This window comes from Takifugu rubripes, chromosome 2 (genome assembly GCF_901000725.2).
Source record: "Takifugu rubripes chromosome 2, fTakRub1.2, whole genome shotgun sequence".
NCBI classification, from domain to species: Eukaryota; Metazoa; Chordata; class Actinopteri; order Tetraodontiformes; family Tetraodontidae; genus Takifugu; species Takifugu rubripes.
In genome coordinates this window covers 11,306,888-11,589,497 of record NC_042286.1, presented here as the reverse complement: position 1 = coordinate 11,589,497, position 282,610 = coordinate 11,306,888, and the positions used below count along the sequence as shown (strand labels likewise).

The following is a 282,610-nucleotide window of genomic DNA, read 5'->3' as shown; positions in this document are numbered from 1 at the left end:
CCCGCTCCTTCCATCACTCCCCTCTCCATTAATATCGGCAGCACTGTGGCGAATCTAATCTGGATCTACTTTAAGGCAATAAAACCCAGATAGCTTCCTTTAAATGAAAAGCCCCGCTTATTATAGCTCTGAAATCCTCGTTTATTTGGCGATGTATGTGATAGAAAAATGATTCATGTCGAGGTTCAAATGGCCAGGATGACGAAGATCCATGGTGTCCCGAGTGCACATTTCCTCAAGTATTGTATTCTCAGGTATATAATAGTGTTATCCACGCGGGTTGAACTGTGCCGCATGCGAGGCTGCTTGTTTTAATGTGGCCTGCTTTATCCCTCCAAGCAGCCAAAAGCAATTTCCGATAAATCTGACCCTTTTGCTCAACTGGTACAAGGGGGCTGCAATTTTCTGCTGCGTTAATGGCAAAATCTGACTGCAAAGCGCATATTTTTAAGGATAAAAAAGAAAGAAACTTTACCGTGTAGCATTTGGTGCCCTTTATAAAATGGTCTTCTTTAGTTTGGGGCTCATATGAGATTTGCCGAGATATGAAGTCGATGCTTTTAGCTGTTTGGAGAAACGCGACTCGGATGAATAAAAATCGAGTTCTCCCCCAATTGGATTAAGAAATTCCGCAATTTAAGGAAACAATAAACACTGAAGGTTTGAGGTGTATTATTAGATGTGTGTGGTTTGTAGATCCTGACAATATCTGGAGTTTTTGAGTCGGTGGGGGTGGGGGGGAGAAATTGCTGGCTACTATTTTTACGGTTTTATTATAGCTGAAGAGGCGACTTGTGCGTGCCCCCTAGTGGAATTAATTAATGTGGAATCTAAAGCCAAATCTGCTCTTCTGCGGGGTAGTGAAACTCATAAAACACAGGAACTATTTCCCTTGATGGCTCTATTCAAGGAAGGAGCCTTCGCATTCCAGTGGGAGTCAAAGCAAACAAGGAAGAACAGTGTCCAGAATTAAGAATAGTTTTTGCACTCTGACGAGCGACTTTTGAGTACAGACAATAATCAGCCTTTCACTTTGGAGAATCGGGCAGAGGGGGAAAGGGGAGATGAGAAGGCTGTTGTTGGCAACGCTCTATCAAGGAAGAAGGACTCCCTGTTTCCCGTGAATGAGGCTCCCCTTTTTTTTTTTTGGACCAGAATAGATATAGCGCGAATTTTTAATTCGTTTTTCTTTCAGAGACAACAATACTTTATTTGAGAGCGTGTCACAATTTGGGTTTTGTAAAAGAGCCCTTTCTCCCCGTCCGAGCCCAGCTGCCCATATGGGACACAACGTGTGCTGCAGCGATCACAATGGCACCAAGTGACAGGCAGGACAAAAAGCCCAAGGATGCGACTCCCTGACTCAGGGCAGCACCAAGACACACTGTCAGTCTCTCTATCGACGCTGTCTGACTCTCCAGCCCTGTTAACACGCGCGTCCTCTGACATCCGGCAAACCCGAGCCTGGATTTCTGCCTCGCTCATGTGTGCAACATGATGGCGTTAAAACGGAGCAAACTCGGGTCACAGAGCCCGAAATCTACCTTCACGTTCACCCGTTTTAAGATGTGTTAATAAAAATCAGATAGATGAATCAACTCCGGCCAGGGCGAATACATCCGGGCCTCCGTCTACTGTTCTAATTGCACTTCAATAACCGACCCTGCCTCTTCTTTAACAGCATTTAACGTTCTTTAAACTGGGAACCGCCGTGCGCGTCAAGACTAATAGTAATAATAAGAATTTTAAAAAACAAAACAAATAAAACACACACACACACGCTCCAAAACAAACTACAACACTAAAATTTGCTGATTTGTTTGACCTACAAGTTCAACCAGTGGTGAAACACCAACCCTTTCAGACGGGAACAAATTGAGTCTGTGTTGCCCACAAAAGCAGTAGCCCCCTGAGACCCAATTCTGTAAATAATTAGCAAATCTGCCCAATTTGGCTGTTTGTTCGGCGATGATAGGGGCGACTCGAACATCTGTTGTGAGATTTTCTGTCCCGGGACAAACAAACTGCATAGATTTTTCTACTCTGCTATCATATTTACTCAAGATATTGACCGGAGTCGGATAATCCGCAATGCGCTGCGGAGCGCTCGGAAGCCGTTTGTGTGTTCCGTTTCTGTTCCTCCTCCCAGAACATTGTGGCGTTTCTTTATCATCCATTAAAACACGATCATGTAAAAATGTCTTAATCGGTGTAGAGGCGGTAATTCGCGTGTGTTTTAGCTGGTTGTGGTCGAACAGAGAAGGTTGGTCACTTTATCGCTTATTTTCGCTCTATTTGCAGTTTTGGTGCTTAATAGGATAACACAACATTTATGGCATGAAATGATTTTTCCCCCCACGGTCTGCCACTTTACACGGAAGGCGTTGGGGTGGATGGGGATGTTGACAAAAAGGAGAGCTTTTGACTGAAAAGCTTATTATGTGGAGAAGTCCTCTTATATTAAGTGAGTGGATTTCTGTCCCATTTCACAAGTGACTTTGGGCTCTTTATTAGTGAGGCGTTGGGATTGAGAAAAATATTCTGCGGATTAAATTTCTTCACAGAGAAAAAGACTTAAGTGCGACCGAGAGGGTGGAAAGTCCACTCCGTGGAAGGTTTAAATGTGCAGCCTTCTTTGTGAAATTTAGCGAAGGATTTTACGCACGTATCCGGACTAAAGAGGGCATTTCCTGTGACCCACACCCTTCTGTCCCAAACAAGGAATTCTATTTTATTTTTTATTTTAAATTTTGAATTGGATGTTTGAGTGATACGCGCGGCTACCGACGCGTTGTTTTACAAAAATACTCCATTTTTTTGTTTTTGTTTTTTAAAAAGAAGCGTAACTTTAAATGTCAGCATTCAGGTCAAACGCGCCATAAATTATTTACAAGAAATAAAAACAAAGAGGAAAATGCTGAAAAGTTGCCAGTGTTTATTCATGGCCATAAATATTTTTTTCCGGTCCATAAAAGAAGCAAGAAATTAAAATTTCTATAATTATAAAGTGGTTCGTACGTGCTGATAATAACACGAGAGGGACAAAAGGAAAAAGAGGGGGAACATCTCTACAACCAACACACAACATACTTTACAAAAAAAAAATCACAAGAAGAGCATTGACAATCTCAATAAAATCTATAAGGGAGAGTTTGGACCCAGTTCTCTTAACGAAAACATGTAAACACGGCGCACATATGAGCCCCGAATAAAAATGGTAGTATATATATATGAGTCAAGCTGCAAAAACGAAATGTCTTTTGTTTTTTCCGTGGTTTTTTTTTTCCTCCTCTGCTTTCTGTGGTGAAACTCTATTGTGTCTCCAAGCCAAGTCTCTATAATTTCTCTCACCAAGTCCACTGTTGCGTCTGCACCAAGTGATGCGCTGTCGGGAACTGTGGCGTGGCCGCGGCGCCGTACGGCGCGTTATACTGCATGTTGTGGAGCGACTGCGCGCTATAAGCCGAGAAGGGGATCCCGGCCTGAAAAGTGGCCGCCAAGTCCTGAGCTTTAAGAGTGTGACAAGGCTTTCCATCCCTGACTAAGACGGGCACGGCTACCCGCCTGGGAGAGGGGAGGTGGGTCACTTCCATACCTTTCTCGGCCCGTGCTCTCTTCATCTTATACCGGTGGTTCTGGAACCAGATCTTCACCTGGGTCGGGGTGAGGCGGATCAGGCTGGCCAGGTGCTCCCTCTCGGGGGCGGAGAGGTACCTCTGCTGCCTGAAGCGGCGCTCCAGCTCGTAGGTTTGCGCTTTAGAAAACAACACCCTCCTTTTCCGCTTCTTGCCGGAGTCGCTGCCGCCGCTGCTGGAAGTTTCTTTGTCGTTGTCCGGTGATTCGTCATCGGCGGACGGCTCCGGGGATTTGGCCGAGTCCTGAGAGCTTGCGGATAGGCCGTGCACTGCGACAAGAAACGGGAAAAACACTGTCAAAATGTTATGTTGTAAAGTTCTCAGAGACATTTATCACAACATCCAACACATTCATCCGCAGATTTATATTTTTAAAGGCATATCGCTTGGTGAAAGAAAGGCGGATTGATGCTCGACACATTCCGCATTTTTGCTTCATGCAAACATAACAGAATATTTGCTTTTTCGCTATTTTCAAGTCGGGAGTAATTTCGCCGTGCAAACGGCACCGAATAATTGCTGAGCAGCAAGTCTCCGCCGGCAAAGCGACTCAGTGAAGCGTTAAAATGTGCATTGTCTGCCTGCAAACCCCCAGCAGAATGCAGCCTTATTCTCGCAGCGTTCTCACCCCGCGAGGAACACAGAACCAGAGGGTTCGTGCCCGACTTTATCTGTCAGATCAGTGCAGCTCAGCCCAAACGCTGCACGGATTTGCTGGGTCGCGCGCAGACGCCTCAACATAGTGCGATATGCGGAGGGATAAACGCCGCGCGCCACCCAAGGGCACCGTTGCAAGGTGGAATGGGAGGCAGCGTCCCATCAATTACGGGTTAATGCAATCACAAAGCTGTAAATTATCAGAGAAAGTGTTATCAACGAGTTCACGCGCAATTTCTGCTTTGTACTTACATGAATACTGAATACTGTCCGTAGTAGCGAGCCATCGCGTGTAAGGATTGTCACTACTGTCATAAAAGGGGTTCTTTAAAGGCAGATTTTGAACGTTTTCCAGTGGACTTTGCACCAAAACTCCAGCGGTTTTTGTCGTGGACGTGGTCTCCGATCCCTCCGTGTCTTCCTCCGCTCCGGTAATAGATCCTTCTTCGTCATTGGTGTCAGGAAGGTCCAAAATGTCTTTTACAGAAAAGCCCGTCTTTGTGTTGGTCAACGACATATTCTGATGGGGGGGAAACGCGCAGGGAAAAGTTGCTGCACCCGCTCTTCGGACAATCCGCTGTTGTGAAAGAAAAAACAGAAGCAGAGGCGACGTTTGAGGAGAAATCGGAGCAGTAACAGTCGCTCTAGGCTGGAGCACAGTCGGAGTAGCCAGTATGGAGAACCACTGCCTAAGCAAGCAGTGGATTCAGAGGCTGGAAGTCCATGCAGGAAGATTGCCAAAGTGGCTTAAGTGCTATAGTGTGTGGCTCATGGACACTGTGCTACTGCTGGGTGCTAGAGGGAAATAAGCCATTACCTTGTCCGATCAGTCCATATAAGGTTGGTCTCAACACATGAACCTGCAGTGAAAAAGCATTAAAAAACGCGAAAGGTTGGCCACGCGTGGGCGGGTCTTAGGAGTCAAGTGGATGAAGACAGTGTTTGCAGATGTGAAATTGTGGGTTTTGGGGAGATCCGAGCCTCTACCATTGGTGCTTCAGAGCATGATGAGTGGTATAACGTGTCAATTAATTACAAAGACGGGGAGGGCCTTTTTTACACCCTATTTACATACAAAGAACCTCCAAGTAGCTTTATGCACACAATACTTTTTTTTAAAGGAAAGAAAACATTTTAACAGATTGCTGCCACTGAAAGTTTCATCAGTGTTGATGGTTAAAAATGCACACATTTCCAATTTTGAGCCTCTGAACGCACCGTGACGCGCTGACATTGTTCAAATATTTCGGATAATTTATGTAAACCTTTTGTGTCAATATTTTTGCCTCGGCTTAAGGACGAGAGGCTGTGTTGAAACTGAAGCATGACTTTGTTTGTCTGAAAACACCAAGCGAGCAGACATTGGACGTAACCAAATGTGATCCTGGTAATGAAGCCACAATGACCAATCTCACCATTAACAGGGATTCAAATAATAACCTTAATAACGACAAAGCAAGAGCGAAGAGTGATATTAAAGCCAATAAAGATTCGTAAATCACACATATTTTGATATTTGTTGTGCCTACATTAGGCCTAATTAAGCATTCATCCGCATGTTGGTCCCTATTCATCATCTGATCACTTTAGTGTTTCATGTGTGTTGTTTTATTATTTTACTTTTTTTTTTTAATAACTCAGTTTGATCTTTCACCACTTGATTTACTCCCTTCCAACCCGTCTCCTTTCCTTCTCCTCCCTTTGCCTCCTATCCAGTATGTGATGTGGGTGACAATGTTTCACGTTTTTTACCAAGTCCCCGGAGCATCCTGGGTGGTCGGACCCGGGCAAACACAAATACAAACCGATTGCTAAGCTGCAGACAATGGGGGAAATGTAGACAAATGTCCGGCTCCTGTTGGAAGCTTTTGTCCGGCCTCAGTTTTTGCATTTATTTCAGGGGTGAAATAATAGATGATTGACGCCCTGCGCACAATGCTTTCTAACTGTTTGGAATAAATCTGAGGTTGTTCCTAGTTGTCATGGTATTCAACTGCTTTCAATGGACTATCTCTTCATTCAATTCCTGGATCCTTCCACAATATTAACGAAAGCCCTTCATCTTAGTGCACGCGCGCGCGCGCACACACGCACAATATTCTGCCTCGTTGCGGTGCGAGCCATTATTATGTTCTTTTTCTCTTGTAAGTGTGTAAATTGTTAGATAAAAGCAAAGTCCTTGTTGGGAGTAAAAATATTACTGCGATCACTTTATCATTATAATAATTGTCATTAATAATAACAATAATAATAATAATAATAATAATAATAATAATAATTTCGATATTAACATTTTGGGTGGATTCTGGTGCGCATAGGTGCACCTGTCACGCAGGCCTGTAGTAAATATTCCACCAGCCTGGTAGAATTCATCACAACGTCCCACAAAGGCTCCATTGAGACAAACGGCCTATGGACAAACTGGAGCTACGCCTAAGCCTTAATACGGGAGTGAGGGGTTACTGACCTGATCCACCAGCGTAGCGCAGCTAAATCCGGCATGTAAATGGGCATCAGGTCCACAGCAGAGCTTTGCGCACTCTGGAGCAACGAGCCAGGCTGTGGCGTCTCGTCAGGAAACTCATTTACTCCACGGAGATCATTATTGCAACCTGACTTATTTTGGCGTCTCGGAGAAGTGCGGACAGTGAGCTCGGGGTGCGCCGTAGCAGCTCATCAGCCGTGCCATTCTCGCTTCGGCTGTCAGTGGCACCGTGACAAGGGGGAGTCACGCAGTGACGGTGCTGGGGAGCGCACACGGGCTGAGGACCGCGGCCGCGCAGTTGCTGCCGTTGTAGCTACTATTTGATCAATTGAGCCGAGGGTTTCGGCAAGAAGAGGTAAATGTGCACAGGCTAAGTGGACGTACTCCACTTGGAGAGCCTATCGCTCTGTGTTTACCTGTTTACTTTTACAGGTAGTTCAAACAGGCCGCTTGCCTTTTCCGCTCTGACAGGGCCACGATGCACACTTTTTCTATTTTTTTTTTTGCAGATGGGCACGACTTTTTCGGGACCCACGTTCATCACCAGCATATGTCAATTCAGTTTCACTATAAAATCAAGGCAATCATTTTATTATCACTAGTATCAGAAGAATATATGTTGTTTTGTTTTTTTTAAAAACAAAACTGTCCACACTGCATTTCCCTTTTCCGTAATGTCAAATCCTCATTTGGGATTCCCTCTCTCTCTTTCTCTTATCCTCTCCCTCTCTCTCTCTGCGTGTGTGTGTGTTGGGGGCATTAAACCAGAGAGAAGATGTGGTAAAGAAGGGCCTCTGAGCTGCAGATGCATCAGGATTTAAAAAGACAATACGGGGCGCAGAGCTGCTGATTCCCATCGCCCTCGTTTAGACTTCAGTTGACAGTAAATCTTCCAATCTGACACGAAATCGGTCCTCTGCAGCTGAATTTCGTCCATCTCGCCTGTCTTTGTGTAAAACTCAAACGCGCAGCGTGCACAAGGCTAACTTTTTTTTTTTTTTTTTTTTTTTTGCTTTCTTTTAATATGTGATCACTGGTGCTTTAATTATGTATCACCAGTTTCGCCAGGGCTCCTAATATTCTAAGCAGCAGAGCCGGCTGCTTCATTATTAAAACTCGTTACATTCCTTTCTGATCCCCACTTTGCAATCAAACACGCAGCAGAATGGACTCATCAAAATAAAAATGAAAAAGAAAAAAAAAATCGAATGAACCTCCCAAAATGGGCCCCGTCTGATTAATTATAATTCCCTCCTAAAAATTCATACCCACGATTGTTACCAAATAAGAGAAGAAAGAGGTTTTTATATTCTTGATTAAATAAATCTTTCGATTGAATGCACAAATAAGAATGCCGCGGGAGAATCCATAATAATGTTGATCGTTGCCTCCTTTAATCGCTGAATTTCAGCGTGTTTGGGCGCCTCAGGCGCGGAGTTAGACTTTGATAAAGGTGACGCCGCCTGCCTGAGGCTGCCCATGATAAATGTACAGAGTGACAACACCGATTTCCTCCCTCTATGATTAAAAGCCTATATATAAAACGCAGGTATGGGTAGGGCTTTATTTATTATGGGGACTAAGCCATTGCCAGGGGCGCCTTGGCCCTGGGGTAAAAATTATTTTAAAGCCCGTTTCCCCCTTTCTTACCAAAATCCAGCCATCTTTCCCCTCCGGCGAAGGTCTTTATTCGTCCCTTTTCCCCTAATGATTAAACATGCCACGGTGCGCATAGAGCCCGAGCCCGAGCCCGAGGAGATGCCTGCATTTGTTACACCAGCAGTTTATTTGTAACGCTGGATTTCATGCCAGGATGTGCCAATCGCCTTAATCTCTTCTCCTTTTTTCCTCTGTGAAAGAGGCATTGCGGGTTATTATTTTTTAATCACTTCCTATGGCAGCACGGCGCTGACGGGAAGGAAGAAAACCACCGAGGAGTTGTTCCTCAACGGGGGTAGCCACGGATTCAAATAAATAAATAAATCAACAAATAAATAAAGGAATAAATAAACCTTGAGAATGCGATCTGTGCTCTTCGAGATGGCACAAGTGCCGACAACTTGTGCCGGTTGTTCTGCGGTTTAGTGTGTGTGTGTGTGTGTGTGTGTGTGTGTGTGTGTGTGCGTGTGTGTGTGTGTGTGTGTGTGTGTGTGTGTGTGTGTGTGTGTGCGTGTGTGTGTGTGTGTGTGTGCTCAGCAACAATAACACAGCTGTTGACATCTGTAGTGCTCTAGCGGTCTCTACCGGCAAATCTAAGAAACAGCAGGGGGGAGGGTGATCTTATTGTTTTCAGCCAATTAGACAAGTTGGAACGTCGAATAACGTTCGAACTTCCATCATGTGCAGAGAATATTAATCGATTTTGACACCCTTCGTTACCTCGTGGATGAAATGATCCGTCCGCAGCAAGTGTGCAGCATTTAAGTCCCCACGAGTAACACATTCGTTGGGTGATGAACACTTTACACATACTTTTCGGATTAGACGACAAACCGAGTCGATTTATAGTTTATTTCATTCCGTATTTGCCCATGTTCGGCAGGGATCAGACGCGAGTGCGCGGCGCTCTGACGGTGCAGTCGCCACCGCAGTGTTAAACCAAGCGCGCACTGCCCACGTGGGCGTGTAATGATCATTAACTCCTGTGGAAATACGCGCGCGCACACACGCGCGCACGCAGATGCACACGTCAAAACAGTCCTCTCCTTAGCCGATTTCAAATGCTCAGAATTACAACCAGTAAAAATCGATGATGTCCATAAAATATCAACAATAAGAAACAATCAGCCTGTCTAAAGAATAACGCTATATGTATATATATTTTTAAATATATATAGAAAGTGCCGATTGGAACAGCCAGTGCGCTTACCTAGACGTGAAGAGGAACTGAATGCCAGCTTTAAGACAGCGCGCAGGGTTAATGAAATATCTCCAAATGGGAGTCAGGAGTGCGTGCAGAGATAAGCCTGATGCGGTTTATATACCCAGAAAGCAAGTGCTCCTCTTCTCATATTGTCAAAGAGCGTTTGCATAGCTGGCCAAGTGGCTCTGCTCTTGCTGAGTCGCTCACATTGCATACTGTTTGTTTTCCCTTGCAGTGACGTGTGACAAAATATTGGCCATATGTTCATCGGCAATAAATTGGCGTGGAGCGCAAACAACAGCTCCCCGGGAAGGCTGCTTTTATCCAGCGGCGCTGCTCCTCTCTTCGGGATGCTTTCGGGACACGAAACTCTGTGCTGTATAATACAGGCGAATAAATGTTACAACAGCCCGTTTAGGAGATAATTGTGCGCCCAGGAGAGAGCCGCAGGTTGATCTTTACTCTGACCTATTATTCCTCACACGGGGATCTCTAATAAATCGCTTGGTAACCAAGAGGCGGCGCTCTCTAAAGAGCAGATGTGGCATGTTATCCACGCCACAGTTGCGTTTACATTAGATATCCTGATGCAATGATTGATAACCAAGGTCACAGTCATTCACACTGATTCAGGACCCGGGCAGCTCCCATGAGGCAGACGACTAACACACAATGTTTGCCTCATCGATTCAAATGTGTCGACACCGAAAAGTCCAGGTGTTTGAAACAAGGAGTCATAGTCATGCTGTGGGCAGCAAAAGGCATGAAAATAAATAAGATTCGTGATTAAAATAAAGAAAAATCGAATTAGTTCAGGTTTACTTGTGGAAAGTACCATATAAATAAATTATGTACATCATTCTTAATTGAGATTTACATGTGGGAAATGTACATCATAAAAATTCGCCTTCTTTACTTGTGCGTAAAATATAATTATAGTCTAAATTAAGTTGTCGGCCTACAACTTCGCGTTAAAGCCTTCCTGTTAACCGAAACAACGCACGACCTTTTTATCAGTTGCCTTCCGATCAGCAACATGCGTTTATTTAGACCGGATAACACGACGGTCTTTGGCTTATCAACACCTGTTGCGCGTAAACCGGCAACCTCTCCCCGCCATGAAGCAATCGCCTCTCCGCTGGATCGGATCACATCTGGATGCGATGGCATAAAAACGCCACTTAAATGGTGGTGGAACAAAACAAAACGAGCCAAACACCAATAGTTGCTATTATGACACCTCAGCGAGTGGAGGGGGGTGGAGGGGGGACCTAAATCAGGACAATGATTTTATTGTGGCCAGTGTGGACTCTGTGCGTGGTAATGATGGAGGAGCGAGCATCAATCAATGGCGAATACATTACTGATAGTTTTTGTGCGCGGCCACTCTGCTGATGAAAGACCGAGATTATCCTCTCTGTCATCACCGCGTTCGAGAGTTGCTAAGACGCAGAAGAACACAAATAAATAAATCTTCCTGGTCTCGTTTGAAATTCCGCATTAAGGCAAAGTAGTTAGTTAGAGTTGGAATGTATTCATGAGCCCCAGACGAATGAGAGAAAGCTTTCCACTCAGAATACTCTTGTGCCGGCTGAAATTCGCCACAAGTGCTCTGGGTGCCGTATACAAGACCTCCTGAATGGGGATGGGTAAGATAGGCCTCGCCGGTCAAGCTATTATCAATCCCTGGCTTAAAGCCTGATGACTGAGATACTTCAGAGGTAGTTAGCTGCTGCGCAAGGACACTGATGGCATCCTGAAATCAATCAGTTTAAGTTTTAATGTATCGACCACTCGAGGGGAGCGAAGAGCTTCTCCACACAAATACAGAGAGACTGGGTTGGATTTTAATGGAGGATACTCTTGAGGGGGGAGAAAAAGTTGAAGTAAAACCTGAGGGCGCACTTGTGCGCGCTGAGACTCATACCCCATGACCAGTTCTGTCAACTCTTAAAGGTTTGGTCATTTTTCTGCACAAATACACGCACTTAGGGAGGTTTTGCATCAGATCACCGGGGTCCTCGGTGTTAAAGCCAGTGAATGGGTGTTTTTAGCTCCAGCGGGGGTTTAGGTGAGCTGGTTTCTATCACACTGTCCAATTGTGCAGATGTCTTAACAATGATGCATTGAGAATGTGGTGTGATCAGTCTCTGTGCTGTTCCCCATGAAGGAGGGGGGCCATAGAGAGGTGAGACAGTGGCAGCCTGTCTCATTGAGCGAAAATAAAAAAGTTTGCTAGGCAAACTTGCGAGATCTCTGTTATTTCCATCAAAATATCAGACATATGGAATGTTGGGTGTAAATGGTTTTCTAAACATTACTTGACATGAATAAAGTCAGGCGTGAATGGCTGCATTCCTGCACCCAGCACGTGGGGAAGGCCAGCACCTGGCCTTGGAGAGCTATATGACTGTTTGTGAGGGCCAAAAATGCAGCAGCCTACTTAGATGCTGTAAGTATTTTAACCCGCTGGGGCATGTCGGCAGAAAACAAAATGCTGCAGTCAAGGTCACATGTTTCAAAAGCTCTGAGCTTCACATTATAATGAAAAAAACGGTTCAATAAATGTTGCACTTAATATGTCTGGCTGCATCAGGTAGCCATGCAATCAGGAGCCGCAACGCATGAAAGCAAGGATCTACTGTATATAAAGCTATAGACGGGTACTATAAGCAGATATCTAAAAGACCCATTCAGACCCGAGACAGATAAAGAAAACGCGGAAAAATTCATAATAGAAAATTCATAGAAATAGAAGCACCAGCTTTTAAAAAGAGCATGCTATCTTGTTCAAATTTGACCAGATAATTTGAATTGAGAGTAGCCACGCTGGAGTACTTTTAAGGCTTTAAGAGACCTGCTCTTGATTGATTCATTCAAGCAAACGATGAGCAACTGTTGAAAAAGCAACTGGGTTCTTTGATGAAAAGTTAGTTACAGCACCGGGCCACTATTATAGATATTATAATATAGAAGAAGGTTATGCAGCTATTGGAATACTGGAGAGAAGATATAAGTCCAACCCTTAACAATGACAGGAAGTTGGAGGTTGGAGGAAGTTAACGCACAAAACCTGGAACTTTGCAAAAGCTCATTCAAACCGTGTGACGTATTTCAGCTTTAGGGATGTGGTGGGCGAGAAAGAAAGAAAATTGTAAGAGGGATGAATAACAGTTGAGAGAATACGTCACAAGAAGCCGCGGCCGCTGTAGCGCTCAAGCATGACAAAACAGCGCATTAGTATTAATCTGAAGCATAAAAACAGTGACCTCAAAGTCATTGGAGATTATGCGTTTAAGTTTTAAAGCTGAACAACCCGTCGTAGTACACGAACATGCACGTGAGAACATCAAGGATGCCACAGATTGGCCTCTGTTGGGTGATTTCTTTTGAGGTGAGATGGGGTTGTGCTGAAATCAGAAATCATTTTTTCAACATGTTTGGGGAACTTTGGCACGCGCCCACATTTTCTTATGTCATCCAATTGTCACAATGACAAGAAGTTAGTAACTACAATTGTTATTAAAGGTCGTGTTAAACATAGTAGCATGCTGACATTTGGTCCATAGCCGAGGTGCTCATTATAACATAGCTATAAAATAGTATTAGAAATTAAGTAGGTACATTAATAATGGGATTCATGTGTCATAGAATTTAAGAGCAATTTGGACACGGCTAGGCTCCGGGATTGGAATCGTACTCATAAGTTTGGATTAATGCGAACTTTACATGCGGATCAATGTGTGAGCACTGCCGAAGTACCCTTGAGCAAGATACCCTACCCCCTCCAATGCTCCCATGGCTCAGGAGCTGTCAACTAATTCAGGGGTGCTCGCTGGGATAGGCTCCAGCACCCTCCCTCCGACCCCGACAGGGATGTGGTGGGCGAGAAAGAAAGAAAATTGTAAGAGGGATGAATAACAGTTGAGAGAATCGAATCACCTAGAAAACAGACGGAGGAGCCGAGGAGCAACATGGAGTTCAGGCTGCGGTTCTTTCAAGATAGCCAGTGTGTGTTCGTCCACGGGGCCGAACAGCTAATAGATTGCATTTCGAAAGACAACACACGGAGAGCACAACAGTCAGCTGCCTTTATCCTTTCGTTGCATCTTCCATTTCCTATTTCGCAGCACACGTCAAGGACACGTCAAGACTGGCGCGCTTGTCTTTGCCTTCCCTCGAGCTTCAGTGCAAAGATTCAAAGAGTTAAGCAGAGTATTTGTCTGCTGCATGTGAGCTGAGGAAAAATAGAACTGACTTACCGGCATTTTCTTTAACTTTCTTGGTGAAAAACCTCATACAGTATGTAAAATTACAACCGAATCAAATCTCTCTTAGAAGCCTTGTGTCTATGGGAGGACATTCAACAGCGTCCAGTAGTGCCTCTGCAGACACAAATGTCAACGCATGCGTTCAGAAAAATTAGCAATCTCTCTAAATGCTGCAGCTACTTTAACCTCTCAGAAGGACGGAGCAGCTGTCTTCAAACACTTTAAGAACTTTAAAAAGCAAGAGAATAATGACACTGGAAAGGCGGATGTTAACACTTAACCTGAGTGATAATAATAGAAGAGTAACCAATTAACAAAATGCCGCCTATCGATTGACGTACGTCATTGAACCCCAGTTTGAAAGACATAGTTTTAGCTGCCTTTTAGCAATTCTAAACACTTTTCAATCCAAAAAAAGTTTCACCAGTGTGTATTCTACGCAATTAATCTGCCATAAATGAGTGATTCTTTCTTATTATGGTCGTAATTTGCTGCGCGAGTAGGTGTGCCTTCAGTTTTGGGTTTAGCACGGCGCTTCTGGTTGCATGAACTCCGCTCTGATTGTGCACAAAGACAGTACCTATTCGGGAAACATCCCATCAGGATATGTAACCAAACAAACACAATGGAGGTAGACAGAAGGGCTTAGGGGCATGAAAAACTCACCTTGAACCGGGCTGCTTCTCGCAGACACAAGGATTACCCATCTGCACAATTTTGAAGCCTTTTGATTAGTGATGTGTCCAAAATGAAAGATGAAAAGGAGAAAACACAATTTAGTAATTTCAATGGCTCTCTGCAGATGGGTTGCCAACATATTTGGATAATTAACGTTTAGATATTTTCTTTATGCCGGCCTGTGATGGCAATTAACATGTTTTGTGGAGAGGTGAAAACTTTTTTTAGAGGCAGTGAAGATGGATGGAAATGCATTAGAGGAGGTCATGAAAATGGGCACCTATTATTTTTTGCTAAAAGGATGCTTTTATAAGGTGACAGCAATTGAGGAATAAAACCCCAAGGGCAAATAAATGATAGAGAATTCGTCTTTAATTGCCAATCTTTTGGGTTCATATGAATACCACTCCAAATTTCCAATCCACATTTGCAATGACTGCATAGCACATCTCTCTTGAACCAGAATTATGAAAGGCACAAGGTGCCACAATGGTGACCGAAAAGGACAACTCCATCTCTTAGCAAGCCAAAGGTGCACAAATTGCCCACTCTCTGCTCAACATGATACCATGCAATTCAACAAGTAGCATCGCTGCTGGCAAATAGTTTGAAAGATGCATATTGTTGTTTTTAGAGAGGCCTCATTCCAAACGCTAAAACATTTCAACCGCAGTCGGATCAGGTGTTTTTCAAATCAAACGCGTGTACATCCTCACAGTTTGTGTGCAGAAACCAGCGCTAAGTTTAGAATCCACATCGTGTAATCTTCTGAAAGTGCCAGCAGAAGAAAGATTAATGTATTCAAACGCATGATTTGACTGCATTAATGTTTTATCCATTTCTGATGTCTGAGTGAGGCCTGTTGTTGCCCCTAAAGCTCTCTCTGCTGCCATCTAATGGCCGGAGGGGTATTGGTTAGAGCTGATCCCTGCAGCCCAGCTGTGGAAAAAGTGTGCACTGACACATCCTCCCTCTCTCAGGTAATTATGTCTTTTATCTAGGGGACACATACAGGTACTTTAACATTGGAAATCCAGCCATCCTAATGGGCCATTATTCAAATAAATGGGGGGAAAACACTGTGGGGTTGGTGACCCCCTCCGTGCGGCAGGGCCCTCCATCCAGGCACACCTGCTGAGACAAGGTAACGTTTATCACTGACACCTTCGCAGGACAGAAACAAAATGGCAGATGGGGTCAGCGGTAAGGAGCACACGGGGCCTGTCATATTGCAAACATATCCATTTGGTACGGCTGTACTCTTGTGGTTGCCAGGCTACTGCCTAATATACTGTGACTGAGTGTGCGTCAGGAAAACAGAAGTAAGATGTTGACTTTGAGATAAGTACCTCTTCAAATTAAACAGCACCATCACATTGCATTCAAAATAACATTTCCAAAGGTCAACTTTAAATGGTCCCCATTTGGAGAAAAAAAAACTCTCTGTGTTCTTCAACTCACTAAATCGTCGCATTTGCATACCAGTTATGTTAGTTAGAGGCATTTAATTATTTATGTTTTAATTACACAGAATGAAGGGGATAATATCACTATAAGGTAGTTTTATGTGTGTCTGTGTGTGTGCTCCTGTCATCTAAACACTCGGATGTCTCCTTATTAAAGTACACAAAAAGATAATTATGTTGGCTTCTGTCTAAACAGAGAGAATCATTGGTGAATTGGGCACAGGAGAGGGTTAGACCTCTTCTGATTAATGCGCTTGGCCTCACAAACACACACGCACCCAGAGACACACAGGATCGGTAAAGGCATGTCAACTCCCTCTCTTTCCTGCTCTTCTCTGGTGTCAAGGTTCAGGAAAATAGAGTTCTGATGGCGGCGATTGCTGAATCCTTTACACTTATTCTGCTGCAAGCTGACCTTTGACCTCTCGAGTCCTCCACCTACTGCTAACATGCCCCAAAAACAGGTCACAGAAAAGCAGGAAAGGATACCCAGGTAACTACACAGACAGACAGACACGCACACACACACACACACACACACACACACACACACACACACACACACACACACACACACGCGCACACACACACACACACACACACACACACGCATACATACATACATACATACATACATAGGTAGTGCTTGTTCCCACATGTGGGACAAAACACCCATCACCTGGAAAGGCCTTGAAAGGAGGTGCTGATGTCATTGGAGAGATAGTATTGATTGACCAAGGGGCAGCAAAGGCCAATGCAATTAAGAGACAAGAAAACATACAGCGTTAAAGACTGCGTAAATAAAAGAGACACTGCAGCGGTGCGAGACAAAGGCCAGTCCGGGACCTATTCAGGTGGCCCTTGTTCACTGTTGGCCTGGGGTCTTCTCCACGGATTGAAGGTCTGGGTGGGAGGCCTGGGGGAGGTGGCAGACAAGACAGAGGCAGTGTGTGGGTGTCCAAGGGATAAGGACAGAGAGTGTTGCCAGTTGCTAGGCTCTCTTTGAGAGAGCCTATCCATCCCTGTGTCCGGAACTATCAGGTGATCACGGATGATCTGCATCTCAAGGAGGGGCTGTTGAGAGGAAGGATCTGTACTTTTATGAGCCGCTGTCTGGTTTACTCTATGGTCCTTATTACTCATTTCCTTTTGGTTTCCCTCTTTCCCATGGCCGCATAATGGTTTCTAGCATGTTGGTTACTTCCATTTTTCCTTTTATTCTTGTCCAATACAGCTTTTCAACAGCCTGAGTGCTATTGTGGTTACAAATTGCCATGAAGGCTGGGTGTATCAAAGGCGTTCGCTCAAAAACAACGTTAGCCCACGATGTTGCCGGGGTTTCAGCCGTTGAGTTTCCATTCAGGCCTGAAAGATGGGCAGCACGCCACACCATAAGATTGTGTGCGCGTCTGCATTAGACACACACACGGCGTTAGTTTTGCGTTTCTTTTGATGCAATTTGAAGTTGATTTTGAATAAAACAGCAACGCCGACATTATCGCAACGATCACTCGAGCGAGCACATCAAACTTGTGCACGTGCAAATGAACATGATAGGTGACCTGATGTTGCTACATTCACTATCTTCCAAAAAGCTGAGTGTTTGTCTGCTCGACCCATTTATCTGCACTGCACAAAATGTTGAAGTAACTTAATCATCAGTGTTTTGCTATCACCATCTGCTGGCTAACAGTAAACGGAGAGAGGCTGTTAATAATTAACACCAGCCACAGACAGTCTACAGATTTATTTTTCACTATGTGACATTACGGGCTGATTAAGGCTCTTAACTGGATGTGCTACTTTCATCATTAGTTCAAGATCCAGTGCAATGTGTATGAGGAAAATATTGTTGGAGTTATTATCCCACAGCTAATTCTGCGACAAATGTTTGCTCTTCACTCCACGTCAGCCTGGAATTGTGCAGAATTCCGCCTTCTGGCGTGTTTGGCTGCATAAAACCTGCTTCGCAGTGATTCAGCATGGCTGTTTTCCCATCAGAACCGCAGAACCTCTTCTGTGGGGAACCTTTTTGCTATCAGAACCTTCATCAAAAGCCCCTTTGGTTTTATATAATATCCCTCTAATGCCATAACACATTACCCAACACACATCACACCGACCTTTCGAATGCGATGGCTGGGACTGATCGCCTGCGAGGTATCTTGAAGGCAGCGATAATGAAGCTACAAATAGGCAGGAGCAACTTGAGCTCATAACAGACGACGTGGAGGTGGAAACCATCCAAACTCTTCTTCTTTGGCAGCTGTAGAGACACACTTTTGACGCACTTCTGCTGAATAAACGCTGTAAATGAGCCACTGTTCCTCCGCCTTAAAACACAGCTTTCAACTCCATGACATGGAAGTCTTGTCTTCTTAACCACTTTATCCCTTCCGGGGTCGTGGGGAGGAGGTAAACAATGGGTGAAGGCAGAGTCCAGCCCTGGATGAGTACCAGCTCATTGCATTGTGGGTTAGCTAGCTAGCTCAAACGTTCCTCAGCAGTGCTCTGAAGGTGTTCTCACACCTTCCATGCTTTGTCTGCATTGGGGCTAGACTGAGCTAACACCACCCTCATGGAAGTGATTACCAATAAAACCTTGTGTGCTGGCACCCCCACGCTAGCTGGTTTGGGAAAGCCGTCGTCCCTCCACCGAAGTCTAAGATATACGAACTTATCGCACCAATTTCTCACCCGATTCTATGCTGCACTTCTCTCCCTGTGCTGCCACAAGTAGGAAAAGTGGGAAGTAAAACCCTCAGCGACAGTTTGTCGTCGACAGAAACGTCGACAGGCTGTAACATCCTCAAAAAGCAAGAAGAAGCAAGGAGCTCTGACCAATCGCCCAGACCCTTAATGTTGCAATATCTTCCTGCAGCATCTTAATCTGTGCCCCCCGCTGATCCTACCGTTCCTCCTGCAACAACTGAGCTGGAGATGAGGTGGCTCACCTTCCCTGCTTTCTCTCGCCGTCCCTCCGGATCTGCATTCAGATTAAAACAATGGCCTCCACTTCATCTGTCTCCCAGGTGTCAGCGCGAACATGATCCTGGGATAATTTAGCCTGCTCCTCATTTCTTCTCCATCAAATGAGGGCCGGCCTGCGTTTGTCCTGAGGCTCATTTACATTTTCTCATCTGCTTTGCACTTTTATTATTCAAATCCATGTGTTGTCTTGGAAAAACACGGCCAAATAGCTGGGCGATGTCTGCTGCCTTTGCTCCCGTGTGCGTCACCCCGAGCAACAGAGAGGAAACCAGTTGTGTGTGAAGAGGTCGTGTGCTGTATCATAAGCCACCTGAAGATGGACGCAGCCATTTTTATATTAAAACACACACACACAACCTCCACTGTAGGTGAGAAACTGAGAACACTTAACACAAGTAAATTAGTTAATTCTCTATCACAGATCTGCCATTAAACCATCTTGATATTTCACATGCTCTACTTCACAATTAAACAGCCAGGCTCTGACCTTCGTCCCAGTCCTACTTTGTCCCCGATAAAAGCTGTTGTTGAACCCCTCTCTGCAAATGGAATCCTCCAACTGTATGGCACATTTTGTATCGAGTGAAATCAATGTATCGCCTTATTGTATTGAGAAGAGAGCAGAAATATGCACTCTCGTCCACTACAAGCATTTACTTTCTTGTCCTTGACCGGAATTTTTAAAGGGTCCCCCACTTGACCATGCTTTTCCCGCGGCATTCAGCCGCGGATGTATACGTTGCACGTGTTCATGGTTGCAATTCAAGGATGCCGCGGTGGTAAAGAACCGGCCGCATTCATTTGGAGAATCCTTTGCAACAAGCCGTCCGGATGCGGCCCATTGTTGGTCCATTTTTACTGGAGCTGCGGCATAATTGACACACAACTGAGAATATACACCGCGGCGGAGCCCGTGTGTGTGCGTGCGTGCGTGCGTGCATTAAATCAAGCGACACCCAGACAGTAGGGCGCAAAAGAGCCAGCGATGATGGAGGGAGAGAGGGAAGATCTGACAGGTTCAATCCAAAGCGATGGGGAGCGATTAGATCCGGTGAGGGTGGGTGTCTGGTGACATGAGGGCAATATTCGCAGACGTCTTTCTACAATAAATATATTTTTAATTTGTGCTCTTTTATTAACCAGAAAAATCACTTCAAAATGAATAGCACATTATTAAGTCTTCTAGTGGCTCTTACTGTTCTTTATCATGAGTTTGTATCACTGTGCAATTCATCTCCAGCCAGTCTTCACACTAAATACGTTTTATATGAGCCTTCATTTATCACGGCCTGTCAGCTCTTAACTGTATCATTATTCAGTCTAGAGTTATGAATTGGAATCATTAAATGGTTTTTCATATAATCTGATGCAATAACTGCTCCCCCTTTATTGGCTCGCAAAAGGAAAATAGTAAATACAATTGTCTGTCAAGATTTTCGCCGATTGCCGTCTCTCTCCGGCTGGAATAAAATTGGGCCAGCCGGGGCGACAGGATCAATGTCAGCAGATTTGTTCGACTTTCATCGTGGAGGGGACGGGGGTTGAGCGGATGACGGATGGAGAGAAAAGGAAGCTGACACTGCTGAACCCGATGAGGAATGTGGGCTTCGCTGTCAGTCTTTTTTTATACGGTGTCACATCATTCAGGGGTGTCTTTTCAGCCTCTCCGTCCGGCTCTTCGTCAGGAAGATATTACAGGGTGTGAACTCAGCCTAATGGGCGGTCACTCCGCCACCCCAGAATATGAGATGTTGTCATGGAGGAGGAGAGGGAGGACGGGACTCTGATGGATGATGACAATGTGGGAGCTTTTGCTTTTTGTTTTTGATTTTATTTTTGTTACTTTTAATGCTAAGCGGAAGCTCTCTGTGATCCATCTCGGCACCTGGGAACCCGGGAACATGCATCCTCCAGGTGTTTCGCACATGAGCGATGGATGTATGAAAACATCATTTAAGAGAAGAGACCTGCTGTTTTGGACCATTCTTCTCTGCAGTCTTGTCCCATGGGAAGAGGAAAACTGCAGAATCATCTCTAAAAGCCATGGATCACGACTGCCACCTGCTGGCTACCGTGAGGAAAGGCCTTTACTCGAACGGGTGGACAGCGTGAAATAAAACACAAAAATATTAAAACAACGTAAAAACACTGACATCAACCTGTCCAAAAGAAGCTTACTGAATCAGACCCCTTCTTCCTGCCTTGACCTCAGTTTATGGACATAAACAGCCCAACAACATCACCTCATCTGCTTTAGTCTCTTCCACTCCTTCCCTCCACGCATGGAAATACTGACTTCTTTCTTTTTAACATTGTACGAGCACATATATGTTTCAAATTGTCCGTCCCTCAGATGATAAGGCCCCCCTCTCTTTGTTGAAAAAGTTTCTGAATATTTCCACGGGGCATCTTGTTTGCTGCGTTATAAATCATTTATGCTGTTTGAAAACCAACCGGATCGTTAAATCCTAAAGACTCTGATTTTAGGAAAAGAGTATTTATGTGTTCTCTGCATTCAGCTTTATGATTAACCTTATTTTTTGCAGAATTGTTTATGGTCGCGGTGTAAATAGAGGATGTGGAGTGATTTGTGCTGAGGCACTTAGTGATACTTTTGTACGTGTTTATCTAGATTTCCAGTTTATTCTGTCGTCTGTTGTCACGCCCAAAAACTTAATTCATAAACTGTGCGCTAGAATATTTTTCTTGTGGATTCCAAATAACACCATTCTGAGTTGTTTTTTTTAAAAAAAGGTTTAATGACCTTTTGGATGAAGCCACTGTTTAAAGCTTGGAAAGCGTTTGAATTTTAAACCATTGAAGACCTTTCAAAACGTTTGACAAACTTTACAAGACATTCCGTTAGGTTGCACAGAACAATTGTAGGTGTCTTTGAGAGTTAATTAGGCACTGACGTCATTAAAAGCAAACAAAGAGGAAAGAACCCCCCACACACACATTTCTTGCACGGCTCTATGCTGCCATCTACTGGATAACATCATCAGTCAGATTTGAAGCAATCAAATTGGAGAATCTGACAAGGTCAAGTGAGGAACTTCTGCTGATGGCACGACAGTTCCAGGTCCAGACATGTCTCACAAATGTGGGTTGGTCCCAGACGGTGTCAGTAACCACGTCGACGTCGGGATAAACACCCAGAGAAGTCTCTTTAAAATCGGGGGACGTTTTTAAAGATCTCTGCTTCAGTGCTTTCCAAATACCACCTTCCGGAATCGATCTTCATCGGCTGTTAACGTTCAAGGAGTGCTCAAGTTCATCTGAACATTCTCCCCCAGTCGGAGAGCAGAATCCCAACCGGCCCATATTTCTACCTGCATGTTGGAGGTGTTTACATGTAAACGCTATAGGACGAGAGCCGGTTGACTCAAAGGTCTCTGCATGACTCAACCCAGCAGTCGTGCACTCACTTATTGCCCCTATTATTCCCCCCACCCCCTGCACCTCTCTCTCTCTCTCTCTGTGTGTGAAGATGCTGGAAAGTTCGGGAAAATTACAACAGCGTGTTGTGGGATATACATGTGGCATCTGTTTTCAGTTAGTCTTCATGCAGCAACACGAAACACAGAGATAAAACAAACACAGCATTTTAAACGTGGTGGTATCTATGAAATAAGTGAGATAATATAAACCATTAGAACTTGGTTCCGCTATTGGGAAACCCTCACGTTTAAATGTGTTACTAAAGTGGTGCGTTACCGTCAGGATTTCTGAGCACCAGCGGCTCTTAGGGATTAAAGAGGAGGTTAGCATAAGTAGCAACAAACCTTTGAGTCCTGTAATCGTTGAGTTTATGGCTCCAATAGAAGCTATTTTATCTGATATGACAGAATCTAACTGTATTTATTTAAACTTTTGTCCTTTTAAAGGGACAGCCCATTATTGGATGATCGTTTGACCTTAAATTTAGTAACAATAAAAGTCCGTTTTAGGCCCGTACATGTGGACAGGCCTTCGGGACGTGGAAGTGAAACAGTATCTGACAAGATGGTGACTTGATGGAGCGGCTACGTGTTGCCAGTCACCCATGACCCTTCCCTCTCCAGACAGGCTGAATCTGCAAACGTGTCATCACTTTGATGCTATCGCTGCTATCTGCATTCTCCCGCAGAACTCCAGCCGGCCCAGAATGCAGTGGTGTTACGAAACAAGAGGAGGGAGTGTGCGGAGCGTTGGTGAGTTCTGGGAGTGAAGTGAAGGACACGGTTCTGAGGAATTTGGAGCTTTATTTTCGGGTCCGTCCAGCGAATCAGAAGGGTTTTGGTCTTAGCAAGGTCCATCCTGTTCCATAAAGTGTTTAATAAAAGTGCAGTGGGACGTTAGAGTTTACCAGCAACACTTTTAGGCTTTCTGTTGCTCTTTGACGTGCTTAAAGACAGAGGAGAACTATTAAAAGCAGCCCATCAATGGTGTCCCTCTGGACTTGCTTGCACTTGTTTGGGCTGAAGTTTTGAGAAAGAGGGCAGAGCTGGGCCTGCAGCGGATCGTCCGAAGACATTGAGACAGAGACAAATCCATTTTAAACTTAAACTCAAACATTTGGCCTCTAGAAAGCTAATAACATCTGGCTTGGCTTCATCCAAATACCGTCCTGGAACGTGAGGATCAGTTTCAGAGGGTTGCTGACAGGTCTCAGCAGCACACCAACCCTCAGCAGCATTAACAGGTTATAGTCCGTAGTGGCGACGTGACACGGATTCAATTTGCTTCCCTGAAAGTCACATTCAGTTCTATCGGGATATAAATTGCTACATACTCCAGTAATTATTGTTATTTTTCTGTCACGGCCTTAAAAAGACAGGACTCATTTGCCAAGTGTCCCCTCAAACCCAGTTAGATGCTTTTCTAAGTGCTGAGAGTTCTACTGGGAACTTTTGGTAGAAGACAACAGGCACTTTCACACTGAGGGATCGAGGGATCCAGTTCAGGAACCAGCTGCAGGAGCGACGCTTCAGGAAGAACCTCTTCCACCAGGAAGCAGCAGAAGCATGTGAAGCTCCAGAAGCTGACTGAAGTGGTGAACGTCCACTATGGGAGGTGCGGTCTGGTTAATCCCACATCCTGTGAAGGAGCGATTCGACCTGGCCTGTAGAAAAGTCTGAAAACAGAGAACACCTGAATCATTTTAGGGAGAATTTACCCAAACTTGATTTATAACTTTAAACCACGATAGAAACACCAGCAACAAACAGCTTGTCGGCATTTAAATCCAGAAAGAACCAGTTCCTTCGGTGCACGAGCAGATGTATATAATCCAATCAAGCTGCACGAGTTGCATTGAAATTGACGAGTTTTGATTCCTTCTTTATGAAAGTTGTTTTTGGGCCTCTTAAAATAAGATCCTGAGATACAAAGCTAATGGTCACCAGCAGAACCAGTGCAGATCCTCAGCAATGCTGGCCTATTTGCCCCTTTTGGAGCCATTGTACCAGTAAAAACAGACTTTTTTTAAAAAAAAAGCCTCTTGAAATAGCTTGAAAAACTCTCCCTGTCATCTTTGGTACAGACACAAACTTATGAAATGACCTGGGAACTTTTCCTGATAAAAAAGAAGGTTTGGCCAACGTGTGACCGAGCCAAACAAAAATACACACGCTTACATCAATTTGTTTCATCTTTCATTCCAAGGAGGACAGAATGGATGCATTATCATCATTACGGCAATCATGGTGATTACACAGACAAGGACCAGGAACATCTCCATGGTCCAACACAGTAGATTTGATAGTCTTCAGCTCGGATGCCACGGTTCCAGCGAAGGGGCTCTCTGCCAGCGTCGCTGCTCACTGTCAAAGGATCCAGAGGTTCTGCTGATGCGGTCCTTTCTGGGTCTTGGGTGCAAGATGCTCTCTGTTGCAGACGACAGTGCAGAGTTCGGTCTTCACGGACGTTCTGGAGATGTGGCAACAGGTTGGCGTCCGCAGCATCTGGGCTCACTTATAAGAACCCTCCACGAGAACTTTACCTTGGAGATAATTGTAGCACGAATTAGACCGTGAATAAGACAGTCGCTGACAAATATCCAAGAGCTTTAGGGGTTTTATCCATATGTGTGTTGGGACGACATGAGATGGCAGCTTTTCTTTGTTTGTCTTCTTCACGGACCTCAGTTATACTGCTTTAGCTCCCTGCCCAAATCGGATATGGATACACGAGCAGGGACATTGATGAGACTTTGATCTCAACTGACCTTTTTGTGTTCATCATGTTCTATTTTTTGCTAAACAATAAGTGAAAACCTTTCACATGTTTAATGTTTGGGTTATAGCGTGCAGTACCTCACCAGGCCTGTAGATGGCACTGCACAAGCTGCATTCAGTAAGTCCAGGAAACAGCAACAGGCAGAACAAGCCAAAAAGGCTCTTAATGTTCCTCATGAGCAGCAGCTTTGATAATCATGCTGACACAATTAAACACATTAATCTAACAATGGAAGGAGACATTTGCAGTACATTTGCGCTCTTATTATTGGAAATTCGGTGCTCCAGAATATGTTGCAATACACTGAATCAGGAATGGGCACGCTAAGGAAAATAAGGAAGCTATAAGGGCCTTTTTCTTGGCCAGCAAGTCCAGACTTGGTTGCAGCTCTGTCTGTCCCTACTCAGCACAAACATGTCAGATATTTCACCACCAGTGTGAGTGAGCTACGGTGTCCCCCCATTCCTGCGCTGTAGGTTGAGCTGATCTCCGGCTCACACTCTGAGCGCGGTTTGTGCTCCCTTTGGCTAATTTGTCTACGCTACATAATTACCTTTTCAAGGGCATATGCTTATTCTGACTAAATATGGACGGTCGATGACAGACAGGAAGGATTCCTGAAATATCTATAACCCATAAAACACACGTGCGTATGTTAAAAGCTGAAGGGCAGCGTCCGCTTGTGTGACCAAAAAATAATCATGTGGCCTGATTGTTTTGACATCCAGCCATGTAGGTTTGACTGATCTCTCAGGAAATCTGGAGCCTGCTTCCAGGCTTCCAGAACTGGAACAGATCGACAGCAGAAGAGACAGCCCGCTCGATTAATTCACAGGTGTCAGGACAAACAAGACGCCATTATGCAGACACTGGACTGGAGTTGTGCGTCTTTCACCAGAACCCCACCGTGACAGACGAGCAGAGGGAGGAATATATTATGCATGTCAGGAAATCGGTAAGGCTCTCCTACGTTTCAATGTGACCCACTGGATGGAATATTGTGAGAACACCCAAAACAAACCCACTTCCCCACCCAACTGGCATGCACACAAGGGTAGAAATAAGGGAACGTATTTATGAGCATCTGGCTCTGTTTCACTGAGGTCAGGGTACTGATAGAGTGCAAGGATAGTTGCTAGCACGTCTGCATATTTCTGAAGACGAGCTCACATTTCTCAAAGCTTGTGCTTTTTTTGGGGGGGGGGGTTCCCCCCTTGTTAGTCCATAAACACGTGTGGATGTTAGTGATGCAGGCGAGTGCACGGCTTGCTCAGGATTACAGCTTTTATCTAAAAGCAGCTTCACAGTTAGTTGGAATGTCCTTTGTTCCAGAAGAGGAATCAAATCCAGTACGCCCCCCCCATTCTGGAAACATACACACACCCTTAGACTTCTATCTTTGTAAGGACTTCCATGCATATAAAGCATTCCCCAACCCTAACCCCGTTGAAGTTGTGAGGACCAGCCAAAATGTCCTCACTTACCAAAAATGTCTTCACGTTGCTACTAGAAAGCACATTTTGGTGCTCAACACGCAGCAAGTAGAAGAACACACACGCATTGCACCGTCTTGGATTTGGTTGTGACATCGATTTTCAGCCTGTCCCAGGATTTCTTTGTCAGACCAGCACCATAATGCTGGTAACACTGACTGATATTGAGCGTGGCTTTCAGTGGAGACACAAGGTTTTCATAAGCCCATTAATCTTAAAAGGAGCAACTGTCAGAACGCATACTGTACCCCTATCCTTGACAGAAGAAAGGCCTGCCCAGGACCTTGATTTCTGGTTTAGCGGAAAACGATATCACACTGCCTCAGATAGAAGGCCTTGAGTGTCCCTTTGTGGAATTTTCCAGTATGGATCTGGATTAGAACACAAATTTAGAACACAACTTCAGGACACACAACTGGTTTTCAGATTAAAATGGCTATTTCAAGGCAGTCGGAGAGCTAATGCTAAAAAGGAAAACTAGCTTGTTGTTAAAAGGATCTGATGTTGTTTACATTAGTCTCATTTCCAAGTGTGGTGAGCGTCGACATGCAGTGTGGATTAGGTTTAAGGTGCTCAAAAATAATTAAAGTTCCTCTTCTTAATTAATAACAGACCCGGTGCCATGACGCTGAACCACCAAAAAACAACCAAGGAGGGCTTTATAAAACGGCTCATGTAATAATGCCCAGAGAAATTCTGTGGATCGACTGCACACATCTCTTTATGATGCAGCATCAACACAAATTAGTGGTTACGCTGCCTTTCCAAAGGAATTATTGCGATTAATTCCCCAGCGCAGGTGTGTGCTGTCTGTTCTCAAGTGTATGACCACCAATTTAGCCTTTTCTTACCTCTGCAAACCTTCTGCACAGAGCTTTCCTGCTGAAGGGCACTGAGGGAACTGTACGTGGGTGCACAGTGTGGGGCAAACCTTGCTCCTGACCAGCAGGGGGCAGTGGTGCGCGTGCACATCGAAAAGAGAAAGCAAAACCCAAAACAGTTTCTCAGTTGAATGGCATGCTAAAATCACCATGTATGTCAGATATTATTGTGTAAAATTGTACCTGAATAAAAACATTTTTATTAGAAAAAGGCATTTGGTCAAAGTGAATTGAGAAAAAAGGCTCTTTAATAAAACCTAAACAAGGACTTTAAGTATATGTCAAATGAATGCTCCTATTGATATAATGTATTTCTATCAGTTGCCACACAAGTTGCTGATCTTACCAGTATGACCAGTATGACCAGTAGCCATTATCTTTATGGTATCTGTCTCGCTACACACGCACATGAGCCATCATAGAGCAGAAGTGTTTTAAAACACCAAGTCGTGCTTTTATTCAATATTTAAATTAGGAAAATGATCCCCTGAGAGCACGGAGACACGCCTAAAGTTTACCCTTTAAATCTTAAACTTAGCATGTTTGTGGTGAGACTACAGCAGACGATCACGATGAGGCACGAGAAACAAGATTTACGATAGATTTACGATTAACCAAAATATGTTAGTACAAATGTGGACGTCAACATGAAATGGAAGTTATTTCCCCCTTTAAAGCAAAGTCTTCACATGTCATCTAGGCTGAGATTTGGACTGTGATAGAAGCCATTTAATGAATCTCCCTTGTGTGGGAGCTGGTTATATTTATTATATTCTTGGAAAAAAAGAAATCATCATTTTCCTCCTCCTATCAACAGCCTCAACTTTTGACCTTAAACGAGCGCAGCTTCTTTTTCTGTCATCTCCTCGGACCAGTTTATCCTGACTGGAGGAGAAATATTCATTTCCACAGAACCCTCCTACACGAGAGGTTGTGTCGTGTCAACCGTTGTGTGTCTGTTTTTGCTACTGTTACATTATATATATATATAAGGAAAATGCTTAAAAAAAAGCAATCCAGAGTTCTCGTTCTAAAGTGTAACCCATAATTCCAGACACGGGCAAAGGTCAGCGTATCGGGTTTAATGCCGCTCCCGTTTTTGATGCGAGCTCTCTTGAATTGCAATCATACAGAGAACAGTCGCCTGTGTTTTCCTCGCACCGTTCGGCTTTAAATGAAAACCAGATCTGTCCTACACACAACAGTCCGCCTAGATTCCACCAGGAAACAAAACCGGAACTACCCGTGATGGACAAAAATGCCGCGGCCCCTTTTTGGTAGCCTCCCTCCCACCTTCAGACAGATTCTGCCTGCTTCCCTGTACAGACAATTAAAAAGAGGGGAATAATTCTCAGGAATCTCCCTTAATGGAACCAATGGAAGCGCCCTCAGAACTCCGAGACATATGAGACATGTTTAGTGAAGGTCACAAGCAATTACCCAGCCTGGTAAAAGCTGGCATGTCTCACATGGCACCGCCGCATGCCCTCATTAGGCGTGTTCTGCTGCTCAGAGTGGGTCCTGTGGCTATAAAAGAACTGCGCTTGTTGCCTTCCAAAACTCATTTTTAGCAGAACTTCAGCAGCATGAGCACAAAGAAACTCCACATCACCAACTCAGGATCAGATAGAAGTGGATAAACCTCTTTTTTTGTCTGACCTGAGGTGGATTACTCCTCAGGAATCAGTGCGTGTCAGGACCAACATAGATTTCAGCTATTACTTCCATAGAAACGGGCCCTGGGGGATGAATGGGGCCCTTTGGAGTCTGGAGATCCAAAATAGAGTAAATGTTGATTCATTACATTTGCTTAAGAGCTCATCAGCAGACCTGGGTGCCAGTATGCAGTTTATTCTCATCTGCTCTCGTTACACCTTCACCGTGATGTCGATCAGACGTCATCACTAAAACTGAAGGAGCCGATTCCGAATCAAACCATTCCAAGGTTTATTCCAACGTGGCGTTTGTGATTATTCTGACAAAATAGACTTAGAAACACAGAAGTGGCGCCAGATCTGCACACAAACGCATCACTTCCGCCCGTTTCTAAAGTGGTTATAACCAGAAAGGTCCCAGCATCCAACACCAGCACCGTGGGGCCGTTTGAGGGGACGAGCCACCGGCCGCTTCAGTCCACAGTCTGGCCCGATAAAGCACACTTGGGCGAGTGAATCCTTCTGATGACACTTTAAACCAACACCAACATTTACCGTCAGGGGTCGGCGCTCCTGTGGGTGTCAGGTGTCCCTCAGACGACTTTACGTTTCTGATCTGAAGGCCAAACATCACACGTCCACCTGTGGCCGCGTCACAAGAGCTCCAGAACATTAAGGTCCAGGACATTAATTATTCCATGAAGGATTTGTAGCCATCTAAGCTTCACACATCGATCATGGACCATAAATATGAACTAACTCTCATATTTAACATTGTTAACTTACCAAAAGGGTCATTAATGATAGAATAATTAGGACCAATAGATAATTTTAAAGACTTTAAAAACCACCAAGAAGTTAATCAGTTAAGCAGCCAACGTTTTAATAGATTTGAAAGAGCTTCACTTATTTTTGTTTAAAATGCCTTATCACACACGCGCGCACACACACGCACACTCAAACTGCACGTCACGGCTGAAATGTGATTTTATGTTCCTCCCAAATGACAGGGTTTTGTCATGTGGACGCAGGTGTTTCTGTTAGTTTCAGTCACGGGGACGCGCGTCAGGCACGGGGATGAACGCTTACCTGTCCCAGGTGACCTGATTTAAATAATCTATAAAATCATTTGTTGCAATGAGGAACCAACTGGTCGGAACCAAACGTTCATCCCACACTGACTGTTATATTCTTACTGCGGCCCACTGCGCGACAGCTCGATCCGACCTTTTCAAGCTTGATTTATGTTTTTAGAAGTTATTTTCAAACGACGGAATATTTAGGGATATTTCGTTTTGATTTCCTTATTATATATATTCACCACACTTTGCGCCCGAACTAAAACATAAGTATAAATCATATAATACGCTTTAACTTCAGTAATAATATTAATTGTGTGTCGTTTGTATTAGCAATTTAGAATTTTCATCGGCCTCCGAAGACAGAGACTTTAATATTATAACATTATACCTGAATTTCATAAAATAAAATTTGCAGACTCCAGCGGGGAGAAGATAAATATGGATTTGGATATTGGCTTGAACTAATAGAAATTATTGATTAAAGAAAACATATTTATCAACAACAAAAAGATGCTTTAGTAAAGAAAAAAAGTGCAAAATCATTGAAAAACTGCACTTAATGTTTCCACACTTATTTCCTCAAAGACTTAGAATTCGTTAAATGTATTTAATAGTTAATTTAAATCCAACTTCACCTTTTTTCGTATTATCTTATTTTACAGGCAAACAATTCAGAATAAAACATTCGTTTCGTTGGAAATGTGTGCGTAAAATATATCAATCCAGTATAGTCACACACACACCCACCCACCCACACACACACACACACACACACACACACACACACACACACGTTATAACTACAGAACAAATGATAATCTATAAAAGAAATGAATATAAAAGAAGTGTTATGTTTCCAGTATTAAATACAGATCTTACAATCCGAAATAAATGTTGGACCTACCGTGCAAAACGCGCGCAAGCGACACAACCAGCGACAAAGAGATGCAATTCCACAGTCCTCCAGGTGAGGGGGGTCCTGAGAGAGAGAGACACACACACACACACACACACACACACACACACACACACACACACACACACACACACACACACACACACACACACACATCGTTCCCTTAATCTTGTTCCCTAGATCAAACTGAACCGGATCTGCAGCCCAGTGTAAAAAAAAAAAAAAGTACAAATGCAAAATTAAAATCAGGAGAGAAAAACGTTCCGGAGACGACCCGCTTCAGTACCTGGACTCTGCTCCTCTGACCCACCCTGATGGGTCAGACTCTGAGCAGATCTCCGTGCAGACAGAGATGCGAGGAGGCGCAGAAAGCGAGGGGTGGGGGTGGACACTGGACCTGGTTACCGTTGGGTCCACTGTTAACCTTTACAAGTCGCGTTTTGCGAGCACATAACCGATCTCTTCTGAAGAAACTCAGAGCGCGTGCTGCGATATTGTACGTCTCTGGCATATCCCATAACCGCGATCCGCAGGCGTATCGATTACACGAGCCTCCTCCCACGTCTGATGCTACAAAAGTGGCCCATAAAAAGACTCGGGCGGCGAATCTTGGGCGACCTGTGGCCCAAAACGTCCACATTTTATAACCAACATGAACAATCACAGCCGCAGGAGACCAATCCAGGCGGGTGTCCAGAGAAAGAGGCAGTTAACACTTAAAACCAACCACTTCAGAATATTTTATAAAAGATAAATACATTTCTCCTATATAATAATATTAAAAAATAGATACCAGTCATGCACAATTCATATTGATTTTTTATATACATTCAAATTCAATTCAATATTCAAATAAAATATTTTGCAATCGCCCTAACTCTTCATTCATCATATGGCTATTTCACAATAATTTCACATGAATGCACACCTAAAGCCACTTTTGCTTCTCGACAACCTTCCTATGTAAAGTTAGCGCTGTAAACATAATCCTTGGAAAGTTTTGGCCACCCCGCTGTCTATATTCCCTGTTATGTATGAGTCCGGACCGGAGAGCTGCGTGTTGGATCAGAATCGTCCCATTCTTCTACTTCCCCTAAGCAGAATATTGAAGGAGGCTGCGCGGCTCCGACCGGATGGGGTTTGCATTGGCTGACAGCGTTTCCAGCGCAGGGGAACCAATGGAAGCGGAGCAGAGGCGAAGCGAAGATTGACGTGGAGGACGCGTCAAATTAATTCCAGCAAACTCCGGAGCCGCCGGGTTAACGCCAATTTGCTTTTATCGGATGAGGATCACTTTGGTGCCATTGTACCTTGCAGCCACTCTCTTTCAGAAAATAAGGGGGCGCGCTACAGTCGGAGGAAATTTAAGAGATCTCTTTTCCCTCCTGTGGGGCTCAGTCCTCCCGCTCCCCTTCCTTCTCCGCTCTCCCTCGGACGCTTTCAGCCATTCCAAGCGGCACCTATATATCTCAGCATCTCGGAACATACAGACAAATGGGTAAGCCTGGGTCACCGACTGCATGCTTCAGTGGTGCGACGCTTATGGACGCGTATCGAGATCACCACGCTTGCGTAAAAATTTAGATTTTTTTTGCGGAGTTTTTCGCCTCCAACTTGGGAACACCGAGACTCGAGGAGGCTGCAGCCTTTCTAGTTTATTGCAGTGTTTTGAAGCCCCACTTTTTGGTTGCTTCAAGCGTCCTCATCTTCTTCACCATTCATCCTGTAGAAAGTTTGTTTTTTGGAGAGCTGTCGACTGTCAAAAACGCAACTCGCCATTTTTCTAAAAAAAAATCCGTTGTGCCGATGGGGTTCTGGGGTACAACCAACTGTTTTACACTTCTTTCCTGAGTTTTAAAAGTTGTATTTTTATCCAGATGTTAACGCTGTTTCTTTACACGACTCATACTTTTTTTTACTGTAACTTCTAAGAAAAAAAATCCAAAGTGACTCTTCATCACTTCAAAAGGCTGTGAACGTTTGAGATGTTTTCTTTAAATAGTTCGAGAAAATATCATTTATTATTTGCAAAGGTAGGCGCACGTCAACAGTCTTTAATTAATAATTAATTCCCATGTGTTTTTCCATGTGTTTTTGCAGAGCAAACCTATGGAGAGGTGAACCAGTTAGGCGGTGTGTTCGTCAATGGGCGACCCCTGCCCAACGCCATCCGTCTGAGAATAGTGGAGCTGGCTCAGCTCGGGATCAGACCCTGCGATATAAGCAGGCAGCTCAGAGTCTCCCACGGCTGCGTGAGCAAAATTCTGGCGAGGTACAACGAGACGGGCTCCATATTGCCCGGCGCCATCGGTGGAAGCAAACCGCGGGTCACGACACCCAACGTGGTGAAAAACATTAGGGAATACAAACAAAACGATCCGGGGATCTTTGCCTGGGAGATCCGGGACAGGCTTTTAGCAGACGGAGTTTGTGACAAGTACAACGTCCCGTCCGTTAGCTCGATCAGCCGGATTTTACGCAACAAGATTGGAAATCTGTCCCAGCCCAACCAGTACGAGAGCAACAAGCAGGGCTCCACGCAGGCCGGGCTCTCCTACAACCACATCTACCCGTACTCCTACCCCAACGCCATGTCCCCTACGGGAACTAAAATGGGCAGCCCTCCTGGAGTACCGGTGACGGCTGGACATATGAGCTTATCGCGGCCCTGGCCTTCTGCTCACACCGTCACTAACATCCTCGGCATACGAGCCTTCATGGATCCTACAGGTGAGAGCAACACGACCCTCTGGGACCAGATCTAGGCCACCGCGCTGGATATGAACGTAATGACCAGCGCGGCTGGTTATTATTGTGCGTGATGGATGACTATAGAACCAGTTCTGGCTGCCGGCAGGACAATAATACGGGACTGCGTTTCACCATTCAGCTGAAAGTCCACTCTCAATGGGCCTTTTCATGGGATGATGCGTTTGCAAACACTTTGCTCACCTGTTAGATCCCCTTTAATCCCTCAGCTACTACAGACATATGTCACTGCTTCTCCTGTCATTCCCTCCATATTCGCAAACAGTATAGCGTTGCCAGGCGTTTTTTTAATCACACGAGATCACATTTATTCCAGCATGCAAATATTGCAAACTTTGAAAGTTTATTTATTTATTCACTTTTTAAATTTACGAGCGTTTTGCCTCAATGATATACGCGTAAATCTACAATATGTTTAACTACATGACATAAACATAAAACAAATATTTAAATTATTAATTAAAAAGCAATATTTATAGATTGATAACTTTGTTTACTTTAAAGTTTTTTTTTACTATCAAATATGCGTCATCTTAAAAAGAATAATGAATTTATTTAATTAAATTATTTAATTAAATAAATTGTATTTTAAAAAAACATGACATATTTTCTAAAGCCAACAAAATTCAGCAATCTGTTTCCGCATAATTAACTGCAATAATTTCAGCATTATATGAAACACTGCTTTAACTAATCCTAACCATAAAATCATTTCGGATAAAGCCTCTGGTTTGAAAACGAAAGGTGTGTTTTACATTCCTGTCTGGGTTCATCCTAAACTCTGCGGCCCAGTAGCTTGGTGTTTATTTGACGTGTTTTGGGGGTGTTTTTGGTTTTGAAATCGCTGTTTCTGAATCAGCCATCGCTGGAGCCGATGGATATGCACCAAAAATGGAGGACTGGACCAGCGTCAACAGAGCAGCTTTCCCGGCAGCTCACGCAGTCAACGGGATCGACAAGTCAGCCATCGACGCCGACATTAAATATGCTCAGGTAAAAAGAGGGCATTAAAAAAAGAGTCCCGTTTAATTTAAACACTGGGAATCCGCCGTAATTCCAAAGTGAACAGCTGTTTTCATGACTGGCCAATTGTAAAGCCTGAAAATGTTGGAGATGTAGAAAGTGACTCTCACATTGGAAGCAATCATTTGTGTTGACTCTCAGTTAATTACTGACTTGACAAGGATCCAACCTCAAATTAGAAGCCAATTTAAATGAATCCCCAGTATTTTTGTACTTCAGCTCCAGAGACCCGCCGCTGTCTGGCTCTTATAACTCGTGTTTTCATCGCGTTTGTACTTATTTCTGCTGCTCTTCACGTGTCCGCTTGTTCTGCCCGCAGCCCTCCTCGACACTGTCCGGTTATGTCTCAGCGTGCGCATACTCACCCTCCAACCAGTACGGGGTGTACAGCGGGCCACCAGGCGGCTATGTGGCCCCGGGCCACCACCACCACTGGCAACCGCAGAGCCCGGCTCTGTCTCACCCAGGCGGAGGGATGAGCATGCATGCAGGGGAGATCCACTCACCCATGACCTTTAAGCACCAGGCCCGAGAAGGTAGCCTATTATTATTATTATTATTATTATTATTATTATTATTAATGTTAATATTATTATTATTATTGCTGTCTGCTGCCTGACTTCTGAATAACTGGCCTTTCACCATTCTCGCGCGTGGTCTCGCAATAACCAGTGACCGTAACGACTGCAAACACAACCAAATCCCACAGCTAATTATAAGGAAGTTATTAAATATTGACCGTGCAGAGCTTGTGCGCCCGGACCGACCATCTTTCCCCCCCTCGCTGTGCAGGAGACAGAAAACCACCCAGTCCCCTGAGCAAACAGCAGCAGCACGAAGACTTGAACGGGGTGCACGCAACCAGCCTCCTTACCTCATCATCATAACCGGGACTTGGAACGCCTTGATCTCTTCCCAGCCGCTTAATGAACGCATTTCTCCCCAATTCGAACACCCGACAGTAAGTCCGAACACTGCAGCTTGTTTCGGGTTGTTTTAAAGTTATTTTCACGCACCTAAAGTCGAACTTTGGCGGCCTCGTGGCTACGTGAACGCAGGCTCACATTAATGTTTCGCCGCCCCAGCGACTGGTTGATGGTCTTCTACTTTATTTTCCCCATCTTTCATGTTACTAGTTTTTTTCCTTTTTTAAATATTGTCAAATTTCCAACGGGGTTAAACTTTTGTTTTGAAGCAAAAGATCTTTCCAGCAATTTACTTAACATGGATAACGATTATTAATTTGTGGCCACGACTCCGGATTCCGCGGTGTCTCAATGTGAACAAGGAGATTGTTTAAATGTAAAATAATTGCCAAAGCGTTTATTCTATATTTTTTATAATGTCATTGTAAATATTCTAAATAAAGGCTTTTCAAAACGCGCCCGTGTCGCAACGCATTATTACGGGAGGCCCGTTCAGATAATCCCCGACAGATTTCTGAATTCCGGTGCTAATCAAAACGGACTCTTTTTGCACTTTTAGGAATAAATGCGGAATAAATTTACTTCTTCCAGTGACAGTAATATTAGTAAATCTTGCGCATCCATTCAATTGACTGAAAGGGGAATCTTTCCATTTACCTGATGCTTATTTTCTGTCTGGGGTGATGGAACAATCCGCAGGGTCAGTGAGAGTTTGTGCTAAAGGTCAGTCATCTCGGTGTGTGGCTACAAATTGCAAAATGCGCCATAATTAGCCCGGCTTTCAGCTGATAATGCTGGATTCAGAGATCTGATTGCGCACCTTAATGAAGGAGAAATCCAGGCACAAGCAGCTCCAGGGATCCATTTTCAGCCCATGCTTTTATCGCTGTGAATCTGAATACTGTTTTAACCACTTTTAGGTTCGTTTCTAAGATTAGGCTTTAAGTTTGGTCACTCATGCAGCATAACGCCTTCCATATTCTCACCATATGAAATGTTTGGACAGAGCTTGACATGTGCAGCAGCAGTTCATCCAGTTCATTAAAAAAGAATTCTCTTTAAATTGAGAATAAAAATGGGAACAATGAAACGCGGATATGAAATGATGCGCAGCGCCGAACAAAAGAAATCACTCCTCACATTTAACCTACAAATATGTTTTAGTCTGTGCTCTGACGGCGAGGTCACGGAGAAATGTGCGACGCAGGCTGCCGGGTGACAGCTCGGCGGTTTGTTTTGGAAGACTGAGCATCTGTGTGTTTTTACAGCGCCGTCTTTGTGGACGACCCTATGCGAAGTAAATATGTCTGATGATTCAACACTGTAGTGAATTAGTTCATGCTAAGTAAAACCCTGTTTGCGATTCGCTCCTCTGAGCACACGGCCCGGCTTCAATAGATCCCTGGGCCGGTCGGTGCCCTTCTGAGCTGTTAAAAAATCTGGAGATTTTGTGGATGCACAAATTTGTTCGGCCTGTTTTTTTGTGACACTTGCGAACTTGTTTAGTGCAGTTTTAGTTGTGCTGCATTGACCCCTGCACCCAAGGAAACAACATGAAGCGAAGGTTATGGCAGAATAATTATGTCGGTTCTGACTGGTTCAGTCAGTTGGAGGCTTCTGGAAAAGGTTCACGGACAAGAGAAAGTCGCTTAAAAACCAGGCTCTGACCGCAGAACGCTGACCCTGATCACTCTCTGTAGGATCCGCTCCGGAATTCGAGCGTCTTCTCAGCCCTGTCTCACAGTTGATAATCTTCCGCTTTTGTGCACCCAGATCCCAAGTGGCTGAGTGTATCTAAACATTAAGATGGCTTATGAGTGCACGCGCTCCCTGACTGGAGTCATTTTGTTTTGCCGGATACCACTTGGGGTTCAGAAAACACTCCTTCATGGTGGCGGGGTTGCTTCCTGCGGGACCTACGGTCATCAATCAGGGCCAAAAGCGATGCCGCCCACTGAGTCTCCAGCAGACCCTCTGTGCTGCAGCAGCAGGTGGGTTAGATGGGGTTTTTCTCAAGGATTTGTTATGTTATTTTAAATATATATATTTCAAATGATGCAATTGGAACCAAAAAGGAATTTTCAGAAAATACACAGCTTAATAAAGAAACTGTCAATGTGCCAAAATAGCTAAAGTGAACAATAGGAGGTGGTTAATGAGCGTGAACTGCCTGTAGCGCACATGTAGGGAGGAACGTTTCAAATCTGAGAGCAGCTGAGATGCCCTCAGTTTGTGTTCCACGGAGACAGAGACAACTTTTAATACTCTCAGACACATTCTATTTAGCCTTCATCCAATTTTCATCCGGAGATTTGAGTCACCTTGTGCAAATATTTCCCCTAAGTTAGTGATTAAATTACTCTTCAGGACCAAAACGCTCAAACCCTGGTTGTCACAATTCAATTTAAATTCCATTTAAAACCAATTTACACTTGTCTCCGCATCATTGAGCCGTGTGAACAACAAGAAGGGACACCTCATTGTTGATTTACACCAGCTTCTCATGAATCAGTCTTTAACGTTGCATGACTCAAAACTAACAAGAAACCAATGACGGGACAGACTAAAACGCTCCGGCAGAGCCAGACGGCTCGGAAACAAGCAAAGGAAGACAAGAGGAGCCTTTTCAAACACGAGTTGGCAAATTCTCGGGGGCTGTAAATGAGGCCAGTGTCAGCGGCTAAAAGGTCGGGGTGAATCGTCTCACCTCGGAGACAAGCGTGCGTCATGTTGAAACAGGATTGTTACAGTTATTGAAAAGCATATTGGGTTTTGTCAAGCACGTCAGACCCAAAGTCACGATACATCCACCGTTGCCAGAACGCTGTCCACCCTGTGTGATTGAATTTGGTGCAACAACAGATCTATTTTAGGTAAACAGAGGTGAGCAAACAGGTTAACCAAAGAGAAACTGATTCCGTCTCAAGTCTAACCAGCATTGCGCAATATTCGTTATAAGGAGTGGGTGCTACGTTTGGGTTTTTACCATCCAAAACTGAAAGCATCTTATCCCTGTATTTGCAGTCGGCATCGATTCTTTTTTTTTCCACAGGATTTCCAAGCAGGTTAGAGTTACAGCTCTTTAGTCTGGAGGATGATAAATGCCTCCCGCCCATGTTCATACATGCTCTGCCAGCTCACCACATCAACCAGATGCTTTGAAAGAAAAAGGGACAGAGACACGGAGATGACATCTAAATGAAAACGTATCATTTCCCATTTGCTCCCAGGAGCCTTTGCCATTGCCACTGGATATAACAATACAGGAAGAAAGAATAACCATAACATCAGGCCGAGCCACGGCTTTGATGATTGTATGAAATTAGGTTTGCAATTAAAAGGAGCTCTTATTTGTGTGAATCCAAGAATGCTTGTAATTTTAGTGTATTGTCAGTAATAAGTATGTAAATGTCAGCATCTCAAGGACTTGGCAGTTCGCTGCTGGACTGTCAGAATACAGATGTCCGTTATGGAAATTTGTCAGCAGTTTTGTAGCAGAAGCACTATTTTAGTGAAGCTCTGTGCCCAGACACAGAGACGGTCCGCAGTGCAGGAGGATACTCTCTAATTTGTGGAGCCGATAGAATTAATGTTCTGCCCTGCTGCCCATCTGTGACTTATTTAGAGTCTTCTGAAATATATACCACTCTGAAGACACACACGCACACACAGACGCAGACACATACACACACACAACGTGTTGCATTCAAGAGAAACCTCAGATATTCTTTGGATATTTTTATTACGTGAAAACAATGACGCTCCCTTAAAAAATGTGAGTCTGGACCTGAACTATCTGCTGCTTTGCCTGAAATGCTGGTAAAAGAAAGGGAAATGTGTAGCACATATAATGTTTTATGACGAATGTTAAAAAGCACATTCGCATTGTTTTCATGTTGGACTTTTGAAGAAACTTCTTTTTTTAAACACTACTAAGAATTAGTTGGGGCCTGTTTCCAATTGTAGACTGACAGAGATGTGACCCTAATTCTTTGGGATTTCTGGTCTTACTCATGTTCTCCCATGTTTCCTTGGGGTTTTGTAGATATCTAACAATCAATAGAAAACTTCCCTTACTTATTTTCAATAGCCTTTTTATGCTGTAATATAATTTTTGCTTTTCATGTAGTTAAAAACTACATAACTCCACAGTAATTGTGACCGTGTGCCTTTTCCTAATTATAATAATGATCAATGATTGTATATTACCGTACTTATTACACAAACCGTGTCAAAAATGTTCTCTATTACGTGAGGATTGAAAGAAAATGATCCTTTTAAGAAGTCTTAAGTATAAATTCAGCGCCCGATTGGGGCACTTAAACTGGATTATTGTTGTCAGCAGTTAACAGGTACTAAAATTAGCTTTTGTTGGATTTTTAGCGTGCGAGCTACCGACACGCGGAACTCTCAGTACTGTATAATTTTTAGCTCTGTAATGGGTGAACACGATTCCACCTGCTCAAAACCCAGGAAAACGTCCTCTTAGCTGTTTTGTTTTTGTTTTAACACGCCCAAATTTTAGCAAAATACTAGAGACTTTTTTAAAAATGTTTAGACTACTGTTTATGTAAAGTAGTGATGCAGCCCTGAGAAAAGCATCTTACACCATGATTTACACCCCCAAAACTAGTGTTTTAAAATAAGCCATTTGTCTCTGAATAATGTATCCTCATCTCATTTGGGGTTAACTATTGACACCATATTTGTCAAAGTGCCTCAGAATGATGTCAAGCTCCAGCTCCACGGTCCCCATGGCTTCGGTGTTCAGTCTGTATCTGTCCGCGCCGCTGTAAATGAGGTCCGGCTTGCGGAGCTGGTGACCCCCGCCGATAAACTTCTGCACCAGCTGCTCTTGCCAAGTACCAAGTGGCCTCCAGGTCGCGCAGCTGATCCGGTGATGTCCAGGGCTGGAGGGGACGTGGCAGTAGCCGTAACCACACAATTCACTTCGTCCAAACGAGTCTTGGTGCCACACTTGGAGATGGAGACTGGGCCAGCCTTGGAGGCCCTTGGTTGCGTAGTGCAGATCAATCGGGTGACTCCAGTACGCCATTTCGCCAATCTGGGGGAGGTCCACCTGGGTCTGACCCTCTCTAAGCCCCGACAGAAGACGCCACGCTGCTCCCGTATGAACGCCCCATTTGCAGAAAAGGCAGCTCTCTGGGAATCCGCTCGCTCCCACAATCTGGCCAATAATATGCAGCTCTGCCATATTATATCTGTACATACACCCCCATCCAGGGAGGGGAAGGGAGATAGAAAGTGAACAAAAAAACACCTCAAATATGTTTTAGCCTGATTTGTTATTTAAAATTCTGCTATTGAAGTATCAACTTATTAACTTAAATGCTTTATATACGTCCACACAAATCTTTGTTGTCTTGTTGAGTCAATTGGTGGAACATTACATTTAATTTGAGTACTTTTGGTTTTTCTAAAGGTTCTTAATAGTTAAACCTTGTGCTCCATTTCAAAGCCACAGGAAGTTACAGCAACTGATGAGCATATTTACCATAACTATGGCATATTTAACTTGACAGCTCCACTATTTTATTGGAATTATAATTATTACAATTAGAATTAGAATTGAACTTATTTTTACTATCTTACCTTGTATTTTTTCTATAGTTGCTGCCTAAAAATGATTCCAAGAGGGCAGTTGTACAATGTAACATTGGTGTAATATAGCATGTTGCTATAAATCAAAGCTCCGATGACAGATGGTCATCAAATGTGAAAGCATCTTTCATTCTTTGATCTTCACACTTGATGTTTGATCTTTTTTAGAGGGATTTCTCAGCGTCCATGTTTGATTTAAATTTAGAAGAAGACGGAATTACTGAGTTGAGAGGTCTGTCCTACAGCTGCAAATGAAGTCAAGCGTTTATATGTTTATGCGTCTTTTTATGAACTAAAGAGGAAATATCCTGGATTACACTTAATTGAAGGGTTTGGGACAAAATACAATGGAAATGATCTGTTTGTCAGGATAAATGTACCATCTTATCCAAGAAGGTAGAAATTCTGACCTGAAGCTGGAAATTCTGAACATCCTATGAAAAGGGGAGGGGGAAAAAAGCATTTTTATATTTTTGTAAAAGATTTTAAGTGAAATTAGTTTAAAAAAAGATGAAAAATGTATAGCGAGTTGGATTTCTGGAATTGAACCAAGTGAATTGACAATATTTATCACGGTTAAACTGATTTTCTCATTGTGGCCTTTAGCCGACTAAAGTTGGGTTAAAATGGTTTAACCTTGCACTCACTGTCCCAGACTATTACCTGATCAGTGGGTCCAACAGATAACATCATAATGTCTGATAACAGCTAACAGCCAAAACATGCGGAACCCATAGCTCTGCACGATACTGCATCTGCCCTGTAGAACCGGGAGTGAATGCCGTTGTCATGCAACGAGTTGAAGAGATAATGCAGCGCATGCTGAAAGGTAAACAACGCTGACTGCCATTAATCAACCTTTTACCAGGCCCTTCTGCTGCCACTCCCTATAGGCGTCTGTGACAACAGCACTAGTCATACCTGCCAGCCACAAGCAGTTGTCTGATTTAAAGAAAGCCGTTGGTCGATTACCAAAGACAAGCTTTAAATCAACATCAGCTTGCCCGACCTATTGACTTTGGCAGCATCCTGGATTAAATAAAACATCACATACTATCTGACCTTTCCCATATTGACAGTATCGTCAGCATTGAACAGGAAATATTCTGTTCGGTCGGTTCGTGGGCGTTAGGCCCACCAGCGCCTCGGTGCAGGACGGACGTCTCTTGCACTCTCGTCGTATTCCCACACGCCTCTCTCGTCTTGACACTTGCACACAGCATTGACCCAAAGGGTGGCTGTTAATTTGGCATGGCAAAAACAAGGGCTTTAAAGGAACAGGTGGGTGCTATAGCCTCTCCGCTGGAACTGAGGGCTTCTCTCCAGACAAGAACGCAAAGACATGACCGGCTGAAGAGGGAAAACCCACAAAAGACTGTCTATGACGATGCTAAGATGTTATAAGACAGGAAAAGCACATAGTAGAAGTGCTGTTCGCACTGAGGTTCAATATTTTCATATGAATTCAGTGGCTGACCAGGCTGCTAATGCTGGCTTTGTGCTTCAACATGGCAGACAGACAAGCATAGGACACTCACAAATAATAAGCAAACGACTCTGACCAGCACATTAAAATAGTCACCTAGAGAGATCCGAGGTGAAAGGAATCTATCTCCTCTGTTCCTGCTCAGCTGCAAACTACAAATATTATAGTCTGGTGAGGAATAAAGTTGTTTTAGACCAAACCTGCAAAGACTGTCATACAGCGACTGCAGAAGCAATTTCGGTTTAAATATAGGTAACAGGTGAGATGTTAGTAGCTTTATAATTTTTCAAACTTTATTTATGCAGCGCATAATTTTCATTTGTGAAATTATGTATCAACTTTGAGTACGTGGACTTGCTCATGAGGAGATATGAATGGTTGGTCTTTGCCAACAAACCAATTACAGTAATTACCGGTACAGCAACTGTTAACTTTAAACGTCTTTGTGGCAAATGAACTGCATATATAATTTGTAACAAAAAACCACAGCGATGGCAACAAGTATTTTAAACCGAAACCCTCCAGAGAGCAACCAAACTGGTTTTGTACAACATCCAGTTCAAAGACAGACAGACATCCAAATGGAAAGCTACATTGAGAAAGTCCTTTTATTTTTAAAAGAAAGAAAGCAAGAAATGTGCAGTGTCAACATTTATCCGGGAAATTGTCCTGCCTGCAGACAAGATACAAATCTATGTGGGTGGCATCTCCGTTCAGTCATCACCCTCGGCTGCAGACTGCGTCAACCACCAGCCACGCTTCCAAGCCACAATAGCAAGGTATGGCCGTGCAGAGAGGCTTCAACTGCTCAGTCTTCTTCTCCTTCACCCTCAACCCACCGTCCATCACGCTGTGAAACTCTAATGGGAAACGCGGGACAATGCAGCAAATTGGCTGCAAACTCTCTCCCCATAGTGCAATACCGTAACTGCCCTAGTAATTGTTTTACTCACGCCTTTATCTATTTGATCTGGATGACCCTACTAATATTTACATTTACCATGTAATGTTTCTGCGCACTGTCAGATGCACTAAAGAACTACTCTTGTTGTGCGACTTGACAGGTTCAATTATCTGCAACGAAAATATGCCGTGTATCTGCTCCTTCATGGGAAACAAACAGAGAAATGCCATTATCCATCTCTACTGCGCCGAGAGTGTCTCTTTGTGTCTGCGTAGAGACAAAAGGCGAGTGTCAGAGTGATGGAGGAAGTGCCGGTCGTCTCTTCCTGCTCTCACAGATATGAGACCTGAGAAGGGGCAGACACCTATCAAGGGTTACCAAGGGCTTGGGCTACAGGTGAAATCCAAGGCTGCCTGCGTGTCAAAGAAGAAAACACAAATAAAGGCCTGAATCTGATGAGGATGTGTGATCTGGGAGGAAGAAAGCTGTTTGTCCATTACAAACAAGACTTGCTCTAATGCCGTGCTGGGTCCACTGGCATATGCAAAAGGCTGGGGTGGGGGTGAGGAAGGCTTCTTTTGCCCTGATAAAAACAATCGTGTTGTGGTCGACCCAGTGAAAGTTCTGTGGACGGTGTTCCTGTACTGCAGAACTAACTTTTATTATTACTGATGGACAGAATTAAGCAGCCAGCGCTGGGCTCATTTCAGCTGTGTGAAACGTCTTGTTCACTCAGTATTATATAATATCCCCACTCAAACAGCTTCAGTGCATTTTCATGAGTTACAGACGATATTTACACACCGATTTCATGGTTGCGGTGCTATTTTTAGCCACTTTACCTCCTCTCGTGGAATTATTGTGATTTATTCTTGAAAGAAAGTGTTTAAAACGTGCATACTTTAATGCGACTTTACAATTAAGCCTATATAATAACACCCATTATTCGCATTTATTTACCCATATATAATCTGAATAATCTCTAGACATCCCTTATTAAAGCAGTAAGAAATAACCCAGGTTTGGGTTCTGTGGTGGCTTTTGCCTGCGTCTTGTCCTGTAGTTGCTCTGGGAGGCTCCTAAGAGGTCTTCTCAAAGTGTTTGCCTTTTGACTTTCATCACATGAATCCAGCATTTGGGTCAGGGGGGTCCAGTTTCTTTCCTTGCTGCTGATGTGGGGGATAAATGAAGATTGATCCCCTCGGGTTCGTCATTGCAGGTGTCGGCCTTTGGAGCTGGTGTCCTCTACAGGCAGTTTCTAGTTACACTCTGGCAAGAAAGGAGGACCTGGTGCGTTCTGACAATACTCCGAAGAGTGCAATTTTGGAGAGTAAATTTGCCGGGGTGGGTGGATTGGGGTGGGGGTGTGGGGTGGTTGTCGTGGTGGGGGGGTGGATTACTTTTTATTTAAAGCAGACCTGGCTCACAAATGGAGACTGACCGCACTGTGGTCGGACTTCAGAGCGACTCGTTATTTGGCTTTTTCATGTTCAGAATGCTGCAAATCTGCGATCCCTCTGAACACAGCTGATAAAAAGAAACAGACTTTGGTGGATTTTAGTTTCCTTCGCTGTGTGAGACTGTCTGTCACCTCAGTAATGCTCACAAGGATGGCAAAGCAGCTGATCGGCGGTTGCCCTCATATGTGGAAGCTTTGATTGGAACTAGTGGAACCAGTGCCGTCAGCTCGCCTTGAGTTTAACAGGTTTGGGTGAATTCCCTGGTGAATGATGCACCTCTTCCTCAGAAGTGAAGCCTTTAGATCAAGCTGAGGAGATAGGTTAGATTTCATCATTAGGGTTAATCCATCAACAATGCCGGGGCACGGAATAAAGCCAGAGTCAATGAATGTGTTTGCTCTGTCGCGGAGTAAATATTAGTTTGTCCAGATAATGCTACAGGGCTGCTGAGGGCTTCCACAATACTTAAATTACACCAGCGTCTGCTCTTTCCCTGCAGAAGAATTGTTTCCCCACTCTTTCTTCTTCTAGGAAGCCAAACATCAGTAGCAGTCTCAAGTGGCTGAAAGTTTTAGTTGATAATCCAGTCTGTCAGTCAGCCCCACGGCAAGATTAATGACAGGGGAACTCCTGTCCTGCAAACATCCCTCTCAATTAAAACTGATATGTTAGCTTAAGAGGTAGTTCTCACATGGGCAGATAAAAAAGGCATATGATTTAAATTTAAAAAGGTATTGTCAATGCAAAGTAAATGTTTTAAGAACCCTCATTAATCTGCGTATAAAAATAAACTGTGTATAGTAGCTTTAGCAAATCAAGTTGCACACCCACTCTAAACTGACACTGAAATATATTAAACCGAATTACAAATGAAAATGTTGTGTAATGTAACCAAGAATTGGCGCAATTACTCAAATCAGGGAAAGGGAGCCCTCTGCTGCTGAGTCAAGACCACAAACAGCTTCTTTTTCTTCATCTCTAGGTCCCTGTGAAGGGGAGAGGTGCTCTAATGTCTGATTTAATCGAGGAGTGCTTTTATTTTGATTTCCAAATTAAAATAGCTGCGACAGGACAAGTGTCTGAAATAATCCCAATTTGACCTTGCATTCTCCAAGGGGAGCTTCAGTCAAGTCTCCGCTGATTCGTGAGCAACTGCGTGAAGAAATCTTGCTGATTTTCAGCTGCGAGATAGGCAGACCACTCAGTCATGGAGCGTGCGGTCCAAATTTGACATTGACAGAGATAATAGCAGCTTCATGGTACACTGAGTCCAAAGGGAGCCGGTTCAAGGCCCTGCCTCTGTCTTTTGTTGCATCTGTGATATGTTTGTTGTGGGATAGTGGAAGACTTCTTATCCCACTTTATATGAGAACGACCTCATTATTTTGCTTCTTTACTAGGCTCACATCTAGCAGGGAACACAATATCTCTGCCAACGGGTTGATTTAAGTTGTTTGCAGAGGAACAGAGACTGACGCTGAGTCAATCCATAATGATGGCCAAAGAGTTTGCCTCAGACCTGCTGATAACCATCTTTAATGAATAGCTGTGTGCTCCAAACAGCGCAGGCTGATAGGGATCGTTTCAGGAACGGTGTGGCGCAGGTCTCAATAGCAATCGCGGAATTCCATCTTAACCATTTGGATGTCCTCCACAATACCACACACTCAGAGGTTGCTCTTGCAGTGGACCTACAACAAAATAAAACTTGGCACCCGAGAAACATTCTTGCCCAGCTCAACAGCCTCCAAGTCTGAACACCCCGGGCCCCCTCACCTCCAGGGTCTATCTGCCGACGGGAACGCTGACTGTTTGTTGGGGCTTTCTGATCTCAGGTGGCGATACAGAACAGCTAACTGCCGTATAAAGGACGGACTGGCGAGGCTGGCGACTGAACAAGCACAAGCACGGCTCCCTGTGAGTGCGTCTGAAAGGCCCAAATTGAGCCATTTTCCCGATCTCCGGGGAGAGCCCTTATCTTCAGCAAGATCCAGGGTAGACTGTGTATAATTTGCAAAATACTATGCTGATACCGCAAATGAGGTTTAATAGCTGCTGAGGCCCCGTTTAGATTCATAATGTAGGTCTGTGGTCTTTGATAACCGGTAGCAGAGATATTTTCAGGAACATACAAGGTCATTGTCAGTATGAGCTGGCTGATATTTTTGCGACTGGTTATCATGTTCTGGCCAACACACGATGTTGACTAATTGTTCTGAGCTGCTGGAGCTGCCCCGGGGTGGATGGCAACACTAATTCCCCATGTCTCATCTTGACGAGCTGTCAATCCCAATGCCGTGTCCCAAAACACCCAGAGCTGTGTTTGCTAATGTCTAACGTCAGCCAACCCCCACACAGACTGTAATGAAATGACTTATTAGTGGAACGGTGGCAGACGACGCTGTCATCACAGCAATCAATCATGTCAAAAACAAAAAGTCTACTTTATGTTAGGTTGCTCGAATTTTAGCCGGCCTGTCTGCTCGCAACCCGCTGCTGCAACCAATAAAATTAAAGGATTAAATGTAATCTTTTCATCTGGCATCGTCATTGTTCTTGGAAATGTTTTATTTGGGGGGAATTACCAACTTCTATGGTGATTAATTCAATCACAAAGATGTTAGCTATGTAATTATCCGGTTTTAAAAACTGGGTAATTACATTGACAAGGAGGTTATTGTTGATGGCTCAGTCAAACTAACAAGGAGCTAAAATGTTATGAAACTATGTTAACATATAAAGGTGTAATAAATATGTAACATTTAAAACATTCGCTCTTTCATGTTAGTATATCAGACACTGCTGACAGTGATTCAAGTTTAATAGCAACAACAATTATATTACACACGCTAGTTGTTATTTTTAGGGATTATTACACTACTTATTTGTATTTTAATTTTAATTTAAAGTGGTGAACTCCTGCAGTCAAACAACATGCTTGGTATTATTCCATTGCTATTCAGCCGTGAATTTTCCATTCCTTCCCTTGCTGCAAGGTATGCTGGAGGAATCTTGCATGCACTGTGTGTGTGTGTGTGTGTGTGTGTATGTGTGTGTCTTTTTGTCTGTTTTTCCACAGTCAAACAAGTTGTTATTGCATTTATTTGGACTGTTGCAACTAACCTGCAGAGAGGATTCTGCACTGGCAGCATGATTGTAATGCAGCATTCTTCTTAATTTTCTCAATAATTTGTTTCTATAAATAAAATTTGGAAAACAATTTGTGCTAATTTTCCAGGATTCCTCCTCACTGGGACCGTGAATGTCAGGAGTAATTTATTAGTGAAATACTCGGGAGTCTCTGAGAGTCAATGTGGGACTTCCTCTTCCATAGTTGTAAAATCCAGTATTTGCTCATCTGACAGCTCAGCTAACTGTAGTCACAGCAAATGTCGCTATGAGTGAACACAATAAAATGAAAGAGAATATTTCAACATTTAATTTAAAACTGAAACGCTATAAAATGTTTTATTTCAGGGCTGTCATATTTATTTTCCTCGTGAAAAAAACCTCATCACTCAAATTGAATAGATCTAATATCACATTACAAACGATTTTTAGTTTCTCTTATATTTAGGAAAGTTGCTTTATTTTCTGTAACACGCAGCGACCTGTGACCTGCCCAGAACAGGTTTGGAACCTTTTCTCTACAACCTTCAGCTCATACGGCAGCGTAAGAACAACCTACGATAACCTGATGGTTCCGGGGTTTTTCTCCAGAGACACCCCTTTAACCCGGCCCTAATTTAAGCTCTGGCGGGGCCCCTTTTTGAATTATCAAAGTGAGAAACAGTTGGAAGATCCTATCAACGACAGATTATCCATTCAGGAAGAAACACCTTCCATCAGGCCGGAGATAGGCCTGAGCAAACACATTCCCAATCTGCGAGTGAAAATGGATACGTTGGTGTCCAGCCACACAAAGGCCGTTCCCCACGCTCAGGAGAGGACCCCCCCCCCCCAAATCTCCTGACTAAATACAGAGTGTGTCTTTCTAGCTGAGAGTCCGACTGTTTACCTTCAGATCCAAAGGATTAGAGGACCAACACATGCAGGTGAGGGGGCTTCTCCTTCTCAGGTAGCCTGAGAAATATTTAAAAGAAATAGCTGCAATAATGTCTGCTCCGGATGCAATGAAGCCTCATTTGAAATATCTATTTTAACTGCGAGGTTTATTTCCTTTTTTTTGTTTCCCATCTTAACATATCCAATGTGGTCTTCAGAGATACGTGATACTAAATCACAGTTGTGCCTTCCAAATGAGCCCCCAGAATCAAGCTCAGGGCTTTAAAGCATGTCGGGTTCATCTCTTAAGGCTAATTACCTAATTGTGCTGGCCTAGACTTCAGTGCGTGCAGATTAAGCCAGATGGATTTAATAATTTAATCCTCCTTTGTGGTGGGAGCAATGAGGCCAAAATGAGAGTTAGAGTAAACTTTGACATGTCAGCACGTCTTCATATCATTCATTTTCCACTGGGTTGGGTGGATGTGGCTTGGCTGATTGCTCCTGATTTTCGTGAGGCCGTCTGCTCATCCCCCGACAACTCGTAGAACATGATCTCCCATGTGCCCACCTCATTTTCTTCCCTTCTTTTTCTCCCTTCGGGGTGAAACCTTCACGTCTCCTTGACTTGAAACTGCAAAAACCTCATCACTCTCTGGAGTCGCTGCCCCACCAGTCCTACCTTTATTGCTGATAGAGCAATTCTATTGGTTATCGCGCTTCCATAGGCTTCCAGGATGCCACCCATGAAACGTGCATCTAATCCTGCAAGCATGAGTCGCATGTTCAGAAGATGACAAACTGCCAAAGGTGCTTTCTCCAATCTGGGAATCTCTGAATGGGCTGCGGTCCAAACTGATTGTGCAAGGTTTGTCCTCCATGAGGGTGCATTGACTTTGTGCAGTGAAGGGAGCCATCTCAACCACGGAGACATCCACATGGGTGGTAAAGGAGGGAGAAGAAATGGTATCCATGCTGGCTTTTTTCCCTTTTTCCGCATGCTTAAATGGCGAACAAGGAGAGGACGACAGCAACTGTCAATGCAAAGAACCCCCCCCTCCCCAGAAAGGACGAGCAAACCTGGTGTCTGTAGAAACACACCGAGTGGTCAGTTCTGCGCCGTGAAGTTTTTCCTTTGCTCTCGTGGTGACTCTTTTTTTCCAAGAGCAGCTAATCCGCTTCAGCTGCCCCGTTCAGAGCTGGTAAAAGATGCCCCTTTGTGGAACTGCCTGACTGGTTTTCATGAAACACCAAATCTGTTAAGAATCTGGCTGTGAGCCACTTTCTACCGAATGATGAGTAAGGCGTCCTTTTTCTCCCAGCGACACACTGCGAGCTAAATGTTCACCTTTCTTTTTTTATCCCCCCATTCCTACAGCAGCGATTCGAGAAGATTGGACCTTATCAGGTAAATTTGTAGTTTGTCATCTGTAGCTGCCCTTGGGCCTCTTACTAAAAATGAATTTATATTGTTTAAACTAAAATGTAAGCAATAAAATGAGGATATGAGAGCAGATGCTTTTCGTGCTGCTTCCTTGAAGACAAGATAAGACAACAGGAAGAGAATGGAACAGGGTCCCCTCTCGTTGAGCAACCATTCTGGGGGTTTAACCTTAAAGTGTGGCTGTTAACGGGTTTGGCTACCCAGCTTTATTCCCAACATTAATGTGGAAAACTTGTCATGGTATTTTAGGTGGAAACGTTCCAGCCTTTACACTTTGCCGTCATTTTTCATTCTGAAAATGTTAAATATACACATTTATTGGAGCGAGCCCTTCCTTCTAAAAATAAGCAAATTAAATGTGGCATCTTCATCATCTGGGATTTGGACAGCTTTATTCTCTTGTGCATCCCTCTGCTGCTGGATGGGAACTCCGCAGAGCTGGGTTCAACACTGCTGGGTATTCTACCAGATGGGTCCTCGGGATGAATCGGGGCTAAGTTTCAGCCAAGGCTTCAATGTGTGTGTTGGACTACACGTTGCATATCTGGAGACCACACAGGTTCCATAAGCATGTTTAAATCTCTCTGCTGCCCTCTATCTCTGTCTGAACTCGTCCCTCTGGGATGCAGGTCAGGAGTTCAACAGCAGCGGGGAACCTGTGCTCAGAAGAACACATGCTGTTGAGCTGCTAATTATCTTTCAACATCTCAGGAGCTTCCAATATGATTAATAGCAATTTTGAGAAAAACACACAGCAAAAAGAAACATGCAAATGGATGAAAACCAAACACAACTGAGGGAAAGACTCATGCATTCAACAGTATTAACAGATGTGGAGCCAACAATTCTTTTAAACAAACACACCTATAGTTGAAATATATATATTTTTAAAAAGAGGCAACAACCCTGCGGTTGAATGTCAACTACAGATTTTGGGTCAGTTTTGCACCCCGACAGCGGTGCTCATCCCGTGCCTGCACAGAAAGACACGTGAATTTATCTGGAACTTGGTTCCTGGGTGGTGGGAGTGACAGAAGGGAGGAGAACACCGTAAGTGAGCTCATGCAACGCGCTGAAGCCTCACAGTTATAAATGAGTTTGTCATACCACCGTGGTTGGCCATAAATGACCTCACCAGACGTTCTGCTGTAATAAACTAAACTAATAAGAATGTGCAGGAAGGGAAACGCCGCCTGCCGTGAGTCTGGCTACGACGGAGCGCGAGCTAGCTGCTAAAAACATACATCTCTGATAAATCTCAATGGGCGGCTGTCACGTTGACATCCAGGTGGGTGACGAGCAGGTATGTGAGCGGACCCTCACTCTGGACACGTAGCCACGCTCATGGAAGGAAAGCCCCCCTGTGCCCTGGAAAGAGACTTCCATATGTACTTGTACTTTCTGCGGCCCTTTAACCTACAACAGATGTCATCAATAAATCCCTCTGACCCATGAAGGCATTCCAGCGTGTGATCGAGGCCCTTTTTTCTCCTCGTAGCGTGCTACTAGCTTGTCTAGCTGGTCAACACCTGACCAAACTGCAAGGTTTATAAAGTAGTCGTGCGAAGCGTCTTTTTTTGGGGGGGGGTAACAACAGACGTAGGTGTTCGACAGCAATGCTTTAAAACCTTGTTGTGTTTGGTAACAGCTTAGCTAACACACACTGGCAGCTCCCAGGGGAGCCGTGTAAGAGCCGCCACAATCTGCCTCTTGTTACAAGGTCTGCTACTAAATTATGACCTATCACCTTGCCATGGTAATCTTTCCACAAACGCATGTAAGGAGAGATTTACATGTCCTCTTCTGCTTTATTACATGAGTTTGGCTACTTGACTGTACAAATGCACATTTTTCTGCATTTCTTTGCAACGATGTCCAAGCGTAGTTGTTTAAAATGTGTTCCAAACTTTGCGACAAGGATGAGAGGACGAAGGTATGGCACGGATGCTCCTCAGGTTGCATCTGATAATCGTCACTAATGGTGCATTTCAAAGGACACAAACTCCCACATGACTTCCATCCCCTCGCCTTGGAAGGGTGGCCTCTCCTGGTCGGCCATGCGTGGAGGTTAAAGACGTGCTCACATGCTATCATTGAGCGTCCAGGACAGACAAGTATGCTAATCGGTTCAATACGGGAAATGTTTGGGTTGTGACGAGAGCGCCAGACAAATTGAAGTGATATTTATGGCAGCCACATATTGTTCAGTGTGTGTGTGTGTGTGCGTGTGTGTGTATGTGCGTGTGTGTGTGTGAGAGAGAGAGAGAGAGAGAGAGAGAGAGAGAGAGAGAGAGAGAGAGAAAGAGAGAGTGATGTGTGCTTTGACTGGCACTTAGGTAGGTAGGTAGGTAGGTAGGTAGGTAGGTAGGTAGGTAGGTAGGTAGGTAGATAGATAGATAGATAGATAGATAGATAGATAGATAGATAGATAGATAGATAGATAGATAGATAGATAGATAGATAGATAGATGATGTGTCCCGTTTACAGTGGAATAAATCGACCACTGCTACAGTTGCCGTAACCTAATCTAAATGTGGTGAACCGTGACTTCATAAGAAGACTGATGTCCTGCGAGGACACTTGACACATGTGGTGACTCAGAACATCGCATGCCAGGAGAGGAAACCTTGGTGGTCCATTGTTGGTCACTGTTAAAGCTGCATTATTTTTCTTCCTCCTGACCCTTGGAAATGTCTACAACACTGAGATGCCCTCTCTTAGAAATAGCAGCTGTGTGCAGTTACATAACAGGAAACAGCTGTCAGAGGCAATCCCAGTATATAGCTCTTCTGGTCCCAGTCTGGACTCCTGTACAGGTTGTGCTGTTTGTTTTGAGAACATACTTGCTTCTTGAAGAGACGTCTCGGAGTCAATGGACTGGACAAAGTTCAGGGTTCATGGAGAGATACATGCTTCTCTCGCTGTTCGATCGTCCCAGCAAACATTAGCTAGCATCTGAAATCTCCATAGTAGGAAAACATCACGTGTTAGTAGATAAAGGTCGCTGTCGAATTGACAGTAGTTTTAAACGTAGTCATGCATGTTCAAACATTAACTGTAGAGGAAAAAAAATAAAACTATGACATATTTTGACAGTGGTGACTGCGTGCGTCCACAAATATTTGCTGCTATGCTAACCAGTCGCGTTAGCAGTAATAACAATCATAATGTAAAAAAAAAAACCAACAATGACATAATAACCATCAGCATGTAACATCTATCTGTATTTCCTTCCTCATCCTGTCCTCCTCAGTGGAGGGCAGCCATTTTATGTGCATGACCCTCTTATCAGTATCGTCATTACAGACTATAAAGATCCATGTTTAATTAATTCAATTTGTCATCCCATTGATTTACATATTCTGACTGTCTTTATTGTCATTGTGCAACAAAGTACAACAGAACTTTAAAAGAAATTGTAATCTTCATACATAGACTTCAAATACTGTCGTGGACATCTATGACTAGATGACAGGACAGACAGGAACCTTAGCTCTGTGTTGGTTTTATTTTATTTTTTTTAAAAGTACCTGTTGGGCGTTAAATACAGTCATGCTTTAGCGATGGCGGATTCCTAATGAGAGCTGAAAATCGAACCTTTGTGTAATGGGACACTGTACTCCAGACAGTAAAGATCCTCTGACGGAACAGCTTCAGCACCTGATCAAAAGTCTGCAGAAGGTCATAAAAATTCCTCACCTTCAGTTAAATTTATGGCACTACTCATTAGTTGAAATAAAACTTATCAATGCAAGTGCAATTAAAAGTGACCCATAGGTTTAATAAAGCCGTGCAGTCTCCCCAAACATGACTTTTCCATTTTTCCTCGCCACCCTGGAGTCCACATAAACCTGTTTTAGAGAAGGTGAACACAGGAAACACTGGCGAAGAAGAATGAAGCTAAAGTTTAACTGCTCTGGGATCACCTTGCCTTTCCCAAAGGAGAGGGCAAATTTATAAGAAACATGTCATTTTACATATCAAAACATCAACATTATGTCTATTAGGTGGAGATAAATCCCAGTTCCCGTCTCCTCGGAGGCCCAGAGAAGGACGTTTTCCTCCCTCTTCTGCTGTAACGGTTCCATCCTCCGGCTGTAAGTGTCAGTGCGAGATTTCTTCTGTTGATCTTGAGTGTTAGTCCACATCGTCTCGTCCCGCTGGGACGGCGCATTAGTTCAGCAAAAAGGAAGCCACTACCTCATTATGCTGCTAATTTTAGGCACCAGGAAAAGATGTTTGGAAAGTTTTGGCCCGGATTCCAAGCGCTGGAGTGGTACTCTCAACCGGCTGCTCCCAGGGGTTCAGCGGGGGTGATTTTGGTACTTGAGCCGAGCTCAAAGAAACAATTTACAACATATACAGTGGAACTTCAAAAGTGTCTTATCAGAGTCAGGCATCGCCCATGAATGATTCCATATGAAATAGCAACTTTCTGTTTACTGTAATTAGGGGAATATTTTTTCCATTAGGGAAGTGAAAATAAATTAACATGAGTTTGGTTGAAAGGTTTAAGGGCAATTCTGTTTTCAAATGTATCAGGGACAGAGAGCAGCAAAACGCAGGTTGATGTATTTCACTTTTGCTTCGAAATGAGGAATGTTGTAATATATATACTAATATATAATTATAATATGTAAATGGTATAATGCCTCAGGCAGAAAAGAAGGTAAAGTGCTCCAGGATCTCCTTGTTGTTTGGTTTAAGGTGTCTTTGCTTGAAGTTTTCTGCAGAATTTTTCACATGTTGCTTTGCTCCCTCGTCTATTTATAGAGTGTTACAGGAGGGTAAAAACTTGAAAAGCCTCTAGAGTGGCAGAGCGCTCTTAAATCCTGGCGTCAGACCTGTGTTGACCATAAACCTGGCGGGAGTTGTGGGGTTTCTTGAGCGCAACAATCTCCTCCGAGGAGTTAATCAATTACAGATTAAACAAGGGACATTTGAGTAAAAAAAACAAAAAACAAAAAAAGCACAAGCACAAGCAACACTTTCAGGAGGGATGTGGGATCAAATTTAAGCGATTTTGGTATTAGAAAAGATTTACAGAATCATCGGAAGGGAAAAAAGTCACTTCTTAGTATTTTTCTGTATTTTCCAGGTTAATATTAGCAAATATGTGAAAGGAGCAAGTCTAAATCACTCTTTAAAAAAGAGCCTTAACTACCACAAAATTGCGCATGCACAGATAATAAACTGTGGGAAATTTCTACACTAACCTCTTTCCCCCGTGCAAACCGTTTAGAACCATTGTGTAAATACACAGCACGGCCTAATCTGATCCGTTCCTGGACTGGTACTCGGGAAAGTGTTTGTTGTTCTGCAGAAACATCCATTTGCAGCAACGTACATCAGCGTGCCGTCCCTGCCCTGTTGCCTTAGACCACCCACCCACACAGTGTTGAAGCACACTCAAGAAACAGCTATTAAACAGTTTCCCCAGGTCACTCGTATCAGACCTGTTAAAGCCCTGAGCTGCAGGGCTGAGACCACGTAGCCGACCGGCATCGGCGCTCGGGCCCCGATTGATCGTATTTATTTGCTCTCCTCACACGCAAAGACGCGTCAGTCATCACGTTGGTCATCTGCCTCGGGTTTTTCCCACCCCACATGTGCGCAGCGCGCAGTAAAACGCCCCAATAATCCGCAACATTTGCAACAATTAGCAAATTTAAAAGCCGCTTTACCGAGCGGGAGTTCCTTCTTGCTGCAGCCTGTCATTACTCTCTCCTGGATGCATGTTTATGCATGGTCGTCTAGAGTAAACAGCAAAAAGAAGGTGAGACCTGACAATAGCCTGTCATATCGCTGATTTCTATGACTGCCCGTTAAGCTGCGGATGCTCCAGATGACTTGTGGATGTGTAATATAGGCCAGAGTCTCTGTCTTCTGAAAAACAGGTCTTTTCCCCTCCAAATATTTTGCTTTGGTGAAGTCTGAACAGAGGCCATTTTGACTTTTGAGCAGATTTTCACACCGATAACGCGCCCGTGTTTGCATACTTGAAGAAATCTTTGAGGAGATAGTTAATGCACTCGTCAAAAGGGGCGCGGCGGGGCCGTCCGACTCTTTCTTGGCATGGTGATGTGGAGTTCAGGTGATGTGGAGTTCAGGTGATGTGGAGTTCATGACGTCAGCCCTGCAGCCTGTCGCACCATCGCCACCCAGGAGCCGCCTCAACGTGCCTGGATGCCACCAGAAACTGAACCGCCACAGAAGCCGGCTGACATTTGAATAAAAGACGACGCTTGAACGTAAAGGAAAAGGATTTATCTGTTGGAAAAAAGAGGCAAGGACATGCAAGGAAGCAATAAAAAGTAAAGGGTGTTACTGAATCGCAGCCCCACTGCTTCTGTTTCAAAGCCAACGGCTTTAGGATGATGGATGAGCTACATATTCAACGGGCTTTTTTCAATATGGAGGAATTTTTGTCTGGCAGCGGCGGAATCCATAAATAGGTGCCAGTTTGAGACTGGTTTCCCCCTGCGCGCTCTAGCGTGGGTGGCTTTTTGGAACTGCAGCGCTGTACACACACAAGAAAGCAACAAGACAAATCTCACAATGCCACATTTCTGGCCTCCTCTGGCCTCGCTCTCCTTCCCTCGCCCTCTCATTTTGCAAATTATGTGTGATAATATTCAATTTGATGTATAACAAACATGTGTATCTTCTGTAACAGTGTCCTTTCATGTTCTTTAACCAAAATAGGCAGGCTAAGAAAAATGAAATGGCTAGCACATTGTTGGATGGTTCCTCTGGCTGCGCCTCTGTCTTTGATTTTTCTATATTCTATATTAACATGGATTTCTCTGAGGATCACACTGGACTGAGCCGCATTAGTCTGTGGTGAAGAGAGCTGGATCGCAATAGACGTCACGCAAATGTTGGCATCACAAAGCGATTTTTGGGGGGTTTTGAGGAAAATCAAACCGAAAAACTTTATTAACGCAACAAATGTTCAAATTTTCGTTCTTCTTTCCTTTATAAAAGAACAGCAAGAAGAGAAACATGTAAAACGCAGAAGTTCTATGAGACTATGAAGTGCACGTTTCAGGAAGAGCAGAATTTTAATTTCTTTTATGTCGTAACAACAAAAGTTTTCACACCTCCGGATCGTCTGGATTTAGCACTTTACACAGCAAAGATGCTTTATTATGACAAGAACAAGCTTGTTACAGCCTGAAGTGCTGAATTTATCATATTTATTTTGAGTCTCCGCTCGTCTACACACTCAAGAATGATTGATAACGAACCTCGGCAACAGCGTGAGATTAGCTGGTTGCAACGGTTGACTCTCCGGACTCTTTTTGCTGTCCGTTCAAGCCGCATGTGCAGAGTTTATCTTAACCTAAAGGGATGATTTATGAAGACTCCTGGATAAATTCCTCGGCTTTTGCATCACCATGCAGGTGATTTTCCTGCCGAAGCTTCTGTGCAAGTGTCAGCCTGCAATATGGGCCAAAGATAATGCCGTGTTTGAATGTTTGGGGCTTGCTTCCCCCTCCTACTAGAGCAGAAGGTGAGAAATCAAGCTACCAGCATCATCCCCATATGTGTGAGCACAGTTCTTTAGCTAAGATATGAGGTCTGTGGAAGCTGGGGGTTGTTATAAATTACCAGGTGATGAATGTGATAATACTTGTCAAAACACAGCTCCCATACTGGCACGGGCAGAGTCCAGATCGCTGCCCATCTTTCCCTGCTCTGCTTTGTCACATTTGATTAGATCGCGATCTGGATGTGGGTGAGTGAGGGGCAACGCATGGTGAATATTAATCACCTCGTGCAGCCAGATGTGTCTTGGCTCTCGTACTACTGAGTTAGAAAAGTAACTGTGGGCAGACAACTGACAATCTGATCACAAAGTCACAGCATTAAGTAACACTTAGGGAAGGAACTGACGTGACCTTTCGCATTAAAAATCTGCCGACGCTGCGGCTTTTCGGACCGGGCTAACAATTTCCTCGGTCAGAGCAAGACGTGTTTACACGCCTTTAATCGAGGCAAGCGCGTCACACCACACGATTCGAGTCAGTGAGAGGCTCCATTTAAAGATTAATTGCTTTGTTTAATAGCCATGCAACCTGAAAACACTCGTTAGTCGCCATAGCCAAATGCTTTAAAGGCCCAAAAGTTCCCAAAATCAAACTTTTTTCACTCGCCAGACATTTAGCCGCGTAATGACGGCAATAAGTCCCCTTTATCAGGCCACAGAAAATGCTTTGAGGATAAGGCTCTGCAGATAATAATTAAGATGATACAGTCGAGTTTGCAGTGGTCAACTTCATGTTTAATTGCTTAAATCAACAGGATAAGATGTCCTTTAAACGTCTGTGTTGCTCTGACAAAGCGTGCAGACATTGGTGAAGGGACGTTTGCTGTTTATTTATTTAGGACCATCATTACATAGATCCAATCAGCCCCCAACATCAAAACCAGGAACAATGTGAGCGCACGTAGGAGACGGTTGAGAAACGCAGAGAAACAAGCTTAAAGGGGTGGGAAATACGAAAGATGGGGGGGGGGGAATCAGGAAAGTAGTTTTATCATTGCACTCTTACTCATCAGACTCGACTTCTCATTGCAAATACAATCTCCTAATCATGACCATTACAGATGAAAGGCAGGGCCCATTTAGAGTGGCTCCAATTGCTGCAATTAAATAAGTGTGGTTGGATGATAATATCTTTTCCCCCCAGAAGTAAAAGAAAAAGACGGCAACGTCGAATAATCACGCCATCAAAAACAATCAAGTCAAGACTTTGAAGTTGTTGCACCACCGAATCTCGGCAATACATCTGCGGCAGAAACGGCGTTCCGGGTCTCGGCCGACAGGCGCCGTCGGACCGCTGCGTCTTGGGCCACGGGGTCGGGCCCGCTCATTGTTGTGCCGCTGCTGCCGGGTTGCCGAGGACACCGCTGTGCGTCCCCACCCACGGAGCGCCGCAGAGGAGCGGCGGAGTCCACAGCCCGCCAAGAGTCTTCTCATGATCCCATCCCTGGGACTCGTACTCGCACACAACCTGGAACAGTTGCTGCATCCAGGGGATGGGTCCCATCCTCAGCCCCCGTTCTGTCCTACTTTTCCTGAGATTTGTTATCCGTGCACGTTTGTTTGTTGCATCCCAGGCAGACTGTCCATTTCACAGCTGAAGAACTGCTCACAGGACAGTTTTCCAGCTGGGCTGAGATCCAGTATAGTTCCCCTTCACCCAGCGGACCTCCGGAGCGCTCATGCATGCCAAACAGAATACACCCTGATTGCTCCAGACTGGGAGCAGCAGATATTTCTTGAGTTGTTAGATATTACTGAAGCAAACAAACACTGCAAAGCCATTTTATTATCTTCCATCAACAGAAAATGCTGAGACGGACCCTCGTCAACAGCGCTAATTACATTTTGCAGCTGCAGGAAATGATAGAGCGGCCATTTACTGTGCACTTATTTATCACTGCAACTTTACGTGTATATTTCTGCAAATAAACGTCTATGGAGGCGCTTATTCCCCACCAACCCCAGCCACAGATCATAAATAACGAGGAAACTGGTAGCGCATGAAACCCTACACAACCACGGCGCTAAGAGCTCATTAAAGGACGCTCAGGACCTCTTGAACTCATCGGGAAAAAAAGAACAGAAAAGTGAGATTAAACGTTTGATTGCGGATAAGCTGAAGTCAAAGTTTATTGTCTGAAAGGCTAAAGCGGCAGCACTTAGGGATTTACTGCCGCTACCGGCCAAGCAGCCATTTTCACGTTGTTTACATGAACTACCCAGATCCTGGAACAGTTTACTTTAGTGCCAACATGTGGGTCGCAAAGGTTTAATATCACAGTCGGCCTAATCGCCTGTTATTTGAAAGATTTCTCTTATCCACCTCCTCCTCAAAAAGCTGCTGAAACGGCCGCCGTTTAAATGACAGAATGCCAGGATTGAACGTTTGCAGAGGAAATTCATTCTAAAACGGTCGAGGCTGCTTCCACTCACTCTCCAACTACTCGCATGTTTTATGATTCTGATCTGATAATTATTGCACTAAAATCGTTACTTCACAGATCCATTTCGGGGCGTGTTGTGGACGCCTGCTAGTTCCACAGAGACAGCGCCGATATGCTGCACGTTTTACACAGTATTTATTCTAAGGTTGCACTTTTCCTCCCACAACACCTTTGGATGGTGGATGTCTGTCCCAGATTATGAATAAGTGTGAAGGAAATGCATGAAAGCGCCTCAGGGATGTCCACGGCCGATGTAACTACAAACAGACCGTACCGAACCCCTCAGAAAATCTAGTTCTCTGAACCAATAGAGGGAGTGAGAGGTGACTGTTTAGCTTAAGTTACTCCGGAATGAGAAAACGCTGTCGTCGCTCTTTCATGTCGTCCACCGGCGCGCTCCGCGTCACCCGGCGCTGTAATGGCCGTGAAACGCTGTTTTGATGGTGGTGTCGTTATACGTCCTAATCTGATTGCTGTTGTTTTAACCCGCTTTGGGGCACGTCGCCTTCCTGCCAGGAATGCAACGGCATATAAAAAACATGATCCTACAAAGGAGGGCAGATACAGGTAAAGTTCTGCAGGTGAAGCGGCTGAATAAAGGAAGCAGCATGGAGGGCATTTAGCATTTGGCTGAGGGCGGTTAGCTAAACCAAACAATAATGTCAAAGGCACAGTTGCTAACGGCTAAAAGGTTGTTGACGAGTTCCTATAAAAGTCAAGTTTCAAGCCTAAAAGCAGAATTTGGTTTAAAGTAACTTTCTTTTTTTACCTGGAACCTCAGAAAAACTGGAATTAGTATCTCCCTATCAGCCCCTGGTCTGCCATGTGCTACATTTTGAGCTTTACCCCCTTTGCCAGGTTCTCCAGCCAGTGGGAATTTTAGGCATATGTTTTTTGTCTTTCTCTCCATTTTAGAGACATACAGGCGTTGTAGTCCGTACTTTTCAGAGCTGTTTTATATAAAAGTAAACTTGTCAGCTAGAAAAGTGAGAGTATAAGTGCCACTTTAAGTCTATGCCTCACACGTCACCTGTCATGCCATCACCAACACTTCAGACTCTCCGAGTTTTTAGAAAGGCATGCAGACATTCCTACGTGCAAAGTTTCAAAAACAAACAAAAAAAAAATACTTGAAACCTTCAAGTGGTGTACAAACTCAACAATTTATGGCTGCAAGTGCACTTTGCATTATTATTTACTTTCAGCTAGAAGGTATTTATTTCCTCTCTGACCCAGAGGTAAGGACAATATTTCCTTACATCCTTTGTGCATGTCTCCAGGCTCATTTCTGAGTATGGCCCTCTGCAGTGTACAAAATTACATTATAGTCCTTGCAGGAAAACAGTGGAAAGCCGACTGTTTTCCCCACTCAGTTTACAGGTTTCCCTGCCAAAAGGTAACCTAATCATTCTATTTCATGGCAAATGTAAGATCACTTAAACAGCTTACCTCTCCTTATTCAAATCATATTCCTCCTGATTGGGACAAGCACACACATTCAAAATGCACAGAAATATTTGAAGGCCAAAGGCTTAACATGATACATGGGGCAGGAAGACATAATAAGAGTGTGGTGTAACTGACATGCTGAGAGCATTTTCACTTCTGAGGTTAGCTTCAGAGAGCGCTGGCCAGGACTGGAACTGGATTGAGACAGTCCGAGAACTCACTTTTTGGCTGGATTCCACCTCTCCCATACTAACAAGGTGCAGCGTTTGCAGCATTTAGCCTAACCATATACACCCTGGAGTAACTGCACCATGATCTGGTGTTCATTTGGTGGTTCTGAACACGGACAGGCCACCTGGTTTTAATTTGGAGGCTCGCATGCTGGTCAGAGTTGCCTCTTTTTATTGGAAATCTTGTTCATATATTCCTTTCCCAGTCCTCACTGACCTCTGACAGCTCCCACGGGGCTCATGGATACATCCAGGGAACACGGATGCTGTTTGCTAAGACGACAGCGCTTCGACAGTTTAGGTGTAGCTCACACAGCTTTTCTGCAACTTGTCCATAGACCGTTAGCGAGAAGGCGTTGCTTTGCCACTAAACTGTGACCGGCTGTTTGAGTGCGACGCTGGCGGCGTATGCCAGCATGGCTGCACGATACGCAGCTTAGCTTCAGTACCAGAGGCCATTTATTAACATAAATGTGGCAGCAAAGGACACTATGTGCTTGCTTCGGCGGATGACTTGTGTTCAGCAAAACTATTTATTTAGTCTCATTCTCATGCTGTCTGGTTAACGGCGGTTCAAAAACCATTAAAGAAAATTAAGGTTCTAGCAGACACTGACTGGAGAGATTGCAGTTTAGACATTTTACAGGATATATTTGGGAGTCCTGTGAGCTTCCACAAAGATCAGCTTATTCAAGATTTTTGTATAAAACTTTAAAGAGAGTGGAAACCAAAATCTCCCGTTGGTACTTCCCTGCTAACAGGAGAGCCGAAGCAGTAAAAGGTTACTGCAAATGACGCGGTCCTTTAGTGCCATTATGTGGCCAGGTAGAGCTCCGATATTGGGCGGCCACGGCAGCCTGACCGAGGCAGATGCACAGTTGTCTGGTGTATCTTTGAATCTTGCTACCCTCATTGGCTGCAATTTCACAACTTTTTTTGTTGAATAGAAAAACACACGGCTAAAACACATGGCGTTGCCGTATTGTTAGCTGTCTCTCTTTTCCCAACAGTTTAACCTGCGACGGTATAAAACTCAGCACACCGCGTGTTCTGTTGAGCGCGGGGCCGACTGCGTTATTTTGTGCCAATTCTGTATTTTTGCGATCCAGAAAAAAAAGCATTTGGATTCCCGCAAAACTCGTGCATAAAGCACCGTTAGGGGAAGAACCTAAAACCATGTGACATGAAATACTGAGTAATAAGCATGGACCTGGACTTTGGGAGGACTCTGACACTGAGTTGTTACTTTGCTTCAAACGTAATGGCTCTCTTCCTCGACATGGATCAGTGTCCTGATGTTAAGCTGACATTCTGTTCTGATTTAGTCTAATAATTTATTGCATGTGGCATCAGGATCTGCACAACAAGACCAAAGGCACAGCACAAACCTGATATTTCTGCACCCTAATCAGTTAAAGATGACCCTCTGCTTTGTGAAAAAGCAGAGAGTTGTGAGATCTAGAGCACTAAACATCTTTCTAGACTTACAGAGCCATTAATATAGATATAATCATAGGTCTGTTCCAGCAGATTCTGCCCTCAAAAGGGAATTTCTCTCTGTTGAGTGCCCAACTCCCTTCAAAGCCGAAGTGTGAGTTACAAATGGCTCAATGTGAATGAGTGATGGAGGACATGTGAAACAGTCGGCAGTCCCTTTGTGGAATATTAATTTTCTCTAAGGGATTCTGAGATACAAGCATATGCATTTAAGGTTTCGCAATAATAACAACAGTTGTTGCGAGACAGGGTTTATTAGCGGACCCCAAAATATCCTGGTGAAATAAATTCATAAGGTGTTGGTTGTGTTCAGCTGCAGCAGACTAACCTCATCCCGCTCTGGTTGGCCTTCGGTCGCAGCAAGACTCGGCAGAGGCTCGTCGGGTTGATAAATCGATATGTGGGCCTGCTGCTTCCCTGCCATCAAAGCAAGTTCGGAGCTGCCTGTTTGGAAAAACTGTGGCGCAACAGCTAATGTGGCTCGTTGAAACGCTCGGCTGGCTGTGAATGGACACATTTCTCTGAGTTTAGAGGGCAGCCCGGGAGCCGGGTTTAGTGGAGGTGAGGCTGTCACGTCCACTGGCGCCTGCACTCACACGGCTCACATCACCCCACCTACCGACATTATGATTCAGGAATAATTATAATAATAATCTCTATACTTCCCAGATCAAATGAAATAAACAGAAGCTATTTTTAATCAGACGTGTGTATTTACACATGCGTGTATTGTGCTTTGCTGTGGACGAACCACAAAAAGAGAAAGCGCTGGGCTGTGGGCCACAGACTTGGGGCTTGTCTTGACTGAGTAAAGCCACTTGATGAGCTTCACTGAGGGTGACCCCACTTGCTGAAAGCAAACACAAAAAAGAAAGATCTGGTTTCTGTGTCCCGGTGCTGCAGGCAGAAGCAGCGAAGCGATTCAACTGTCATCTATTCATAAATTGGGAATTTGAAAGTCTCTTTGGTTAAGTTGGGAATTAAATGAATAACTTTGCTACATGTTAAAACCTATAAGAACTATAAATTTAACACCGCGTTAAAGTTGTGTGTTGTCAGCTGGTTTCCAGTCCCAGCAGTCTCACAAGTCTTAAAGCAGCGTCAATACCGCCACCTACTGGCTGGTGCTTGTAATTGACCCGCTTTCTTTGCCCCTTTCCCAACCTCCCACCGCCCACCACGAGGCTTCCCTTCCTGCTGGAGGAATGGTAAAGTGATCTGTAGCTCCCTAAGTGCTTTTTTGCTGTCAGTGGTGATGACACGGGATGCAATAGAGACCCAGCAGAGGCCACCTTGATGGAGACCGCAGCAAAACACACAGTGCGCACGTTACCTCAGCTATGCAGGTCTTTTCTTCCTCTTTCTTTTTTTTTATGTCTCTCTCTATTGCTGCAGAATAGCAATAAATAACATTAAATCTCCCACAGACGTACAAAAGACAATCGGTAAATTACCACGTGCACTATCTGTCCATGGCTGTTACTGATGAAACAATAAATGGAAACAAATGTTCTGGTAAACGTTGGGGAAATGATGGGTTCCCCCAAGCCGGGGTTTCAGATCCTTGTGGCCTGTATGGGGGAAACGGCGTCAGGTGTTGAAGGACAGGTGGAGACTACCTGCTGTTAAAAGAGATGGCAGGACCCCTTCAGCTGTGGTCCCAAAGGCCTCTGAATTTAGATGTTTGAGTCCCGCCGAGAGCGCTGGAGTTCTGCTGAGAAATCAGCAACCTTTTTCTCCAGATCCTACTTTTTTGGATCCCGGGGTGGCCCGCCAGCAGCCATGCAGAACCCCTACTGCTGATTGTCTGACACACATGCCAAACATCCTCCAGGGAGCTGTTGCTTGGGTGGTTCAGGAGATTGCCAGGGAGCCGTGCAATTAGCTCAAGAAAGCTCGTCCTTAACGCTCATCAGGCCTCTGCTGACGATGCAAATGTTGGAGAACATCTACGGTTGCAGAAATCCACAAGAAAACCACACTAATGCGGTACGAACGATCTCCGAGGGGGGAAAGCGCGTTCTGCTGTTGTGAGTAAATGTATATTGCAAGGCCTTCACCTTCAGATATCTAATAAATGTAATTTTATCCGAACTTCCAAAGCACCTGCGGTGAGGTGGGGGGGGGGTCACTGTAAGGTTGTTTATGTTCGATTGTGACTCCTCCGGATTTAAAGGCAAGCGTTTCATTATAAACCTCGCCTCATTGAGTGGGAGAGAAAAACAGCATGTTGATATGTGGCCCTCTCATGACCAGCTAAAGTCGCTCCAGCGCACACGTTCCTGGCTCACAGGAAATCTGTTAATAAGCAAAAGTATTAACAGGAGCCCCTGAACCTGACCCTCAAGAGCACTCAGATGTTAATACCTGGCTTTAGCACTGCGCTAGTCCCAATCCATGAAGTGTTCAGAAAGCAGGCCGGGGCCCCGTGTTCGTCGTGTAAAGGCCATTTAAGGTAACGGAACTCTTCTTTAGAGCTGGTCCTGCTGATTGCTGGTGCCAGCGTCCACAGCTGCTTCTCAACCCAGATCTCCACCTTTAAAAGAAACAATTTCATAGACACAGTGACATCATTTACACAAATAGATGGGTTGGACATCCAAGACGGTCCTGCTGTATATTTGATTTGGCCCTGGCAGCCCCGGCCGACCAGCACATCACACGTCCCGGGCTGCAACTATTTAATGTACAATCTCCAAAACTCACAAATCCAGCGTGACCAAATGTTCCAGGGATGTACCAGGATACTAAACAGGTCATATATCTCGCTCTGCTTTCCAAACAGGAATAGATTTCACTGAATTGTTTGATAAATTTGGTCTAGGTTTTCCAGCCGTCCATATTGGAGCTCCTACTGTTTTTCTGGCTGTTGGTGGCCTAAGCCCTAATCACCCTGCACTCCCTCAGAGGCCATAAATTATTCCGATGAGACGGTGCCTTGTGTTCCTTCTGCTGGGGAGTGGGGTGAATTCACAGCACCGTGTTTTGACAACCCGTACTTTAAATCATTGTTTTATGACAGATGGGAAAACTTGTGCGCTTTCAGCGAGCTGATTTATGTTCATTTGGGTCTGGAGGACACTATAATTTGCAAGTAATGTGAAAACAGATGGATAGAGAGATACCGGAGGGTAACATTGACCTATACATTCTCTGCAAGGCTTACAAATGGCATCCATATGCTGTGAAAACTCTTCCAATTACATCTCCATTAACACGTATTTGTGTCCCTGTTACGTGTCGGACTCATACGTGCCTGCTCTGTAGCAGAACTTCTCTTACAACTGAAATTAGCATTTATCTCCAGGAAGTGCAGCTTTTTTCCCCCCTAGCAGTGATGATCTATGGTATAAATGCCACTTTCAATGACATGTTTACCGTGCAAGTACACAATGCAATTATTTGACCTTGGTTTACAGTGCAGCTTCCCATCTCCGGTGAGGCATGAAAAATGGGAAGCAGAATAATTCAAGCCAGGCTGGGCCGAATTTCCTCTCTGGTCAGATGTCAATTCAGAGAAATTACAAAGTTGGTCTGCTTCATTTCCACCGCCTCAGGTTAGGTAACATGGTCATACATAAATGGGGAAACAAAGCTGGTTTTCTGTTCGTACCCACGCATCAGATTCACATTGGACACACTCAGGGAGGCAAATTTGGGTACCATCACCAGCCCCACAGGGTTTAAGGAGCACGTACAGGGAAAAACAACTGCCTAAACGTTGCATTTATCAGGATTTTGTGGCTTTAATGCTGAGGCAGATCATGATCGATGGACAGAAAAAGCAAGGTAACCTGTGAGAAACCCAGAAATTCAGAATTCATCATCCAGAGTCCGAGAGTCCCGGATGACTCGTGTTTTATGGCTTTTCCAATGAGGCAGGACAGTATGTGAGTGAGCAGTATCTGGTGCAGCCATTGTATTCCAGCGAGGGAGGACCACCCACACGAAGTTAAATACTGTTCCGTGGCCACGTCCCACTCCCCTGCTCACAGAGTAAACTGTGGCTGAACAGCAGGGCAATGCTATCTCAGCTTGCACCCAGATCACAGGGACTCGCTTGAGGCGGGGAGCGCAGCCCCCCTGCTGTGAATCCCTGACTCCGTGCTGCCTTCGCTGTCCTGGCTGTGAAGGCGTCAAACGGGAATTTGTCTTTGGATTGAGCTGAACGCTCGCAGCCATGTTTTAACGTTGATCGGGCTGCTTACACTGCTGGAGCGTCCTATGGCTTTGTCACAGGAGGACGCCTTCAACTTCCTGTTCTTTGACACTGGACGTCAAGCAGAGAGCATTATGGGGGAGAGGCCACTGAAAATGAATGCTAACATCATGTAGTGTAATTATACCACTATTACTATGTGAAATACTGAGGGCAAACAACCAAATCCTTTGGGGTCCCCCCTAATCACCTCCCCGCTCTTTGTTTATTTGGGCTGTTTAGACATCAAGCTATTCGAAGGGGAATTACATCCCAGCAGAAAACAGCCAGTCAGTCAGCCTCCAACAGGATGTCTTCAGCGATACATGCATTCTTTTTAAATTTCGGGTAAACAGATCGGCAGCCAAGGTTGGAGCTCATTTCATTCAAAAACAATTAGCCAGTTGGTCGTCTCTGACAGGAGCGGAATCATTCTGATGAAAGGAAAACCTCCGTTTTCATGATCTTTGATTCATGTAAAAGGCAACGGGGACAGACGCCTACTGCCATGACAATCCGCGTCAGTCACAAGTGGGCCGATTCCTCCACACGGTCAACCGCCACGCGTTTCGCTCTCCTGGCGGCTCGCTGCAGCTCGGCGGAAGGAGCGTAGGGAAAACCAGCGCTGCCGGTTCGACTTTCATTTTCCTGTTTCTTTTTGGTCTTTGTGGGGCCTTTGAGGTTTCATCACAGATCTACAGTGAGGTTCTGGTTTGGAGGCAAAGCGCCACTGTGCCAAAAATAAGACTGTGTGTGTGTATGTGTGTGTGTGTGTGTGTGTGTGTGTGTGTGTGTGTGTGTGTGTGTGTGTGTGTGCCTGCTGATGGATCTTTCCTGGCAAAAACACTGATCTTGTTGCTTTAATGCTAAAAAACATCATTTTAATGTGACACTCTGGCCTTATGGGTAAGGTATGATTTTAGATTTCCTTAGGGTTCGGGTAAGGATCTAGTTTTGGTTTTGGCTTTGGCAGCACAGAAGGAACTGAAGTCAGCACAGTTTCTGCATTAAAGGCCTCCACATTAGTGCCTAAAACTACCAATTGTTTTCTAGTGACACCAACTTCCTGAACAAGACGAGTCAAACTGGACTCAACTTTCACGACGCTGTTTCATCGACCTCTGGTTCTTCTTCCACCGTCAGCTGGTCCCTCCCCCCCCACCAACAGAGCCTTGACCCTGGCCAGCTCTGTTTTTAAATGAAGGTGAAGACCTTCCTCCTGCGGGACCAGTAGCCTGACCCCGCGACCAGCGGTCAGGCCACGTGGACGTCTTTATAGGGGGCTTCGTGCGTGGGGGGGGGCAACATGTGGCTGCAGGTGTGTGTGTGAAGAATATATCACAATGGAGAAGCTTATACATCACCTTTAAATGTGTCTGAGACCCTCCGCTGGTCTCTGTTTACTCCGCATTATTCCGCCATATGGAACCGGTTTAAATCAGTAGTTAAATGTGCGGCAGCACCGCACAAGATTGGCAGATCCCACCCACAAATCATGTCGTCGAAAGATTTGTTGCACGCCGCCAACAACACCCTGCCAACCTGCAGAAGCGAATCACGATAATGGTGCACCGAGGGTCGTTTTCAGGGGGGACCGGCGCCAGGGCCGAACACCATATTCAAGCTGTTCGGCGTTTTCCTGGCGCCGCCATCCCAAACGCGTGAATTAGGATGTTGATTGTTCTCGTTTGCTCAGAGCATCTAAATGACCTACAGTAATGCGCGGTGGATGCGTTTCATATTCGTTGCCTCTGCGGCTCCTTCTGCTTGACAGACATCTGCTCCCCCGACACCGGCTGAACCGCTCACTCAGTGAGCCCCGGGAAAGCCGCAAACCCACTTCTGTGTTTCGCCTCATGCTAAATTTCATGGCTGACTTTCTGAATACAGGGCCCGGCTACGCAGGCTGCGACTGCCTGGCTGGCCGGCAGACAAGCGCGGCCCTGTTCCGCGCTGTTTTTCCTGGCCGCCCTCGCGCGCACGTGACATCATCCACGAGTTCTCTTTCAACAGGAAAGTGCCATTTATGCTGCGCTCGCCCTCCCTCGCAGCGCATCAGATAGTGATCGCATCATGTAAAGCCATTTGTTTGGAGATCTGGTGTTGGTGGGCCACCCGCGCTCCAGCGAGGCCTTGGCCTCAGGTCTGCTGATGACTTTTCCAAACCTCCCTTGCAGGCTGGCAGACAGAGTGGAGCAACACAGTCAGCTGCAGCCCCACAGAACCGGGCCTCTGGCAGGACCCGGGCTCCATGATTCCAGCATTCATGTTTGCTCTTCAGCACCTTGGTTCCTTTAAGGCTCCACCATGTGACGTGTAGGTCAAAGGGAAAGGAAATGGCAATCCCAGCTGAGGGCGAGGATATAACCTATTAACTTTCTCAACTGTGGGAGGGAAAATGCATCACTCAGTAAGCCCTCGCTCCTAACTGGTGGCCGGTTTCCTGTCCCAGAGGACATTAGCGGCCCCAGTAAGGTGAGGGACCGTGCGTGTTTCGGCCACGCGCACAACTTTGATCACACCAAACGCCATGTAGAGAGTGTGTAATGGTCGCAAGCTATGCATGTTTCGTTTGTCTTTTTGTTAGAGGAGGAAAAAATGTACCGGTAGTCCACATTTTCCGGTCTGACGGCAGGTTTCCTGCAGCAGCCTTGGAAGCGATTGCCTTCCAAATAAAAGCAGGACGGTGCTGATTTATGACTATTTAGACAAGTGGCTAACAGAGAGATGTCGGGTTATGGAAACAGCGCTTTCATATGAAATACACAGAACGCACCAGGTGGACGTCAGTGACCATTTAAATCTGTCGGCAAGTCACCCCCCCCCACCACCACCACACACACACACACACGCACACACACACACACACACACAGACAACACCTGCTCAGATTGGCTAATTTGATTTCTGATGGATTTGTCAGTTATTGACGATGGCAGGACCGAGCTGGACGCTGATGTTTTGTAGAATTCATTTCGATGGAAATTGAAGCTTTCCAATTTACCCAGTTAGATTTGGAGAATTATAGTGCATATAAGTGTGTTTTAATTTAATAGTTATAGTGCATATAAGTGTGTTATAATATAATAATTATAGTGCATATAAGTGTGTTTTAATTTAATAGTTGTAATGCATATAAGTGTGTTTTAATTTAATAGTTGTAGTGCATATAAGTGTGTTTTAATTTAATAGTTATACTGCATATAAGTGTGTTTTAATTTAATAGTTATACTGCATATAAGTGTGTTTTAATATAATAATTATAGTGCATATAAGTGTGTTTTAATTTAATAGTTATAGTGCATATAAGTGTGCTCTAATATATTTAGGTTAATTTGTCGTCTTTATTGATACAGCGTCTTTTAGGATCACAATTATCCTCGTGGAAATTTAGAGATGGACCCCCCAGAATAGCAGCAGAAGGTAAGAAAAAGCTGCCTTTAACAGGAAGAAACCTTGAGCGGGACCATGGTGGACCCTCCCTCTGAAGGCCGTCTGGGTAAAGGTGGAGAAGAAGAGAGGAGGAAGGGCAGGCACACACATCACTCAGGCAAATCCAGTAATTAGTAATGTCAGAAGCCAAGTGTCAGCGGCTGTTCTGGCATGTGATGTGGCGACAGCAACACAGAGCACCCCCCCCCCACCCACCCCCCCAATCATTCAACAACAATGAGGGAGTTCTCATATCCTGGAGATGGGAAGAGCCGAAGGGTCACACTGACGCGCAGCCATGAATTTTTCACCACTATATTTCCTTTGGGTAAATAATCCATCGGAGTGTTGCCCAGATGGTAGCTTATAAATCTTGGATCAAAAAATAAATACTTTCCAAAAACAAAATATGGCTTGTGTGTGTGTGTGTGTGTGGGGGGGGGGGGGGTTGCCAGGAGAGGAAGGATTTAGCTCAATCGTAATTTCGTTCGCAAAACACAACTGTGCGGCCGTTTGTTTTACCGTGTGTATTCAGTGGATTGTAGGTTTGTTTTCGGAGTGAGAACATCCGGAATCTTGTGAAATAGGTAAATTATGCATTAGGAAATGTGCCTTTGTGGATCATTTTCTAAAGGAATAAACTGTTTTTCTATAGTTGCCTGAAGACTTCCTGTTACACTCTTATAGAAAAATACCAACCATCAAACACATCATTAACTCAGTGGGAGACTAACTCTGGACGTAAGAACATTAATACTAAAGTGTAACAGGAAGTGGAGATGGCCAAGGTCTTCCAACAGTTGCTGAATCAGACAGAGGTGCTGCACCAGTTCAGATACAGACCTAATGAGGACACCGTTGTCCATTCCTGTGTGCAGCTCAGTCCCACCTGGAGCACCTGCGGAACTACCAGCCTCTGGATCAGAAACTCCCAACCCCATTGTGCCACAGTATTACTAACTTATCAGGTTCAATAGCTGTTAATAAGACTTGATAACAGACTTTCACTTTGAGGACATTATAATTTTTTATAACATTAGGGGGTGAATGTCCATTTGTCCGTAACACAATTCATCCAGGACGGACGAGGCAAATGGCCTCATGAAGCTGAACTTTTAATAACAACCCCCCAGAAGCAGAGCTCTATAAAGTCCTGCAGCACATTTGAACCTCATGAGGTCTTTTACACATGGATTCCCACCTTTGATGCTGCATCTGCGCCATGTCCTGTTACCATGGCATCGTGCCAGCATCCCAGTGGGTCCTTTTCAGAAGCTTTTTAATGAGTTCCAATGGCAGGACGGGAGAACATCCCAGCTGTAGAAGGAGACGGAGTGGAAGTTCTGCTGAGTTCTCCCTCGGAATGACTGATGACTGTTCCTTTTACAGCATGAATTGAATTTCGCCTCTCAGACGAATCCGTCCTTTATTAGCCAGCTCCGTTGTTATTCTGAAAATAACTTTCCTCCAAAATCCTCATTTCCTTTTCCTTTCCATTTCATGAGCAAACACAAGGATTTCTTTCCTGATGACCATTTTTCCATTTTAGAAAGTCTGCAACATCCTTTGTTTGCTTGAAAAGGATAATCACCTCAGCCATGAAATGTTGATGAGCAGAATGAAGGCGGCCATATTTACCGTATGGAGCGGCTCTTCGGAGAGCCAATCCCAGCAAGGAGCCGCGCGGGGTGACGAGCACCTGCCTTCCGTCTGAGCCATCACTCTTTTATTGCACTCGCCTTTATTTACTCCCTCTTAAATTATTTTTGGCTCTTAGTTGACAAAGATAAATGGGGGGATTAATATATATTGGACTAATCTGGGGACTTGCAGTGGGGGTAGCATGCAGCCTGGATAGTATTTCCCTCAGGTAACCAAATGCAGGCCCACTGGATTAAGAGCCATTTAAGGTAAGGCTTAGCCATGATCCAAGGCTATTAGCAGAACATGACTGCTGCACAAAAATGAGGAAGGGGGCAAGATGAAGAGATTTTAATTACCTCATGTTGATTATAAAGCAAGGATGCCTCTGAAATTATTGCATAAGCAGGTTAACTTACAATACTCAACAACAGATAGGAAATTATAAATGCAGTTATGGGTTTTATAGGATTTCTTAGTGACAAGCTAAACCCCTGTAGCTGGAAACTGAAGAGAAGTGCTTATGAGTAAAGCAGCAATACCACAATAAAACAGCAGAGGGAGACAACGTGTTTCATTTGATGTACCAGCGAGACTCAAATCATCATGACCAAAGAAAGGGGAAGTATATATTGTATCCAAGTACCCACAATTCGGCTTTTTATTATGAGGATATAAAAGTGTGTGCTTGTGATGTTTTTCCCACATTATTTATGGTATGGTAGCAATTAATCCGTTCAAACTATGTTACATTTTCAGCTGAAAGTTACAATTTAAGAAATTTATTTCTAAGACTTGATTTGTACCAATATAAAGCCAGCAGATTTTAGTTTAGAACAATAAAAAAAACAATGTTAGGTCCTTTTATTTGGCATATTGAGTAAGTATGAGAGACAGGAATAGACTATAAGAAAGTATAAGAACGTGTTTGCAAAGAATTCTTATTTTAAAGACCAAATAGATAATATAAGATTTATACATCCTTTATCTGTGTCTGTGACAGTGAGTTACGAACACTGACACGCCTGACACGAAACTCAAATACTGAACTGAGGCCAGTTAAATGAAACAACCCGGACCATGGGAACAGAGAACCTCTGCAATACATCAAAAATACCACACGGTGGCGCCACATAACAATTCAAGCTGAGAACGGTTCGACAATTTCAGGAGGAAGTTCTGAAAAATACAAGAACTGACACACTCATTTGACCCTCCTCCACCCCCAACACACACACACACACACACCAACCAAACCTGATCAACACGGTGTGAGCATTCTAACTGATAGGAACTCTATCGCACGTCGAGATCATGACAGCTTCTCCATTTTCCTGCTGACCTTTTCTGCTAATCACAGCCACTGTAAAAAGAAGTGCTATAAAACACTGGCCAGCTGGTGATGAACAGCCCTCTCATCTAGCAGGTGGTGCTCTGTATGTAAAGTCCCCTCTGTACAGCCAGCCAGTTATGGCTTTATTGCCCTCCACATCCCCTTCATATCGTGTCTGTTTCCCAGCCGCGGTCAGGTAAGACCACCTGTCGGAACAATGATAAGACAATAACAGTATTGTAGGCAATTGTGACAGTACTGGATACGCCTGTGCCTGTGTGTGCCTGTGTGTGTGTTTAAGCGAATTGTGAAGACTCTACTGACAGAAACACAGTTCGGTTTTAATTTAAACACGATTATTGTCATGGTACGTTACAAGTAGATTCCTATAACTTATAACATAATCTATAATGGTCCTGGACATAAACACTGGCTACATTATTATGACCATTTGAAAGGGTTCATCTATGTGCTGCAGTTAAATGTCACCACTGGGGGGCAGTGTTGTTCACTGCAGGAAAATTTCTTATTTGTATATTTCCTCATTTCATTTCACTGTGTCTGACTCCTTTATTTATACTTTCAATGTGGTTTTTAATGTGTGAAGCACCATATATTCCAAATCATCTTGCATTAGATGTTTCAACATTTGTACTTGATTAAAAAAAAGTTTTAGGACAAAAAAATGTCATTGGCATTGTTTCGATGAGTTCATACTCTTTAGCTGCCACAAAGTTGAGCTACTTTCATCACGATTGTGCTTAAACATTTGAGAAGGTTATCCTGTCTTATTTCAGTATATATCCAACCTTAGCTGTCATTACAGTGCTATTACACTCATATTAGAGGACTAAAATGGAAATATACACACGCCTGTGTATATACAACCCTGCATCTGGTGTAGGGCCAATAAAGCGAGTAAGCACGTTTATAGAGAGGGAGGAGACCAGAGCATCCAGAAAAACCCAGATACTTCCTGCTATGACTTGCACTTTTGAATTGTAATGTAAAGCGTACATTTTCTTATCAATCATTTTATTGATTTATATATATATATATTATGCAACGTCTCAGAGATGAGATCCAAAGCAACATTGGTTCAGACTGTCTTGGTTGGTTTATCGACTGTCCCCACAGCGCTGAGCTGATTATTTTTGCTCAGATTTACCGACGTTCCACCGAGATCAACAGATAAGCGGCCGGCTTTTTGAGTGCTCTCCTTTTGGATGTGAGGCGCAGTAAGTCTGAGGATTTCTGTGCAAACAGGCGCTTTATGAGGGAGAGGTGATCGGCATCAGGCACTACAAGCCAGTCAACTCATCAAACAAACAAAGTAAAAGTACACTCATTCAGTGCAGTCAGATGTGTGTTATTACAGCACTTGTTGACTTTGGGACACTATTAGAGCCTGCTTTCAATGTTATATTGATACTGTGTTTAATTCCTCTGTTTATTTTTTTATTTGAGTGTGTTATTAATCTATTTTCCATTTGTCATGACACTTGAGCTTGAAACAGTCTCCCCAGCCCCATACTCTTATTCACACTTTAGAAACATTTTTGTTTATTCGGCACGTAAGGAGGTGCCGTCGCTTTGGCTTTGGCTTTAGCGCCTTTCAGCACTTTGCTAGCTGGCTCAGCTCGCTACCTGAACCTCACCTGATGGCTCTGCGTGACTCCCAGTTGCACACAAATGAGTCTTCAAACCCAGCAGCAGCTTTCTTTATAATCTCTCTTTCTCCCTCTCTCTTATTCACTCACTCACTCATTTTTCTTTATTGTTTTTTGCATGCGAAAGCTGATGGCTGATTATTTCAGTACCACCTCCAGATCTCTCAGCGGCCCTTATCTGAAGATTAAACACCTTGCCTGTAGATGGCTGAAGGGAATGCAGGTGCACATTAAGTGCAGCAGTGAGAAATGCAGCATGTTTGCTAAATCCGAACAACGGGAGAAATATCAACCGAAAGCACGGCGACTATACCCCAAAGAAGTTTGCCTCGTATGCGGGCTTATCACAAATGAACCAGCTCAACGCTTAACTTAAACAGAATTCAGACTTAAATGGCCTTAGCTCTTAATGTGTGTTTTAACACCTGTGAACACTTTGCAGCATTAGCTTTAAAATATAACACTGTGCTAAAGCGGCGAGCGCCTCGGCATCCGCATCCCTGCTGTCTCCCGGCTGCCAATCACGTCTTCACAGGGATGCCACCCTCAAACAAAAGCAACAGCATTTCCCTCATGTTCATAAAGGCATGTTTCTAAGGTGTATTTAAAGCACTTATCCAAATAAGCAGTCAAATCAGCAACAACATCTGCTTAATGTTGATGCCATCAGACATTTCCAGTACCGATACAAGAAAAGATGTGACCGCAGATGTAAATCCGCCTTTTCTTCTTATTTCCGGGATTTAAAATGTAGTGAGGAAGAAGAAGAGGAATAGGAAAATATCATTCATCTATTTCCATATGACATACGAATGATAATAGCCGGCAAGTGTGTACAGATGCTCCAACAACCAACGGCGGTTAAGATGCGTCTCTCTCGGTCATGTCCATTAAAAACAGGCCGTGCTGCATTGAATCTCTGCGGTCTGCTGTTTTCAAGGAGAGAGCGAGAGAGAGAAAGAGAGAGGGGGGATAAAAAGATCACGCAACTGCCAGTCTGGAGCCTTCAGGTCAGGCGTGATCAGCTTTGCTAACATCGACCTTATTCACGTTCTTTGCCGCTTGATGGTCGGGCTGATTAATGCAGCTCAATTCCCTCTTTTACAAAACGCCCGGTTTGTTCGGTGCGGTGTTTCCCTTCAGCTCCACACGCTGGGAAGCAAATCTCACTGGCATCTGTGCTGAATAAGCCCTGAATGCATTGATGGACATCTCAGGCAACACTCGGTGAAAACACTGAGATGGCCTTTTCTTCTGCTGTTTTGTTTAGGGTCTCTCCACAGTGCCAAAGTGGGCCTGGTTTGCAGCCATGTGTGACTGGGGCACTTACTGGCTCACACTAATGACCCTAATTGGGAAAGTGGGCTCCATTTCAGGGTCAGTGACAGACTGACTGGCATGTGAGGAATGTGACCAGATGGCACCTGCCTATTGTCATTTAGCTGCTAACTGCTATGGATACTGTTTTTCCTGCTTCCTGCTTTTCTACTAAAACCTGTTTAGTAAAAGGAAGAAAAGACGTATTTAAAACCATCAAGCAGCTTGTTGTCTGACATTTCTAGTCAGTTGTGTGCAGCCTAATCTGTTGCCAAACGCACGGTGCTGAATAATTTCACAAAATCTGACCCCGAATAGAACATGTTCTCTGTTGTGGGAACTTGCTTTGACTTGAGGTGGCTCATTCTCTGTCACAACCCCCCCCCACACACACACACACACACACACACACACACACACACACACACACGACCGTCCTTTGGCATTACACCAACAATTAATCAAACGTTTGATGCAGCTTACCTCACATTGTGCTCCACACCCTCTGAAGCTGCATGAATGGGCTCCTTGTAGCAACTTCTTAATGCAGCTCTCAGTCAGGAATCCTCAGGTATTTCTTTTGTTGCCCGTGCAGGACGAATGTGTTTGCGGAGGCTATTTGAGCTGCGATGGCCTGCTTGAAAAATGGACAAGCAGTTTGGTTTGATGTTGTCAAATGGGTTGGTTTTTTTTACACCATCGGAGGGTTTTTTTGCATACCTGTGGCAGCCATTCAGCTCTGCCAGTCTGCATCACAGGTGTCAATTCATGATGGTATTTACTAACTGAAACTCAGAGGAAGTCCCACACAGACATGAGCCAGCTACGTGCATTAAGGCGTGTGTGTGTTCTGCATTCTACTAGCAAAGTGTTTGGGAGGTGAGGACATTTTGGCTGGTCCACAGAACATCAAAGAACCGTTAAGACATGGGTTTAAGGTTGGGGTTGGAACTGGAATTGGGTTTAGGTTAGGGTAAGATTTGGGGACAGGTTACAGCAAAGGTCTGGGTAATGCATTATGTCTCACAAAGACAGAAGTACAAGAATGTGTGTGTGTGTGTGTGTGCGCGTGTGTGTGTGTGTGTGTGTGTGTGTGCACGCGTGTCTCTGTGTGAACAGTGCTGGCCTGGAGGTGAACCCTTGGATACACTGTGTCCAAGAAGAAGGAAGAAAAGGGAAAGGCTGAGAGAGATGGAGAGTACCGGGTGTGGTCCGCTAACTGACTCGGCCAGAGTGACAAATCTAATGCCAAATGACAGGGCCCACTCCAAATCCACTCAGTCCCTGCACCACACAGGTGGTCTTTGTCTCAAACACACACAAACACACAGAAAAATGTTTGTATTCCTATGTTTGTGAGGCCACTCCAGCCCCTAACCCTAGCCATCACCATCTTAATTCCTAATCCTAACCCTCAACATAAATCTAATTTTACCCTTAAATCCAAGTCCTAACACTCAAACAGCCCTTTGAAATGGCATTTGTTGGGACCTGATAAAATGTCCTCACTTTGCTAGTGAATATGTGAATTCTGGTCCTCACTATGTAGCATCAACAAGAACACATACATACACACACACACAACAGTGTAATCTCACTGGGTGATTGCTCCCTGAATTAAACAGGTTAATCTCTGCAGGAAAAACACCAGTATTTGAGTTTGACAAACATTCCTGATCACACATGGTGAATCAATATTCAGCAGCAACAAAAATTGCACATTATTTGCTCATTCTCTCATTTTATTTCATTATTATTAAGATGTTATGGACCTGTTCCAGTGCCCTGTATCTGACCTGGCAGTTGCAACACAACATGCCACATCCGTGCGCAGCTACACTTGATTAATGGGCGCTGAGGTGAACGCTGAGTGTCTGTCCCAGGTCAGACGTTTTGTCTTGATCCTTGAAGGGAGTGGTTAGGTTGTCCCTGGTAAATTGATGGTGTCTCCAGGAAGGCGGGAGGTAAAACATGTGACACACAGAGATGAGCATTTATGTCTTTTCTAACCGACTCGCTCTCTCTCTCTCTCCATTTCTTCCTCTTACGCACACACACACACACACACACAGGAACAAAGAAAGACCAGTTGTCGGTCACATTTCTAGTTTACCTTGATAACTTTGGCATAGCGTCAAATTTTAATCCATAATAGGTGTGTTTGCAAAGCAAAGAATCCCAAAGAATGATCTATTTGCTCATTTCTTAGGTCGTGTTTAAATAAATGCATTACATAAACTCCTCCTGTATTTGTTTGTATACAGCGGGAGATGACGTCCTGTGCAAATTTACTCTGACGCTTCGGTCACCACAGGTGCTGAGGAAGCATAAAGTGCCATTTAGCGACCCAGGTGAGTCTGAACTTAAAAAGACAAGTATGGTATTGTGGGCTGGTTGTAAAGTCAACTTTGGAGGCAACCCTGAAAGCCTGAGGCCACCTTTGCTGCAGCATGGAACCCGGAACACAACACATCCTGAAAATTTGAAGTGATGCTTTCGTGTGAGCCGGGATTTCCGCGTGCTCCGGGAGCCCTTTGTTTTGCAGCCTCATGCTGATAACGTTTCTGAAAACGTTGTAAATGCTCCGTCATGCTCAGCGCGTTAAACATCTGAACAGCCTTGCCGCCCACCCTCCTGTCTGCCTCGCTGTCTGTCCGCCACCTCGGGAGACAGGGATTAGAGGCCTTGGAGGACCGACTGTATGGAAGGCGTATGAATAACTCGAGAGAGGTTGACAGACGGGACAGCTCACGTCTCATCACCAGTAAAGCCTCGGGGCTCCCATAGGGGACCGCTGCGACACACAGACAGCGACATAAAGGGCCGCCGCAGACGAAGGCCTGGTCAAGGCCTAAGCTATAGAAGCTCTGACATCTGGCTTTCCTCGATGTTTCAACGCCAAACCTGCTAACCCAGTCTGGCAGCTATATGCACTTCATTATGGAGCCTTAATGCACCCTTGAATCCCAGTCAAAATTTAGCCCCGATATCTGGTTATATTGCCAATATAAATTTGTCCCGTATCAAGTATTTATCATAAAATATACACTAAGTTACACCAGCATACATTATATGCTGTTGCCGCATCAATTATACGCCCTTTAATTACAAAATATGCACTGTGTGTTGTGTTTTCATCAACAAACTGTAATGGTAAAATTGTGGTGAAACAATAAAGGCAGGCTCAATCATTTTGAGGGGAAGATACACAGCAGGTGGTGCGGAAAGCTCTGACAGAACCCCTGATTTGTGCAGAATTGTGTTGCTTAAAGGATATGGCCACCAGATGCCCATTTGGATGAAAATCTAGGTTTCAGTCTAATCTGTCAATTTTGGAAGCCAAAAACGTGTCAGCTCCGTGTGCAACGCAAGAAACTTTGGGGCAAACACTGCTCCGAGACACTTTTACTGCACTATATCAAGCTTCGTCGGGGTTTTTTGTTTGCAATTTTGTCATTACAATTATATTTTATTAATCTTATTTACAAATATCAAGCCATACATTTTTTTCCCTGGGAAAAGTTGTCTTTGTGCTATGCGAACAGGACCTGAGCAGTCCTATTAACATAGCCATAGATGGCAGTGTTTTGCCTTATTTTTCACCAGCCTGCTCACTCGCTGCCTCTGTATTGTTCTCTGCTAAATTTCATTCTTCTTTGTGAACCTAACTCAGCATGTGGAAAGGTGAGCTTGAAAAAATACTTGCATTCAGAACTCTTGTTCCAATTGGTTTAGCCTATAAGATATGATGCACTTTTTAAACTTTTATCACTTTTTATTTTTAGGTATTTCATCTTTATTCCTTATTTATTTACTTCTGTTACATCAACATATTCAGTTTGATTACCATTTTATTAGAAACATATTTATCTTTTATTTTATTTTTATTTTTTTGCTTTTTTAACAGTTTTAATTGGATATTTAACTGGAGTTTTTGACATTTGAATGTGATGCTTTTTCCTTGATGACATCACTGTTTGTTTGTTTTAAAGCATTAGTGGTTGGTGTCACATGATTACTAATTTGAGGTGCAATTAAAAAGGCATCTACAGCCATTGTGCTTAAACCTTGATCCCCTTTTCCTTCATTTATTTGCCATCTTATAGAAGATTTGTTGACATCTTCTCTTCAATAGATTGTGTTTAGACAACGGTAAATTTCCTTGCTCTTTTACTCCAATTGGGCCAAGGTCGGTTTTATATTCGACTGAAATCATAAAATGACACTTGAGATAAACAGAATGTTTACCCTACCCATGTGAGCTGAGGCTGATATGTAAATGCAGCCTTATTCTTTCATCAAATTTGCATTTACCCTCTTAACCAAACACTACAGGGTTCCAATCCAAACAGCACTAATGATGGCTGGCCCTTTATGACCGATTGCTGTATCAGCAAAAAAAAAGGAAGAGCAATTTAGCCTGGAATGAAAGGAGTAAAGCATAGTGACTATCTGTGAGAGGCTGACAATAATTGGATCAACTTTGCAGGGAAATGGATGTGTTTTGATGCTCTAGTGGCTGACTGGCAATCGGCTGGCTTTTCGCCTATTTATCATTCCCCTTTTATCTGCCGCTGCCAGACCTTTCTGCAGCCTCCATTCCAGCGCCGACTAATCAAACAACTTTTTAATAAGACTTAAACGGCATCTCCACAGCCAGAGAACAGAGCAGGGCTTCACAGCACAACGGAGAGAATCCTGGGATGAATATCAATTAACACCCCAACACCCTGAGAAGTTTGACACAGTGTCAGAAAGACCGTGTTGATCTGTCAGCCAAGCTGGGACTCACAAGGCCATAGGACATCTCGCCGGAGCTTTGGTGTAACACACATTTCCAGCTAGTTTCGGTGAAATCCTTGAAAACCTGCAATGTATCCGCACTCAGAGGCAGCCACTTGTGGTCCTACCGCACAGTTGCACAACTCTTCCGCTGGCTAATCTCATTTGAACCCATGCAGAAACATGGCTGCTTGGCAACATTGGAGTGAAAGGGTTCAAGGTGCTGTCAAAAGCGAGCACGTTTCACCTCCTTGTCGCCAGAAAAAAATTGATGCCTTCAGCCTACCGCCGGCTCACCAGCTGCTGCTCGTCCGTACCGCTATAGAGAAGTTAACAAGCTCCAAACAAAACAAGTGACAAAATGCAACAAAGGGCGGAGAGTGAACGAGACCTAACGGGGTTGTCTTTAAGGAGGCTCTCCCTGTTGGTCCCCTACCACCAAAGCAGGGCAAGGCAGAAAAAGGGGACCTTGATATGGCTCCTTGCTAGGTAACTGAGGGTCTTATGTTTGGAATGTGTCTCTCTATGCCTATGTGGTATCCCACCCTGCAAGCCCTCCGGCCATAGGTCACACAATTTGTCTTTGTTCACAATGCCTCAATTATGTATTTCCTTTTTGATAAAGACAAAAAAAAGCGGTGGTGCCCTTGGAGCAGAACAACAAGCTCACATTTTGAGTGTGTCTGTCAAATTGCTATCTAATTGTTGCAGGGCTGCAGGGGGAGCTGATATCTGCTTTTCTCCCGTCGCCGGCTGCCGGCCATGCCGTTCACAAAGCCCGGGGATGCCACACACATTCTGTTTGTTCTACATGAGCAAACAGATTGTAAACTGGCTGATAATTTTTGTACTGACAATGTCATTTACGGCTGTCAGCCTTTTGTCTGCTCTGTTTGCTTTATTCAAATATGAACCGAGTGGACCTCCCCTCCGCCGCTCACTTCTGCATTAAAATCACATCAATTCACTTCCATTTTGTCTTATCTGAAATTCATTGGAGGCAATCACTTGGTTGAATGCCCTGCTGTTGCCATGGAGACCAAAGGTCCCGCGTGGACTTCAGAAGGATTAGGAACTTGTAAGATTTAAGTCTTGAAGTACACAGTTGCTTTGTTGTGACTCCCTTTGATTTGATGAAGAGGAATTTGCCTTTTTTAACTTTGGACTGAGGTGAAATAAATCTGTATATGTATTAGCGTCCTCTGGCAGGGTTGATAAATATTCATCGTGTGCCCCTTGCACTGATTTATCTCCACATTTATACAGACACTATAGTAATTTCCCTGACCCTGATCTGCATTCATGTGGCACCGGTGATCCCTCCGTCGCGCCTCTCGGAAAATGACATTTTACTCCCTTGCCGCTCACATTCATCTGTCAAGCAGCCATCTTTGTGCTGAAACTATGACAGTCCGAGTGGCATGCAGCGCCCAGTGCCCCGGCGGTTCCAACTCAAGCAGGGGCGCTCTCTGGGCACTCGCCTCCCAGGGCGTCCCACGCTGTTTCGCAAGCATCCCCCCCTCCAATGTGCGTCTTTGTTAGCCAAGGTCAGGGCACAAAGTGCTGAGTTATTCCCATCAAACTGTCTGGCTGGAAGCGGCTGCAGATGTTACTGTTTTTGTCTTGGGTTTTGTCTCCCCGATCTCTCCTTTTCTCTCTCCCCTGGATCTTGTCAGCGCTGGCTGCCAGGGTGCTTGGTGTGTGCGTTTTTAAGAAGCTGAAAAAACGTGGCCTGTGAAAGAGAAGTTGAGGCCTTGGCTTCTGCAACTTGTGAATTGCTGTTTTTTTAAACTGCCTTTGACTCAACAGCCAAAAGTACAAAGTAAACAGACGGAAGCAAATGGATTCATTTTTAGTAGCGCCAGGCTGTTTGCTCACAACAGAGACGCTTCTTTTTGTCCTTTTTACAATCAATTCTAACATCTATTAGCTTAGCCAGTATTGTTCTGTGTGACAGGCGGTTTTCAGAAGTTAATGCATTCCAAATATTTTCTCCACTTTCTTTCAAAGGATAAGAAAAAAGAAATCCTTTGAATAGTTTTTACATTGTTACTTTCAGGACAGTTCAGATCTGAACACTCAATGCCTTTGAATTATACAGTACGTTCTAGATGAATGGAGTAATTTGCACCACACACCATTGGACTGTGTTGATACTGATGCACACAACGTCCAAGCCATTTTCATGACAGTTTTGATTCATCTACATTTATTGTTGTCAATTGCTTTCATAGTATGATAATTTGATACGTTTGAGCTAGTAAAGTATTCATGATGCTGTCACTGCGCTGTATAAAAAAGTTGAACCCCATAAAAATCTTCATTTACATAGATAATGTTTTGATAAAAGCAGCACAAAGTTAACCAACCTGTACAGGTGATCCAGTAGAAATGATGCAATCTTGTAAAAAATAGAGAACTAAATGAAGTGCAACAAGCAAAAACCTCACAGGAAAGTACTTTTTACATTTTTTTCTGTGTAAACTTGTGCCATAATCATGTTCTCATACAGCATCTCTCTTTTTAGCCACAAGTCGATGCATTTTTCAGTGCCACTTCAACATTCTGTGAAATTTGAGAGGTAAACAAAAGTTCCCTCAGCTGGCGTGCTGTCACCTGGCGCATCTAAACAATCAATGCACATTTGCAACTTGGTATTTACCTGCTGTTGACATCAATGGCAGCCCTTTAAATTAAGGTCATTTTGTCCGATATTGCATGACATTAGACTTGGCATTTTGGAAAGATAACTAGACACGGAATATAAAGTAAAGGCTTCAATTTTGACAGCTATTTTGGGTCAAACTTAAATAAACAAAAATGATGTCTATGCATCACTTGCATTATGATCAGATTGAATCTCATTTCTCCTACAGATTAAGGTCTGGGCAACCACAAAAAAACAACTTAATTGCTTGCCTCTAACTATCAGCTGTTTCCTGTATTCAAAGGAAGATGGCAAGTTTACATCACATATGTCATCATTATCACCACTTTTTAAAGACTTGAATGTGGCTGATCTCACACAGATTCACCTCTGGAACTCTTTTGAGAGTCTTGCCGCTGCCTGTCGAGGCACTATTTCATCTATGGAGGGGGGATTATTGTCAAATACCAGCCCCGGTTTGAACAAAAGAAGCTGATGATGGCAAATTAGGCTCCGGCTTTTTCTGTTGGGAAAAAGAAGAGCAACCTCTAAAGTCTATCTTGGTGGTCTCCGTTTATTCATAATGATATATTCATCTGCAGTTTACATGATCACACAATGGAGAGATCAAAGTGAGAGAAATGGACAGTTAAATCTGTATTTTATTCAGTGGATCTGAGCACCACCTGCAAGCCTTTGACGGAGTTAGAAGCTTTGAAGTAGACATGATAAAACAGCATGCGTTACACTCTGGTCAAGGACACATCTCAATGGTTCGTTGACAGTCTTTATTTTGCCAAGAGAGAATGGGAAATCAATGGAACTGACCTGTCCAATCCAATGTACCTATCAGCTGACTGAGGTCACTGGCAGAAAAGATCTGGCTCAGCAGAGTAAACAGAAAACTTTGGAAGGTCCTCTGGGACATTTTCAACTAAACGGTGATATGGCGCATCAATATTGCATCTCAAATAAGGCCTAGGGATGCCAGCTTTCAAAGTTTGATATTACGGCGAACTGCGCACAAGTAGATCAAAGATAAAGATCTGACAATGTGTCGAGTCTGATCAGCTTTATCTTCTGTCTGGCAGCTCTGCGTGGTGGCTGCTGCGACGAGCTGCTGCACAGTTGGCTGTGCTATTGATCTGGCTGAGGCTAAAGACACTTCATGTACCCTGAATGACCACAGCACAAAGCGGTGACATTGATAGGGCCACACCGAGGTGGGTCTTTTTGTTCCTGCCTGTGTGTGGGAGTTGAACTCAGGATGGGGGTGGGGCAGTGCCTTGAGCTGACCCACACAGGACAACACATAAACTTCAAGCAACTTCGAAAGCAGCTTAGGGGTTAAAGAAAAATGTTGGGCTGTCTTCTAATCTCACTGACACTCTCTTTTTTGACGATTTAAAGTCGTCCGATTTGTATTTGGTGACTAATCTGCCAATCTACTTTGTTGTCTAGACATGCCACTACCGACCTATCAAACCTCGAGTATTTTGCCATTACTTAAAAATTATTAGATATGATTTATCATCACAAAACCAGATCTAAGTTTGGTCCCACTGGGTTCATGTCTCACAGCAGCAGTCATATTTGCACATTGTGTTACTACTGCAGGTCTAAACCTCTCTTTGTACACAGTCTGAAAGGGAAAGTCGGTTTACAAAGCAGTGGCTGTCGACAAGGCTGCTTTTTGCTATCACACACAAGGGGCATACATGTAGCCACATGAGACTCCTGCCTGCACATCTGCCCTTTATTTTTGTAGCTAAGGAGTATCTAAACAGTGCTGAATCCAAAAACGGCTTTGTTGTTTTAGGCCCAGGTGGAAGGGATGTTGCTCACCGCGCAAGGAATTCTGAGCGCATGCTGATTTCCTCCTTCCCCGCATTCCACCCCTAACATATCAGCGCCTTTTGGTGGGTACTTGCCTTTATTATTTTTCTTCTCTAAAAGGAGTGCATTTTGATAGGATTAGCCTTTCCAAGGGGCCTTGTTGTAGTAGTCTTAGTTTATCCAAAAGTGGGAGCTGTGTTGTTGCTGTTTTGAAAGAGCCGCGGCCACCCAGACTTCTGGAGTTGCAGAGGATGAGTGTGCAGGCAAGGCGTGACTGATGCACCTCCCCGAGGAGAACAACAACTTCCGAAAAGGCAAGTGGGTAAGTGAGATGGTGCTTTGTTAATAGCTTGTGCCTAATTGGCCATTCCATTGGGTTGCAAAATCAACAAAAGTACAGAATGAGTCTCTACAAGTCAAAACTCTCCCAAAGCTGTGATGACTATCCCTGACTGATGTTCTTTTTCTTACTATGGCCAAAGGTGGAGCTTTTAACAAGTTTCGATACATCATGTTCATGTGACAAGATTGACATTTGGATGCCATCAAACTACCTACCTAAAGGACTATGACAGATTGTGTAATCTTAGATGATCTACATCTTAAACCAAAAGCATGAAATCAATTTAAGTCTGTCTCATTTAACTTGCTGCTAGCACAGCTTTAACTCAGGATTATAACACAGCTTTACATTCAGCCTTTTGTTCTTTCAATGCCATCCTCCACTGTTTACAACGCTCTGGCATTTCACTTCAGTGGCACATCGGGTGTCTCTAATTAGATCATAATGCTGATCTGTTGTCCTGATTAGCATTGAATAGACTTTGATCAGCGTGTATTATCAGATTACTGTGATAACCCACCTTTGGATTAAGACACGGTCCATGCTCATTGTGCTCTCATGCTGGGAAGAAAGAAGGGGGTGTGAGCTGCTTGAGGATTAAGTCCGATGCTGTGCCTTTGTATGCGAGAAATACCACTTTATCAGGGAGGCTGTGTCGAGCCGCGAGGTCCGGCAATGAGAAGCGGTGGGTGTGGGGAGGGGGTCAGGCTGCTCTTTCAGGAGCAGTCTTCTGTACCTTGAGGCCCCCGCCTCTTTTGTGGAGACCCAGTGACCAGAGAGGCACACACACCCCGATCAGGCCTGTTTACAGAGAGAAATAATCACTAATTTCGGAATAATCATGGCTCCCGCTGACCAAGACTAATTGAAAGGTAGCATGCCACTGAGGTGCTGGACCAGCTTTGCATCGTCTTTTCCCTGTCAATGGTGTTTGGCCAGGCAGCTCAGGGTGATTGATCCCCATAGCCACAAAAGTCCATGGAGCTCTGAACACAAAGACACGGGGCAGGGAGACATAGAAACATAATTAGTCAAGAATATGCCTCATACCCCCTGCTGTGATGATCCAGAGATTTTGGAACTGAGCAATGTCGGGCAGCCCTTCGGTGGCGAATCGGCTGCATTATTAAGCTCGGCAATGGTCTGAAAAATAAGTGACCTGGCCTGCCCTTCCCACAAATTTAAATTTCATTGAGGTTGCCTATTCAAAAGACAAAATGCATCCACATTGTGTCATTATTAATATTCCCAATGTTATTACACATGTAGAAAAGAATAAACCGTGCCTCAGCAATAAAAGGGTCATCCCTTTTGACATTTTGCACGGCATGAGCCATTTGGATTTGAGTGTGCCCAGATTCCAATAAGGATTATTCACTCCCTCATTCTGATGATAGACAAAGTTTCAATTCAGTTCCTCGCAGGTCAGCTGTCTGTGAAGTCATGGAAAATTTTTCTATCTATCTTTTCACACTGGCAACCCTTCCCTCTTTCTGACAGAGCTTAATGCAACAAAAGAGGCTGGTGCATGTGTTTCGTGTTTTGTAAGAATATCAGTCTCTAAAGTGGATGGAAAACGTTGATCCTGACTTGTATCCAGCTTTGCTTCAGTGATTTTAAATTCTACATTTGCCAGGTTTTGAATAATCTTCAACAATAACCTTGAATTTGAAAGTGAATTCAAAAGAAAATGATGCAAACTGTGAGGCATCAATTCAAATGAACCAAGGAAGAATACAACAACAAAGGCTAACATTTAAATATGGCATTTATTTAGTGGCACTTTAAACTATTTTCTCAAGCACATTTGCCACAACACATGCACACACATAAGAATATACAGACGTAGGAAAACTGACAGGCTGATATCAAGGTTCCCATCTGCTGTCAGATCAATATTTTGTGCAAGCCTTGTAGGCCTGTCTGTTTACCCTAGGCATCTGTGCCTAGCATACCAACCCAGCACAATGTTTGAGCATGTGACTGTGTAATAATGGCAGATAGGAGAACTAATAGCCACTGCAATATCTGTAGCTTGACCCAGTGCGCCTCTCCCTAATTGATCTATAGATTAACATCAGACACATCAGTCAGGGGTTAACCTTTTGTGTTAGCTGCACTGTCTTTGCTGTGGATTATCAAGCAATTGGAAGGCTGACAGCAACATGCCTTCCACGGTTTTTCCTTTAAATATTTCAAAGGAGAGGTAACAGGAAAGCAGCAATACAAAGCTTGATTTTGAACATTAATATTACACATTGTCGGGTTCTGATAACGTGGAATTTCTTTCATTCCCCAATCCAAGGAGCGAAAATGCGTCGTCCCTCCAAATCTTCTTCCTCAGTGGCGTATCCTAGAAAGTGTCTACGTGTTTAGACACACCGAGGTCACAGCAGACCGGCCTCTCTGTGCTTCACAGTTCCTTTGCCCTATATGTACACTTGGTCTGGCTATGTAAACTTTGACATGTGGGTGTCAATCTCTCCCATATTTACCGTGGGATTTATCAGACGATGATTAGTTTTCTGAGCAAATTTGGATGTAAAAAGAAAAACACCACTAGCAGTTTGTAAGCCAACATTGCGTGTGCCACTGTTGGGCACTGCATATTTACAAGGGTCCTGCTTGTTTTGTTAAGGCTTTCTCTGTAGGTACATGTCAACTGAGGGCTTTTGGAAGAAGCAGGGGTTTATCAACAAGCAGAAAAGGGTGCGTTTGCACACACAGGTTCTTGTTTGCTAGCTGTGTCATTCCTCCACTTTACTGTAAATACTTACAGCACGGTAGATGTCAACAGTGGGATTATGGAAGAAAACACCCCAATATCATTATTGAGTTTGTGCTGAATAAATAAAAGATGGAAGTTCATGTAAAGTAATAAGGTGCACCTGCAATGAATCCTGGTGGAAGACGTTGAAGAGATTGAACTTGATTGGATTATGTTTGTGCCCAAGTGTCAATGACATACTAGGACCCTAAGTGTTTGCTTCAAACAAATGCTTGCCACTAAAAGCTCAAGCCAGAGTAAATTTGATTGTGTTGAATGGCCAGAGGAAGAGGTGGGGAAGGGGGGGTACCCAGCCATTCCTGTAAACACTGGAGAAAGACGAAAGAGAAACATTTGCTGCAACACGGATAAAGCAAAGACGATAATAGCATGCAAATGTTAGCAGATATAGCAAAGCCGTTTGCTTGTACAGACCTTGAAGTGTCCTTGAAGAATAATGGTGCGAACCTGGGTTGGTGTACTCTGGTTTTCCCACCGCGAGATTGCAGTGATGTTGGGAAATTAATGTTCTTTTTTTTTTTCAAACGCACAATAATGTGAATTACAATGACTTAAAGTGCAGCAGGCTTTATATCCGTCGTCAGCTCCCCTAATCCCCGTTCAATTTCATAACCACTGACACAGAGCTCATCAAAGTTATTAATGTTGAAGTTCCTCACTTCCATGTTACCATCCAGCCTGGACCAATCCCATAACATGCTGCCTGCTGTCATGGTAACCGTGGGTACGCCAGGTCTCTGTTTAATAAACGTGGCTGGACCAGAGTGAGGGTCCCGTATTGACCACTCAAGAAGAGATTAAACGCTGGTGACATTTCCGAGGTGGAATTTGCAATTTCCACAAATATGAGGGCGTCCTCGAGCCCGGCATGACAGCACATAAAATCAATACAAATAACCTGAATCCCTAATACCTTGATCCCTGTTAGTGGAAGGATGCATTACAACTAAGACACTGGGAAGTGGGAGACACGGCCCTCCCATGACACCCCCCCCACATACACACACACACACACACACCTCTACCACCGGACTCTGCTGATTCCTATCGACTGTCTCCCGGCCAAACACAGACGCAATAACAATTAGGTGGTATACTGGCCCAATTCTCTCCCACTCACCCATGCCCAAACACACCCATATATTTAAAAAAAAAACACACTCCCATAGGAAGAAATAAAGATTGGAAAGATTTCCAACAACCACTAAATACTTTCCAACAACCACTAAATACAACACAAAGGCAGCATAAACATTCCTATTGATAATCAGACGGTGGAAAAGATATCTTTGGGAACACATTTGCCACACCCGTTGTGAGTCATCACACCAAGCAGGATTAGTGAGCTTACCCCAGATTTAGCCAAAGGGAGACACTGAAAGGAAAACAGCTCTCCTTTATATCCTCACCTCTGTCTGTTGCAAGAGTCAGAACTGGGGGAGGACTTTTCACGGTTGCTTTACAGTGTACAGTACCTAACGTTCACAGTCTATACCTGACACTGGAACTCAGGGAGGTTGCATTCACTAAGCCATCCCATGAAGGGCAGGTGAAGAGAGGCAGGTGGCTTTTTTTCTTTTTTTTTTTTACTGCTCAGAGTATTTGGCTTGCCTTCAAAGCGGGCGGCCATAAATGTCACACCACTTTGAGTCTACTTGGAGCGCTCATAAACAAAAGCAGCACAACTGCACACACAAAGACACAGACGATGGGAATTTGGCTCTTATCTGGAGCGCGAGGCTCTAGAGTCAAAGAGATGAAATTAGAAGTGTGGTGGGTGTATTGTCAGCGATCAGGATCATATCCAGCTCTATGTTATTTAAGATGTTATTTGGTGAAGTCAGCCGCTTTGGATCATTTCCTGCCGATTGTAACGCGGCTTGATTACCTTTCAATGCAGGTGATAACAGTGCACCTGCTGTCTCCACTTCCTGTGTCTGACCACAGGCGAGCTCCTCCCAGTCGACTGTTGTCAGCCTGCAGATGGCGGTGGGACAATCAGCCCTGCAGCAGTGCCTGACGCTCGCAACTATTAAAGCGAGCTCTTGTCATATTGTTTAACAGACGTCGGTGCTTATTCACATAAAAATACACACTCTGGTGTCATGAATTGGTGTTTACAGTACTACTCAGTAAAACTGTAAAACTTTACAGACTGTAAAAAAATGAAATGGACTTTTTATTTACATTATGGAAAACATGACATCCAGACATTTTCTAGCTGGTATATAAGCACCTATCATGTGGTTATTTATGTTAATGCACTCAGGTGGAGTCAGAGTGTAATAAAGATAAATTGTGGGATATCAAACAGGACTGTGCTTGCTGGTGCATGTGTGCGCAACATGCCGCGGTAGCATTTTGCAGTCAGTGTTGTAAATCATTTTTTAAGTGACACTAATGACAATTTATTACAACAAAAGACTTGAGTCAAAGCAAAAGTGAATATGTTTACACTGTCAGATTTACAACACATTTTTCCCTTCTGTGTTTTGGGGTAAATAACAAGCACATCCCTCGTGCATGTCTTCCCCTTGATCGCACCACATTTTTACCTGAGCTGTTTCTTTTTCCAACTCTGGAGGTGAAGGATTACTGATGGATGTGGGAATCTGGGGTCTGGCTGAAGCGCCTTTCCTGAATTACTGCACTTGTGCTGAAGAAGAGCCGTTGGTATCTTAATCTACATCTCGCAAGAGTGCAACTGTCACCGGAAAATGGACGAGGAGGGGGTCACAGGCAATCCCAGGGGACCAATGTTGCTCATCAACAAGTAAAACTGAAGGTAGAGGCATGCCTGGACACAGCGGCTCCTGACTCGTTCTCCGGTTTTTAGACACAACCCGTAGCTTTTACTCCTCCCCTCCACTGGAGGAGAGTGTTTGCTGGAGAGGGGTTTTAAAAGCTGCCCCAGTTAAAGCTGCCATCATTACACTAAGGGGTTGAACTGTGGCGGCGTAATGTGTGTACCGAGTTACTCTGTCTGTTTGAAGGGCCCTCAGGAGAAGTGTGTCTGCTGTTGACACTCCCTATTTAATATTGTTTGAATTTTTCATCAAGATCCAAGCCCTGTTACAAGAGCCCTTTGTTTTCAGACTTGTTTGTACATTCCTTGTGTGTGTGCGTGTGTGCGTGTGTGTGTGTGTGTGTGTGTGTTTACAGAGACATTAAAGACATTTATTTGGCACGAAATGTAACAAACTCACTCTGCCTTTAACCCCTATTACAGACTCTTTTGTCTATTTATTTTTAAAAAATTCTGTGCATTCTGCAAACTGGAAATTTGGGAAAGTCTAGCAGGGAATTTCAGACCCTTTACTGGACATCCAGCTGCAGACCAGCTCTCTTCCAGCATCCTTTGTGCAAGGGACCCTGACACAGCCTTGAATGCAGGTCAGTGCAGGTTACTGACAAAGCTCGTGAGGGGGGGGAGGGGGGTTGTTTTGTGTGCCTGAAAGAAGTGCACGCGATTAAAAATAGTCCGCCCTGCTGTCAATGCATCACCATTAAAAACAGCTGGGCTGGGCTCCTGTCTGCATTCAGCCATGTACAAGTTGATTCTTTCTTTGTGCCGCTATCGTGTCACAACTCCCCCTTTACTGCCACCCTTTGTTGCCGTCTTTGTGAGGGAACCATCACGGAGGCAAAGTCAGCCTCATAAAAAGAGTTCATTTTGGATTCACTGGGCCCCAATGAACAGTGGGAACTTTCTTTTTGGTGCCTTCATCCATAAATTGGTGCTCGCTCACTGGGTCCTGTCAGCCCGGCTAAAGGTTCTTTACTGAGCATTTCCTCATTCGTACCATTGGACACGTTTTGTCAAATCACCCATGGAGGTAATCAGTTTGACTGGCTGATTTCAAGGCTGCCAACATACCAATAACACCTCGCTCTGCACATTTAATTAATGTAAATCAAAGAAGGCAAAAAAACCTAAATCCATCCATTTTTATTTGTCCTGACAGCTAAAGTTTTAGATTAATCAGGCTCAGCTTTACTTCAGTTCTTCTTCACCGGTGTTTTCACTCGGTTGTCAGTTATGACACATTAGAGCTTTCAGTGGCTTTAGTATGAGTCCTCTGAGTCCACAGGTAAAAGAAAACACTCTGGATCCCACCCATGGTGCAGCTGTCAGTGCTGTGATTGAAGCGCCTCTACCTGGAAAAAGAGGCACTCCAGGGGTTAATGGAGGAGGAAGGGGAGCCATCTCCGTGGCGGCAGGCTCCTGTCGCGCTTTCTCCTGTCATTTTCCACCACCTCCTCTTTTCTCCAGCCCCTCTCTTTTCCTCTTTCTCCCCTGGGCCCTCTGTCGACTCCAACCAGGGCCATTTCTGATGCCAAGGGGCCGCACACAACACGCACCACCGCCACCGACACACGGTCATGACGACACGGAGCCAAAGAGACGCTTGAACAGGAGACACAACTGGAAGGAGCCCATAAGGGACCTTTTAAACATTTCTTATCAGCATTGTCGTGATCGGCCAATCTCTTTGTCTGACTGATCCCAGAAAGAGGTTCACAGATGTGAGCAATCCTTCCAGATCCACCCAAAGCAATAATGGCCTGAGATTTTGCATGCTTTACCTTACGTTTATAAGGTTTCATTTTAATGTCCTTAAATACCCCAATTTTAAATAATATAATGAATATAAATATAATGAGGCACAGAGGCAAAATTATGGGGTTATAGTGTAGAATTTAACAGCGATGTTATTTAAACATACAAAAAACAACAGTTCCAAATGATTTTGATCCAGTACATTTTGATTAATAATCTCACTTTATACTCTATTGGAGTATTTTTGACTTGACTTGTAATTTTAATACAAGTCAGGGAGAAGTTTACTCTCTGAGCGTAACATTAGTAACACTTCCTATGTTTCTTTTAATAATTATTTTGCATATTTATGTGTGTCATGGTCACATTTCTATGTATTATTATTTTATTGCAATGTTGACCTCAAGCAGATCGATGAAAGAATTGTGGCTGGCGGCCTCCCTGAAAGTGATGCTAACGCTGGTCTCATCCCGTTCGTTCCCCCTCCCTCCCATCTCTTCGCCTGGTTGCTCTTTTGTTCCATCTCTCCGTCGTGAGCCTGCCCTGCTGCTGCTGCTGCTGCTGCTGCTGCTGCTGATGGAAGGGATTGTCTGGTTTTTATTAATATGACAGGTGAGACAGCCCAGCTGCTACCTGTGTGCGTGTGCATGTTCGCCTAAAAGCAGCAGCTGTCTCACACACGCAATGCACACATGTTTCCATATGAACCCACTCACACCGGCGCTATTGCTGCATATAGACTTTTATTTCATGCTCTTTCAACAGTGTACAAGCTGACATTTTCCTGCTCCCAACGCTGCCGCCATATTTGTGCGCTATAACCGTCTTATATGACCGCTCTGTTTTCCTCCCAGGATGCAAATCAGCGGAATAATTTTCCAGCCTCCCCCCTGAAACGACCACAACATCCTTCCCTAGTTAAGAACACTTTATCGTTTGACTCATATGCTGGGCTTCAATCCGTCCATATTGACTCAGGTAATTGAACACGAGGGACGCGGGGCTGTATTCAGAAAAGAGACAGGGAGACAGTTGAGTGCATAGGTGCTTATTAGAACAGGCAGGCAGTTTGGTGGACCAGGTTTATGCTTTGACAGAGGCGTGAGGGTGTGTGTCTGTCATTGGCTGCAGTTCACGCGTGGAGATGGCAGCACAGAGGTCACCCAGCTGAGCTTATTGTGTTCCGAGTCGCTCCATTACCTGGAAAGACCCCCTTTGTTTGATATCTCCATGTAGAAAATGATTCCATGCTAACAGTCTGAGGAGAGCCGTGGGCTTCCCGTGGGCAAAACTTGTCCGTTGGCGCCGTTGCTCCACATCAGATCATATCCCTCCTCTGGACCAGTTTTTGCAATCTCCTTAATTCAGCAGTGTATCATTAGTCTGACCTTCGGTAGTTAATAAATGTCCAGTCACTACAATAAACCAGCCTCTCACAACAGGAGACACATATGGTCCATGGCTGATGGACAAAGATAGTGCCGTCCCACTTAGCTAAAAGAGTTTGGCAACGGCGTCGTCCCTGCGCTGACCCGCGACTGACGTAGCTAGCTGCTGGCTAATCTGTCAGCTCCAAGCTTTTTAAACCACCATTGACAAATCTTAGCTTTTACTTTGAACAGTTGAAAACCAATCATGACTAAACATAGTAGTTAATATATAAATAGCTACAGTGCTTGAACAGACATAACATTCCTCATAGTTTCCCTCTTTCAAGCAGAATATTGATTTTTTTCTCGTGTGCCTGTCAAATCGCAGAACTCTGCAGCTTGGATCAAACTTTGCTCTTTTCAGATTTCACCATTGTGCCGCGTCAGATCAAAAGGGCCCTTTCACCGTATCGCTGCATCCAACCAGCTTTCATGTCTTACCTCATTACTGCAAAACTTTCCTTTGATTGAGCCGAAGTCCGAGCGGAGGGTGGCCAGACAATGGCTGCCAGACGACTTTCAGCTTGACACAATGAGGCGGCAACAAAGATGTTGCGTCCAATCCCTCTCGAGATGTCGGGCCCCCGTGCTTTGCTGTGGCCGACGGGCCTGTGAATTACAGTAAGACCCCCCTAAAAGTGAGGATTTGTAACTCCTCTGATCAGACTCTGCTCACGGCCAGAGGAGGCTAAATCCCTGCAGAGAGCCAGCAATAGGGCAGTGGGCGTGATGACCATTTAAACCCTGTCTCACGGGCTGTGAAACAATGGTCAGCTTAAATTTAGCCCCACTGAGCGTTGTTTTAAATGTTAGACTGTACAAAGACTTTTTTAAACGGGTCCATATTTTTGAGTAGCTTCTGTGTTGTGGTTAACATTCTGGCTCCGTTCTTCATGCAAACATATTTAAAGGGCTTTTAAATTAACTTACTTTAAATCTTTGAGTGTATAAAAGTCTGCACAAAAGTCTGACAGGATCAATATTTTACTGAGGAAAATTGTATTTTGGAAAAAAAGAACAAGAACCCTTAATTTAATCTCTCCAACAATATGCTTCTTTATTTCTTTTACAGCTTAATTTCCTGTCCTGTTGATTTCAATTGTTTGCCTTTAAACATCTTTTATCATCCTCTCCTTGCCAATAACTGCTTTACAGGCACAGTTAATTGCTCACTGAAATCCAACCAGGATAAGAAGCAGTAAAAAAAATATTTGAGACATTTAAAAAAAATACATTTTTTTACCTGGGCCGAGCAGACATTTTTGGAAAGAAATTGCACCTTTTGTGAATTTTTCATCCCTGTCATTCTTTAATTCTTCTCCACAGACAGCCTGTAAGCGTTGGGCTTTTGTTCCCTTTATCGCACACTTTTCATTTGTCTCCCGGCCGGAAAGCCGTGTTAAGATAACGCCATCCTATCATCTGATTAGTCTTATCAAAAATGAGCGACACCGTGGCCTCAGTTGGCGCGGATGAAGAAGGTTAAGTGCTCCAGACACGTCTTCTTACAGTGAGTGGGAAAACAAAAAAAATCACAGTAAATTTAAACCAGCAGCATTTATCACACACACACAAATGCATTTTATTCAAGATTTATTTGTCACAAGCTAGGTCAACACACAACTCACGGGGGCCGATACTCCTGCCTTGTTTAATTTCTTGCGGCCTCCTCCCGGCATTTCAAGTGCAAGAGTGTGCAACCATTATATAACATTTGACACCAGGGTCATTGGAATTGCCCCACTTGAACTAAAAGACATTCAGTTTGGGTTGGAAAGTGAGAACCAGGACACCGTTCATTTGTTTGCTCTCCCACTAGTCGTGACTACAGCAAATGCCATCACCTCAAAGAAGCGGTCGGCCGTCCTCACTTTTATTTGTTTGTTTCTTTGGAGGGTGTCACAAGTTGTGGAGCGGACATTGGACTTGTGTCGGTGCCGGGGGGGGTGGGAGAAGTGACTCTCTGGAGGGGAGGCTAGCAGAAAAATGTCAGCCAGCGCCGGGGAGAGGGGAGGGTGGAGGTGATAGTGATGGTGCCGGGTGGGGCGGGGATTCATTTAGCCAAGCATAGCTGCTCTTGTTTGTGGTTGTCCCTGACAGCGTCGGCAACGCTGCTCCAAAGCACCTGTGTTTGCTCACTAGCTTTCCCCCAATCTGCTCAAAAAAAAAAAAAAAAAAAAAAGAGAAATGCTGTGAGTATGTCACATGTTGGCTAGATAGCCTGGGCACCATGGGAATACAAAAGCCGGGGCTTTTAGAACAGTTAATCATTGATGGAGGCCTCTCTTTTGTTCCCATTCAGCTTTGCACTGACAGAGGCTTTGATATTACATATGGCAGAGCAGGTCAGAGGCAGATATAGCCAAAGTACGTCGACAGCAAAGTGCTTTTAGGTCACTTGATGCAGGGTGACGAGAGAATTGCGGCAATGGTCGTCTGTAAATCAGTAGAACACAAGGGTTAGTTTTATATAAAAGCAAATGTCAATGTCATTACTACAGATTACACACATCAATTAATATAAGTGCTTGAAGTATGTTCAAATTTCTACAATAATAATTGCAAAAAACAAATAAGCACAGGAGACAAGTATTTCAAGGGACAACACCACGGTTAATTAATGTACCCTAATCTTGGTTTGCCTTCCATCTTGACCTGCCAACACAAAGTCCAGAGCTTTTTAATGCCTGTCAAAGTTAGCTTTCAACTTTTGAAAAGGGGGATATTAGCGTTACCGCATTCTTAAATAGCCCTAAAAGGGTCAGAGGCAAACTCTTATCTCCCATTTACCTCAATGGTTCTTTATTGAAAGTTAGCTGTGACCTCACCTTAACGTCCCCCTGTGCTAATAATACTGTAGGAGAGAGGATAGTGGGATCACAAACATTTACGGCCGAAAACGCAGCATGAGAGGCAGGCAAAGTGGCCACTCTATCCAGGATGCTCGGTGTGTTGCAGGTCAATGATTAACACCACACTTTTAGTCATATCTGCTCTCTCTCCCAGAGTCAAAAGATAAATGGAGGTTGTGTTTCCGAGTATGAAGTAAGGCTCCAACTTAGGTGCTTTAGCAAACATACCAGCCGGCATGTAGGTTTCATTTCAGACTCTGGTGGCCTGTTCTCATGTCTTAGTTTCACTCAGACAATATGCTCTTAGAGCTAGCTAACAATGGTGACATGAGTCAGGTCTGTTTGTGTCATTTCATGAACTCTATGAAATCTAAACCGGTTTCTCGCGTTTGTTTTATAAACCACCTTATCGTTTCACGACTACCATGACTGCATGACTAATAAAAAGCTTTCCCAATGATGCAAAATTCCATATCATTTTCACCATATGTGAGCAGTAAATCTCATCCCTATATACAGCCTGACGCCGCCGCCGTGTGTTTATTTGCTAACCCTGGTCACAGACGATAACGGCCATTGGCGTCCCCAAACTATAGCGTGCAATCTCTCTTCGTGACGACACGCCCATGTTTCCATGAGCACGTTTGCACTGTGGAGCCTACAATAAGGGGAATATAAAGAACAAAACATAGGTGCTAATAAATCCTCAGCCTGGGCCACAGGGAAATAAATTAGCCCAAGCAGAGTCAAAGGATGGGCTTAACAAGTGTATGCTTCAAACAAAAGTTCCTGTTTCAGGAGGGAAGGTGCACGGCTGATGGATGGCTTGGCAAACATAGTTGACATACCTGGCCAATGCCATGGGCCGGTCACAACCCAGGACTGAGAGGGACATTGTGTTAGTGTTTGTGTGTGTGTCTGAGTGTGTGTGCACTCCCTCTGAGGCTTCCTCTCCCTCCTCTCTTCCACTTGGGCCGTGGGGATCGCTTCAGTCAGCAGAGCCCTATTTGACAGACTCGGCCTCCATATAAAATCCCATCCTCCTATTTATTTGATGTGCAGTTCTACTAGGATGCCTTCGATCCATCCTCAGGGAGCCCGCATCTCAAAACACTCAAATAGTCTGGGTGTGGCGATAAGCACCAGGCTGGAATTATACTCCCAAATTCCCAAATCCTTATGGGGCCTGAGAATTCCTGAGAATTTTAAGGCACGGAAGAAAGGTGCCAGATGTAGATTGGCGAATTATCGCGGTTTTTAATTCATATCCTTTCAATTTTAAATATAAATGAGAGATTATAAAGGAAGTGCAGAGATTTTTAGGGCAAACAGCTTTTCCGGGATGGTCCGGGAGAGCAGGTTGGAGCGTGGGAGACGGGTCAGTGCAGTCTGGTGGAGGAGAGGTGGACCTTTACGGGGGAACACCCAGGAATGTTTAGTTAAGTCGCCGGTCGCATTCAAGCGTGTGTGTCAGAGGTGTTTACAGGGTGTTGACACTCACACACTGGGGTAATGAGAACGGCACAGTCCCGTCTGGCTGTGCTGCCCCCTGACCACGCTCACCACAGCTGAATATCAAATGTACCCGTCAAAAAAAGACACTCACATTATATTTTCATTAAATGTAGTAAAACAACTAAATACAAATGTATGGTGTTTTTATGGTGTGCAATAATTGCAATTGTTTAAATTACTACAATAAATGATTGATTCTTTATTTCTATTATATTAGAAATTCAAAATAAATACAATACAATATTTAATATTGCTTGTTTAACTTGTTTCTTTAAAAAAGGATGAGTAAATGTGGAGCTTTTTTAAAATTATTAATATTACCTAATAATTAAATACAAACAATGTTAAATAATTTAAATATTCATAATTATTTGTACATGCAGAATAAAATATAATTTCAATAGTAATTCACCCCATGCTGAAAGTCACGTGTAATAATCAAATTCATCTACTTTAAAATGAATATTTTTCTTATTGAAAAATGTCACCAGTGTTCCAACCATCAATAAAAGAAGATGATGTGTGTTTTAATTTCCCTTTAGGTGATGGCTCGGCAATAAAACAGAATTCTCCCGTCATATATCTGCTCATTACAGAAAAGGGCAAACACTCCATATTTATCCATAAATGTTTAACGTTTCAAAATTGCAGGACCATGAATCACATTTTCAAATTATTGCGAAACAGTTTGTTCTGTTGATGCGTGTGCTGAATAAACAGGATTTATAGTCACAAATAAAATATTATTTGTTTCTGCTTTTTATAAGAATAAATAAAAAAAGATAAAGCTCTGCAAAATTTGTTAACTGTCAACAGTTAAAACTGCATTTTTTAAATGAGTAGTTCACCTCTTCTAATATACTTATCACACAATTGATCGGCGTAAAAGGTCATTTAAATATAACAATGAAGATGTTATATTTCATTCCCTCATTGCCCTCTAATTTTTTCTACTGCCACAGATTAAACAAGTATACAACTACAAGTGTGTCTTTATGTCCGTCAGTCTGTCTGTGCGACCACCCACTGAGAGCTACAGGGGCATGACAGCTCTAACTACCCCCTGCCACCTTCAGTAACCCTCTGCGAGGTAAATATCCGACTGCCACACGTCCATTTGCTTCTGGCCGCGTCCCATTTAGCTGAACTGCACTGCTAAAACACGAGAGGAATCACTCAGGATGCCATTGTTGTAGGTAATTGGTGGAGTGTCGTAAGTTTTCCTACATGACTCACACGGCGGCCCACCTCTCCACCCACGGCCGCTGCGAGATTGTAGGTCACGCTGAACTTAGCGAAATGACGTCCTCTCAAACTCATAAATTACACGGACGCGGACAGCCTTAAGCAGCGTTGAAATGGCCCGAACAGAGCTTTATTTCACCGCTGGTGAAGCGTGAAGCTGAGAGCACCACCCCGCGAGGAGCTCGGCTCTCCCAGGCACAAATAAGGCTGCTATTTATCACACCATACCTGAGGTCTGACATGCTGGAAAAGCCGTGTAGGTGCCCCAGAGGTGGGCCTGAGAAGCAAGCGCTGACCGTTTCCCTTCCTTGTCGTGGTGTTGCTTCCAAAACAGGCTTGAGCTTCTTTTTGTTTTATTATTTTGCAGATACGAGTCTTATTATTCCAAACAAAAAGGTGATCCTTCCTGGGACCTGTCTCAGCACAGCTACCAGCACTTTGAAATGTGATCTGATAGATTAAGAGCTTAACCATCAGAATAAACCATTGTGGAATCACCACGGCTTGTGTTTTCACTGCGCTTTGCAACCGAAAAGTCCGTTTTCATTGAGCATATCTGACTTTAAAGCAAAGTACTTGTCCCCTCACCAGCTTTACAAAAAAAACCTACGTAACGTCTCTGTGTGTGTGTGTGTGTGTGTGTGTGTGTGTGTGTGTGAACTGTTCTAAAAACATGACAGTGAGAAAACAGCCAGTGTTTCCATCTTCTCAGAGGTCTTCCTCAAGCACATCATATTGTGTTGAAATCATCCTCAGTCTGACCACCCAGGGGGTCCCTGACACCACAACCTTTACAAAGGGGGATGGGCATGCGAGCGTGCATGCATGTGGGTCTGTGTGTGTGTGTGGGTGTGCATGTGTATTTGTGTTTAGTCAAACGTCTGCTCACATGCATTAATATCCTCCTTCATCTTTTGTGTATTGTCCCGACATCCCACTCGTCCTCCTTTATTTATCTGTTTGTTTGTTTGTTTGTTTCGGATACGTTTACTATTGTTATTTTATTCCCAGCAGACCGCAGCCAGGGAGGGAGGGGGTGAGGGGTTCTACTTTTATTTCCTGCCATGCAGACAACGCTACATGTGTTGAGTGGGAATACACATTCGGCGGGAGGACTGGTCAATGTAAATGCAAACACAAACCAACAAACCAAAACAAAAGAGCACAATATGGATCCTTCTGAGGACCAGTGCCACTACACTTTCTCTGTTTGCCCTCTCTTCTGCTTGGAGTTGCCATTAGGTCATATAATGACCGCATCTCGTTTCTCTCTCAAGGGCCCTCAGAGGCTTTCCACCTTTGGCTGTAAAAGTGCATCTAGAAACCAAGGTCGTTGCTCAGCGGACTCCAGAATTCTGATTCAAATCTGTCAGGGGAAAAAGACACACTCGTGAAAACCGAGTTGGATCCCGTTGATATCGTGTTCTATTTGACTTGTGCTGCCTCCTCAAAGAACAGAGGAGGGTTCAGCCGTCACCCTCCCCACACACACACACACACACACACATGTCGCCAGCCTCCCTTTTATAGCAAAGTGTGAGCGATTCAATCCCTAAACGGGTACACATGCTAAGGTGAACACAGATTTACCAGTGATAACCCGTTCAATTAGACGATGTTGGATGGCAGGCAAAACGTGGACAGACAAATGACCATACAGTACGGTTTACAATGGGAATTAAAAGTATAGGGCAGCTGGGCTCTTATCTGGCCAGAGAAGAAGAAACCAGGCAACAAAGGGAGGCCTTAGACTAAGAGGCTTGATGCATGGGAAAGCCATGGGCCAGCCATTGTGGCTGCCCTTCTGCTGAGCAAATAGTCCAAACTGTTCATTCCCCATCTCCCATTCTCTCGCCGGTACATTGTTTGTGTCCTTGCATTTCATTCTGACTGGGGAAGATTGCTCTCAGGGCCAGTGAGCAAACAGTCCAGAAAAGAGCCAGCTATCTCCTGCCGTTCCCAGGAGAACTAGCATTTTTATTTCAGCTCCAAGCTGTCAAAGGATTGGAGAGTTTATGTCAGGATCCTGAATTAATTGCTTTAAGCCTTGGGGCCGACGCCGGCGTTTTTATCACCAAATGTTCAGTAAAATGTTTCCTAGCAAATTATGCAGCCACCCCCACACCCACCCATCCACTCCAGCCATCGCCTCTCCGCAGTCTCCAAACATTTGGTAGTTGATACATACAGGGTGAGTTTTTGCAACACAAGTGATGTGCTTGGTTGTTGTGACAGCACAATGGTGTGAGCGGTGATGGGCTGCAGCACGGCTGTCGAGGATTTGGTGGAACGAAGGCAAACAGCGAACTTTTACACACGTGCTGTTTGGGTTCCCTTGCTCCATAACGTAGGTGCTCGAGCCAAGCTTGGCTAAAAAAAAAAAAAATAATTGGTACGCTTACAGATGTCTCAATAAACCATAGCTGTTCAGACATTTGGTGGCCAGAGCTTTAAATGCTAAAAAGTGTGAGCTCAAATGCCAAAGTGACTTTAGAGCCGTCTGTCAGCCCTTATAGCCACCACATACATATACTCAAAGAAACACATTTAAATATAAGTGAGACCAGCTTATCATCAAAGTGCACCATAATAAATTAATATCAAAATATTTAAAGTTATGAAGAAAAATGTTTGGCTAATCTATGAATATGTTGTTAATATCCCATTGAATCTGTGTTATTTTAGATTAATAAAATGTGTTGTTACCCCAGTTTATTAGCACCCCCTTATTTGTTTTCAGCTCTGACCTAAACGGGCCAAAAACAACAGAGGAACGGGCGCCGCGACGGATCCAGACTTCCGAGCGGCCCATCAATAACTGAACCTGGAGCCGCCATCTGGACTTGGCTTTTCTTCACGCAAATAGTGGACCATTGTATTTGCATCTAAAAGACATTAGCAATATTTCACCGGGCCACATGACACTGTCGAATTTGTGCAAACAAGCCCTTTAACAAACTCCCCGTCACTCAGGCGGCCCCGACCACAACAAATCAAGGCAGTGGTCCTCTGGTCCAAATAACACTCTGTAGTTGCCCCCCCCCCCCAAAAAAAAAATGGATCCCATCTCCTGTAACCGTTTTGCATTTGAAAGGAGGTCCAGCTGATATTTGCATCCTTAACAACTCTCTCTGACAAACTGACACTCTGACCTCTGTTCTCTGGTTAGAACAAGTCTGAACCACAGCTAGTTCAACTGTAACAAAACCACTCACAGGTGAATCATGCTAACCCTTTTTTCTATCTTCAAATAAAGACCACTTTTCTATCAACCTCTTGAAGATAAGGGTAGCCCGGCACCGCCCAATAAATCTGCCCGTTGACTCCTTAATCTGGAAGGATATTAAGTGACAATCGCTGTGATGTTTCTGTCAGCGTCAAGCAGGCGAGGGTTAAATAGTGTGTATCAGGGGACTACTCTGTAGCGGCGGAAACATACAGGCCTCATCCTTCACTATAATCTGCTCAACAGCCCAGAAGACACCTCCCAGCTTTCCTCAATCCTCCAACCAAGCATCCGCCTCACCATTATAAATAACACATCCATTTATATGAGATTAAATTGAGGATTAATTTGATTCGAGTCAGGGTATGGGAATTCATTAACGGGCTGACAGGCACGTTACACATGAAGGGAATTTAATTTGAATCCCTCGAGGGAAGCGCTGAGGCACCAGTGTGGCGTAGAAACGATAGTCTTAAAGACAAGGCGGTATATTGTTCCACACTTTGCACTGACTTACACTTGTAAAGTGGCACTTTATTGCTCTTGATGTGTTGTTATTAAATTATGTGCATCGATGCCGTAACAGCATCCTGGAACTGACAGCCCCTGTTGGAAGTTAAGGGGAAAAGGACCCTCAGACTTGGCTTCTCCTGTTCATACGGCTCAGTTCTCCTCGGGCACATGGCCGTAAATGGTTTTTCACATAGATTTGGATCCCACTCGTACGGTATTAAAATGAGAACATTATTTGAATGTCAGTGATTCTCATGAATGCTGAAATGGCACTCTGCCGCTGTCTTTCCCGACACGGTGCGCAGCGTAAAGTAAAGGCATTAAATTCAACTCGGACTCAGATTACAGAATTCACCTCTGCGGAACACCATCTTGGCATTCTCTAAATTAGACAAGTCCCAATGTAAGAGCCTATCTCAGTGAACATGTCTGCGGAGGAGAACATATGCAGGACAAAATATTCCATAGTTTGTTATTCCGAGGACGGCACCGGGGGCACACGGGCTTGTTTGCCTTTGCTGGGAGAGGAGATTGGATTGGGGGTTTAAATGAATCACTGGCACACCACGTTTATAGGTTTCATTAACTTTTAATGAGTTGGATGTCCTTCGCTGTGATTGGCTGGCAACGCTCTGCCTTCACTTCCTGGAACTGGAGCTTAGAGGAAAATGAGGAGATATCCAGCATGTTGGCTTCCATGTTATGGCCATGTGCTGTTCTGATGTCACTGGGTGGACGCAGGTTAAAGACAGGGGCCAAAATGTGGCACCGTCATCAGGCAGAGAGCCCAGATAGTCATTGGTCGCTGGCAAATCTAAAACCTGACCATATCACATCTCCTGGGGAATAGAGGGAGCTTGGTGGATCTATATCAGGCATCAACGTGCCACAGCTGAGCGGCAAATCATTTTACGGTTGCTTTGGCAGCAAGGTTTGATCTCTAAGAAAATCCCGAGACCTGCTGTGGAAAGCCTGCGGAATTACGGCAGAGGAACTCGTGGCATGACAGCGCACGCACGCCAAAATGTCTCTGTCAGTCAACTCCAGCAGGGCCTGAAATTTTACATTTTCAACATCTAAAAATCATCATCCCTTATTCTGCCTGCTTGATCTCACTCCTCTTATCTCCCACTGCTTCCAGCTTCACCTCAGCTATCCCCGAAGGAAACCGCCACCATCCCGTTATCACTGTCCTTTGGTGCTTCCCGTCATTCCTGGTTTTTGTCGATTGGTTCCATAAAGGCAACGGCTCATTTTCATGGCAGCAGCGCGCTGACCGTCCATCCACCTCTAGAGATGAAAAGCGGGGCAGGGAGAGGCGCCACATCCTGGCCTGAATAGCTCGCCTTTAGGTCAGTGCACGTCCCACCAGCTGCTGCCTCACCTACTCAATGGGCATTGTTGGTGGACCTCTCTCTCTCTGTCTCTTTCTCTCTCTCTGTCTTTCAGGACATGAAGAAGTACCGCTCAGGAATGTCACATATCCGTGTTAAAGAAATGCGGACACATCACAGTCAACGGCCGCATTCTCACCATCGGGTCCATCCTGTCCATCCCCACGCACACACACACACAACTCTTCCTTCCGTCATAACACACCTATAATTGACCTTTGCAGAGCCACATCTGTATGACATACTGACCGGTTTTTATGACAATTTATAAGAGATAAAAACTGAACAATCATCGTCGAGTGATATTGTCTCTCAGGGGTATCATACCTAGAAGCAGTTTAAGGTCCAAGCAGGAAAGAACAAACACTAAAGGTTAGGCAGTAATAGTTGAATATTGTACTTTATTCGTGCAGACTGCGAGATATTTCTGATGCTTATGAGTCTAAAATCTGTCTCAAGGTTGTTGGGAGTAAAATCTCTTTGTTGCATGAAAATAAGTATTTAGACGTTCGTGTAGAGGTGAAAATTAAAACAATCTACAATATTATTAACAGGCCTCCAACAAAGATGAGTTGGGTTATTTGTTTTGGGGTTTTTTTATTTCAGCACGCTGCAGCAAAATAAAGCAAAGTTGCAACTTTAGCTTATTGTATATATTTTAAAACTACATTTTAAGTGACATTGCACATCCATCACACATCATTTTCATTATTTGAAGTACACTTTTGAATTTTGGTTTTTTTCAGTTAGAACAATTTTTTTAACTCAATGTAAAATTTAATTTTTAAAGCTCTGCTTCAAAGGTGATTTTTTTTTATTTTATATTCTTGCTTACCATGCTCGTCTAACTCCTGCTAAAATATATAATTTGTAAGAGGGATAGTTAAACACATGCAGGAGTTTTTAATTAAATTCAGCGGGACGTTTTCAGTTCTTGATTTATTTATTTGTAGCATCAGGATTAAATACAGAGACACTCAACTACCGTCTATTGTCTCTGCGCTTTCAGATAAAAAATAGATGCTGTCTCCTATTAAAAACACATCCATCAGGCTGCAGGGATGGACGGACCCGGGATGGCGGCGCACCGCCCCAGGACGGGCCGCCCGCTGCGAAACCATGGGTGGGTTTGAGTTGTGACTTTGTTGTCCCTTTAATATACTGAGGGCCCGCAGTTTGCCTTGCTAAGATATAGGATTAGGAGTATTTCGAGTGAAAGAGGAGTTTAGTCGGACCAGTGTGGACGAGCCCTCCCCTGCAAAAAGGCTGAGACAGAATTACAGCCTGTTGGACTGGTGTCCCGCCGTCACCACGGAGACAGATCTACTTGGGTGTTCCAGTCCGCGGGCTGCAGCCTGGTATAGGTGCGTCGGACTCTGAAATGACTGCAGCCCATTAATAGGCAGATATTCCCTTCGATGAGTGAAGCCGAGCATTAGAATAAGCATAAACCGATTCTATAACGCACCGATCGTTAAATCACGACTAGCATTATTTTAGATATCACATTTTCTTCTAGATAAATCTGTATTTTCTTGCTTTGCTGTATAAAACAGCACGAATGGTACTTCTTACCCTGCGCAGTCGACGCCCATGGGTGGATGCTCTATATGGCTTATGAGATACAGACTCGTTCAATGAGAATAGAGGCCCAAACTCGTCTGGGTATTAAAATGCGTTGCTGCAGGGGAAATGTCTCACTTCGGAATCCTGGTTCAGTCAATATTAAATGTTAGAAAAATAAATCCTAAACGGCTCTGGTGGTCTTAATAAATACGATGTCATTTGTCCTGATTTTTTTTTTTTTTAGGAGATTGAATAATAGCATTTTTATTTCCTTTTCACTGGTGGCTGCATGTGTGTAAAATAAGTAAGCAAAATCAAAACCATTTGCTTTTTCAATTGTAAATGTCAGCGCGACAAGTGCAAACCAGGTTAACGGGCTTTTAAAAGCAGATCAACAGGCAGGAGCCATCATCTGTAGTTGCTATAACAACAGATGTACCGCAGCTGGTTGAGGAGCTGCTGATGTGCCCCCTTCCCCCCTGCAAACCTGAACAAAGTTAGGGGATGAGGAAGACGCTGTGCTGTGGCCCTTGAGCTCGTTTTACCGCCGGTACAGATTGAGGTTGGTTACCTCTGAACCGGCAAAGCCCCAAAAGGGCATCGGCATCTCAGCGTGTGCTGGGGGGGGCAAATCTACCCTGAGGGGACCGGGGGTCTGTTCCAAACGGTGTAGGCCCAGTTAATATCTATTATTATTATTATCATTATCATTATCATTATCATTATCATTATTATTATTATTATTAGTAGTAGTAGTAGTAGTAGTAGTATTAGTATAATTATCATTATAGTTGTTAGTATTATTATTATCGCCAATCATATTATTATTATTGCTGTTGTTGTTACTATTATTATTGGTGTTTGATGCATTGCTGCAATTAATAATGATATTTATATTGTGCCTTTTTTCTTCTACAGAGATAAAATTATAATTGAGGTCAGCAGAATAAGGACAATTCTTAAATGCTTAAACTTAACCCTGTAAAAAACTCTATATTTTTATTGTTATAGCTTGAACGCAGTGCCGGTGCTGCAGCAAAGCACGTTTCCATGTCCTCAGAGAAAGTATAAGAATATTAACCAGGCGTCCGCTGCAATAATGTGTCTAATTCAACAAGTCGTTGCATAATTTGCAAATTAATTTCTCTTAAACATGCGCGGCGCCCTCTTTCTACCGTTGTTTTGCAGGAATACTTTGTCACGTCCATTTGTTTAGTTTAAATCCATCGAAAACGCATTGAATATTTTGAAGATCCAACATTTATAGTGTCAGTTTGCTGGATCTGAACGCCTGTTTGTCTCCTCTCCAAAGCATCGACATGAATACCCGGGCTCCTAGTGCGGTGCCTTTTTTTCTGTGCGCATCCATCACGCTGAAACTTCTCGGTCTCTGTCAGACAACCTGCAGATCCCCTCAGCTTTGCACCACCCTGTCGTGAAATCCAATACGTCTCCTCTCATGAATTTAGGATATCGGCCTCTCCCGCCGCCGAAGCCCCCCTCCTCTCTCTTCCTCATGCCCGATGCATCCAAACCAGCTCTCCTTTCACGATAAAGAATAAAGTGTAGAAATGAAAGAGGTTCATACCTGCGCAGGAACAGCCACTTCCGGCGGCTGCAGCCGCGCCGGAGCCCAGTGTAGAAGCTCGCCTTCTGCCTTCTGCACAGGGCTCCAGACATCACGGCATTTATTTGAGCTCAAACTCTGCCACTGTTGACTTTAGCACAAAGCAAAGATTTCACTGCCCCGCTAGTTAAAAAAAAAATGATTATTTTACAGAGATATCGATCAGCGCGCAATAAAAAAAATCAGCTTAGCATTATATGTCTAAAATGAATAGAACGAAATTTAATGTCTGTGTAAATTTACAGAGCTGCTGCGTCCTATTCAAAGTTTACACTTGTGCAATTTGGATGGTGTGTGTACTCTCCCTATATGTGGGCATAGCCTCCACTCCATTGTTTACTGGCTTTGTTTATTCGCAGATCACGCTGTTTAAAGTGCGATCTGTAAAGAGAGTCTGGAGAATAAATGCGCACTTTAGGCCCCTACGTGTTCAGAAGGCGAAGGAGTGTCATTTGGGTAGAAGGGAGCAGAATTGTCCCCCCGAAAAGCCTGCCTGGCCTTGGATTTGTGCTGAGCGGAGGATCGGAGGCTGGAGGAGGCCGAAGGGGAGGAGGACCCCCTCATTTGGACCGTCTCGAGTCTATCTTATCTAACGAGCGGGGTGGACCCGACTTTGAAAGTAGGGGAAAGACAATGGGCCCCCAGATTGAGGAGAGAAAAGTTAGAGCATCACATTGAGGTACCTCTGTTCCCAAATCAGCCTCTTTTCCAGCAACTATTCTCCTGCGCCACGGGAGGCTGTTTTTATGGGACAATAACACTTAATCTTATATTCACTCATCTAAACTTTGCTCTGTGTGTGTGTGTGTGTGTGTGTGTGTGTGTGTGTGTGTGTGTGTGTGTGTGTGTGTGTGTGTGTGTGTGTGTGTGTGTGGACGTGGTTGGAATCATATGTGTGTCATTGTGTGGGAATTTCACCGTCACACATCTCAGGTCTCTTTAGGGAACTTTTGCATGATTTTAGCATGTTGTGACGTATTTCTCCACTATTTAATTCGTCGTGCCGTTTTCTCAAGATCCCAAAAATTATAATGTTCTCCATCATTAATAATCAAATTTGGTTTTGGGATTATTAAGCTCGTGTTTGTTTTGTTTGCATTTTCCCGACGACAAATTGAGCTTATTGTGCCCAATATTGTGCAGCAAAGCCATTAATCCCGGCGGAAGACAGGGGCCTCATGATAGGAGCAAGTGGAGCGGAAGAATTCTTCTTTTTTTAGATAAAAGAAATTATCACCAACCATTTGTGACAAAATACATTATGAAATAAAAAATATAGAAAATGAGCCGATTTTTTCATTAATACGTTAAGTGCACATATATATAATAAGTGTAATATACTTTTACTATTAAATGTATTTTTTTAATTATAGTATTAAAGTATAAATAGTAGTATAGTATAAATAATTACTAAACTCTGACAATCATCCATGAATGTAATTAAGCCCAAATGGCTGAATAATAATAATAATAATAATAATAATAATGATAATAATAATAATAACACGCCGCAATTTCAGAAAACAAAACCAGTAACACTTTAATATAGATTCTGTTCTTGTCACTACAAGAATACACATATACAAGCCATAAATAGGAATTACACAAATGATTGAAGAAGTCCTCTCAAATCCATTCAGCAATCCAGATATTTTACAAACAGGTTGTGGGTTCTCTTTCCCTGAAGTGGGAAAAGATCTGGTCACATTATCGTTACGTTGAGTTATTATGATCATCTTCTCTCAAAATAATTAAGCTACGAACAAACTCGACAACTAAAACGGTGAGAAACGTCAAAATATCTGAAATACATATTGTACACAAACTCTATATTCTTTTTTACAAATGTACAAACTGGCGGGGGTTAAAGTCCACATCGGTGGAAGAGTTTATGAGGAGTTCATGATCGGCCTGGAATAGACACCTTGGTAATAAGCTGCGTCCGGTATGGACGCGGAATCCAGACCGTGCTTCCCCGCCATGGCGCCCATGGACAGAGCCCCGGCCATGGGGGAGCCATAGCCCGAGTAATGCATCACCTGCTCGTACGTTTTTAGGTCCATTTTGTGGTGGTGCTGCTGCTCTGAGGACATGAGGTTGTTTATGGAGAACGGGTGGTTAAAGGAGTAGTGGTGCTCCGGCTTCAGGTGCGCTTCGTGCGCAAGGACCGAGTGGTGCGGGGGCATGAGGTGCTGCCCCTGCGACACCGGGGACGCGGCGGCGTGCTCCGGACTCAGGGCCTGGCTCGTCTTCATGTCCGACAGGGACCTCTTGTGCTCGCTGGAGGAGGAGTTGGAGTGGGGGGACTCGTTACCGTTGCAGCTCTCGGAGCTGCTGTTGGAGGAGCCGCCGTCTCCGGATTTCCGACCCCCGTCCTTCATGGTTTTCTTGTCGCACTTGAAGCGCTTCTGCCTCCTCAGGTAGCAGCCGTTCTCAAACATGTTTCCGGAGTCCGGGTGGAGAGTCCAAAAGGAGCCTTTCCCCGGCTTATCCGGGGAGCGGGGCACCTTGACGAAACAGTCATTGAACGACAGAGAATGGCGGATGGAATTCTGCCAGCGCTGCTGGTTCTGCCGGTAAAAAGGGAACAGGTCCATTATCCACTGGTAGATCTCAGCTAGTGTCAGCATTTTGCTGGGGGACTGCTGGATGGCCATGGTGATGAGAGAAATATAGGAATATGGCGGTTTGGCGTGCGTGTAGCTCCTGCGGTAGGTCTTTGGGTCTCTGGACCTGTTGATGTTAGACTGTCCGTAAATGGGGCTCATGGCGTTCATGTTGGTGTAGGACGTCAGGGCGTTCATGGATGCGGGCTGCGCCGTCATGGGGCTCATACTCGGGCTCAGGGCTGCGCTCATGGCCGTCATGCCTGCGCCCATCCCGTTCATGGCTCCGGTTCCCGGCGACATGCCGGTCATGGAGGGGCTCATGCCCGTGTTGACGTATGACATGTTCATGGAGTTGGCCGTCATATTGGCGGTGGTGTTCATGCCGGACATGCTCATGTAGGTGTTCATCGAGTTCATTCCCAGGCCCGTGTTCATGTTGCCAACTGAGGTGTAACACTGTCGGCGAGGGAAAGAGACAAATGATCAGAGTCGCCTGCGGTCAGTGATCAGAACACGTCAACTGCGCATCAGGGCGAGAAATCAGGGTTCGTTGTCTCACATATAGGAAAGATTTTTAAGATTTAGAAGATAGTTAAATTAAACTCCAATACCAATGCAAATAAATCACGGTAAAACCATTATAATAGACTGGGGATCGGGATGGCATCTCTTATAAAGTGGCTGAAAATAGCTAAAAAACCCAAAAATATTTAAATCAATCTCCCCCAAAACCCAGCAGCTCGGATGTTAATTGGGTCACAACAAACCACAAAACCCAATTTAGTAACCATAGACACATCTAGAGTAATAAAAATGATAATCCGCGTGAAAAGTTTCCCCTCTGCATGTCAGCCACTTTGTTAGGAGAGTGCGCTGCGCGGAGATGGGGGAGGATTTGGAGGCGCCTCAAGTCAATATTTGATCACAAAGTTAATATTATCTCAGGGCTAATATTGAGTTGTAGCTATAAAATGGGATCGGCTTTAGACGGGGAAAAATATATATTTAAGGTACCCACCTCGGGCTCTGCGTAGTAGGTGCTCCAGTCGGTGTGTTCGTGTCCTTCCATTTTAACTGCTCCAAGCATTATGGAGGACTTTTACAAAGCGTCTCCCAGCAGAGGTAAACCCAAAAGTCTCCCAATAAGCGCAGGTAACTGGGGACCACTGGGTGTGTGTGCTGCGTCGGTGTGTCCCTCGGTCGGAGGCTGGCGCATGTGTGTGTCGTGGAGGCGGCGGTGAGACGCGTCTGTCAGTGAGTGCAGCTCGAATGACGCTGAGCGCTGCCTGTTAACGCTGTGATATAGCTCTGCGCCAGGCAAGCCTCCAATCCCGACTTCTACGCCTTGGGCCCTATTTGAATAATCTCCTCGCACCTAGGCGTGAGACTCCTCAAGCTCCCCCCCCCACCAGCATCGCCACCCTAATTGTACACCTGCGCTGCCTGAAAAGAACAATTTCTGAAGGAAAGCTTCATTATAAACTCATCTTATTGGGCCGTGAGTGACAATGAGGAACTATAAATGGGAATGTCCGGCGCTTTGCTGCGCTTTGACGCACCCTCCAACCTGCTTTTGTTTCTTTTCTTTTTTCTTTTCTTTTCTTTTTTTACCCTAACGTGATAATCAGGATTCAGTTTTTGGTTGTTTTTGGTTTTTTTTACTTTGAAGAGTCGTAGATTTTAAACTATCTTATATTCAAAGTATTTCTGAGTAGAGAGCAGTGTAAAATTAACTATTAATGTGAGGTGGATTAGTTAACATATTAATAATCCTATTAAAAGACATTTTTTGTTGGTTTTATCGCTGTGAATATGCGTCTCGTGGAGCATATTTGCCATTTTTGATTTCCCCAACGGTGTAATAATGTCCTGAAGAAGATGGCTGATGCAAATCATTTAAAATGCGTCTCAAACCTGCTGCACATCATGGTGCATGAATCCCACGTTATGAAGACATATATTCAATTCTCAACAAGAAAAAAAAGCCATTCGAGTTTACATTTTTTTCCTGTGATTCTGGCATATTTTGCTTCTTTCCTTCACCTCGCTGTTGGTCTCAATCAGCCGTTCGAAATGTTTAATTGATGCTGAATATGCGAGGCGCAGCTCTAGAGCGCCCTCTCTCGGTTACTACGAACCACCTCATTCTGCCTCAAATCCATACTTTTCGCCATGAAAAGAAGGGAAACGCGGTTTAAACACTGTCACTAGTATTTTCCACGGTGTTACACGTTCTGTGCAGCTTGAGAGATGCAAAGTGACTCCTGGAAAATAATCTAGGAGTTCCTCACACCTCTAAAAGCGGCTGCGTCCGCATAAATGGATCCAACAGATGGATAATCAGGTCCCCACCGCGCAAGTGTCCCGGATTTTTTCCCCTTTATCGCCACATGTCTCAGATCTCCGCGGTTACTTGGGTCGAGGCCCGGCCTGTCGGGGTCCGGCCCGTACAGTATTTGCAGTGTTTGTGTGACACAAACAGGCAGGTGAGGGTCCGGTCCGGTGCCAGCCACGCTTCATCTGTTTGACTCCATATTTACGCAGGAGCATAACTATCAGTGCAGAGAGCTATTAGTAAAGGCGAGTAAACCTGTGGTGTTGACGAGGGACTAACAGACTCTGCTTAACTTGGAAATGAGTTCCTGAGGCGGTGCTGGTGGTTCCGGGGGAATGTTGCATGTACGTTTGAGGATTTGATTGGAGATGTTCGGATCTGCACTTTTGACTGACTCCGCTTAATTCATTAAAACTAATGACAATAACGAGACAGGCAACACAGCAAATGTCCATGAATGCATCATCTCTAATACTGGTCACATTATTAATGATTGAATCAGCTCCGCGTGGCCTTGACACATTTTGGTTTAAAAAATTCTAGAATTTCGGGAAACATGCCTTTTTATTTCTTTATTTTTTAACCATCTGCCGCTTTGACTAAAGTGTACCAGTTATCCCAAAATGACCACATTCTCCACTGTCCTCGACCTGCCTGACACTGTGTTCCTGAACCAGACACGTTGCTAATTCCCTGGTTAATTATCAACCCATTGGTTAAAGGTCACATTTTGGATTTAAAAACAAATCAAAAACAGGACTTTTTAACGGTCCCATCTCCTGTTCCTCCTCCGATGTCACGTGTGTCCATGAGCACATGGAGCTTCCGTGTTCCATGAATCCACCGGGGCAGTTGTTCCCCAGACTGAAGGTGAAGCAGGCCGGCCTGTGTGTGACATTACTGGAGACCCGAACAGGCCTGCTGTCTGCCGAACGAGCTGTTCCGACCGTGTCGGGGCAATAATTCATTATCCAGTAGGGATTTGTTCACATGACTGAGGAGAAAAGAGGAAAAAAATATCTGTCTATCGATATACTGTATATATATATATATATATATATATATATATAGAGAGAGAGAGAGAGAGAGAGAGAGAATTATAGGGGGAGAGAGAGGCTGTATCTTGCTAGAAAACTGAAATACTTCACTTTTGTTCTTGTCCCATCTTTATTTACATCAAAAATTGGTGAAAATATGTTAATAAATAGTCCGTTTTCCTCATCTCCACACGGAATTGCTCATAGACTTGATAGCAAGTGAAGCTACAATGAGGTGGAACATTTTTTACTTTTTTTAGCTGCACATTTACTTTACTTTATGACACCTTATTACACCGATCGTGCCCACATCTGGTGTTTGCTCATGAAACAATGGTGTCCTTAACTGGTCTCTAGTTATCTCCCATTTCATTAACATCACATGGGAATTCCTGGAGTTTAAAGTGGGTTAAGCTCATTTTAGCACATTAGAGTCTTCTGTCGCTGAATGCTTCATGTTCCCTCAGAACACAGCTGCTTTCATCACTAACCGGTTTGTTCCCAAACATTCTTTTTTGTATAAGAAGGTAGAAAACAGAGAGAAAGGCATCAAGTTTCACACGGACGAGTCAAAAGCAGTGAGTATACACAGGCTAATGTGTGGCCTGCAGCCTCTGTGACCGCGCTAGCTCTGCCGCGTTGCTAATCAATTAGCCACGCCCGATGATGCGCGCGAGATTTCACACGTGCGGGCGCCGTTCCTTTATCGGAGGTGACGAGAGCAAACGCGGCTCCATGAGACTTAAATGAGTCTGTTAAAGAAGTGAAGAGGGCGACACCTGCAAAAGTAAACCGTCGCCGCAAAGCTGAGTTTTCTAGCTGCGGGCGAAGGGGGGGTGGGGGGGCGGAAGAAGGGGTCATCCGCGCTCCGTGAGAGGAAGGAGGAACATTCCTTCAAACACCCAAGAGTTGTTGGCAGGAATGTGTTAAGTTTCAGCTCTTCAGTTCGGATTTTTAACCCCCTCTTTTACCGAATCGTACCGAATCATTCCAGAACGTCCCTCTTCGAGGGTTGAGCATGGAAATCATCGGAATAAAAAGAATAACGGGAGAGTCTTCCTCTTAGAAAGTGGCGCAGGGGGAAAAAAAAGAAAAAAAAAAGAGAGATGTTTGCTGCCAACTTGCCTGTGGTGACAGTAAACATTCCAGAGCCGGGCTGGAGTTTGGACTCGCCATTATCTGCCACAGCTGTGACAACGCCTGTTGGCTGCAGGTTTGTGGCTGGCCGCGCTGTGTTTACCTGGAAATGAATCTGAAAAGCGGCTGGACTGGGAAGGCACACAATCCCGCTAAATAAAAACCCCGGAGCGACCAGCGCGGCGAGGTGCAGTGTGGGAGGGAGTCCAAAGTTATTGCTGTGGCCCCCGGCGGGTCGGGCCGCAAACACAGGCGTAAACGTGCTAAGGACATCCTCAAACACGCCGCGTTTGATATTGACAGGAATGCGGGCGAGGAATGCCGCCCGATAGGGTTCCGTGTTGACTGTATCCGGGGCGCCGCAGACCCAACACTTTCCCCTCTTGTCATGGTAAAGGTCCCCGTGTTGACCGCCGGCCGGCGTTCATCAGACGCGGTGACAGTTGATCCATCAGACCACAGCAGGGGAGCGATGGTGGGATCCCGAGAGATCCGGTGACGCAGAGGAATTCTTCGGCTCCTAAAACGAAGGTCATTGGGAGCCATGGCGGCGGGAACGCGCAGAGTTGAACGCACCATCCTGATCACTAATAAGTTCTGGCTGACCCAGTTCTAGGTGGCGGTTATTGGTGATTATGTGATCCCAGGTCTAAAGTCTCTAAATCCCTAAACTTTGAGACACCAAATGGTGAAAATGCTAAAGAAATGACGTCAAACAGACATTATTTAGCTGCAACTTAGAAAGAAGCTTAAGTGATTTTATTGAACTCATTCCGACCTTAAAAAACCCTTTGCTATGACTTATTTATTGGAATTTGTTCTATTTATGACACAAGACCACCAGAATTCTCAAATTCACACCAAAAATCACAAAATTCAAATAGATATTCAATAATATATGTAAAATACCTCGAGTTACATAAATGTACTAAATGTCCCAAAGCTTCCGGAAGCTCAGAAAACAACGTTGTTCCCTCCTAAATCATTCCTGTTAAGGATATTCCGAGGTTCTGGGAGCACAGCCGTGTTATCTCATAAATATCCATCATATCCCTGATGTCTGTCAGAGCAGCACGAGCGCGTTCTGTCTGGCTCTGAACTTTAAACCCTCGTGGTCGGGATGCGTATTAGAGCCAAAAGATTTAATATCACCAAATCAGCACATTGTTATTCATTAGTGGACCCACTGCAGAGTCAATACACATTTAATCACAGACTGGAGGCAATTAAAACAGGAGGGGGGCCGTGCTGCTATGCTAATTAAAGTGCTGCGCTCCCGAGGGAAGCTCTGCATCTAAATATCACCCCCCCCCACCCCCCCACTCCCCCGCATCATAATCCATCATGAGCTATTGCTGTTCACACATCATGGGTCCGTGCTGGCTGGGCCAGAGGGCAGACCTGGCCTTGGGGGGGGGGGGGGGCAATGGGGCTGGGACCTACTGACATTGTTCCTCTGTCATAATGGTTCCACTTTTGAAATTGGTGAGACATGTGTGACTTTGGGCCATTCGAGCGCTGTCACCTCTGACAGTCCTGTTGTCAACACACACACACACACACACACACACACACATCTCAGCTTTACATCTCAGAGAGGCTCTTGGTCCATTTCCTTTTCCCGTCAGCGGCTCAGCCAACGGTTCATATCTGCCGCTGTCTTATCTGTATTCCGGGCTGAAATTCGGGGAAATTCGAGTTCAGGATCACGTCTGACCGCTGACCCGAGCCCGTCGCCCCTCGCCGGCCGGTCCCCCGCCTTCATTACCCTCGTGCTTCCACGCAGCATGCAGCCACGGCCCACGCCCGGCGGATCGGCTGCACATTTCTGGCATATTGAACCAGGCTGTGCCTCGGCACGCCACCCCTGTTTGGTATGCATGGGCGTAGAAATTAGAGCCGATAGCGGTGAGCGTGGATCTGGCTGGAGGACAGCCTGCGTCTTCTCCCTTCCTGCACAGTTGTGTCCTTCCTGTATGGACTGAGGGCCCATCCATATGCAGATGGCTAATTTGTAGTGTTTACAGAGGAGTGTGGGGGGGCAGAGGGAGGGCAGATCTCATGAAGAGGACTGAAAAGAGGCTGCTGACGTGTCACCCCAGGAGCCTGCTGCTAAAGCCTGCCCTCGCAGTGAAACAACATAAGTGTCCAATCTGTGTTTGCTTACCCGTGGACACCGATGGCGGAGTCCTGGCCTGGCCTCGTAAATTCTGCTTCCCTCCTTCTTTTTTACAGGCCCCGACAGCTAACAGGCTATTGGGAAAGGTGGGGGGGGGGGGGTGTCCAATGACACGGCCACTCAACAGATTAGCACCTCATCAGCCTCCCGCGGCTTCGAACAAATATGGTCCCTGGCTCTTTAAAAGGTACAATAGGGCCGCCGCGGCTAAACAGCCCCCCGCCAGGAGAGCCCCCGCCCCTCCTCCAGCCACAAAACTTCCTGGTCTGCTCTTTCTGTGGGCCACAGCTGCACCAAGGGGTCCTTCCCCAGTCCTGGAGCCCACCCTGACCCCAATTGGCAAGATGTGTGTATTTCAGGTGAGCAAATATTGCCACTTGCCTGAGAGTTCAATGGCCGGCCCTTTCAAGAGGGGTGAGGGGGTTGCGTATTGCGCCCGCCCGCCCGCCTGGCTGTCTTGCAACAGGGGTTCATGTGGCCTCACACAGCAACTGATCCATAGGACGGGTCAAGGGAATTCTCCAGGCACAGCTGGAGTCAGCAAATCAAACATACCTATATGGCTCATCAGCATTCTCCCAGACTGGGACGCCATTTCCAGCTTTAATTTCCTCCACAACAAAAGAGCGCCTTGACATCCCAGGCAGGCAGACACACACTCACACACTCACTCACACACACACACACACACACACACATACACTCACACACACACAGCTCTGACATTAGTTTCACAGCAAATACGTCCTCCTTTAGATTTACTGTGAGGTAAAGTAATATCAGTAAAGTAATACTTATTAATTCAGGCTCATTTTTGTTGAGACTTCATCAACCTCTCTTTTTAGGGCTTAAACTACGTGAAATAATGCCAGATTTTTTTTTTCTCTTCAAACGTAGCAGCGTCTCCAAAAACCCTCTGAATAAGAGAGTAGAAACAGAGAGAAATGGAGATTATTATTAGAACTGGCTGGTTTTTAATTGCACCACAAACACATATGTGTATCTATTAAGGTCAGAGGTTAAATGATCGATATAGGAGAATCCCTCAGTTATAGCAGGACGGGACGGACAGGACGGACAGGACGGACAGGACGGAGGATGATGAGTCAGCTCGGAGGACCACCTTGATTTGCCCCCTGGAAGTCAAACAGGAGTGTGGGTCTTGGTGTCCTGGGAGACCTTCTCTGCCATCATCGTGAAATGGAACTGGCCCAGAAAGCAAACAAGATCTCTCTCCATCTCTCCCTCAAGCCCAGACCGAGCATGTCTGGCTGATGGGTTTTTCTGTTGTTCTCTTTGTTTGTTTGTTTGCTTGTTTGGTCTGGAACCCTCGGATACCCGGCATGGTGCGTCGAGGAACGGCAGTGGGATGGAGGCCGTGGGGGGCGCGGATGAGGTGAGGCGAGCTGGGGGGAGGGAGGGGGAGGACGCGCGACATGCAGACCTCCCCGCGAGGTGACGAGAGACCTGCCGAGAAGCTACCGGGCAAAGCTGCTCGACAAATACACACAGGCCCCAGGATCAGGGCAACAAAGACGGACGGCTGTCTCTGATCCCGGAGCAGAGGGTTTTATCTGACACACATGCTGCAGGGCTGCACAGACCCCGTCAGGGAACACCCCCACACCAAAGTCTTCCTGTAACAGTTGTGGATGTAGCTTCATTCAGGCTTTTCTCACAATAAGTGTCCGGTGCAGCGTGACTGGATTAACCTGCAGAGAGCGACACCTTCTGGCAGATAAGACCGTTGGTTTTTTTTAACTGGACCCGTGACACACGAATGAGAACGAATCAGATCTTTTTTTCTTTCTTTTTTTTCAAATTGGCCCACATTTCATTGAACGGTTCAAAGATTATCTATAAAATAAATGATTATCCGATGTTTACTTATTCGGAAGCAGATGAAATGGGACAAAAAAATGGCGGGATGGCGCTTCACAGCTAAACAAACTGCAAAAAAAAGGACTTGGAACCGACAAATAATTATTTTGTAACGTCATCTGAGGTCTGATTCAACAGGCAAGCTCTCCCTGGCTGAAGCCCAGCAAAACTGGAGGCATTAGGAAGGTGTCTCCGGGAGCAAAAGTCCGCCTTTGTTCATGTCTCTGGGCTCCAGACTGCTGCAGCCCCCTAACTACAAATCTAGCGGTTGCACTTCACAACCGAACCGCAAGAGGGAGACGTTTCCCCGTCTGAATGTCTGCCGACGCACAACTTTACAGATGGAGGCGCGCACATGTACACACTAATACGACATTTTCATTTCTAACTACTCAGCGTGTGTTGGCTGCTGTGTTTGGTTCGGTTGCGTGTAAAAACGTAAAGGTTTTGGTTCCTAAAACAGGAATCCACATGCTGGATAACACATTATTGAGTATTGCGTCGAGAACGTCAGAGATGATTCGTCAGGAGATCGTGCCAATCATTTTAGAAGCTGCCGCATCTGCATTGATGCCACTGGTGAATTACAACCGCTGGTTATTGGCTGGAGATTTAAACAAGAGCCGGATTCTGCAGTGCGCGACGATCTTATTGCATCCAAGCGCCTGGAGCTGGACACGCGTGATAGTTTGACAGCATTCCTCAACATCCGTTTCAAAGGTTCCCGCAAAGGTCCCGCCATCGCCTCCGCCACCCTCTTCAACTGTGTCATTACTGCCTTGTGGGGAGCGACTGGCTGGATGGTGCCCAGCAACAATCACAAGCAGCTGCAAGAGAATGGGATCAGACAGGGAAAAAACCACCACACACACACACACACACACACACACACACACACACACACACGCATCAAGATGAAACCCCACACAGCATGCGTGCGCGCTGGGGCCAATAAATTGAAGGCTGCGGGGATGTTAGCAGCACCGAGAGGTCTGGGTAAATTAAAAGAAAGAAAACCTTAAATGTGCGGTCTGTTCCTGAGCCAAGTGGATGAATGTCCAGTAATTAAATAAACATGAATAATATGTCAGAACTTCTACTTATTCAGACCAAACTCCTGCGTGTCGGTTGTAGGTCACACCATCTCATTTAGTAGACATTTATGACCTGGAACTTCCATCAGGAACTAAAATGCTTCTCTAGTCCAGTCCAGTCGGTGAACTTCCTTAAATGCTGAGAACAAAGAAACGATAGTGACGTTATCGCCAGATCACATTCAGCTTTGATGCCTGTGCACGAACCTCGTAGGGGCCAGACCGGCGCCTGCGCCACGTCGTGGGTCCAAACCGGCCACGGCTTTTTTTTTCTTCCATTTGAATGAAGTGAACTTTCCTGGCAGGAATGAAAACCTACTGGGGCTAAATCTAGACCACTGGGTCTGTGGTGGAAAAGAGGCTGGGCTCTGCTCAGGAAGACCAGGGATCAGAACCACTGCCCTCACCTCACTGCATTGTTTTTCATGATCAGCCTGATAAAAACCATTTAAAGTGAAACCCACCATCGAGACATAAAAAAAGTTTTCACTCACAAATGTGGTTATTTTCCCCTTACGTTGCGCCACCGCTAGAGGGCAGCAACGAAACGTTGGTCTCACTTTGCCCATATTTTTAATTACTAAATCTCGGAAGGTAAAGTCACTAACAACAAGCTGCTGTATAGTAATTTCATAGTGTCAGCTCATAATAAGTCACACAAATGATCCAGTGGACTGCAAATCATCCACAAATCTTTCAAATTAAAAAACAAAAAGTTGCCTGGACACAAAGTTGTACATTTTTAAGACAGAACTGGAACGCAACTGTATGATTCGAGTTTTTATTCCATGATACTGAAATATACAAAACACTGACACCTGCCAATCCAGCGGCAGCAAAAGACAAGAGGGAGGACAATGGGAAACAGGAAGGGATTCCCGAAACACAGCAACAGAGCGAACTACAAAAGCGCAGTGCTGAAGCCCCCGTGTGAACCACACCTCCATCCCCTGGCTTCTCCTGTGTCTTTTGCCTTGAAACCGCCGTCTTAATGGTCCGCGCAACACGAGAGACACTGAAACCGACATTTGTTCTGTGTAAAAAAAACAACAAAAAAAACGAGCTTGATGCTACGCATCAAGAACACATATTCCAGGATGCGAGTGCTTAAAATGTCACGTTCAAGAACAGCGAGAAAGTCAAGGAAATGTGAAAGACAGGTACAGGAAAAGGATGCCGAGACCGAGCTGTTGCAGCGTCACCCCGAAGGCGGGAGAGAAATGGCTCCATTATTGCGTTTAATGTCATTTTATGGGTTAGAACAACTTCACAATGTTCAATTAGGAAATGTCGGAGACAGTCGAGGCGAGTTATTTGGTCCGTTGGTCACTTTTTCCAGAGGACTGTTGAGAAACCGCCGTGTTGGCGGAAAGGAAATCCTCTGGAGTTTGTGTTAAATAGATGGTGTCACAGCAACACCGGCCGTGCGAGTTCTCTCTTTCCTGATGATTGTCTGCACCGATGCCGTTTCCGTAGCAACGGATACTGTCGCCGTCCAGCCGCTCTTCAGCTGCGGTATAGTGCAAAATCTACCATTACCAAATACATTAAAAACAGAAATATATTGGCCGTTTCCAGTTTCGTGCTAAAGGACAGTCCCACACACCGTTTTCGAAACGAGAGCAAATGTTTCAAATCTGCGAATCCCTTGTGAAAAGTGCCCTTTACTCCTGGAATTTTCTCCCTCCCTCTCTGATCTCTTTGCTCACATTTTGATCAGACGTATCATATAAGCTATTAAGTTCACGTTGCCTGATACAGTTTGTGATTCTTTTTTAAAAAACAACAACAACAACAACAACACAACCCAAACAGAGCAAATGGAATGTTTTGATATTGTGCAAAACACCGGGCGGCCGCTCTCCCGGCAGACGTAGCATCTGCCTGTAGCCTCCACTGGCTCCTCCCTACTTTGGAACGTTTGGAGAGCACCTCTCCACCTGACCACCTGCTCTCTGCTTCCATGGTAAACAGTTCGGAGGGGGCGAACCTCGTCCTATATACGTCTGGTACAGGAAGTTGCTGTGGCACTAGGGGTCCTCCTCCATGTCGTCCAGATTGGGGGCCATGATGAAATGTTTGGGGTAAACCAGACTGTGCTCGTCTGCGTACTCCTCCCAGCGAGCGTCGTCGCTCTCGTGGGTGATGTAGCGCTCGCCCCGCCGCGTCTCAAACTCCCTGAGGTCCAGCCAGGTCTGATAGTCCTGAGGAGACAGACGCAAACACACCAGTGCTCGTAAATGCTCAGGGTCCGAGGGATCCGAATTTAGGAGCTCTTCTTCACAGAGCCGTCACTCGAGAACATCAACAACTAGGAGGAGGGCTGGCAAAAGAAACTTCTCAAATAGTTTATGGAAGACACGCGCGTTCCCAGGCTCTCCCATCTGTTTACAGCTGGATTGTGTGTTTTAAGGGTCCGAGATTATGGGAAATGTATGCAGGCCAAATAAATGACTGATGATAGCAAATGATTTAAATTAGTTTTGATTCTCATTTGAAAATGAATCACGAATTCACTGAAAAAAGTCATGTTAATGCTGAATGTAACACAAATGTATCATATCTGTGCATTGGGATTTCTAGTGAGCAAATAAATAATGTTTGATTGTCTGAAGTGGCTCAAAGGGACAAACCTGTAGCCAGGGATGGCTGAGACACTTGTCAACACTGTACCTCTTCCTCATTTTGACTTGGAGAAGATTGTTGATCAGATCTGTAGCTGTGAACAGACACAATCACATTTAACCACCTGAATAATTTCAGGTAACAGGAGCCATCGTAATCCAGAGTTATGTATACAGGACATAACTCTGAGCTGTTAACGCCCTTGCAAATGGTTAAGAAAAAGACATTTAGCTAACCACGACATTAGCATCAACACCGCCATCACATTTAACTTCGTGATGTGTTGTCAGCGTGTGGGCGGAGCCACCGCTGAGAAGATCGGAAAGTGATTCATTTCAGCTCCAGACAGAGACGAGTCGGAGGAATTTCAGCCACAGCAAACAGACGTGCAGGTGGGGAGGGCGGCTGTAACTGAATATCAGTTACAGTACAGGTGCAAGCAGCACTAAAGACCTGACTGGTGTCAGCTCTCGCGGAAGACAGGCGCGTTCAAAGTTCTTCTTACCCTCTGCAGAAATGTCTTTCCAGGGATTAGGGGGGTACATGAAGGCAGCGTTCTGGATCTGGTCGTTAATGTCTTCGTCTTCATTAAAAGGGAACGTCCCGCTCAGACTGACATAAACAATGACGCCCACCGACCACATGTCTAAGGAGCGGTTGTAGCCTTTACTGCGCAGCACCTCGGGGGCCAGGTAGGCTGGGGTGCCCACCACAGACCGCCGGAAGGACTTCTCGCCGATGATCCGGGCGAAGCCAAAGTCACACAGCTTCACCTGGATGAAGAGAGATCGCTGGGTCAGTTTCTGCACACGTGCGCGTGCGTGGACACGTGAGGTTTCAGGGTTACCTGAGGAAAAGGCTCCGCTGACGCCAGTAGCACATTCTCAGGTTTCAAGTCACAGTGAACGATGTTTTTGAAGTGGAGATGTCTTAAGGCCACCAGGATCTGGTTACAAATGACCAAAAGCAGGGCGGGGATTTCTTTTTAAAAATGCAAATGGAATTAAAAGCTCATTCCAAGTATTTCCACGCTCTCGTCCGCAGTAAACCGAGAGTCATATGGAAGAAATAAGGGCTGCATAAGAATGCAAAAACCCAGAAGTGCTCCCACCCTGACCAGCACCCTCCACATAAAGACTTATGAGCTCATATCATCCTCCCATCCATATTCACGAGGTCTGGCAGAAACCAGTGCAGCGGTGCCTGTCTGCACATGGCGGCGTACCAAAACCACGCCGTGCCTGGCCTGCTTGTCCTGACCCTGCCTTGGACAGACGTCCTCCTGACCACATCAGAGCCGAGCCCACCACAGCTAATGGGGCCGTCGTTAATGGTCCTGCTTCTGTTTGGGACGCAGGGATCCACCGAGGCCCCCGGTCTGCTGCACCTCTAATCAGGCCGCAAAGCCGACGGCACAGTCAAGGCTGTAATCTACGGACGGGGAGGAGGACGTGGTGCCATTCAGACCAGTTCTGTAAACAATTCTCCCTCATCAGCTCGCCACAAGAATAAACAGAGCAGGCTGATGCTCTGCAACCCCAGAAGAGTGGAACCGGCGGAAGAGAGGGGAGGGTATTACCGGAAAACACAAAAAAAAGGAGAAAAAGCCCAACTGAAGAGGCTGCAGGTTTGAGCGAGGCCGCGGCGCTGACCTGCGTGACCAGGAACTTGGTGATTCGCTCCGGCAGCTTGCTTTTCTCACTGGACAGGATCATCTCCAGCATGTCGCCGTGCAGCTTCTCCATGACGACAAAGACCCGCTCTGGGGTTTCGAACATGCACTCCAGGTTGACGATGCCGGGGTGGTGCAGATTCTGAGGAGGAGACAAACGTGTTGTGGATGTGACGAGCCAGAAGAGACGGGGCGCTCCTTCTGAATTCTCAAGCCCGTACCTGTAATATGGCCACCTCGTTCCTCAGCTGGCTCTCCTGCTTGGTTGGAAATCTCATTTTGTCAATAACCTTGATGGCAACATCCCTGCCACTCTTTCTGTGCTTGCCTGAAGGATGATAAGTACGAACAAAGTCCTTTAAAAGGCAAAATAAATAGGAGGCGGGCGGCCTTATATCCACCTCAAACACACCTCCGTAAACGATGCCGAACTGTCCCGATCCCAGCACCTCATCGGAGAATATTTGGTACACCGAAGCGATGTCCTGCAGAGACAACCACAGCTGTTAATTTGGTCTTTGTTATTTAGATGCTGACGCTGAGAGAAAAATGCTGCCGGTTTAAAAATCTGACCAGCTGCTGCTAAACATAACAACTTCAACTATTTACTGTATGCACAAAAATTTCATACTGCCGAAAAATGGAACCAAAAAAAAAGAAAAAAAAGTCTTCCTCTTTTGTCCTGTTTGAAAGTTTTTACAGATAATATTTCTGATTAATCAGAATATGACTGAGCAGGCCGAACAAGGGAATTTGGGAAAAGCCCCTGAAAAAGCCCCACTCACCACATTCTCCTGGATCTGGGAGTTGGACACTGATATGCTGATGGACAGCTCTTCTGGAGAGGAAAACACGCTCAATCCACGTTGAACAAGGCCATCGTTAAACACTCACTCCATATGTAACTGTACTCACTTTAGTTAACTCACAAACTTTGTGCTGGTTGCAGCAGCATAATTGAGTCATTAGTCCACATGATGAATCATTTTGTTACACAATATGACATCTATAAAACTGATCAGGGAAAGTATGCATGACCGAGCGGCTGAAGAATTTAGATGGCCAGCGAGTCTGAACACAAGCAGCAAAGATAAGGAGCGAAAGACGACTTCACTGCATTTAAAATGTACACTTTAGTTTGGATATTGAATGTTAGTGCCATTAATCGACGCAATGAAGAAGCAAATAAACCAGATCCATCAATATGGACAGCAAATTCTAGACATAAAGGTCACAGATCTCAGGCTAAGATAAAATAATTCCATACTAACAGGTGCTAGTAGCTTGAAATCATATTCTAAAACAGTCAGGATTTAAAACAGGAATGCTGTAATCTTGCACTTACTGTGATCTCTGCCCTGGCCGGCAGCACTGGCCACGCTGGGCTGAGGGGTGACCGGCATCAGGGCCTGTCTGATGGCCTTCTCCCAGCCCTGAGCCACCTCCATGCCCACCCCCGAGGCAGCCAGAGCCGGGTTGTGGTAGGGACTGCAGTTGTTCTCCCCCACGTAATAGACCATGGTGGATGTAATGATCTCAAAACAGTGCGGGTTGCTGCCCTGGGCCAGATTACTGTAGTCCCGCGACTGTTCCACCTGGAGGATCTCAGACAGAGGGATTTCCTGTGGAAAAGGAGAAAAACTCATATTACCTCTGCAAAAGCAAATATATCATGAAATTCATGGGGGAAAAAAGCTCCAACTAGATATTATCTGGTTTTTTCCCCCAATAACTCTTTACTACACAGTAAAACAACAGTGGCACATTTACAGCTTGTCATGAAAATATAACAGTCAGTTTTTAACAAAATTGCCTACAATTGCATTTTATCCTGCATCGGTAATCAGCTGAAGCACCTTCCTGTAAACAAACGGACCTTACTGTTGACACGGGCAGCTCATGAATGCTGCCGTGCAAGAATCAAATTGATTCACGATTAGAATCACAACGTTGAGAAACCTTTAAAACAGGGGTACATTTTAAGTGGACGCTCTAAATCAAACAAACTCCCGGCCCCTCTCTTTTTCAATGACTATTTCCCTTTTTTAAAGGGTGCCTTTGATGCCATTTTAGGAAAATAAAAAATGACTTTAAAACCATCTGAAACAATAAATGAGAAGTGGAAAATGACTCCTTTAAGAGTTAGGATACAACCTACACAACGATCACGTAACAGCAACACTCACTCACAGGCCGGGAGTCTTCCCACTGGTGTGTAATCACGGTGGTGAAGTGTATAGTCCAGCTAACTTTCTCTTTTGCTTTCCTCTCTCTTATGAGTGTGTTCAGAAAAGACAGTTGGAGCCACATAAAAACCCCTTCCCCTCCGAAGTCGCTGTCAAATCAAAGGCAGGAGGGAGGGTCACAAATTAGAAAACACAGAGCAGTTCCAGCCAATAGGGAGCCGTGCAGACACGCGCTGTCCTCTCTGCGTGGCTCACCGCTGAGTATCAGATGAAGTGCTTGTGGTGAGCGGGGGCCTGGTCACGTGAATGGGCCCCTGCGGCAACTGAAGTGCTCTGGTTCCCTGATTACAAGGCAGGGCCAACCAGAGGCCCCATCTGAGCACGAGCCACTGGCGCTACCGCTAGCCACCGAGACAAAAAGACACGGCAACGCCGACCCCTCCGCGGGGCGGCGGTGGCCTGTGAGTGGGTGGGTGTGACAGGACTCAATCTGGCAGGGACAGAGAAGCCCCCTTACCCCATAAAAGGTTTCTTTAAAGAAAGCCACAAGTAGAGGGGTCTCATCTTCAAACGAGCAGTTGTTATGGCTTCCAAATGGAGAAAATGGCTGCCATGCCTGGCAGAGCAAGCCACGCGACCACTAATCAGATCGGAGGTATAAAGAAAGGACAAGAGGGCAGAACGGTGGCCGCACACTGATGAACGGCAGCCGAGAACCTTGGGGGGAAATTAAAGGAAACTGCCCATACAGACTGTTTCCCGGATGCCGAGCGCGCATGGACAGAAACCGCACTTGTGGACGAGAAGCTGCCCAAAGAACCTTTCCTATTCAACCCACAATCAAGTCATTTCATGTTATCTATCATGACTGTGAAACGTCTAAACTGCGGCGACAGGTGTAGCAACAGACCGACCTTTAAAGGAGGCAGCTGGGCTTCAGTTTACATCCTCACGGGCTTAAATGTAACTTGAAGTGCCGAGGTGATGATAAAGAACCACATAAAGACGCTAATAAAGCCAACACGTGGAGTCGATTCCTGGTGAGGTTTCCTGAAAGGCTTTAGTGGCAGAGGAGGAGGAGCCACGAGGAAAAGTCTTTATTTTAGTCTGGCTGAAACTTCTGACAGATAAAGCTAAACATTAAAACGTAGACCTGTATGGACAAATGTGTGTAGGAGCACAACTGCGCTGCAAATATGAATATAAAGGCTGTAAGACTGCAGCCTTTTACACAATATAACTCCGCACCACTTTTTTGACCGCAGTTGGAGGAGCTATCAAAGTCTCAAAACACACAAGGCGACACGAACAATAAAATGATTATATCCTCCGCCCTACATACACTAAACCACGAGGGCACATGTGGAAATCTTTACCACGCAGCCTGTAGTTACCTCCCTAAGTCCACACTGTGCAATTACTGTGCTATTAAGCCCCTGCGGCAATGTAATGACTGACTACGGTGCTGGCACGGAGCAGGAAGTGTCACACAATCTCCCCGATTGATTCTACATAGCAAACTGCAGCATTTCCCCTCACCGCCTGAATTTACTTTGAAGTGAATTTTCTGATTTGATAAAGTTGAAAAGGCAAAATATAACATCTCTCTGTCCAAGCTTGAACTTGAACCACTGTGGCGGAGTGCAAACAAGAAACTAGCCTCCTAAATTCCGTCTCTCCCTCGAAAATCCCTTCAAATGTCCCACCAGATTTGATACACATGAACTAACGGCAGAGACCAACGCGACTCGATGCCTTTTCACATGTGCGGAAGCAAGCCGGCTGCAGGGTGAAACACCAAAGGGGAAATTTCAGTGGACAGAACTGACTGCAGGGTAGTTCATAGTTGCAACACAACAGCTCTCAGACTGAGTCATCCTGCGACCAGTGGTTTTAAGCCTTAAATAAAAAAATAAAAGAGACATTAAAATGACTTTGACATCACCATCTTGAAATGACACAGCTCTATGAAATGTAACATTTTATTAATGCTATTATTGAATGGAACTGCAGGCATTCCTCAATAATTTGAAACGCTAGATGATGACATTACTTACTTTGTAAAATTTGGCACCGGTGTCGTTCTGGAATAGGCTCAGACTCTTGCTATCCAGCCTCCAGTAATGTCTCTTCCGCTGTTAAATAACAAATGCCAAGTTAGAGGGCCAGACACACATGACCAAGAGATTCTACAGCACTGGACAGTTTATGTTTGATGAGGAAGGAAGGCGAAGGAGTTTTCTCCGAGCTACGCTCAGGTCTTTTCAGACTAAGCTCCACTGTTAGGGTTATCAACCTTACTAGATTGTCTCTGCTGGTGTAATGAACCATCCAGCCCTCCTTCACCACTGTGGAGCTCCGCCTCTTGGTGTGTTTGATGGACTGGACCACCCGCATCAGAGGGATGTTGCTGCTTGTTGAAGGACTGCAAAGACACACACACACACACACACATTCAACTTAATTTAATAAATCTATCAATTTGAGAGATAAGAAGTTTCCAGAACATAAATCACTTCTGATGATAAAATTCCACATGGGAAGCACAATTTTCTTTTTATCCCACAGCGTCTATCATGGAAAGAAGAAGAAAGAGATAATACCCAGAAAACATACAGATGGCAGGAAAATAGTGGTCTGACAGACAGTAATCTTACAATACGGCCTGGATTAAGACAGGACATAAAACAGCCCAGCACAAAACATCTGGCTGTAAGAACCGGATAGTGGCAGAAACTTTCGGACAAAGGAACATGAAAAAGAGCGCTTCCAGCTAAAAACAGGAATAATATCTCCAGAGATCCCTCCAGAATAACCCAGTCCTTTGGACAGCTTGTTGGTCCCCACCTCTGCTGAGTGACATTAGAAAGAAATGATAAAATAAGCTCTACCTAATTGTCTTGATGGGCTCTTCATCCTTTTCTCGGTCCAAGAAGGGAGAGTCCATTTCAAACATCCTTTCATCTGGCGTGGAGGGTTCCTCTGGATCGTCCAGTCCTCTGCTGCCATCCAAGTCACTGCTGTCCACCTCCATGGTATCCATGGTAGTGTCAGAGTCCGGGCCGGGGCTGGCAGGCTCTACAAGTGTGCAAAAGATTGTAACATTCAATAATGACAGACACATACGTCACTTAAAAATCGACAGAATTTACCTCCATTAAAGTCCACCTCCCCCAAACAGTCTCTTGGTACCTTGGAAGCGCATCGCTTATGGCAATTGAATCTGCAGTCTGCCAGATGATAAATAAAAGAAAATAAAAGATTAAAGATAAACCTCAAAGATGATCCCCATTTCTTTGGAACAGGCTCTTCAGACGGGGTCCCACCTTTACACTGCATGCCCTGGCGAAACAGACCCTTGAGCAGCCGTTTGCAGTACTGACAGATGGTCGGACGAGTGTAAGTGTGGATGGCAAACGTGTGCGGCACCTTCACCCGTCCCAGCACCATCTTCTCCATCCAGATGGGCCGACCACTCCAGGACAGGATCCTTTTCCCCGCCTCCTGGTGAGACCTCTGCTGCAGGGGTTTGGAAACAAGAAACAGAGATGTTAGCAAGAAGTCTGCAGGCATAAAAGTTAAAAGCATGATAAATTTAGGGGAGCCCAAAGGGAAGAGTTGAGTTAATAGATGGCAGGAAAAGCAGGAACTGACAGAGTGGATTTAAAGAAAGACGAAGAAAGGCTTTGTTGAAAATTACCCAAAAACAACTACTGCATTCGCCATGTTTTACCACTAAAGCTCTCATTTCAAAACACGTGTAGCTGTCAAGCAGCTACAGACAAAACAGGGACAGAACCTTTCTATTTTGACAATGAGGAAGCGGACGCATAAAACCAATGTCATCAATGTAATTCCATTTTCTGAGAGCGCAGGACATCAAGTCTATCTGTGTTATTCTAAGAAAAGACATATTTGTTGTCCAGTTGAGACAGAGCTGGAGATCAGAATGTGGATCAACCCCTGCCCGTTTTAAGTCAAGAACTCTGAGGTTAATATGAGCCAGAATTAAGCAGGCAAAACACACCTCATCCAGGAGGAGCACGGCATTTTCACTAGACGCAGGTCGGGGGACGGACAAGGAGGGTCCAGGCAATGAGACGTTGGACAATCGCCGTTTCCTGACCCCAGAGCAGTTATTTGGAATCTTAAAGGCGCAGCGCTTGTGATAGTTTAAACCACATCCTTAAAAACAGGAAAACAGAAAAAGAAATTACCCAAAATAGTTATAGATAAATGTGATAATAGTTTAGAATAATCAAATGGTCTTGGGATGTTTTCAGTCAATTTTGTGGCTATTGTCCCAAGATGTCCATGTCGCGAACCTTCACATTTGAGTCCCTGTCGGACGAGGCCCCACAGCATCTCTCCACAGTAGTCACAGAAGGTGGGGGCCTTGTAGGAGTGGACATAGAGGGCATGGGGTCGGATCTGGAAGTCTTCAACGGTGGCCTGGGCTACAGCAGTGCAGCAAATAAAAAGCAAAAATGAAATTAAAAGGATTTCTGGCAGAAAAGGCATCTTCTTTTCAGACCTTTAATGGCAGTGTCACCTTCCTGTGAATTCATCATTGAAGGAGCATATACTTAATTACAAAATGGGGCCAATCTTTGTTGATATAATGTCCTAAAACTAGTGCTCTTTTCACAGCTTAATAGGTAATGTTTTAAAAGTGAGATGAAAATTGCGTTTTTAAAATTACAAATTACATACAAAATGTTTATACACTCAACAATGCTCATATTCTTCTCCAGCACATCCACATTTATCCAGTAGGGGGCAGAATTGCAAGAACATTGTATTTATCAAGGAAACGAGGCACACCCGTAGGACATCAGTCAATTATTCCATTTTTTTTTCTCCGAAGCGGCCTACAGCGTGAATGAGGAATAATCAGAAAAAAATCAAAAACATGAGTGCATGCTGTATGTACATCTAAGTAAATTCATTTTTTTCTCAGTTTCTCTTATAGATTAATGATATTTGCAGTTCTCACTATGAAATACGTCACTTAACAGAAATATATACAGTCAGAAACAAAAGGAAATCCTCCCCTGCAGATTTTTAGGGACACAGAACGGTTCATAACGAGATATTATTAATCTGCAAAAGTAGTCGGCTCCACATTTCGTTTTCTCTATCTGAGGGTATGAGAAATGAACTCAAGCAGATCCCATAACGCAAACGACCGAAGCTCAAGCAGACACATTAAAAGCCGTTTTATTTCCCCCCTCACATCTGCAAAATCGACCGTCTGTCTCTGGGCAGGCGCAGTAATATTTGCCGTGCCAATTTGACTCAAAAACAGCAAACATAAATTCTCCACACTGTTGTTTTTTACATCACTTGTAGTGAGGAGAGAGGCTTACATGAATGCAGCGTCTGTTTATTTAGACTCCTCATGTCAGAGCCACAAGTTTCCATCTGGCAAAAACAACTGAGCCTCTCGTATTCGTGACAAAATAGAAGATACTGAAAAATGTCAATTTCACCATGGCAGAGGGGGAGAAGAGAGTGGGAATTTAAGGGGGTGAAAAACAGAACAAAGGGACAAAACAGTGGAGTCAAACCTCAAACCTCACGGGCCTGAGATGGCCTGTAAGGGGTCCACTGCGTCCAGGGCTACCCCGCACATAACAGCATGTTTACACTCCACGGGTCCACTACAATCACTTACTCAAGGAAAACAAACCATCTCCTTTGAGCTTGCAGCCAAAAAAAAGCCACTTTTCCCTCCCTCTCGCAGTGAGAGATGTATCGAGACCGTCTTTCTCACACAGCCGCAAAATCCAACAACAGGTTGGTTGAGGGGAAACTCAACAGAAGATGACAGTAGACAAATTGTGGGGTGGAAAAAGGCTCAGATTTTCTCCAAACCAAAGGCTTGGGAAAGTGGACCTCTTAGCTTGTATTTCTCAGTGTCTGGCAGCAAAGCCCCTCTCATAAAGGAGGCCAGTTTATGGAGCATTAGATGGAATTAGAAAAACAGCGCATGTTGCATGTGAAGCAAATCTGAGCTCCATCTCTGCTGTGACGGTTTTCATGACTGGGTATCTGGAGGCTCCTGTCAGGCTCTGCTGGCGGAGCTCAAACCTTCAGATGGACCCTTTAAGGTAGGAGAGATGAGAGCGAAGGGGAGCAAAGAAGGAAAGGGAGCCACAAAGGGACACGAAAGACAAACAGACGGAGACAAAAAGAAGGAAGTTCTCTGGTGTTTAGTCTACATTCCTCAGCCTTCATGTCTGAAGTATTCTAAGATCTGCAACCTATACAATCATCCTGTCCAAATGTCTGCAAACAATCCTCTCAGCCAGAAACAAGACAGGTCCCCGTGCAGGTGGTGTCATCAACTCCCAATAGAGACAGATGGAGCGAGTCTAGGACAGTTTAGGACGAAGCAGATACTCCAGATCAGGTGTTGGTCTCAGTGGCACACAGGAAGCTGAATCGCTCCACAGGAAATGACAAAGGGAAAAATCAAACACCTGCACGGTCTCCAGAGAGGTGGACAATTAGATGGAAAAAAAAACCCTTCCTGGGGCAGATTTATCACAAAATGAAAAGCAGGTGCTTGAGCGTGGCGCTTGAGGAGCGAGTCACAAACATTTTTCTTCCTTTCCTTTTAACAAGGACGCTTACAGCAATCATGCGAGCATTTATTGGAAGGGATGTCAAATACTAGGCACCGAAAGGACAAGTGGTTTCCTCAACTTTATCAGTTCCACAACATTGTTTGCTTACTAACCTCTAGTTTACACATCTTGCCGAGACTATTTACGTCTAAGAAGCATTTAAAACCTGCCTTTCACTTCATCTGTTTTTAAATGAACTCCTTTTATATCCCCTGCTGGGCTCGAGCATGAACACTAATGTAATTTAATACACATTGGCAGGTGCATTTAAATCCTCAGGCTGGATGATGCTGCAGATTCGCTGCAGACTACTGCACATACCAGACAGCACCACCTCAATAAGATCTCCCTCGTGGATGTCTTCTGCCGAGGTCAGCCTCTGCAGGATGTTCTCGTCGTTCAAGTTGTGGCGGAACAGCAGGATCTTGTCGTACATACCAAAGAAGCCACACTCTGGGAACTGGAAGGGGACAGAAATAGGATTGAAGTTGAAATTCTAGCAAAGTTTTATAAATAAAAATAAAGGTCAAATAAAGAAGAAATGTAGAGGATTATGACTTATACACTGTAGTGGGTCACATACAGCGATTTAAAAGGACAAATGGACCATATTGCTATAAATTGTGATCTCTTACAAAGGTTTTTTGGTAAATACAATTAAACTTAAGACTTAAGAGACACAATTAATTATATTCCCACTGATTATTGACCACTGGCCCCCTTAATAGCACCTAAAAATACAGAATGTTTTATTTGTAGCTTTAACATTTCCATATACACACATAACATTCTGTATCAAACAGCCTCCACAATTACACAACTAAATACAAGCTGGAGTGTTTCAGTGTCACCATAGAGGAAAGGGGGTGGAATGGTAGGTGGGAGAGGGAGACAGGGTAGGAGGAGGTAAACATCCTGAGAGAAGTAGAAGAGAATCAGCTCAAAGGAAGTGCAGCGTCAGTCATTACTGAGTCACTTCCTGTTCGGTGGGTACTCTCTTTTCCTATAAGGATGCATATAAGGTATGAAACAGACACTACATACACACAGTCCACTTGAATTTGAATATTGGAATAGCAGAAGACTCCTGACCACCCAGGTTGGTACTGGAGGAGACACCTGGTTCCGCCCATTAAAACAGCAGAGCGGTGCTATAAAATGCCACATTTGTCAACAAAACAAACTAATCCGCTGCATAAAAAGCATTTAATGTTGTTATCGGACAGCGGCAAGTATACGGGGGGAGCATTGGCATATGAAATATCCATTGAAAATACACAAAAATGAAGGAACTTCCTGGATTTGTAAAGAACCAGAAGAAGTAGTTCTGCTGTAGAACAGCTGTTAAAGCCCGATCCTCCTCTCACCTCCTCTTCCTGACCTCTGACCTCTCTCTCCACTTCTATCTAAATGTCCCTGTATTCCTTATTAATACCATTGTTTCAGAAGGCATAATTTTAAAAAAAATGTTGAAACCATAATCACAAGTTTGTTATTGGTGATGACACTAATCAGTCACATCACAGAACTGAAGTATGTAGTTTTACTCTGTAGGAATGTGGAACTACACTGTGGACTGAATACTGTTCATGGTCACATCACAGGAACGTCTGGTGGTTTTATACATGCGCAACACTGTTACTCACACTCGTTCATGATTTATCACTTAAAAGTATAAACTGATTAATGCTGAGTGCATTTATTAACCATGTTTGCTGCAGGATGACAGCTCCAGGACCCTCTCCTTTCATCCTCTCAGTCAGTTCCTCCTGCCATGTGCTCAAACACATGGATCTGTTGATCATACCCACTTCTGCAGGTCTTCAATACAGATGTGGCAGAGGGAAAGGTAGGCTGTGGTGCTTCAGTCTCCTGCATGCATAATCTGCTCAAAACCCTGTGGGGACTCAATGTTTAACCCCAAAACAAGACATAAACCTTGTTAAGGTCACTGTCAGCGGTTGAGTCGTCGCTTCATTATGGAAGTGGGCTGCTGTGGGGAATCACATCGTCGGATCAACGGCAGTATTCAATCAATAACCGGGCTGGTTGATTGCGTGGAAGCTGCTGCATGCGTACGCATTAATGCTTTCGTGGAAATCCAGAACAAGGAAAAAGGAGCCGCATAATTTAGCTGAAGTCACAACACGTTAATTCCTGGGCTTCCTGCTTGTTCAATGCAGCTAATGCAGACTTTGGGAAAAAATTTAAATCTTTTTGTTCAAACCATTCAACAACAAAAAAAAATAAACACCATCACCAACCTACATCTGTAGGATGGAGGAATTTCCACTAGTGCTAAATGCTAATAAACATCACCTAATTTCCAAGCGTGTGCCATGCAGTGGTTACTTAGAAAAGCATTCCTCGTGTGAATGAACCATCAGTAGTGTGGATATTATGTAACCCTTGCATTGCAGTGGACATGATGTAAGGCATATTGGAGACAGGATATTGTGTTTGGAACAGTTAAACATTCCAAATGTTAAATATATTCCACACTGGCAGAATGTTAAAAAAGTAAAGTACAATCTGGTACTGCCCTTCAGTAACTTGACAAATATGGTGATTTAAATTAATTGGATGGTTACTTAAAGTCTCCCCTCCTGTAGACGTTCCAAATTAACGATCATTATGTGAAGGAATTACTAATTATGATGTCAAAGGAAACCTGATAACCTGATAAGATAACCTGAATTACTGTTCATTTTATGTACATTTCCACTGAATATACAGCACAACAAACACCTTATATCACATGTATTTCCTTCCCTTTCTATCTCCATGGGTTTTCTCGGAATTCTTCCCTGTTTTCCCTCTTGGATGAAGCGAATATGTTATCCTGTGAACAGCTGTTCTTCCCTTTGTTGCATGCAGTACAGGAATTTCCAGTCATCACCACCTCTGCATCAAAATACCGCACGTAAGCACAACAGTCGCACAAGCCACGTGCCTGCTTAATGGAACATTTCCCCCTCTTTTTGACATACCTACATCCTAAACCCACTTAGCTGTTGAGGTGATTCATGCTACGTGGCAACCACCAACACCACTGCAGGCAGTGGGGGGCATCCTTCCGGAGCAACCTACGGGGTGATAGTTGGGTTTCCTTCTCTTGCCTGATCTCAGATCTGCATGAACACACGCGTACAAAATCCGTGTCCAATGTTCAGCCCCAGCCAGCTGGAGTCACCCGTTCTTGGCACCCTGTGCAGCACTTTCCACTGTGTAGAACATGTCCCGTTCCAAAATGAGAGTCTGTGCTGAGCTGTAAGGGCAGAGGACACTGCTTTTTTTTTTTCCAACGTACAATTAAAGTAAGAGGAAGCAGAGGTAGAAGAACAATGGACTGGCAGGTTGGGGGCATATTTTAACACTGTGTTGTCCTGATTGAACAGATAAATTGATAACTGATGGCTAACCAGTGAAGTAAGATCACTAATCTAATCTCTGGCACATGTATGTAAAGTCCTCTGACATGTACCTCCAACACATGGCCCGCTCAGGCTACAGCTTCCATTTCCAGGGTGCAGAGTGACTAAGCAGGTCTTTGTCATCTTCAAACTTTAATCAGTTCAGCTGAGCAGCCGCGACCACACACGGACACCAAACACCCCGATGCCGAGGAGCAGTGTGTGAGGTCCACAAGTCAAGCTGGAAAGGCGAGTGGAAAGGGGCTTTGCAGGGGAAAGCTGTGCTAAATGAAGTAATCCGCCATTGATATGCTAAATCCTGTGATAAGGAGGGACGTTTCAATGAAAAGGAGACAAAGATGATTGTGCGAGATGGATGAGAATCAGGATATTTCATAAATGACCAAAGCGATTTAAAAGAGTCATAATATAGGAAAGATGTATGAGGTATGGAACACTGAAGGCCATTAAGAGAAAAGATAACAAAAAATATTTGAACAGATTAACTTTTCTTGAGAGGAATGAGGAGAACTCACTATAATTGGGTGGAGATGAGGCTGACGTGTAAAAAGTGCTTACAGAACGCTTCAAACGAGCAAAATTCCAGAATAATTAACTAACTAAGATGTTTTTCTGCCGATCAAAGTCAGAATTCCATCTATGAGAAATATCTTTCCAGGAAAAAAAAGGGAGAAGTATTAAACAATTTCGCTTCTGTAATTCTGTATCATGTGACCTCTGGAACGTTACATCACCATGTGATCTGTACTGAAGCGCCTCTTGTATGGGATACATCGCAGTGATGTAGGTGTGCCAGGCCAATTACCCAGTTCAGTCCCAGCAGGGACGCCATGTTGCAGGTGACTGAACCCTATAACCAGGAAAATAACCAGCACAGACCCCGGGGTGGGGAGAGTGGTTCACACCTCGCCTTTTGCACCATAAAAGCAGGGTAGTATATGTTCCTTTGTGTGGCCTAACTCTAAATATGTTCACAAAGGTAGCGGGTTGTTGGGAAACATCTAATAAGAGTCAGGAGGTGGAAGGCTGGTTTAAATTTAGCTTGAGGTGCAAGATGCAGACTGTCACAAGATCAGTGAGATACAAGGTGCTTTTTTCTCAACAGATAAATAGGCCCCTTTGACTTATAATGTTGCAATTATTTAATAGTGGAATGGCACAGACCACAGAGTTTTAGAGAACCTACACCAGCAAAAAACAGAGTTTGTCCCAACACAACTGGTAAAAAAAAGAAAAAAACCCCAAAAATAAAACAGTTTGGGTGGATGCAGCAGGCCTGTGCTGTTGAAAACACAGCTCAATAAGTTATATAAATGCATTGGAAAATTCAATGATGTGCTCCAGCAAACCAAGTGTGAACACGTCATATGAAAGATGATGTAGCAGACTGCACCTCATCTATTCAAGTCAACAGTGCTCTCACTGTACAAACAGAGGAACCCTCCCATAGCATGCTAAAGACACATCCAGTTCTGCTAATTTCACAATTAAAAGACGTGAGTTTAAACACAATGACAGCTTTCCTGAGAGGAATGAAGGTGTGAATTCAGTATAGATTGAGACTTCACAGTATGTTCGCTGTATGTTCAGTCGACAGCAAATAATTACATATGCCTGAGGTGTAAATGTTGAATATTGTATCATTTCAAAGAACGTCTGTCTTTATGAAATGATCCCAAATGAAATGCATGCAGGCTGACAGATCCAGGTCTTTAGTAAAGGATTAATGGGACGACAACAACCATGATTAGAGCTGAGAATATCTCTCTGACACCACAACAGATGTGATGAATGGTCTACTTGGCACTGACTTTGTGTTTGGGTTAGTCTTGGCATGTCCCTCCTCTTCCTATAACCGCATGCAAAGTTCACATAGAATTAAAAAAGCCCAAAGAAAGTGCACTACAGCCGCCGCCACGATGAAGGGGCAAGTGGCACGCGTCATTTCATGTTTTACGAATGTATTTGCCCTCAAAATATATACCCAGTTACAGCTGGGGGGGGGGAAGGTCTTTCATGCAGCTGATATTGAAATGCAGTCTTCATATGGTTTATATCGAAGCAGGCATTTCTGTAAACTTGCGAAATCACAGAAATTCATCCCATCACTCTTGGCAACACACAGGAATTCTTTATATAAGCTCCTCTCAGTCAGCGTGTTCACACGGTAAAACAAGGGGATATGTGGCATATAGCAGAAACGAAATCTCACCTGTGGGAGTATCACAAGGGGACCTGGGAGTTTCACTGCCTGCTGGTTTCCTTTCAAAATTGTGATTAGACGATAAGCTTCAAAAGATCTGTAACACTTTTGTGCTCTCTGAGTCCTGCGTCGAGTCTGAACACGAAAGCGAGGCCGAGTCAGGGCTATAAAGCAACAACTGATTTGCTAATATTTCACTGCTGTGTTCCTTGTTTTTGTAAGCTCACCCCCTCTACACACACAGAAACTCACGGGGGTGAGCATGTTTGCATCGGAGATTTTACCCGTCGCTGGGGGCCTTTCTCTCACGTGATTTTGGCAACACTACGCAGCCCACCGATGTGCATAACTCATCAGAGCTAGCTTTTTTTTAAGGTCAAATGTCTTTCTGGTGTTGCAGAACTTTTCCCGTGCCAAGAAAACCTCCCGTATCATTCACAGAAACAAGGGTTGTGATTAGGGATAATAATAGTGATCAGTTTCTGTCAAAGTTTACCCTGTCCATTAAAGAGCCGGAAGCTCCAGTGTAACAGCACTTTTTACATCCATAGGAGGAAAAAAACAACATCCTCCATGTGTGGGTGTTTACTTCCATGTACATGTGTTGAGAGTGCACGGGTGTTGCATGTACAAACTAGGTCCCGAGAAGAAGCAGAGAAGAGGAAGGCTGAGTCACAGGATCTAAGGGCTCACAGGAAGACAGCAGTGTGATCTCAGACACGCTCAGCCAGGCCCCCACACACTGCTGATGAGTTATGTCCCCACTGTAGTCCTCTGCCAGCACCTCTGCTAAATGTAATTCATCTGCTGCGCGTTTGGTGTCTCACACTGAAAGTGACCACATTGTTCTCCACACAGGGAACGTTAAAAGGTAGCATTTATAGAAGATTAATGATGACTGCACTTTTTCTCTTTGCTTAAAAGGTCAGGAGGTGTGCAGTAATAGCAGGATGCGGACCCATGTTGCCGTCGCGCCACAGAAATAACAATTACCGCAGCCTTGCAAGAGAAAGCCTGAAGTTTTTCTGCGTCTTTATGATTAATAACAAGGCTTTATTTGTATTCTCTCTTTGGTCGAGCAAGCTTTTTCCACCAAAACAGCGCTCGACATATGTAAAGAAATAGCATAACACGAACGCTGAGCCTGTCAGATCTTTTGTAAACATTAACACGCGCAGAGGCAATTACTGGGAATATTTAAACACACAGACAAGAATAATAGCAAGTGCAGTGTGCAGAAAAGCCATTTGAAGACAGGCGCACGGGCTGTGCTGCTCCGTCGACCACAGCAGATTGGAGAGAAGCAGAATATGGAAACAGGGAGCGGCTCTGAGGGGAGCTGACAGAACAGCAAGTATGACTGAAGAGAGAACCAGACGGACTAAAGCTCGAAAGGTCGACTACCGCCGCTCTTCATCCTCAAGTCAAATATATCCCCCCCGTTTTTGACCCGTGTTGCTTTCCATTAGTAGAAATGTTGGATAAACACTTCAGTGTAAGACAAGGGAGCAACCTGCGTGTACGGCACGGATTAATACTGCCACGCTGACACGGCCGCGTAGCTACAACAGAGAGCATGTGGTCTTCATTCTGGGAGACTGGGAAAGGTTTTGGCATGTTAACACATCTGGGAAGATGATGACAAAAACATCTGTTTGTACTAGCCATCAGAGATGAGAAGCTCAGTTCAGAAAATTACCATTAGTGATTAATCTCATTTGCCGATGAGCAAGGGTTAATGGCTTTTCAGCGTTCGTCAGGACTGAAGTCTTCTCGATGTTTGCCAGCAAGGGCGGTGAAGGAGAAAAGCTTTAATGTGTAAATGGATAAGGGAAACAGATATCGTCTTTCAGCGAATACTACAGTCACACATGTATGAATGGGAACAGGCCTTTGGGGAAGTGCTCCTAAATCACGACACACAGTTGGCTTCACAAGGACAAAGTCACCAGTCCTGAGTATTGAGTGTTTTGACATCACCGCTGCCTACCACTTCATCATAATCACAATCAGGAGCCAGGCCAGGCGGCATTTAAATAAATTGAGAGATAATCTCCCACCACTGGTTAAAGTTAAACCTGGGCAAGGGCATTTGATTGATCGATAGTGCAGAAAATCCGTAATTTCAGGCTTCTGTTGATGGTTCTGGCACAGATGGAGCTGTACAGTTTGCAGTGGTCACAGGCACCACTGTGTACCAACACTAGGCCTGCCAACAGGACAGTCCAGGCACCCGCCTCCCGTCCCTAAAGACGACCAAGGCTTTATTCGCTCTGTCACACTCGCTCTTGTGGCTGGGCCTGCCTTCCTCCCTGCCACTTCACATTTGGGGGAGAGCGAGGCGGCAGAAATGTGCACTACAGATGGTAAAAATTACGTAGCTCTCTTTACTTCAGAGATTTTGTTTTCTCTTTTTTTCCCCCTCTCTCACTCCTTTTTTCCACAAATTACTCCAAGGCCCGGGGAAATTGATAGATTCCGTGTGCAAGTGAGCTTTAAAGTTGTACAAAGAAGACTTGTTTTTTTTCAGCAGTCACAATAATGATAACAATGTAATCGGCTGGAAATAAATGATGAGTTTTTAAAAAAAGAACGTAGCGGCGGCGCGCGGGGGCTAAAAGGCCACTTTTTCATTGTAATTAACCTTTAAAGCAGGGGTAACCAGATCCAGTCCTCCAGGGCCGCTGCCAGGATTTCTGTCCTAGCAGGTAGACGACGTCTTGTAGGAAGCTTTTCCAAAAAACCCGGCCAAGGTCATCAAAAACTGGATTGGGTCACCTCTGCTTTAGAAGGTCTAAATTAATGTTACTTCAGCTTTAGGAGTGATCAAAACCTTGTTGTTTTAATGAACTGTCCTATTTTACTGTATGTTCTACAACATTGCTTGTTCCTGACTTGAAAAATCCTTTGTTGTGCTAATTACAGAGCCGCTTCTACAGCCCTCGACCAGAAACTGGGAATTACAGCAGTGACTAAACCAGTAGGGAAACCTGCGGCTGAGGCGGCTGCCTTTCACAATATTCCAGGCAAACTGGGAATAAAAAGCCCCTAGAAAAAGTCCAAACAACACACAAATGTAAAAGAATTGATAAACTAACATTTGAGGTGATGCTTTAATGTTTTTTCCATTACCTGTGCCAGAAAAACTTCACATTTCCTTCCTCCAGCTAAGTTTGATCATCCGTTTTGATTGTGAAAAAAAAAAAAAAAAAACGCAGCCAAATGTTAAACTGTAAATTCTTCATTTATATAAAGCAGGACTGCTGCCAGTACTGACCGGAAAATTCTGATGCACGTAGGATTTTAAATACTTTCGCATGAAGACCGAAAATGATTTTTTTTTTTGATTGCGCAACTGCCATTTCTGCATCCATCCAGACGTGTCAGATGTTCAGTATTCCTGAGGCAAGTGTACAGCCTCAAATATTTTGGTTTCCTACCATTCATTACGCCCATCCCAAGCAACCTCACATCATCCTCCAAAAATGCCTGGATGGAGAGGAATGTCCTGCAGTGTTGACCGTCCAGGCTGACCAGCTGCCTGACTGGGAGTCGTGAACTTTTGTCCCACCGCTGCTCCCTCGCTGGCTGCATGAGATGACTTGAGCGACACTAAACAGGAAGCCCTCAACAAGTAAAGGCTATGGATGTTTATCTAAAGCTATTCATCAAGCCCAAAAACGAGACGGAGGAGTCATGGCCCGACCCAAAAAACAGGGCTAGGCTCAACTTGAACGCGAACGTAGCCAATGGCAATGTCGGCATGGGATGGAACCGAGCTGGTTGGCACCCAACTGGGCGGGAGTCCACCACCCATTACTGGCTTCCTTTACCCTTTCTCACAGCCCTCAGGGGGCCTGGCTCAGAGACGATAGCCTTGTGCCAAACGGTGACACCAAGCAGCCACATTCACAAGTAGCTGATGGACTGAAGGAGCCCAAACCACAAAAGCTCAGCAAAGACAATCTATCAAGCTCAGGTTGCCTCTGACTAGTTCTGGCATTAACCAGCGGTGGCTGTGAGTGTGGCCCAAACCACCACTGTCACATCCTTCAGCAGAGAGAACACAGGGAAAGTAAAGCTATCCCTAGGAAGCTGGCAGGTCATGTGGCTGAGCCTTAACGTGATAAATCCATACAGTACACAGCTATAATAACAAGCTGCACAGCCCATTGTCAAACAATGAGGCTGATTCAAAACTAAAGGGGTTAAGTGGAAAAAATGACATGTTGGCCTTGAAGGCATATTATACATACATATCTCGAAATTTTACAACTGATTAACAACAGAATTTTGTTCGCTGTAGCAGATCCAGCACAACAAATGCAAAAGTGTGCCCACTTCACGAGAAAATAACCTTTTCCCTAAAACCCTGGCCTACAGGATAAGACAGATTCAGTGTTTAAACACCAAAATGAGAGCCAGGGTTTCATATATGAAAGAAAGAATAACCATGTATGGTGATGTAGCAGCGAGATCAACAGGTGAAATCTGATGCCCCACCATAAAACCCAACCCCCACTGTATCGTGGTATCTCCTTGTGTTCCCAAGAGTTGGCTGCAAATCCAGCTTCACTGTTGCAGGAGGTCAAGTGTTTAGGTGCTCTGGCTGCAGGCTGGGGGAAAAAATGACTCGTGGAAAAGATATGACAAGATCTACAGCTCGGAGCACGTCTGAGGGAACGCTGAGCTTCCTCCTCAGCAAAAGGAGCGTGCGTTCTTCTTGGCCTGCTGACACAGTGGCCCCGACCTATATAAGCTACAGGAAGACAAGGCAAACTGTTTGCAGTTAGATGAAGTCTGTCACGATGCCGGTGTGGTTAACCTCGTGATTCGCGCGCACCTGCATCCCGAACTGGAGGAGCTGACTCGGCAGAAGAGCCGACGCTGGCCTGACAGCTTTAAGTTGGCACTTGCTTTCCTGTTTGCTGCGTGTCTGACTGCTGAGTCACGCTGTCGGGCAGGAGAGCGCTCAGCGGAGGAAACAGCAGCACGGATAGGGCCAGCGTGTCAAAAACCCGGGGCCCCGCTGACTCTAGCTACCCTGGGACAAGTGTCGCCGGCTAAGCTGGGGGCCAGAGATCCTCTGGAAAAGGATGGATTTCTGAAAAAGCCGTCATGCATATTTCAGAAGAGGAGGGAACGCAAAGATGGACTGGAGAGTGCTCAAGGCCTACAGTCACATTTTCCACTGATATCAAAGCCATATGGCTGGATTTCATTATTAGTTAAGGCACTGCACCGTGGACGAGCAGGCTGAAACTGACCGTGGCGGGATATTACAATAAAACTGATGTATTAGTATATACAGGATGTTTAACGTATATTTATATAGTTCCCAAGAGTAAAAGGGTTTTTCTTAGATTCATTCACTACACAAGTGATACACAGGATAAAACATATTTCAGAAATATGTTACTTTTCTGGCAGCTTTATACCATGACCTCACCGCAGCGTCTTTATGGATCACTGGGGAGTCTTGGCCAATATGTTACAAGACCCACACAAATATGTGAAGTGATGAGATTTGAGGGAACAGAAATGTCCAAAACTGGCTAGTGGAAAGCGGCAGACCTTTAAAAAAAAAAAAAAACATTACCCATCGACTCTGGAATGTCAATTTGTCAACACAAAAGAGACACGGGCACAATACCGCCATCACCTCCTCTACCTCTATCTGCCTGTTTTTTTTTAATTTGTAACATCTCAGGAGCAAATATAGGTTTGCCCTAAATGTTCAGATCCCTGCTGATGAAAGTGCTGATGTTTAATCACGGGTGCAAATGGAGTAATCATCATTAGACACAAGGGGTTTAAGAAAAATAAAACCTGTGAAGGCACACAGGAGCCATTTCATTACGCCAGCAAGCTTTGCACACCATTAATCCTTCGTAGTGATGAAGTACATGTTCCCGAGCTCAGAGAAGATAATTACTGCCAAACCAGTTCAGATAACCTTTGCAAAATATATATTTAATCAAAAACAGATGTTGTTTTACTTTAGATTGAATCACCGGTGATTAAGGATTCCGGTTTTAGTGGGAAAGGATACTAGTTTAGATTTCTTAGCAGCGCTGTAACACAATATGTTTTACACTTTAAATCCAAATCTGATTAAAAAAATTCCTCTCAGGAAGCAGATTTCTGGAAGTCGCATCGGAAATACTGTTTTCTTGACGAATGAGACGACACGCTTACCTTTTGATCCACTATGGAGCACACCAAGTCCTTGACAGCAGACAGCGAGAGGTCACTGGCCTCAAGGTTCACTGTCTCTCTGGTCAGTCCAATCTGCAGCAGGAAGGACACTCCATGGAAGGAGCCGCGGGAGTTGGTAGGGCTGGGGACGCTGTGGCTGCCGTTGGACAGCCGCATGTAGATCGGTCCGGACGGGCTCGGCCAAGAGGACGGCGACGACGGGCGGTGAGGATTGAGAGAGTGGAGGAAGGCTCGAGGTAGAGATGGGGGAGAGGAGGCAGACATTGGGTTTCTTCCAATGGAGACTTGAAACGCTGAATAGTGGAGGCTTCAATTGACTTTAATCTCCGCTGATAAGACCCCGATGGCGAGGGCGATTGATCCTCGCAAGTTCTGAGCCAGCGCTGCGTGTTTTGCGTCAAAACGTCAGGGTTTTTCGCGAACCGAGAAGGCCCCGGCGAATTCAAACATGATCGTCCCGTATAGACAGCTAGCAGAGACAGGTCTGTGCACAGATACCTGCATCTAAATCACTGCAGCAAACTTGTCCTGGAGGGGAGCTTCTTCTCCTGACTGAGGTCAGTCATCCACTCCGACCACAGGAGGACTGCCACTGCAAAGACAGACAAAAACACACATGCCGGCCTTTTTATACCCAGTTAAATGGATTGTTTACAGTCCAAGAACATGAAGAACCGACACATCATTTGTAGACTGACGGAGGACACAGCAGCCTCATAAAAAAGAGGCATTTTTATTGAAACAGCCACTTATTGTAACCCTGCCTCATCATTGTGAAGAGCCCTGAACTAGTATTCATATTGGTATTGCTGTGCTCTTCAGAGTGAGTTTTGGAGATGGTGCTTAGCTAGATTTTATGGCTTCAAAAGATTAGTTTTGATCGTATCTGCAATCTCTGCTCAATCCAGTCAGATTAGCATACACCGCCTGGTTCCTGCGCTGGTCGTTAAAACGAGGTTAAGAGTAGATACAGCGTATAATTAGGGTGTTAGAAGAATTCTACCTCCACAAACATCTGGAAGTGAGGCTTCTGAACATCTGCAGCCCTCCCACTTTCGATTGGTTTGCTGGCAGAACACAACTCGAGTCGGGAATGCCAGCAAAACAAGTTATACAAGACGTGCATTTACGCATTCTGGGGTGACTTCTTTCAAAGTCGGGCTACGACTCCACGTAAAGCTCGTTTAACAGCAGACTTTCGTTAGCATGTCCCAGAGATAAGTCCCTTTACCTTCACAGCCGGAGATTGCTTTTCTTTCCATTGTGAGTGGAACGAAGAAACTTTGTAACTCCATCAACTGAGGAAAGCGCAGTCTGAAATTGCATGGGCAAACTTTGGGAAGTCGCGCACTTGAACGCCGCGTCGAGGCTTAACTACAACAAATGTCGACACAAGTTTAAGAAACGGGCGAGCTGAAACTCACCGAGCCGTCCATTTATTTTCTATTATTTTATTCCAAAGTGTAAATTCATGCGCATCTTATTATCCTTCCAGCTGCGACTACTCCCCCCGTTTGACGAGGGAAAAAAGAGCAGGCACCGCGTCTGGGTGATGTAGTCTTTTCTTCCGCTCTGCATTACAGACTGTAAGGGCTGAGGAGTCACACTAAAACTACAGCCGCCGTGACGCAATGGCGCCGCCCACCAGTGCGCATGCGCATTCTTTTTCCGTTATTTCAAGGAAAAAACTTACACGACACTTTTAGACCCATTACGACCCGCACAAATTTGGACGTACTAGTTTTGTCGTACGATTAATGGATTCCTAGATGTCGCAGATACATGTTATCTTTTATTCTCATTAAACGTGCTTTGCGTCTTTCCTGGTAGGTGTACACTGAGTTTGAGAGGTTTCTAGGACGATGCGTGTCGGGGATGTGTAAATAAACATGAAAAAGCGTGTTCATTAATTAGATTTATATAAAGCAATCTCTGGATTAGTCAAGCAGAATTCTAAAAACACGCAAAACTAGGAACAGATGGTTTTGCAGGAGTTATCACTGCCAGCTCATGTTTTTTTGATAATCTGATACAGATTGAAAAACAAGTTTCAGATACCATTTTGCATGTTTTATTGAGGAAGAAGATGAGGAATGTGATAACATATAAAACACGCATTTACTGAGGGAAAAGTATTTACAATGGATTAATACTGAGGAAAGGTGGAGTCTATTGTCTTTGCCCAGGCCATTAGGCCCCCGCAAATGTCTTTTACAGTGACAGCGTCCACTTCTGATCCACTCATCTTCTCCATAACCTGCACCGCCTTCTGGGAGTCGTTGCCTAGCTTACAGATCACATACACTGGACAAAGAAGACAAACATTTGCAGACTTCAGTATACTCAAACGTCTCATTTAACAAACGAATGAACATGTAGCGCAGGAAGAAACCTTTGGAACAAATAGTTGAGGTGTCACCTGGCTAAATTTAGCCCGCCGCTCAAGAAAGCTAAACAAGGTGAATATCCAGATTACCGCTAAAATAACCTCTTGCATATTCATTTCACTAAAGCAGACCAGCTGTACGGGTTGACTGCAATTGTTTTGGAAAAGGGGTCACCTAGCAACCCCAGCAGTCCAAAACAAGCCGACACATAGTGCTGTGCATATGTATAAGTGCCTGTTCATAATGGGGTTTTGGAGTTACCTGGAGGCTGGAAGTCACCCGACCTCCCCTGTCTCAATTGGTCGATTCGCCTTTTCAGTAACTGAACATCTTCGAGCTTTCTTTCCTCTAAACACGAAAGGGGAATATCTGGCAACAGTATCAGGAAAATGACTGCAAATTTATTGAGAGGACTGGAAACTCGTAAAAAGAAATAAGAAATTCTGTCAAGGATACTGAGAGAGAAAGGTAAACGGCATATGTCCACTTCCACAAGAGGGCGCACATCCAACAAAAGATGGGGCTCCGCTTTGTCCAGTATGGATTTATATTCCTGTCATTAAAAAAAACTCAATAATGAACCATTTCATACATAGAGAGAGATGTGATTTTATTACTTGACACAAATATTTAATATAAGACGCAGAGATAAATAGTGCGAATCCATTTCATTTTGGTTTCGCACTGTTTTCCCTCAAATCATTGGAAGCAAAACTGCTCCTAGCTGGAGCTCTTTGAATCTTGACTACAGCCCAATCAATCTTTTTTTTTTTTTTTTTTTTGGAGTTAATGACTCGGCGAGTTTGAAATTGGCTATTCTGCAGAAACACGAACAGACGCAATTCACTGCCGCTACTCTCGGCACTAAATAGAACATATTATTCTCTCCCGTCGAAAAAGTACTGGCACATTTTAAGTCATTTCCCATTTGTGGGCTGGGGCCACTCTAAGATGTAATCAGTGTATGAAAGCAAATGAAAACCTTGAAAATTGTAAGTAATCATAAAACAAATAGCACTAACTAAGGAAGTCACGCACTAGCCAGCAGTTCCTTGGTATATGTGTTCTACCTGTACTGTGATCCTCTGATCTCTGGAAAGGAGGTTGAGTCTACGACACTGAAACACACAGGAAATCAGGCAATGAGAGATTTTTCAAATGAGAATAATTGTGCTTATTAAATGGGAAAGTTCAGCTGATGTAAGCGAGGCACTTTATCGCCTAAGAAAACAACATTCCTGTGATAACAGGCATACCTGACCCCATGAAATGAGGTGCCTCATCAGATTTATGTTTCACGACCAACCTTATCAGAGGCAGCAGACCCACAGAAGGTCTCGTAGTCCACCAGCTGGGTAACACTTGGCTCCTCTCCACAAACTGCACAGTCAGCCTTTTTGGGTCGCAACTTAATGGACCTGAATTTGGCGTCTTGTGCGTCGAACATCAGCAGCTTTTGGCTGCAGGAAGCTGACACACCAAGTCAAGGGCCAGGCTGTTTCGTGAAAAGAGTGATTCAGCGAATCAGGTGGCACCTCCCTCATTTGAATATGAACAGCTACACAGGCCTGAATGTAGTTGACCTTATGGTGTTTCACAACTGAAAACAGATATTTAATGAAAGTCTGAGTGTTAGCACGGTCTGCAAGTTGAATAAGTGTTGTTAAATAACGAGCAAATTAGGAATACGGTCAGGCTTTGTGCATCGCTCTCCACCGTAGTGTGACAGTTCTTTGTCCATTCATTTGATGAATAAATCAACAAAATCCTGGTCAAAACTAACAAATGGACAAAGGTGGTGCATCTACCAAGGATACTTCTTTGTCCTGAAGCGATCTTGAGCACTTCCAAAGCTTGAACACAGCCCATTATCCCTGGTACTTTAAGAAAAGTGGAAAGTTGCAGGACGTTTTCACAAAGGTAAAGGCTTCTGGACAGTTCGGAGGACTAGACTCACCCACTCCTAAGACCCCGCCATCAGAACAGTTGGTCACTGTCTCTGGGGGTGGGGGTACTGGATACAGACATCTGTAGCAGGGGCCTCCATGGTAGTTATATACGGTTAGCTGCAAACACACAGGGTAAGGTAAAGAAATATTTGGAACCCAGAGCAGATGATGCAGATTTTTATCATTACCTGTCCCTCCAATCTTAGGGCACTTGCTGACACCAGAGGCTTACCGCTGAGCACACAGGCGTCGTTCACCAGATAACGGGTGGGGACGTTGTCGGAGCAGTCAGCAACGATATCGTATATGAGGGAAGCAAAATCAAGGAGTCCTCACAAACAGAGATACACACTTGCCGAATAAATATTCCAACACTGGTGTCAAGCAGTATAGAGAATTATATATATTAGTAGTTTCACGCCACAAAAAAAGGGGGGGGGGGGGTTGTGGCAGGATACTGTTGAATAAGCTGTAGAGCATTCTGTGGTGAGAGCTGCAGGTGATATGGAATGCACTCAACAGTCGAGTTCAACCTGCAAACATAAAGTCATATACAGAATTAACCAACTATTTTAAAGTCTGGTAGCGTTCTCAGTACCTTTCCACAGGTGTTTCAACAAGTGCCATGTTTCTGATTTAATTAAAACAAGAACAAACCACGCAACATATGAGTTTTTAATCTGACATGGGGCTAGCAGGAGAAAAAGGTCAGGACATCTGTGCATGTGCGACTGCATGGACGGCAGCGCAGGAAACTGGCAGAGAAATAGCGCCCCGTTGTGGTCGTGAACAGGCAGTGCGTATTAAAGAGCACAAAAAACTGCAGAAAGACGTGGGTCGAGCTGGACAAGAGACTCAGGCACTGGTGATTCCTTTTCTATGTTAAAATCAATGTCCTGGGAAGCTGGAGTTTAAATACATTACCTAAGTAATGAAACACACACTCTCGATAATAAACTACTCTCGGCACTAATCTCTGGCAGCGTCAGCATAAAATGTAATATGACACGCTGTTGGAAGAGGAGGCACCAAAACTGTCAATTTTCATTAAATTTGTGCCCTTGTGTCTTGGGAACCATTTTCAATCCTCAATGCACTTTTCAAATGGTCATTTTTAGGCAAGATTACAGTTTGTAATGTGTAAAAACCTGTAATATGCACTTTAAAATTAGAGAAATCGCTCCGAAGCTCCAGGTTCCAAACAGAAACATCTTTAAAATAATATCTTCACACAGGTTCTGAAGCTATAGTGAAATGCACAAGGAAACATAACGTGCAAAGATTGGAAAGCACCACCGTCCCTTTTATAGCATCCACTTCCTCCAATAAACCAAAAACTTTACATTTGGTATCGACGACAACTAGTCTATAAATAGATTCAGCACAATAATGCATTACAATTCACGTGTTCAAGTAATATGGAACATAATACAACAGTGATCATCCAAATTTTTGTATACTACTAACAAAATATGAGCTGCTCTGTTGAAGACCTGCATTAATTAAATCATCTGATACATATGCTGGTATATACGCATGTATATATGGATATGGATAAATGTAAAAGAGCCAGTTGGTACCTTTTAAGAGCTTGGGCGGCAGACAGCGCCTTGGCCTGTCCCTGGTTCTCCTCCCCATGGAGCACCTGTCTATGCAGATTATTGAGCTCCACTTCATCATAGTCCAACAAGCCAAGTCGGCCTGCAACGTTAGAAATAAGCTTTTTCAACAAACATCGAATGCCCGAACAACAAATTCAGAACCCATGCTTTCCATGTCCAGTGGATCTGTTCACAGTTCTTCTTCTCTTCTCAAATTGGAAAAATGAGACAATGGTGATGTAAAACCAAGCAATTGATAGTGTTCATTTTGATTAACTTCTCCTAAAAACAGCTCTCATCTAAAACACCGATACTTTCTCGTGAAAAGTATCCAACCTACCGATGCCTGCTGCTGCAAGGTACAGTGCCAACGGGCAGCCCAGTCCTCCACAGCCCACGACCAGCACTGAGGTTTTGGATAAGTTCAGCTGACCTGTGGGCCATCACCATTCAGTCATGATCAGTAATGTAGGAACTTGCATGGGTGGGATTCTGCATGTATGTGTGTGCACTGACCCTGTACAGCCAGCTGAGGCACCAGGAGCTGCCTGCTGTATCTCATGATGTCTTCATTGCTGAGTGCTGTTTTGGCTGTCAGAGGGGTTAACGGAGTAACTCTGTCATACAGCTCCTGCACCGAGTTATGGTTCTGAAAGGAGAATATTCTGCAAAATGAAAAAACAAAAACAACTGCGTGCCTCTTTTATTGCAGTAACTAATTTAATGCTAAAACGCGTTCCGTCCCACAAGCTGCCATCTTCAGTGACAGATGAAGCTCATTGACTAGCTAGAAAGCTACTGTCAATCAAGGTAAGACCATCAGCATTTAAAATGACGTTAAATCCGCTACGTGGTTTCTACCTTTTCCAGTTGTGCCAGTTTGTGCTTCAGAGCAGCGATCTCTTCATCTCTCTCCTTGAGTTGCGCCTTCAAGAGGAGAACCTCCCGAGACATGACTGTTGTAACACAAGGAAAAAAATAGGTAATCTATATGACACAAGCTAAATTGGATATTTGGTAACTCTATAATTCAGCTCCAAATAGCAACATGTTGACATGTGAGGCTGACCACTGCGTGCGCCCACTTCCGGGTTGACGTCGTGACGTACAGCGTGATACGTCACGTACGGACCGCGAGTTCTTTCTCTCTTTCTTCTTTTAAATTCTACTTAGCGACATAATTACTCCCAAATAATTACAAAACTAATATAAGCATATCCAACATATTTAAAGTGCAATTTAGAATTCCTTTAAGCGCAGGTTTCCACATTGCCTCTATTGCTGTTGCCGATTCTACACGCACGCACACGCGCACTCACCGTGACGCCTGTACGCGGTTCGAGAACCCCGAGTCCTCCCTTCAGCCCTTCACATGATCGGTAAGGAATGCTGAGAAGAGCGTCAACAGCGATGGCTGAAGGGAGCCCCCGTCCGTCAGTCATGTATTTCATTTATTCTGCTGCCGTCTGTCTGGCTTCCATCCAGCGCGCCGCAGGACTGCCTTGGACAGAAGAAAAGGTGAGTCTGGAGCAAGAAGCTGGCGCATTTGTGACCATTTTGCCATCTTCACACACTGAAATGGAAATTCTGGTTATGCGGGCAACCAAAATGCCTTCAGCTGTAAAAACAAACAGTAGACTGCTTGTGGAAGTATTGAGTTTTATATTTGTTTCAATAACCAGCTTAAAACTGTTTGGTTATTCTAATAAGATCTGAAGACTTCAAAAAAGAAAAACTGTCTTATATCTCATCATTGGCAAAGGATTATTGTAATATCTCTTTATGAAGCGGTTCCTCCGGGGGTGCACCTGTGCGTGCTTGGCCATTTATGTATCTTATTTATGTTGCTCCCCATGCCTCTTCTCCTGGTTGCTATGGCAGCACAGCCATCACCGGCGAGCCCTCCAACTACAGATCGTGGTATTTATAGACAACATACTGGATCCCCTGTCCACCCTCTCTGGCTCTGCACCTCAGCTTTTTGGGCTACTATTTTCAGTCCCATATAATTATACATCTCCGCTCTTTTATATAACACAGTAATTACACGCTTGGTGTGTGAAGCTATACATATATAACATATTTGGACCCAGTTTTCATTCAACAGGCTTTGTTGGAGAACGTTGGACTGTACATGTGTCTCACTTCAATATTAGCCTACAGAGCCTCCGTTGGGGCTTCATTTTGCCGCTACAACCACCCTGGCTGTCTCCAGGTGACCTTTGAGACCAAATGAACGAGCGCTGTGGAAATCTGTGGATCAATATGTTTTCTAAACTCCTGACCGTAGTGTAGCGGGGAGTCAGGGTGATTTAACATTCCCCACCTCTTTATTCAGTCGTGTTGCTTGTCTCTTATCTTGTTTTTGGTAAATCTGATATTTAAACTATTTTTGAATGACCTGGGATTGCCGGTAACTGTCATTCTTGTTGCTCAATAAGGGAATACCACTCTTATGAAATAACTAAGCAAAATAGTGCTATTAAAAAAGAAAACGCACCTGTTTCCCTGCTGGTTTTTATTGTTTCCTGCGTCCCGCCTCAGCTCCATCACCAAGCCCTCACTCTGACCGAGGAGGAGAGCCGTACTGCTCTGTCTCACACTGACCTGGGTCAGATGTGGTCCAGGCACCTGAAGCCGTTGCTGGTCATCAGGTATCCAGGCTCTCCAGGCAGCCTGGCTGTACAGGAGGTGAGTTTAGGTCCTTTCTCTGGCTGTTCCCAGACTTTCCAAAGTCCTCTCCCTCACTGGTATTCAATCGTCTCTTCACAGCACATCAAAACCACCCTGAGTTCTCTCGGAGCCGGTTGGGAAGTAACGGAGGATAAATTTATGTCGGGAACGCCCTACGGCCGTCTGCCCTTCAATAACATCGTCGCAACTCTGAACCCGTCGGCCAAGCGCCGCCTGGTCCTCGCCTGCCACCATGACTCCAAGTACTACTCGCCCCAGTGGCAGAGGGAGTTCCACGGCGCCACTGATTCGGCCGTGCCCTGTGCCATGATGCTGGAGGTGGCACAAGCCCTGGATGAGGAGCTGAAAGCCCAGAAGGTGCAGCCCCCCCCCTCCCATCCTACTCATTAATCGCATCTATAAGTCAGAGATTCCATTAAACACGCCAAAAGCACGCGTCTGCGGCGTAAACAAGGGTGATCCAAAGTAAGCTAAAACTATTCAAAGGTTGCTCCGCTGCCCTGAGCCTGTGTCACAGTTGACCTTTGACCCCTGCCTATGGTATAAACACCAAACGGGGTGTGCGTTAAGGCAGAGATCAGCTGGGAGGCATGTTTATCTCAGAGTCAGCGGCCTGTCACAGGCTGCCCAAGGAGAATAAGAAACACATTCGCTGATAAGAAACCACCATGAAATCTGTCATCAGTCGTTTCAAAGCCACCAACAGGCAGAAAAACTGACTCGACTGATTTGACTTTGCAGGCGTCCAGTGCTGACCTCAACCTGCAGCTCATCTTCTTCGACGGGGAGGAAGCCCTCTTTCGGTGGACCGCCTCGGATTCCCTATACGGCTCTCGCCACCTGGCTCGAAAGATGGAGGCCACGCCACACCCTGCCGGATCCACAGACACCAACCTGCTGCATGGCATAGTACCCAAGCTCTGCTTTCTGTTGTCAACACTAGCCCACCTTAGCATGACCTTAGCATGACCTCTCTCTGCATTCTGTCTCTCCGAGGATCTCTTTGTGCTGCTGGATCTGATCGGTGCTGCCGGCCCGCGCTTCGGCAGCTACTTCACCAACACGGCGCGCTGGCTCCTGAGGCTGCAGGACATTGGTGAGTAAGGGAATGGTTGCCGTGCTAGGCCGTGAATTTCTAGTCTACTTTAACCAAACCTGTCGCTGCACTTTCCTCAGAAAAGCGTTTACACTCCATGAACCAGCTTCTGGATCACCCCAACATTGTGGAATATTTCTGGCCCGATCGGCCCATGGTCCAGGTTCAAGACGACCACGTCCCGTTCCTAAACAAGGGTACGCTATTTTACAGCAGTGGCAGGATGGCGTTAGGACATATGTGCTGATGGCCCGTCTTTGCCTGTCTCCACTAGGTGTCCACGTCCTCCACCTCATCCCCTCCCCCTTCCCGTCCGTTTGGCACACTTTTGACGACAACGAGCAGAACTTGGACCGAGCCACCATTCAGAACCTGAACAAGATCGTGCAGGTTTTTGTTCTGGAGTACCTCAACGTCAGACCTACTGTTGCCACAAGCCCCCAGAATTCTGGGTAAAAAGCCCAGCAAAGACCACATTCAGTTCAGCCAAAATGCCAACTACACTCTGTTGATTCTATATGTGATATAATATATTCCTTCTATGTGTGTGTATGTGTGGTTGTGTGTGTGTGTGTGTGTGTCTTGGTGTGCCTGAAAGGCCTTTTACTAGAGAGCTTAGAATAGTCAACATTTTAAACCACAGGATCAGAACACAGAAGCTCCTGTGTCTTTGCGTCACACAGCCCTCTTTATGTCAACCTAAACCTCTTCTTTCCTGTGTCAGGAGGCATGTTAGCATCCAGTAATGTCTGTGGGTTGCTTCCTATGTAGCTACGATTCTGAAGAATCTGTTGATTGAGACTTTTACTAACTTATATGGTACGGTATATGACTTGTGTGATATTTCCTGTCTGACAGTAAATCCATTAGTAGAGTAAATCAGTCACTGGCAGTAAGCAGGCGTTTGCCCTACGTATGAAGTGAACAGCTTCCTGTGCCACTGACTCATAAGCCTGCCTCTGTTTTTACATTACCCTGGTTTGACTATACCTACTGGGATAGTATACAATAGCAAAGTTGGACTTCCTCTGTTATGAAGCTGAAATAAATGTTTTAAGAGATCTAGCTTGTTTACTTTTTCTTTGCATGCCTTGGCTTTCACACGTGGTTCTGATGCATGGTTCTGACATTTACTTTGAATCTTTACATCCCATCCTTCCAGTTTTGCCTCCCTGTCGCAGGCTTAAGTCCTGCTCCTCAACTGTTCAGGCAACTCCTCCCTTCTGGCTCGTCTTAAACCACTTCACTCCACTGTGGAGTACACTTTTCCCACTTTCCCTGCAGACCTACATAATATATCTGTTGTGTGGCGATTACAAGAGTTTGAAGGACATTCACTCCTGGGCTGCAGAGCTCCCTGACAGAAATTCAGTAAGCAAAATCCATCTTAATGATCTCTTTTGAAATCATGGGCAATATGTCAGTGGTCCACTTCATAGATGTATTTCTTTCTGTCCAGTTGGGATCATTGAGTTTAGTCAGCATTTTATTGAATATAAATTGATCCAAGGAACAAAAACATTATTTATTTTTGTGTGTTTATTTTAATATAGGCTGCACAAACATGGCTTGAATAAGTGGTTCTCCGGAGGGGGAGGTAAAGATTTTCCTGATGTATTATTTCAGATTGACATAAATTTATGTGTTTAAACTCTCCATAATCCTGTTTCCATCATAGATATAGTAAACAAAGCACAGTATTGTGTTCTTTATAGCCACAACATCAGGCAGTCAAAACTGAATAAAATTCCTAGAGTAGCTCTTTTTCTTCTTCAACAAGATATCCTACAAATTTGATTATCAGGTTTCGGTAATTTGAAATCAGTTGTTGGGATTATAAATGGTGCTGGACGGCATTACGATCACAATTGTTGCAAAGAGTTGCGCGTAGAACACTTTTGCCACCAGAGGGCAGCAGTGGGTCGCTTTTCTTTTTTAAATGGCAAATTTAAATCACTATCTCTATTTTAAAAGAAAACAAAAAACGTGGAAACCATTTTCTTCCAGTGCAAATATCTTTATGTCGGCCAGTTCAAGTCAGATTAGCGGCAGTTATATTCACAGTGATCCCTTTGTAACAATGCACCCCGTATAAGACGCAAATAACCATAGACATTTTAAACTACCCCCCCCCAAACAGACTACCATGTTCACAGAGAACCTGACATATGCGCACAATATGATATGTGTTGCGACTGTTAAACAGAGTTAAAGGATCTACTAAACTTAAGCCGCACAGATTCTGCACGCCTCCCTTTTCAAATAAGGGCGGTGAAATCGTGTGCTGCATTGATGGTGCTGCTTATACCAAAGTAAATACCAGAATCGCCCTGAATTTGAAAAGTTGCAAAACTACTAAACTTAAGAGATAATATCAACTTCATAATATGTCAATCATCTAAGCATTTACACAGAATATATTTATAAAGTAAGCTATTATAGTGCTTAGCTTGTCAATGTTATTCTCTGTAGTAGGAATTGCTCCCACTTTATTGTTGCCCTTGAATGCAACATAGGCCCGAAACCCGGCACTGAGGAGCCGCGGAGGCTTTTAGACCGGCCCCCAGAGCAGCGTGCACACAGTGGTTTCTGTCAGGGGTGAACTAGTAGATCAACAGCACCGATCTGTTATGGAGAATGTAACGGCAAAACAATTCTTTTATTTCAACTATTAAATCGGGTCGCCGCATCATCGGCGTATTGTATCCCGTGTTTTTTCCTTTTCTTCTTCTTCACCAAGTCATGGAGCCGATAACCAAGTGGACGCCGAAGCAAGTTGTGGACTGGATGAAAGGTGAGACCGGAGCAATTTATTAACACGGGGCTCAGTTTTGACAACATTCGGCCACACTTGAACGCAGCTGCTCTGCTCCACTTGCGAGTCGCTCCGTCACCATCCTGAAGTAGTTTCGCAGAAACCGCAGGAGCGTTTCAGCCAGAGCCTTCAACAATGGGGCTGCCATCCACCCTCCCTCTCACTGGAAAGTGCATTTGCCCCTGAAACATTCACCCACTCCTTTCACCATAGAGTGGAAACAAACCAGTCAGATGGTCTTGCTGTGTAAACTTTAGAATGCTTATTTATTTGTGTCTAAACCACCCCAAGAGAGCTCTTGTGATATAAACTTGTATATATTTTAAGCATCACAGCTTCTCATTGTTCCACCCGTCCGATGTGAGTTTAACACGCAAATATTTGACCCTGGCTCTAAAACCCTCCTCACTAATGTGGAAATTGCTCTCCCCTTTGGTAGAAATAGATCGAAATGCATCCACCACCTGTTTGACTACTTTCAAGGCCACCATTTAAACCCCCCTCTCCCCCTTCTGCTCATGGAAGTGGCATCTTGGATCAGAGCAGAGGTATGTCTGATGAGGGACTACAGTTGGAATGCAAACAATGAATGGAAATGGATTTCAATCATTCCAGACACATTAGCGAGGGAAGTAAGTGTGTCACACGGTGGCGGCGGCTCTTATCCGAGCTCTTCGTCGCAATATTTCCTCTTGAATCCATTACTTTTGTCGCTTTGCATCAGAAGGCGGCCCCCTCTTCCCTCCAAAGCCGTGTTGTAGTAACTGCTGATTAAAGCATGCCCGCTAGTGCCAATCCATAGCTGGGAGCTAAAGAGGATTTTGGAGGGGTTAGTTTCAGTGTTCCCAGTGAAAAGAACCCAGCAATGGCATGCACGGCTGGGGGGATTAGCTGTCTAAACTGGCCCCGTCGCCCACTGTCGGGACACATTGCTGTCAATCTCCCCGCAAGGCTGACTCAGCGCTTGTCTCTGTGGGCCTGAAAGGGTGGCTTCTGTTTTCTTCCCCTCTCCCAAAAAAAACACAGCAAATACAACTTCAAAGTGTTCTCCATACCCTCCTTTAGTGTCTAGGGTGTATCAGAGTACTAAAACCTGCTTGTTAGCGAGGTTTCTGCCATATATTGGCCCGTTCCCACCAAGGGCAAACACGGGTGTTCCCACCTGGTTTTTTTTTTCTGTGACAGAAGTCTTAACCCCCCCCTCCCCCCAATGCGTTGCTGGTTCCTGTATGGTTCCTGCACCTGCACAGCTCGCTCTCCACCAGCTCTGATCTCCCAGCTGGACCTGTGGTGTCACGCGCGGGGCCACTTGCGCTGACAGAGCTCTTCAGCGGCCGCGTGAATGCCATAGTTGGGATTATTTTGTCGCTCGTTTGATTTAGAGTTTGTTTCTCTTTGACATCGAATGACACCCCTGATATTTATGTTATTAAATCAAAAAAAAATAATCCCACAGCTACTCTGTTTCCAAATATAGTATTGACTTCGAGTGTAGCTTTTAAGTGTGTCTCATTTATCAAAGAGGCTTCCTGTCCACGTTGTGGTGGGACTGCCGAGGCCTATAGATGTAGCTATAGAATGCTGAATAAAGACAGATGTGAATAAAGATGCATCTCTTCAGCGGCCTTATCTCTCGATGATAACGGAGGTGTCGCCAGCGATGGTTCCTGATCCTTATCCGGCTAACGCGGAGACATCCTAAAGCGGAGTGCGAACAGACACCGCGCAGACGCCTCACCCTTATTAAGGCATCTGCTGCATCTGTGTCATTGGTGGCTCTGTGTTTGGAGTGCCTCCGCCGTCGTCATTAATCGGCCGGAGCGCCGTCTGTGGACGTGCGGCGGGGCGCTCTGTCCGCATGTGCATGGCAGTAGCACCAAAAAATTCCCTTTATCTTTGCAGATCAGCCTATTGTCTTTCGTCAACGGGAATCGAACCACCTTTAGAGTGAAGGGGAAGTGCTGTAAGAGAATCCCCCACAGGGAGAGGTGGCTGAAAGGGGGTTTTCTTCCTCGCAGTCCCTCCGTGGCCTGTTTCTCAGAGTCCATGCATGCGTAGCTGCTGGAAAACCCAAGAATTAGCAATAGGCGCTAACACGAGAGGGACTATATTTAAATTACTGCCATTACTGACGCAGGTTGCACGTGGCATCGCCCAGGGCAACTGAAGTCCCTTTCTATTTGCATGTACATGTAATGGACCCGCGCTCGGTGCCAGGAGATCAGACTAAGTATCAGCCCGTCACACGGGGACGGCGGACCAGTTTGATTTTCATTCAAATCTAGAATGTGCATTGCAAATCGCCCAGATGATCTCGGCTTATCAGAACCTCCAAGCTGTTTGGCTTCGCTCTGCTTCAGCAGCATTGGCCTGCGAGGTGCCCGGATCAGATGAGAGATATGAAAAGGCTGAAGGGGCACCGCAGGTGCAAGAGCGTTCTGAACTGGCGTGCTGATTGACTTATTGCACCTGGATGCTGAATGCACTGGGTTCTGTCCGAGCCCCGTCTTGGCCAAAGGCAACGAGCTTTCTTGCCGGCATGTTTCACCCCCAGATTGGTTCTCATCTTAATCTATGCACAGACTGTTGTCCCGACCTCCTCTAATGGGCATAGACCTGACCTCAAGTTCAGAATCAGCTGGGTAAACAGGATCTCCGCGTCTTTAACCACACAAGATCGTGTTTTTAATCAAAGCTGTAATTATGTATTAAGATGTTAAACAGCTTCAGGACTGTGGCTGTGCTGGGCTCCAGACGGGGAACTGATTGAAAGTGATTGTGTTGGTCTTGCTATCAAAGCACTGCTTAATGCGTTTATGCTCAAATAACCATAAAACATGACAGGAATGCAGCTGGCCGCCGCTTTTTTTCCCCCTGCCAAGCGAATGGCTTTGCGAAGCAGCAGCGAAAACAGATCGCACATGCCCTTTGTTGCATCTGGGGCCGCCGTTGCTTTTAGGGGATTTAAAACGTCGAGCTCGCGGAGGTTGTTGGTCCTGCTTCCTGACCGATTGCACACAAAGCTCACCAGCTTACACCGTAATGGAGTCTTAAATCATCACCAAATAGTTCTGTAATTTTGTGAACTGTCACCAGCTTTGTGGCTTTCAATGGCTGTTTATTTATTTATTTATTCAGAGCATGTCCAGACTTGTCTATATCGGCCCTGTCCTCCCAAAACCCTGTTTTTAAACTTGTCGGATTCATTTAAAAAGCGCTCACTGCCTCTCATTTTCTAATCCATCCTAGTTGTGTTTGCATGCTCCCATTGTTCTGGTATTAATCGCCATTGTCGGGAAGCTGTAATTGTTTGTAGGTTTGTGCGTCCGCGTTCGTGTTTTCACGTGTTGTGACCCGTCTTCTCAGCTGTCGGGTATTGATGGAGAGGCCCGCCGCAAGCGTTTAGTCTGTGTTTTTACAGCGCCGACACCACCCGCCATCACCTCGGATGTAAATCGGGTTGGATTTAGAGGGAAATAATGCGTTTTACATGGAGTCGTGCACTCCTATTGTGGTTGTTTTTATGCGATTTTCCATGTACGTCTGCAGCCCACAGAACAGGTAATTGTGGGCGGGGGAGGCCGTAAAGCTCACTGGGTACCACAGAAACTTCCACAGAGCAGACCGGCATTCCCTGCTGCATTTCTGGAAGGTCTGTTTTACTTTGCTTGTGTCTGAATTCCCCGTCCTCGCTTTAAGAAAGCCCCTGATGGTGCCACCGGGTGAGTGGCAGGTAATTACCTAAGTTCTTGACCGTGAGACTCGCCCTCCCAGACGTGCGTTAGCATTTTGTAGTGCAGAGAAGCCTCTCGCCTGCCTTCTCCCACCCGCCCTTAGCGTGGGTTTGTACATGACGCTGTTTCCAGTCAACAGCGCAGGTATATGAAGACAACCCTCCCTTTTTCACCTGGTTGTGGCTCGGAGGCTGACAGGTGTTAGCATGAAGTGGGAGGAGTTTTTTTGTTTTTTATGGGGAAAGCAGTGAGAAATAACCCCTGGGAATACTCGTATAAATGGCAACAAACGCGAGTCAATGTCTTCGCCTACTGTTACCTATTTTAAGGAGGAACCAACAACCTCCGTCTGTGAAGGGCGGCTGAGGAAGAGGTCCACTAGGGTCCCCACTGGACCGGTGTCAGCTTTGATCGGCTGGGTTTGGCAGCAGAATCACTCCACTTATTCAGTTGGGCTTTTTAACAAGATTTGGGGGGGGGGATTTACCCTCTGAGAGAATTAGCAGCAATTAGTGGCTTCTTATCTCTAGATACTTACGGGGATGAGCGTTTAGAATTGGAGCGAGCACAACAGTCACGACAGCATGACTGTACATATCGCTGCAGATTAAATTCATTCGTGTACCGTTGCAGTTCGATGTGCAACATCTACAATCTCGAAGGTTTTTTCCCAAGCCTCTCTGCTTTGGCTCTTGGAAAAATCCACCCTGGTGCAATTACCGAGCCCTTACACACTTTCCCATGGCAAACTAAAGCGTGCGGAGCACGTTTCCTCCTTCAGACATGTTCATCTTTATTGTGGTTTCCATAGGCAGCTATTATGGTGCTGGTGAATTGCTCTGTAATCAGCATACTGGGCCACCCCGATCACACGCCGTCCATGCTATCGGATTAAAGCAACGACGGCTTCCCTGAGCCTTTTCTCCACGACCCGTTCTCCTCTCAGCGGCTCTGACTTTGAACCCAGGGTTACGGTTGATGCTGGCGCTGGTGATTTAAAAGCGGTCATTTTCTTTCCTTGTCCCTCCCTTTGTTTACCAGCTTTTTACCTTTTCCCCTCTCTTTCTTTGAAAAGAACCCTTAATTATAGTTTTGGGGAAGCAGTGTATGTAGTTTTGGGCAAAGTGAGTGTTTAGAAGTCTGCTGACTCTCAGACTGTTGCTCATTATTTCACCGTCAGGGACTCCGGAGCTGCACAGTGGCAGCGTCACGGCTTTTGTTATAACTTTGAGATTAAAATAGAAAAGCACTCCATTCTTACGTACAGAAGTAACGGCCTCTATTGTGTTTTTGGCACAAGCATCGGCGACTATCTTTGGATATTTATCAAGGGGTGGAATCGAGGTATGAACACTGGAGGGACTGTGAAAGACAAAGGACTGGAATGGGTGTGGAACGTGACTCAGAGGGGGAGTTTGAGGCGCGTTTCAGGTCCGGGTTGCTTTCTTTAGTAGGTGTTTATGCTGGTGGTAGCAAGTGATTGGTGTTTATGTTAGCCTTGGAGGTTGTTGTTTCAACCCTGTGGCCCCACATGCACGAGCACAGACAACCGCTACCTGCACGCCCATTTCCGACTCTTTTGGAAGAGGAACAATGGTTTACGTGGCGTTGCCGACCTCCGTTGCTATGGTCGCTGGGAATGGGAATCATTTTTCAAATATTTCTGCGTTAATGACTTACCGTGTTCTTGCTGTGACCTACTGAATGCAAATAAAGTGTGATTCCTTTCCATTTTTAAAGAAAAAAATTATTATAGAATTATATGGACACATATAATACTGCAAAAATGCTATATGAAACTGGGAAACCTCAATATTGAGTCCTTTATTTAAATATTTGGTTAAAAAGTATTCTGGGAGGAATGTGACGGGGAAATTATCCACGAGGTGCAAACCCGGTGACCCTGACAACCAGTTTGTCAATTTTGCCACGCCTGTTCTTGCAAACTGTTGTTATTTTCCTGAAAGGCTCTGCCTGACGTCTGACCATGGGTAAAATCCCTCTGGTGCAGAGCTACTGAACACCACCTCTCACCTCCATATGTGAGGCTCCAGGCTTGTCATACTGGCGCTGTGCTGCTGGGGGGTAAGGATTAACTCATCCTGGGGGGCTAGTGCTCGAACCACGTCGCAAACTTTGACCCTTTCTTTGGTCGCTGGTCATCAGTCATCATCTATCACCGTGGCTGTGACAGAGCAGCTTTTGTTTGCCTGCCAACGTTCCGACCCCAGCTGTTTTTCCTCACTTAGGAAGCCCACTAGGGACGTGTCACTGCCATTTCGGAGTTGTCTGCATTTAAGATTAGCGAACATGAAGTGAAACACTCTCTGTTGGCTCGAGGAAGCCATGATAAGATTAAAATGTGGGTCATACAAGGTCATAGTTAAGCCACCAGGGAGTGGTGGAAGTAAGAAAATTAGGTCCTGGGAACTTGATTCCGGGGCTATGTAGATCCCTGGTGTACCAACAGTCTTTTAGGAACCTAACATGGTTGATGTGGAGTTGTCGAGCACCATTGTGTAACTCCTCTCCCAGTTCCCATTGGACGGGCAAGCCCAGTCAGTGTGTGTGTGTGTGTGTGTGTGTGTACAAGCTTTGTTGTTGTGCTGTGAAGTCATGCATTAGGACAGCTTAGTAGTCGCCTTTCTAATTACAGCACAGCCACGGTCTGTCCAAACCATTGTGCCAGAATGCTGTGAATTCCCACAATGGAGCTGCTCAGCGGAGAACAATGAGTGGAATTCCTCGCTGGTCCCCGCAGGTTCAGAGGCTGGGCTGATGAATAAAGACAGCAGAGTTACAGTGGCTTTGCTATTCTACACCCAGTAGCTTTCCCACTGCTCAACCCAGTGGGGATATTGGTGTGTGTTTGTGTGGATGTGTTGCAGAATGGCTAGAGACCCCACTGGGATCTCCAGGAGGGGCTGAAAGATGTGGGAGGTGGATAGTAGGATGCTTGTTTTATTGTTTCTCTAGGCTATAAAGGCCTTTCACTCTTTCCTGCAGCTCAAATAAAGAACGTACTTCCTTTTTATTTCATTTATTCTGTTTCCATCGTCTTGAGAATGATCTCGGCCTTGATAAACAGACGTCTTCTGCTGTTTGTGTTGTGCCAGAAAGCATGGGCTCCCAACTCCAACATCTCTGATTCATCCCCACCACCGTGGTGGATCTGCAGCTCGTCACTCCCCAGCTGTCGAGGAGCACGTCTGTGTGGCACGCATGAATCTATACATCATCGCGGCCGTGCGGTTAGCTTGTCGCACACAGCAGTGGGACATGGTGGGTGGCAAAAAAAAGACCTCACAGCAGACAAACGGCAGCTGCCGTTGTGCAACCCTCAGACTGGCACCTGCCAGTTACCTGCTAACGAGTCCACCTCCTTTATCATGGGAGGATCTTTTTATATGGTTAGATTACCGCCGCTGTCACCGGCAATAGTGGCAACTGGTTAGCATCTGTTCACCAAAATAAGAAGGGGGACGGAAGCAAATGGTGATGTAAGTGCAAACTTTGTCTGAAGAAGATGTCTTGTTTTGGATTATTGTGCAGAGTTTTCATCTGCGCTACGTTTAATTGGATGTGGACTCAATTAAGATGATATTTCTAAGTATATGAAAGTTTTTGGCACAGTTGGAGTATTTACCACCCCTGGTGTGTGTGTGTGTGTGTGTGTGTGTGTGTGTGTGTGTGTGTGTGTGTGTGTGTCAAATACAACCACTTGCTTTGGTTTGAGAACATGTGCCAAGTGGTTCAGAGAGACCATAAAACTCCAAAGTGTTTCATCCTGTGCAGGCTCTTTGGAAGCCTTCACACGGTCCTCCATTTGCCTCCCTCTTTTCTGCGTTCACAATAGTGTGACACTCTATCTCCCTCAGTGCTTACCCTTGCATAATGAAAATAGACGGTCTCACACACCCCCGCCGTCATTGATCGAGGCCCAATAAATGTTTTATAAGCGCCACCACAAGGGCTGCCCTCCGTAACGCAAGTGTGAGGGGTCGATTCCACACTCGGCTCCCAGGAATTCTGGGAAGACCAACATGTTTTCTGTGATATGCACATTTCCTCGCTGCCAATTTCTTTTTTTTTTCTTCCTATTTATCGCTGATCAATTGGAATCCAAGCGTGAGAAGGAGTTTCTGAACTCCAAATTTGACTTTTGTGACCAAAAGGAGGATATAATGTTTACAAAATGATCTGGTCTGGATAAGTGAAACCTGCCTAGAGAAGAGGATCAGCTCCTTATTTGACCCTTTTAGATACATTTTCCCAGCTTGTTGGTTTATAGTTCAAGCCACTGGAATGGTGCAGTGCTTCTATGCTAGTGGCATGAAGGGGACTGTCCCAGGGTTCATTTGGCTTCTTTGGGTCCACCCAAACCATCCAATGTGGATCAGGCTCTCTTGGCAGCTACTGGACAGTCAGGCTAGAGCTTAAAATTCTCTGAAATCTTGTTACCAAACTGATACCAGGGAATGCAAAAAAAAAAGAAGAAATAAGTCTAATGAGGCCAACTGGATTTGACTTGCTCAAAGGTTCATGTTAAACTGGTGACTGTGGAATTTCCCTTTGATTCCATTGACTTGGAAGTGACTTAGGTGGGTGCCTGATATTCTCTCACAGGAAAAATGGTTTTAGAAGTGATCTTTGATACATTGTGAAACTTTCATGACACCGTAATGCAAGTCTGTGCTGATATATTTGTTTACCTGTGGTAGATCGAGTATTTTACTTAGTTTTTCCTTTTTTAATTTGATTCTCCTCATATTCATATTCAAGACCTTAAATGAAGTGCACGTGCACGTGTGCATGTATGAGGGAGAGACCAACGGTTAGAGCAAGTGAGGATGTCTTTCAGAAAATCAGGGCACGGGGCCAGGGATGTGCAGCTGCCCCCTCTGCACTAGAATCATAGTGTTTACATCCACACACACACAGGCTTGTTCGAGTGTTGATGATTCCACTGAAAGAACCATTGTGTGCACAGGGAGGGGATGTTTGTGGGTTTGTTTGTGGTAGTATTGTGTCTATTTCTATAATATCAAAAGTGGGCATCACAATGCTTAAGTCCCTCCCATGTGTACAATGACCATAACAATCTGTGATATTCCTTACTGATGCCCCAAATAGTAGCAAAATGGAAACCCAGTCACACACACACACACACACACACACACACACACACACACACACAATATCCATTGTTTAACCAGCTGAGCAGTCTCAGAGGTCTCAATTGTTCTCTACTGTTTGCAGTATTATTTGTCAGACCAAGGTAGCGGTTCCACCTGTTCCTTATCTGCACTGTACACACAATAATAGCACAGATACAGTAGCCGAGCTTAAAGTTGGCTTTTATTTACCTTGAGCCGTGGAGCTCCACCAGTTGTCAGTTGAACCGTTTCAAACCGATCTGGGTTCTTTGTTTGTCTAATGAGTCTGTCTCATTTGCCTTCTTTGTTTTGTGTGTCCAGGGTTGGACGACAGCCTCCAGCAGTATGTGAGCAACTTTGAACGCGAGAAGATCAGCGGAGAACAGCTGCTGAAGATCACGCATCAAGACCTGGAGGAGCTGGGCATAGCTCGGATCGGACACCAGGAACTGGTGTTGGAAGCCGTGGACCTTCTCTGTGCACTGGTTAGTAGCGCTCCGTTGTAAGTGTTGTAAAACACCTGGGATGTCACGGGGGGAAAATGGAATTGTTGGACGAAACTACGTCTTAAAGGGAACAGCAAAGCTTCTGCTCCCAGTGGGGCCTGAATACGTAGCCTGTAGTGGGGCAGAAGAGCTCATCAATTCCCACACAACTCAGCAGGGCGTGGGGGGGGGTACAACGAGGCACGAAGCAGCCCAAGGGCACTGGGAAACCGCCTTGTCAGTCCATGTGGGTGACAAACTGGATTGGAAAGGCCTTGGCAGTCAGAGAGGCTGTAAACAGCTGTTGGTTAAACATGGAGCTGCTAATGGCGGCCTGATATGATACGTTAGAGGAGGCCTGTTCTGCAGCTTCATATGTAAAGATCTTTTCTCAAAGGCTGCAAGGAACTCATCATTATCATCCTCTTATCAAGAACATGTAGATTTATATCTGGAGAACAGGTTTGGTTCTTATTGGTCACCCTGTAGATGGTTTCTATCTCCCACTGCAGCTCCCACAACCGTCAGAGTCATTCAGAGGTAAAAGAGCAGTGAAGGCGTCCACGTTCCATCTAAAACAGTCCCGGCTTTTCCAGCAGATGGGATTGATTTTGAGCTTTATCACTTCCTGTGCTGTAAAGGTCCTATGTTGTGTTCCCCGCACTTTGATGTGTCAGCGTTTTCTGTCTTTATGCGCTCATTAAAGCCTATATGTTAATTGTTTGCATCAGTCCTTTCTCTTGTTATTGATCTCTCACTTCGGGGCATTATGAGGGAGTCTTTAACACCTTGTATAAAATGACTACGTGAATGTTTTGATGTGTAGATTGTAGTGAAGGCTCATCGCATCTCCGTATATGTACCAGTTCATTCCTGCCACTGAAGGTGGGCTGTTTGCAGGACTCGTGCACATTCATTTTGCAGTTTATCATATATAATATGTGCGAACGGCTTCTGCTAGTTGTGGAATCGTGTGGCCTATAGCCTCCTCCACTGTGACACTAATCAGAGACAGACTTTTTCTCACCCCAGCCATGCAGCAGACTTTCCTTTCATCTGCCATCCATAAATTTGCTCTCCTCTTGACGCATCTGGTGTTCCTCCACGGTATTAATTTTGAAGCTTTTATGCGACTTTATTCTGCCTTCACGGGATCCGCGCCTGTCCACAGATAAATGCACTGAGCCCGTATTTGGTGTAACACTGCTTTAGTAGGGCCATTTATAGGAGGAATGTTGGACTCTGGGTAACCTTTAACCTATGACTGAAGCGGCACATCTAAGTGTTTTTTTGTCCATTAGGGGTTTCCTTATTAAGACTGAGACCTTGGTTTGTCACAGGTCCCCAGGGAGGAAATGACCCCCCCCAGTTGTAACTGAGACAAGGTCACTGCTACCAGCACAAACTCAGGCCCCTCACATTCCCCCTGCTTTCTCTATTTGTGTTTACTGTTAGATCAGACACTTCCTGTTCAGGCAGCCGCATAAAGCTTTGGAGGAGTTACCGCCAGGCTTTCCTTTTTTTTTTTTTTTAAACAGTTTAAGCACATGCACACGTGTTAAAGAGTTCCAATACTGTGTATATACAGTGGGATGAGGGAATCAAGCTGACTCGGACCCAACTGACTCGGCAACGGCGTATTTCATCATCACCAGGGGGTCAGTTTTCCCCAAAGTGTCATTTAAACCCAAACTCCTTTTGCACATTATAGCAGAAAACACGCACAGACTTAGAGTCTAAATGGATCCATACAGCAACCGCGGTGAGGACAGGAAGTGCCGTATTGTGATTAAATGTTATTACTACTTTTATTTCTGGTGGTCTTTTCCAAAAGTCCCCTCGGAGGGCCCCCCGCTCCAGTCGGCCCCGGGAAAAAACCTTCACCCCTCTTCTGTCTAGAAAGACAGTAAACATAATATACTGCTTCCAATACCGTTGTGAGAGGGAAAACTAAATGTATCAGAGTGGAAGCGCAGCTTTGGCTCATACGCGGTGGCTTGTTGCTCAGCTGGTTGTGTGGGATAAAAGCTCCATGGACATCTGTGAGCCAGTTAGAACTGCTGTCACTGTGTGATTAGCCTGCTAATGACAAATCCCAAAGACCAGGGAGACAGAAGATGCTCTGGCTGCCTTGTGCAACTTTCACTGTGGAAAAGATTAGAAGGACAATGGCCCCTGTGATTTACTTCCTGTCGGCCTTCTCGATTTGCTCGCGTGCGGTGTTTCAGTGCACATCAGTCTGTGGCCACGGTTTTTCTGGCTTTCCTACCATGTTGGAGAGAGAGAGACGGCTCAGGGGAAAAAGTAGACACTGGCCACTCGCGGATCCGCTCCGCTGCTTTCCAGACACGTGCCTTTTTATTCCACGTACAGCACATTTAGCCCCTGGCTCTGGCTCATAATGTTGCTGGCAGCGACGCAACAGCATGTAAGCTGATATTTACCCAAACAGAAGCCAGACTGCCCTCTCCTACCATGAACCGACACTTTCCTCACTTAAAACACTGCACAGACTTTAACATTCCAGGTAGTTAGTCTCTTAAAACACATTTATACAAAATGGAGCCACTCGCACTGCAGCTCGCCGTCTGGACACACTCTGGTTCAAAGTCTCTGAATAACTTTGAGGAATGCCAAAAGCAGGAAGTGACTTGGGTCCAAGAATGCAAAGGGATCAGGTGATTGCACGTGCACCTCATGCACCAAACCTGAGGACCAAAGGGTAAATTTCATGCTCAAACAAGCGAATGCACGTAAATCACATGTCAAAGTAATTACACCTGCTGTTTGGGCAGAAAAAAACATGTTTTCAGGCATTAAAAGACCCAAATTGTGGGGGGGGAAAGGATGTAGATTCTATCCGTCTGAACTAATTAAAAGTGTTTTCATCTATTGAGATGTGCTGGTTCTATATTACCCGCTTTAAACGGCGTATGAATCTGATCATTTCAGAACTACGGGGTGGAGACGGACAACTTGAAAAGTCTCGTTGTCAGAATGAGAGCGGCCACCAACAATCTCCAAAAGGCCATCTCGGAGCGCAGGAGCAGCCCGACGTACGACGGCAGCACCTCGCGCAAGCCACCCAATGACTTCCTTACCTCAGTGGTGGATCTGATCGGCGCTGCGAAGAGCCTGCTGGCGTGGCTAGACAGGTAACAGCCCTTTCTATCCAAAAGATGGCGATAATAATAATGATGTGAAAGTTCCTACTGATCTCTGTGACCACTTTCACGTAAACACTGCACAACCAGATGTGTGGTTTCTATATATTGTGCTGACTGCAGGGGGATTTTCAGATCCAGTGCCTTCAAAAATGTTTGCGTTTTAGTTCGGCTGGTCTAAGTAAAGGGTGGGGCGGAGGTGGAGCTGTCTCATTGCTTCCTTAAATTTCCACCAAGCGCAGATAAGTGTGTTTTTGCTGACCGCAGCCAGCGTTGGTCACAGCCGTTATATGTAATATTTAGGTTTCCACTCTCGGTGCCACAGCACACGTCTGCTCTGGAGACTCTTGCTGTGGTCACACAACAGACAAACCCACGTTTAGCAACACGCAGTCTGATGCAGATATGTGCCTTCACACGTTCTGCTCTAATGGCTAAAATGGCCATATAGAGGGAGGATAGGAGCTTTAATGGCACCCTCTGTGCCAAGTATCTGTTTTTGATGCGATTAGAGAGCAAAAACAACATTTCCACACAAACGCTGCGTATATTTCTTTGCATTTTAAGGGTTTTCTTCAGACCGTTCTCATGGTCTCATGGTCTGCTTTGCAGGACACCGCTGACGGGGATCAGTGACTTCACCGCTACCAAGAACAAGATCATCCAGCTGTGTCTGGAGCTCACCACCACCGTCCAACAGGTCTGTAGGAACGGGGCCGCGGCAGCACGCAAACACGCAAAACAGCTGTTTCCGCTGTGCCGCTTGGAATGAAATGAAGGGAAAGAGGCTCATGCGAGATGTGGCGCCAGCGCTTCAAGAACGTTATTGCAAATGCTGGTTTTGTTTGTTTTTTAATCCCTTTACTGTTCTCCTCATTGTGCAAGCTAATGAGGAGACCCCCTTAGGAAGGGGTGTTTTATGTTAAACTCCTGCGTTTCCAGTTTACTAAAAACCCACTGGTGCGCTTGTAAAGGCAGCTGCCAGCAGTCCTGAGGCCGCTATATTCACTCAGCCGTGCGGTTCTTGGCTTTTTGTTGCTCGTCTGAGCCTCTCGCAGAGAGACGGCTCACAAGACTTCCTGTGCGTGGGTTAAACGCCGGGATGATGAGTTGACCCCTTTCAGGTTGATTGACGGGTGAAAACTAAAAACAGCATCTGGATTTATGAAACCCAGCATTGGCCCAACTTTCTAACAGGACTTGCTTCACTGTTGCGTCATGTCTGTCAGGCGGATGCAGTCAGCTGTGGTTGCTTATCCACATGTTTTAAAAATGGGAGCTGGTGAGCGGCCAGAACTTTAAATATGAAACAAAACTAGCTTGTAATTTTTTAATTCTTCTAAAATGGCCTGCATTAAGAACAGATGGCAAAGAAGCTTTTTTTTTTTTTGCTGCCCTTTAAGGCAGCTGTCGAAATTGCAAGTGTCATTTTTCGAGGAGTTATTGCATCAAAATAAATTCCTTTCCCAAAAGTGCCCATTTCCTTAGCAGAGCCTGGGATTTCAGCGCCTGGGGTGATTTACTGTGGGTGTCTCGGTCATGGTCATCCAGGAAAAGCAGGGGGATATATTTCCCACACAGCTATGTAAAGTGGAGAGGTCGCGGCGTAGAATAAACTTCCGATAGGTGTTGAAAGAGTCGAGCAGGATTGTATAAATGAGTTTCCCTCCACATGCACATGCAGCCAGGCTCTTTGTTTCTGTGCTCTCTTGTTAATAATCCAGGTTGGACAACAGACAGACGTAGTTTTCCAGTGATGGGGGAGGCAGCAGGAGGTCTGCCCAGCTCGTTTGGGGACTTCAGCCCAGAATTTATGCGTTCGGCCTGAATGAAGTCTGTGTGCGCGCACACAAAGGGACACGGCCATAAAGCCGCGAACGCCTCGGCCCTCTTAATTGACTCGTCTGAGCTGAGGTCGTCCCTCTTCAAATCGTGCCTTTTTTCATTTGCCACACTTGTCTGTTGCCATTGTTTTGATCCTTGTTTTCAAAATCCAGATTAACTATCGACACCAGACAAACTCTAGATCTGCATTTATTTTTCTCTCTGGCTTTTTAGTTGTTTTTTTTCCGGTCCCGTGCAAAGTTAAAAACAACCACGTTCATGCCGGCGCTCGTTTCTCTTTGACACGTCACGGCTCGACCGTGCAAATCGTCTCTGGTAGCAGATCAAAGGGGCCCAGAAGAGCCGACAGAGAGTCATCCGATCTGTGGGCAAAGCCCATAACATGAGGGACCAGCACACATGGGGAATTGTCCCTCGCCTTCTCCCTGAGCTTGTCCACACTTGGACACGACAGAACTGGGATGGATTTGAATGTCAGTAATTGGATCTGATGTAGATGAAAGCAGAGAAATGTTGGCGAGATGTTTAGCGAGCTGCACTGTAGCTGTTTTATCTGCAGGTAAGGTTTAGTTTCAGCAAGGGTTTATTTTTAGCTCATTCTATGCAGTTTAGTCAGTCGTGCAGCGTTCCAAACAGTCTCAAGAAGGAATATCAGTATATTCCAGACCGAGCCAAAATAAAACCGCTGCCTGTGGAATTACTTCTGGAAATCTGAGTTTGGAACGAGTTTGTAGTGAATTGTACCTGTCACGATTGGGGTTTTTTTTCCGTATCATGACTGTTTTGACTGTTCCTTTTTGTTTCCTACCATGAAAGGGAAACAAATTTTTAACTGAATCTGAAGCTGGACCTCAAATGGGTCCTAAATATATCACTGGAGGTAGTTTACTTTGCTCTGCAGCCAAGGCTCCTGGCCACAGACGGGCCATGAAAGTCTTGCAAATTCATTGTATTTGCAAACAGAGGTCCCCCTTTATCCTCGGAGAATGTGCAAGCTATGGAAATATGGGAAAAACACGTTCGACACCCCCCCCACCACCACCACAGCCGCCGCCATCTGCACAATACATTTACAAAGAGCGAAAGAGTTTGCTTTGTACGCGGCACATGCCTCTGCATGTCACCAGTACTGCGAGGGGCAATCACAAGACCGGTTCCTCTCTGCTTCACAGAGCACAATAGTGGCCCGTGAGGACTCTCGGGGAGTTTATTTTTCCTGTTTCCCGCACCGGTTTTGACAGAAGCATTCACCTGTGGAGTGATTGATGCTCTTCAGATAGCCGTAAACATGCCGCACATGAACAGGGGCCCTCTGAGCGCTCACAACACAGTTGTTCAGGGAGGCTGTTGCCTCAGCTGTGCCCGGTCCAAATGCAGCCATTGAGTGGTGCGTTGGGACTCTTGGAGCGGATGTTGGTTCCTCTCCCAGCTGACTGTGCAGAACTTATTGTTGGCTCCTTTCCCCGAATAAACTTAATAAGTGCTACTGTGTTCAGAGTTCCACCAGCAGCACCTCACCCACCGCTACCAACTGTTGTCCATTTGCAGCAAGTGAGACCTGAACTGAACTTTACACGTCCAATATTTGTTTCCCATCTGCACATTTTCAAAAAATATCTGTGTTTTGTTTTTGTTCGATGGTTTCCTGAATCACGCGGACACTCTCGCATCGCAGCTGGTGTTAAATTTAGACAGAGGGGTAATTGAATTATAACGATTGTATATTTGTGGCTTTTCCTCCATTTTCTGCATTCTGGAGATTATATTACTTTCAGCCAAACCCTATATTTTTCCACTTCTAGCCTCGGAGCGCCTCATCCTCATGTTTTGTCCATCTTTTTCTTTGATAGGACTGCAGCGTTTACGAAATGGAAGAGAAGATCCTGGATGTCGTAAGTTTTCTTTCGTGTTTTTCAGAAATGGGGGGGGGGGGGGGTGGTTGACCAGAAAGATTCTGCACGGGTGGGAAAGGTCTGGTCGGTTTCTTTTTGAATGTGACGTGCTTTCAGCAGCGGGGTCAGTTTTCTGAGGTGCACAGAGCCGACGACTCTATAGGACTGTCAACAAAGGGGGCGGCTCTCGTACGCCTCGGCCATCAATCAGTGGTTCCTGTTACTGACAGTCTCCCGAGCCACTCGGCTTCCTCCGCTGTTCCGCCTCTGCCTTAATAAACCCAGATCAGGCAGTCTGTCTGTGTCCAGTTGTTTTTGTTTTATACCTGTACAGCTTAGTACTTGGCTTGTATATTTCAGTGTTGGGTGGAGCACTAATCTTTATATTCATTGTCCATAAGCTCAGCCTTTTAATCAGGACAAATGACATTTCCTCAAGTAGACAATGCAAGCACGTGTCCAAATGGCTGATTTAGGGCGAATGGATGCATTTGTTCATCCAGTGAATGGTACACTAATGGTGTTTTTTGGAGCTTTGCTCCAAACAATAACACACATGTGAAACTGATAAACTCGGAGGCAGCAGCCAGTTTACACAAGAAAAAGCACAATATCCTTGATATTATTAAAGGAACAGAACCACGTTAAACGGCTTTACTTTGCTCTTTTGGTGCAGTCGAAGATTCTGAACAGCATCTGTGATCAGACGGTCAGGACGACCTCTGACCCCCTGATGAGCCAGTCGGCCTGCCTGGAAGAAGTCCGGCTGACCAATATCAAACCAGGAGAGGGTCTGGTGAGGAATGCTGCTTCTTTAGCCCTGAACTGCTGTCTCTTTTATGAGTTCTCAAGTTGGAAACCAAAGCCCCGTGTCATAATGTGACTCACGCCTGTGAAAATAATGCATTTGTACTGAGACTAGAAGTAGCTTTGTCCTCTCTCCCTCATAGGGAATGTATATTAAGTCCACCTATGACGGGCTACATGTCATCACCGGAACCACAGAGCACGTAAGTACAATCAAAGAAGCTGGAAAGATTTTAACCGATTGTAGTTTTTCTGTTTAGCTGGAAATTTCTTCCATGACTCCTGTAGTTTTGCCTTTTGGTCTTCCCAAATGGAATCAAATAGTAAATTCCAAAACCCTGCAGCCTGTCTCTGTGCGAGTCAGCGACACCTCATCCACTAAGGCGAAAACTCGTTTTGCACTTCACCAACCAGTAAATATGACAAACCGCCTCAGCACAAGGACATCCTACCTTCCTTTACACCGACACGGCCGGTCCCTGACTAATATGACGGAATCGTCACGGACAGCTTCCAACACCTACGGCTCCGGAATGCGATTCGCCGGCTGAATCATCGGCGGCAACGACGAGTTAATCTCGTTTGGCATTTGCATAATGCGAAAAACAATTGAACAGACGCGCTAATATGCAGCCCGTGTTTGTGTTTGTTTGAACTTTGAGCGCGTGTCACCAGTTTCTTTGTTGGTTTTTCCCTCCAGTCGCCAGCGGACCTGACCAGGAAGATCCATGCCGGCGATGAGGTCATCCAGGTCAATCAACAAACAGTAGTAAGAACCACACAGACTGCCACTACTTGAATGTCTTTGATCCTTGATACTGAAAAGGCCTTGTTTGCATGTGTTCCTGTGCACCAGGTGGGATGGCAGCTGAAAAACCTTGTCGTCAAACTGCGAGAGGACCCCAAAGGTGTGCTTCTACTTCTTAAGAAGAGGCCCACAGGCACAACAGGTTTCACTCCTGCCCCGCTTAAAAACATGCGCTGGAAGCCCCCGGTACCACAGGTAGGTGTACACAAACACACGAGCCTCCACACATGCTCCTTTCATTCGGAGAGATCGAAAAAAAGACAGCGCGTCTAGTCATCATCGGGCAATTATCAGCTTTTAAAGGGAGTTGGTTCCAAAAAGGCAAGTTGAGACATGCGCCAGAGCCACAACAGATGAGTCGCGTGATGATGTGTCCTCTATTGTTCAGTCTGTTTGTGTAACAGGCAGTGGGGAAAAAGACAGCGAGGTTAATAATAATCACGTCAGATCGCCTTTGATAAATGTGTCCTGGTCTCAGGAAGCTGATGGGTAAATAGCTCATTCGCTAATTTTGTCTTCCTTAGTTTTTAGCCACTCCTGAGCCCCCTCTCGGAGCACCGCCACGTGGTGCTCCGGGATAAACAGGAGTCGACCAGAAATGCTGCCTTTTAGTCAGAGCTTTCTGTAATTTAGTGTCAATCGTGCGTCAGGCCACGCCCACTTCACAGGTATGAGAGGCCGACTCGCACGTCACCTGTTACCAGTCGACCAGTTTCGACAGAACATTCCAAGCGCGTGTTTTGGGAAAATTTCACAACCATAGCAGCAAACGTTTGAGGTTTTGACAGTAAAGCGCTCTGTTCGTGCCCAAAACGTATCTGTGATGTCACAAAAGCTGCCATTCATAACGTCCAACATTCATCACATTAACTCTTTCTCTATGTTTTCCAGAACAATTCCTCCTTGATCAGGAATCAGTCTCCGTGCGGCTCGGCTAACAGATTAGCCAAAAAGGAGAAACCTGCTATTTTGGACTTGTACATCCCCCCTCCACCACCGGTGCCGTACGCCCCACGGTGAGGCTTCATTACTCCTGCTGAGAGTAGCCTTTTATGACGTTTAGGTTTATTTTTTCTAAACTGAGGTATAGGCTGCATTTCCTGTCCCCGCCTTCCCCTCCCATCCTGTTTATCAGCGCTTTGCCCCCCCCCACCACTGTGGCCAGCGCCACTCAGATTTGCCAGCCACTCTTTTGCTCGTGTTGTAACCAGCAATTCGCTCCTGTCCACAGAGACGTGAGAACGGACGCCCTGTCCAGCGTTAGCCAAAGACCAAAGGGCTCCGAGTCGCCAAACTCCTTCCTGGACCTGGAGAACAGGAGACGCACCGTCGCAGATTACGACAGGCTGAACTACGGCTGCCCCATCGAGGCCAACGTGATCCAGCCCAAAATGAGGGAGCACAAGCCCTCGCGGGGTCGGTGCCACCAGGAAATCTTAGAAATTCACAGGTTTGAAATGTGTTAGAGCCATTCAGTAACATTTAAGTGTCCCCTCCAGGGAAGCCCCGGCCCATCTCCATGCCAGCGGACACCTGTCTGGGGGTGACGGACCCCTACGCTAAACCCTGGGCACAGGGCAGGAAAGGTATTCCCGTCTCATAGTTTTCCAGCTGCAGAGCTGCAGCAGTGGTGTCAGCAAGGTTGCTCACGGCGTCTCCGTTTTAGGCGAGGACCTTCTCTACAGATACCTGAGCAACGAGAGGATCCCCACCATCGCCGAGGAGGTTCCCTCCGTGTCCCCCCCTTACAGAGCAGCGGGGGAGCGCCATCTCATCCGAGTGGACCGCGTCGGGGGCAATCGCTACTTCTCGAACTCGGACCTTCACAACAGCGCCACCATTCCGTACCAAGAGGACGCGAAGAAGGCTCCCGTAGCCCCGGTCACCAAGCGCACGTCCGCAGAACGCTCACTACTGGTCAGTTGGATCACAAGGCTTAAGCTATTGACTCACTGATGATGCGCTTCCTGTCCGGGGCTTCCTGTTTCTGTCTTTGTGTCCTTCCGTAGTGCCTTTGATATTCAACGTCCAGCTGTTTTTTTGGCAGCTTTGGGCTTTTTTTCCCCACATTCCTCTGTCCCCGACTTCCATGTTTCCCTGGTATAACCACTACTACCAACTACTGCTCCTACCAGACTCGCTTGTAGATTTCATCACATCATGCGGCGATGCCTTTAACACTGTCCACCCCCCATGTCCACGTCCCCTTCGAGGAGACCCAGTTTCTTCAGGTTGAGACGGGTTTTGTGTGCTGTCTGAGTTCTGTGTATATTAATTGATGTCATGTTTTCGCTTCAAATACTCTGTGGTACTGCTATTTAAAAACTAAAACCTGATGTCAAGTACATTTTTTGATCTGATTTATTAGCATAGTCTCAAAAAAAAAATCTAAGAAACGGCATATTTTGTGCTTTGATGTTACTCTTTCTTTTCAAAATGGCATTTGTTGTACCCATGCTACCAAAGGTTGCCTCTTGTAAGCTATGCAAGAAAGACTTTTCCAATTCACTGACAATGCTGTACTGAATGGTTAAAGGATGTTTCTGTCTTAGGACTAGCAAATATGCGCGCTAGTTTCCCAGCTATGCACTCATCAGAAAAGGTTAAAATGCCGTGTTTACTCTGCAGTTACCCTACCTAAAGGGCCTACGCACACAGCTGGTTAACAGAAGAAAAATGGTATTTTGAAGCAAACACTCGCAGGTCAACCTGCCTTTTAGACCAGTAGGGTGACGCTGTGGGACGACCACAGTTGTCAGGACAAAGGTGGTCAGCATTGACAACGTAGGGTCTCTTTTATCCGGGTCATATTAATCCGTAGACGGACGGACAGTATTATTTATGAAAACGCAGGAAAGTGTCTGTTGTTGCTTTATCTGCCTTTTGTAAGTTTTGAATAGCATTTTATTAAAAATTTCAGCTCATGTCCGACACCTTTTGTATTGTCTTTTGTTTTGTTTTTTTACAGCGGGTGTGAAATTGCTTCCCGTATAAATCAAATGCATATTTAATGGGAAGAGCACCAGATGTGCTCCTTATTTACCTGCCAGCTGGCCCTTTTTAACCTGCTTTGACCTTTTTAAAGGAAAACACTGCCCCCCCCTCCCCATGAAACGCGATCGCTAAAGTCAAGTTACCTTTTCTGCGTATCTCCGATGGTGATGCTTATGTAACTGTCGCTCTCTCTTTGATGAACCTTAAATTCCAGCTGGGGGACCATATGGCCGAAGCGGGTTTTCCGCCCGTGCACATATGTTACCTTTTAAGCATTTAAAAGCCAGGTTAGGGGGGGCTTTGCCATTTTATTGATCTGAAGTGTTTACCTGGGAAGGATCTGCCCCCCACCCCCCTTTTCCTCATTCCTTTTCCTCATTCCTTTTCCTCTGTCTTCATGCATGCAAAAGGTCTTTTTTTCCCACCTCCTTGCATCTTTTCTTGACCCAAACCTCCACTCTAGTCTCACTCACGCCTCACTAATTTGCACTTTCTCTGGTAAATCGGTGTAACCTCCTGCTCTTTGCTGATCACTAACGCCTCGCAAAGTGATTTACTGATTGTGCCTGGATTTCTGTCGACTCATCGTGAATCACATGTGAATGAGATGAATGTTTTACCCTCCCTGCCCTTAGTTCCTGTTTCCTTGTTCTCGAGGCCTGTCAGCACTCTTTAATTTGGTCTGGAGAAGTCTCGACCGTACGTGTTATTACATAAAGCCGCACGCTGGATGTTGACTGTAAACACCGACACCATCTTAAAGTGATAGTCAACAGTAGCTTTGAGGCTCCAGCCTCCAGATCAGTGCATCTCAATCACATCAGAAGAGCTGGTTCCAGCCCCACCACGTGTTAACGCATGAATCTTTATGTATCACAGGGACCTGATTGGCACTCTAGCAGTGACTTCCTCCACTGGTGAGTCCTTCACTCTCCCACACACACAGAAATACACACCACACGTAGATCTGTCATCCATAGGGCAGACAAGGGTGGGTCCGTTTTTCCAGCCGAGACTGAAGGTCAGCAATCCTGGGGAATCTTAAAAACAGCCGGTCTGTGGGTGGGCCGCTTTTACGATCAGGGGAAAATATGCCTCCAAACCCGAGGGTTCATGCAGGACAGGGCGATAAGGACGGAGATAAAAGGGCTCTTTGAGGCTTGGTGGGATTTTACTGTCACTAAAATCAAGCATTCCCTACTAAACGTGACAAAAGCATCTTCAAATGTGCACAAAACAGGCTCATATTTACATGGTCTCTCAGCAGAAATCAATCGGTGCTTCCTGAGCCCTAACGTGCCAGTCTGGACTCCCACTCTGCTGCCCCCCCCCCCAGATATCATCACACACCCGCGACTCCATTTCATGACAAATGCTGATTGCTGTACACTCCTAGTTATAAATAAGCGCGCCCCACGGCAGAGGACAACGCTGTTCCTCCTGCCCTCGCTCCGGTATCGGACTGAGGGCCCGAGGAGGTGTGACACCCCCAACAATGACCCGTCCCGGCTGGTTCTATTCCGAGAGCCGTGATGTCCAATCTGCGACCCACTCATCACTGCCGGAGCGTCCATAATGAAACCCTGACGCAGGCAGTTTGATTGACAGCAGATTTAACTATTATTTTTGCTTGTTAATCTGACCAAATAAAAGCCATTCTTTGTCTTTGTGAGAAAACCTTAAATGTGGCATCAGCCTAAGGTTCAGCATCAGCATCAGCATCAGCCCAGCGGAAAGTCCTGGTCTCTATGAGTCCACCGATGAACTTAGGCTTGCGACACCTTTCGAAAACCAGCATCTCCTTTAGCAAACCAGTCATTTACAGAGGAGGCAAAGACATGAAAATGTAGGGATGACTGGAGAGGCCGACCGCTGATGCCAGCAATAAGAAGCAGGAAAAACAAGTCCGAGACAGTTTCGGGCCCTGAAATTGCAGGGTGAGGCCCCCGGTGAGCTTTTGGAGCGTTGGGGAACTTCCTCGTCTCTGAGAAGCTTTGCCACATGTATTAGCAGACACAACATGGTGCCAGTGCATCCGCAGATGGACTGGAGCCTAAATGACGGATGTCGAGTCATTTCAAAATCTCTGAAGCCTCAAATTTGATCTTCTCTCACAGGTATAATCAACGATCCTGGTCCTTCTCCCAAGCAGTGAGTACAGTAAACGCTGGGAATGATGTCTGTGTGTGTTCTACTGTATCGGGTCGGTATCGTGTGCAGTGTGAGGAATGTCGCAGGCATCCACAGGGGGACATTGAAGGGGAAAGTTTCCACGACAGGGTTCTGTATTCATCATCAGGGCTTTGGGCCCTTTTCAGGTCAAACCAAACTAATCTGTGCTCATAACAGGGTTGTTTTTTTTAAGCTATAAAAGAATCTGATATTATCTGCCCCCCTCACCTCCCCCTGCACCATGCGAGATTTCCCCGTTGAATAATAGGCACTCTGTTCCCCCACCATTTCTGTCTTGACACACATTCTGGGTGGGGAGGTGGAAATGGGGGGTGGGGAGGTGGAAATGAGGGGGGGGGGGGGGGGTCGCATTAGCTAAGTGCCGTGACAATCCTCAGCGTGGCTCGTGATGGGAGATTGAGGGCTACAATGGTGTGACTAATCTGCATCGCTGCGAGTCCTTCAGGCTTTTGACATGAGTCGCAGGCAAAATTACCTCACTTCCACGCACAAAAAAAGGGTTTGTGGTCCTTGAAGACGCCGTAAAGCGACATGCTGAGATTTTCTTTCCTCAAACGGGGTGAGGGGAAGTGTATGTTTTCTTATTCTTTAATTCACAACTTTAATTGAAATGTCAAAGGAGAGGGGACGGCTTTCTGTTGGGGTGACGCCAGGAAGTTACTTGATATGGATGAGAATGATGGGGGGGGGGGGGGGGGGGGAGTCAAGCAAGAGGGGAGGCTACAGTGTGAGAAAGTGAGTGATATAATGGGGGGGTCTCTTTACTGATGTGCCACAATAGCAAGTGGAACAGAATGAAGAGGAGGCCCTTGTGTTTTCCTGCATAAATGAAACGGGGAGTATAATAAACCAGGACCCAGGGAAGTTCCTGATTGGTTAACTAGGTAGAACATCTCGTCACATTCAGGCAGATGCAACTCGTGGAGTGATGTTTTGACTACCAAACCAGCTTCCCACCGAGGCAGGGCGCGGGGCCCCAGATCGCCTGAGTACCTCACAAACACGTTATATCTTCTTTACATTTTTGTCCAGAATTTTTTTTTATAGCGATATTAAATGTGAAAGGCATTAACTATATTCATTTTACTTAAAGCTCTTTCGCTATTCCAGCAATTATAAGGGCGGTTATGTGCCTTACTGTGGATTTAGCGACACCCAGTGGTCAAATGTAAGAAGTACGACGGCTTTCAGAATGACTTTTCCCCTTCAGTTGCTCAAGAATGTGTCATTATTGAGCTTTAACTGCTTAAAATATGTGATTAACCACTCGGTTCCCACATTGCTGAGGAATATTTAAAAAAGACACTACTAGAATTTATTTTTTTTGGAAAAAAAAAATGACCAAAAACACCGTCAGGACCGAGATGCTGGCAAAGGTTCGGTCAAATTTTGCTCAGATACTTCGCGATAAATTACGATCACTGAAGTCCTGGTGGCAGGTAAACTACCGATCACATTTGTCTTTAAAAGTGCATATCGATGATAAACGAAGTGAAGTTTTAAGCCAATTTAACAGGAAAACAAAGGCCGAGTTAGCCGTTTGAGGCTAACCCTTAGCTGGACACGCTACTTTCCTATGCTGCTAATTATGTTAATTTAAGTTAAACGGGTGGGTCGAGCACCCTGACCCATTAAAAACAACGCTTTTATCCACGTTTTAAAATTGCGATGTGATTAAACAGTTAACTGTACGCAAAGTTCCATTTTCTTTATTTTTAAAGAGAGATGTGCCAGTTTATGTGATCTACTGGGTTTTATTCTCTCAGAATAACATCCCCACCATTAAAGAAGGCCATCATTCTGAGACCTGTTGCTCTGCTCTGTGGCTTCAGTGGTTACTGGCTGCCCATGATGTGCACTTTACACAGAAACCCAGTTGAGAGGCGCCCACGTCCTGCATGTGGAGCAGAAGTGGCCACAGCAGATACTGGAAGAGCAGCATGTGTTTACAGAAGCCGGAACCAGTAGGGGTCTCTCCTTACTGGTTTCTTGGGTGTGCTTGGTGATGGGAGGCAGACAGAAACTGGACCCCCGTGATGGTGGTTTCCACCATTCAAGATCTGTCAGGTATTTCAGCGTAAATAGAGGCGTAAACAGCCAGCTGAGTTCCTGGTCTGTGCCGTTCGCTGTTGCCACCAACAAATAAAAGGAACTGGAAGACGCAGAGGAAGTTGGTCAGCGCCGCAGCCATGATTTCTCAAACTTTTATCACTTTGCTGCTGCTGCGCCGAAAAATGTTATTTAGGCTTGACTGCACGGGGCGTAAGATTTGACTCTGTCAGCACGTTTTGTGGTTAATCGGCGCGACAGAAGTGGAAATTCTCCACATCGGAGCGGCTTTAAAATAATTGTTTCTTCCCACACCAATGGCAAGAAACAAAATTGAGCAATCTGCACTATCTGCCCATTACATCACTTCCTGTCACCGCACTAGTGAGAGACGTCGAGCAGTTTTTCTTTTTACCCCCTCAGTGGCAATATTATATACACAGGAAAACTGTGGTTTAGATTGCTTTGGGTTTTGTTTCCCTTTCGTACAGGCTGCCTTCCCAATATCTGGAGCTCCAACGATGGCTGCCGAAGACTACAACCCCGTAAGTGTTCCTTCCTTTTTAACGGACGGCATTTGGTTAGAAGACTGTCAGAGTTATGAAATTACCGCGCTGATAACGGCACCGCTTCAGCTTCAGCTCTGTCACGGTGACGAGTCGGAATGTTAAAACTCATATTGGATCTGGTTGAGGAGATGCTGGGGTGGGGGTGGGGGGGCGTCTGTGGGTGAGTGTGAGAGTGAGAGAGAAGTTAAACATGAAAGATGCATGTGACACTTGTCTGTGTGAGAGGAACAGGATGTTCTGGACAGCTTCTCCGAGACTGTTCATGTTGTCTCCTGCTGTTGACACTGACTCGAGCGCCCTTCCTCCCCTCCCCTCCTCTCCTCTCAGGTCTCCCTGCGGCACAAATCCAAGAAGAAGACCCGAGGAGGTGAGTGTCCCCTCCCACCGCTCCGTGCCCTCCTCTGTAATTTAGATCCTGTGTGGGTGTGTGAGAAGTGGCAGGCCAATTAAGCAGCAGAGCCACTTTCAGGTCTCCATTTTAGCCGCTCTGTGCTCTCGGCTCGGCTCGGCGAAGCTTTAGATCATTTTCTGGCCGAGAGGTTACAGGAACAGGTAGGAGTCGAACTTTTGAATCACCTGGTGTGGAGCCAGCGGGGACTGTTGAGTGCTATTTTTAGCGCTCGTATGGGTTGTTTGTGCAAGCTGCCGCGTCCATTTCCTCTAATTGCGGCGCTCGGCAGGGCTTTTTTCACTTGTAACCCGCGTTCTCGCCGCGCAGGCAATGGCATCATGAGCAGGAGACGCATCTCCGTCAAAGAGCTGGGCCAGCCGGACCACCAGGGATGGCTGTACAGGAAAAAGGAGACCAAAGGCTTCCTGGGCATGAAGTGGAAGAAGTACTGGTTTGTGCTGAAGAAGACGTCGTTCTACTGGTACAACAACCACCAGGCGAGTAAAGAGCGCGTTAATCTTCACGCGTTAGTACGAGGCTGTAACGGGTCAGGCTGGGACCAGTCGATAAAAATCTAGTTGCCAGTCGCCAATCTAGTATTTAGGGTCGCCTATTTGTCCACTGGGTTCTCGAGCGCGCTGGCGATTTGTGATCTACGTTCCTGATATGTGCACCAGTATGAGCTGGAGGGTATCACTGGGTGGTCAGTCACAACCAGGAGCCCTTCAAGGAGAGCCGCTGATTCATTTAGAGCTTTGAAAGACAGCGGATTGTTTGCGCCTTTAGAGTGAGTCACACTCAAGCCCGCGGCGTCCTCGGCTGCGAGCGCCGCGCCTCCATCTCGATAGGAAAGAAAAAAAACCAGCGCAGAAGCTGAGCGTGGTTGAGTGCTGCGGCCTCAGCCAGGAAGTGCCGCACAGCCAGCGTCTGCTTTTCAAAAGCTTGATTTGGCCTCTTCTGCACTGCAGGCTGAGAAGGCCGAAGGCTACATCAACCTCACCAACTTCGTGATCGACAGAGCCATCGAGTGCAAGAAGAAGCAGTAAGCCACGTCCACGTCGCCCTTTTCTCCCGCCCACCGGCGTAAGCCGCCGCTGACTCCTCTCTTCTTCTCTGGCAGTGCCTTCAAAGCGTGCCATCCACAGGTGATGATGTTTTACTTCGCGGCGGAGAGCCACGAGGACATGAACCTGTGAGTCACATGACATGACACCCCCCCACACACACACACGTCTCACCCCGACCACACTGCATCTCAAGGAAACCTCTTTCAATTTCGTTCTCAAGCTCAGCAAAAGCTCTAATGTGCAAATCAAATCAACCGGAAAGAGAAGTTCGACTTTTATAGTAACGGGCACTAACGGGCTTGTCATTTAAATCGCCGTCCTTTTGTTTGCATGCTGGGTTCGTTTAACCTTAACGTCTCTCCCATTTTAAAGCTGGCTGAACAAACTGGGCCTCGCCTCCATCCAGTACGAGCCAACGGTCCAGAACGCTGCAGCCGGTGAGCTCCCCGTCCTGCTGATCCGAGTTCTGCTCCCTCTGCCCGGGTTCTGACCTTTGACCTTTCCTCCCGCAGAGTGTTACAGTGAAGCCAGTGACCACGAAGAAGCGGAAAGCACAGAAATCCCCCCCCCACCGTATACGGACCGGACCCTGCAGGGACCTCCTGGTGGGACACACCAGGTCAGCCGCGCCGGTACGCCTTCGGACTCGGTGTGTCAGAACGGAACATGTGATGGTGTTCTTCCTTTTTCAGGGGACTCTTCCTCCTCCTTACTCCCCCGCCGTCCCGGTCGCCACCACTGGGTCGCTGTCTTCCCCCGTCAGCACGATGACGTCGCACAGCTCTTCCTCCTCGCTGGCCAAGCAGCGGCAGTCCTGGTTGGATCTGGTGTCGCAGGCGTCTCCCGTCGCCGCGGAGACGGCCGTGGTGTGCTCGGTGCAGGTGCACTCGCACCAACCCGCAGCAGAGGAGGCGGACGGCGAGGTGTTGGAGAGCTCCTCTCAGCCGGACTCGCTGGACACCGAGTCCAATGAGGAAAACGCCGGTGCAGAGGAAGAAGGGGCCCAGACGGCAGCTCCAGAACCTCCAGAAGGTGAGGCTGGGTGTCCTCATCAGCCTCGGGTTTGGCTTTATTAACATTATTTTTTTAATGTGGCTTTATTAACATTATTTTTTTAATGGGAGACGCAACACGTGACTGTTCTGCCTGCTTTCCGGTATCTTTCATCCTCTTTAAGCTTTTAAACCAGAGAGGAGGTGTTAAATGGTGAAAGTAGGTCATTGGTGGAAGGCTGTTTTTACATTTAGAATGTTCTACCCATCAGACAGCTGGCTGTTCTTGTTTTTGCTGCTAAAAAAACTACCGAAACTAGTAGTTTACATATTTCTTTCGCAGAAAAACAGGCTAGTTCTGTTTAGGATAAGTTAGAATTAAGTAGCTTACGCAATCTTCAGTGTGGATCACTTCAGAATAAATATGTTTCTGATATATATCGTGTTTGATATCACACATATTAAATAAATGCAGCAGGGAAGTAGCAGTTTAAAGAATATTGATTTATGCAGTGTCTCAGCAGTGATACTGAAAAGTGCACGTGTTGTTGCAGGAAACCACGGGAACGTCTCGGATGAGATGGAGAAGCTGTACATCCATCTGAAAGAAGCCAGCCTGTCGCCTATAGGAGATCGTAAACCATCCACAAAGAGGGAATTCAGGGCCTCCTTCATAAAACGCTGTAAAAACCACGTCGTCAATGACAGACTGCACCAAATCAGGACGCTCAACAGCACTTTAAAGGTGCGTAGCAGCTTTCCCCTCTGATTTTCTGCTTTTTTTCCCCCCCATCTGTATTTTAAAGAACTTAATTTGAGTTATCCCCCCCCCCCCCGTCTTTTCACTCAGTCAAAGGAGGCCGATCTACAAGCCATCGAGCAGATCCTGATGGATCCGGAGCTCACCGCAAACAAGTTCAGAGGGTGGAAGGAGCTAAACCTGACCCTGGTGCAGGAGATCTGTGCGAGGCAAAGCCAGCAGGGGGCAGCAGAGGCGGGGGAGGCAGAGGCGGGGGAGGCTGCGGCGGCCTCCAGCGCTGCTCCTGTGGCGGAGACCAGTTTATGAGCCGTGGACTTGAGGACTCCCCTCACTGGCTGTGGACACAAACACTGACTGCCACGTCCATGTCAGCTGAGCTCTTATGCTTCAACCCTCTGGATCACCGAGTATTTTTCACCCCTAAATGGAGCCAGAGCAAGTGTGATTCGTCAGTCATACTGAGATGTTTGTTTACTAGTATTACTTTTGCTGTTTGAGTTGTATGATTGGATTATTTTACAGATGTTGAACTTGTGCACATACTGTTTTATATTTTGAGACTATTGACATTGAACCAGTGGATCCACTGGCACGGGCTCAGAAAGGCCTGTTTTTACAGTACGTTTTATATTTTTGTTTCTTCGGGGTGAACAAATTTCAGCCTGCTATTGGTGCCATGCATCAAATGTGTGATGACACTTGTACAGCAATGGTTTTACAGTGTGTCTTTCCCCAAATGGAACACCTTGACAGATTAAATGTTGCTCTCAATGTTGGTTCTGCTGGTTGAATTGGATTTTTATTTTTTTACTTACTAACTGAAAGAAGGGAATTGAAATGCCAAGAGAAATATCCCAAGGTAAACGAGGACTGATGAACCCTAACCTTAAGAGATAAAGAATTCTAATAACACTTGAAAACGCCACCAGAACAAATCGGAACACGGCCACAGGAATGGGATCAGTGTTATGATGATAAGGAGACATTGACCCCTGAACTTCTAAGAACGAAGGGGCTTTGATCATTAAATACCCCACCTTGTATTATTGCCCCAAAACTGTATCGACTGCCGTCGACCATCAATCCTTCCACCCGACCCTCAAACGATATTTGTTGCATATCTTCTGCCTGCTGAATTTCAACATATTAGTGAATATTTCATTTCATTCATGTAATATTTCACGACACACCTGGAGTCAGTGTGCTTGTTTGCCCAGAGGGTAATTGATATTGGACTAGTTACAGTTGCTGGGGTGGTTGTTTTTTTAAACCATGTTGTAGTGTCGCCCATCGTCCACTGGGGGTCGCTCGCTCCTCGGCAGATTTCTATTGAGGTGATGCGCCATATTGGCAGTCTCCTCCATCTCAGCCAGCGTCGAGCATGCACGTCTCCAACCGGTTAGCGAGGGGATATCTGTAAATACTGCAGCCAGCTGCGAGCCGAAAAAACAACACCATGGAGGCCGTCAAAGCCTTTAACATTGAGGTTTGTGGAAATGACTTTTCGTTTGTGCAGCGAAAGAGTGACGTTAGCAGCAACAGCGAGGCGCCCCGGAACGTTAGCCGCTGCACAAGGCCACTGTCTGTGCAACACAACAGTGGTTAAACTGTTCGCGGCCTACTCGCTGTGCACTGTCTACCCGTAAAGAAGAACGTTTTTGCTTGGTTTTTAATCCGCTCACATTATGTCAGCTGGCCTCTCCGTGAGCAATCACTTGCATTTGATAAAAATCTGAAGCTAGCTAAATGACGTGATCACGTAGGTTAGCTACCTGCGCGTCAATTACCTAAACCTACATGGGCAGAATTGGTTCGTTTTGCCCCTCGCTTTGTTAAGCCAGTAAATTTGGATCGTGCCAGTGTTGACTTATGGGGTTAACACCCAGAAACCACAGATGATCGGCATCAATTATCCTATTTAGGCTAGGCTAGGCTAACCGCTAAAGAGCGTCTCAAACCGGGGGCCCAGCTAACTGCGCTGGTCCAGGCGGCTGATGCTGACCTCGCCACATCCTTTGATTAATCCCCGAAAACTCAGTTTTTCTGGCTTCTGCATTGGTTGCGATGGTGACATCCAACGGGAAATGTCAAGAGATGAGCCCAGTATCAGGCCTCAGTGAGAAATCTGAAACATAGATCTATGGAAATGAGTAGGGGAAATTTGGCAAGGCATCATTCACTGACATTGACTGTGATGGGAAGCACATTCCATGTTTGTTTAAAGGTGTATTCTTATTTTTTCCCCCCCAGTTGTACTCATTGAATGAGTACAAGCCGCCCATCTCCAAGGCCAAGATGACCCAGATCACCAAGTCTGGAATTAAGGCTATTAAAGTAAGTATGTAGTGTTAATGTGGCAGGCAGGTAACCAGTTAAACAGTGATAGCAACATTCAGGATTACAGTTTTTCACCCGTAACCTTGCTCTCAAGCGTAAACACGTCTGTCTAATTAAATATTCATCAGTCGTTGGGGGGTGATCCACCAGAAGAAAACTCTCATTAGATAGAAACGCCAACACGTGGCTCTGTTCTCTCGCTGTAAATCTATCAATAAAAGTAAGACGGGATCCCAAATCATCCCCCCCAATATTCCTGGACATAAACTTCTCAATGGTTTTCACGTGAACTTTTTTAAGTTGGCGCCATGTGGATTGTAGGGTCTCAATAGTTTGGTCGTGTGACACACAAATCGTGCTCAAATGTGAATTTAAGCAGCCTTAAGTGGCCCCAGAGTGAATATTCTAATATCTAGTATATTTATTTGTTTATTTTTTTAATATCTTGACTTAAAGATTTGTCGGAGTTGATTCTGTTCGCTCTTCCTGCTGAGGAGACTTTAACAAGAGCTGCAGAAGCCTGTGCGTTATTACAGCTTTGCCACCGTGGCGCTCTTGTTAGTCTTCTTATTATCTATAGTAACCAGGCAACAACAAAATGAGGCCCTTTATTCTGCCAGTTTTCTCTGTAATGTCTGAGTTTCTGCCTCCGATCAGAGCTGAGAGGGAGCTCAGGGTAATCGAATGTCATGTTGGTCAACAATAAGCACAGGTGGACGTTAGACTACTCCAAGCTTGGTAGGTGGTTGTGTCCCTTGGACAGGACGCGTCCAGTGGTTTCCATGTTTTGCTTTTGGTTTTTGTAGGAACTGAGCAGCAGTTAGTGGCGTTAGAGGAACGTGATGGCAGCACATGGTAAAATATGTTTATTGGCTGGGTTTTCTTGATCTGCGGCTCTATTCGGATGACCGTGGCTACGTTTGTTGATCTCTCTAACATCTGTCCTGCGCTTGTCTATGGTTAGGACAAGAGGGTGCCATCATTACAATGTAGTAACGACGGTGTGTAGAATAAAATATTTATGACGATGTACAAAAGGGACTTTAAAACCAGCTTGTTTCTTCTTGCTTTAGTGACTAAAAACCTGGCGCAGCTGTAGTAAACGGCCTGTTGTCCACTTAGTTTGTGATTAACGGTGCTTTTCCCTCAAAAGGCCTGAGAGATAATTCAAATATTAGGTGTCTATCTCACACGCAAACACACACTCGATGTGATCGAGTGATTTGTGAACTTCTTCTTTCGCCTCTTGGTCCACTGTGGACTTCTGTGTAGTTTGTACCATCTGGTTTATCCCGTCTTTACAGTCCATTGTCATTTACAGTCCATTGTCAATAAAGGTTGTTTTCTGAGAATGTACTGGATTACATAGAGGCAGCCTCCATCTATAACAGGCTCATCTAATGTGTGTTTAGCGCTTTAACGTGTCTGTTGTGGATGTCTGGTGCAGCCGGCACAGGTAGAAAGACGAGAATGACCACCGGTCGCGATAACGACATTCCAGACGCAGTTATTCGACAGATTAAAGGTTGATACTTTGGTTGTGTTGCTGCTCGTGCAACCAACCAAACACAGCTAGCTAATTAACCCTTTAAGCCTCGATTATTCTGGAAAACGTCAAAACACACGGATTCTATGTCAGCTGGGAATTGTAGTCCACAGAATGTTTGCTCTCATTCCACTCTGTAGCTTCTCCCCTTTGATGGGACTACAAACATGGCCGCCTTCATAGTGGACAATGGGGGCTAAAGAAGTCAATGATGTCAGTAGTCAGCTACACAATTCTTAAACCCTAAACTCTTTCTAAGTAGTGACCTGATAATAAATGTTGCAGGAGGATGATAAAGTGATTTTATTTAATTTTTTTTATCAGCTTTTAGCTAATTTATAGTTGTCTCCAATAAAGATGTTTTTGTTGATTTGTTAAAACACTCATTCACAAGTTTCTAGCAATAACTGACCTTATTATCAGAAATGTCCAACACACCTGTATCCGAGATGGACTTGTGACGTTCAGGACAGCTCTTCTCTGTTCCGTGTCGTCCTTCAATGAACGTGTTTTCATTTGTCCACTTGTGTTGCTCTGTCAATAACAGCCTTTTCCCCTTCCCTCAGCAGCGCCCCCAAAGCACTGAATGTGAAGCAGGAGGATGGGGTGGCGAGAGTTACACAGAGATAATCCCTAACCAGCTTAGGTAGGAGTATGGGCTGTTTCACAAGATAGATGGAAGAAGAGTAAAATCATTTATTCCCACATACACACACACACACCAGCAGGGCTTCGGCCAGGCACGTTCAGATGCTTGTTAATGCTGAGCTTGGCGCGGGCTTGAGATGGTTGCTCTGGAGGTGATGCACATCTGTCTTGTGTTCTGGTGCACGGCGCTGTCATGTACTGTTGTCGTGGGGGGGTCACATGATCCCACGTGTAGGTTTAATCCAGGGGTGTCCAAACTTTTTTCACCGAGGGCCAAATACATAAAAATATAGGAGGGGCTGGGCCACTTACTAGAAATTAGGTATATAGCCTTAACTTTAGTGTATTAAAGTCAGAAAAATCAATTAAAAGTGGTCAAATATGTTATATTGTTGAATATAATTAAAGACAAAACTGCCTTCATCACAGCTTTCCATAAATGGATCTTTATTGAGTTATTCAGAAAAAGCTTTGGTAGCTCATTCCCAGAACAGCAGCCTCAGATTTCTTCTTGGAAGATTTACAGTACAGAGAAAAAACAATAAAATGGAACTGGTAGATTTCAAGCTTGTTATTTAAGTTATTAGGCTTAGGAGCACACCTAATAACGTTCACTTGAAATGGTTATCAACATTAACAGACTGAACTGGACGTGCGTATAAATTTAGTAAATTATTCTGGTGAGTATCAGCTGGGTATGTAAATCGGGCCATCAAACTGTGGTCCTGATCTGACGCCACTCGTGCCAAAAATCCGGACAAATGTCACTTGATCAAAGACCAAATCTGCATCAGATGAGATGAGCTGCTTTTGCGTGTGCAGTGTGTGCGCTGTACACAGCGGTGTGTACACTGTGTGTTAACCAGAAAAACGCTTATTACAAAGTGATGCGCAAAAGCAGGGTTTTCCTTTTTGGTGGAGTAACTGCCTTGATGCCAACAGTAGCTTCCCCTGGTGTTAAAACTAAGAAGCCACATACACTCAAGCAAAAGTTGAAGTGCGGGCCATATTCTATTTATAAAATGTCTTGCGGGCCAATTAAAAATGGACGAAGGGCCGCAGTTGGCCCGCGGGCCGTAGTTTGGACACCCCTGGTTTAATCTGTAACACTCATACATTGATCTCAGCATATATACGTTTACTGATGTCCTGCACGTTGAGGGCCATGACGAGGTGGCTTCTCTGTCCCTCTGATGTGCACGAGAGTGGGTCGATCATCAGAAGAACGAGGAAGGATATATGGAGAGACGATGCTGGTGGCGGAGAGACGTTCAGAGCCACCGTGTTGATGCGCTGGGGTGTCCGTTTTATTGTGTTTAAACCCGCCCATGTGTTTAAACAGATAGACTAGTTTAAATGTAGCTGTACTTATCTAGAAGAGTATCAGGTTTTCCAGCTTTCTTTGAGCTGCACGTGCGAATTGCTCGTTTCTTTCTCCTTTAATGGTGTTGATTCAGTCAGTTTTGATGGGACGGACACATTCAGTGGAGTCTGGAGGCCGAGTTTTGCTCAAGGACTCAAGTCATTTTCCTTGAACTGGAAGCCCATTTAAGTTTCCAGCATTAAGCATTTGGCATAAAAACAAATCAAATCAACTTAAAAAAAAAGGCAACTAAACCTGTGTTTCCCAGAACAAGGCAGATGGAGATCTTTAAGCCTTGTTTGATGATCATGTGCTCATGACCAATTTTGGCACTAATTGTTGCAGGGCTTTTTTTTATTTAGTCACCTGAGCTTTTGTCGGTAAAATGGGCTGCTAAACAGTGTTTTTCTGCACTGATTGAGTCATTTCTCCTTTCCGATACCTCCGGACGGCTCTGATCACCACAGCTGAGCTTTTAAACAAGCAAAGGTGACAAACCGCAATAAGGACGTATTGTTGCTCAGCTTCCGGCAGCCTCCGCCCCCTCCAGGAGTCTTATACTCACTGGAACAGCTTTAAGGTGCACCAGCACTGAGCGGCTGCTTAACGGAAGCATGGTTTAGCATCAGCCGGTGGTCCATGAAGACATTCACAGGAAGGACGGTCTATGATGTCATCTCTTACGTCTCAACACCCTCCCGAGCACATAGATGCTTTTCTGGGAGCGTTTCCATGCCACGCTGGTTGGTTTGGCCATAGAACACAGGTTATTTTTTTTATTTTTTTTTTACCAGTTTTCCATTTTCAGCAGGGAAATTCTTTGGAATTATGGCTTTAGTTGAAATGAACTAAAGCGGCCATCATTATCCACATGATCATTGAGTAATCCAGTCCTCAGATTACTCACCTGTTTTCCCCTCCTTTTCCCCCCATGTTTGGTAGCTGGTAATGATCAGTATTTGAGGTGATGGGGTGGTAAATTAACCAGATAAACCTCAATAAATATGATAAGAACATAAATGATTTGAATCATTTCAGATTCCTTCCTACATGAGCGTCCAGGTTTGTTATTGACGGAAGCGGTGTTAAAGCAGATCACAGCAGGAAGATTGTAGCACCGCTGCACCTCAAAAATATTTGAAATAAAAGCCCTTTCCAGTACCTACAGCTCTCCATAATGGTCAACCAGCAGCATAAGTCCATAAACTACACAGCCATGGCAGTGTGACACCCAGGAAAGCTGCACAAAGCTAAAGAGAAGTGCTGCTGACGCTGAAGCTGACGCTGAAGCTGCCTCATTTAGGGCCAGGCTGTCAGCAGACTCGTCCTGATGGACAGATCAGAGAATCACCATCGCTCCACTGTCCCAGGGCGCAGTGCTCCTGGACTGGGATGTTCCCTGTCTTCAGGAGCGTCACCTCTTTAACGCAGCAAACATCCAGCTGCCGAGAAAGCAAAGAATTTAACGCTTCTATTCTTCATTTTGATGCTCGTGGTAGTTTCAGGGACGTTTACTTCATCTTACCTGTCCAAGAAACGTGAATATAAAAGGCACCTTTAGTCAATTCTATTGCGTGATGACATTTCAAAGCTCCTCATGAGAATAAATACAAAAATAACTATTTTAAAATAAATGTTGATTTACAGTGCAATTTATGCAGCTCTACCTTTGTCCTGGATTTAGAACAAAGTGTTTATTTCTTTTTGAATGTTTTAATTCTTTAATACTGTTCACAATTGAACCAACTAAAAAGGCTGTTGAAACTGAAAGAAACACGAGCTTCACATGAAGAGTCACAAGCTCAGGATCATTAAGGGTTCGAACTACCGCCGCTCGTTTAACACATGGATTTACCCCATTTGGAACTTTATTATTTATTATTGTTGGTTTTATACATAAGAGAAGCATGAGAGTACTAAACCTTTATCAGTTTGTATTTTAGTTTTTATGACCACATTTACAGTATTATTAACTCGTTCATCTCTGGGTCTATAAATAAGTGAAGATAGAAATATTCTCTGCCTCTTATTTTAAAAAACGGAGGTGTCCTTTTTCTGGTTCTTTTTGCTTGTTTAAAGTCCTCACATGTTTCTGATGGGTGCTGATAGTTCTGCTGTCTCCTTTTTATGTAGTCGTGGGGGATGATTCCTAATCAGTGGTCGTAAACTGGTATTAAATATTCTCTATTGTAAACCTCTTTTGTATCACATGACAAACTAAAAGATCAATGGGGGGGGGGGGGGGCTCTGTATGCCCCCTTTGCTTTATTGTCCACTATAAGGTGGTGTTGAGGATTTAATTCTCAAAAATATGGAGTGGAAAAGCTTTAAATGTAAGCAGTGGCACAAACTTTCTGTCTGTCCGGGGTTGTTTTGGTCCGATTCTTCAATCAGTGCATTGATCTAATGCCTCGGTCATAAATCTGCTTTCTCTTTAGTCTCTGTGCTCTTTTGCTCTCAGCCTCTCAAATTCTTTCCTTCTTCTTGCTCTAATTCTGTGAACATTGGCAGCAGATTGTGATCCATAAATAAGTTCTGTGAATACGGCGTGCACAGCTTCTGCTGCAGCTTTGGGTTGTGACTATTATTGTTTGATTTTGACTAAAGGAATCCAGTCCAGCAGCAGTTTGGGAAGTTTGTCATGCAGAATTCATCAAAGTCTTCCCGCATAGAGTGTCGGAGTTTGAGTTATTGGACACAAACAGATTTCCAGTTATGCAGAAAAATCTTTGTAAATGAATACTATTAAAAGATCAGCCAAATAAAATAAATGAGTCCAACAGTAATAATGCATTTGTACAGGCACACGAAGACCTCTGGACTTTATTTTGCAAAGCTGCATCTTTGACTAATATTAGCATATAAATTAAAATCTTTCCATGAACGCATCGCTCCCTCTGAGGGGTTTTTTCTTACGCTGGAGACAAATTCTAACTTTTATTTTCATAAACCTGTTGAATAAACACTGCTGCTGGTGGAAGAATTCTGATCTGCTCCTGTATGTGGAAATAAATGAATATTCTGAGCTGGACGCGACATGCGCTCGCTTCCTTCTCCACTCTGATTGGCTGCAACTGTTGGGTCGGACAGATGTGAGGCGGCTGCAGACTGGTTCCACTCACTCTGGAGCAGTAAAATAACGCCATAGGTTTGAAAGTTAGGCAAAGAATCGCACCAAAATCCCCAATTCGGGCATAGAAATTGTGGAATTTTCTACAAAATCCTCTCGTGTGTTTCAGCCAATGCAAGCCACACATTCTATTTTTTACAATGAATTTTAAACCTTAATTCTTCATTCTTACACATGTAACTTGGATTTGTGGTGACCTGTGTTTTAAGAGTTTAGGACATGTGTCAAACATTTAAATAATTGTATATTTGTTTGCTGAATAGTGTCGGCAGCCGCATTTGTTGGGTTGAATCTTATCAGAGGAGTAAATGAGGAGAAAAACAGACTTTAAATTGATGATGTGACATAAAGTTTTATTTAATAATTGCATAGGTTGTGTTTTGTCCATAGAATTAACTTTAATTTACTCCCCTGCTTTATTAGTAAGTTTATTTTGCATTTTTGTTTCAGTTCTACAAGCATGTTGTCCAGAGTGTGGAGAAGTTCATACAGAAGGTGAGACATCAGTCCAAAATCTTCATTTTCTGCTTCGGTCAGCACGAGCGCGGCCCTGAGGAACGCCTTGTTCTCACGCCCGCCCTCTGTTTTATTCCCTGGAAACAGTGCAAACCAGAATACAAAGTTCCTGGGCTGTATGTCATCGACTCCATCGTCAGACAGTCCAGGCACCAGTTTGGTGCAGAGAAGGATGTTTTTGCACCCAGATTCAGCAAGAATATCATTGCAACATTCCAGCATCTGTACCGCTGCCCTTCAGATGACAAGGTACGGAGACAAATGACAAAGAAATGACACGTTTTCAAAGGGGAAGTTTGACATTGGCTCTTTTTTTGTTTGACTTTAGAGCAAGATAGTGCGAGTCCTGAACCTGTGGCAAAAGAACGCTGTTTTTAAGAGCGACATCATCCAGCCTCTGTTGGACCTGGCAGCTGGGATTCCTCCTCCAAGTGTCACGCCAGTTATGCCCGGCAGTGCCGCCCAAGTCAACAACACTACACCTGGTCGGTCCACACAGATGAAGGAAAAGACCTCGATCCCGCTCCAGTTCACCTCGGGGCTCTTTAACATAACGCCACTGTGTGTTTGCGCAGGGACCCCGGCGACCCCGGCCACTCCGGCGAATATAGTCCAAGGTCTGCCTGATTGGGCGTCTCAGATCAACAACACTGACACGGTTGCAGCTGTAGCGCAGATCCTGCAGAGCCCCCAGGGACAACAGGTTAATACAAAAATAATTACAACCATTTCAGTCCTGCTAATGAACCCAAAGAAGGTTTATATCCCGTAGTTCCCTGGCTGTGCGGCAGCGGGTGTAATAAATGAGGGCGCTGGTGTCACTTGCAGTTGCAGCAGCTGGTGCAGAGCCTGCAGTTGCAGCAGCAGAAGCCCCAGCCGTCCCTGCTGCAGGCCTTGGACGCCGGCCTGGTGGTGCAGTTACAAGCTCTCACGGCTCAGCTCACTGCTGCAGCCACGGCCAACAGCCTCAATCCTCTGGAGCAGAGGGTCTCCTCCTTTAATAAGGTAACGCTGCAGACACCGCTTCAGTCCCTTCGCTGCGTCCGGAGCCTCTAATGCTGTTGTGTTGCGTTTCTAGAAACTGCTCGGCCCTTTTGATTTTGGGACCGACTCCGAACGCAACGAGGAAGCAAAGAAGGACTCCTCGTCATCTCAGCTGTGAGTTTACTTTGTTCCGTGTCTTGTTCCAGAATGTGAATGAGCCAGACCGGCTCAGCTGCCGGCTCCTCTGTTCTAATGGGCTTGTTGACTCCTTTCAGACCCATGGTTTCAGAGCCCATCAATAGCTCTCTCTTCCATCAGCTGGCTGAGCAGTTACAGCAGCAGAACCTGGAGCAGTTTCAGAAGCAGCTTCTGGAGCATCAACAGCACCAGCAGAAGGTAGTTCCAGCAAACGTTCCCACATCTGCTTCTCAGAGTGCTTTTGGTCTTCCTACTTACTTTATGCAAGTTTAACGCCATGTTCTTTTCCTTCTTACAGACCATTTCTATTGAAGGGCAGGACTCACTGTTTGGCCCAGATAATTGTGTCGCATCCACGCAGAACAGCAGCCAAGCGCAGCTTCCTGAGACTGATAACAAACTGGATGACTCCATAGACAACCAACAGCAGGTACGCTGGATTGGCGGCTCGGAAAAAAGCAGGAGGACTGAGAAGAAGCACATATAGAGACGCGGTTTAATGGCTGCACTGTTGTAGGATATGGATCTGGACGAAGGTCCCGATGGCCTGGAGGAGGAGAACTTTGAAGCTGATGAAAAGAAAACGATGAGCGCACGCTCCAGAACACATTCAAGGTCGCGTTCTCGGTAAGTTCCCTTTGATGCATCAAAAAATATTTAAAAAAACAGCAAAAATGCAAAAAAAAGTGTGTAAAAACACACATTCTGTAGGTCTCCAAAGAGGAGGCGGTCCAGGTCGCGCTCTGGCTCACGGAAGCGGAAGCACCGCAAGAGGTCGCGCTCACGCTCTAGAGACCGCAAGAGAAAATCTTCCAGGTCTTACTCCAGCGAACGGCGCGCACGGGAGCGGGAAAAGGAACGGCAAAAGAAAGGGCTGCCTCCAATCAGATCGAGGACTCTGAGCGGTAGGTGGAAGCTGGTCGTTGGAGATCCTTCCTTTTCCTTTTCTCTTCACTGCTCATGTGAAGGCTGATGATTGTTTCCTCCAACCCTCTTCAGTGTGCAGCACCACTCTGTGGGTGGGCCAGGTGGACAAAAAGGCCACTCAGCAAGATCTCACCAACTTATTTGAAGAGTTTGGCCAGATCGAGTCTATTAACGTGAGTAGATCTCCTTTCTCTGAACACACTCTTCTTTATTTGTGAGTCTTTTTTTAATGTTTGTCTCTTTTTCACCAGCTAGTATTGGGTTGGGAATTAACTTTGGGTTTCACTGATTAGACATTTGGATGTTTTTATTTTTTTTATAACTTTATTTCTCTGGATGTGAAACATTTGACCTGCGCCTTGATTGGTAGGACCACTGAAAGAGCGAGAGCTTTGCTTGATCATAATCTGTATTGTGATGCCTGCAGATGATCCCCCCCAGAGGCTGTGCTTACATCTGTATGGTGCACAGACAGGACGCGTACCGTGCACGTCAGAAACTGAGCACCGGCTCCTTTAAGATCGGCTCAAAAGTCATTAAGGTGGGCATAACTCTTCTAAACAGCTGCATTGGCATCTTATGACAGTGGGTACTAATAAAGATGAAAATAGTCCCCAGATTTGAGTAAATCCTCTTGTATTTATTTCATTTAGATTGCCTGGGCTCTCAACAAAGGAGTAAAGCAAGAGTACAAGCAATTTTGGGACGTGGACCTGGGGGTCACATACATCCCCTGGGAGAAGGTGAAGGTGGACGACCTGGATGGCTTTGCTGAAGGAGGAATCATAGATCAGGAGACCGTCAACGATGGTATAAAAACACGATACACACCTCTTTGTTTGGAAAAGGAGTCAGGAATCGTGTTTAGTTAATTATAAATAGCATAGCTGATTTATTTCCAACTGCATTACTTCAATAATTAGTTTTATATTTGTATCCGCACTCGGCTAACGGCTGATAAATTCCAGAGATTGATAGTTTTTGGTGCTTTTGCAGAATGGGAAGCAGTAAAAATTGCTGAACAAGCCAAGGATGTTATAAGCCAGCAGTTGAGTGCTGAAAGTGCAGCTGCGGCCAACAGCCAGCCTGAGACCTTTAATCAGCAGGTCACTATGATGCCTGTGCAGGTACTAAAAGCACACTCAAGATTTGTCCAAAGCTTTCTCTTATAAAAGAATGACCCACACTTTCTATCCCCCTCCAGCTTCCTGTCGCCCAGGCTGTTCCCAGCTCAGTAGGCTTAGTACCTCCTGCCTTCCCTGTCTCCATGGGTATACCTCCACCAGGCTATGGGCCACCACCCTTCATCAGACCTGGCTTTAACGCATCACAACCTCCCCCTGGTAGGCAGATTCAGCGGAACAATGAACGAGCAAAGGTTTATCAAACTTGAGAACCATTCAAACCCTTTTCAACTTTGCAGGGTACATGCAGGCAGCACAGGGGGGAGGCATGCCCTCAGCTACTACTTGTAAGGGTTTTTGACATCTCTTAATAGACGCGACACACGTTTGGGACGCACGACTCGGGTTGAATTGTCTTTTGTCCTTTGCCGACCCCCCGCAGCTCTGGTGCAGCCTTCAGGAGCCACCAGTCAGGATGTGGTGAAGGAGTCGCCGTTCGGGGCCATGATTCCTCCCACCACCGCTCTCCCTGGCAGCTTCATGGCCTCGGCCATTCCGGGAGCGGGGATGTTCAATCCCGTCGGGGTGCAAAGTCAGCAAGCGTCCGGTGACAAACCGGCGCAGGCTGCTGAGAGCGTGGACGCCGCTGAGCTCACTCTGCAAGGTGAGCAACGTTCCGTCTTCCTGATGTGTGAAACCGCGCTCAGCAAAGGACACTTGGCACTGACTGTTGTCATTGTGGGGTTCTTTAGGCATGCAGAATGCGGTCCGCAGCGGGATGGGTCTCCTTGGCATGCATCCCTCTGCCTCCCTTGCACACCCGTTGCATCAGCCTGGTTTGGCCGGACAGAGAATGCCAGGCCTTATGCCTCTGGACGTGCGAGCTAATCTTCTTCAGTCCGGGGCTGCTGGCCGCTTTCCTCTCCTGATGCAACCGGGCCCTGCCCAGCAGGGTGCCAGCCTCCTCGACAGCGCCCTCCAAGCTCAGGCTCGGGCCAGAGCTCCTTTCCCTTTGGACCCTTTCAGCAAGCCCCCCACCCTTCCCAGCGATAATTTATCGAAGGTAGAGGACGAGCCACCGTCTGGGGCTGATGAGGGCAAAGACCAGGACTACCGCTTCCCCCCAATGGAAAAACCCAGCACGGGCCTGCTGAGGACCCCCCCACGAGAGCATAGGGAGCCTCTTCTTGGTAGCGGAGGCAGACCTCCGTTGCTTCAGACCCCGGGAACGCAGCCGGCCAGAACCAGCCTTGTAGGACGCCTGCAGGCTCTTGCTGGTTTCACCCCTGATACTCGCTGGAATCAGATCAGAGGGGACTTCGATGAGAGAGATGGCACCCGAGGGGGGCTGCAGACCCCAGTCGGTCCAAAAGGCTTCCAGGAAGAGCGTTCTACGCCGGGGCAGAACTTCTCCAGTCGTTTCGACAGCCATCCCGCGGCCACGAGTGGGGTAGCTGGAGGCTCCGGTAATCATGGAGGTGTGGGAGGACCACAAGCCTGGAACCGCACCGGAGGTGCCAACGCAGCTTTTGACAGCGAACGGCATCAAGACCTGGATGAGCGAAGACGTCCATGGGACAGGCAAAGAGACAGAGATGAAAGAGATTTTGACTTCAGGAGAGACATGAACGGTAGCCGTCACAGCAGGGAGAGGGACAGGGATCGAGGCCGGGACAGGGACCGGGACAGGGACCGGAAAGAGCACGACCGCGACACAGACCGCGACAAAGAGCGAGACCGCGAGAGGGACCATGGGAGCTGGGCGCCTCTCCTACCTCTGCCTACACCTTTGCTTCCAACTCCACCTCTTAATCCCAACCTGACCCTGAACCAGGGCAAACTGCTGGCACCGCTCAAAATGAACCTCCAGCTTCAGAGGTTCCAGTCTCCCCTCCTCTCTCAAGCTCAGAACAAGCTCCCCCTGCATGGCCTGAACCAGCCGCCACCCCAGGTGACGCTCAAGCCTCCTCCCACATCACAGAGCCAGACGGTTGCACCTGTGCCTAAGTCAGAAAGCCCCGCCCCGGCCGAGACCCCCCCGCCCCAGTCGTCGCCTCCGCCCCACCCGTTCTCTGAGAACAAGAGCCCGACCAGCGAGGCCCGCGCTGAGACGGGGCCTTTGTTCCGTTCGGAATCCTCTCCACAAACTGAAAGTCCCCAGGCCGCAACTCAGTGCCCCTCCAAACTCGCCAGCTCTCCAGAGAGCAAAACCCCCAGCGAAAGCTCCCCGCCGTACGAGGCCCCGTGCCAGGATGCACCCGTGGCCTTCACGCGAGCCGCAAACCCCCCCCCAAGACTCGCCATGCTCTCTGGAGGAGCAGCAAAGCCCACAGAAGAATAAAGAGGGCGCTCCGGAGCAGTCCCCCACGCCCCAGCACCAGTGGGTCAACGGCCCCGGGATTGACATTAGCACCCCCGAGCCCTCCACCCCAGAATCCTCCCCCGGTTCTCTGCTTCCCGCTAGCGAAGCAGAGCAGCAGGAGCGGCCTTTTGCCTTTGCTAAGGATGTAGACAGTGATCAGAGTGAACCAATGGAGGACTCTACAAGTCAGCCAGTGCTAGACTCTGTCACAGACACTGAGGGGACATAATCATCACTCAGTAGGTAAAAGATCATTTTGTAAAGTTGTCTCTTCTTCTCTGTACTCATGTCAGCAAACCACCACCACACGGGACATGGTGACTACTGACTCACACCAGTTATTGTCTGTCAACCAATAACAGATTATTTTATCTCTCACCAATACCAGTTACTTAATAGAAGTATCTTTAGCCGATTAATTGCTAGACTATTTTCTTTGTGTTTACTTTTCTTTTTTCCTTTTTTAAGTTGTGACGCCAACTCACCCGTTTTAATTATTCTTAGCATGACTAATTTTATATAATGGCCAACCAAAATGTTTTCACTTGTGTTTTGGGGGGAAAATTAGCTTTGCCCTTCCTATGGAAGCGGGTCAGGAATCCTGGCTGGACTGAATACAGACGCACAAAATACTTGAAAACGTTAGTTGCTCGGCCCATTTCTGGCTCCATTTCCTCTGCAGTGCCGCTGCAAAGTTCAGTGAATGCTTCCGTGGTGTCCTACAACGCTCCCAGTTAAAAGCAGCAAATTAGCCCCGGTCGCTATAAACATTTAAAAAAAAGAAAGAAAAAAAAAAAGGGTCCCCTAAATGAATGTCTGTCTTTTTTTTTTCCACGTACACTGCGAACATCAACATTAAATTAAACCTTGGGGAGAAGAAAAAGAATAGTTGGATGTTGTGATGTTGGGTACACACTGTTTTAGTTTGAAATAAACATGCTTTCTCTGTTTGAAACATACTTTTAGGACTGTTTTCTGACCCAGGACCAGTGGAAAGTAAGACTGCTTTACAGACTCGTGCTCGTGTGCCGTCGCCTCGGTTGATTTGATGTTCTCTTAACTCACGTTGCTGCTACACCATCTATCCACAGAGCACTTTGTTGGATGCAACCATGGGACTTCTAGTGTGTAGTTGTAGATGACTTCAGCCTGTATGATTCCCTGAGCTTGTGCTGGGTGACTGTTGAGGATGGGATTGTGCCTTTTTAATGGATGGATTTGTCGATGATGCTGCCCAACACGTCTGTGATATACGCCAGACCGCGCGCTACTGGTTTCAGAAAAGCTGACGAAAAAAACAAAAAAAAACTGCGATCCCCGCCTACCGTTCCACGGTAGCTGCCGATCGGTTTGTGCAGAGCGCTCGCCCGGAGGAGAACGAGTCCGTATACTCCATCGTTCTGTGCATGCAGGCCTGTAGCCATGTTTTACTATTCTTGTCTCTTGTTCATTTCAAACTTTGTAGTGGGTTTTTATGTTGAGACTTAATAGAAATCCAGAGTCTGTTCTCTCAGACCAAATGTCAACTACAGCAGTTTGTGATGTTGAATAAAATTTGAAGGTGCATCAGATTTTTTTACCACCCGTTTATTGTCTAAATCCTAAATAAGGGCCATGTTGCACACACAGTATACTGAGAAAAGTCCATCCCAGTCCCTGTGGCTGGTCCTGGCCTAATACCAGCATTCCATTAATTACATATCCAATTTGTTCCGAATCATAAATAACTGGAATTACGTCTAGAATGAGCAGAATTTAGTTGAATAATTAGGTCATTAAACGGTCTAACATCAGTATCTGAACCTGTTACAGTAACAAGCTCGTTTATTCAAACAAAAACAGCGAGAATTATACTTTAATTCGTAATAAATCGAGGCTTTTCTCTCAGCTTTAAACACATACATCAACCTTCAGCTGATGATGCCGTGGAATAATTCCTATGTTGGGAAAACAATCGCAAATAGCCATCCAAAGGGCCGAAGTGGGAGTTCAGGCAGGTTCTGGCGGCTGCAGGAAGAAATTAAGACCCCAACTGGTGTCGGAGGGCTTTTTAACCCTTGATTTGCCGCGACCTTGTAATAGTTCTCTGTAATAACACTGAGGTCTCAGAACTGTGGTGCCTTTAGGTAACGAGCCTGCATTCCTGTCATTCTAACTGAAACTTGCTTCCAACTACTTTTGTTCTGGCCCCCCCAACAGGCATATCACAAACTGAACCTGAACCTTTTGAGTCTCAGCGTGCCAACCTTCAGGTTCAGGAAGTGGGAGCCAGCAGGGGGTTCTCACCATTGTGAAGGACCCCGTTATTGTGAGTGGGTCTTTATTCCTGCTCCTTTTGGCATTTACCGGCAGGCTGAGACGTTCAATTAACCTTTAGTAGTTCCTCAGATGGTACAAGAGACTTTTAAAAATGCGGCAAAACTGTAATCAGTGCAAAGGGCCAGCACCATTTTCACTTTTATTCAACACTTTAAAATCAGATCAAGTATTTAACCTTATAGTGGTCCCAGTTCCCATTTGATTGTAACTGTTAATTGCTTTGACAAGATTTAAGCAAGTGCGAAATACAGTATGTCACTAATAAGCTCCCAGCCAGCTCCATGGCAACAATAACCTTGGTCTGAGCGGATGAGGAGCAGCTGAACAATAACGGCTTTTAAAATGGAATAGTGGACCCGCTTTGTGGCTAGTGTTTGGTTTATATTGCAGACCAGAGACCAGTTGAGTTAGTGAGTGATTCCATCACTGATGCTGCTGTTGTCGCTCTCTGTCTCTTTCTCTCACACACACACATACACACACACAAACGCGTTTATCTGTAGTGTCGATACCGTAGGTGACCGCTAGAGGTCAGTGTGGCACCGCGGCTCAGCACCTCCGCTTTCTTGGAGGATGCGACAGCTCGAAATCTGCAGTGTTTATCTCCTTTCTTACCTTCTCTGCTTAGCTCCAGCAGAAGCAAAAAAAACCCACTGAAGCCTTTTAAGACAGACAGAGGTTTGGGTAATGAAGATGAACGGCGGCGGCCTTCAACGTACCTTTGTGATGAAATCAATTCATCAAAAGTGTCCTTTTTTTTTTACCTCCTTCAGATCAATAGTGAGGAGGTGTAGTGAATGGAATGGGGTCCTTTAGGGTGGGACTTGGACAATTTCCAGAGCTCCTCTGCCACTGCATTGTTGATTCACTTATTGATTAGTCCTCCCCACACCCCCAGCTGGAAGGCAAAGCCTTGGTACCCAAAGATCGGTCCAACAATAGGGTGGGGTCCAGTCCAAATGAGGACAGACATTAAGCACAAGTGATGGAATTAAGGGCGTAAAAAGAGGCGTCTGTGTTCTGACCACATGTTTAGGCAGCAGAGGAATCCCCTGTATCAACTTGCACTTGGCCACCACCATAATTACCCTCCACTGCCGGATTTTGACTCCCCCCCCCCCCCACCCCCACCCCCCATGGCCTCCCTGTTATCAGAGCCAAACGGCTGTAAGAGACCGGAAAAAAGTTTCCTTCAGCCGCAAACTGAGACCTGTCAACAGTTCACTCCTGCTGTGGCCGACGCTGAGCTGCAAACCCGCCAGGAGAAGCTGCCAAGGTCAACCAAAGAGCCCCCCCCCCCCTTCTGAAGCACCCTCAGGGATGATTCTGGACCAGTTCCCTTGAACTTTTATGTCCATTTTGAAAAAGACTGCAGAGATCTGTGGGCCAGATCCAACCCCTGCAGACTGTGACGCACACCTAACCCTAACCCTAACCCTAACACCCCCATGAATATCCTCCCACTGAGAAACCCCCCTCACAGACGCCCCCCCCGGTCTTTAATTATCACCTACCCTTGGTCCACAACAAACGAGGTAGCCGGCTTATTTAAACCCTGGATGCTCTTTGTTTCCCTTCCTACTAAACTGGCTTCCATTATCACACACACTCATTATGACACACACTCATTATGACACACACTCATTATGACACACACTCCATTTCAGAAGTGGACTAATTGCACACACTGGTGTGCACGGCGCCGCTCCTGCGTACATAATGCATAATGTGTCTGTGTCCAGTGCTGTAGACTGGAGTCTGTGGTTGTCCCTCGTCCATCGCCGCTCTTCCTTTGTCCTGAGGGGAAGAGTGTGTGCGGTGTGTCGGCGTGTGTTATCGGCCTGCGTCGTACCTCTCGCATAGGCAGACCCGGCGGTTGTGAGCAGCACCACGACGCGGCTAATGAGCGCACTCATGGCGGCGGGGGCGGGGCGGGGGCGGAGACTGTCTGCATTCAGGAGCGATGTCTCTGACCCTGAAGATTAGCTCTCTAATGTCTCCTGTCAGAAGGCTCCTAGCAGCCACTATCTGTCCAAACATGTCTTAAAACTATAGAAATGTCACATTAGGGCAGCTCTGCCCCCCCCCCCCCATAGGGTCTCAGGAGGGTAGAAGGTCATCCCAGTTCGAAGTTGTGGGGGGTGATAGGTTGTCATGGAGATAAGGCTGGGTGTCAAAGATGCTCTTGCCTGTTATCTAGGGGAAAGGGGGGGGGTCATGAAATCTGCCAGCATGTGTGTGGCTGAGGGGGGGGGGGGGATGCTGAGCAAGCGGTGCTTTGTGTGCAGAGAGAGCTGAGACGTATCAGGAAAGACGCGTTCGTTAAAGGGGACGCGCCCGTACGCGCTCCAGAAGGGAGGGGGGTGATAATGGCATTCGCAAAGCTTTTCATACGGGACCGTTTCCATCCGCTCTGTTCTCACGCGGCCTCCATTTGCACATCTGTCAGCATCTGGCAGGAAGAGGCTCCGAGAGCTGGTTATTAAAGGCTGAGTCAGCATCTTCCTGCTGCCATGACACCTGTTCTGTCTGCCAGCACAACAGGCCTCACTTTTTCCATTAACCCCCAGCGAGTGAGCGAGGGGGAGGGTGTGTGTGTGTGCGCGCGTGTGTGTGTGTGTGTGTGTGTGTGTGTGTGTGTGTGTGTGTGTGTTCTTGTACATACTGACTCCCAAAATCTGCATTCTACCGAAAACGTGGGGACATTTTGTGGGAAGTGAGGACGTGCACGCAACTACAAAGGACTTTTGGAGGGGCAAGATGTGGTTTTAATTGGGGGGGGGGGGGGGGGGGGGGGGGGGGGGGGGGGGGGGGGGGGGGGGGGGGGGGGGGGGGGGCGTTGTGATGGTTAGGGGTGGGGGGGGCTGATTGATGCATTTTTTTTTTTACATAGGTTCTCAGAAGGATAGAAGTACAGGGGTGTGTGTGTGTGTTTGACACCCCCCCCCCCCCCCCCCTTGTTGGGCCTGTGCTTGTTTATGATGTTTAGAAGCCGGTTATCATCTAGGTGCCCCCCCCCGACCAGAGACAGAGAGCAGACAATGTCAGAGGGAATTCCTGACTCATCACAGTGGTGACGGGTGATGTGAAAGGGACAGGACAGGACAGGACAGGACATGACAGGACGGGACGGGACATGACAGGACGGGACGGGACAGGGTTCGAAATGTTTGTTTAAAAAAATGCAAATCTGTTTGTTTTTTGACTCGACCTTTTAGACCACTCGTCTCTTCCTTCTTATGGGCAGAAAAAAATTGACGTTCTGCTCGAGCAGTTCAGTCAGCTTCAGACCTGCCTCCTGTTGCTCCTGCAATCTGTCCTGTGTGTGTGTGTGTGGGTGTGTGTGTGTGTGTGTGTGTGTGTGTGAGTGAGAATATCACCCACGAGGGTTCCCTTCCACCCCACTGGTGAGGATTAAATATTCATGATTATGTTTATTAATGACCAGCAGGCATGTGGGATGTCCAGCCTGTTCAACACACACACACACACACACACACACACGGAGGTGTGTTCACATGTCAAAACAGAAAACACACACATTCGTGCTCTCTGTAACGCTCCTAGATTGCGCTCAATTACCTGACCCTGACGCAGACCCACTTTTGGGATTAAACATGGACCAGCTGTCCCGCTGAGACGGGGACTTCCTGTGTCTCCTGTGTCTCCTCTGGACCCCCACAGGGGCGGAGGGATGGACCGAGGGGCTCCCTGTGAATATCTGACAGCAGGGCCCAGCAGAGACCGCGGCGTGACAGGGCTTATCCGCTGCAGATGTCACAACAGCGTGTGTGTGTGTGTGTGTGTGTGTGTGTGTGTGTGCACGTGTGTGCGTGTGGAGGGTTCAGGAGTCCATGACCTGGGGAACAGGCTGAGAAGCGCTCGTCTTCCTTCCTTCTCTCTCCTTTATTCCAGCGGAGACGAAAGGCCTAAATAAACAGTTCAGATGGAATCTGGCGGATGAAATGATGAACGAGTGACGTGCGGAGGAGCGCTGCCGCTGCGCTCCTCCCGCCTCCTCCCCCCGCTCTCCTCGCTTGACCTCGCCTCCTCCCTGAACCCTACCGATGTCTCCCCCTCCTGGCTCTTCTGATCTCTGCTCTTCCTTCCTCCGACCGTTTGATCCACTCCTCCTCCTCCTCCTCCTCGTGTCTGTCGCTCTTCGTCCTCTCCGGGCCAAACCCTCACTCTAGAACACAAGGAACACTGAGGACGTCTCCGCGCAGCCTGTGATGGCGCAGACAGGAAGCCGCGGCGCTAGCTGTGATAATTACAGGGGACGCCGCCGCCATTAGCTCTTCCTCTCAGAGGTCCGTGTCAGGTTCCAACCTGCTTTCACAACGGCGGCTTTGTTAGATCAGTTTTCACCATCAGAAAACATCCCGTCGTGCGTGCCAGCGCGAACTGAATTGGGATTAACGAAGACGAGCCCTTTGTTTTTGCGCCCGTGGAATCCCCCGACCATGAGAGGGCGTAATGTGAAGTCGTGGTCATGTGACGCCTCGGGACCGAGCTGCGGTCTGGACACGTTTGGTCCAAGAATGGGGTCGTTTTATAAATATAAATATAAATGTGAAGGTCCGCTTGGTGCGCTGGGGACGTGCACGAGAGAGAACAAGCGTTGCCTGTGCACGGGGGTTCGGTGACGACCTCTCGGCGAATGTTGGTTCCGGTTCGGATACGTTCGGGCCGGAAACAGACGTCAACACCTTAAAAAAAAAAACAATAGCAGAACGCGTCGTCCAGACCAAAACTGACATGAACCCGGAGCAGGAGGGAGGTGCTGAGTGTGCTCCTCCACCCCCTCCCCTGTGGTGGGGGAGGGGTGGAGGTGGAGGTGGCAGGAGACCTGCGGGGGTGTGGCCAGGTTAGCGACGCTTTTATTTACAGGCGGAAACACGAGACGCGTCTAAATACAGAAGGTGGACGGACTAAACATCATCACGTCGTGATTATAAGGTCAGCTATACAGGCGGCAGTTAGCGGTGTGTGTGTGTGTGTGTGTGTGTGTGTGTGTGTGTGTGGTGTGTGTGTGTTGTGTGTGTGTGTGTGTGTGTGTGTGTGTGTGTGTGTTGGCTACAAACCAGGTCTGTGTTTTTAATGTGGATTCTATTCTGGGCCTTTGGGATCAGATGTGTTGGTACGATGAAGCCAGCTTCTATGTTGCTTCATCTTCAGCTTCTCCTCAGAGCTTTAGCACGTCGCCTCCACGTGCTTCCAATGAACATCGGCCGACCTTAATGACGTTAAACTCGTTTATTCCACCCAGAGGCTTTTCCTCCTTGAAGAACACTCCAATATCCTGCTACCCTGCGGGCGGTCGCCGCACGATGAGGCCACGAAAGCTTCTTTTGCGATGAGCATCATTGATGCTTTGGTTATTTTGTCTACAGCAAAATAAAAACACTTGTTTTGGGGACACGTGCGCGCCGCCGCAGCAGACAGGCTCGGCCGGAACGTAGAAATTCTCACATGCGTTTGTCATTAGCGGGTTCGGCCCCAGAGGTGAAAACACCAGCAGCGGAGGTTGCTTTTGATGCAGGTTAGCATTTGGTAGCTACAGTTGCGACACCTGTCGGCTTTGTGTCACCGAAGATGCAAATGACACGGACATCTCTGGCGGATTTCCCGGTCAAAATCTCTTCTTTTATATTATGTAACATGTTTGTTTAATATTTGATATGCTAAACTGACGCGTGATGAGGGTGAACCGCAGCTGCGCTAAGCTAATTTTGCGAACAAAACAAGGCTCCGTGGCTAAGTTCTTATCCCCGTGGAAGCTTCGGTGCCAGCTCACTGTGGAAGGCAGAAGACACAGAAAAGACTTTTATCTCGGCTTTAGCGGACTGCTGATCCCAGCTAGCTGCGTCGACGCTCGCTCACATTCAATTAGCGCTCACTTTAGCAGCGCACATTCTTAGGTTTTCCACACGATGACATGAAAAAAAGAGTACAGTCTTGCTTATGTCTGCCAGAATTTCTGAAAATGAACGCGTGCGGGAGAGTTGAACGCGATACTTATTCCAGTCGCTTCTTGTTTGGTGTTACCGCTAAACAAAACACCCTTTCGAAGTTTGCCGAGCGCCGCTCTGGCTCCGACCCCGAGCACATTTCTCCGACACGTGCAGGGTTTCCACAGGCTTGGAAGACCTGCCGTAAACATCTCCGAGGAGACGTTCAGGGAAAAACTCCTCACGAGCCCAAAATTAGCCAGCACGTACACTAATCTACTGTTACTACGAGTACCTCCAGGGGCCCGCAAACACACCGGTCCAGACGGTTCTGAAGGCGGAATATCCGCTTTTATTAACATCTCCAGGTTGTTCCTTTCCTACTGCTTTTATAACCAGACGGCCGCCTCGCCCTAGGTTTGGCGCTGGTGCTGCGTTGCCGTGGTTTTCTGGGAAAGACCAGTGCGGCTGTTAGCAATTAAGGAACGTAAAAAGGGGCCGATTTTAGCAGCTGCAGCCTGTTCGCACTGGTGTGAAAGTGTTTCTCTGCAGGAGGGGCCGAGGAGATAATGTGGGAACGGTTGGTGGAGGGACCGTCGCAGCCCTAACGGGGCCCATTTGTCGCTAACGCCGCGTATACTTCGCCGTGTAGCTTCTGTACGTCAGACGACGGCGTGACCGAATTTAAAAGGTACAATTAACACGTTTGTTGTTGGCTGCCAACCTGGCGGCCGCCGGCTCGCTTTGCTCCTCCGCTCTTATTGAGTTAGAACCCAGGACGGTGCAAAATCACGCGACACCTCATTGGAATCAGGCTTTGCCAGTTTTGAAGCTAAATGGAGCCGTTTGTGGAATCCTGGCTGGGTCTTCACCTTCGCCTGCCTCTAACTCAATCGAGTGCGGCCGTGTTTGCGGTGGATTCCCCTCCAAGGGCCTCCTGGCTGTTATCCGCCGGTTTGTCATTTTGACCCGGCGTAGAGAGATTTGAAGCAGCTTAAATTGTCACTCCGGCTCAGAGCGGCACACTGCCTCCTTATTCTCTCCCTGGGAGTTTGTAGAAGAGGCTTGTCCACTGTTCCATCCCATGCCGCCCTCAGTCAGTCACCAATATCCACTCCGCTCTCATCCAGGATGAATTTGGCTTCTTCTCGCTGTGTCAAATCGAGCCTAAATTCACTCAGAAGGTGGAAAAATATGGCGTTGAGCTGTGGGCCGCACAGATCTGACCCCTCCCCGCCCTCTTTTTTTAAAAAGCGATTTTCTTCTTACGTTAAATTCGCGGCTAACGGAGAGTAAATCCAGACGGCCGAGCTAACGTAGGTGGCCAACGTTGCCTGAGAGGAACTCGTAAAAGCTTGAAACTTCATGCTGATAAAACAGCGGAGCTTAAAGGGATGAAGGACAGACCGGAGTTCATCGGGTTTGCGCTGCAGCCGGGAGGGATCTAAAGGCTGATTCCATCCCCGAAAATCTGGAAAAAGAGGAAAATTGAGCTGCAAAAAACAGAAATAGAAGAAAAAGCTGAATTATTAGGTTTCAGAGAGAGAACAGGGGAATCGGAGGAGAGCTCACACAAGATATTTACACCACAAATGTGCTAAAAATTGAGCTATTAAGGGATGAAGATGGAGAATCTGAATCAAACATAAACCACACCAAAGTGAGACAACAGCTAAATTCTTACGACATGAATAAATGTTAGTGTAAACGTCAAATTCAAGTTAGAAAGGCAGCTGACAGAAAATCTGGTGGGACCCTGGTGACCGAATCTGACCCCTGCCGATGGAGAAACAAGCATCATTTCTTCCGGAGCTGAGCACAGGCGTTAGCACCTGTGGCCTCTTCACACCTCTATCATTGGTTTACAGTCCCAAACCTCGTATCCATCCGCCGAGTCGTCCTCCGTCTCGTCTTTCACACAGGCAGCGAGACAAAACAGTGATTCAGCTCCTCGCGCTCTCACGCCCCTGTGATAGTTTTCTCACTTGCAGCTCAAGTAACATCTCACACGCGCGCACGTACGCGGCCTCTGCTGCCTCGATCGTGGATCTATCTTCTACATCGTCTCTTTTTTTTTCTTTTTTTTGGTCGACGAGTAATTCGGTTCGAGAAATTTATTCGTGTAGCTCTTCTTTTACTGGAGGTGGACTAATGAAATCACATGTAGAGGGAGGTAAATCAGGGCCTTTAAGTGCTCCAGCTGTCCTCCAAAGACCTCCCTGAACCCGGCCTGAGAGCCGTGCCGTCGCTCAGCTATCGTCATTATCGATTCCTCATTAGCTAGGCCCTCAGGAATCCGCAACCTATCACCTGGATCAGATCCGTCCTCTTCGATTACACCCCTCCTCCCCCCAGTGGCCCAGCCTTTTCAGCCTTTTCACACCTCCAGAGCCCAATGATTGCCTTTGTCCCCAGCGTGGCCAGTGGCCTCGCTGCAATCTTTGCTTTAATGTCACGTGATGGCGATTGAAGCCGGTTTCTTTGGGTTAAACCCGACAGCAGATCTCCTTCCACAACAGCCCATCAGCTCCAAACCGCAGCAGGCTTTTAAAGACTAGGTGACAAATGAGGTTGGTAATGGCGTGTGGATTCTGCCCCCGCGGGCGCTGGCAATAACAAGAGAGGAGGGAGAAACTCGCTCGACTTACGCCGATGACCCTCTTGTCTTGTTTCGTCCATCCAATAGGAGACTCATCCTGTACAGAAGTCATGGCTGATTGTTCCTTTTGATGCTTGTCTGGCTGTTTTTAAGCATTAGAACTGTGCTGAAAAGGAGGGGAAAGTTATTTAAAGGTTACCTTGGATTTAGAAAATGATGGAGCCAGAGGTTGGACGGAGCCTTTGACTCCAATTACAGGAGGCTGCTGGATCTGTGGATCTGTGAGTGGAGGATGAAAGCAGGGTGGGAGGAGAGCAGGACGCCATGAGGACGCCGTTATGCAGATGATTCTGGTGACACACCTGACTGAAGGCTGCATTGTGATGTCTCAGCTGTGTTATCAGGGCGGGGAGGTGTTTGCACGCCACGAGACAATAGAGCGAGGGACGGATACCTAAAATTCAGGGCCACGAATTACAAAGAGCGTCATTGGTTCATTGTCAGAGGACGGCAAACCTGTTTGCTAATCGTCTCATTCTCTCGTGGCAGATTCTGCTGGTGATATTCTGTTTGTGATTTGTCTGCGTCGAGGCTTAAAGGCGCCTTTTAGGACAAAGGTCATTTGGGCAATCCACGCTCCAAACACACCTGTCTGAATTTATCCAAAGTTCAAACTCAGGTCATTAAACCATGAGAAAGAAGGAATCCCAGCTAGCTAAATGGCTTTTTTAATTATATGCTTAACTTGGAAATCCTCCAGCTTCTGTCATTAAAGCTTACAAAAATGTGAAATCTCACAGGAAGTAATGTAAAGACCCTGGAGGATGTTTGGGAGCTCCTGTTTATGGTGACGTGCAGATTAATCTCCATGTATTACCCACGGTAAAAAAAAAAAAAAAAAAAGGAAAAAGAGAGAGCAGGGCCACCCCCGCCTCTGTGTCCGTGGGAAGGAGGAGTTTAACCCCGCACTGTCTGGGAGGAGCCCGCAGTCTCCCGGCGCTCTGTCCCCGCAACGTTTGCTCCGGACGCGGAGGGAACCGTGAAGCGCTCTCCGAGAAAGCGAGGAAAAAACCCCCGTTTTTAACGGGTCTGTAAACGCACCACCGTCGCGTGCGGCAGCCGCGCGGACCGGAAACACGCGAGGGGCATGTTTACGTCATCCGGTAAGTTGCAGGCGAACTTCTCCTGGACAGTTGCGACCGCGCGTGTGCGCGCTTTGTCTCAACGCACCTCTCGTCCGGCGCGTTTGGGTGCGTTAAAGTTCTCGGGTTTTAAAGTTTTTCCACCGACGCCGTCGGTGGCTGCAGGAATCCGGACGGTGCAGAGATTCTCCCGCAGACGTGCAGCTGTTCTCGGGGAGAAGTTCCCCGCAGCTGGGGGAGGTTTATTTAGACCGATTAGTCACCTCAGCGAGGTTGACTCCTTTCTAAATAATCACATTAGTTAATCGGTTACAGGGAACCACGTCACCCCTTAAAAGCCCCTGAAATCGTTTTTTGTTTTTTTTTAAACAGTGTTGTCATGAAAAGTTATTTTGGTTTGAATCCATCATGGAGCCACGTCACTACTGATTTATGGACTGAGACTGGGGGCCCATTCTGCTAAACGGTTCTGTATATGCTGTCCTTGTGTTTTATTGGGTGTGATTAAGAATCAGCTTGTATTGTGTGGACCCTGTGCTGGGGTGGAAGGGCTCTCTGACCACTTTACAGAGGCAACAAAAGGGCCCCGGGACCCCCTGGAGTGAAGTTGCAAACATAATTAAGGAAGCAGGCATGCCTTTGGCACCTTTACCATGGAAACTGACATGTAAAGATGTCAATACAACTGTCTTGCTACCGCTCAGGAGGGTGGGGGGACGGACGACCCGGGCTAATGTTTGACGAGAACGGGCTGGCCGCGCCGCTCATCCATCAGTCTGAGGACGCCAAGCGTCCAGCATTCTTCCAGGGTTTGGGTTGAGCCTTCAGCGCTCATGGTTGTTGCCCCGTGTTTACATACGGAACCAGAAGGCTTCTTCTGCTCGCGCGGTTCACATTTTTGTGGCAAAGCAGCGCTCGACCACGAGGAACGTTACCCCCTTTACCGTTGTGTTTTCCTCCCGGCCGGGCCTGGTGTGACGCTGATTGCATGTGACTTGCAGTTTCCTTTTTTTTTGGGTGTGTGTGTGTGTGGGGGGGGGTTGATGGGTTTGCTCGTTCGGCGTTTGACCGCCTGACACGGGTTGGGAGTTACTGTATGTCTTTGGGCTGTCAGATGTCAGAGCGGTGCATTGGTGGTGAAAGGGAAGGGCAGCGTCCCACCTCCTCTTCTGGGAGGCTTGGGGATGATTGCACAGCCCGTCTTGTCTCGTTTAAGTCCAACAACTCGGCGGTTGCATGCGAAAAGGACGGTGACGTCGCCCGCCGCAGAGACTCTGTGGTTCGCCTTTCAGAAAGGGAACGATTTGAGGGTTATGGAAAATGTTTCTTTGTGCCGCTTTGATTTGGAAAGTTGAGCTTGTCTCTCGGCGTAACTTTGGGATGGAGGTTCGGGGTCCTAGCACGCTGGCCGAGGAACGCCAGTGTTTGATGTCTTCGCCTCTTGTCCATTTTTCACCATATAAGGGACTGTGTGTGTGTGTGTGTGTGTGTGAGCGAGAGAGAGAATGATCAGGCAGGGTAACATCTGTGCTTATTGTCACAGGATGAGGGTCTTTTGCTCTCTTAGGTAGAGACACTGTGGGGGGAGACCACAGGGGCTCCATATTACTGGTCACCCTTTAAACAATAGGATTTAAAATAGACCCACCTCTCTTTTTGTCCCCTTTTCTGCACGCTCCCTTCCTCCCTCCCTCAGGCGGACGAGCATCCCGCGTGCACCCATTTCTTTACTCGCACGGTCGAGATTATATTTGGCTTTTCCAAGTGTCCGCTGCTGCGTCTGGAGCAGTTTCTGTAAAAAGCAGGTGAATTTAAGGCTGCCGCTGACAGCAGCTTGGCCCGGGCCTCTCGTGCTCGCCAAGACGCCGTCCAAAAGACACGTGGCCGGTTCTGACTCCTCCCGGGTGCACACAACTTACTAAGCCAACACCAGACAAAACAGAGACCTTACGCATCCCGGTCTTTAGTCACAGCAGAACCAAAAATATCAGCCAGTGAAAGGAGTCATGTTGTCTCCGTGTGTGTTGCGTAATTCAGTCAGTCTGAATTAACTCGATTTTCGGTGGCTCTTGAACGACAGCCCCGCACCCTTTGGGTGGATTTGTTCAGCGTGCGTGCGCTCCAACACAAGATTTCCCCCGCACTGCTGCACAAACAGGAGCCCTCCTGTCCTGCTCAGCGGAGCGGCCCGTTCTCCTCCAGCTGGACCAGCGTTCCCATTCACCAGCAGATTAACGCATCCGTCTGAGCTGAAGCGCGACCGGCCGGGTCAGCTGCTGAAGAATGGCCTCTCCAAGGTTCGGCTTTAAGGGAGATTAAACGTTTGGCGTTAGCAATGTAGCAAGCAAGGTAACCGATTAAGCGCTAGCACGCGGACCTGTGTGCGATCGGGGCTTTCATTAACCCTAAAGATGTGACCGTCAGACATGGGTTTACGTTCTGTTATTGATGGTTCTATAAATCACCAGTAAAAGGTGCACATGAGGTAAAAAGCCCCCCTGGCAGCACTTGGGTAACAGTGCATGTAATTCCCCATAGCTCACCACATGACACGCAGCCTTCCAGTCAGAAAGAACCTCCGCCTCAGCATTTACAACATGGTAGTTTTGATTCGAAAAATACGTGAAGCGGGCAACGGTCGCTCGCGTGATATCCGGCGTTCCGAGCTATTCCCTCCACGTTACCCTTTAACATACATCTGAACTCCGACGCCCTCGCTGGAGTCATGTCGCGTCATGTCTGCGAAGCCTGGGTGGGTCTTTTAAAGACCACAGCCGTCGGCGCCTTCCTCAGACTGACGCCGGGCCTTTTTTCTGGGGAAACGCACGGCCGCCCTCCCACCTCTCTTTGCCTCCAAGCTGTTTGCCGATCAATCCTCATAACAATACAAATTGTGATTGATCTGCCCTCGCCGGGCCCAGTAGCCACAAGGTCTCACTTTGCCACCCTTGCCCCTATTGAAACGGCAAACACAGCTGGTCCTGCTGGGGCTAAGTGCTCGGCTCTTGGAGGGTTCTGGAGGACACGTGTCACGTACAGCCTCCATGATGGATGGATAAATCCGGGGTGCACGTTTATTGCAACATGTCGCACCTGCTCGTCGGGAGGTGGAGGCCGACTGTCTCATTGTCCCCGATGAATGCTCCGCTCCTCTGATGTATTTTGCATGGCCCCCTCGAGCGATCCTGATTATACAGTCGGAATCGGAACGTCTCTTTGAGCCGGTGTGGCATTGTGGCAGATCTTAGATTTTCATTACCGTTTATTTGGATTGCAAATTTTTTTGTTTTTTACATAACCACAGCCTGGCGAGCGCTGCGTCCTGTCGTCCTTCAACTGAAAGATGAGACGCGATAGACGGCTGCGGCAACAGGAAAAGGAAAATAACGCGTAGAACCGTCTCGTCAAAGCATAAAGTTGCCTTGGCAACTGCGGTATTCATGTCAGGCGAAGGCTCATTAGCACCCCCCCCCAATGTCCAGCCCCACTGAAGTCATCCACGGTTCCACTTCCTCCCAAGATGAGCTCTTTTGCTCGCGTCTCGGCCTCCGAGTCTCCGTGCTGGTTCGGTTATTTGGCGTGCGACCAGTGTAAACAGAGACGGGGCGCTGATTGCTCCGGGTCAACGGCGGTCCTGGCATCTACTCGCTGTGCACGCTCAATTAAAACTCTCTTCAAAACTCCCTTTGATTCAAAGAGGTAAATGCGCCCAGGATAAACGCTTCCCGGGGCAGCATGTTGGCTAACAGCCCTCAGCTGCCAGGAGGAAAAGGATATGTGAGCGATGAAAGTGGCTCTGATGCATGTCCAGATAAGAGCCAGTAAATAGCCGTCGCAGGGATATTTCACCAGCGTCATCATTTATTCCTCTTGTATTTATCGTGCAGTCTATCCGTCTGGGAAATGCCAAGAAAAGAGGCCGTAGAAGAGTCTGTGTGTGGGCTTGCTTATTTTACAGCCCCTTAAATACCCAAAGATTGACTTGCATATTTCTTTCCGTGGTCGTCTTGCGCTTCTTTGATGCTGTTTGCGTTTCTTCGCTGCCTCAGCTCTGATTGGCTGTTACATAAGTGTTTACCTCAGCGTTCCGTGCCGCCATGTGGTGTTCATGGCTCGGGCGAAGAGCACATTTCCAGGTTCCAGATTTCCAGTTTTTCCAAACGACCTTTCCAGCGCAGGATTCCACTCCTGGCAGGTGGAGATGGGGGGGCCTGTAAACCTGCATCTGCAGAGCCAGGAGGTCCCCGTTTTGGCGCCCACGGGCTCCTCCGCAGGTTCACGTTCAGTCAGGCAGCGCTAACGCTCGGCACGTTGCAACCTGAGGAGAGTCCTGCAATATTAACACAGCTTCCCTCCACGGATGGTGCCGCAGCAGGCAGACGTTGGACGTTTCGCTCCTGACCCGATCCTGCGTCTTTTACCGTAGCTCTCTTGATGCTAAGCTAAGTTAGCAGCTCCAGCTCAATATTCAGTGTACAAATATATCAATACAGGCCTCAAAACACGTTCAAGTCAATTTCAGGTAATATTTTCCCTAAAAATCAGCACTTCCTTAAACAAATTAGTGGAATTATGCTAATTGATGAGCGGCAAGGATGCGCAAAAGCCTGTTTTTTGCTGCGGCACACGTGTTGAACATCAGTTCTGGCGTTCTCTGGAGCTGAATAATAAGAACCCCGTGTTCGCCTTCATCCCTACGCCGCAGCAGTAGCTGCGCGAGAACAGATTTCCAGACATGAATCCCAGCGCAAATCAAAGAAGGGGGTGGGGGGGCGCGCTGATGTTACATAGTTAACTGCCTCAGCACTCGTTGGTATTCACCTGCCGTCATGCGGCGAGACCCGGTGCAAACGCAGAGCGCTGAGTGGCAAAGTTATTCAGGATAAATCATTTCCCCTTTGGAAGGGTGAGATCATTCATCGGGTCCCCCGAGGCGGCTGATCCAAGGAGCACGCCCTGACGGGTGAGTAACGTGTTGCGTTGCTCATCCCGCTAACATGGATTCACTTTGGGGTCTTTCTTCTGATGCTACGCTGGAGAGGAACGCCGCGTTTTTAGCGCGAGGCGTCTGAGATGGTATCAAAGGGCCGTTTTCTTCATTTCTGCCCCTTCAAACCCTCCAAAACTGACTTCGTTTAAAGAAACGCCTCCCATCTGTCTCCTCAGTTGTTTGTTTGGCTCGTTCTTTCAGAGTGAGACCTTGTGGCTGCTGGGCCCAGCGAGTGGCTCCGGTCCGCTCACATGGAGAAATCAGCCTCACTGGAAACTTCTGGTTGGCTGTGACAATATTATACGAGGCATCATTTCATAGCGCCGCGGCCCAGCTGAGCTAATAATAGCAGGGCTGTCAGGAACAGGGGTTTCCTGACAGTTTGGATGGTTCCTGCAGTTCGGGGAGCCAAATAAAAGCTGCACTTATGCGGTCGTGTTTTATTCGTAATCGTCTGTATCGCTCCTCCGTTGTCCGGAGGAGAGCAGAGCTTTTTAAAGAGCTCATGTGTGTTATATTAGGCCCATGTTTGCTCCCAGACATGCCTGCTGGTGTTGTTATTTTATGAATCATGCTGTCATCCGTTGCCACTGGCTCCTTTCTTCGCTCCTTCTTTTCCAGCTGTTCTGTAAGCCCAACATGAATTTGTTTCGTTTGAAAAAGCTGTAAAGTGCCCCCACTGCCTACATTTCTGTTGTATTTCGGGCAAAACGCCGTTTGAAGAGTTAATTTAGTCCGCCGAAGCTGCTCTCTGCCTCTGTGGCCATTACGGCTGTTTAAAGTCAGGCGGCGGTGGATGAGCTCTGGCAGTGGGGAGGATCATTATGGCCTGTTCATCCAGACTGGATGGCAGCACGTTCTCCCCATCAGACGAGTCTGCCGTAATCGGCCACAATTTTGTTCTTGCGGGGACTTTCTCTCCACCTTCGGAGTATTTCCGAGCCTTCCTGTATAGGAACAGTGCACGGTCTGTAGTTAAACCTCTGCTTCGAAGGGTTAAGTAGCCTCCTCCATTCCCTCCTTAGCCCAGCCCATCTCAGGAGGAGAGGGCTGTGAATAAATACCACCCTTGTCCTCTCATAATGGAAAAGCTTGACCCCTCTGACCTCTGCCGGTCGGAGCATCTGCCCGTCGATTCTACCAGCTCCTCCCTTGGGACCAGGCCCAGCCGTCACATCTGCCTGTTAGCCCTAATTCGATTGGCCGTGGAAATTTATTTAACGGCGTAAAAATGAATAGCGGCCTTTTTAATTTTTATTTTCTGCAAGAAGCCCGTCAGCTGGAATAAGCTGCTCTGATTTACACTTTTGTAATCTGTGTGAAAGTGTTTGTTTTACTCTTGGCACCGCACCCGCGGCTCATTGGCATTCTGGAGGCTCCCTATATGGATGGGAGCACAACCAGGTTGTCCGGAGCCTTCGTTTAGTCGGTAAAAACCGTGCACACGTAGCACAGCTGCTAGCGCTTAGCCTAGCGCTGCGATTCCCTTCAGCGGCTTCTCTCTTCTTCAAAAATCACATTCCTGCCTGAAAAGGCTCCGCGGAGCTGCACAAATAAGTTTGTTTTGCAAAGACTTGCGTCTCAGCTGCTCCACGTGACCGCCTGAACTGGTTTAGCCGTGCCCCCCCCCCCCCCCCCCCCCCCCCCTCCCCGCAGCCAACACACATTAATCTTTGTTGTTTTGTTTACCGAGCTCACCGAGCTGGATAAAGGCCCGATAATCGCTCCCAGCTAATTTCCCCTAATAATTGAGTTAATTCTGCTCTCACCTTTGGATCCAGTCAGAACAAGATTTATGGAATTCCCTTGAGGAGCCTCAAGAGTCCAAATCTGTTCCAGCAGAAGCTGAAAATGACTTTTGGGGTAGAAAAGTTCACACAGCAGGTTTCGGGCATGTTTATATCCTCAAACACAGGTGATTCACACGCAAACCTGTTAAAACTGGGTCACGAGTCGCACCGCTGCGGCGCGTGGCCCCGTTTCCCACAGCTTCAAGAGTGAATAACCTGCATTCCCGCGCAGAGCGCGTACGCTAGCTTGAAGTGCACAATTCAAACACCCGTGCACACGTTTTGATCCGGCTTTTGCTTTCGTCGTGCTACGCTCGCTGCTATTCCGCCTCATTCCCGTCTACGCCCGCCCTCCCCGGCAGCTGTCCCGGCCATCATCGGCGCTCTCGGGATGCTGAACAGCTCAGGTTTCGCTCCCCCGTGTGTGTGTGTGTGTGTGTGTGTGTGTGTGTGTCCAAACCTGTTTGTTGCTCTGGCAATTTTCCTTGATGAATTCTGGAGAATTCCATCCCCTCTCTGCTCTTTTCCTGCGTTTTGCGGGAGCTTTCCGTGCACGTGGGAGCTTTCCCCGTACAGGGCCTCTCATGTAGGTCTCCCGACGGCCCCCCCGCGGTTCTTATCCTGCCATCTACAGCCGCCCGCCCGGCCTCGGGCCGCCAGCAGGTTGCGATGCGTGCGGCGTGATGGGAATACAACCGCTACTCTGGTGACGCGTCATATTTAGTTTTGCGTTAAGGAGACTAATTGTTATCTTGTCCTGGTGAACGCAGCCACTTTCCTGCTCAGGTCCTTCAGAGCAGCCAACTGGTCCTGAGCTTCTCTTTTAATGAGTTAATTTTCGGTTCTGCGGGAGAGTTTCAGACGTGTTACAGAGCTATGTGCTGCTGCCTGCTACGCTGTTTTTTGGGGGAATTTGTCTCAAGTGTCACCGTGTAAAATCCATCCCGAGCACTTAATGGCCGTATTTTTTATTTATTTTTAGAACTGCCAATGAGGCGAAAGAAAGGCTTTAATCCAGCCTGTAATTGCTTCTGGTAATGGCCCCTAATGGCTGGTAGAGCTGCGGCTCCTTTTGTTACCATTCCTGACCTTGACCATGATTAAGGGCCCGTCCCAGACAGGCCCAGACTGGTTCAGACTCATACTGACTTGAGGTGTGTTGCTGCCCTTCACCTGTCAGTTGGTCATAGTTTACGGCCCCGCCAGACAGCCCCGCGATCTGGTGAGGAAAGTGCTGAGACGGCAACAGCACGGATGCCTCACATGGCCATATTTTAGCTCCCTCCCGCCTGTCGGTTTAATTGGTCGAATTGATTGTCGCCGCTCATCTGTACGCCGAGTGATTCAGGTTCCGCTCTGCTTTAATGCAATCAGGGCTTGGACCTCTAAGGGGCCATAAAAGCAGAGACTTTTTTCATTGGAACCAACCCCGAGGATCACCAACATCGGCCTGACCTGGTCCGACAGGGTTTGGTGGGATGTTTGATTCCTACAGTGAGCAGAAGCAGCCTCAGAATGTGGGAGTGGGTGCTTTCAGGATGGGGGGGGGGGCACGGGGGTGACCTCCTGGTGGCGTCAGAGCCCCACAAGAATGCATGGAGGGATTAAAGCCTGTCTGTGGCACTGATGGATGAGCCCCGGAGTCACAATCGCCAGCATTTCCCTATAGCGCATCTGGGTGCGGACCGCCCGGCCCCACCCTGCAGTGCTACGTGCTGGCTTAGCAGGTGTGCACGTGATGTGTCTTTGGAGGGACAAAGCCAGACTAGCTTGTCCGTCCTACCACCCCTGCTAGAGCCGTATGCACAACCAAAACTCTGCTAACAGTCAGCCTCTCCTCCTTCCACGCATTAGGACCCCCCCCCCCCTCCTGACCAGGGCTGGGCGAGTGCTTGTTTTCTCCCATGGGCCTCGAGGTGTCTCATCTGACCCCGTTGCAACACATCACACTTTCCCTGCGCAGCTTTATAGCCCAAAGACGGCAGCTGTAGCAGCGCGCTCCGCTTCGCTGGGATGTTCTGCTGCAGCGCCGTTTGTGGGTCACATGACAAACCATCATGACTGCACCAGAGAATCAGCTAAGCTAAACTGTGGGAATTTCTCAGCTGGGTTCGCACACATGTGCACGTTTTAACCCTCAAAATTACCTTGTTCAGTCGCTTAAGCTGCTTAATTAGCAGCGAAAGCTAACCTGCATAGTTAATCTGGCCGTTTGTTGGAGCACACGCACGCTTGTGTGTGCTCCCCTCCTTCCAGTCAAAGCACCTGAGAGCGTACATGGGTTCCTGGGCGCTGTCGGCCAGTCGACAGGATCTGACACCCCCTGGCGTCTGTTGGGAGAGGACGAGAGAAGAAGTCAAGGGGTTTGAGTAACGAAGAGGTGGACGAGTGAGGTTGGGGCGACTGACCTTTGGATGATGGTCATGCAAATTTTAGTTTTAATTTCTATATATTTAGAGGAAATTCTTTTGAAAAACGAGCTGATTAAATGTAAATCCAGGTTTGAAAAATATTTGGATTCCTTCGCGAGACAAACCCCCCCCCCCCACTTGGACCGTGAGCAGCTTTTTGGGTGGAACCCATCCTCCCAACAAGAGTTGACCTCTCACCCCTTCCTAAAGCGCCCCAGCTTAAGCGAATTCCATCAGTCTAAATCTAAGCAGCACAGTTATAGTTTCTAATTTAGCCGCTTTAGATTTAAATCTGTGTTTCTATGTGGGGCGCTGTGCTAATCTCTGGTAAAATGAGGAATTAAAATGAGGGAAAGACAAATTCGTGCCCTCCCAGCAGACTTTGTTTGCCAACTGCTGCAGATTGCAGTCCCTGGTGAACGGCATAATCAATGGCTTCAAACCATAAATGGCCTCCGGCTATGAGAGTGGCTCCATCACGCTGTTGAGGAGGGAGCTGAAAATGATTAACACATCGAGCGAGCGCTCATATTTCTTCCTCTGGCTGTCCTGCGTTTGTCAGCCCAGTCCCGTGGGCATCGTCGGATCATCAGTCTGACTTTTAATCAGACTGTGAATAGTGCGTGTGATCTGTCTGAGGAAACAGCTTGTAATTTAAGTACTTTGCATAATAATTATCTCCCAGGAAAAGTGGGATTTTTAGCTCATAAATATGAGGCATCATGAGTTCTACAATAAAATAAAAGGTTTCTCGTCCAGGTGAGGATTTTTCACCACCATCGGTTGATTTTTATAGGTTCAGTATATAAATGGTTCCATATTTATAGAAAGATATTAACCGAGCTAACAGCCTTGCACTCAGATAACAGTGCTAACATGCTAATGCTAGGAAAGTTGGAACCCTCGAACACAAGCGTTGGACAAAGCTTTAGGCATGGTGCTATAAAAGTAATGTTACACGTGTTTTGTATGCTTGCATTGTCATTTGGATCTGGAGAAGTTGGCGCCTTAATTGATCTTAATTAGCCATTAGACCATTTGGAGTCAGAGGCAGCACCTGCTCTGCATGAATATGCATCTCCTTTCTGAGGGCCTGAGGCTTTTCAGCGGGATGTTGACCCACCTTTGAGCAGCCTCCCTCTATACTGGGACAAAGGGCTTTCAGAGGAGCTCAGTCTAGACCACGACAACTATTGTGTCGCCAACAATGTTGCGTCGGCCTCCTGCACGCTGCTAATATTGTGATGGGAGCTGACGTCTGTGCGTCAAGCAGCCGGCTGATGGTCCATTCAACAGCTGCTCATTTGGAGCGGCACGGCCGTGACTTTGAAAAGCTATTCAGGCGGATTTGTAGAGACGAAGCCGATGAAGCGTTCAGGGAATAAAGTCCGCGTGTTCCACATTCAGGAGAAGTGTGATACCGCCTGGAACATCAATAATTTTCACTTAATTCCTCTCATTTAGCAGTTGAAAGGTCGGACACGCTGGGTCCGTAGAGGTATTCATGAAATATTCCATAAATGATACCCTTTTTTTGTTACCTTGCTAAAGAGAATCACTTGCACATTTGGCCTGGAGCCACTTTCGGCTGCAGCATTTAGCTCCGATCCCTGTTTCCTTCTGTGGTCCTGCTCTTTTTCACACCCACCTTCTGGATTTTCTCTTATTTAGCTTACATTCTCCTCCCGCACACACACTTCTTCTGTTTCCCCAGTGGTTAACTTCTTCCAAGGGGGTCGTTGCGGTATTTTGGGTCAGACAAGAGCCCCAGTCATTGCGCCCTCCCGGGTGTGTCCCAGTCAGGGCAGCGGCGAGCCTCTCTGACCCGCGCTGCTCGCTGGTTTTCCAGCCGGTGGCTCACTCTCTCCTGGCTTTGCTCTGTTACCCGGGGTTACCTCAGGAGGATTGTGATTCGCTGCTGCTTCCAGGCAGGGGGGCGGGTGGGGGGGGGGTTTCCATGTGTCCTCCAGCGTGTCTGGGTGTGCGAGTCAGAGCTCGAGTGTGCGCTGCTTTAGGACCCCTCGTAGGAAGCCTCTACTGAGAGGAGAGCTCGCCGGGTAGATTTCTTGTTGGGAGGCATTTCAAAGAGCTCTTAGATTAACGGCTGGGACACTCAGGTAAGACGTTGCTCTTTTATCTGCTTTCTTTGAGGGTTAGAGGGACTGTCTTCACCCTCTCCACGTCCAGATCCACAGGTGTCGGTTGTGTTTGTGTCTGGATCTGTTTGATAGACAGGGACCGTGTTTCACGTCTGGCCTTGGAATAGCCGATACAACAATACAAAGCTCCGAGCCGTTATCACCTCCACAGCTGTCTGCTCGGGCCCGGCCAAAGAGTGTTCACACACGTCTCGCGTTCGCCTCATAAAGGGAGAGAGGAGCAAACTTTGGGTCAGAAGGAGCCGTTTTTGAGAGGCTTTTACCCCGTCAGAACTCCTGAACGTGTAATGAGAAAGTCCTGCTCAAACAAGCAGCGTGATGAATGTTTGCTGGCTTCGGCCACATCCATCTCGGAGTAATATGGGCTTTCAGCGGATGATTCATGCACAGACTTTCCCGGTCACGAGCAAACAACCGCAGGATGCTTTAAACCCGTTTCAGATGTCAAACATAAATGGCGGGCCCTTTAGCTACGGCCACTTTCTTTGCTTCCCGTCACTGCCGTCCGGAAAGAACTCAAAAGTTTTGTGCAAGTGTGAATCGGGGCCTGTTCCAGCGAAGCGCGCGGCCTCTTTAAGAGCGCCGTCGTGCCAGCGCCAGGGGAAAGTGATAAGAAACAACTCCCATGGGCCTTGATTTGACACGAGGAAGCCGACGTGATTGTGTTAGCGGCCAGTACCAATAACAAATGAGCTCAGCCTTCCTAACTAATGTGATAACAGAAATGTGCTAAAGCATTGAATCTTTTGGATACACTTATTTTAAGGTGTGAGTAACACCAAACTAAGCCTTTGGCCGCATGGCCATGAGGCAAGGTTATCTTATTTTTGTCCCAAGTTTAAAGTCAAACAGGGAGGCCAGAGTCGATCGTATCGACCCAGGGCAGCGTTACAGTCCCACGGTAGTCTCCTCGTGTTGTTCAACTCCAGCAATCACGCACCTACAGTGTTTATACCCTGCCGGGGTGTGGCTCCGTTCCTCGCCAAGACGCAAGCGGTGCCAGACTAAACATGGAGTGGAGGTGGGAGTCACCCAGGGGCAGGGAGAAGAATGCCAGGTCACAGGGGTGCGCTGAGGAGCACTGGGGTGGCGGTGGTCCATAGGCCCCCGAGCAGATGGCCTGCAGGAAGCCTATTGAATAAGAACAGAGGAGCGACAAGGAAGCGGGTGGGCGTGGCCTGACTGGGAGCAGTGGCTTCACGGCTAAAAGGAAGACTTGTCTTGTCGTTTTCCCGAAAGAACAATCGCACAATACCCCAGTTCGAGTTCCAACAGACGGCAAACGTGTGTGACTTAAAGGTTTGTGTGAGGGTCTGTGAGGGTTTCAAGCCCACAGACCTGCTTTTTGTAAATAAAGTGCGAGACAAGCCCAGCGGCGGTGTTCTGAAAAGGCGGCCTCGGCGACGAGGTCGACGAGCTAGCTTTGCTGGGACTCCTCGTGCTGTCGGCAGCTGCTCTCTTGGCCTTTACTCCTCACAGCTTTTTGTTCAGCTATTCTTCATTCATAGAGTGACTGAAAAGCCTCTTTTAGTCCAGAAAGCTCCTTACACATGTGTTTCTGGAGATGCTGGGAGATGGGGAACGGCCATAAGAACTATCGACAAAGGACGCGTTGCAGCTCAATAAGATAACGTGACTGTTTTGCTGCAAAGTTAATGAAGTCATTGCAGTTGCAATAATTAAAAAAACAATCCTGATAGACTCAGAGCGATGGATCCTGTTTACTATTTTAGTTTAACTTTTTCCATTCCCATGTGCTCAGTCGCCACTGTTTAATGTTACTTCACTGTCAGGGTGCATCGAGGCGAGCAGCTAATGTCCTAATGCTGCCGATCACCTAATCCTGAAGGTTAGGACTTCTGGCAGAGGCTATTAGCTCTCTAACCTTATAAAAGCTGTCCAGGTACCACGAGGCTTAGTGACGCCAGCTCTGCTGCCGTTGTGCACGCTGCATACATGTAAGTGGGTTATATTACACGATACCGTCACGCCGTTTCTCAGAAGCCGCCTGGCGGGTGCCACCGCAGAGCGCCCTCCTCTCCTCATTCGTCTCTGTTTCAAGATCGCGTCTCCGGACAAATTTGGCGGCGACTGGCCAAACGAAAAAAAAAGAAAGAAAAAGGAGCGGGCTTGGATTCCAGCGTTTAAAAATAAACAGGGGTGTACTGTAACCGGCTTTCAGACAAACTTTCCCAACCCCCGTTGAAAGGCGACGTCATTCACTAGCGGGGAGGTGGAAAAATGCTACTAAGGTTTGGTTTGGATGACGGATGGAGGAGACTTGGACTCATGGGGTGGAGAGATTCTTTTCTGTTAGTCACACTGCAGCGCCAGGGTGGCACCGCAACACTTCACTGCCTCTCTTCTTCTCCGATCCTTCTGCAAAGCACTTCATTGGAGGGGGGAAAGGATCTCCTGGATGTTGGCTCAGTCACTTTTGCACACCTGCCAGCAAGTCTGTCAGTTTTAGTCCTGGACTGTTTAGCCGCGTAATGAGCGAGCGGCGCTGCCTCCACCTGGGGATTAGATCCGTTAAACCGGCACACGGCAGTTATAAAACACGGAGCCGGTTGCACGTCTGATAAATTGCAGTCAGACCCTCGTCGCATTATTAAGCCAGGTTCTGTGTGTGTGTGTTTCAGATATGCCCCACTGCCAAGAAAACAGTTCATTTTAGGAAATGAGGTGGGCGGAGCCTCGCGCATAGAAGCTCCAATCTGAGAAGACGCTTTCAGGCAGGTGAGTTTGCTCATGTATTTATATTTACATGTGTTACTTTGGATGTAACGACCTTAACTAATCAGTCTGGGTGTTGTATTGTTATATCCTGATAAATAGGTTTGGTCGTCTTTGACTCTAAGTTGTGAAAGCTATTTAACTTCACCTCTTATGTAAGGTGGTATTTGTATCCTCATGTCTGTTGTCGTGCCACCAAGTCTTACATGTACAGTGAGCGTGTACCAAGATGTCCCTCTGGTCACGGCTCTCGGTTACTAATGCAAGAATGTTTTGAACAGTCTGGAAGTTCTTTTTTTTCGCGTCTCCGTCACGCATAACATCCGTGACTTTCAGTTTTCTGGAAAGAGGATGAAAGAAGGCTGTGAAAGGGGTTAACCCATGCAGGTTAACGTCTGACGGCAACTCTTTTAACTTTAAAGCATGAGGGAAGTATTAGACCACCCGATGTGAGGCTTTGTCTACTGTTCATCACCCATGTTTGTCTGCATCCTCTAATGCCTTATATCTGTTTTGTGGCTTTTTTTCGGCAGCTATGGGAAATTCAGAGAGCCAGTATAGTATCCAGGGCCCCAAAGGCACCAGCTTCGTATTCTCTGGGAAACCAAAGCCATGCTCACAGAAGCTCCATTCAGCTAAAGACACTGTGTCTCCACATACGTGGTGGAAAACAGCCCCGATAGGCTCGGGGTACAAGGCCCGGTGCGTCGGCCGCGGCTGCCTCTCACCCCCTAAAAGCCGGCAGCCTTACTCTCCTCGCCACTATGACTACGTCTCTAAGGGAGGGAGGGGCGGCGACCATCGCTGGCCCCGACCGGCTGGATGTGGTGCGAGGAAGCGACATGTGTCGGATGAATATGATGAAAATCCGTATGGTTCCGAACGCAGTGGGCACACGCTGAACGGACAAGTGGACGGGCAGGAGTCTTTACAGGAACAAAGCAGCCCGCGGGTGGTGATCAAAAAGGACGGCAGTCTCAGGGTGGAGTTCACCAACACCTCAGGTAACCCCCTCCTCTTGGATGAGGCTTCTGGCCCAGTGCAACTCCTCAAATTCTCTCCCAACTTAGAGCCTGCCTCCACTTCCAGTCCGTCTGGTTCCAGTGGGAGCAGGCAGGACGTCCACCGCGGCGCTCCACCTCCGGCCTCTACCTCATCCACAGCCAGAACGAGCAAAGGCAGCTCCCTGAGCTCCGATGGCTCGTGGTACGACTCCCCCTGGGGTCCCAACGCCGAGATTTGTGAGCAGGACCCACCCAGTTCAACCGGCATGACTGTCCAACAACTGGACTCCTACCCCAAGCAGTCCCCGCCGGTTTCCATCACAGACTTGTATAAAGATTCCACAATGGCTGCTACCTTCCCCACAACCAGTGCGCTGTCCTTCCAAATCCAAGCAGCTCTTCCTGACCAGAGGCAGCACAGAGGGTCATTCGCTTCTGTCATGGACGTCCCGTTGGAGGAGTGCGCCGAGGTCCGCCAGTACTCGTCCTACACCCTGCCTTGTCGCAGGCCTAAAGCCCACACCATGAGCGAAGAGCTCGTCCAATATGGCGACCGGGACCACACCAGAGAGCAGGTCGGAGCAGAGTTCATCTTCCAGAAGAAAGATTCCATCAAAAACCGAATCCGGCGCCTCAGTGACTGGACGGGCAGCCTCAGCCGCAAGAAGCGGAAATGTCAGGTGAGATCGATCTGACTGCTTTTAGTCCTCCTTGGATATGGGCGACAGCGGCGCTGGAAAGCAGCGGCCGGTAGTCACGTCCCTCAGAGCTATTGCTAAGTAGACGGCGTCGGTAACGACCGTGCAGTTTCCCGTCTGGCACGATTGGTGTGATTATGGAACTCGATGGTGGTCCTGGCACGGCCGACCTCCGTCCTCCGGCCTTTGGCAGCACAACACTGGCTGTCTGTGGTGAAAGGCACAGTGGGGCAGCACGAAATGAAGTCTTGTTGTTTATGTGAGGACGGAGGAAAGCACGAGGGACGCGGTGGAGGCGAGTTTGTGACTCTGCCTCACCACCTCCATGTTCATTGTTGCTCCTGTTCAGCACTTTTTGGAGTAGGATTGCTTTGATGTGGTGATTTCCAAGCAGAGCAGACGGGAGACATTTTCATGCTAGTGAAACGGGTCAAAGGGCGGATCGGAAATAACCGCAGCTTGGCTGCACGTTGCCAGCACAGGGCGAGCTCATCCTGCGAGCGCTCCGTTCTTATTAGCTTTAGTTCGACGAAAATAACGAACGGAGCCTGAGCGCATGTCCCTCTCTATTAGACTTGAAAGCAATTGTTTCTGCATTAATTCATTCAGCTTTTGCCTTGTAAAACACTCAAAGAACACTGTTTGGACTCTGCCAGGAGAATAGCTCTAAGCCTTCACGAGGCTCTGTTAGAGTGAAACTAAATCCTCGCTGAAGACTCAACCCGCCCCTCGTCTAATGCTAATGAATGACTTCTTCTGGCTGCTGCATGGTTTGGATTTTCTGGGCTCCCCTCGTGATCTTCAGGGAGTAAATCTGCTAATAGGGATCGCTGTTGAGTCAGCAGGCTCTAGCGATCAACCAAAGGCCCGAACAGAAGTGTCATTGTACATTCGGTGCTGATTGAAATATAAGAGATGCAGAACAAGGACGCTGTCTGTCCATCATGTCTGGAGAAAATATGGGGAACAAAATGCTAATGCAGCTTTTATTTTGCAGCCTGCAGTTCACGGTAATCATCCATCATCCGCCATTTGGAGTTGCAGCATCCACAAATGTGGTTCTGTCTCTGTCTTCTGAAGAGAAACGAAGGAGGAATGCATTTCCACTTGTCAAACTAAGTCAAATAATGGAGTCAAATCGGTGTGCTTCATGGACACACAGTGCTCTCCTTTGTAACCCTAAACACCCTCTTCAGATTTACGTCACAACCTTTTTTTGGGCTATCGTTGGTGGTTTAGGTGGCGCACCGACCCTCTAACACCCCTCCGGTTGATGAAATCGGCTAATTCCGGGTTCAAAACAACACTCTTGCGCCTCCAGCCTCGTTTTGCCTCCACCTGAACTCTGGGGGTTTAAAGGTCACACCCCAACCCCCAAAGTCACAGGTCAAAAACCTGCACATAATAAGAAGCAGCTGAAAGATAACCTGCAGAGAAGGTGCACACATTCCAGCTGCACCACCATAATAGACCAGCCCTCCACCTTTTCTGAGAGGTTCTCACTGAAAAACTGACCTCAATAACCCATCTTTGTTTTCCCTTAACAAGTGAACGTAATCACTGATGGACACAAAAACCCCACAGGCCAGTAAAAGCCACCGATCATCAAAGAAAATCACGTACTTTTTATGTCGTGCAGCCTTTCAGTGACCTCACATTACGTGCGATAATATACCAGTGTCCAGTTTGATCGGGTTCATCGCTGCGTCTCGTTGGAATGCGAGCTTTTATCTGTTTGGTTACAGGATTAGAAATAATCCTCATCAGGCTTCAGTGAGGGAGCATCGGTTTATTTGCACAGAACAAGCCATTTCTGTTTGCTTCGGGGAAAAGTTTGATTGTTTCTTGATATTGACAGTGGCGAGTGAATGAACGGTGATTGAGAGGTCGGGGGGGGGGGCTCTCTGTTGCTCTGTCGTGACGGTGCATAACGTGTGTCTGCATGTTGAGAGCACTCCACTCTGTTGCCAGGGTCAAAATCAATGCCGCAATCTTGTCAAGTGTACGTATACCTCCATTAGGCTTAAAAGAGTGCAATTCCATCAAGTGTTCATTTGGGGAATAGAGGAGCCGCAGCGCAGCTCGGATGATGTGAAATTGCCTGAGCCTGGGGGGGTTCCGACCTCCCAGGTGCCATCATGGGAAATTTGTCCCACTTTCGTGAGTCTGGCAAAAGATTTAGAGCCGGTAATGGAAACTTTGAAGCAGGTTTGGGAAGGGATGGGGGGTTCAGAAGTTCTGCAGAGTCTTCGGCTAATTAAAATAAACATTGTTAAAATGTTGGCTGGGGCCAACAGACCTCCGGCCTTTGATCTCACCTCTCGTACGTTTCTTGTGTCTGTCCGTCAGCAGGACACCAGATACAAGGATCTGGGCGACGCCTTTGACAGTGGCGTTGATGGTCTGACGGCGGACACCAGCTCCCCATCCCAAGTCTCCAGCCTCCTCTGGTTCTCGGGAACTTCCAGGGCCCATTCATCAGGCGCCATCCACCAGTCGGCAACCAGCAATGCGGTCCGGCAGAATATTTATGAGAACTTTATGCGGGAGCTGGAGACGGGTATAGGACAGGGCGGGGTGGGTTCTGGTGACAGACTCGACCCGTCCACTGGCACCGAGGAGGGGGAGAGCAGCAGCGAGTCTGCGGAGGGCTCCCTGGAGCAACTGGACCTGCTGTTCGAAAAGGAGCAGGGGGTGGTGAGACGAGCCGGGTGGCTTTCTTTCAAACCCCTGGTCACCCTGCACAAAGACAGGAAGCTGGAGCTGGTGAGCCGCCGCAAATGGAAGCAGTACTGGGTGACCCTGAAAGGTAGGCTTGAACAGGAGGGCAGGCTGGTCACAGCACCACGTCCTGTCAGCATCGCTCATTCCTGGATCTGCTCGTCCCTGCAGGATGCACGTTGCTCTTCTATGAAACCTACAGCAGAGGCTCCCCAGAACTGGAGCTGTCGCCCCGCTACGCTCTCCTGGCCGAGGACAGCGTCGTCCAGGCCGTTCCCGAGCACCCGAAAAAGGAGAACGTTTTCTGCCTCAGCAATTCCTATGGAGACGTCTACCTCTTCCAGGTAACAGGCGGCAGAGGCCCCTGATTAAATCTGCTGTCGCTCTGAAGGTTTGTTCCTTCATTCGGAACAGATTGCGACTCGAGCCCTCCCCCCGAAATCCGCTCGTCTGTAGTTTCAGTGGCTGAATTATACCTGACTCGCATCCTCCAGTCTGGCATAGAGAAATAACCAATTTTGGCTGGTGAGGGGAAGCAAATTGGGCAAAGCTTCTAGCCGAAGGGTCCAAGAACAACGTCCACATTGGCTATTGTGCGGGCTGACCTACATACGATCCTAAACTTCAGGCCTCGACTCGGCTCCTTTTAAGATCACAAGACAGCCGTATGTGCGGCGTCTGGACCGACTCCTTCTAAAGTAGTTCTGTGTGGAGCTGACAGGGCCCCAGAGGCAAAAGGGGATGTGGAACATGGAGCCGGGAAGACGTTTTTCCACTGCTTTTGCTTCGTAAGCTTCAATCATCTGCACATCTAAATGAGGCTCAGCTCATTTCCCATTTCCCAAATTCCCTTTCGCTTATACGGAGAAATAATCATATACTTGACTTGGGAAGCAATTGTGTGATTTAATCACTTTATAACACTCGCTTCCTCGGCATCAATCAGGTTCCCTCATATTGATCCGGCGAGGCCCCCGCTCGCCACCCGACGGCCTCCCGGTGATGTATGACGGAATAACTCGACAGCCGGGCTTTGGCGGCGCCAGCAGATTTGTCACCTGTCACATCTGAATTCAACCTGTGGGGAGAAATATCGGCCTCGCCTCTAAATCTCCCCCCTCCTTTCTGCCCTCGCAGGCCAGCAACCAGACCGACCTAGAAAACTGGGTGACGGCCATCCATTCCGCCAGCGCCTCGTTACTGGCCAAGCGCCAGGGAAAGGAGGACACGGTGCGCCTGCTGCGGAGCCAGGTCCGCGGCCTCCTGCAGAAGATCGACATGGACGGGAAGATGAAGAAGATGGCCGAGTTGCAGCTGACCGTTGTCAGCAACCCCAAAAACCGCAAGGCCATAGAGAACCAGGTGAGCGACACGGCGGCGCCACTGAGTGGGATTATCCGCGGGCGTCGGTGGAGACCCCCCCCCCCATCACATTTCCATACCATTAAACGACAGCAGCGGGGGCCCCTGAGACAGTAGATCTGCGTGAATGTGCTGATGCATCATGTGGCGTGACATCTGAACTTTTCATGCTAAATTATGATCCGTTCCTCCCCCCGGTGGATGTCAGTATTCCACGCCATGTGTGTAGGAACCACGTGACGCGTCCCGCTCTGGGTTTCTGGCTCTGTGACCGCGGCGACAAGCATATGCTTTATTTTTATCTGTGGGTGGGGGGAAGCGTCCTAAATGCACCATTCCCCAAACGCATCTCACGGGGCCCCAGAGATCAGCTCTGTCTCCCAGCATCAAATAAGGATTCCAGATGTTTCTAGTAATGGGCTCTCCATGCATTAGCCTCCTCCTCTCAGCCCCCGGGAGAATCCAGAGCCCCCAGCCCCCCCACCAATACCTCCATATCAACAGCCCAATTTAAAAATGTGGAGGAATTTCTGCAACAAATGCTGCTGGAACAAACCTTTTTACACCTCCAGCAACGACATGGAATCTACTGGTGTGTGTGTTTCCTTTGTGACGGCTACTTGCTGCTGTAGGTGGCCATTTTGGAGGGGGTGTCACCCCGAGCGGTCAAAAAAATGCTATTATGAAGCTGGACGGCTCGCCCCAGCGATGTCACTACCTGACTCCGAGGTGGGATTCAGGCTAATTGGAAGCAGATACACAATCAGTCAGGAGAACAAGAGACAGCGAGGCCGGCGTCAATGAGGAGGTCAGAGGAGTTTGTGACGGGCTCTGATGCAGACTTCCCCAAGGCGGATGATAGATTTGAGGTTGTGACGGGGTTTCTTTGATGTCCCCCTGCCCCCGCCCGTGTCGGCAAGAGTGGGTTCCAAGAGACCGCTGTTGAAGAACGGCTTTGGCAACCGCTCATGCACACAAACGTGCACCGAGATCAGGTTGCAATCGGAAGGGGCAGATGCTAAAGAGATGAGAATCTCCTCAGAGGGGTCCAGACATGTTCACCGTCCTGATTCTGCGCGATGCAGAAAGAAAAGCTGTCGAAAAAACCATCTTATCGGTGCAGCAAAAGGCGTCTTTGTCTCTAAAGAAGGATCCGAAATAGTATAAATAGAATTCTCTCTTAGCTAAAGAATTCATTGCAAGGCCATTTGGGAGTTTGTTACTTTCCGATTCTCCCGTTTCCTGTTGCGAGATGCCGCTAGTGACATAACGTCTTCGCTCTCAGTCAATGGAAAACCAAGCAGCTTCTCAGCAACTGGCCGTAGCACCGGAGCGGAGCTTGTTTTGGTGGAAATAGGCTCATTTTCTGTCAAACATTCCTGGTTTCCAATAAAGAGTTGGCACTGGGCACCAGAGCGAATGTGTTCAAGAACTGGCTTTAATATTCCACAAATCCCGGTGATGTAATAGAGATCTCGTTTGATTTGCGGCTCCTCCGTTGTTTAATATCGTTGGTCAGGTATTTGTTTGCATAACTGACGCTCCAAATGCAAGGCTGCATTCAAACCAGATTCCTCAGGTCTGGAATGAGAGTATCGGCTGGATGTCATTGAAGGGAGGCAGGTTAACAGAGGCCACCTGCACACCGGCGTGTTCATGGGTTTAGCTAGCGCAGCGTGCGTGCCCGCGTTGAAATTTCTGTTTCAGTTAAATGTTTAAGATGGTTGAAAAGGCAGAGGTTCCTGAAGTGCCCGTCCGTCCTGGTTCTGCAAAGAATTACCCCAGCGCGAGCGCGAGCTAATTGGACGCCGCCGCGGGGGGCGTTATTGTAAATGAACTTGCACAAGCTTTTAAAGTCAGTTGTTATGGAGGCTTGTTTAACTTGACTGCTCCCATTAAACAAAGTCTCCAGCCAACAAAATAAGCACTTTCTCATCGTTTACATTGTGCAGGCTATTAAGTCTGCGGAGGTTTAAGTGAAGGCCTGCGCAGCGTCACCGCTCTCGCCGGACTCGCATAAAAACAATTTTAGGATTTACTGTGCTGGTGTTCAAATCTCTTCACTCCCCCAGCAATTTGCCTCCTCACCAACATCTGCAAGCAATCGCAGCCTGATGAAAAGCGCTCGGCTGACCCTGGATCCAGCCCCTCTACCTCTGCCCCCCCATCCCCAGAAAAAATCATGAAACTCGCCTTTCGTTCATCCAGAAAAACCTGCTTAATAAACAACGATCTTTCCTTCCCATCAGATCCAGCAGTGGGAGCAGAACCTGGAGCGATTTAACATGGATTTGTTTCGGATGCGATGCTACCTGGCCAGCCTACAGGGTGGAGAGCTGCCAAATCCCAAGAGCCTGCTGGCATTCGCCAGCCGGCCCACTAAAACCACGCTGGGACGCCTGGGAATCTTCTCCGTCTCCTCCTTCCACGCACTGGTGAGAGAGCGTGAAAGAGCAAAGGACTGGAGGGAAAGCGTCCACGTTTGTGCGTGATGCTTCGGTAACCTCGAAGACCTCTTAAGCGGAATCTTAAAGGCATCAGACAGACGGTCCTGAACGCACCACCGGAGAAAACCTAATTAAGATGGACAGATTAGACTCCCGGTGAAATTTCTGTCGAGCTAAACGATCCCAGTCCTGATATGTGCATCTGTTCAGATCTGTTCCAGAGATGAGGCCACGCTCAGGAGGCGTTCGCTGTCCCTCACGCACCGACGGCGCAAGAAAGGTCTCTTCTCCTCCCTCAAGGGCCTCGACAACCTCACCAAGAGAGGCCGCGAGAAGCGCCCCTCTGCATCCAAGGTACCGCCCGCCCCGCGCTCGTCTGATGCTCGCTGCATTTAAACAGACGTCGCCACCCCCCCCCCTGTAAAGAGATGTCGTGTTTGAGTGCGCACCTCTCATTAACGCGAGCATTCCTCGCCCAGGTGCAGACCGGGAAGCTTAAAACCTCGCTGGTTAGTAATTAGCCTCACGCTGGCTGTTTATTTACCCACACAGAAATCCTCCACTCTGTTCCCCGAAGCTCCGACCCGGGAGAATCCGCTCGGTGGTCTATTTTCAGTCCCACCACAGGAGGAATTTACTGCGTTCTTTTAGCACGTTCATTAGCAAGGGGGGTGGGGGTGAGGGTGGGGGGGGGAGCGTGGTTTTGATTAACAGTAATGGATCCTCATCGTTCTGCGCTGTGAAGTCGATGCGGAGCCACTTTGGTTTTTCCGAGCCAGCCGAGCCCATCTGAAGCCGAGCCACGACCCCCCCCCCGCTAAACACTCAAGTTTCTTATCAAGCTCGCACAGACAGCAACCCCCCCCGACCCCCCATATTCAAATTTGCACGTTGCCACACATCTGCCGGCAGCTGGGTGGAGGTGCGTACCGGTATCAGTGGCGGGGGAGTCCAGTCGGCCTTAACAAGGCCCGGTTCCGTCTCCCAGTGCAGAAGGTTGAGGCGGCGCCGCAGCACGCATGAATTATTGAGAGCCATATGTGGCTGACGGCGTCCTCCGCTCTTCTCTCGGCCCCGCAGACATCAGCAGATGGCCGCTGTAGCGACGCTAAATATTAAACACCCTTTCTGTGTCCCCCCCCCCCAGGCCGACTGTTGGAGCTTCTTTCTGGGATCAGGGAATCATAAAAGGGTTAAAGTGCTGGCTGCCGTACATCTGCCGCGTTTTGACGTAGCGTTTGTTAGAGTGAAGGGTCACCCCGGCGTGGTCCCTCTGTTGGTGTTCATCACCGGCCCCTCGCACCTTATCTCGCATCTTATTGGCCAGGCAGGAGTTTGGAGCGTGGGCGGCCTAAAGGTCCAAACAGTCTTATCTTTTGTTACCTTTTCTTTTACACTTTTATCAGTTTTCCTCCCTTTTTGCTCCGCATGTATCCCCCTGTCCTACGAGTTTCCTCTCACTCTCTCACCATTTGTCTTCTCTCCTTTGGCCCAAGCTCTCTCTCCCTCTCTCCCCTCTCACTCCTTCTCTCCCTCTCCCTCTCTCTCACTCCTTCTCTCTCTCCCTCTCTCTCTGTCCCTCCTTCTCTCTCTCTCTCCCCTCTCACTCCTTCTCTCCCTCTCACTCCTCTCCCTCTCACTCCTCTCCCTCCTCTCTCTCTCTCCCTCCTCTCTCCCTCTCCCTCTCTCTCCCCCTCCTCTCTCTCTCTCCCTCTCCCTCTCTCCTCCTGTCTCTCTCTCTCCCTCCTCTCTCTCCCTCCTCTCTCTCTCTCCCTCTCTCTCCCTCCTCTCTCTCTCTCCCCTCCTCCTCTCTCTCCCTCTCACTCCTTCTCTCTCTCTCCCTCCTCTCTCTCTCCCTCCTCTCTCCCTCTCTCTCTCTCCCTCCTCTCTCTCCCTCTCTCTCTCCCTCCTCTCTCTCTCTCTCTCTCTCACTCCTTCTCTCCCTCTCTCTCTCTCCCTCCTCTCTCTCTCTCCCTCCTCTCTCTCTCTCCTGTCTCTCTCTCCCTCCTGTCTCTCTCTCTCTCTCCCTCTCCCTCTCTCTCCCTCCTCTCTCTCTCTCTCCTCTCCCCCTCTCTCTCCCTCCTCTCTCTCTCCCTCCTCTCTCTCTCCCTCTCACTCCTTCTCTCTCTCTCTCCCTCCTCTCTCTCTCTCTCTCTCTCACTCCTTCTCTCCCTCTCTCTCTCTCCTCCTCTCTCTCTCTCCTCCTCTCTCTCTCTCCTGTCTCTCTCTCCCTCCTGTCTCTCTCTCTCTCTCTCCCTCTCCCTCTCTCTCCCTCCTCTCTCTCTCCCTCCTCTCTCTCCCTCCTCTCTCTCTCTCTCTCCCTCTCTCACTCCTGTCTCTCTCCCTCCTCTCTCTCTCCCTCTCACTCCTTCTCTCTCTCTCTCCCTCCTCTCTCTCTCTCCCTCCTCTCTCTCTCCCTCTCACTCCTTCTCTCTCTCTCTCCCTCCTCTCTCTCTCTCTCTCATGCCACATGCTCAAGCCCGCAGACTTTTTTCCACGCTTTTCCATCCTGAGTCATATGTTGACTAAGCTTAAATCTCATTTGCCGCTACGACACAAGGCTCTTCAACTTTGCCGCAGTTATTCACCCCCCCATCCCTCCCAGTTTTCTCCTCTCTCATCCGTCTTAGGGGAGCCGTGTATACAAGAAGCTGGCCGGTCAGCTGTGGGAAGCGGGCCAGGAAGGTCTGAGGATTTGTGGGAGAGTCGGTAAAGCTTTCTAAAATTAGCTGGTTAGGATGAAGCAACAGTGTTTACAGACGCTTTATAAATGTAGCCATGTTGAGGGGGGGGTGGGGTCAGCTGAGGGTTCTTAGAGGGAGCCAGTTTTTCTTATTGTGAAGGCATCACACATAATTCCTGAACGATGAAGCAGTGAAGCTGCACACGTGACGCGAGGGAGAATGCACAGCGAGGCAGAGTCCTCACACGTGTTCAGAGGGACGCCTCAGGCAACGCCAGCACATGTGAGGCACCTGCTGTTATATGTAAAAGGTCTCATTAAGATTAAAACCAAAGCGCCTCAGGAGTCTGCAGCTTGCTTTCCATCATAGAGAGGAAGAAAATGGGATTTCTTTTATCCAACGGAAGCTCGGGAAGGATGCATTAAAGCCCCGATCTTTATTGACCAGAGCTGGACGACAAACAATTCCCGACCCCCGTGAGACACTTTTATACGGTTTGAGTGTTTGTGGCAGGACACGAGTATCGTGGGGGTTTTTTCACGCCACTTTCAGGACCAAACTGCTCCATTTCCGTCAGCAGCGGCGCCGCCTGTCATGTCCGTCCCAGCGGATGACAAACTATCACAGCAATAAGCTGATAAGTGCCCCCCCTTTCCGAGCAGGAGCTGGTGTTTGGATGTAACGGATGGCTTTGTGTTAAACCTGGGTTACGTTGCTGTCAGAGTCCTGCGAAGGTAGACTGGGAGGTCACGGACTGGGAGGGCGGGAGAGAAGAGGGGGGCGGAGGGATTAAAACAGACTCACCCCCCCCCCCCATCCGCACACACAGACACACTGAACACAATCAAAGCATTCCACTCGCCGCGCGTAGTTTTTAATGAGCTGGCCGGGCACTAAATCGCTCATGAGTCAATCCATCTGTCTCCCCGTTTCAGATCTTCGACGGCGACGCGGGAGGCCAGACGCACACGTTGCCTCCCAGAAGCACCGAGGTGAGAAACGTCGACAGATCTTTGATTCCCCCCACCCCCAAACCCACCACCACCACCACCCCCACACCCATCCTGTGGCACCATCTCCTGGCCCAGATTATCGGCTGCCGCGTACAGACGCCACGAAAGATGTTGTGATGTCTCTCCCGGTTTGGTCAAGACAGGCGGAAACTCACCGCTGTCTCTTGGAGACAGATCAGTTTTATGATATAATCATCTCCTGCCAGTGTGTGATTATTCTGTGAGCACAAATCTGTGTTATTAGATTGTGAGTTACTCCCACAATGCATCTGTGGCCAGTTATTGTTTTTCTTTTCGAAGGATTTCTTCTATTATTGAGGATTTTTTGGAGCCGATGGGATATTTTTAGGAATGGTTTTTATGTTCATACTTGCTGCGGATTAGATCCGATGGCACGTCCGACTACGCTGGCGGTCAAAGTCTCCGTTCTCCGTCGCTGCGCGTCATCGGAAGCGGCGATCAGCCTTTAAATCAATTCGTGTCCGATCCGTCGAGAAGCGCGGGGTTTAATTTTTCACACTGATGAAGCATAATGGACACTTTCAGACCGATTTAGATGGCTTCTCCGAAGATCCGAAGAATGCTGCGATTCATTTAACGTGCCCGTGCTTGTGCGCGCGCGTGGGGGGGGATGTGGCGAGTGTTAAAACCGGACCCATTAAGGCCCTTGAAATGGACTAGGGGCAGGAAATGGTTTGTGGATAACAATAACGGCCTTCATTGGTCGGATGCTTTAATGGGTCTGGAAACGCGTCTGAGTGCTTCGATCTTTTCCTGGAGTCGGCTGGGATGAGGGAAACCGGCGCATCACAGGAGTCTGTTTAGTTTAGGGAGGATTAAGACGTCTTAAGCCGCCGAGGGCCGAGAGGGCGAGGACAGCGCGGTTATTGATCGATATTTTTTTTTCCCCCTCATCTTCGTCTTAAAGGTGAAGGTGCCTGTTTTTAATTTACTCTAAACACTCATCTTGAGGTGCCACATCGTGTGTCAAAGTGACTGAAATCCAAACTCTTCCCCCTCGGTTCTTGCGTGGAAGCGAAGCCCGGCCACCCCAGACCAGCTTCTACTTTCTGATATTAAAGGCCGGCTATCATGAGCTCACTGAGTCTCACCGCCACAAATTGATCTCTTTCCAAGCCGCCGCCTCCTCGCCACGCGCCACCACCCTCCCCTGCTTCACCTCTGAAGCCCCGGGAGCACGCGTCAGGGACATGTTCTATTATTGTCAGTGTCTGTGTCTGTGTCTGTGTGTGTGTATGTGTCTGTGTGTGTGTGTGTGAGATATAAGTAGAAAGAGGAACCCCAAATTTCCCTAACTTGAGTCAGCCGGTGCTGCCCAGTCACTGACATGACCAGATGGCATTTTTCTTTTCCCACAACAGTTATTAAACCATCCGTCATTCCATTTTTAGAAGCTCCGGGGCGGGTGGAAGGAGAAGTTGGGTGTAATTTCCACATTTCTGAAGGAAACATTGAGAAGTGTTTGGACTAAATCGAGTACACACCTGCGATTTGTCCGGAGTTTTGGGAGCTATTCAGGGAACATGACGGTTTGGTTCCAGCTCTGTCAGACCGTCACGCGCCGTTAGTCAGCCGTCGGGGTCGGTACGAGTCTCAGTTCACCGGTTTGTGATGCAACCGGTTGCCGTGGCGACTTAGCGGTTCTTTTCCATGTTTGCAAGCGTGGCCTCGTTCGCCGCCCACCTGCACAGACGGGAACAAACATTAGGGAGCTGAGTTTTTAAAGGCTGCTTCTGTCCCTTGACTGACTGGAAAAGTTTGCCTCTGTTTGTCTGTGCTTGCACCAGTCTGGCCAGTCTCGTTTGTCTGGAAGGGAACCCTCTGTGGGTCTCCGGTCTCTGGTTCAAGCTTGTTTAATATTTGTCGGCACTGCTGAATCACCGACTTCCTCGGCTTCAAAACACGGCGGCGCTGCGCCGTCCCTCAAGGTCTTTTGGAATTGCGGTCTGCAGTCTGCGCAGCGACACTCCAGCACTATTTTCCTTCCTTCAGAGACACAGAGTCGCAACCAAAACCTCTAAATGACTGCCTGTGAGGCCGAGCAGTTGGCTACTGCACCACCAGCACCGCCCGCCTTAATACCCAGATCAGACTGGCTCTGAACGATACCATCAACGACTGTACGAACATGAAACTTTCAAGCTGTGGACCCGGAGAGCTGCAGGAGCCTCGTGCGACTGGTCTGGACGTCTAGACTAGTCGGCCCCTGCGAATCTGCCTGCGTGTGCAGCCATCGCCATGTCTGTCGTGTGAAGGAACCGCCGTCTGTTGTCACATACATTTCTGAAAGTCTGTTTGTACGTCTCTGATCCAGAAGCAAACATTTAACTAATAGAGCCGTATTGATCAGTGTTCTGTCAGAGGCCCACAGAGTCTCACCGCCAGCCTCCCTCTCTTTTTACCTCCATCTTCTGTTTTCGCTCTTTAATCTGATGTCCATCTCGCCTTTCTTCCTCCCTCACAGAGGCTGGATGTGCTCTCCAGCATCTACTCCATGTCGCCCCCCGAGGACGGGGCGTGGGACGGCGCCGGCGGGGCCACAGAGGCGCTGGCGTGCGTCAGCATGCCGGACGGCACGGCGGTCCAGCTTCCAGTAGGAAGAGACCAAACAGCTGCTGAGCTCCTCTCTGCGGCCTGCAAGGTTAGCTCGCTGGTTAGTTGGGAAAAAACAAGTACATATTTCTTTTAAAGGTGAAAATTAGAAAAACTCAATTTTTCCTTCAGAGCTCCATATACTAAAACTGAATCCTTAATGCTCATATAGGCTCCTGGAAACATATGTTGCAGCAGCTCTGTTTTAATGTGCTTTTAAAATGCCACTGTACACACACTCTTAACACCGCAGTCCCCTGAGCGAAGGCTTTTGGTGGTTGGCGGCGTTTTCTCATCAGTAAGTGTAAACTTGGTGAATAATTCACACCTCGGACGCGCGGCATCTGTCAGGCTAAAGCGCTGGCGCATGAAAAGCGTCAGCTAATTTCTCGCGTGTCCAGGCTGCTGCATATTAAGGGGCTCTTGTGTAAACAGGTGAAGCAGCTGGAGCCGAGCCTGCACTGCCTCAGACTGCGCAGGGGCGCCGGAAAGGGCGCGGAGGTGCGATACGCCGCTCCCGCGGAGCCCCTCGGCGATGTGGTGAGGAGGGCGAGAACCGGCACACTGATACACGGCAGGTGGTTACATTGGCTTTATTTAACGAGCGCCGGTTTCGCCCCGCAGGTCAGCGATCAGTTGGAGATAGTCCCGGTTAGCGTGTTCACGCTGCGCATGAGCAAGCTGAGCGGCAGCGGAGACTTCGGTGAGTGTCACAGCTCACGTTTACCTCCTTAAAATGTTCCTTTTTTTAACGCGCCGGTCTCGTTTCCACCAGGCTTTGCCGTAACAGGACACATAGACGGCCAGAAAAACAGCAGGATTTGCGTCAATGAAGTTCTTCCAGACGGACTGGCGTTTAACGAAGGTGTCCGCTTCTTAACGGTCGCATCAAACGGATCCACGCCGCCGATATTCCCGCCAGACCTGCTGAAACCCGCTTGTTTGTGCAGGTCTGCGTCCCGGTGACGAGATCTTGGTGCTGAACGGCCGCAGCGTTTCGGGCCTGGACCTGACCCTGATCCAGACGCTGTTTTCCGAACAAACCCTGCACCTGACCCTGAGGCGGGACGGACCCCGGCCCCCCGCCGCGGCCTCTCAACACCCAGCCCCTCCCCTCGGACGGCAAAGGGAAGGTGGCGGCAAGCACCACCGAGCCAAGTCATCTTCAGGTGATTAAACCATGTGGAAAAACTCCAGGACGCCATTGGTGGTTGTTTTTCTCCCATAAAGTACAGAGACATGTGTCTCCCCACGTCTCCCACGTGGGCTTCAGGCTTATCAACGTTCAGTTGTACCCCCATTAGGATTCACGCTAACTCAGCTTTATGTGATGAGAAGATGAAGTGTCGCCTAAGCCACAAGTTAGCAGATGCACTTCCTGTCAAGCTCGCGGTCGCATCCTGACTTCCTCAAAGACGCTTTCCGCTTGTGTCTAAACTCAAAAGAGGCAGAAAGGGCTCCGGAGTTTACAGCTTCAACGCGTCCCGGAGGAGAGGAAAGGCCGCGAGGTTCCTGCGTTGGCGCAGAGCTCATTAACGTCGCGGACGTACACCCTTCTGTCGGCACGCTTTAAGCACGCGGCGGACGTGAGGCGCTAGAGGTGAACAGCGAGGTCATCCGTGCCAGCTGATATCCTGCCGATAGCCAGTTTAGCCTCGTTCGCTCATCCCGACAGTGAAAGGTAGGCAGACCTGGGCGAAGGTCCTCGGATATAGGAAATCATTTCTAAAAGAAACAGCGTAGGAAGGGATTACACTGCCAATTACAGAATTACGTCCCTGTTGGGTCAAAAACGATCGTGTAAAGGATGCTAATTATTTATCCAGGAGGTAGCCACGTGTATATATTTTGTTCTGTATTAATGTTCACATATATAACTGAATGGCATTCTAAAGAAAATCTTTAACAATTAAAGTAATGGGCTGCAGTTCTTGTCTCCGCCTCTAGAGGGCACCTGATCCCAACCCTGCAGACCAGAAGTCATGGAGGCAAACGCTCGCAGGGGCGAACCAATGTGTTCTCCATGACTGCTTACCTAGAAGGCAATCATCCGTCAGTGCCTAATTCAGCTGGATCCACGCGGATAAAGTGGGAGAAGCAGATTCAGATGACAAGATATCTTTTGTAAACCTCCTCGCTCTCATTTGGATGGCAATAATTGAGAAGTTCACGTCCGCGGGGGGTTTCTATTGTTGTCACACCGCTCTGCCGCCCAGGCTGCGTTCAGAATAAAACCTTTCTGCGCGTCAGCCGTTCGTTTGTCCTCCTTCAGACCTAAAATGCTGTAAAAAAACAGCCAAATCCTGTCGACGTTGCTGCTGAATATATGCTAGAATTCAGTTGAAGAGATCCCAAAGGCCTCGCTAAGAAATGTCAAGCATTTCTCAGTCCCATGGCTGTTTTTAGACCGAGATATTTATGGTAATTTTTCATCTAACTGGCAGTTGCCTGTAATTTCATGTCGTCTGACTGCATTGTTTTGCAGCCAGTAGAAACGCGCTCGGCAACAGAAATCACTATAATAAAAGGCAGCGTTTGGCCGTTTGGGTGAAATCGCACGCAAACTGGCAGACCTCGGCCACTGCTCTCCCCCCCCACCCCGACAAACTCGCTGATTGACAGACGCCCCCTGTCCTGTCTCTCTTCCCCCAGATGTTTGCACCGCAGCTGGCGGCGAGGAGTCCAAGGACGTAGGACTGGAGGATGCTCGCTCCCACTTTACACACAGGCCTGTTCAGCACAGCAAGGTAGGACCTCTCTCTCTCCCTCTCTCTCTTTCGCACGCTCATTGCAGATGGGGGGGGGGGGTGTTGGGGGTGGGGGTGAGGGAGGTGGCAGCTGTCAGAAACCAGAGTGGCACCAAACGTTAGCATTACCATAATTAGGATAGTTCGTCATAGCCACAGGTATAAACACAGCTCGTTACTGTCACAAGGAGTAGGGATGTGTCACACACTCTCTCACACACACACACACACACACACACACACACACGTACACACGTACGTAATCCTGTCATGTGCCTCTTCACTTTAACATGAATGTTTGTTAACATCCTGTAATTACATTGTTATAAGACAGATGCTCCTGTGCTATAAATAGCCTTTTGAAAGCAGATGTAGGGACCCTTTTCCTCTAAATGTGGGACGTGACTTCATGTCTATTTTCGCTTTGTCTGTTGTTGAATGTCCAGTCTGATATGTGAACCGACGCCATTAAACTGAGCGCGAGCAAGGCCCATCGGGAATTCCGCTTCAGCGCTACGGTGATGGAATACAGTCACTCGTGTGTGTGTGTGTGTGTGTGTGTGTGTTTATGGATAATGAGTGTGTGGTCATCACAGAAGAGCCATGTGCTAATGATGCAGACACGGCTGGGAGGCGGCTGCGTGGGTGCGTTCATGCATGTTCGCCCCTTCTCTCTCATCGCTCGGCGACGCCTCTGCGGCCGTGAACCCTCAGCCTGATGGTCAGGAGGGCAAACGCATGTTTGACCCCGATTAATATGCACTGACGGGGAAAGGGAAGGGGCAGCTATGTTGTTTTGCCCACTCCAATAACGATCAGCTGATAATGAATCCGGGCTAAATATCCTGAAACCGTGGCTAATTGGCAAATCCGCCGCGGCTTTTTTATTCTAATTGCCTGTGTCATGTGATTGACCTGAGGTCGATGAGAAGGAACGACCCAGCCTCTTCCTCTCTCCGCTCTGACTTCCTGTGATACTCTTTGTTTGCCCGGCGACACGTGCCGGTCCAATTGCGCGGGGTTGGGGTGGGGGGGTGGGGGGGGGATCGGCACCGCTGAGGCATCTGCAGTCTGTGTTCCACTCAAATGAGGACTCCAGCGAGTGAACATGTGCACGTTGGAGACACAGAAAGGGTAAAAATAAAAGGCGATGTTCTCGTTCATCACGCGGGGTGTGAAGCCGCTGCGGCTGAATTCGTTTTTTTTTTTTATTTTATTTTTTTTTTTGTCGCCACCAAGGTCAGACTCTAATGATCACATGACCAGTTTGTTCTGTGAAGCAGGAAGTCAGCGTAGGGGTCCGTGCACGTACGTACGCTCCGAGCTCTGAAAGTCGATGGAGATTGATGGAGGCGAAGGACTAATTTCAAGCCTTTTGTCCCGACTTGAGATCGGCCTCCCAGGAGTCGCTGCCTTTGATTAATTGGTTGGTTGCGTTCCATTTTGTGCTTATTACACACACACACACACACACACACACACACACAGATCACCAGGAAGAATTGTCTGTGTTGGTGATCATCGGGATCAACACCATCAATTCCAGCTGAGTTCATTAGCGATGCTCGGGACTGTCGGGGGCGTAGATGTGAGGGCGCCACACCGTCCGTGAGCTTAACCAATCGATCCCGGTGCTGGTTGGAGGACGAGTCTCACCTTGGTTTGAATTAAATTGACATTGACCGGCAGAATGGTGTGATTTAACACGGAGGAGAGCGCACGTACTGAACATCTGCATCTGTTTTGCTCGCGTTTGATCGTCTTACCACAGGTTTAGCACATGAAGGGCCCAACGGGGGGGGGGGGGGGGTATATTCTGATGAAGTAGGAGGTTTATTGATTTAATGAGGATGTCATTCCTTTCTGTTAGTTGGATAAAAAAATAGCTGAAGCTCCCAAGTTGACTCTAAATGGAATATTTGCTTCCCTCCTGTCATGTTGCTCTAAAGCGATTATAAAGTCAGCGTCCTTTATGAAGCCCCTGAAACAGACTAATAAGCCTCTTTGTTTTGGTTTTTTGTCCAGATTGGACGTTCCATTAAGAGCATTTAAACGGACTTAATGAAAAGATCTGACTTCTTCCGGATTTGTCTCAAAGGGGCCCTGTTGCAGCGTCCCATTCCACCCGTCCTCTTCTCTCCGTCCGACCACGATGTTTTTTAGCGCATTATAAATGCTGCTGATGGACCGAGGAGTTATTGGGCTTCAATTTTCCTCCCGTATCGACGTCCCGGGACTTCAAAAAGATCCCGAGTAGATGCCTGTGGACATTAGCTCGTGTCATCTTCAAACATGATTCCATTTGCTTGGAGCTACAACCTCCTCCTCCTCCTGTGTTACCCCGCTGATGTGTGTGTCTGTTGAATTTGGGGGATCATTTCTATGTGTGTGTGTGTGTGTGTTATGACTAAGCCCATCAGCCACCATCTGGCTGTGAGCGGGCCAATAATCCGGGCTTACTGCTGGCTGCACAGTTAATGCTAGCCCGCTTTTGTCAGTCCACTTCCCTGTAAACAAGTTGAAGAGCTGGACTTTAGGACTTGGCGAGCAACCGGAACCTGATCCGAACACGGCGCTCACGATGGCGGCGTGATCAGCAGCGGGGGCGGCGATGGCCGTAGCCGTGACGATCGCAGCCCCGGCGGTCAGCGATGAAGACCCTCCGCCGTGCCTCTACCTCCCCACCTTAGTTGAGCTCCTTATGCGGGACCATCCTCCCTCCCGAGCCCTCTGCTCCTTCCTGGCCATGTTCTGGTTCTGGTCCGACTGGGAGGCCGAGGAGAAGGAGCTGCTCCTGGGAACGGTGCTGCTCGGTTTGCTGCGTTTTCTTAAAGATAAGATGGCCTGTCTGGTCCTGGACCTGCTCTCCTGCTTCTCCTGTCACAGAGGCGCCAAGGGAGACAAACAGCCGGTAACTATGAGCTTCTCCATTCTGGGTGGGCTTTTTGGGATGGAGCTGATAACCTTCTGGTTCTTCTGGAGCTCCGTTGGCGGCGTCATGGAGAGAGAGCGCGCTTTATCGTACCGTTCTCGTCCTTTCCGGGGTGGCTGTCGGCGACCTGCCAATTAGCTGCTTGTGTTAATGAGGAATTTTGAGGACTTTTTTTACCCATCATGCATCACGTTTGCTGTTGTTGCTGCTCCCGCCGTGCCCCCCTGCAGATCCTGCTAATTTAAGTGTTGGCTGTAAGATTTACAGTCCCCTATAATAGCAGGTCAAAAGGTCACAGTATTACAGTTGCCCCCCCCCCCCGCTACCATTATTGCTAGCCATGATGTTATCACTGCAGAATGGGCTCTATTACACTGGCTCGCCTCTCGGCTGCGGCCTTTATGGGCGTGTTTTCGCTCTGGCGCGGTCACCCCCGGTGCCCAGCGGGTCCATAATCTGTGAGCGTTGCGTCGTCTCGGCACTCGGATGGTCGGGAGTTCAGGGTGCTGCGCTTCCCACTGAATCACTCAGGTTCCCGGTTGGGAAAATCGGTCCTGCCGTCCTTTCATAGACTTATTTTATTTCCTTTATTTTTGTCATCCAGCCATGTTTGTTGTTGGCAACAAGTATTTCCACCCCCCCCCCGTTGCTGGACTGAAAATAGTGAACGGTGCCGCATTACTTTGCTTTTGTACTGGCAACCAGGCCGGGAAGTGGATCTGAACTGCCGTAGGGAAATCAGGAGAATGGGCGCTTTAATCCGGAGCTGCCGTCTTTATTAGAACGCGCTCGCCTCTCAAGTTCCTGCAAGACTTGTTTGAATGATATTTGTTTAGGGGGAATAATGAAAGGCATAAAGGGGCTTGAGTGGGGCGGGCTGGGGCCATCTTCTCCCCCCTCCCCCTCTTCACGCTGCTGATTTATGAGGACGCGTCTCCTTTTTATTGAGCTTTGAAAAGACGATGGCGGCGCTGTAGCCAGCGGGCCCACCTCTCGCTCTCGCCGCCACGGCGTCCTGTGGCAGGGTCGATGCACTGAGGGACGGGTAAAGCCCGGCCCCAGGGACGCACGCGTGCTTCACCACCCCCCCCCCCCCCCCACTCCAGCTAAAATAAACATGTGCAGGGACGCGATCAGACGGGCGAGATGCAAAGTTTCATCTTCGGCCCGAGTGCTTCTTTCATCTCCAAATAACAACTTCACTGGAGACGGAGATGAAGGCGCTCCGGGTTTATTCCGTAGCCTCCCAGTCTGACGGAGCGGCGGTTGATGTCGGCAACCAGGAGGAGAAAAAGAGCTGGTTGTCAAACATCCACGAGACCCGTGGCGACTGTTTCAGGGTGTCAGTCAAGAGAAAATTAGCCAAAATATTGACACATTTCTCGTATCGCTGTCGTTACTATGAAACAAGTCGTGTTCATCGCTGCCATGGTTGGCATTCCTGTCCATTGGCCCCCACCGGCCTCAGCTTTTGAGTCAGCCATTCCTCACGCACCAGAACAGTCGTCATTGTGCCGCAGCTATTGAGGGATGCCCCCCCCCCCTCCCCCCACATCCATTCACCTCCCTGGATGATCACAGCGAGGTCACGCGCGTGTGGGAAGAAAGAGGAGGTGAGCGGACAGAGGGAAGCGGGATTGATGACAGGACGTGGAAGTAGAGGTCTAGAAAGTCCCGAGCTGATTGGAAGAGACGGGCAGGGTGTGTGTGTGTGTGTGTGTGGGGGGGGGGGGGTAGGTGTGTCTGTGGTCAGGCCGCCTCGCTCTAATTGACGTGTAAAAACGAGCTGGCGGCGAGCACTTTCCCCCTCCGCCTGCGCTCGCTCAGCAGCGGGACAGAGGATCAATGATTGATTCCCATCAAAGCAGCCTGGGAGAAGCAGGTGCCCCCCCCCGGAGCAAGGCTGGACCGTGGTGAATAAGAGGAGGACCGGGGGACTGCGGGATGAAGATGTGACGCAGATGAGCACTTTACGAGGGATGAGCCGGGTTTTTAGTCCCACTGACCTGGGGAAACCATGCCGACCAGCGGGGGGGGGGCGGAGGGGCTGCTCGCTGGTGAGGAGGACCCGGCGCCGGGCCACGGCGGCGTGGAGGCTGCTCTACAGACTGCTGTTCATGGTGAGCGGAGCGTGTGAAGCCGATCGCCTGGTGTCATGTTGGGTTTTTCAGAGGCCTCGTTAGGAGACGGCGGCGTTTTCAGGCATCGTCGCTCCCGGAGGAGTCGAGATAATTAAAGCGCTTTGGATTAACAGGCGGTCGCGCGCAGGTCGCCAAAGACCACCTCGGCGTTTAAGAGAAAAGAAAAAAAGCTGCAACTATAATCCAGAGCCGCCAGTCGCCACCGGCAGGAGCTGAAACGGAGCCGCGAGCGGCGGCGAGCGTCTTCCTCGCCGTCCTCTTCCTCCGTCCTATTGGCTGTGCTGGTGGGATTCATGAGAGGCAAGGGTCTTTTCTGAGTCACGGCGGAGTGTTGGCCCCTCCCACACTCACTCACTCACTCACTCACACACACACACACACGCACACTCACACACACACACACACACTGTCTCCCTTCCCTCTTTATTTCCTGCCTACCTCATCTCGTCATGCTCCACTGCAGGTGTTTTGCCACTTACTCCGAGGAAGCAGTCTGAGCTGAAGGCGACATTCCTTACCCACACCTCCCTGAGAGGCCAATCGCATCACCATTACACCCCCACCCCCCCCCACGCGCTTGTGTGTTTGCGATGAAGATGAAGCTGGTATCTTTCCCCTCGAGTAGCGTCTCTGCTCACCCTTCGCAGGGTTGGTGTGTGTCCTGCAGGGTAGGTGTGTGTCCTGCAGGGTTGGTGTGTGTCCTGCAGGGTAGGTGTGTGTCCTGCAGGGTTGGTGTGTGTCCTGCAGGGTAGGTGTGTGTCCTGCAGGGTTGGTGTGTGTCCTGCAGGGTAGGTGTGTGTCCTGCAGGGTTGGTGTGTGTCCTGCCGCGTCCATTGAGGACAGGGACGGGGTTCCGTTCAGCCCCCTCATAATTATCATCCCACATCCGAAGAGCTCCAGCGGAGAGCGCTGCCGTGGGTGGCGGAGCACTCCAAAGAGGCTTAGCCCAGATCCAGATCCAGAGGGGCCTTTTCCCTCCCGCTCGCTCTCTCAGGCTGTACGGAATTAGCAGGACGCTGCCTCTGGAGGGACCGCGCGATGACGAGCTAGCTGAGCTACGAGGCTCATTAACGGGAGCCCGGGTCGTCGGCGGGCTCCCCGGGACCAAACGGGGAGCTAGACAGCACCGGTCTGAGTGCAGCGTGACTCAGACAGGTGAATCCTGCAGTGTTGAACTGCTTGGATGGTGTGTTGCCACGGTGATACACACACGCTAAAAGGTTGGAAATGTTTAACAGCTGTTGGCCTCACAGTTTGGTTCCCCTACGTTGTTGTGCAGTGAACCGAATGCTGAATTTGCATCCCACAGTGCTCCTAGCATCCGCTAGCCTTAGCATGTCCACGACAACACAGCGTAGCTTGGTGCAGCGTCCGAAACGCCACCTTTTAAGGTGCGAGTGTCAAATTGTAGCGTTCAGTCACAGCGTTGTAGCTTTCTTAGGTTGTAATAAATGCAGATTAAGGCTTGTCTTCATTCTTGCACACATCACACGTTATATTCACCTGCCACGGGCAAGATTCCGCAGATTCCGACGTTTCATTTTCCCACCCGAGGCAGGGCGGAGTAACGCGGAGCGCCATTTTTACCGTCTGCAGCTCTTTACCAGGTTCCACCTCTTCAGGAAGCACAATCCCCCCCTTTTTTTGTGTGTGAATGAGCCAAGGAGCAAAACGCACTCCTGCTAATACGTGACCACACGGGAGATTCTGACACGACAAATCGTGCGGAACCGATGTGACACAAAGCTGCATAAATGTCCATTATGGATCTGGGAGAATGTGAATAATGTGCTGTAATGCTATCTGCTGGGATATCCAGTTAGGCTTTGATGCAAAGCCAATTAGCATAGAGTGCATAGCTAAATCTGTAGACTGCTCCCAGTACGCCACAGGGAATCGCTGGGCTCCACATCCAGGCCATGTACAGTAGAAGAGTAAACATTGGTGCTTTTTTCCAGCAGAGAATTTATTAGCGGAGAGAATCAAGGAAGGACGGAGGTGAACTCCCATCCAGCCGGCAGATGTTAAAGAAACCCCTCGTTTGTCTCTATCTGCAGAGCGTGGACACCGTGTGCACCCTGTACCAGTCCTTCCAGGAGGGGACGGGCCCGTCCACCGGGGGTTTGATGGACAGGACAAAGGACGCTGCGGGGAGGCAGGCGGGGGCCGCTGGAGAGACCTCCCTGCTCAGGCCGTGTCACAAGCACATGAGCGCCACGGAGCGGCTGCGCAAGGTCATCCAGGAGCTGGTGGACACCGAGAAGTCCTACGTGAAGGTCAGACCCCCTCTTTTCCCTATTTCCTGTCTCTCCGCCACCTCCCCGCAGTTGAATTTGACCTTTTCCCACCTCGCGGCTTCGCCGGTGTCCTCGGTGACGCTCGTCAGTTCTTCAGGCCTGTCCCGTATCTGCGCCCCGATCTGGGCTGCACGGGGAGGGAGAGGGAGGCTCATAAATCAGTCTAATGAGAATATCCCTTCTGATACCACAGCATTAGAGGGGTGGGGGTGGGGGGGGCAGGTGGATGTGCTGTGTGACAGATTTAGTGAACAGTCAGGTTGTGGTCACTTATTGGTGTTTTATTCATCATCATTGTCCTATTTTTAATTTGTTTTTGCAGGATCTGAGCTGTTTGTTTGAGATCTACTTGAAACCTCTGCAGAATGAAACCTTCCTCACGCAGGACGAGGTGGGTGTCGGTGCGCCTGAAACACGATAAGGCTTGTCCCGGGAGTTGTCGTGGCGACGTGCGAATAGAATGTACTGTTTATTACCCACAGGCGACATTGATGAACTATTCTAGGCCATATCTGGCTCATTACTACTGCAGGACAAATTAGCACCCCCCTACTCTGACCTTGTAGCATCCTACTGGGACACGCCAATAAAAGGCTAGCTTGGGGGTAAACCCGCCCCCAGATCCACCTGCCACAGGATAGCTGCTCATTATGTTCTATTCTGCCGCAGCGTTTAAATTGCAAAACTGCACTTCTCTTTCAACCATAAGCAGATTCTCCTTGTTAGCTGCGGTGCGCTAGCAACCGTAGCATCACGGCGTCGTCTTGATTCATGCACACGACGCTAACACGGGATGTCTCTGCAGACGTGCGGTCGATAGGCCACTGAACTCCGAGGTGAATTAAAAGCCCATTATGGGGCAGTGAGACGCGTCCAGGCGCAGTTTAATGAAGGTACGCGAGAGATTCCTCACAGTGGCGGTGCAGTTCCGCACACCCGGTAAATCCTGATCTGGCTTATGTTATCACCATGTAGCACTAGCTGCCTCAGCCGCATTAGCATTACTCTAGTTTATGACAGCGTAGCCAATGGAAAAGAACATAACACAGCACAAAGAGCTAAAATTGAACTGAAAAGTTGCATCTAAAAACATTAGAGTCAGCAAACACAACTTGCATGTAAAATAAATAGCATGGAATGGGCGTCTAGTTCAGCTAGCTTGAGTCGCGCTGCTGCAGGGTGAAACACGGCGTGTTCTCTGCGCACGTTAGCAGGTGGAGTGGAGGTTTTTATAACCCTCCAGGGCTCCTGTCTGTTATGAATCAAAGCACCTTTTTTATTCATTCTCTGCTTCTTCCCGTCAGCTGTCATCCTTCTGCCATTCCGTGCTACTTTGTCTTTAACCTCTCCGCCCCCCCCAGATGGAGAGCCTGTTCGGAAGCCTGCCGGAGATGCTGGACTTCCAGAGAGTCTTCCTGCAGACGCTGGAGGAGAGGATCGCCTCCTCGCCCGACTGCAGCACCTTGGAGACCCCCGCCCAGTTCAAGGTGCGTCACTTTTTTTCCCCCATTGAGGCTGTTGGGTTGATAAATAATGAAGGCGGGCCTGACGTGTTAATGCACGGGGGGCGATCGATCGAGGTGGCGGGCCGCTGCCTGATCCCGAGCTGCTAAAATCCATCACTCACAGGACAGTTAGGTGAGAAGCAAATGACGAGAGCGTGTGTGTGTGTGTGTGGGGGGGGGGGTGTCATCCAGAGGGGGCAGATCTGTCTGACCGTGACTTCACATGTTTGCACTTTCTCGCCACCGTCTCTCTCCGCACGCACCTGCCGCTCCGTGAGGCACTCAGCCCCCCCCCCCTCTCTCTCTGTCCACAGAAGTTGCTGTTCTCTCTGGGGGGCTCCTTCCTCTACTACGCCGACCACTTCAAACTCTACAGCGGCTTCTGCGCCAACCACATCAAGGTTCAGAAGGTCCTGGAGAGAGGTACGACACCGCAACACAAAGGTTAGCTAGAGCCGCTCCGTTAGCAGCTCCGTTAGCTCCGTTCTTGCTCCGAAGTTATCGGAAGCGCGCCCTCCGTTCCCGGGAAATGAAGCCATTTATGAGAATAAACAGTCCCGCTAAAGAGGGCTGATTGGGGAGGTGATGATGGATCTCTGTACATTAGTGAGCGGCTAGCTTCTCCACCTTCCAGCTCCACCAGCTGCAGCTTCTCACCATCACGGTGGGGATTAAACGGAGGAACAAACAGGTTTATTTACGCAGACTTTGAACAACCTTGACAACGAACAGCAGACCGTGACAGCCTGAGCGCCTCAATAATTCCCCCTTTAAACGTGCGGCGTTCCGTCTTCCGCCGTGGCGTGACGCCCAACGCAGAGAGGAATGTAAGAAGATTGCCTTCATGAAAGGGGGGGGGGGGCTAATTGTCCCCCTGCGCTGCCTAAATCTGCCCCATTACTGGGATTGCGTGGGATGCTCCTTGAAGGAGGCGGTGGGGATTGATTTTTAATAGGATTAGGATGGAAAAATGCTCCCAAAAAGTCTCCGGAGGGTCAGAATCACCTGGAGGAGGATGACGTGCCGCCAAAGGGGGTTCGTTCCTGTCCTCCAGGCGGAGCTTTAGCTCCTTGGCTGCGACTCGTTTCTACGTAACTGTACAGTACAGGTGTTGCCATGACGCCCTCCCCCCCACAGATTCACAGACGGGAGAAACCTGTGGGAGTTTGTCAACTTTAAGTAATTACACGCTCGTCACTGCCGTCTTCATTAGCCCTCCCCTCCCCCCCCCACCCCAGGGTTGCCTGAGTTTCTGTTTATTTGCCGGCTCGTTAATTGCCTGCCGATTACTCGGGGAGGTGTGGATGCGGCTGCCTGTCTCTGGCTCGCGGAGCCATAATTAATACTTTAATGGCTCCCCTCCGAAGGGAAATGTCATCACCTTCGCGTGGACGCTATCTGCTCCGGTTCAGGACTGACGGGTCACCGTTTGTTTTCCAGCCAAGACCGATCAGGCCTTCAAGGAATTCCTGGATGCCAGGAACCCCACCAAGCAGCACTCCTCCACCCTGGAGTCCTACCTGATCAAACCGGTGCAGAGGGTGCTCAAGTACCCCCTGCTGCTCAGGGAGCTGGTCTCGCTCACCGACGCCGACAGCGAGGAGCACTACCACCTCACAGGTGAGCGAGGAGAACCCGCTCGGTACCAGTTTTTTTTCCCCCCCCCCCCCCCCCCGCCCTCACCCCCTCACCCACGTTCTGGTCTCCGCAGAGGCCCTGAAGGCCATGGAGAAGGTCGCCAGCCACATCAACGAGATGCAGAAGATCTACGAGGATTACGGCTCCGTCTTCGATCAGCTGGTCGCCGAGCAGATCGGCCACGACAGAGAGGTAAAGGGGGGGTTCGACAGCGCCACCTGCTGCCGCCACGTCCAAACGCAGCGCACGCGCCCCATTTTATAACCACCGAACGGAGAACTTGTGTAGCTGATGTTGTTTTCAGCACGTGGCCTCTGGGAGCTGAATACATTTACAGAGTGATGGAATATTTAGCCGAACGCACGTTCAAAGTGAATGCTAATCACCCCCGTCCGGGGTCACGTCAGCGCACGCTCGGCCTTTTCTCCGCCCCTCAGCTCTCTCCAACCATCTCCGTGTTTCTCCCAAGGTCACCGAGATCTCCATGGGAGAGTTTCTGGCGCATTCCACGGCGGTCTGGCTCAACCCGCATCCATCTTTGGGACGCGTCAGAAAGGATCCGGAAATGACCGTGTTCGGTGAGCGCTAGCTGCTTCTGGGAGACACGACCTCATCTCCTCACATTTCCAAAGGCAGACGTTAGCCGCGAGGCGCTAACGTTCAGTTATCACGTAGACGCGATGTTCGCTTGCTAAGAAGTTTAACATTTGTTAATTGTTCTCGTAATTGGAGCCAGTTTTCTCCTTCAGGGCTTCAAGGCGGCATCTAAAACATTTGCTTTCCTCCAGTCGGCGTCCTCCCGGGAGGCGCTCGCACGCCAAACTAAGACGCCGCTGTGTTTTCTCTCCCCAGTTTTCAAGAAAGCTGCGATATTGGTCTACAGGGAAAACAACAAGCTGAAGAAGAAGATGGTAAATGCAGCGCGCTGTTCTCACGTTCACAGCAGAAGTGGTGTCGTTGGCTTGAATTCCTGCCCCCCCCCCCCCCCTTCCTTCTCTTCCCAGACCAACGCCCGCTCGGCGCTCTCTCACGGTGACTCGGACCCCGTCAGGTTCCGCTGGCTCATCCCCTTCTCTGCCCTGCAGGTCAGATTAGGCAACACAGCAGGTGAGACGCCGTTATCCCCTGAGAACGTCTCAGAGAACATCGGCTAAATCTTTTTGTCCCTCAGTCTCCTTCATACACGGCGCCATTTTATTCAGCACCTGCTGCTGTACACCCCCCCCCACACTATGTTTTACAGCCTCTGTCGCTTCTTTGCTCTCTGTCAGGTACAGGAGCAGAAAGTAGCTGCATCTGGGAGCTGATTCACTCCAGGTCTGAAGTGGAAGGCAGACCGGAGACGGTCTTCCAGCTGTGTAGCAGGTCAGGGATTCAACTTTCAGGGGGGGTTCTGGGATGAGTAATGCTGGTATTTATTTATTTGCCAGAAACGGGACATTTATTTCAGGGATTGCGGTTTATTCTGGCCACGTACAGTAATATTACCGGTGGCTGGCGTGATGGCTGCGCCCACATTGGTCATTTCCACTATAACGCCTAATGAGCTGAATCACCCATTTCACCGGGGGGGGGGGGGGGGGGGGGGCTCTAAAATGAGCCCTTATAATTAGCCGCGGGCCTCCTCCTCACATTACTATGGCGCCTCTGCTTGTTCCTGTGCAGCGTGCCGGAGACCAAGGTCAAGATCGTCAAGGTCATCCGCTCCATCCTCAGGGAGAATGTGAGGAGGAATATGGGAACGCTGGAGAGGGGGTGTAAGGAGCGGCTGGCCCCCCTGCGCAGCACCCTGCCGTCTTCAGCTAAGCTAGGTGAGACCGCAGCGTTTCACCGTTCAACGCCAGACGTTCCTGTCCAGCGTCGGCGTAAACAAACCTCCACATGTGTATCCAGGTTCTTCCCGGGCTTCCTGGCTGTATAAGCAGCCACCGGCGGACCTCTCCGCCCACGCTGGGTATCCCAAGCTGGGCCCGGACTCGGATGAGGGCAGCCTGAGCAGCGGAACGTACAGTTTGTCCGGAGCGCCGCCGTCCTCCGCCTCCCCTGACCTGCACATCCTCCCCGTTCAAGAGAACTGGTCCGAGACTCCCGAGTCCACCTCGCAGGCCCGCTCCCCCTCTGCTGTGAAGGAGTCCGACATCCTAAGCGACGAGGACGACGACGGCTTCAGCGAGGGGGGGGTGAGGAGGGGGAGCGGAGACAGCGGAGACAGCAGTTCGCCCACGAGCGCCATCGAGGCTCAGTTCCTTCAGCTTCAGCTCTCGGAGGCCGCGGCGTCACGGGCGCCAGCTCCACGCGTCCAGCCCGAGGACATGGGGGACACTCCGGAGACGCAGCCCAAACTGCTGCGAGGACACTTCAGCGCCGTGAAGAGGAGCCAGGAGGCGCTCCTCAACACGAAGCCGCACAGCAGGTCGCTGGAGGCGGCCTCGCCGCCGGGGGCCGTGGACCTGAACGCGCTGCTGGAGAGAGAGTTCAGCGTCCAGAGTTTGACCTCTGTGGTAAACGAAGACTGTTTCTATGACCTAGCAGAGGGCGGCGCCCCCGACTCTGGACAAGTCGCCTCCTCTTAGGAGGATCGAGTCACAGGAAGGAAGCTGGAGATCCCCTCAGCTCTCTGGCCTTCATCTCCTTCCAGCTCCTGCTCAGCGACAGCTTGCAGGCTTTGGCCTCCTCTCCGCAGGACCTCCGTCTGACCTTGATTTGTCCTTCTCAAAGTTAAGAGAGCGGTGAGTCGAGTCCTTCACCGCGCTGCTTCCCAGTGTGGTCAGATTTCTTCGAAGGTTCAGCCGTTAGACTTCTAAAGGAGCATGTTGGCCTTTTGCTGGACGTTCTGCACTAAAATACACTGTTTGCCTATAATAGTTGGAACATTTTTTTGAAATCTGTACAGTTTTTAAATGTAAATAAGGCGTTTTTTTATTTATTAGTAGGGTTGTTGTAAATCAGCTGTTTTTTAGTGAAAGCATTTGGTGAGAGATTCAGTCCATCAATCCAAAAAAATATTTTCTTCTGCTTCCTTTTTTGCAGTTTCCTCCTCCAAGATTTGTTTCTTTTAGATATTTAAAGGCTGCTTTATTGATTCAAACTGCGATTTTCTTCGTCCTGTATATAATCTTTTCCACGTGTGACTCTTTGACACTGTACAGGTCAGGAACAAGGCAGGAATTTTCCAGGAATTTTCCAGTATATGCAGTCACTATTTTTCTAACGTTTAGTTTGCCGTAGCTTTGAGGAGGGGGGCAGGAGGAATAATTCAAAAGAAGACAACGGCGAACCACTGAGGCAGTTTTCTCAGCTTGAACCTGACCGTGCTTGTAACGCTAGCATACCAATGAATGTGAAAGGCCTATTCTTCTACATTTGTTTTCTAAATAAAACTCTTATCTGTGAACGATGCTTCAGCTCCACTTCCATGTTTTCAGCATCCTTCTGTTCGTGGTGACGGGCGAAGCGTCTCTGAAGGGTCCCTCAGCCAGAAAAGCCACAGTTTCCGATGAGCTGTCACAGGAAACACAAAAATGTAGTGGAAAAAAAAGTGTATTCTCCAGGGACGACGTAATTATCTGACAGAAGTGGGACACGGTTACATGACAGAAGGTTTCAGTTTCATACCTGCCACGTGAAAGGACGCCATCTCTTTGTCAATTCTGCTTTTGCCACAAATCCAGCACGCTGAAAACCAAATATTGTCCACAGCCTCTTTTTTTTAAAGCTGACCTCACCTGTACTTATAACGTGGAGGTGGAGACTAGCTTAGCATAAAGTGGCTTTGATCTTTCTATGGTTCACTGACCTAAAATAAGGAATATTCAGAGACGAGCGCTACACGGCTGCACCTCTGCAGCTGCTCAGCTGCGTCTAATCCGTGCTAACTGCTTCACCTTGTGACAGACGTCGGCACAAAAAAGGCTTTTTCCTTCCAGGTCTCCGAGGCATCGGCACAACATGTCCACCGGCCGTGTTGATCTGATAAAATCCTGATTGTGGCTGGAGATAAACACCCACTGATCAAGACGGAATTAAAAACAACAAAAAAAACCCCTTTCTGGCGAGTCACACGGAGCGCGCCATCTGCTGCGGCGGCAGGCGACAGCGCGCCGATTATCTGGTCTAATTCAAAAAGGAACATTTATTACGGCAGTTTTATTTCAAATCTTTAACAGCACAACTTTGACTTGGGTGACAGATGCCATAAATTCATCAGAGTGAAAGAAATGTGCCTCCAAATCAGTCAATAGTGCTGATTTACGCCTCTGCGACTCTTCTTTTATCTCGGTACAGCTTCCTCTTCGGTACCGACTCCCCGGTGACTTGCTAGAGCAGCCAGAACGGCGGGCAGCGGCGCAGTTCCCCGTCTCTAAACCCACCCTGAATGCACGCTGACATTTCTTTTGGGTCCCAGAGGACAAGGTGTTATGCAAGTTAAATCCGAAACAAGAACTGGGGCATAGACACTCGCTCGTAAACAGCTATTGTTCGTTTAAACAAATAAAACAAAACATTTTTGCCCACGACACACAAATCAGAGCGGACCCACCCTGGACAGGCTCCTGGAGCTGCTCCAACCCATTAGGCTGGTTCGCCTGGTGGTCCTTTTCTGGCCGTATTCACAGCACGGCGAGGAACCTATCGCTCCCCGGGTGCCGGAGAAAACTTTTTAAAAATGCATGTATATGCCAGGTGGAAATGCCACCGCTAAGAGCAATCTGCTGTCTCCCTGCGCTAAAACAGGCTATTAGTTGGAACCCTTGCGTGCTTTTCTTCCCTGCCTCTCAGCAGTGAGGGGGACTGGATTGGACGCCGCTCGCCGTGTCCGCGAGTGTGGCCGCCGGCGTGCCTTGCTGCCTGCTGAGGTGCTTCAGCCTGAGCTCCTCTCTGAACTCGTAGCTCTGCAGGTCGGGCTCCAGGGTGCAGAGGTGGGCGTAGGCGTCGGCCAAGGCTCTGATCTGGGGTATGGTGAGCTCCGTGGGCCGGAGCGCGGGGTCCACGTCGGCGCGCTGCATCACCTCCTGCGTCATCTCCGGACGGCAAGCCTCGGGGAACAGCTTTCTGAGAGGGAGCGACACAGACCACACTCGCTTTGATATCAGACCCGTCGTGCATGTTTAATGGAAACATGAAGGTCAAACTGAAGGGATTCATCCCTCCGCAGTTGCTTCACGTCTGTAAAGTTAATTGAAATCGCAGGAAACGCCAGAATTACAGGAATTATCCATCTGTATCCTTCATCTGGAACACCGACACCAACGGAGACAAACTACAATCAGCCGTCGTTTCAAAGTTGCTCCAGTTCAGAATATTCATCTCAGCAGATCGAGCAGGAGTCCGTATATCTGCTTCTGGAGGTGCGCCGATGCCGCCAGCCTGCTGCCGTTATGTAAAAAGCGCTGCCTCGTTTCTCTTGCGATACCTCAATGACTCATAATTGCTGCTCTCTTTTGCACCGCCGGTGTTCTTTTGTTCTCTCGGGCCTACATGCTCTCTCCACGCAAGCACCAGGGGGTGACGGGCTGCTCCGGCATGCACGTGGGCGGGTTCTTTCTGTTTTTTTTTTTGAGTGTTTGACGTTTAGGTTCTGTCTGTGTGACCATGAAATGAGGGCAGAAATCAGCGGAATTAATAAGACGGAGAGGCCGCGTTCACAAGGTGACTGATGAGGATGAGGAAGACCGGCAGACCGAAGGAGAAACTCTGCAGTTGTGTGTGGCGTCGCGCTTACTCGATTCCTTTGTGGCAGTGCTTCCTGCGGAACTGGAAAACGTTCCTGACGACTTTCTCCACCAGCTTGAAGGGCTGCTGGATCTGTGCCTTCACCAGAGGGGTGAAGTGAACCACCCCCACGTCCACCTGCACCAGAAGAGGAATGCACACGCACCTTAGAGGACACGCAGGAAGACGGTGGGAGGGAACAAAAGCAGGTATGTGGGGAGGGAGTGGAATGGAGAATGGAGGATGGAGTGACTTGTTACCTGGCAAAGGAGAAAAAAAGAGAAGAGAGAAGGATGGAGAGAGACTTAGAGAGAGGGGAGGATCAGCACAGAGGAATAAAAGACAAGGAGCAGGCGGAAAATAAGATGACGCAGCATGGCTGCCTGACGAGATGGTTCCGGTTGCCACAGTAACACCTGTGCAACAGACCGTGGAAACTGAACCCCCGTCCATCCCTCTGTGCCACTCCAGCTTGGCCGTTTCATCCCTTTTTCACTGCGTCTAAGCGTGGATTGCCTTTAAAGTTGAGACTCTCCGACAAATAAACAAGCTCCGATTCAAACACATGAGCAAATGACTCATTTTCATTGGCTACTCTGGGTCTAATGGGGGGGGGCACAGAGGCAGCAGAGGTCCACAGACAAGCCAAAGACCTCTAATGACCTGTCAGGTGCCTCATCATGGCCGCCCTTGTAAACCCCGGCACCGTCTCCTATCAGATCTACAGATCGTTGGGCAGAAGAGCCTGGCGGCTGCTGAGCGCGGCGCCGTGGCGGCACGACAGGAGGAGACGTGGATGAAAAACAGAGGTTAAACAGGCATCATGCAGCCAGATGTCTCACTAGAAAACACCGAACCCGGACTCTGTCTGTGTCAGAAGGGCTTCGACACCGTTAATGATCATTGTTTACTTGCGAATGCTTTTATTTCAGATGTCGAATACGAAATGCGTGTAGCAGGCCACCGGTGCACGGCTGCAGTGCACGCTTCGCCGCTTTATGGAACTCAACCCCTCGACCTGTCCGAATCAGCACGTGAGGCTTTCCGCTTTTAATTCCTTGCGTGCAAAACGCCTCTAACTGAGTCTGGGCGACGCGAGCTCAGATCTCCATCTGTCCCGGGAGATGCCATAAAATAGGAATGCCTTTAATTTCACTCTCTGCTGCAGTAATTGGCCCATTTATATTCTGCGCCTGGCGGTTTCGGAGAGGAGGGGGCAATATTGGGCCCATGCAGGCGGCGGGATTTCAGCCATCAGATTGTCGAAGTCATTTTACAGATGTGATTTATACACGGCCTTGCATCGGGGCTTCGCCGGGTTGCACTGCTGGAATATGACCCGTTCCCTGTCATTAATCTTCCTGCTGATAACTCAACATGCAAGGAAAGTCCACCTTAAATCACCACAGCATCCTGTAGACAACCCCGAACCCCCCCCAGATGTCTCACACGTGCTGGGGAGGGGAGTTGAATGTCTTCTGGATGAGCGTCACAGCTCCCGCCTAGACAGTATTTCCCTGAGATCATCACTTGTAAGCTTGAGCTAACTATCATATTTAGCATAAAGTAGCTAACATTACTGCTAATATGAGTGGACTCAGATTGTCTGTAAAGGGTTTGTTCCCCCGTAGAAGGACTGAACACACCGATCCCCAAACGGATCAACATCTATATCAACACACTTGTGTGTTACCACTTTCAGATTCTGACCTTCCCACAGCTCACGAGGGAGCTCCATTAGTCCAGCCTCTTCCAACAGCTCTCCAGCTCTAATGTCTTGCTTTTCTGGTTCTTACCAAACGCTGTGCGAACAGTAATTTGTCATGTCCCTCTAAGCGGAACCGAGACGAGATGGCCGGGCCTCTGGGGCGCCGGCTGCGGAGCTACCTGAACCGGCCGCTTATATAATGTAGGGGGTAGAAGGAGGCCGAGGAACATAAGAAAAACTCGCCATCGAAGAGAGCAGAGCTGCATTAATCATGACAATACCTTCAGAAGACAACCTCCATTACGTCACAGGAGGGAGAAGGCACCAGTCAGCGCTGCGGAATACACAAGGCTGATGTTGCTCGAGGGGATCGGGGAGGACGGGCTGTGGATGCCTGCGCGGGCAGCCCATTAAACCACCTATGACATGCAAGCAGGCCTTTCAAGACCACTTCTTGACAAGACCAACTCCTCAGAGAGAAGACGGCGTCACAGGAAAGCTTACATTTGTGAATATACTCACGGGCTGTCGGTATAAGGGAAAATAGTTATGGTGGGATGTTTAAAAAGTCATAAATGCTGCGCTGCTTCACGTGGGCGTCCGCGCAGAAGAAGCTCGTTTATCAAACTGGGTAATTTCCCCGGCATGCCACGAGTGACGGGGGCGAGTTTACGGCGCGGTCGCGGGCCGTCGTGCGACATCTCTGCTGAGAACAAGCTAGCGAGCAGCAAAACCTATTACTCAAGGCAGGACATAAAAGAGGGGAAAGGCGAACCGAACCGTAAAAGCCCCTTGTGAGGGCATTAAAAAACAGTGGCGCGGAGTGGTCCGACTGTGGCTCAGAGCTGCGCAGAGGCTGAGGAGCCCTGCCGTGAGGTGATGAACGAAAGGGAAGCGGGCTGATAAGAGCCTCCAGCATCTCCACACGTCTGCACGCGCTGCGTTTGTTTACTCCTCTCCACCTTTTCATCCGCTCCTCCTCCGATCTATTTATTTATTTGCCCTATTCCCAACAGAGCACTGCCGGCATCAGCACTTTGGATCTCATCAGTTACAAAGAGATGGGTCACGCTCCCCCCCCTGCTTACTGAAAGGAAAGATGATGCTGAAGAACACCTCCCACTGCTGTAAGGTGGCGCGCCTTATCCCGACCTGCCGGACTCCTCATTTTAAGAAGCACCGGGAGAGATTTATGTGAAAACCAACCACCAAGAGCGCTGGGCCATTGTAAACAAACGGATCAATGGCTAAACAAATCAATTGCTACCAACCTATCCGGAGGCTACACGACCGCCGTGGTCAATGTTCGCGTGTTTGACTCTAAAAGGAGGATAAGCCAAATGATTTCCCAGAGCTAGTTCTCTGTGTTCCGGTTTGCCCACGCAGCAAAATAAAAGCAGCACACACCTGCGTATCCAAGGTTATTGGGTCGAACACAGCCCCATCTGATGTTTTTCTCTCTCATTTTCGCCCTTGTTGTCAATCTGGAATCAAGGCCACTCCCACCCTCATCTGTCCTTTACAGAGAGGCGGCGAGGAGAGGGCAGCAGCTGTGAGACTTAGGCTCCCGCTGACTGACGCCTGATGAAGATGGTGCCCCGGGGAGGGTCACTTTTGGCATTGCGGGGGTTCACGGGCTCTTCTGGACCAACACATCATTAAACAAAGCCACGTGAAGCCCAATTATTCCAACTGATGCTGGATAAGAATGGTGGCAGTTCTTCCTTCTGTTTTACTCAGATTAACCTGCCTGCTTGTGTAGCGGGTTTGAGCATTTTATCATGACTTTGCATCTTGGCAATCTTTTACAACAGCAGTGCTGCAGAGTGGATACCAAGCAGCTCACTGCAATGATTAGCTAGTTAAAGCTGAATTTCCCCCACGGATACTAATATATGGAACCTACAGAAAAATATTCATCCCCCTGGGTTGTTCCGCTGTTTGTTTTCTATGAAATTATGGGCTTCTTGCAAAAAAAAAAAAAATGCATAGCTTATGCAGCTAACCTATAGAGACTTTTAGCAAATTAGGGAATTTTCTCACATAACTTGGGCTTCTGCACATGGCATCAGTGGCAGCAGCAAAAAAAATATTTATGAAATTTATTCTTAGCAAAAGAAACCACCTATCACTTCACTTTCAGTCTTATTTAGCACGTGAAGCTAATGTGAAACCCTGAAGGATTTTACTTCTTTATTTAAATAATCCAACTAGGCAAACACTTCCATGACTGCAAACTATAATAAGTATCGGCATCTTGGAATTTAGATAATTTTTTCTTTATTCCTTAGAAGTCCATCAAATAAAAGAGAGACTCACTTTTCATCCTGAAATCAAAGAGTCTCCTGGGAGAATGGCATTGACAAGAACCACTCAAAACCACTGCAATACGCAGCTCAGAGGAACAATGTGTGCGGAGCTGAGCTGCAGGTTTGCATCCAGCACCTCCACAAGGCTGCTGAAGGAAGTGGAAGCAGGCCAACACACACACACGCCAAACAACCAAAAAGCTCTCGAGGTTAAAACACTGTAAAGATTTCAACTTAGAAACTTTAGCCGATTTGCTACTGGGAGCGTCTGGAAAGCCGAAATAAATTTACCACAGCTCGCAAATGGACTAAGATTAAAGTCAAAATGTCATAATTGTCCCCTCGGCTGCAGGAAACGTGTGAAAATAAGCTTTTTTTTTAAAAACGCGTCCCCCATAAATAATTGCCGCGTTTGCTGCAACGACTATAACGACATATAAAATATTTTCCTTTATTTTCCAATATTACAAAATATATTTATTGATTGTGGAATTGAAAGTCGGCGGCGTCGTGTGACATCATGCAGCACGCGCGAGCGGTTTTAAAGTTGTTGTGAGGCAGAGAGCGGGAGGCGCGCGCGCACGCACGAGAGCGAGAGACGATGAGAGAGAGAGAGAAAGAGTGAGAGTCGGGAGCGCTCCGGTTATTTCTCAGAGGTTCCGGTCAGCAGAGTGCGTGGTCCACGCTGCGGGGGTGTCCTCCGATTACCGGGCTCTACCGATGCGGAGGAAATGGGTGTCTTGAATGGAGCCGCGGACCGGGCCGAATTCTCGTGCTCGCCTCCTCACCAGCGCGAGTGTTTACAAGAATCAGCGCGAACAACGTGACGCGCCAGCGCGAGCTCTGCAGCAGCCTGGGTGAGGGATCCTTCTCGCGCCGCTTCTCCCGCCACATAGAGCGGGAAACAAAAGGAAACAATTAGCCCGAGCATCGACACGATTTCTGAGATTTAATTAGACGAGGACACGCTCAATTTAGTCCTGCTAAATAGGAACTCACGCCAGCATAAAGTTGAATTGTTTCATTTAACTGAACTGTATTTTAACTGGAGCTATACTGTAGCTCTGGTATTACAACCTGTTTAGAAGTAAATAGCTCTGAAATCAAGGTGGCTACAGCGGGAGCACTGCAGCTTTAAGTCCACATAGCTATTGAGTATTGCAAATACCACAAACTCATTTCTGCCTCTCCTGCATGGCTCTATGTGGCTCCGAGAGGAAAAGGAGAAGGAGGCACACAGAAACAGGATACACATGCACAACACTGTTTTGCTTACCTACGATATAATAAGCTTCAGCCGGCTCTTATCGCTGACATTTCATGCTGCCTTTTGTTTCCAGCGAAAAAAAAACAACCAATCTGCTTGTGTGGTGAGAGGAGATACGCTTCAATTTTTCATCTCTGTCCCCCAGCACAGTCGAGCTACAGCCGAAGAAACGGGGGTTTGACTGGCAGCTGGTGCACCACCAAGACTGAAGAGAGGGGCGGCTGGACAGCGGGGGTCGTCAAGCCTGGCTGACGCTGCGTATATGCTCCCTGGCGGCGAAAAGGGCTGACGGCTTTCAGAGGAGCATGACATCCACAGGCATGCAGATATTTGGATTTGTCCTGGCGCTGCTGGGCATCATGGGTGCCATGGTGGCCACGGTACTCCCTAACTGGAAGGTCAGCGCAGACGTGGGCTCCAACATCATCACGGCCATTTCCCAGATGCAGGGACTGTGGATGGACTGCACATGGTACAGCACGGGCATGTTCAGCTGTACGCTAAAGTATTCCGTTCTTTCGCTCCCCGCCTACCTGCAGACTGCTCGCACCACGATGGTTCTCTGTTGCGTACTGGCCGCCATGGGTCTCTGCCTCGCATCCTTGGGACTAAAATGCACAAGATGGGGGGGTGGGCGGCGCTCGAAACAGCATGCCGCAATTGCCAGCGGCAGCTGCTTCGTCGCTGCGGGCTTTCTGTGTCTGGTGCCTGCTTCCTGGTTTACCAACGAGGTCATCACCAACTTCCTGGACTCCAGTGTGCCCGAGAGCAATAAGTTTGAGCCCGGGGGAGCCGTGTACGTGGCTTTTGTGTCTGCAGGATTCCTCCTGATGGGGGGCTGCATCTTTTGCATGTCCTGCTCAGGGAAGAGGCATGGCCCCCAGGACCTGGTCCTACTCCCTCCCCCTGACAAACTGCTGCTCCAGCAGCAGCAGCAACAGCTGCTCCAGCAGCAGCAGGAGCTCCAGCACCAGTACTGCTCTCTCTCCCCCTTAGACAATAAGACTGGCTACAGCCTGCAGGACTACGTGTAATAAAACAGGCATCGAGATGAGCCCGAGGGGGGAACCATCGTAGCTTACGCTACGCACACTCGGCTTTACTTCAGATGGAGGAGAGGGGGGAAAAACACAAAGAGGGCAATAACTTTGATTTCATTTTCCCCCCCCTCTATCTTGCTCTTCTTCCTTCCCCCCCGTTTTGCAAGCACAAGCAGCGGAGGTATTCCCCCAGCAGCGCCTCAGAAGAAACGGCGTCGTAAGCGTATGGAGCAGCGATAAGGCGCCGCAGCGTCGGAGGCAGCCGCTAACTGAATGCAGACATCCTTCATCAGTAAATCATGGAAAGGCTTCCCTCGGGAATGGATTAAGCAAATAAGGAAGCCTTGCTGTCGACCCCCCCCCCCCCTTTCGCCAAAGGTTTGAATTGAAACAGAAAGCAATCATCAAGCTGCTATTTACAATCGTTTGTTTCTCTCCCAGTTGAAAAATTAGAGCGTATAATGTCTGAGAGAAGTAGATGGAAACCCTTTCATAGCAAGCCATTGTAGTTTTTTGTAATTCTATCTACTAGAATGGTATATGGACTTGATACAAATGCTTTTATTTTTGTTAGCTACTAGAATGACGTTGATATTTTGCCTCTAAAGCATGCTGTGTGGAGCCTGTCTGTGTAGTACTACAGCAGAATGCCTGGTAGAAGAGAGACATAGCCACAAAAATGCCTGTGCCTGAAAAGCTGTAGAAATATTACTCTGCTGTAACCGTTCAAAGAGGACTGTCGGGAGGAGAAGATGTTGGCCGCTGGGCTGAATTCGAGACAGAAACGAGGCGAGAAAACAGTCGTCCGCCGCTTTCGCTGTGGGACGACTTGAAAGAGAGAGAGAATTAGAGTGAGGCGGATTCGCCGTCTTGTATGTGGCTTCCACTCAGACAAAAACCCCACCGCCTCCACTGGTCCACCCACACGTTCCTGCTCGCCCTCAGACACACACCCACGCACTCTCTCGTGCACTTGTGTGTGCACAAACACCCAGACAAGCCGGCATTTTTGCTTGTCCTTTTTCAGTCCTCCTCCACACTACCATGGAAACAGAATTTGCCATTCAGAAGTCTGTATTGTGTGGAGGGGCATGTCACCCACTGATTGGAAGTTGTTTCAAGCCACGGTGCTGTGAGTTAATCAGAGCTTCTGCTCTTACTCCTTTCGCTAATCTCCATTATTAAGTGCTGACATGCTGAGGCAGCATCCTCGTTACATGGTCAGAGATTTTTGTTGTGGTGTCGCCACCACGCAGGCGGACTTGGAGCGAGCGGATGTTTAATGGTGCAGCAGCGAAAATAGTAGAGCAGGAAAAGCTTCCCGAGTCATGCTTGGTTGGGTAGCCGCGTTTCAGGCGTCTAAAAAAGGTTTGAGTCATTCTCCATATGTGACTTGTTTTTCAAATGCGTCAGCAGTGCGCATATGCTCCCAGCATGCACCTGCAGACCAACTCGGCGTCTAAAATTGCATCTGCTCTCATACGTTCCCGGCTTCCCTTTCCCACCTGACACGGATCTCTCCGTGCTCCCGGCAGCACATGTCACAGAGACGTGAACCCTGGCACAGGGAAGTTGTTGCATGTCGGAAGCATGTCCGTTCTGACACACTGGCAAACAACGAGCGACACCTGCTCAGTGTCAGTCACGTGTCTGCTCTTCTGAGCGAATGATATCGGAGCACAACGGTGCTGCGCTGGGTGAAGCCGCGGCAGTGATGTAGGGAGCTGCACCGTCTCTTTATTTGCCTCTCTCTCCGATAAACATGCAGGTTCCCGGGGAAGAGCAGATGGCTGAGCCAAGCTCGCCACCTGCAGGCGGTCGCAGACGCCACGGGCGTCCCCGTCCTCTGGGGCCGGGTTTCTTCCCCTGCCCCGGAGACAGAAACGCGGCGTAGCCAACAACACTGGCCTCCTGACAAAGCCTCCCTCCCCGGGCACCCTGATCAATGCAATAAACAACGTGAAGAATGTGCCATATCATCAACCGATACCGACACGTTACGCGTTTCGAGAATGTGCCAAATCGTCTCACAAGGACACATTTTAATACAAGTTGGATTTGTCTCTCTTTATTTTTCTATTGAGTTATTTGCACATAAATGATGTATTAGAAAATGTATTATGGATTATTTTTATTTCTAGTCAGGCTGGGTCTCGTGCGACTAGGTTCTTGTATATGGTCATGTGCAGCTCTCGAGGGTTATTTTAAATCCTCAATTTTCTCCGTCCAGTGAGATTTTGCTGGTTATATGACCCTGGTGTATGATTACTGAGACCTGTATGCAAGAACCTAGGTTTAAAGGTGTTTTCAGTAGGTGGGGGGGCACGAATCCCTCAGACTGGCTCAATAGAAACTATAATGTCACATCATACCATATCTTCTTTATAAGAAGACCACTCGGTGCACCTTTGCTTGTGTTACTTGTTTTTAAATGACTGAGCATCCTGAGCTCCATCTGGCATCCTGTTTCCGAGACAACAAGAGGGACCTTCTGACCGTTCCGATGGGGAAACGCAAGCGTGAGACTTCTCATCCCTGTGGCTGCGCAGCTTTAACGTCAGCTCGCAAAAAAAAAAAAGATTCATCGTTTCGTTGGTGGCGGGGGAAGAGGTCTGCGGAGTTCCGAGTCTCCTGCTCTCCCCGTGACCCCGACGCTGATGACTGCAGCTTACTCCTCGCGGATGCTTCAGCACTTCTTACTTTGCCAGAGCATATTTGTGATGAGCAGTTCACGAGTCCTGATACCGTTGTCTCAATGTGCTTGTGCCAGTAGTTCTATTTTTTAAACCAATAAAACTATTTTGCGAAAGCGACGCCCCGGCTGTGCTGTGCGCGTGCTTGTGTTCGAGTGCGGCGGATAAACACGGAGTCGGCATTCATCTTCCTGCCAAATGTACAGATTGTTGGATAGGACGGGCTGTGCCGAGCGTAGGCGGGTAGTCTTGCACGCGGCGCCCACACGCAGCAGCGCCGGTCAACAGCAATACTCATCCCTGCTGCAGAACCACGCTTTCAAGAGACAATTCCAAATTTACTTCAGCTCGCAGTTGCGGTAAAGCAGCTTTTAATAATCGTAACTCTATAAAACTGCACTTTAGAATACTAAAAGACAACCCAATGACAATAAAGGCATTAATAAATGATAAAATCCAAATGTTTTGCTTTTTCCCCGTCGGTATATTTTCAGGGCACATTATCACTTGATTCAGTGGTTTAAAAGCTTTTCTTTTCATTTTTAAAATGGAATCTCTTGTCTGTTCGTTTTGGAAAAGCCATTACTTTTGTAAGAATTGGGACGGCCATTTTTCTTTCATCTTCTGATCCTTTTAAAAAAAAAAAAAGTTCTTTTATCCTTTTTGTTCTTAGCCCTTTTACGTGACCGTAAAAATCCGATAACAGCGGAATTAGATAATTGTAATAATCTGATGTCTTTATATGCACTTTAGAATCGCAATAAAATCCTGGATTACATGTTTCAGTCCATTTATTGGATTTCTGTTGGAGCACATACAAGAGGCCGTGCACGCCGTGTTTGCTCTGTTCCACCGACACTGATTACATCTCTTCCGTTTGCTATGTTTTGTTTTCTAACATGTGCACATGTAAAAGAATGAAATAAATCAGATGAATGGCTGCACAAACACATCGGATTACAATTTAGGAATCTAGGCTTATACAGGCGTTTATATGATGATTCCACATATCAGATAAAGATCTGATTATTACGGTCACCTAAATGGGCCCAACTTTGTGTTGTTGTGGATGAGGATAAAGAAAAAATACCATTGTGGTTTTTGTCAAACCCAAACGTTTCCATGCTGTCGGTTTCAGAGTAAAAAGCCAAAGCTTCAAAAACCATCTTCAAACTTTCAAGAATATAATGTATTACTTGCAAATTGTCGTCAAGCATGAATTAAATAGTTCCCCTCTGAGGGGATCTTGGCTCTGATTCCAGCTGATTGGAGCCTCGTCGACACCAGTTGACTGAGAATGTGCTTTCCTGAAACAAACATGGATTATTCACATCTATCTCTCTGCCCCCCTTATTCTCCTACTCCTCTTGGTTATGCAACAAGAGTGCAGATCAAATAACTACGCCTCTCATGGGAAAACTCTAATAAGTTCTGCTCCTCTGTGTATTTAACCTACATTTTCCATCAAAGGCTTTCACCCCCGAGTTGCCGCTGTGACAGATCGGGAGTGTGAGCGTTAGCTGAGAGGAGGCGAGGCAAGCAGGGGTTAATCATACTTGACTCGCTGCCTTTTTAACCGCTCTGCCCCATCAGAGTCACTGAATATTCTATTGACATTCCTGACCAGCCGATAAAAAAAATAAATCATTGACCAAAAATAAAACAAGAATACTGGAGACGATCAACGCAGCCATCAGATACAACAGCTTGTTCCCTCCATCAGAATGATAAATAGGCACCGTATTGGTTTAAAGAGCTGTTGATGGTCAGAGGTGCAGCCTGGACGCATGCAGCGGGGGGGGGGATGACCTTCTTTTGTTGGAGCCGCGTTATTCCCTCTGTGCTAAGGCAGAGGGAATAACGGCAACGACCTTGGCCGCGCAGATAACTGCTGAGAAAAGCAGTAAAATCCATGGAGATGACAAAAGGAGCGCTTGTGGGAAAACAATACAGTCTGACAGTTCAAAGGAGGCCTTTAATATTTCAGCTTTACGTGGGTGGGGGGGCAGGAGGCAGCGGTGAAAGCTGAAGGTGAGGTATGCCATCAGATCAGGTTTTAGGAGATGTGTTCTTTTCCTACGCTGAGATCCCAGCATTCCGTCCCTTACCCATCTGATCTAAAGTCAAGGATGAATATTGCAACATTAACGTGCGCGCCACTTATCGGTATATCGCGTCATCACTTGCGGTTTCCGTTCCTTCTTCCTTTGGAATGCAGACAGCGTTTTAAAGCGATCCCTCAGAACATCTGCAGCATCTCCTGGCACGTTCACCCGCAGAAGCCCGCTGAATTTGCAAAAGTGTGAGCTGTGAGGATGAGCGAGCGCTGGCACGGCTCCTCGCTGGGAGGAGCAACAGACCCCCGGTGGACGTTCACCAGCCAAGTGTGCCAGCCACGACATCTTGTTGCAGTGAGGAGGAGGAGGAGGATTTTTAAGTCTTTACGCTCTGATGTATCGAGACCAAACCTGCAGGCGGTTACCCCGCTTTACCCCCGCTGAAATAACTTTCCCTCGATAGTCCCAGTATTGCTTTTGACCTCGTTTGCCAGATAGGAGCGCGCTGTGATGAATTGCGGGTGGTGCGAGGCAAGGTGAGCGAGCGGCAGAGTAGCGGCGGGTTGATTTTTTACTCTCGCCACGCCGGCGAACGTTGGGCCACTTCAGGTCACGGAGCCCGTATCCATCACCTGGCTGCCGCTGAATTACCACCAACTGAGGGAGGTCGCATTCATCAGCAGCCTCCTCAGAATTCGAAACAAGATTATTTTGATGTGCGGAAGGGCCGGGGACGGAAATAAGTAGTCGCTTTAAAAAATTGACTAAATGAAAGCACATTCGCATCTGCCGGATTCTTACTGCTCAAGTCCAAACCGGCCCTGACAACTGCCAGGCGTAATGGATGTTTAATGCGGCGTCGACAAATTTAATTTGGGCCCGGCTCAGCTGGCCCGTGTGGTCCGACGGCGACTGTACAAGGGGAACATCTGCAGGCCTCTCCTCCTGCGAGGCTCCGTTAGCTGGTGGCTGACGGCTGGCGTGGCCATTACTCAGAGTCGTGTTGATGAGTGCCCGGGACAACCATCTGCTAGAGGTACGCCTCGCTCTGCCATCCCATTCGTCTCTGTCAGGCCTGTGTCTCCCAGCGCTCTGGGCTCGCGTGGGCAGCCTCCGCTTTCCAACAGCTTTTTTTTTTTTTTCCCTCCCCAGCTCACGTGTCATCTCACATCAGACCGTTCACACTTTTTCTTTCCTGCAAATCCTTGAGTTTCTCCCTCGTTTACCTCTCTGGAGGTCTGCCGAACCCTGGACTTCCTCCTGTGCTCCCTCCTACACGTTCCTCCTTCATTTCATGCTACCTGCTACGCAATAAACGTGGATCGACAGGAGAATTCAGCCGAGATAAACACCGGGACACAAGTGACTGCTGGGAGGAGAATGTTTGTAGATGGACGTTTCCTCAAACATTGACCTCAGTGCTTTACTCTGAGCTACGTAGGCAGAAAAAAAGCAAACATAAAGCATCAACTCTGTCAAATATTGAAGTGAAAGAGCAATTCAAAATTCTGGTGATCTGAAAACAAACAAAAATAACTGTAGTAGTTCTATAGTATGAGGCCAAATGTTGGTTGAGAGCATTAATATATGGCTGCGTCTGGACCTGTTCCCCTCCACCACCGACGTCTGAATCCTCCTGCCGCGTCTTCCATTCCTCCCTCTCATATCCTCCGATCTTTTAAACAATCCGGTTTGGATGGAGACGCTCCCTGTCATTAGTCAGCGGGTTATTCGTGACGGGGCATCGACGAAATGACTTATAGATGTTGATTGTAATCACCGAAGGAGGAGTCAACGCGCACTCCTCGCTCTTTGCAAATCAGCTAGATATCGTGTGAAGAGGTGCTGGAGAAGAACCGCGATGATTGCATGCGCATGTTGCAGAAGCAGTCGCGTGACGCCAGCGCGCGCACTGAAAGTCCTTGACCCCTGACCAGAATACAAATTAGAAATCGGCAGGATGTCTAAAGCACCAGCCAGGGCTGTTGCTAGCCTTGGGAGGTGGATTTATCCACGCCGATGTCAAAAGCAATTTGAAGATGACTCAATCTGTTTGTCCAAGTGAGAATTAACAGGAGCATTAATAAGGAAAGTGAGGCAGGTGTGATCTCCAGCTGGACCCACCTCCGGGATTTGGAGCCTGCCGGGAACGGGGGGGGGGGGATCAAAGCAGCCGATCGTTCTCGCGGGCCTTCAAGGACAATTTCTGTCACTCAATGTGACAACGCAGAGTGTGGAGGGGGAGGAAAAAAAGCAAGGAGGGGTCGGCGTCAACCCCCGCGCGTGGATATCGGCGCAGGCAACGGCTAATTCAACATTTCCCATCTCATTATCGCATTATCCCACACAGGCCACATCCTATAAGGTCACATCAGCCGGCGAATCAGGCCGCGCCTCCTCCCCCCCTCCTTCCAGTGAAGCCATTTCTCTCATCGTGGCCATTTGGAGTGGTTCACTGATTTCCTCGCATTGTCTGCGGCCCATTGTGCCTCTCTGGACGTCTGATTAGACACCACTGAAACCACTTCGGGCGTTTTCACACTCCAGTAAAGTTGCACGCAGAGGTTTGCCACGTCTACCTTGCGTGTTACGCGTCTGAGAGGCCACAAAGAGCTTCAGACGTTCAACAACACAAATACTGACAAACTCAACTGTGTGGCAGGAATCTGAAAATACAAACAGTAGCACAACCGAGTTGGGGGTATCAGGACACCTTTAACATCTGTACATACCCATTATTATGAATTCATCAATAATCCACCAGAATCTCACCTAAACTTCTTCCCGCCACCCCCCCCCACCCATAAATCAGGCGGGGCATTTTTACTGGTAAGTCATCGAGCGTAATTCCTCTTGTGTGGGCCAGTAAACAATGCCGAGCCATCAAGGCTTTTTATGAATTACACCTTGTGACATAGCATGAAAAATTACCCTGCGCCACACAGCGCAGGCTGATCTTTTATAAGACCGCAGCGGTGAGGGAGGGGGGGGGGCTGCTCATCAAATCGCCATCATCTCTCCTAATGATGTCAATTCCGCAGAGTGTCCATTAAAGCATTTAGTGGGGAGGGGAAGGCCAGCGAGGGCGTGCAGGAGACGCCGGGAGAACACCGCTAGCGCGCGCAACAACACAACCAGCGCGTATCTCGGTTTCAGTTTGATACACACAAAAACTACAGAGCTGGGTAATATGGGGGGGTGAGGGAACGGTGCCCAGAAAAGGCAGATGAGTGTGATGAAATAATCATCGGGAGCCATCTCTTCTGAGAGAATGAACAATCAGCGCCGGTCCTGTTCACTCTGCTACATACTTCTCCACACAGGCGATTAAATATTTACCGACAGCAGGTCTCCTACAGAGCTGTGACATCTTCCATTGGACCCCCATTTTGTTTCCGACACCCGCCCGACACCAATTCTTTCATTCTGGGCAAAACAAATGACACAGACCTGTTTGCACAAACATGTCAGAGAACTCCGGAGTCCTCCAAAACCGTGTCCATATTTTGAGGAAGTAACGCACCCTCTGGACTGAAGATTAATCCCACCTCCGCAGAAAGACAACCCACCAACACATACGTATTACGCAACAGCGTGCGTTCTTCCTTTTGCCGCTGATATATGCCCATGGGCTGAGAGACACGGAGAGAAATTGGGCCCAAAAAAAGAACTAGGCCCTCATTACAAGACACAGTGTGATCATGCCACATCTCAAATACCCACCAGGCATCATTACAGCCTCCAAAGGGTCTAAAGACAGAGTACAGACAACACTGATTCAACACAGTCTTAATGAAGCCTCAAAGCAAGACGGGGGAAGTCGGGATGAGTGATGGTGATGTGATGATGGGACCAGACGAGCAGAGGCTGTTGTGCTGCAGCAGGAAGAAGAAGAATCATATGTGTGTGTGTGTGTACAGGGGACGTCCTGCGAGCCACCATTTTAATAAGACTAAACAGGGAGTTGAAGTTTCTTAACACAGCATAATTATGCTAAATGAGCAAAGTTGAAAATTCTATTTCGGCATTATCCCCTGCGGTTTTATACGTGTGAATTTTTAATATCTGGGCAAACAGGGAGCACTGGAATAGATGTCGGTAGTATAGCCCCGGGCAGTTCCCTGCAAATCGTCAGCATTAAATGAAATTCAAATGATCTGCCAGATGCTAAATAGAAGTTTGGCTGTCAGGTTTATTAAAGTGGCAGCCGGAACAAAACAGAGTTCTTTTCCCCCCCAAATAGGCTTTGAACACACACCCTGATTGATCTTTGATTCGGAAAAGCTGGTTCTCAGCGTGGAGTCCTACCTCAGGTTTTGGGACGAAAGCCCGTCCTGGGATGGTGAAGCAGCTGTGGATCGTGCAGAGGTACTGAGCCATGATGGAGAGACGACTCCGCTGTCTGCTGCCCGTACTGGCCGTCAACCTCTGGGGGGAGCGAACCGATGGATTCAGAAATGCAATAAATAATGCAGAACGGATGGGAATGTCCCCGGGGACATAACGAGTACTGAAAATGATGTTTTATGTGTTGTGTTGTGACCAGCATGAAACTTTAAACAGGCACCCACCTCGGCCACCTCTTTCTGGAAGGTCAGCGTGAGCCGGGTGCGTCCGTAGGCAAAAGGTCCCGATTGGTTGGCTATGTTCTCCAGCCACTTGATGATGAGCGGAGTCGAGACGCTGAAGGGGAGGTTCCCGATGATGTGGAGGTTTGGAGGGTCTGTGGAGCCGCCCCGACACGTTACACTTCCTGAAATTCACAAGGCAAGGCCAACGGCCAGCTAGGAAAATGTACCAGCCCCACCTTCGTGCCACTTTTTAGAGATATCTCTGGGGAATCCTCTGTCCATTCTGTAGGTGAGGATGTCGCCGTGAACTATCCTGACCCTCCCCGGCGCTGCTTCCGACAGCAGCTGCAGAATCGGGACATTAAAAGGCGACTCGTTCAAACACCGACGGTCGTACAAGCAGGCAAGAAGACACCGTCGGAGCTGCTCAGTTTACCTTCAGCCCTGGAATGAAGCGCGAATCCTTCTCCACCACGAGCAGGTCAGCCGCTCCAGCATTGAGGATGGAGCGGGTGAGACCGCCAGGACCTGGGCCCACCTCGCACACATGGGCGTCCTTTAAGCAGCCTGCCTGACGCACTATTTTGTCTAAAACAGAGACAGATGGCTAAACAACGAGTGCCTTGCATCAACATTTTTGCACAGTCAGCATAAAAGGACTTCATCAACATAAGCAGCATGTAAATTAACCAGGACTCTCTTCATTAGAGTCCTGGGTGGCAAAATTGAGATTAATAGTGTGTGATACTGCAATATGTGTCTCCCTCTGCGTGATGAATATGAGGCGCATTAATCTAAACAAGTCACCTTGTGCAAGGACAAGGGAAGCAGATCCAACCTGCACTGCATCGCTGATAATTATGTTAAGGCTTAAGCTCTGCATGAGCTGCGAACAATTGACTCGTCGGCTCACGTTAGCAGAGGATCTAAAGTACTAACCCTCCCCGAGACAGGAAAGTCTGTCTGTTTTAATGCCCTGCAACATGGCAGCGGCGCTGTGCAATCAAGTGCAATGACAAAATGCCACGGCTTCATTACAGAAGATGCTGGTTCGGAGATTGGAGCGAGCAGGCGCTGGCGCAGTGCGGGCAGGGGTGGAGGAGGGAAGGAGAGTGCGAAGGACAGACTAACCTGTGAGCTTCAGGTCCAGCAGGAAGTTTTGCGACAGCTGTTTCTCAGCTCGTAGGTTGTACAACTTTATCAGCTCACCCACAGTTGGCAAGGGAGGAAGACGCAGGGATGCTAGTTTCTGTGAAGCAGACATGCCTGAGGCGAACGCTGTAAGAAAGGTGACCAACTATCAATTAATAATGATTTAGAACTAGGATTTTGGCAACTTTCTTTTTCACCAGGTGGTAGAATTGATTCCCTGCGTGTGTGAGCTGGTGATAAAGAGCCGACTGAGCTCAGGTTACAGACTAAAAAGCTCTCTTGCGCCACCTTGCGCTGACATAACAGTACGACAAGTTGCACCAGAAGGACATAAAATACTAATCTTATTCACGAACACACAATTTAAATCAGTGTTGATAGTGGCAAGGCTTCCTTTCAATAAAAGGTCTACCTCCCCTCGACCTGGCACCGACATTATCGACACATCTTTGCTGTACACGCTGTTGAGCACAAGTCAATTTAAAGTTAAGCTGCAAAACGAAGCGGTCATACATCGCAGTGTGGCGTGACGACAGCGACATTTAACCTTTTTCAACAAAATGATCACTTTTGACTCCTTTATATACAACTCGTACTGTGAAAAAGTGATTAGCGTCTACAGTGCACGTTAGCATCAAGTCCCAAAGCCTGAAGACACTCGGCAAACAGCTTCTAATACAAACGAAACTTTCCAGGTATGGTTTAAAAACCACGACATGCCTTGAAAAAAAACACAGATAACAAAGCAATCACACAGACCTCCAAATATATAAATGTTTACCCACGTTTCTCACCAGCGTCGGCTCCCTACTGCCCACTTCCGCCTTTGTCACAGCGTGGATGTCCAACTAACCAATCAGCTTGCGAGAACCATAACCTTGTCTAATCAGAGGAGAGGAGGCGGGACCTTAAGGTGCCCTTGAAAAGTAACGTTCCTGTAGTGGTGCCTTAATTCCAAAAGAGGGCGACAAAGACACTTTTGCGACGTAAATTCTGCGTTCTTGAGCGCTACGATAAAGCGCCATTATCTCTATCGAACTAATTCTAACTAACAATATGCGACATTTTGTTGATTGTTCCATATGTCTGTGTAGATTCCCAATCATCCAGGTCATAGTTATCCAAGGCAATTTTCTGTGTCAATTGGAGTGTTTTTCCCATACAAGAGCCATTGTAACCAACTGTATTAGTTGTGATTAGCTCCTCTTCAATTAAATAAAACAAAACAACAAAAGTTCTTGCACTGATGTATCTATAAACTGCACATGTGCAAGAAGATCATCGAAACTTTAATGTGAGTAATGGGGAAATATCTCTCTCCATAGATGCGTTGATGGGGTGGGGGAGATAGATAAGAATTCAGTTATTTATTGTATCTAATCAAAGCATTTATAAGATTTACAAGATCCAAAGGATTTAGGATCATTGCTAATTGTAATCCCTTCCCAGGGCTATTGGTTGGTCCCGTGGTTCAGCTGCCATTATTGTGCCATAAATTCAGCTCCTGACATCTCAATAATGTTGAAATAATTGAGTTTACAACTGATAGTTTACAACTGCAGTCTCTGCGTGCGTGGCAATCGACTGCAGGGCAGAAATTAATTGAGTGTTTTGTCAGCCCGCTCTGGATGATGCACAGCTGTTGTCTGGAACGGACCTTGTGGCTCCGAGGTCTGGTGGCCATGTTCTTGACCCCACACAGGTCAGTGGTGTCAGATGCAGGGATGGAAATACTTTTTCCCTGCAGGGACTGAATGGTGATTGGCAGCTCTGTCTCCTGCTGTAGTTGACCTTGACAGACAGCTTTAGGCTCAACACTGAAGCCTCATAGCGGTGAAGGTGCACAGATCTGTTCCTGCTTCGAAAAGCCACTATATTCTCAAGCAGGGGAGACGTCATCCTCGATGTTTCCTGATAAATCCTGAAAAAACTCTTCCTTTATTCAGTGGTGAACACTCGTGTGTGTCATGGAAAATAAAGGGAAAGTCCACTCCGACGAGGGGAAACAGCAGGAGATATTTGCTCTCCAACACCCAAGGAACCCCAAAGTTCTCCCACAGATGGACTTTTCCTTAATGTTTGACGACTTCCCCAAACAACATCAAGTATAACGAGCGATCGGAAAAACAGGAAATGAAAAACGTTTAATTAGGAGTTCTTCGTCATCTCTTTAAACTGAACGCCGCATCATTTCCAGGCTGATTTCAAGGACTGACTCACGTCCATAAAGAGCAGCCGCAGCAGATGAGGTGCCCGTAAAGTTAAAGAACCATTTATTCGAACCATCAGTCTAAGCTGCGTCACGGCTACGACTGCGCTGCGTTATTGATGCTGTAATTAGCTGAAAAAAGCTCAC

General features: G+C 46.9%; 12 protein-coding genes and 4 long non-coding RNA genes across 42 annotated transcripts; 7 read left to right on the top strand and 9 right to left on the bottom strand.

The window, feature by feature from the left end:
* Positions 1 to 2,920: 2,920 nt before the first annotated feature.
* nkx2.2a (NK2 homeobox 2a) lies at positions 2,921 to 9,788 on the bottom strand. 4 transcript variants are annotated; one of them, XM_029833001.1, is made up of 3 exons: positions 9,647 to 9,788; positions 4,545 to 4,869; positions 2,921 to 3,928 (listed from the first exon to the last, which is right to left on the bottom strand). In XM_029833001.1, the coding sequence occupies exons 2-3, from the start codon at positions 4,807 to 4,809 to the stop codon at positions 3,348 to 3,350; spliced, it is 846 nt and encodes a 281-aa protein (XP_029688861.1). In that variant the 5' UTR covers positions 4,810 to 4,869; positions 9,647 to 9,788; the 3' UTR covers positions 2,921 to 3,347. The 4 variants fall into 4 exon arrangements, with proteins under 4 accessions (XP_029688861.1, XP_029688859.1, XP_029688860.1 ...); XM_029832999.1 differs by lacking the exon at positions 9,647 to 9,788 and adding an exon at positions 6,760 to 7,100; XM_029833000.1 differs by lacking the exon at positions 9,647 to 9,788 and adding an exon at positions 5,110 to 5,218.
* Positions 9,789 to 21,789: 12,001 nt separating this feature from the next.
* Positions 21,790 to 32,385, bottom strand: LOC105418051 (uncharacterized). Of its 6 annotated transcripts, none has more exons than XR_003887611.1 (4): positions 31,281 to 32,385; positions 27,610 to 29,936; positions 24,665 to 27,129; positions 21,790 to 24,162 (listed from the first exon to the last, which is right to left on the bottom strand). It is a non-coding gene; the product is annotated as an uncharacterized lncRNA (long non-coding RNA). The 6 variants fall into 6 exon arrangements; XR_003887613.1 differs by having other exon boundaries at positions 27,007 to 27,129; XR_003887610.1 differs by lacking the exon at positions 21,790 to 24,162 and having other exon boundaries at positions 24,664 to 25,029; positions 27,007 to 27,129.
* Positions 32,386 to 32,518: 133 nt separating this feature from the next.
* Positions 32,519 to 36,468, top strand: pax1a (paired box 1a). Of its 2 annotated transcripts, none has more exons than XM_003962557.3 (5): positions 32,519 to 32,790; positions 33,393 to 34,022; positions 34,921 to 35,054; positions 35,404 to 35,620; positions 35,877 to 36,468. In XM_003962557.3, exons 1-5 carry the CDS (start codon positions 32,787 to 32,789, stop codon positions 35,969 to 35,971), a joined length of 1,080 nt encoding a protein of 359 aa, XP_003962606.2. In that variant the 5' UTR covers positions 32,519 to 32,786; the 3' UTR covers positions 35,972 to 36,468. The 2 variants fall into 2 exon arrangements, with proteins under 2 accessions (XP_003962606.2, XP_029688746.1); XM_029832886.1 differs by lacking the exon at positions 32,519 to 32,790 and adding an exon at positions 32,906 to 33,111.
* A 4,166-nt stretch (positions 36,469 to 40,634) lies between these two features.
* Positions 40,635 to 41,720, bottom strand: b9d2 (B9 domain containing 2). Its single transcript, XM_029832887.1, has 2 exons — positions 41,624 to 41,720; positions 40,635 to 41,232 (listed from the first exon to the last, which is right to left on the bottom strand). Exons 1-2 carry the CDS (start codon positions 41,686 to 41,688, stop codon positions 40,698 to 40,700), a joined length of 600 nt encoding a protein of 199 aa, XP_029688747.1. The 5' UTR covers positions 41,689 to 41,720; the 3' UTR covers positions 40,635 to 40,697.
* Positions 41,721 to 85,561: 43,841 nt separating this feature from the next.
* Positions 85,562 to 87,583, top strand: LOC115248884 (uncharacterized). The gene is made up of 4 exons (XR_003887605.1): positions 85,562 to 86,347; positions 86,944 to 87,043; positions 87,177 to 87,282; positions 87,443 to 87,583. It is a non-coding gene; the product is annotated as an uncharacterized lncRNA (long non-coding RNA).
* LOC115248885 (uncharacterized) lies at positions 85,593 to 96,774 on the bottom strand. 2 transcript variants are annotated; one of them, XR_003887606.1, is made up of 4 exons: positions 96,524 to 96,774; positions 87,938 to 88,289; positions 87,824 to 87,864; positions 85,593 to 85,647 (listed from the first exon to the last, which is right to left on the bottom strand). It is a non-coding gene; the product is annotated as an uncharacterized lncRNA (long non-coding RNA). The 2 variants fall into 2 exon arrangements; XR_003887607.1 differs by lacking the exon at positions 96,524 to 96,774 and having other exon boundaries at positions 87,938 to 88,467.
* An 884-nt stretch (positions 96,775 to 97,658) lies between these two features.
* On the bottom strand, positions 97,659 to 110,273 carry LOC105418054 (uncharacterized). Its single transcript, XR_965459.2, has 2 exons — positions 109,982 to 110,273; positions 97,659 to 98,518 (listed from the first exon to the last, which is right to left on the bottom strand). It is a non-coding gene; the product is annotated as an uncharacterized lncRNA (long non-coding RNA).
* A 1,260-nt stretch (positions 110,274 to 111,533) lies between these two features.
* foxa2 (forkhead box A2) lies at positions 111,534 to 114,069 on the bottom strand. The gene is made up of 2 exons (XM_011615958.2): positions 113,648 to 114,069; positions 111,534 to 113,085 (listed from the first exon to the last, which is right to left on the bottom strand). The coding sequence occupies exons 1-2, from the start codon at positions 113,714 to 113,716 to the stop codon at positions 111,910 to 111,912; spliced, it is 1,245 nt and encodes a 414-aa protein (XP_011614260.1). The 5' UTR covers positions 113,717 to 114,069; the 3' UTR covers positions 111,534 to 111,909.
* An 8,990-nt stretch (positions 114,070 to 123,059) lies between these two features.
* Positions 123,060 to 148,828, bottom strand: prkd3 (protein kinase D3). Of its 5 annotated transcripts, none has more exons than XM_003962560.3 (19): positions 148,495 to 148,825; positions 147,243 to 147,855; positions 135,729 to 135,867; positions 133,101 to 133,232; positions 132,803 to 132,960; positions 132,102 to 132,294; positions 131,928 to 132,005; positions 131,667 to 131,853; positions 131,077 to 131,200; positions 130,833 to 130,910; positions 127,935 to 128,211; positions 127,375 to 127,427; positions 127,002 to 127,074; positions 126,811 to 126,917; positions 126,570 to 126,731; positions 125,765 to 125,863; positions 125,423 to 125,690; positions 124,926 to 125,011; positions 123,060 to 124,496 (listed from the first exon to the last, which is right to left on the bottom strand). In XM_003962560.3, exons 2-19 carry the CDS (start codon positions 147,525 to 147,527, stop codon positions 124,323 to 124,325), a joined length of 2,673 nt encoding a protein of 890 aa, XP_003962609.2. In that variant the 5' UTR covers positions 147,528 to 147,855; positions 148,495 to 148,825; the 3' UTR covers positions 123,060 to 124,322. The 5 variants fall into 5 exon arrangements, with proteins under 5 accessions (XP_003962609.2, XP_029688568.1, XP_029688565.1 ...); XM_029832708.1 differs by having other exon boundaries at positions 124,323 to 124,496; positions 132,102 to 132,291; positions 148,495 to 148,828; XM_029832705.1 differs by having other exon boundaries at positions 124,323 to 124,496; positions 148,688 to 148,790.
* Positions 148,829 to 149,318: 490 nt separating this feature from the next.
* Positions 149,319 to 154,318, bottom strand: mocs3 (molybdenum cofactor synthesis 3). Its single transcript, XM_029832820.1, has 14 exons — positions 154,270 to 154,318; positions 154,062 to 154,156; positions 153,717 to 153,849; positions 153,541 to 153,633; positions 153,180 to 153,300; positions 152,058 to 152,132; positions 151,788 to 151,905; positions 151,608 to 151,716; positions 151,468 to 151,530; positions 150,957 to 151,120; positions 150,721 to 150,768; positions 150,107 to 150,203; positions 149,912 to 150,019; positions 149,319 to 149,567 (listed from the first exon to the last, which is right to left on the bottom strand). Exons 2-14 carry the CDS (start codon positions 154,152 to 154,154, stop codon positions 149,410 to 149,412), a joined length of 1,380 nt encoding a protein of 459 aa, XP_029688680.1. The 5' UTR covers positions 154,155 to 154,156; positions 154,270 to 154,318; the 3' UTR covers positions 149,319 to 149,409.
* A 210-nt stretch (positions 154,319 to 154,528) lies between these two features.
* On the top strand, positions 154,529 to 158,055 carry qpct (glutaminyl-peptide cyclotransferase). The gene is made up of 7 exons (XM_003962561.3): positions 154,529 to 154,718; positions 155,745 to 155,891; positions 155,973 to 156,251; positions 156,636 to 156,803; positions 156,891 to 156,990; positions 157,071 to 157,187; positions 157,265 to 158,055. The coding sequence occupies exons 1-7, from the start codon at positions 154,587 to 154,589 to the stop codon at positions 157,444 to 157,446; spliced, it is 1,125 nt and encodes a 374-aa protein (XP_003962610.3). The 5' UTR covers positions 154,529 to 154,586; the 3' UTR covers positions 157,447 to 158,055.
* Positions 158,056 to 159,538: 1,483 nt separating this feature from the next.
* LOC101070876 (connector enhancer of kinase suppressor of ras 3-like) lies at positions 159,539 to 189,487 on the top strand. Its single transcript, XM_011615987.2, has 25 exons — positions 159,539 to 159,784; positions 169,017 to 169,180; positions 172,133 to 172,335; positions 172,957 to 173,044; positions 176,040 to 176,081; positions 176,758 to 176,877; positions 177,032 to 177,091; positions 177,589 to 177,657; positions 177,745 to 177,891; positions 178,588 to 178,712; positions 178,928 to 179,112; positions 179,196 to 179,282; positions 179,363 to 179,613; positions 181,570 to 181,607; positions 182,808 to 182,841; positions 185,424 to 185,477; positions 185,829 to 185,868; positions 186,220 to 186,389; positions 186,861 to 186,934; positions 187,013 to 187,084; positions 187,332 to 187,396; positions 187,472 to 187,578; positions 187,652 to 187,991; positions 188,506 to 188,696; positions 188,802 to 189,487. The coding sequence occupies exons 1-25, from the start codon at positions 159,733 to 159,735 to the stop codon at positions 189,015 to 189,017; spliced, it is 2,994 nt and encodes a 997-aa protein (XP_011614289.1). The 5' UTR covers positions 159,539 to 159,732; the 3' UTR covers positions 189,018 to 189,487.
* A 552-nt stretch (positions 189,488 to 190,039) lies between these two features.
* LOC101071105 (SR-related CTD-associated factor 8) lies at positions 190,040 to 205,417 on the top strand. 3 transcript variants are annotated; one of them, XM_003962563.3, is made up of 20 exons: positions 190,040 to 190,197; positions 190,962 to 191,045; positions 198,186 to 198,230; positions 198,339 to 198,500; positions 198,580 to 198,736; positions 198,827 to 198,954; positions 199,080 to 199,256; positions 199,330 to 199,409; positions 199,511 to 199,631; positions 199,732 to 199,863; positions 199,951 to 200,060; positions 200,145 to 200,338; positions 200,433 to 200,533; positions 200,788 to 200,901; positions 201,014 to 201,170; positions 201,357 to 201,487; positions 201,565 to 201,703; positions 201,784 to 201,831; positions 201,927 to 202,148; positions 202,237 to 205,417. In XM_003962563.3, the coding sequence occupies exons 1-20, from the start codon at positions 190,168 to 190,170 to the stop codon at positions 203,823 to 203,825; spliced, it is 3,921 nt and encodes a 1,306-aa protein (XP_003962612.2). In that variant the 5' UTR covers positions 190,040 to 190,167; the 3' UTR covers positions 203,826 to 205,417. The 3 variants fall into 3 exon arrangements, with proteins under 3 accessions (XP_003962612.2, XP_029688716.1, XP_029688717.1); XM_029832856.1 differs by lacking the exon at positions 190,040 to 190,197 and adding an exon at positions 193,161 to 193,240; XM_029832857.1 differs by lacking the exon at positions 190,040 to 190,197 and adding an exon at positions 193,164 to 193,240 and having other exon boundaries at positions 190,971 to 191,045.
* On the top strand, positions 203,961 to 261,144 carry tiam2a (TIAM Rac1 associated GEF 2a). Of its 7 annotated transcripts, none has more exons than XM_029832852.1 (27): positions 203,961 to 204,089; positions 229,850 to 229,942; positions 230,477 to 231,627; positions 233,995 to 234,454; positions 234,538 to 234,710; positions 235,504 to 235,728; positions 237,978 to 238,163; positions 238,386 to 238,529; positions 241,795 to 241,851; positions 244,358 to 244,534; positions 244,921 to 245,025; positions 245,110 to 245,188; positions 245,261 to 245,350; positions 245,436 to 245,654; positions 247,138 to 247,232; positions 254,363 to 254,581; positions 254,925 to 254,993; positions 255,964 to 256,089; positions 256,422 to 256,551; positions 257,548 to 257,727; positions 257,819 to 257,937; positions 258,215 to 258,323; positions 258,598 to 258,656; positions 258,750 to 258,852; positions 259,017 to 259,110; positions 259,411 to 259,556; positions 259,639 to 261,144. In XM_029832852.1, exons 3-27 carry the CDS (start codon positions 230,479 to 230,481, stop codon positions 260,316 to 260,318), a joined length of 5,193 nt encoding a protein of 1,730 aa, XP_029688712.1. In that variant the 5' UTR covers positions 203,961 to 204,089; positions 229,850 to 229,942; positions 230,477 to 230,478; the 3' UTR covers positions 260,319 to 261,144. The 7 variants fall into 7 exon arrangements, with proteins under 7 accessions (XP_029688712.1, XP_029688714.1, XP_029688715.1 ...); XM_029832854.1 differs by having other exon boundaries at positions 229,850 to 229,946; positions 233,998 to 234,454; XM_029832855.1 differs by having other exon boundaries at positions 229,850 to 229,946; positions 256,422 to 256,530.
* A 732-nt stretch (positions 261,145 to 261,876) lies between these two features.
* Positions 261,877 to 281,132, bottom strand: tfb1m (transcription factor B1, mitochondrial). Of its 4 annotated transcripts, none has more exons than XM_003962565.3 (8): positions 281,040 to 281,132; positions 280,234 to 280,380; positions 279,539 to 279,690; positions 279,339 to 279,447; positions 279,103 to 279,254; positions 278,840 to 278,959; positions 263,468 to 263,595; positions 261,877 to 262,797 (listed from the first exon to the last, which is right to left on the bottom strand). In XM_003962565.3, exons 2-8 carry the CDS (start codon positions 280,364 to 280,366, stop codon positions 262,521 to 262,523), a joined length of 1,071 nt encoding a protein of 356 aa, XP_003962614.2. In that variant the 5' UTR covers positions 280,367 to 280,380; positions 281,040 to 281,132; the 3' UTR covers positions 261,877 to 262,520. The 4 variants fall into 4 exon arrangements, with proteins under 4 accessions (XP_003962614.2, XP_029688718.1, XP_011614330.2 ...); XM_029832858.1 differs by having other exon boundaries at positions 281,049 to 281,117; XM_011616028.2 differs by lacking the exon at positions 281,040 to 281,132 and adding an exon at positions 281,014 to 281,032.
* On the top strand, positions 268,096 to 270,243 carry LOC105418062 (claudin-20). 2 transcript variants are annotated; one of them, XM_029832861.1, is made up of 2 exons: positions 268,096 to 268,331; positions 268,892 to 270,243. In XM_029832861.1, the coding sequence occupies exon 2, from the start codon at positions 269,047 to 269,049 to the stop codon at positions 269,773 to 269,775; it is 729 nt and encodes a 242-aa protein (XP_029688721.1). In that variant the 5' UTR covers positions 268,096 to 268,331; positions 268,892 to 269,046; the 3' UTR covers positions 269,776 to 270,243. The 2 variants fall into 2 exon arrangements, with proteins under 2 accessions (XP_029688721.1, XP_029688720.1); XM_029832860.1 differs by having other exon boundaries at positions 268,887 to 270,243.
* Positions 281,133 to 282,610: the final 1,478 nt, after the last annotated feature.

What these genes read in the sequence shown, in the direction of transcription:
- nkx2.2a (XM_029833001.1), bottom strand. Translation starts at nt 4,809, where the DNA reads ATGTCGTTGACCAACACAAAGACGGGCTTTTCTGTAAAAGACATTTTG. An exon ending in GGACAGTATTCAGTATTCAT is followed by an intron (nt 3,929 to 4,544) that starts GTAAGTACAAAG and finishes ACATTTTGACAG; the next exon opens with TGTTTTTCCCGTTTCTTGTC.
- pax1a (XM_029832886.1), top strand. An exon ending in AGCCTTCATGGATCCTACAG is followed by an intron (nt 34,023 to 34,920) that starts GTGAGAGCAACA and finishes TTTCTGAATCAG; the next exon opens with CCATCGCTGGAGCCGATGGA. An exon ending in CCGACATTAAATATGCTCAG is followed by an intron (nt 35,055 to 35,403) that starts GTAAAAAGAGGG and finishes TTCTGCCCGCAG; the next exon opens with CCCTCCTCGACACTGTCCGG.
- b9d2 (XM_029832887.1), bottom strand. Translation starts at nt 41,688, where the DNA reads ATGTTACATTGTACAACTGCCCTCTTGGAATCATTTTTAGGCAGCAAC. An exon ending in AACTATAGAAAAAATACAAG is followed by an intron (nt 41,233 to 41,623) that starts GTAAGATAGTAA and finishes GTGTATGTACAG; the next exon opens with ATATAATATGGCAGAGCTGC.
- foxa2 (XM_011615958.2), bottom strand. Translation starts at nt 113,716, where the DNA reads ATGCTTGGAGCAGTTAAAATGGAAGGACACGAACACACCGACTGGAGC. An exon ending in CCTACTACGCAGAGCCCGAG is followed by an intron (nt 113,086 to 113,647) that starts GTGGGTACCTTA and finishes CCTCGCCGACAG; the next exon opens with TGTTACACCTCAGTTGGCAA.
- prkd3 (XM_003962560.3), bottom strand. Translation starts at nt 147,527, where the DNA reads ATGTCTGCCTCCTCTCCCCCATCTCTACCTCGAGCCTTCCTCCACTCT. An exon ending in TATTGAGGTGGTGCTGTCTG is followed by an intron (nt 133,233 to 135,728) that starts GTATGTGCAGTA and finishes GCACTGCTGTAG; the next exon opens with CCCAGGCCACCGTTGAAGAC. An exon ending in CCGGTGCCAAATTTTACAAA is followed by an intron (nt 128,212 to 130,832) that starts GTAAGTAATGTC and finishes CCTTTTCCACAG; the next exon opens with GAAATCCCTCTGTCTGAGAT.
- mocs3 (XM_029832820.1), bottom strand. Translation starts at nt 154,154, where the DNA reads ATGTCTCGGGAGGTTCTCCTCTTGAAGGCGCAACTCAAGGAGAGAGAT. An exon ending in AACTGGCACAACTGGAAAAG is followed by an intron (nt 153,850 to 154,061) that starts GTAGAAACCACG and finishes TTCTCCTTTCAG; the next exon opens with AACCATAACTCGGTGCAGGA. An exon ending in ATCAGAGGATCACAGTACAG is followed by an intron (nt 150,204 to 150,720) that starts GTAGAACACATA and finishes TTTTAATGACAG; the next exon opens with GAATATAAATCCATACTGGA.
- qpct (XM_003962561.3), top strand. Translation starts at nt 154,587, where the DNA reads ATGCTGAGAAGAGCGTCAACAGCGATGGCTGAAGGGAGCCCCCGTCCG. An exon ending in TGCCTTGGACAGAAGAAAAG is followed by an intron (nt 154,719 to 155,744) that starts GTGAGTCTGGAG and finishes GTCCCGCCTCAG; the next exon opens with CTCCATCACCAAGCCCTCAC. An exon ending in CGTCCCGTTCCTAAACAAGG is followed by an intron (nt 157,188 to 157,264) that starts GTACGCTATTTT and finishes TGTCTCCACTAG; the next exon opens with GTGTCCACGTCCTCCACCTC.
- LOC101070876 (XM_011615987.2), top strand. Translation starts at nt 159,733, where the DNA reads ATGGAGCCGATAACCAAGTGGACGCCGAAGCAAGTTGTGGACTGGATG. An exon ending in GGAGCACAAGCCCTCGCGGG is followed by an intron (nt 179,113 to 179,195) that starts GTCGGTGCCACC and finishes TGTCCCCTCCAG; the next exon opens with GGAAGCCCCGGCCCATCTCC. An exon ending in GGTCCAGAACGCTGCAGCCG is followed by an intron (nt 187,397 to 187,471) that starts GTGAGCTCCCCG and finishes TTCCTCCCGCAG; the next exon opens with AGTGTTACAGTGAAGCCAGT.
- LOC101071105 (XM_003962563.3), top strand. Translation starts at nt 190,168, where the DNA reads ATGGAGGCCGTCAAAGCCTTTAACATTGAG. An exon ending in GGGTCTCCTCCTTTAATAAG is followed by an intron (nt 199,257 to 199,329) that starts GTAACGCTGCAG and finishes TTGCGTTTCTAG; the next exon opens with AAACTGCTCGGCCCTTTTGA. An exon ending in CGCATCACAACCTCCCCCTG is followed by an intron (nt 201,704 to 201,783) that starts GTAGGCAGATTC and finishes TCAACTTTGCAG; the next exon opens with GGTACATGCAGGCAGCACAG.
- tiam2a (XM_029832852.1), top strand. Translation starts at nt 230,479, where the DNA reads ATGGGAAATTCAGAGAGCCAGTATAGTATCCAGGGCCCCAAAGGCACC. An exon ending in TGCCTCCCAGAAGCACCGAG is followed by an intron (nt 241,852 to 244,357) that starts GTGAGAAACGTC and finishes CCTCCCTCACAG; the next exon opens with AGGCTGGATGTGCTCTCCAG. An exon ending in GGCCTGTTCAGCACAGCAAG is followed by an intron (nt 247,233 to 254,362) that starts GTAGGACCTCTC and finishes CTCTATCTGCAG; the next exon opens with AGCGTGGACACCGTGTGCAC.
- LOC105418062 (XM_029832861.1), top strand. Translation starts at nt 269,047, where the DNA reads ATGACATCCACAGGCATGCAGATATTTGGATTTGTCCTGGCGCTGCTG.
- tfb1m (XM_003962565.3), bottom strand. Translation starts at nt 280,366, where the DNA reads ATGTCTGCTTCACAGAAACTAGCATCCCTGCGTCTTCCTCCCTTGCCA. An exon ending in GCTTCATTCCAGGGCTGAAG is followed by an intron (nt 279,448 to 279,538) that starts GTAAACTGAGCA and finishes CCGATTCTGCAG; the next exon opens with CTGCTGTCGGAAGCAGCGCC. An exon ending in CTTTCGTCCCAAAACCTGAG is followed by an intron (nt 263,596 to 278,839) that starts GTAGGACTCCAC and finishes CTTCTGGTGCAG; the next exon opens with GTGGACGTGGGGGTGGTTCA.